Source organism: Neoarius graeffei, chromosome 6 (assembly GCF_027579695.1).
Source record: "Neoarius graeffei isolate fNeoGra1 chromosome 6, fNeoGra1.pri, whole genome shotgun sequence".
Taxonomy (NCBI): domain Eukaryota; kingdom Metazoa; phylum Chordata; class Actinopteri; order Siluriformes; family Ariidae; genus Neoarius; species Neoarius graeffei.
Window position 1 is genome coordinate 95,090,811 of NC_083574.1, and position 288,358 is coordinate 95,379,168.

At 42.9% G+C, this 288,358-nt stretch overlaps 1 protein-coding gene across 1 annotated transcript; it reads left to right on the top strand.

The window, feature by feature from the left end:
* The first annotated feature begins 7,556 nt into the window (after nt 1-7,556).
* Nucleotides 7,557-227,840, top strand: LOC132888164 (carbohydrate sulfotransferase 8-like). Its single transcript, XM_060924193.1, has 4 exons — nt 7,557-7,947; nt 76,487-76,666; nt 224,267-224,304; nt 224,387-227,840. Exons 2-4 carry the CDS (start codon nt 76,489-76,491, stop codon nt 225,509-225,511), a joined length of 1,341 nt encoding a protein of 446 aa, XP_060780176.1. The 5' UTR covers nt 7,557-7,947; nt 76,487-76,488; the 3' UTR covers nt 225,512-227,840.
* Nucleotides 227,841-288,358: the final 60,518 nt, after the last annotated feature.

Genomic DNA, 288,358 nt, shown 5'->3' on the forward strand with positions numbered 1-288,358 from the left:
AATCCTCTTCTGGATCATCCAAATGCTCTCTAGCAAACTTCAGACGGGCCTGGACATGTACTGGCTTAAGCAGGGGGACACGTCTGGCACTGCAGGATTTGAGTCCCTGGCGGCGTAGTGTGTTACTGATGGTAGCCTTTGTTACTTTGGTCCCAGCTCTCTGCAGGTCATTCACTAGGTCCCCCTGTGTGGTTCTGGGATTTTTACTCACCGTTCTTGTGATCATTTTGACCCCACGGGGTGAGATCTTGCGTGGAGCCCCAGATTGAGGGAGATTATCAGTGGTCTTGTATGTCTTCCATTTTCTAATAAGTGCTCCCACAGTTGATTTCTTCACACCAAGCTGCTTACCTATTGCAGATTCAGTCTTCCCAGCCTGGTGCAGGTCTACAATTTTGTTTCTGGTGTCCTTTGACAGCTCTTTAGTCTTGGCCATAGTGGAGTTTGGAGTGTGACTGTTTGAGGTTGTGGACAGGTGTCTTTTATACTGATAATGAGTTCAAACAGGTGCCATTAATACAGGTAATGAGTGGAGGACAGAGGAGCCTCTTAAAGAAGAAGTTACAGGTCTGTGAGAGCCAGAAATCTTGCTTGTTTGTAGGTGACCAAATACTTATTTTACCGAGGAATTTACCAATTAATTCATTAAAAATCCTACAGTGTGATTTCCTGGATTCTTTCCCCCCATTCTGTCTCTCATAGTTGAAGTGTACCTATGATGAAAATTACAGACCTCTCTCATCTTTTTAAGTGGGAGAACTTGCACAATTGGTGGCTGACTAAATACTTTTTTGCCCCACTGTATCTATTTCTTTTAAATACTTGATAATTTTGGGGGGATTGTTTTCAAGTAGAGTTTTTATTTTGTCCTCGGTTGGTTCAGCAACATGCTCCACCATTTTGTTTTGTTTTTTTACTCACGGTATATGAGCTGATAGCCTAGGAGTAGAGTAGCCAATCAGAGTGTGCGATTGCTCATATCCATATAATAATTTTATATATATAAACTTATTTTATACACACACATACACACACACACACACACACACACACACACACACTAGCCACTTTAATAGGAACTTGTTGATTCTAAGATCTCGTTCTTCCCAGGAGTGGAACCCAATGTGTTCTTCTGTTTTCTGTTGCATGCTGAGATGCTTTTCTGCTCACCACGGTTGTAAAGATTGATTATATGAGTTACTATATCCTTCCTGGCAAAAAAGGTCAGACCTCAAATCTGTCCATTTTCCTCTGACCCTCTCTTATCAACAAGGCATTTGTTTCCACCCACAGAACTGTCGCTCACTCACTCGATGGTTGTTTTTTGTTTTTCGCACCATTTTCGCAACTCTAGAGACTGTTGTTTGTGTGTGAAAACCCCAGGAGATCAACAGTTTCTGAAATACTCAAACCTGAAACACTCATCTGGCTCAAACCAACACCCATGCCACAGTGAAAGAAAGCCACACTTAATTTGAGATCACAATTTTTCCCGTTCTGATGTTTGAACATCGTGAACATCAACTGAAGCGCTTGATTTGTATCTGCGTGATTTGATGCATCGTGCTGCTGTCGAGAGATCGGCTGATTAGAGAACTGCAGAAAACAGCAGGTGGGTGTATGGGTGTTCCTAATAAAGTGGCCGGTGAGTGTAGTGTAACTAGGATAAATTGTGATGAAAAAAGTAATTTATTTGAAAACATGCTAACATGGTAATACGCGTGAATGTATTCGTAAGTTGTTCACAGAAATGTCACGTTCATGTTGTGACAATCCAGCATTTGGGGAAAAAAACATTGATCAGCTTCAAATCGTACAATTTGTCAACAAGGTGGTGCGATTTTTATATATCAAATTTAAATCACTGATTTATTTCAGTTACACACCAATTTAATTAACATTTTTTTTTATTAAGAGGTAAGTAATGGCACCCTCTTTGAGTTAGTGTATGAATGCTTGCCGACACGCTCAGTGAAAGATTTAGTGTAAGTCATGTTTAGGAGGCAGTCTTTCACCATTTGTCGTGTTCAGCTCTCGGTCAGCTTTGCCTTTTATGGAATTTTTATGGGAGGGGCTAAATGTAAATGTCCATCCATCCATTTTCCGTAACCGCTTATCCTGTGCAGGGTCGCAGGCAAGCTGGAGCCTATCCCAGCTGACTATGGGTGAAAGGCGGGGTACACCCTGGACAAGTCGCCAGATCATCGCATGGGTAACACATAGAGACAAACAACCATTCACACTCACCAGCGCACCCGGAGGAAACCCACGCAGACATGGGGAGAACATGCAAACTACACACAGAAAGACCTTTGTCAGCCACTGAGCTCAAACCCAGAACCTTCCTGAGGTTCTGTGAGGTGATAGTGCTAACCACTACACCACCATACCACCACGCCCGGATCACCGCACAGGCTTCATATGGCTTCAGCCTAGGGGCCCCCACGCTCCCCGCCTCACAGGGGGGCCCCCAATTGGTCAAAAGAAAAAAAAAACCCTTCATATTCATTGGCTCAAAATGAATATTTAAATAAACAGACCCTGATTGGGTGAGGCAAATCCGCCTTCCATATATAAACGTTAGACGTCACGCACGACGTCACTCCACAGTTGAACAGTGAACATGTGTGACAGAAAATACGAGAGCGGTGCTCAAAAGCGCAAGGCGCAACGACAAAAAGCCCAATGTGACAAAGCTCTATTGAGCAATATACCAAAACTAACAGGGTTTTTTAAACCTAATGAAACCCAACTGGCAAGTGCAAGTCATCATGACACTAGCGTAGCAAACGTTATGTTAGCTGCAGCTGCAGCCAGTAGTACTACTAGCTCTAGAAGGGTGAAGGACCATCCCTTTCAGACCCCGTCCCATTTGTGGATGAATGTGCCACTGCCACTAGTTTCACAAACGCACACACACACACTCACTCCGATGACACTGACATGCATGAAAGTTTCCTTCAAGCATCAACATCAAACATTTCACATCTAGATCCCCCCTCTGTTTCTGGGACCGCAAGCTCATGCAATGTTAGCTTCTCTGACCAGGCGGCTGCCTGTGACGTGTCTCTGGGATGTTCTAGCCATGTCAATACTAATAATGAAAAAAAAAAAACCTTTAAAATGTAGAAAATAGACAGTTCTTTACAGGTAGATGGGATAAGATGGTGGTGGCTGGGGGGGCCTACAGCAACTTGTAGCCTAGGGGCCCCTGGCCATGTTAATCCAGCCCTGCATACCACCCTAAATACAAATGTGCTTGGGAATTTTAGCTTGATTGGAAAGCATCAATATGTGCAAGTAATGACGAAGAAAATCATCTCATCTCATCTCATTATCTCTAGCCGCTTTATCCTGTTCTACAGGGTCGCAGGCAAGCTGGAGCCTATCCCAGCTGACTACGGGTGAAAGGCGGGGTACACCCTGGACAAGTCACCAGGTCATCACAGGGCTGACACATATGCCGCTTTTCCACTACCAACGCGGATGAGTTGGGCTGAGCCGTGCCATGCTGAGTTGGGCTGAGTCGAGCTGAGTGGGGTTGTTGGAGTTGCATTTCGACTACAACCGCGCTGAACCGTGCTGGCTGGAAGTGGGTGGACACATTGGGTGGAGTTAGCGAAAGTGGGTGGACGTCACGTGATGTCGCAAACAGTGACATCAGTGACCTTTTAAGCGGTAGTCTCACGACCCGGAGAGTAAATAATAAACATGGAGGACATGGAGTCGTTAGTGTTGCTGGTCTTGGTGCTGTGGCTTGTTGTCACCGACAACGCCAACAGATACTGGCAAGAGCGTATAGATGAGGCGAGGCGCATAAGGCTTCAGAAATTCTCGTAATTCTTCTTCTTCCGGGTTTACGGTGTTTACAGATCCCAGCGTGCTCGCGGGGCGTGTGTGGGCGTGTGAGGACACTCCTCCTCACCAATCAGTGCACAGGGGAGTGTCTGCTCACACCCCTAGCCCCACTCGGCTCGGTTTGGCTCGCTTCAGCCCTACTCCAAAACCGTGCGAGTTTTGGGTGCTGAGCAGGGCTGAAGTGAGCTGAGTCGTGCTGCTCTGGGGTAGTCGAAACGCGAGCCGTGTCGGGCTGAAGTGAGCTGAAGTGAACTGAAAAAGGGCCAGTAGACACAGACAACCATTCACACTCACGGTCAATTTAGAGTCACCAGTTAACCTAAACTGCATGTCTTTGGACTGTGGGGGAAACTGGAGCACCCGGAGGAAACCCACGCGGACAACATGCAAACTCCGCACAGAAAGGCCCTCGTCGGCCACGGGGCTCGAACCCGGACCTTCTTGCTGTGAGGCGACAGCGCTAACCACTACACCACCATGCCGCCCGAAGAAAATCAGACTTGTGGAAATGTTTTAGTTTGGTTTGGGCTTTTTTAGTGAATGTTGGATAAATGATAAAGGGTAAATTACAACAATCAAGTTGAATCTTATTCCTGTTGAAGTAAACAACAGCGACATTATGCATTTAAAAAAAAATAAAAATAGTGGTCATGATGAAAGCAATAACGTACAGCGAGCAGGTCGTTCATAATTGTGAAGTGAAGTGAAATGAAGGGGTCTTGAATCTCCCTGAAGGAGTTTATTTCACAATAATGACGCCACTTATTGCACAGCTACATAGTAAAGAAATCAATAATTCCACACACAAACAGCAGTTTCTAGAGTTTACACAGAATGGTGCGAAAAACAAACAAACAAAAAACATCGAATGAGTGAGTGGTAGTTCTGTGGGTGGAAACAAACACCTTGTTGATCAGAGAGGTCAGAGATCAGAAAATGGACAGATTTGAGGTGGTTCGAGCTTTTTTTTTTTCCCAGGAAGGATATAGTAACTCATATAATCACTCTTTACAACTGTGATGAGCAGAAAAGCATCTCAGCATGCAACAGAAAACAGAAGGATACATTGGGTTCCAGTCCTGCAGCCAAGAACAGGGATCTTTGGATCAAGAACAAGATCGTATTAATTAAAGTGGTGGTGAGTGTATGCAACAAACCAGTTGCATTCGGAACACTGGGCGTGAGGGTGAGGGTCAGGGTGAGGTGGGAAAATCTGACCGGAACAAGACGCTAGTCCATCCATCACAGTACATTGTTCATGCTGTGGCCTCCACTTAGAACAAGAGCTGTAGCTCTCATCACTTCCCCCCTTCCTCCCTCCCACCATTCCATCCATATTGGACTGGGGAGCAGCTTTAGAGCTGCAGCCTCCATTACACACAACCCCTGCCCCGAACCACTGCCCCTCCCACATACATGACAGTGTGGACTTGATATGGATTCACGTATAGGTGGTAGTGGTGTGTGTGTGTGTGTGTGTGTGTGTGTGTGTGTGTGTGTGTCAGTTTATGTGTGTGCATGGGTGAATGAGAGTGAGATAGACCATTACTGCTCCTCTACCCTCATACTAAACACTGGCGTACCACAAGGCTGTGTGATGAGCCCGTTCCTCTACTCGCTTTTTACTCATGACTGCAGACCTGTACATTTGCGGATGACACCACAGTGATAGGCCTCATCAAGGACAACAATGAGTCAGCCTACAGAGAGGAGGTGGACTGCCAAGCTGTGTGGTGCAGCGAGAACAACCTCCTGCTCAACACCAATAAAACCAAGGAGCTCATCATGGACTTCAGGAGGAATGCTGACACACACACACACCCATTCACATCAACGGTGCAGCAGTGGAGCGTGTGACCAGCTTTAAATTCCTAGGAATCCACATCTCGCAGGACCTCACCTGGACAACCAACTGCTCCAACTTGGTCAAGAAGGCTCACCAGTGTCTCTTTTTCTTGAGGACTTTGAAGAAAAAACACCTCTCTTCAGACATCCTGGTGAACTTCTACCACTGTACCATCGAGAGCATCCTAACTTACTGTATTACAGTGTGGTATGGGAACTGCTCTGTCTTGGACCGGTAGGCACTGCAGAGGGTGGTGAAGGTTGGCCAGCGTGTCGTGGGAGCCTTGCTTCCTCCTATTGATGATGTCTCCAGGAGAGCTATAAACATCATCAAAGACTCCTGCCATCCAGCACACAAACTGTTCACTCTCCTGCCCTCTGGAAGGCGCTACAGGAGCCTTCGGACCAAAACCACCAGGTTCAGGAACAGGTTTTTTTTCTTCAGCTGTCTCACTGCTGAACTCCACCCCCAACAAACTGAATTGACTTGAACTGACTTCATTGCACTATCACTATTTGCGCTACTGTTTATTCATATCATGTTTTGGACATACTGCAATATCTATGTATCATACCATTACACTACAGTTCATTCATATTGCACATTTTGAACCTACTGTAAATATCTATCATATCATTATACCATTCCATACCCTGTAATTCCTGTACATTTATCTCATCTCATCTCATCTGATCTCATTATCTCTAGCCGCTTTATCCTGTTCTACAGGGTCGCAGGCAAGCTGGATCCTATCCCAGCTGACTACGGGCGAAAGGCGGGGTACACCCTGGACAAGTCGCCAGGTCATCACAGGGCCGACACATAGACACAGACAACCATTCACACTCACATTCACACCTACGCTCAATTTAGAGTCACCAGTTAACCTAACCTGCATGTCTTTGGACTGTGGGGGAAACCGGAGCACCCGGAGGAAACCCACGCGGACACGGGGAGAACATGCAAACTCCGCACAGAAAGGCCCTCGCCGGCCACGGGGCTCGAACCTGGACCTTCTTGCTGTGAGGCGACAGCGCTAACCACTACACCACCGTGCTGCCTCCTGTACATTTATATTTATATTTATGTATATTACACTTATGTTATTCACTTCTGGTTAGATGCAATCTGCATTTCGTTGCCTTGTACCTGTGACATGTGCAATGACAATAAAGTTGAATCTAATCTAATCTAATCTAATCTAATCTAATCTAATCTAATCTAATCTAATCTAATCTAATCTAATCTAATCTAATGTGTCACTTTCATTACTGCACTTTATTAGCACCAATGCATTTTACAGCCTACTGCTGTGGCCTCGATTTAGAACTACATGCACTTTACATGATCCTGCCTACCGTATATCTATTTACCTTTTCTTATTATTTATAATTGTAACTATTATCATCACCGGTCCTTGTCTTATCACTTGTGTGTGTGTGTGTGTGTGTGTTTAATCCCTTTTAATTGCTGATAGGAGAGTGTCAAACTGAATTTCGTTGTGAATCACAATGACAGTAAAAATCCTTGATCCTTGGCATCAAAGTGCAACTTAGTCGTGTTTTATGGAGGCGGGAGGAAACCGGAGAACCTGGAGGAGGAAACCCACATGGACACGTATATCTCCATATATATTTATACATACACACACAACCACATGGATATATGATGCACTTTCCATATAGAGCGTGTGGGAAGAATTACAGAGCTGCAAATAGGCACACACCCACATCTCTCTCTCTCTCTCTCTCTCTCTGTCTCTCTCTCTCGCTCTCGCTCTCTCTCTCTGTGCTATAAACTCAGATGCTGAGTCGATTTCTCCTCCACACACCGGACACTGAGTTGCGCAACACACACTCTGGCACTCCTCCGCCACTTGCACGCACGCGGTGGATTCTCTCAAGCACAAACGCACAGGTTCTCGGGGCGGGTTCTTGGTTTCTTTGTTTTTTCTCAATCCGTCGGGCGGTGCTTGCGCTCTCTCTTTCTCTCTCTCTCTTTCTCTCTCTCTCACAGCAGCGCGCGCGTGGATCAGAGAGATTAGAGCTCAGCTGCAGAGATAACAGACGGGAAGAGAGAAGTGAGAAGTGAGCGTGAGAGCAGCAGAGCCGATCGGTGCGGAGTGTGAGTGCGGCGTGAGGCGTGGATGTTGGAGTGTGTGCAGGCAGGCGAGCAGCCGCGGCTCGCGCTCTGATGGTGCTGAGGAGAGGAGACAGACCGTGAGGCACCGGAGCCGTGAACAGGTCAGTGTGTGAGACTCATTTTACTGAAACTCTACACAAAACACTGAGCGCCTTCTCCATCAGGGCAGAAACTTACAGCTTCCTCAAAGCAGGAGAGCAAAGCAGCAGCACGGGGGGGCATTATTTCTTCTCAGAAAGGAGACTTTCATTCCTTTCATTACTCCAGTCATAAAAACACACTGGCATGTTTGAAATAATAATCTTCTTTAATATGTTCAGGTGCTTCATTACTTTAAAAAAAGGTATCTATCATTTATTTATGTATTTATTGATCTATCTGTCTATCTATTTATCTATTTATTTATTACTATTACTATTATTTATTTATTACTAATTTATTTTTTATTTATGTATCTATACATCTAGGTATTTACTAATTTATTTATTTATTTATTTATTATGACTATTATTAATTTATTTTTATCTATCTATATATCTATCAACTTATTTATCCATCTATCTATCTATCTATCTATCTATATATCTAGCTATTATTCATTTATTTATTTATTATTACTTTATTATTAATTTATTTTTATCCATCTATATATCTATCAACTTATTCTTTATCTATCTATTTTTAATTTTTCTCCATATCAATCAATCAATTATTGTTAATTTATTATTAAGTTCTTTTTTATCTATCTATCTATCTATCTATCTATCTATCTATCTATCTATCTATCTATCTATCTATCTATTCATTCATTCATTATTACTTTATCACTTTATCATCTATATATCTATCAAGTTATTTATTTATTAATCTATCTATCTATCTATCTATCTATCTATCTATCTATCTATCTATCTATCTATCTATCTATCTACTTCTTTGTTTGTTTAGTTGTTTGTTTGTTTGTTTAATATATATATTTTTATTTAATATCCCTTTTCTTCAGCTCACATTGCTCCCCTTTACATGTGTGTTCGCATGTTCAGCTGGTTTCAGGGAAATAAATAATGTCACCACCTTTTCTAATAAACACCACCTTTAAAAATGCAACACAAATAACCAACCAAACAAACAAATAAATCAGAATTTAATCTATATTCTACTCTCATATATGTGTTTACTATTTTAATAATATGATTCATTGTTTTGATTTAAAGTTAACCGATTTAAAAGGGTTTTTTTCCCCATTGGATTGTTGCCATGGAGATGGATTTCAATATTAGCAACTTTCATAAATTCTGTGGAACGGATTAACCATAATTTAAAAAAAAAAAACAAGTCTTAGTCACATGTATAGAAATGCTGATGACCAGCAGTGGCATAAAAATAATGAAATTAAATGTTTCAACATTTAAAAAAAATACTATAAACAGAAATCAGTACGCCATAATAAATGAATATAACAAAGTCAGTATTTGGTGTGAGACGAGTCAACGCTTTGCTTTAAAAAAAATAAATAAAAAATAGTAGTCTGAGGTCCAGTGAGTGCAGTTTTATGCGGAAATGAGCTGCAGGTTTTACTGAGCATCTTACAGAACCAGCCACAGTTCTTCTGGACACTTTGACTGTCACACTCACTTCTTCATTTTGCACCAAAACCCAGCAGCCTTCATTATGTTTCCTTTTTTTAATCTGAAAAGTGCTCTCTTATGGAATATTCTACTGAAACTTTTTTTTCTGTAACGTTTAATTTCGTGCTGGAAAAAAGAAACGAATGTTTGGAACTCTAAAATGTTTTTGGACTGACTCGATAATGTAGACGTCATAAAATAGAAATATATAACAAAGTTCGGATGAAAAAAATATGGGGGCTAAGACTTTTGAACAGTACTGTATATTATTTACTTTCAATATTGAATGTTTTGTGATGGAGTTCAGATTGTACATGAGAGATATTTTTGTGGTAACATTTTCAGGAAAGACAACATTTTTACTAAAAGGATAGAAATAGAGAATTGTTATGGCCTCATCATCATCATCATATGGAAAAATCAGTTCATCTCACTGTGCTCACTTATTAACTCACAGATTTAGCTTAAATGAAAAATCCATCCTGAAAACCTTGCGTATTAATATTTATAATTAACATGTGACCTTCAGTGACATTGGAAATGTTTTATAATGATAATCTGAGTCGCCTTTTTTTTTTAGTTTACTTTAAATGTCTTTTGTCATGTCATGTTGGCATTTTTTCACTTTAATGGTTTCCTACAAGGGGCGGCACGGTGATGTAGTGGTTAGCACTGTTGCCTCACAGCAAGAAGGTCCTGGGTTTGAGCCCCGTGGCCGGCGAGGGCCTTTCTGTGCAGAGTTTGCATGTTCTCCCCGTGTCCGGGTGGGTTTCCTCCGGGTGCTCCGGTTTCCCCCACAGTCCAAAGACATGCAGGTTAGGTTAACTGGTGACTCTAAATTGACCGTAGGTGTGAATGTGAGTGTGAATGGTTGTCTGTGTCTATGTGTCAACCCTGTGATGACCTGGCGACTTGTCCAGGGTGTACCCCGCCTTTCGCCCGTAGTCAGCTGGGATAGGCTCCAGCTTGCCTGCAACCCTGTAGGACAGGATAAAGCGGCTAGAGATAATGAGATGAGATGAGATGAGATGAGATGGTTTCCTACAAGGGGTGGCACGGTGATGTAGTGGTTAGCACTGTTGCCTCACAGCAAGAAGGTCCTGGGTTTGAGCCCAGCGGCCGGCGAGGGCCTTTCTCTGTGGAGTTTGCATGTTCTCCCTGTGTCTGTGTGGGTTTCCTCTGGGTGCTCCGGTTTCCCCCACAGTCCAAAGGCATGCAGGTTAAGCTAATTGGTGGCTCTAAATTGACCGGAGGTGTGAATGTGAATAGTTGTCTGTGTCTGTGCCCTGCGATGACTTGGTGACTTGTCCAGGATGTACCCCGCCTCTCGCCCATAGTCAGCTGGGCAAGGCTCCAGCTTGCCTGTGACCCTATAGGACAGGATAAGTGGCTACAGATAATGGATGGATAGTTTCCTAGACATGCAGGTTAGGTTAACTGGTGACTCTAAATTGACTGTAGGCGTGAATATGAGTGTGAATGGTTGTCTGTGTCTATGTGTCAGCCCTGTGATGACCTGGCGACTTGTCCAGGGTGTACCCCGCCTTTCGCCCGTAGTCAGCTGGGATAGGCTCCAGCTTGCCTGCGACCCTGTAGAAGGATAAAGCGGCTAGAGATAATGAGATGAGATGAGATGGTTTCCTACCATTTCCCACAATGTTATTCTAATACTTTTGGATGACTGACTAGTTTTGAGAGTGATGCAGTGGTGCTTTAGCTGATGGTCACACTACAGCTTGTGAATACTTGATGATGAAAAATCCATAGCATCGCCACCAATTGTGCGATGCACCGTGAATGTTCTCCGAGCTTTGCGAGTTGATTTTTGGTGCATCTCTGCCTCCTGAGTGGCTAAAAATGTAATGAAAAATTTTAATGCATGCACTGAAATTTGGTGGCGATGTTTTGGTCAGGAAATTAAACAGCACGTACTCGCACATGGGTTTGGGAACATTTCCCGAAATTTGGAGAACTTTTACCACCAAAACACCTCATTTTCATCGACAACCCATCGCAAATGATCACGATGTAGCTGTAGTCTGACCGTAGCCTTCATCTTTAGTTATCCCACGCTCATTGAGAGCTAGCTAAGGAGAACCCTGTCTTGTACTGCATTGCATTGCATTCTGGGACTTTTTTTCAGCATTTGATTCAACTTCTTGACTCTTTCTTCACTGGTTTTCTCATTAAAGCTAGACTGCCTTTCAGATTTTTCAAGTGTAGGTCATAAAAATAAATTTCCCGACACCCAGTTATTTTTGTTTAGTGACCAAAAGCTACTGAGTTCAAATCACAAACTTCCAATTTTATTTTTGTTTTAATAGAACAATTAATGAATTTATCTCCATGTGGCCCTAAATTCTCCACTATTTTTTCCTGCTTCACCATGACCCAATACAAGATACTCCATCACGCATCACATCACGTGGTGGGCTTTCCCCGTTCACGCAAGGCATTGTGGGATACAAATTTGAAACAGGAGAGAAAAATGGAAGACATGAGTGTGCGAATGAAACGTGAAAGAGTGACTACAGTAACGGAAAGAAAGCGAGAAGAAAAGACGTTATGTTCTATACGAAGGAAAGGAAACGCAGGACCAAACTAATAAATATCGGCGCTCAGCGAGCACCTCGGTGTGATCAGCTGTTCGTTTAGCGACAGAATGATGGAACTGTCAGTGCACGCTCAAAGGGAAACCTGTAGATGGCAGTAATGCAACACTGTGGATGCCAGCTGCCGTAAAACCCAAAAGAAGAAGAAGAAGGTAAACCTGCGCATGCGCACACGGACTTCCTCTGTCTGCTTGACTGCATTAAATAACTTCCCAGCCACAGAATGGCCTGATATTTTGTGAGATATTACAGAAATAAACATATATCACAATGAGAACATTTCAGACGGAACTAAACTTCACCAGTTTTATGAAATCGAAAGGCCGTCTCGCTTTAATATGATGCTGAATGTTGGAGGAAAATGTGACAAACTGACCACATTTAAGTTCACCATCATATAAAAACTAATGACTGAGAATCTTATGAAACAAACCTTAAAATAAATCAAGTGTTGCGAGGCAAAACAAACCTCGCCTGCCAGCACTTATTTTATACCTATATGTTGATAATAGTAATATTTCTCAATCATCAGCTGTCAGGTTGTCATCCTATGAAAAACCATGACAGTGAGTTTGACATTTCAAAGTCGTTCAAAGGTCATGGCGGCAGCTGAAAGCCCATATGGGACTTCTTATATGTTGATAATGGTAAACATCTGGCTATCATGAACCATTTTAAAGTTTGAAAACCCATAACCTTGTGTTTGACCTTTCAAGGTCAAAGGTCATGGTGCCAAATGAAAGCCCATATGGCACTTCCAATAAGTTGATTATTGTAAATATCTGTCTACCAGGTGGCACGGTGGTGTAGTGGTTAGCGCTGTCGCCTCACAGCAAGAAGGTCCGGGTTCGAGCCCCGTGGCCGGTGAGGGCCTTTCTGTGTGGAGTTTGCATGTTCTCCCCTTGTCCGCGTGGGTTTCCTCCGGGTGCTCCGGTTTCCCCCACAGTCCAAAGACATGCAGGTTAGGTTAACTGGTGACTCTAAATTGACCGTAGGTGTGAATGTGAGTGTGAATGGTTGTCTGTGTCTATGTGTCAGCCCTGTGATGACCTGGCAACTTGTCCAGGGTGTACCCCGCCTTTCGCCCGTAGTCAGCTGGGATAGGCTCCAGCTTGCCTGCGACCCTGTAGGACAGGATAAAGCGGCTACAGATAATGAGATGAGATCTGTCTACCATCAACCATTTTCAAGTTACAGCCCTCTGAAAATCTATGACCTTGAGTTTGTTCTTTCAGGGTCACTCAAGGTCCAAGATCATGGTGCCAAATGAAAGGCCATATGGGAGTTCCTACAGTACATACACACTCTTCATATCAGCATTCTCAAAGGCCAATGCTAGCTTACCCGCAACTTGGTGCTGTTAGCGCGGCAATCCAGTTAGCTTGCAGCTGGCATAGCATTGAGCAGTAACAGTAGCAAAGGCTAATACTAGCTTACCTGTGACTCAGTGCTCTTAGCGCGGCTGTATGGTTACCTTCCAGCTAGTGTAGCAGTAGTGTTAGCAAAGGCCAATGCTAGCTTACCTGTGATTCTGTGCTGTTAGCACAGCAGTCCATTTACCTTCCAGCTGGCGTAGTGTTAGCGAAAGCCTATGCTAGCACAGTCAATCTGAATATTATTCTTATTTTCCCTGTCTAATTTATTTAGTTACTTATAAAATCAACATCGACAGCTACACACAACGGAGCGAGCTGGCAGCCAAAATGATCTCAAAATCTTCCCTATTTAAATAAAGCAAACCTGGTGGCCATGTTTGTTCACAAACTGTCACAGTCACTCACTAGCATGGACATTTCACATCTCTGACGTGTCTCTTCTCCAGTTTTTCGATGTCCGTTGGTATGTTTTTCTCTTGTAAATCTCATCTCATCTCATTATCTGTAGCCGCTTTATCCTGTTCTATAGGGTCGCAGGCAAGCTGGAGCCTATCCCAGCTGACTACGGGCGAAAGGCGGGGTACACCATGGACAAGTCGCCAGGTCATCACAGGGCTGACACATAGACACAGACAACCATTCACACTCACATTCACACCTACGCTCAATTTAGAGTCACCAGTTAACCTAACCTGCATGTCTTTGGACTGTGGGGGAAACCGGAGCACCCGGAGGAAACCCACACGGACACGGGGAGAACATGCAAACTCCGCACAGAAAGGCCCTCGCCGGCCACGGGGCTCGAACCCGGACCTTCTTGCTGTGAGGCGACAGTGCTAACCACTACACCACCGTGCCGCCCTTCTCTTCTAAATATGCATGAAAAATATCTAATGAAGTTTTGTTAGCCTTTTGGGTGTTCAGCAGTCTTTAGTTTCAGTTTTCAGTTCATTTATTTAGTGCTTAATTACCGTACAGCATAGCTAATCTTAGCAGTAGCACTGGATTAGCCTCGTGTTTTCTCTTTCCTGGCAGACAAAGAAATTATTGAGTTTTATGTCTCCGACGTGTGACGTCATGTTGTCTTGACAACCATGCAATATCATAAACCATATTCAACGCTCATTCTCCATTATGTAGAGTGATGTCATACATGTAGGATAAGCGATATGCTAACAATATTGCATGCTATCAAACCAAATGAATGAAACATGCTAGAAGGGAATAGAACACGTGTTTTTATCCCATCGAAAAAGTGTCCTGTATGGATAATCATAAGTAATATAGCCTAAACACCTCAGTCATCATGCTTGAATATTGTAGCTCTTACCGTATAATTTTTCACACGCAGTTACACACTTTAAGTTAAAACAAGAAAGTGGCTGGTAAAAATATTGAGCGGCTGATAGATTTTCAAATCCACCAGTCACAGCGCCAGGAGGATAAAAAAAAAGATCATTTCCAACCCTGGCTACAACCGACCACTGATGACTAATAAAGCTAAAACTCTGAAATCAAAATGAGTCCCAAAGCTCTGAGTCTTAATTACGAGTTTAAATGGCCAACATGTGCAGTTTATTACGGTAATTACGGCACCACATACACTTTTGCATTTTTTATAAATCCGACTGGACACAAACGAGTGCTGAGTTCATTAAACCCTTTTAAAGGTTTAAAGTCTGATGCTGTAAAAGTTAATATTCCACTGGAATTCTTGCACGAAATTCGCACACACACTTGAGAGCGCTGGAGAAGTTTCTGCTTGTTGGTGTGTTGTTTTTAATTACAGACCTCCTTCCCTCGGGTATAAAGTCTGAAAAAGCTATAAATGACCAGAATTAATTACAGCTAACTTTCCCTTCGCTGTGTAATTACTGTGTACACCACATACGCCTGACTTACACAGACAGGAAGTGTGAAAGACGTGCGAGGTGACAGGATGAGAAAGATAAATAAAAAAAAGAATAGAAATAGTTCCTAAAGAATTTTATAATGTTATTTTATCTTATTACCTTGCCCACAATGGAGTCAGCGGAGCGAGGTATTGTAATCAGTGTGGTTTGTTTGAGTGTCTGCCTGTTAACAATCTAGCGTCTAGACGGTTGCACCGATTGACTTCAAATTTTCAGCGTCAGTGGGCAATGGTCTGTAGATTACCTGATTAAATTTTGGGGTTAATTGGGTGAAGGTAAAGGTCAAGGTCACTGGAAAGGTCAACTTTTGGTCAAAATAACATTTTCCATCATAACTCAAACGGCTGCCGATAGACAAATGTTAACTATTATGAGCATATACTGTATAATAATAATAATAATAATAATAATAATAATAATAATATTGGCTGGCTTTTTTCATGGTCTATCAGATATATTCCATTCAGCTACTCATCTTCAACTCGTTCAGTATCATGCTAGCTGAATGGAATATATCTGATATAGTTACCTTCCAGCTGGTGTAGCACTGAGCAGTAACGTTAGCAAAGGCTAATGCTAGCTTACTCGCGACTCGGTGCTGTTAGCGTGGCAGTCCAGTTATCTTTCAGCTGGCATAGCAGTAGTGTTAGCAAAGGCCAATGCTAGCTTACCTGCAATTCGGTGTTGTTAGCATGGCAGTCCAGTTACCTTCCAGCTGGTGTCATGTTAGCAAAGGCCAATGGATTGACTAGCACAGTCAAGCTGAATATCTAATCTCATCTCATTATCTCTAGCCGCTTTATCCTGTTCTACAGGGTCGCAGGCAAGCTGGAGCCTATCCCAGCTGACTACGGGCGAAAGGCGGAGTACACCCTGGACAAGTCGCCAGGTCATCACAGGGCTGACACATACACAGACAACCATTCACACTCACATTCACACCTACGCTCAATTTAGAGTCACCAGTTAACCTAACCTGCATGTCTTTGGACTGTGGGGGAAACCGGAGCACCCGGAGGAAACCCACGTGGACACGGGGAGAACATGCAAACTCCGCACAGAAAGGCCCTCGCCGGCCACGGGGCTCGAACCCGGACCTTCTTGCTGTGAGGCGACAGCGCTAACCACTACACCACCATGTATTATTATTATTATTATTATTATTATTTTGCCTGTGTAATTTATTTAGTTACTTATAAAATCAATATTGACAGCTACATACAACGGCGCGACCTGGCAGCCAAAATTATTTAAATATATAATATAATAATATCGGCTATTTTATTTCACAAGTTAAATATTTAAACTTGAGGAAAATACTGATATCTCTCTCTCTCTCTCATGTGCACACAACTGTGAACTGATGGAAGTTATATGTTTCATGAGTTGGGCAGATTAAAAAATAAAAATAAAAACACACGAACCATTCATGGGACTCTGTGTTGTTGGCTTTTCTCCACTTCTCATTCAGCAAATGTTTTTTGACCTTCGTTTCTTTGGCCTGTGTCCCCTGGGAGGTTTTCTCTGCAGATCTCCTAACCGCTATGATGTAATATGTTTGGTTTGTTTGCTGCAGTGCTAGCCCGGGTTGCTTGACCTGAGGTAATTCTCTTTAACCGTCAGTCGGTATTCAGTGTTCTCTGCTCAAGTTAGCACTAGTTAGACACTATGTCTTCATTAAAGTGTCTCAGTGGAACAAGCAGACTCACAATTCAGTCTGCATTGTGGAATGTCATAAATACCTCTGCTACAACTGCATTATTTCTTTGTATATGCTACTTTTATTTTCCCACAACTGTGGCTGGTAGGTTGAGCAAATTCGCCTGTCAGTACACAAAATCACTTGCATTTAGTGGGTTGCAGATGCTAATTTCCAACACTGGTCATCGCTAATACTTATTCTTTTAAACTCTACTTTTATTTTAGTCATCACTGTTTGAGGCCACTGGGACATTTTTATTTAAAGAGAAATACCCCAAATACCACAGCAATGAACACGAAAGGAAAACTTTAGTATAATCTCCTTTCACAGAAATGTTCTTGCACATCGTCGTACACACGGCCCGTTCTATAATCGCGGCTACATTTCAAGTGTTGACTCTGTTATCCATCGTCAACTCTGTTGGCGTTAAACTGGGAGATCCGTTAACAGAGTTGACATTTCCCGCCATGTTTGTGTCTTACCGTAACTCCACACGCTAACTTCAAACTAGCTACCACACAGCATGTATAACAAGAAGACAGAGTCATCTATACCCCCCCCCCCCCCCATATACCAACTGTATACCAAGCTTCAAGATATTATTTGCCACATGTTTCAAGTTCTGCTGCAGGAAACCAACCCGACCTCTTTACACTGACCTCAGCAGCCCATGGCATAAGTCCACCAGACCTTTGGTCCAGGTGAGCTAAAAATGTAAATTTCTCACATTTCTTAGTATTAAAAGGCACATATACATGACTTAATCAACACATATACCAACTTTCAAGACCATACCACTCATAGTTTTCAAGTTCTGCTCCAGAAACAAAACCTACCCCTAAAGACTAACCTGAGAGACTGAGTCTGAAATTGTTTCCATGGAAACATGAAAAATTTAATTTCTCAAATTTTTTAGTATGAAAAGGCACATCTAGATCACCTTGTTAACATGTCTACCAAGTTTCAAATCTGTATCATGAATAGTTTTGGATATATGCTCCGGAAACGAACATTGATCTTAGAAACTGAGTCAAAATCTATTTTCTATGTAAAAATTTGAAAAACAATTTTTTTTCAAAAATCCAAAATAGCAAAAGGCGCCAGTTCACATGTTGCTTGATATGTGCACAAAGTTTCATGAAGATATCTTCAGTAGTTTTAAAGATATGGCCCGGAAACGAAAACGTGACCAGACAGACAGCCAGAACCCATTTCTATATCTATATACTGTATGATAAAAACAGAATTTTATAGATAATCATATTATTGTACTTTTTTTAAAGAATGAGTGAGAGTGATATTCACTCCAATATCTCAATAACAGATTTGATGAATAATGAATCTCCTGTTGGTGTAAAATCCTCAACATTTTGTTCAAATTAACGAGAGAAGACACAGAACATAACATCCCTCACCGCCTTTATGAAGTTTCCCACCAGAGGAAGTGACATCACTTGGTGCAGGTGTCATGCGTATTATTAAAAGTCTTTGTGGATTTTGTGCAGTTTTATAACAGAGTTAACAAAGTTGACAAGAACATTTGGACGGATTAAAATATATTTTTTTCTTACTGAAATTTCACATACAGTGGTGCTTGAAAGTTTGTGAACCCTTTAGAATGTTCTATATTTCTGCATAAATATGACCTAAAACATCATCAGATTTTCACACAAGTCCTAAAAGTAGATAAAGAGAACCCAGTTAAACAAATGAGACAAAAATATTATACTTGGTCATTTATTTATTGAGGAAAATGATCCAATATTACATATCTGTGAGTGGCAAAAGTATGTGAACCTCTAGGATTAGCAGTTAATTTGAAGGTGAAATTAGAGTCAGGTGTTTTCAATCAATGGGATGACAATCAGGTGTGAGTGGGCACCCTGTTTTATTTAAAGAACAGGGATCTATCAAAGTCTGATATTCACAACACGTGTTTGTGGAAGTGTATCATGGCACGAACAAAGGAGATTTCTGAGGACCTCAGAAAAAGTGTTGTTGATGCTCATCAGGCTGGAAAAGGTTACAAAACCATCTCTAAAGAGTTTGGACTCCACCAATCCACAGTCAGACAGATTGTGTACAAATGGAGGAAATTCAAGACCATTGTTACCCTCCCCAGGAGTGGTCGACCAACAAAGATCACTCCAAGAGCAAGGCGTGTAATAGTCAGCGAGGTCACAAAGGACCCCAGGGTAACTTCTAAGCACCTGAAGGCCTCTCTCACATTGGCTAATGTTAATGTTCATGAGTCCACCATCAGGAGAACACTGAACAACAATGGTGTGCATGGCAGGGTTGAAGGAGAAAGCCACTGCTCTCCAAAAAGAACATTGCTGCTCATCTGCAGTTTGCTAAAGATCACGTGGACAAGCCAGAAGGCTATTGGAAAAATGTTTTGTGGATGGATGAGACCAAAATAGAACTTTTTGGTTTAAATGAGAAGTGTTATGTTTGGAGAAAGGGAAACACTGCATTCCAGCAGAAGAACCTTATCCCATCTGTGAAACATGGTGGTGGTAGTATCATGGTTTGGGCCTGTTTTGCTGCATCTGGGCCAGGACGGCTTGCCATCATTGATGGAACAATGAATTCTGAATTATACCAGCGAAGTCTAAAGGAAAATGTCAGGACATCTGTCCATGAACTGAATCTCAAGAGAAGGTGGGTCATGCAGCAAGACAATGACCCTAAGCGCACAAGTCATTCTACCAAAGAATGGTTAAAGAATAATAAAGTTAATGTTTTGGAATGGCCAAGTCAGAGTCCTGACCTTAATCCAATGGAAATGTTGTGGAAGGACCTGAAGTGAGCAGTTCATGTGAGGAAACCCACCAACATCCCAGAGTTGAAGCTGTTCTGTATGGAGGAACGGGCTAAAATTCCTCCAAGCCGGTATGCAGGACTGATCAACAGTTACCGCAAACATTTAGATGCAGGCTTCTGAACTGAGCACTGATAACAACTTGGGTCGTCCTTCTCCTCTTTAGTCCGAATGACACGGCGTCCCTGATTTCCATAAAGAACTTCAAATTTTGATTCGTCTGACCACAGAACAGTTTTCCACTTTGCCACAGTCCATTTTAAATGAGCCTTGGCCCAGAGAAGACGTCTGCGCTTCTGGATCGTGTTTAGATACGGCTTCTTCTTTGAACTATAGGGTTTTAGCTGGCAACGGCGGATGGCACGGTGAATCGTGTTCACAGATAATGTTCTCTGGAAATATTCCTGAGCCCATTTTGTGATTTCCAATACAGAAGCATGCCTGTATGTGATGCAGTGCCGTCTAAGGGCCCGATGATCACGAGCACCCAGTATGGTTTTCCGGCCTTGACCCTTACACACAGAGATTCTTCCAGATTCTCTGAATCTTTTGATGATATTATGCACTGTAGATGATGATGTCTTCAAACTCTTTGCAATTTTACACTGTCAAACTCCTTTCTGATATCGCTCCACTATTTGTCGGTGCAGAATTAGGGGGATTGGTGATCCTCTTCCCCATCTTTACTTCTGAGAGCCGCTGCCACTCCAAAATGCTCTTTTTATACCCAGTCATGTTAATGACCTATTGCCAATTGACCTAATGAGTTGCAATTTGGTCCTCCAGCTGTTCCTTTTTTGTACCTTTAACTTTTCCAGCCTCTTATTGCCCCTGTCCCAACTTTTTTGAGATGTGTTGCTGTCATGAAATTTCAAATGAGCCAATATTTGGCATGAAATTTCAAAATGTCTCACTTTCGACATTTGATATGTTGTCTATGTTCTATTGTGAATACAATATCAGTTTTTGAGATTTGTAAATTATTGTATTCCGTTTTTATTTACAATTTGTACTTTGTCCCAATTTTTTTGGAATCGGGGTTGTAATAGGTGAGAGGCCGAGGGCTACGGAAACAGAGATCGGCACCGCCCTATGCGCCACATGGTGTGGGAAGGACTTTGATGACAGGAATGAACACTGAACGATTTTTTTTTTTAGATTTTTCATAAAATTATTTTTTTTCTTTCATGTTGTTGTTATAAACTGAAAGAATGAAAAACTACGAGAAAGGGAGGCATGCGGACCAAAATTAATCCATGCTAGGGATGACAGCAGAGGCAGAATGTAAAGTTTTTCAATGACATCAGTCATGGATTAAATACAGAAAAGGGTTTTGTGTATCTCAGGCAGAGCACCGGAGGCTGCTGTAGTGTGATTTAGGACACGTCCAAAGTGACAGGGCTGTGAAGAATTGGAAAAACAAGCTGGTAGATGTAATAGATGGAAAAGATGCGAAAGACAGAAATGCATTTTAATCAGTATTTTCTGAAAAGGTCATCACCGTGATGATCTGTGAAGCCATGACACCGTGACACCCGTCATCATGAAGATACCCGGTGTTTTGCTGTGCAGCCGATGTTTCAGTGGACCCTGACTAAAGCCACCGTACGCATTTATTATGTACGGCTTTAGATGAGAGCTCATTAGAAAGCTTCCACTCTTGAATGCACATGAATCAACTTTTTGTAACGCAACCTCCTTCAGGCTGACTCTATCATCCACAGGTGCTCAATTAAGTCTTTATTTAATTTTAATTTCATTTCACTTCAATTAGCACGAGCGATGGCTGGCGGTGAGATTGGACAGGAGGGTAAGGTCTCATGTCTCTCACCAGCTCGAGTAACCATTAGTGTTGAGAATTATATCACGAGGTCTCATCGATGGCATCATAACAATGATGTGAGGCAAACTATCTTTTCACACACACTTATTAGTTTATCTGTCCATAAGGCTGATGAGCTGTTGCCATGGCATGACATCCATCATCCATCCATCATCCGTCCGTCATCCACAATTCAGTTAAATTGTATCTCCTCCGTCAGTCCTCCATGGATTTCTGTTCTGATTATCATCATTGTTTTCTTTGAAAGAACTCATCACTCCGCACAAAACTTGGTCGTTGTTTTGCCAATTTTTTTTTTTTGCGAACGAGTTAGTAATTAGGCTAAACTAACAAATTTTCCAGAATTGTATCTCCTCTCTCATTTATCATGTGAATTCAGTTCTGACTGATGTTTTGGGTCGATCTTCTGTCAGGGAACAAAATTTAGTCCTTTGTTGATATTCCTGTCATAAGCAATGTGTCGTGGAGGTTGGTCCTCTCTCACATCGTCACATTTCAGTTCTGTTTGATGTTCTGGTTATCATGGTTGTTTTGATGGCAGGCCAGATGAGCTACTACATCCTTGACGTTCTGGTCTAACATTTTCACAAGTGTTTCAAGTTCATAATGCTTTACCAAGCTTCATCCAGAACCAAACGTGATAAACAGAGACGCTCTAACGCTTTCATTTCAATGAGAAAAACAAAACAACAACTAAACTTACGGCTCTGTCATCCGTCCTTTTGTGGGATTTGAACTTTGGGACTGATTTGAACACTGTAAAAGTTCATATTGTGATTTGGGCCAGTGCGGTCATGCCTCATTTCATCCTCATCCTCAAACATCCAGCTGTGAAATAAACTCATTGGTCAGTTTCATTCTAATGTAAGCTGAGACTTGGTTCAGGAAGAAAGAACAGAGAACCCTGACTGAAGTCAATTCCACTGGAGACCTTTGGGATGAACTGGAACACCGGCTGCACCCCAGACCCTCTCACATGACCTCAGTACCTGACCTCACTCATGCTCTTATACCTGAATGATCACAAATCCCTCCAGCCATGCCCCAAAATCTCCTGGAAAGCCTTCGCAGAAGCCAAACTCTAGAATGGAATGTTCACCAAGCTCTTATGGGCGTAATGGGCAGGTGTCCACAATCTTTTGGCTGTTTAGTGTTAACACAATAAAACACCAACACAATAACTCATGCTATTTGGCAGGTTCGGCTAACTCTCATGCCCAGATACTCTTCAGCATTTCTCATTTCATTCTGATGACACTCGCTGTTACTCAACATTGTTAACAGAAGAATTTCCATTTGTACTGTCTCAAATGTACACAGTAGTGACACTAAATACATAGCTAAGCGATAAGATCTTGTATCAGTTACTCCTACAGCTAGCCTACACAGAACATACAAATGTGATATCAGTTTTACTTTATTTAGGAGTGCATACTGTATACAGAAGAAATAGAAATGTTCATTACTGAGCAATTCTGATGGTCTCCTTTGTCTTAGTGGAAACATGAATCCACTGCTGGAATCATTTCAAAACTGTACTCTCTGTCAGATTAACCCCTAAAACCACAAACACCCATATGAGGGACTTAATTTCCATTCCTCACTCTCATAACTACATTTTCACTGAAGTTACTGAATAATTTTTAATAGTTTCTGTATAATATGTCTTAAGATGAAGATAATAAGCTGGAATTACTTTCTAGGATAAGTAACTGTATAATAAGGAGTGTAATACGATTCCTTCACTTCACATATGGGATCATGATCACCCAGTTGGGATTAATTATCTCTTAAATATGCACCGAAGAGAGTTGATGTTACTTTAGCCTTATCCGAACAGGCTGCAGTAACTGCTACAAATAGACCATAGAGTCACTAAGTGAAAGGCCTTAATCTGTTACAACAAACACTGGAGGCTCAAAGAATACTCAATACCAATTGCATCCCAGTTATATCCCAGTTACATTGTAATTACTTCCCAATTACATCCCAGATACAGCCCAATTATATCCCAATTACATAACCAGTTACTTCCCAATTATATCCCAATTATGTCTTGGTTACATCCCAGTTACATCCCAGTTGCATAACAGTTACATTCCAGTTTCATCCCAAACACATCCCAGTTACATCCCAATTACATAAGAGTTACATTCCAGTTTCATCCCAATTACATCCCAGCTACATTCCAATTACATCCCAGTTACTTCCCAATTACATCAGAGTTATTTCCCAGTTACATCCCAATTACATCCCAGTTACTTCCCAATTAAATAACAGTTACATTCCAGTTTCATCCCAAACACATCTCAGCTACATCCCAGTTATATCCCAGCTATATTCCAATTACCTTCCAATTTCTTCCCAAGCACATTCCAGTTACATAACAGTTACATTCCAGTTTCTTCCCAAACACATCACAGTTACATCCCAGTTATGTCCCAATTACTTCCCAATTATATCCCAATTACATCCCAGTTACTTCCCAATTATATCCTAATTACATCCCAGTTACATCCGAATTACATAAGAGTTACATTCCAGTTTCATTCCAATTACATCCCAGCTACATCCCAGTTACTTCCCAATTACAGCCGAGTTATTTCCCAGTTACATCCCAGTTATTCCCCAATTATATCCTAGTTACATCCCAGTTACTTCCCAATTACATCCCAGTTACTTCCCAATTAAATAACAGTTACATTCCAGTTTCATCCCAAACACATCTCAGCTACATCCCAGTTACAGCCCAGCTACATTCCAATTACATTCCAATTTCTTCCCAAGCACATTGCAGTTATATTCCAGTTACATAACAGTTACATTCCAGTTTCTTCCCAAACACATCCCAGTTACATCCCAGTGACGTCCCAATTACATAACAGTTACATACCAGTTTCATCCGAAACACATTCCAGTCACGTCCCGATTACATCCCAGTTACTTCCCAGTTATTTCCCAATTACTCCCCAATTATATCCCAATCACGTCCCAGTTACTTCCCAATTACATAACAGTTATATTCCAGTTTCATCCCAAACACATACCAGCTACATCCCAATTACATCTGAGTTATTTCCCAATTACATCCCAGTTACTCCCCAGTTATATCCTAGTTACATCCCAGTTGCAGCCCAATTACATCCCACTTACTTCAAAATTGCATCCAGGTTAATTCCCAATTATATCCCAATTACATCCTAATTACATCGCCGTTACTTCCCAATTATATCCTAACTACATCCCAATTATATTCCAATTACATCCTAATTACATCCCAGTTACTTCAATTATACCCCAATTACATCCAGTTACATCCCAATTATATCCCAATTACATCCTAATTACATCCCAGTTACTTCCCAATTATATCCCAACTACATCCCAATTATATCCCAATTATATCCTAATTATATCCCAATTACATCCCAGTTACATTCCAATTACATAATAGTTGCATCCCAGTTACTTCCCAATTACATCCCAATTATTTCCCAATTACACCCTAATTACATCCCAGTTACTTCCCAATTATTTCCCAATTACTCCCCAATTATATCCCAATCACGTCCCAGTTACTTCCCAATTACATAACAGTTATATTCCAGTTTCATCCCAAACACATACCAGCTACATCCCAATTACATCTGAGTTATTTCCCAATTACATCCCAGTTACTCCCCAGTTATATCCTAATTACATCCCAGTTACTTCCCAATTATATCCCAACTACATCCCAGTTATTTCCCAATTACATCCCAGTTACTTCCCAATTACATCCCACTTACATTCCAATTACATAACAGTTAAATCCCAGTTACTTCCCAATTACATCCCAATTACATCCCAGTTACATTCCAATTACATAACAGTTGCATCCCAGTTACTTCCCAATTACATCCCAATTATTTCCCAATTACATCCTAATTACATCCCAGTTACTTCCCAATTATATCCCAACTACATCCCAGTTATATCCCAATTACATCCCAGTTACTTCACAATTACATCCCAGTTACATTCCAATTACATAACAGTTAAATCCCAGTTACTTCCCAATTACATCCCAGCTACATTCCATTTACATTCCAATTTCTTCCCAGTTACATCCGAGTTATTTCCCAGTTACGTGGATGGACAATTCACAAGCAGTTTACATGTCTACACACTTACAAAGAAAAAAAAATCCGTATTTGGTCAATTTACTTGACTATTCATGTAGTGGTAATTATCATTTTTTTTTTACTTTTCTTCTCCAACAGCTGAAGAATATAAACCCTATTGCAGATGATTTCAGAAAGCTTTCTTTGTTGCATATCGGGGATTTAAACTGAAAGGAGCGTTCTGGCATAGAACTAGAGCTGAATATATTCATTTCAATCATGGTCTGTAGCATTCTGTTGAATGGTATAGTTTTGCTTAGTATTAGCATTTTACCAGAATTCATTCTGTATCATTTTCACACACTGATGGAGTGAAGGTACTGTATGATACCCAGCATGTACGCCAGTGTGTATCAGGAATCCCTCCTGGGATTGACTGAGCCGAACCTCTGAGTGAGACACATTGCTCTGACACGTGACTCTAATGTTTATAAAACAGGAACATGTTCTCCTGTGTTGGGTATATATTCGTTTTAGAAACATACTAAGATGGTTGTAGTTATCTCGAGTTAACCTGGTAGCATCAGGTCGCTAGGTTAATCACGTTTTTGCGTGTATCTTTTTTTGTTTGCAAACACCAAAGGGGTCTCTGTGTGATATACTTCATGATGGTGTGATGGATCTTGATACTGTAACTACAGTTCAACTATAACACACGACTGAGTTACAATCCCACCACCTGCTGCACTACACACATCAGCCAGTATCATGAGACAGATTAATCAGGCAAATTAATGTGAGTGCAACATATCTCATCTCATCTCATCTCATCTCATCTCATCTCATCTCATTATCTCTAGCTGCTTTATCCTGTTCTACAGGGTCGCAGGCAAGCTGGAGCCTATCCCAGCTGACTACGGGCGAAAGGCGGGGTACACCCTGGACAAGTCGCCAGGTCATCACAGGGCTGACACATAGACACAGACAACCATTCACACTCACATTCACACCTACGGTCAATTTAGAGTCACCAGTTAACCTAACCTGCATGTCTTTGGACTGTGGGGGAAACCGGAGCACCCGGAGGAAACCCACGCGGACACGGGGAGAACATGCAAACTCCACACAGAAAGGCCCTCGCCGGCCCAGGGGCTCGAACCCGGACCTTCTTGCTGTGAGGCGACAGCGCTAACCACTACACCACCGTGCTGCCCTGTTGAACATATCGAGATGAAAATAAAGAATAAGAAGTGGATAAGGACTGTGCATGCACAGAGATGCTCCTTTCCCAGGAATTCACACCCCCATTGCATCCATTTCCCTTTAGTCTGTATTAAAGCACTCAAGTAGCTTGCCATGTGTTATTACACTACACTTTGGTTTGGTTACTTAGGTTTCCAGGCAACCAAAACACAGGACCAGATATGCACCGAAGCGTTGATATTCCCAGTAGGCGAGCTAATACGTTTTTGATTTATCTACCTCTGCAATTATATGTGGACTGAATATCAAAAGGGCAAAATAAATCTCATCTTTTTTTTTTCATATCTTGGGATTCAGTAGAATCGGGTCAGAAGGGTTTCGGGTTTCCAACTGTAAAATCTCTCCAGGCACAATTTTATCATCAGTCACTGTTTTATACTGGAGTGTTATTCTACACACACACACACACACACACACACACACACACACACACACACACACACACTTCATTTCTGCTCCGAATTCCCCCTTATACACAACACGGCCACCAGGGGGCAGCGCACAGCTGAAAGCTGTGTATACAATAAGAAGTAAATCTTCACACACACGTATTGATATGATATCCAACAGACACCGCAGTCGATAAGTGTTTTCCTCGTAGAGTTAAAGTGGGTGTAAGATGATATTGTGGTAGGAAGACTAGATCATACATTCACCAGCCACTTTATTAGGAACACCCATCCATCCATCCATCCATCCATCCATCCATCCATCCACCTGCTGTTTGATGCAGTTCTCTAATCAGCCGATCCCTCGACAGCAGCACAATATGTTATAAAATCACGCAGATACAAATCAAGAGCTTCAGTTAATGTTCACAATGTTCAAACATCAGAACAGGAAAAATCGTGATCTCAAACTAAGTGTGACTTTCTTTCACTGTGGTATGGGTGTCGGTTTGAGCCAGATGAGTATTTTTGGTTTGAGTATTTCAGAAACTGCTCCTGATCTCCTGGGGTTTACACACACAACAGTCTCTAGAGTTTACACAGAATGGTGAAAAAAACAAAAAACATTGAGTTGAGCGAGTGAGCGACAGTTCAGTGGGTGGAAACAAACGCCTTGTTGATGAGAGAGGTCAGAGGAAAATGGACAGATTTGAGGTGGTACGAGCTTCTTTTTTTTTTTTTGCCAGGAAGGATATAGTAACTTATATAATCACTCTTTACAACCGTGGTGAGCAGAAAAGCATCTCAGCATGCAACAGAAAACAGAAGAACACATTGGGTTCCACTCCTGGGAAGAACAGGAATTTTAGAATCAAGAATAAGTGCACTCTTGTGGTGTTTACACACTATTTGTCTAATGAAAAACTGTTGATTAATTTTCTTGAACAGCAGTTCTGACAGTCATGCAGCTGCAAATCACAGGTGTATATACACAACTCTAATACTCTCATACTCATATACGCTGTTGCTTCTATAGAAACAGCTGACATAGGGATGTGTGCTACGGATTTACTTTGACGTAACACAATGCGTAAACACTTGTGATATTCCTGCTAGACTCCTTGAAGCGGTAAGGATTATAAATTGCTCAGAATGAGCTTGTATTAGCGTGAGACTGACTTTGCGTAAGGCTGTATTAGAATGAGACTATATTAGCGTGAGACTGTATTAGCATGAGAATGTATTTGCGTGAGACTGCATTAGCATGAGACTGTATTAGCATGAGACTGCATTAGCATGAGACTGTATTAGCATGAGACTGTATTTGCGTGAGACTGCATTAGCATGAGACCATATTAGCATGAGACTGCATTAGCATGATACTGTATTAAAATGAGACTGTATTAGCATGAGACTGTATTAACATAAGAATGTATTTGCATGAGACCATATTAGCATGAGACTGCATTAGCATGAGACTGTATTAACATGAGCCTGTATTAGCATGAGACTGTATTAACATGAGACTGTATTAGCATGAGACTGCATTAGCATGAGACCGTATTAGCTTGAGACCGCATTAGCATGAGACCGTATTAGCGTGAGGCTGCATTAGCATGAGACTGTATTAGCTTGAGACTGCATTAGCATGAGACCGTATTAGCGTGAGGCTGCATTAGCATGAGACTGTATTAGCTTGAGACTGCATTAGCATGAGACCGTATTAGCGTGAGGCTGCATTAGCATGAGACTGTATTAGCATGAGACTGCATTAGCATGAGACTGTATTAATATGAGACTGCATTAGCAAGAGACTATATTAGCGTGAGACTGCATTAGCATGAGACTGTATTAACATGAGACTGCATTAGCATGATACTGCATTAGCATGAGACCGCATTAGCATGAGACCGTATTAGCGTGAGGTTGCATTAGCATGAGACTGCATTAGCTTGAGACCGCATTAGCATGAGACTGTATTAGCATGAGACTGCATTAGCATGAGACTGCATTAGCTTGAGACTGCATTAACTTGAGACTGTATTAGCATTAGACTGCATTAGCATGAGACTGCATTAGCTTGAGACCGCATTAGCTTGAGACCGCATTAGCTTGAGACCGCATTAGCTTGAGACCGCATTAGCATGAGACTGCAACATGAGACTGAATTAGCATGAGACTGCATTAGCATGAGACTGCATTAGCTTGAGACTGTATTAACTTGAGACTGTATTAGCATGAGACTGTATTAGCTTGAGACCATATTAGCATGAGACTGCATTAGCATGAGGCTGCATTAGCATGAGACTATTAGCTTGAGACTGTATTAGCATGAGACTGTATTAGCATGAGACTGTATTAGCATGTGTTCATGCGCTGAAGTTCTGGCATCAAAGCTGCTCTTCAGTCTCAGTAAATGTGTTAGTTCTTGTTAGCATGGTGCCTGATACACCACCAGGCTCTGACGCATGATCCTCAGAGATCCTGCGAGCTCATTTGTACTCTTACCAAATGCGTGTGTGTGTGTGTGTGTGTGTGTGTGTGTGTACTTAGTGTTTGAGGGTGATTGTTTTTATGTTTGTGTGAGAAATGTAAATTTGTGTGTGCTTTAAGGAAAAAAAATATGTATTTATAATTTGTGCACGTGATCATGTGTGCACAGAGGAAGTGTGTGTGTGTGCTGAGACTTTCAGTACTGGCAAAATCCCAGCAGGCTGAAACATGCTGCAGCTCTCCAGATGGCTGTGCCGGACGCCGCGCTCTCACAAACCTGAAAGAACCGACAGGGTGCGTGTGACGGGGATGTGTGAGAGAGAGAGAGAGAGAGAGAGAGAGAGAGAGAGAGGATGTACAGATATTTGCGTCGCTTCTGCTCCCAGATTGAACAGTTGTGACCTCCTCAGATTGCGCCGTTCAAGCCGAGTTTTAAAATAATCAGCTTATGATTAAATAATCAGACCCACATTCACCTGCTAATGATGTCGATTTTGAAAATAATGCCTGGAATGAAAATGTTCAATCACAAATAAAATTAGTGCCTCAGTTACCAACTCAAATTTACAATAAATTAACGAGCCAGAGCTAGATGTTTCCAGGCTCAGGATGTGGAGAACCTAGGGATTTGAGTGTAATGCCGCTTTTCCACTACCAACGCGGCTGAGTCGGGCTGAGCTGTGCCGTGCTGAGTTGGGCTGAGTCGAGCTGAGTGGGGCTGTTGGAGTTGCATTTCGACTACAACCGCGCTGAACCGTGCTGGCTGGAAGTGGGTGGACACATTGGGTGGAGTTAGCGAAAGTGGGTGGACGTCACGTGATGTCGTTAGGCAGCGCAAACAGTGACATCAGTGATCTTTTAAGCGGTAGTCTCACGACCCGGATTTAGTAAACAATAAACATGGAGGACATGGAGTCGTTAGTGTTGCTGGTCTTGGTGCTGTGGCTTGTTGTCACCGACAACGCCAACAGATACTGGCAAGAGCGTATAGATGAGGCGAGGCGCATAAGGCTTCAGAAATTCTCGTAATTCGTAATTCTTCTTCTTCCGGGTTTACGGTGTTTACAGATCTCAGCGTGCTCGCGGGGCGTGTGAGGACAATCCTAGAGGCGTTCTCTCCAGGCATTTTAGCACCATTAACGTTAGTTTGTTCCTGAACATGGCATATGAACAGGTGAATGTGCATTCTCTTGCACGAAATTTATGTAGATATAAATATCTTATGCCAAATTATTATGGCATGTTACAAAAAAATAAAGAAAAAAACAGAGTCCTCGTTGGCAATTTACGAGTCCGAATGCAGTTAATGCACAAGTCCGAGTCCAAGTCTGAGTCATCAGTGCTCGAGTCCAAGTCAAGTCACGAGTCCTTAAAATTAGGGCACGAGTCGGACTCAAGTACTACAAGCCTGCTACTAGGCTATCAGCTCATATACACTACCGTTCAAAAGTTTGGGGTCACCCAGACAATTTTGTGTTTTCCATGAAAAGTCACACTTTTATTTCCCACCATAAGTTGTAAAATGAATAGAAAATATAGTCGAGACATTTTTCTGGCCATTTTGAGCATTTAATCGACCCCACAAATGTGATGCTCCAGAAACTCAATCTGCTCAAAGGAAGGTCAGTTTTATAGCTTCTCTAAAGAGCTCAACTGTGTTCAGCTGTGCTAACATGACTGTACAAGGGTTTTCTAATCATCCATTAGCCTTCTGAGGCAATGAGCAAACACATTGTACCATTAGAACACTGGAGTGAGAGTTGCTGGAAATGGGCCTCTATACACCTATGGAGATATTGCACCAAAAACCAGACATTTGCAGCTAGAATAGTCATTTACCACATTAGCAATGTATAGAGTGGATTTCTGATTAGTTTAAAGTGATCTTCATTGAAAAGAACAGTGCTTTTCTTTCAAAAATAAGGACATTTCAAAGTGACCCCAAACTTTTGAACGGTAGTGTACCATGAGTAGAGAAAAACAAAATGGCGGAGCGCATCAAGTCAGAAATATCACTTTGTTATCAAGTATTTAAAAGAAACAGAAATAGCTAAAATAATATAGTTCCCCCCCCCCCCCCCAATATCTCCTGTTCCACACTCCAGCCCAGTTGGTGGCAGTAATGCACCTTTAAGTAGGTTTCCCAACCACCAACAAAATGGCGGCGCGTGTTGCTGAACCAACTGAGGAAGAAATAAAAACTGTACTCGAAAACAAAAACCCCAAAAATACAAAAAAAGCAACAAAATATGGAATGAAAGTATTTGATGGTAAGAACGTATCTTTTTTATTTTTCAAGAATTATTATTATCACATTTTCCACAAATTGCTCCTGTCATTTCGCCGGCTTGTTTACATTCTAAGCGGAAATGATTTTGTCGGACATTTTGTATAAAGTTTTTATTTATAGAATTTGCAAAAAATAAAAATAAAAATGTTCTGTTTCTCAAAATCCAGTGAATATGGATAGAATAAAACAGTTATTCCACTCAATCTCATCATACATGGATTATAGACAACTTGGTGCTACGCGCCTCATCAGCTATCAGCTCATGTACGACTCGATTTCGTGGAATAACCGTTAAATATTCTCAGAGTTTAAGTAGCTAAATAATGTCACGCTGAGGTTATGTGGCGTTTCATTTCAGAATATGACAGACTCAGGGGCGATTTCTCAGAGACAACAAGGGAAGCCGAGCTTCCCCTAAAATTCTCTCCCCAAACTGCGGCATCTATGACGTTGAATTCTCATTAAAACAATAGCTTGCATAACATAATATATGCCCAAGATTGTATTTATGTTCATAACTATCCTGGCTGTAACTTATTTGAGTGATGTCTGACGAACTTGCAGTTCGCTACGAGAATCACCTTTGCTGCCAGGCTGTAACCTTTCTTATTTCAATGGGCTCTATGGACTGGCAGCAGTGTTGCCAGATTGGGCGGTTTTAAGTGCATTTTGGCGGGTTTTGAACATATTTTGGGATGGAAAACGTCAGCAGTATCTGGCAACACTGACTGGCAGCCGGGTATCCGTTGCAGTCTATGAGACGGCTCTGAACAGCCAATTTCGGCAAGTTGTTATTGGTTAAAATCGACAAAATCGTCACTTCCAGGGAAGCCGGGCTTCTCTGGGACTAAACGAGACAGTGGGAGGGACAAGAAGCCAGGCTGATAAAGGATTATTGGAGGTAGTGTTTGAAAGACATGAGGAGGGCGGTACTTCAGCGAGGAACACGGAAGTATGATCAGTCAGTCCCTAGCGGATGTCGAGAAAGTGCAGTCGTGTGCCAAAGTGCTGTCTGAATTTCTTTTCATATAAACGTTTCTTCTCATTGATGTCTCTGTACATTACTCTGTTAATAAGTGTAAATATTACTCGTTGTGCTCCGTTAACTTTCATCCATTCTATCAGTTTGATCATTCGTGAATTCACTCGTTTATTTCATTTGTAGTTCAATCTGGTTGTAGGCTAGCTTGAGCCTTATTGGGATCTGCAGTGCTAGCTGCTAACAGAAATTGGTGAATTCTCTGGAAAGCACAACCAGCTGGTATGACAGGGTCACAGACCATTTTCTGGAAAAGGAGCGGAGGGCAGAATTTGTGTATAAATAGTGTTCATGTTCATGAATCTGAAGTGTGTATATTGTTCAGTAATGTTAAGAGAATGGTGGGCTCTGTGTTATAGGTTATACCTGGGTATAATATTCAAGGTTCTGTGTGTTGCATAGCCTACCTGGTTATGAATTTCCAGACTGTGTTGCAGAAGATGTTCAAGGATGTGTTGCACAGCTGGGTGTTGTGTTAAAGACTCTGTGTTGCATATCAGGGTATGATGTTCAAGGCTCTTCGTTGAATAGCCAGTGATTTTTGGATGTTTGATATTTTTGATTAAGGATATGAGGCACTAGCCTGGCAAGCCAGACTATAACATGAAATGTACAAGCAAAAATACTTTCTGCCACTAGGTAGGGTTGTCTAGTTCACTATGCTAATGGGGCACACCTTTCTATGCTTTGATATCCGGCCTACAGGTTTTACGATGAATGCGTAAAATGGGCTTCCCCTGTTTTAAAAACCAGCAGCCGCCACTGGACAGACTTGTTGGTAATGTTGTCGGCTCATCCTGAGTTCAGGTTATTGTATGTATGGGTTTCCTCAGGGTTCACAGGTTTCCTCCAATTGTCCAATCAACATGCAAGTAGGTGGAATGGCTATATGAAATTGCTCTGAAGAGTGAAAGTGTGTGTGCATGCGATGTGACATGATTCCCACCATCACCCACCTCACTATCAGTGTTCCTGGGATGGACTCCAGATCCACTGCCACTGAAAGTAATTGAGCATCACATGATACCCGATAGCAACGTTACAATGACATCCTCACCGTAACCATGGCACCATTCAGTCACCAAGGTATGCAAATGTCATGATTTCATGTCAGCGAACATGATTCGCCTCAAGACGGAGACTTAGTACTGGTACGCCTCGACACATCTGAACTTTTGGAAAGCTGCACGCTGAGACCGTGTGCTCAGAAATCAACCTGCTGACTGATGCTGGGGTGTCGCGGCTCACTGTGATGTCCTTTCTTCAGGAGCAAACACACTCTGTGTGTCAACATGTCAGATGTTTTCAGGAAACAATGCTTCCACACGCATACGCACACACACACTCACACATGTCACCTTTAGTGAGAATGAAATGTCAGTTCTTAATTATTCATCCGGAGTGTCAGACAATTCCCCAGAGAGTGACGAGAGTAAGAGGTGAGGAATAATGCATGAAGGAGCTCGTGACTTTCACCTTGTTTGCTTGCGCCTTTTTCCGGATGCTGTTTTCTGACCCATAACCCTACCTTTAAAGTCACTTCGTCCAGCATGGGTTGTTTCGAAACCTATCTTTTGGAATAACACACAGTTTTCCCTCCTGTATCTTCCACAGAGAGAGAATTAACACACACGCAGTCTGCAAGTCCATCACGATGAGGAACATTAAGCACAATGGGCCATATTTCCAGTTGAAGAAGAAGAAGAAGAGGAGGGAGAAGAAGAATTACTTTAATTTAAAGTGCTAGTCTTACGAAAATGACATCACCCCTGGAGATTATACCTTATAAAACTAGACATGTTAAATAGTTTACTGTCTAATTTGTATTTTATTTATTGCGAGACCAGGAACATGTTCTATTTAGCCGGTAAAGTTTGGCTCTTTGAGTCCGCTATTACAAGAACATGTTCCTGGTAAGTTATTGTTAATTCAAAGGAAGTGACGTCATAAAACAAAAATAATTAGGTGTCAGGGAAAGTTATTTTTATGACCTAAACTTGAAAAATCTGAAAGGCAGTCTACAGTGGTGCTTGAAAGTTTGTGAACCCTTTAGAATTTTCTATATTTCTGCATAAATATGACCTAAAACATCATCAGATTTTCACACAAGTCCTAAAAGTAGATAAAGAGAACCCAGTTAAACAAATGAGACAAAAATATTATACTCGGTCATTTATTTATTGAGGAAAATGATCCAATATTACATATCTGTGAGTTGCAAAAGTATATGAACCTTTGCTTTCAGTATCTGGTGTGACCCCCTTGTGCAGCAATAACTGCAACTAAACGTTTGCAGTAACTGTTGATCAGTCCTGCACACCGGCTTGGAGGAATTTTAGCCCGTTCCTCTGTACAGAACAGCTTCAACTCTGGGATGTTGGTTGGTTTCCTCACATGAACTGCTCGCTTCAGGTCCTTCCACAACATTTCCATTGGATTAAGGTCAGGACTTTGACTTGGCCATTCCAAAACATTAACTTTATTCTTCTTTAACCATTCTTTGGTAGAACGACTTGTGTGCTTAGGGTCATTGTCTTGCTGCATGACCCACCTTCTCTTGAGATTCACTTCATGGACAGATGTCCTGACATTTTCCTTTAGAATTTGCTGGTATAATTCAGAATTCATTGTTCCATCAATGATGGCAAGCTGTCCTGGCCCAGATGCAGCAAAACAGGCCCAAACCATGATACTACCTCCACCATGTTTCACAGATGGGATAAGGTTCTTATGCTGGAATGCAGTATTTTCCTTTCTCCAAACATAACGCTTCTCATTTAAACCAAAAAATTCTATTCTGGGGGCGGCACGGTGGTGTAGTAGTTAGCACTGTCACCTCACAGCAAGAAGGTCCGGGTTCGAGCCCCGTGGCCAGCGAGGGCCTTTCTGTGCGGAGTTTGCATGTTCTCCCCGTGTCTGCGTGGGTTTCCTCCGGGTGCTCCGGTTTCCCCCACAGTCCAAAGACATGCAGGTTAGGTTAACTGGTGACTCTAAATTGACCATAGGTGTGAATGTGAGTGTGAATGGTTGTCTGTGTCTATGTGTCAGCCCTGTGATGACCTGGCGACTTGTCCAGAGTGTACCCCACCTCTCACCCATAGTCAGCTGGGATAGGCTCCAGCTTGCCTGCGACCCTGTAGAACAGGATAAGTGGCTACAGATGATGGATGGATGGAAGTTCTATTTTGGTCTCATCCATCCACAAAACATTTTTCCAATAGCCTTCTGGCTTGTCCACATGATCTTTAGCAAACTGCAGATGAGCAGCAACATTCTTTTTGGAGAGCAGTGGCTTTGTCCTTGCAACCCTGCCATGCACACTGTAGGGACAGCGGCTATGCCCATAACCATGGTAACCCTTTCACCACCAGTTTGAAACACACCCATCTCTTTACTCGATGCCATGTTTTATCTCCTCCCCTTCCTCTGACTTCCTGTAACAGTATGGGACAGGGAAGATACCTGATACCAGGTACAGTGACGTCATGACTGCTTTAAATCAGTGAGGGAAACGAAATCTCCCTCTCTCTGGCCATGGATGTCCTCTCTGGTGGACTCCAAGTGTGAAAGAGATGCCAATGCATTTGGCGCTACAGAAGGACAGAGAACAAAGAACCAGCTATTGATACTGGACTTTAGCCAGAGTTCAATGTGCTTGACCTTCGCGGAGTTGTAATAATAATTGAACCGGTTATAGTTACTGCAGCCTACGCAGTACTTCAAAAAGGGAAAGAGGCGACCAGCTCCCTCTGCCCCCTTTTCTCCAATGTCGACGGAATTATAAGCAAGACTCTTTCTAGATCATCGGGCACCCAACGAGACGCTGAGAATCTCCAGCTGATGAACTGTGGAAGGAGCAAAACCGTCTTCACTCCAGATCTGCGTTCTGTGCTATCTCGGATCAGAAGGCACACTTCCAATACTGTCTTCTTCCGGATAACAGAAGGCACGCTTCCAATCGCTAATAAGAGCGATCACCCCGAGTAAGGGACAAAACCGTCTTCTTCCCAAATCGGAGAAGGCACACTTCCAATCGCTAATGAGTAAGGCTGGCATCTGGGCAAAGTTTGTTAGTTTTACTTGTAGCTAGTTAACGTGAACAATGTTGTTGAGTTGAATTCATTTATGATTTAAATGTACACATTTTGATTCACATGAAAGTCGGTCTTAGACCATGTGTCGTTGGTTTACTTTGTTTACTATCTGTTTAGTTAGATTGTGCATGCCCTCTCTCTCTCTCTCTTTCTCTCTCTTTCTCGCTTTTTAACCGAGGCTAGTTCAAACTCCAGATTCCTTTGTCTTAATTTTCGCGCACTTTCCTTGTAGGCGCGGACTGGCATGGCTTGTGCATTCCATTCGCATTACACACACACACACACACACACACACACACACACACACACACAACCACATGATTTTCCCAATCACATTTTAACATCCACTTGCCCTATTACTTCTGATCACCATTAGTGCCTCAATTATCATACACACTACTGATTATTTTGTATATATTTTGTATATATTGTAACATCATCATTTATATTGAATTATTCCTTGGCTGCTATTGTTGCTATATCTGATCAGTATTAGTTTACTAATTCCTGTTGGCTATTTCAATAAATGGTGTCTTTGGAATGAACTGTCCTGTTTGTCATTACAAGATTCACTGAAGTGCCAACCTCTATCAGGAAAAGAACTCTAATTGCCTTCACCCATTTTGTTAATGAATTTATGAGATGATTAATGAATTTATGAGACTGATACCTTTTTACATGAGACTGATTTGATTGAGTTTAATAGTTTAGCTAGAAACTATTAGATACATGAATTAATGATTAATTTATGAGACTGATTAATGAATTTATGAGACTGATTTGATGAGACTGATTTGATAAGCCCATTTCACCTACAACACCAATGATGTTCAGTGTTCTCCTGATGGTGGACTCATGAATGTTTACATTAGCCAATGTGAGAGAGGCCTTCAGTTGCTTAGAAGTTACCCTGGGGTCCTTTGTGACCTCGCTGACTATTACATTACATTAGATTAGATTAGATAAAACTTTATTGATCCCTTTGGGCGGGTTCCCTCAGGGAAATTAAGATTCCAGCAGCATCATTACAGATAAACAGAGAAAAGAAATAGAGTAAACTTCTAGATAAATTTAAATAAATTAAGTATTTACATATACAAATATAAAAAGAATAAGATATGGGGAAGAGAAAGGGGGGAAATAAGGGGGGAGAAGGGGGGGTGCTTTGCTCTGGGAGTGATTTTTGTTGGTCGACCACTCCTGTGGAGGGTAACAATGGTCTTGAATTTCCTCCATTTGTACACAATCTGTCTGACTGTGGATTGGTGGAGTCCAAACTCTTTAGAGATGGTTTTGTAACCTTTTCCAGCCTGATGAGCATCAACAACGCTTTTTCTGAGGTCCTCAGAAATCTCCTTTGTTCGTGCCATGATACACTTTCACAAACATGTGTTGTGAAGATCAGACTTTGATAGATCCCTGTTCTTTAAATAAAACAGGGTGCCCACTCACACCTGATTGTCATCCCATTGATTGAAAACACCTGACTCTAATTTCACCTTCAAATTACCTCCTAATCCTAGAGGTTCACATATTTTTGCCACTCACAGATATGTAATATTGGATCATTTTCCTCAATAAATAAATGACCAAGTATAATATTTTTGTCTCATTTGTTTAACTGGGTTCTCTTTATCTACTTTTAGGACTTGTGTGAAAATCTGATGATGTTTTAGGTCATATTTATGCAGAAATATAGAACATTCTAAAGGGTTCACAAACTTTCAAGCACCACTGTACCTTTAAATAATAACACTATTCAAAAAAATACAAGAAAGCAAGGAAGGACAACAAATCATGCAAGGAAATAAATGAGTCATTGATATATACATATGTAAAATACCACATGTCTGGATGAAATATGCAATAAAGATGGTGCACAGCACAAATGTTGAGGAAAAAAAGAAAAAAACATATACATACAAAGACACAACAATCACCATCTTCCATATGTCAGTACACCAGCCACACCTGAAGACCCCAAAGCTCGAAAAAAAAAAAAAAAAAACACATGAAACTACCCTACAGCCACACCCGAATGCTCCAGGCATGGCCAGGCGCGAACGCAATAAAATAGAAAATCTCGATAGGAACTGAGCATCAATTCATTCAATAAAAAAGAGATGATACCTAAAAAGATATGTCTGATTACATAAAAAGATAAATCCAGCTCAGGATGGCACGGTGGTGTAGTGGTTAGCGCTGTCGCCTCACAGCAAGAAGGTCCGGGTTCGAGCCCCGTGGCCGGCGAGGGCCTTTCTGTGCGGAGTTTGCATGTTCTCCCCGTGTCCGCGTGGGTTTCCTCCGGGTGCTCTGGTTTCCCCCACAGTCCAAAGACATGCAGGTTAGGTTAACTGGTGACTCTAAATTGAGCATAGGTGTGAGTGTGAATGGTTGTCTGTGTCTATGTGTCAGCCCTGTGATGACCTGGCGACTTGTCCAGGGTGTACCCTGGCTTTCGCCCATAGTCAGCTGGGATAGGCTCCAGCTCGCCTGCGACCCTGTAGAACAGGATAAAGCGGCTAGAGATAATGAGATGAGATAATGAGATGAGATAAATCCAGTTCAGTCCTGTTGATCAATCTCCAGACAATATATCCTAGCTTGCTTTTGAAAAATAGGAACTGATTCACTTTTCTTTGTTAATAAAGGAAGATTATTCCAGATCTGAGCACGCATGATGAGAAGTTAATCCTGAAATTGCTCACATGACAAACATTCAGACCTTGGATGTTAAGTACAGACTGCAGGAGGAGGAGATGCATCTTAATTGGAGATGTTGCTTCTCCCAAGGGGCAATTTTTTATCGGTAAAATAAAAAATTAATTGAAAGTGAGCTGTAAGTGTAGCGGATGAGTGCTCACTCAGCACTCTTAATCTGTCAGGAAGATTTTCTTTAAGGAGGAAAAAAGCAACGAGCAACAAAAATATCACCTTTATTTTATTAATTCAGGAATGATAAATATAGCCAACGTCCTGGATTATCGTTTCATGATCATGACCCCGTTACAGAAAATGACTATTTTGTGGCTTTATTATTATTTGTAATTGAACTCAATGCGGGCGGCACGGTGGTGTAGTAGTTAGCGCTGTCGCCTCACAGCAAGAAGGTTCTAGGTTTGAGCCCAGTGGCCGACAGGGACCTTTCTGTGTGGAGTTTGCATGTTCTCTCCGTGTCTGCGTGGGTTTCCTCTGGTTTCCCCCGCAGTCCAAAGACATGCAGGTTAGGTTAATTGGTGGCTCTAAATTGACCGTAGGTATGAACGTGAGTGTGAATGGTTGTGTGTCAGCCCTGTGATGCTCTGGCGACTTGTCCAGGGCACGGGCGATTGCTCTAAGACAACAAGGGAGGCTCAGCCTCCTCTAAAAATGACGAACATCGTGTAGGATGAATTGCGCTAGGCTTATGTTTTAGCCGACCTTATAACATTGCTATTTCAGATCCAGAATCATAGAAATATATGTGCTCAACCCAACTACAATGCGAAATCATTCCGTTATAACTTTCCCCAGTTCGCCTAATGTGTGCGTGAGTTTTTCCCCCTCGTGACAGCGCGATGCAGCCCAGCCTCAGTGGACTTCAATGGCATTTGGGAGCTATGCGCTTTTCAATCTCAAAATGCAAGACGATTATTGGACAAATACTGCGAAAACGCCCGCCCACGGAGTCCCACGGACTCCCAGCCTCAGTGGACTCCAATGGCATTTGGGAGCTATGCGCTTTTCAATCTCAAAATGCAAGACGGTTATTGGACAAATACTGCGAAAATGCCTGCCCACCGGACTCCCAGCCTCACAGTGGGAGGGACATGGCAAAGCTTTCCGCGAGGAGACTGGTGATTGGTGAAAGCGGCCGGATATTTTCTTTGATTGACAGCTCGTTTCAAATATAGACAGGCAGCGGTGAATTTCAGTTCAGTCCCATGCGGATTCGCAAGTGCTGTGGTGTATTGTAAGAGATCAGCTTACATTTCGATTTCATTCATTACATACGGTTTCTACCAGCTTTTTTAGTTTGTATATATTTTCATTGTAAATAAAGTGTAAATATAGTGTTGTCAAGTTTGCTATCTTAGTTCCAGAAATTTCGTTTATTTGAGTGACTGAACTTGAACTTGAGGGGGCTAGTCAGCTAGCAAGAAAGCTGCGCACGGATGCCAAGCATTGCTGATTTCATTTTGGCGAAGCCATTTGCCAGTCTTCCTTTCGAGGAAAAAATTAAAATTAAAGAGCAAGGTAGACCAACACCTCAAATTGACTTGGTGAAAAAGGTAGGGAATAATACTCGTTCCTTTCAGCTCTCCTGGTACGAGAAAGTGAATTGGCTAACAGCAAGTGACCCACATCAACAACAGTAAATAGGCTACTTTAGTAATATGTCATGGATGGACCAAAAATATAGGCTCTATTTAAAATGTTTATGCTGAGTATATTATATTGGAATATATATTTCTCTGGATATGAATTAAACACAGCTACAATTTGGAAAGCATTTTTAAACAAAAACACAGCCGAGAACATTTCACACTACAGACCTGGATTAAAAGTGAAGGGTTATCAAAATTGTCAATAAAACATTTCTCAGTCAAAATAAGTAAAATATAGGGAAAGTGTCATTGAATGAAATGTGTGGCACCCAGCTCTATGTTTGGCTCCCCAAGGTCAGTGCTTGTGCCTATTCCAGAACACTCTGCTGTTACTGCTGAGGTTCCTGACAAAGAGCTGCTTTCAATAATGATCAATTTTTAAACAACATGCCACAGTTTTAAAATATAAAATGTTAAAATATACCCCCCAACACCACCATCATGTATATTGGACAGTAGGCTAATGGGCCAAAAGAACCTGTTATTTCACAGTTTGTGACCCTGCCAACAATCAGCCAGATCAGAGGCAAGAGTATGGGCAAAATTGATGTGTTTTTTCTTTTTTCTTTTAAAATCTGGAAATATCGTAACCGACCAGCCTCCCCTGTTTGAAAGACTACCAGCCACCACTGGTCCAGGGTGTACCCTGCCTCTCACCCATAGTCAGCCAGGATAGGCTCCAGCTTGCCTGCAACCCTGTAGAACAAGATCAGTGGCTACAGATAATGGATGGCTGGATGGATGCACTCAATGCATAGGTCACGACACACAAAATAATACAAAATTAAAGGTAAAATTGTGCGCTCTGACTGGTTCTTTGGCGGGCAGAATTTTCCCGTAATGCCCATGGGCGATTACTGACTTTTTGTACAGGGTGCTGGCTTCCAATGTTGCAAAAAACAAACAAAATCAAAACAACAAAAAAAGGTGAATTGGAAGTCAAAACAGAATAAAAAATGGCCGAAACACAAAAGGCAAACAAGGGTCACTGAGTTATTCAAGAAATGAGCAACAAAGAGCATTCAGAAACCACTAACTGCTAACAGGAATTCAGTTCTGAAACTGCTATCTATTTACACTGCATGTGCGACTCAGCTACGTTAGAAATATGATGTGACTGAAAGCAGTGTCTCGCCTCATTATAATCCATCCATCCAGTTTCTTCCACTTATCTGAAGTCGGGTCGTGGTGGCAGCAGGCTAGGCAGGGTATTCCAGGTGTCCCTCTCCCCAGCAATGCTTTCCAGTTCCTCCTGGGGGATCCCAAGGTGCTCCCAGGTCAGATGAGATATATAACCTCTCCAGCGTGTTCTGGGTCTACCCCGAGGTCTCCTCCCAGTTGGATGTGCCTGGAAAACCTCCAAAGGAAGGCGCCCAGGAGGCATCCTAATCAGATGCCTGAACCACCTTTTGACATGAAGGAGCAGCGTCTCTACTCTGAGATCGCTCCGGATGTCTGAGCTCCTCACCCTATCTCTAAGGGTGAACCCAGCCACCCTACAGAGAAAGCTCATTTCAGCCGATTGTATCTGCAATCTCATCCTTTTGGTCACTACCCAAAACTCATGACCATCGTTGGTGGCGGCTGTCCATCACTAGTGATGATGACTGCTTCATTAGGATGTGCAGAAACACAGATGGGTCGTGAGGCCTGCACCAGAGCTCCTCTCCTAACAGAGCACCTTGCACAGTAAGGTAAGACAAATGATGTCATGCCCCCATCATGTTGTCTCTCTGGACCTCCAGACCTGATGCCAAGTGCTGCACAAAAGTGTCACAGACCTGACGGGTATGGAAGTTGCTCCACAGTGACAACTGACTTGCTGAGTGATGCCATCCATTGGCCATTTGAGTAGCTCTTCCACATGACATCTGGTGGTGTGCCATTGACCCTGTTGGGTTAATCTGCTGCATTGCACCAAAAAGCACCCTGCGGCCAGCACCTTATTGGTGATGTACTATTTAACCCATAGCTGGAACCCAGGCAGGTGCTACCACTCCTGGTCAGAGTGGACCTAGGAGCAATGGTGATTAAAGGGTAACTCCACTTTCCCCAATACTCAAGTCCTCCTGGACCTGAGACTCACCACTGGTTGCAGTTTAAGTCAGGACTAAATGACCATAGGTGAAGGTTGGAAAGTAAATTGATTGGTAAATCAAAAGCTTTGCCTTCCAGCTCAGCTCCCACTTCACCATGACAGTCTGGTACAACACCCGCATTACTGTTGATGCTGCCCCAATCCACCTGTCCATCTCATGCTCCAGTTTACCATCAGTTGTGAACAAGACCCCGAGATACTTGAACTCCTTCACTTGGGGCAGCAACTCACTCCCAACCTGGAGGGAGCACTCCACCATTTTCCAGCAGAGATAATTATAATGAGCGTATATTTTAATCTTCTCATCTCATCTCATTATCTCTAGCCGCTTTATCCTGTTCTACAGGGTTGCAGGCAAGCTGGAGCCTATCCCAGCTGACTACGGGCGAAAGGCGGGGTACACCCTGGACAAGTCGCCAGGTCATCAAAAGTGCTCAGTAAAAAGTGTGGAAGCCATTTTGTTAAATGAAACCAAATTTGCAGTATCTCAGTGCACATTGTCTTCTCAATCATGTTCATCTTTTATTATTTTTATTATTACTTTTGACCCTTTCTTGCAGAAATTATTTACACACACACACACACACACACATACACACACACACACACAGATTATTTTATATTTTCTCTCTTTGGATTGTTACGAATAAAAAAAATAAATAAAAAGGTTTCGAAAGTATGCCTACTGTGACCCTGCTATAACAAACTCTTTTACTATGAACTTTCACACATACCATAATAAACTAAGTTTGTGTCCCCTGCCTTTAATGACAATGAGTCTGAGTCTTAACAAAAAACAAACAAAAAAAAATCACTGAGCCATGCGCTCCTCTTTCCCCAGAGACAAACAATAAGTCATTAAGTCCTTAGTCAAGTTAACAATACATATTAATGCTGTTAAACAAAGACTTAACAAGCCTCACTGAGGTGTCGATCAGGAACAGTCATCAAATATGGTAATCACTGACTTCAAAAAATCCCTTAAAAGGACTTTCTCTTATGAGCTAAAAGCAGTTTTACTTGAGTCTCAACTCCGTAAGTAAAGTATTGTTGTCATGGCAACTCATTGTCATTAGGACTAATTACCATGCACCTGTTCTGGATTGGAGAGCAATCACAGCATGTGCTTATCAGAACTCCCAAAACACACAGACTTTGTGAAGTACCCAGTGTCTCACATTACCAAGCCTTTGTATCTGTGTATTGCTTTACTTGTTTTCTCGCTTTTGTATTTTGGACTTTTGCCCTTGTGATTACTTTTGATATTCTGTTTTCTTCTTTGGTCAGTATTTTCTATCCCAATTTTTTCAGGTTTAAAGACTCATATTTAAAGTGGTGGTTGAAAAACCTCATCTCAGATTCTTCTATTAAATATAGATGACCGAACTACGTATGGTTAAGTTTAATGGGGAGCCCAGAACCTGAGTTTAAGCCTGTGTGTACAGCGAGTGTGTGTGTAAAAGTCTCTCAGCAATGCAGCAGCAAAGGCAAAGCAATTTAAGAAGATTTAAAAGTGGCTTTAGTTGAGGAGACAGATCGTATTACTGTTAATGGGTTACGTTAAACTGTGAAATCATGACACGAAGCCAGACAGAGAGAGGATTCCAGCGAACAATTCAGTGCAGAGAATCTGCTGTATGGAGTCAAACCCTTAACCACCCTCCTTATTATCGAGCATAAAAGTTACATCTGAGGTGTGATGAAGACCATTTAGAGTTAATGACACAAAAAGGCATTGATTCCCCAAGAGCTTTCTTGAACAGTTTAAAGAAATAAATCTGAGCTTTCAACGGGAATAAAGCTGTGCTTTACCTCTGCTGGTTTATTTCCCTGATGTAAAAATATACTTCTATCCATTACGGCGAATGAAATGATGCTGGCACAAGTGAGAGCTGAAGATGAGAAAGCTTTTTGCATTGTCAGGTTTCTGCAGTACGGATTCCCCACGTGACAGTGTGAGGAATTTCAGCTGGACTGCCAAGTACGAGGTCAGCAAGTGTCGGAACGCTAGAGGTTCTAGAGAATGAATGGCACCGTGCCTGAAAAACAGGGAACAAACATGGAATGATCCAGTTTCCCTGTTCCACATCCTCGCACATCTTTTGCAGGACTTTTAACCTCCAGCTAAAGAGGAGATGCCGTGTAGCATCAGCGATGTCGTCGCTGAGGTTTCTGTCCCAGTGCTATCTAGAAATTGAGAGACAGGTGTCTGATGGCCGAGTGAAGAACTGCTGCGGGGTCCGGGGGCATGCTCCCATGGCAAAATTTGAAATATTGAAGCAAATTTGGGGTGGCAAGGTGGTGTAGTGGTTAGCACTGTCGCCTCACAGCAAGAAGGTTCTGAGTTCGAGCCCAGTGGCCGACGAGGGCCTTTCTGTGTGGAGTTTGCATGTTCTCCCCGTGTCTGTGTGGGTTTCTTCCGGGTGCTCCGGTTTCCCTTACAGTCCAAAGACATGCAGATTAGGTTAATTGGTGACTCTAAATTGACCGTGTGTGAATCTCAGCCCTGCGATGATCTGCAGACTTGTCCAGGGTGTACCCCGCCTCTTGCCCATAGTCAACTGGGATAGGCTCCAGCTTGCCCACAACCCTGGACAGGATAAGTGGCTATGGATAATGAATGGATGGATGGATGGATGGATGGATGGATGGATGGATGGATGGAGCAAATTTCGGACCCTTTGGTGCAACCTTGGCATGAAAAATCAGTTGGGAGAAGCTAAGGTGTTTTAGGTAGTGAATTTCTGAAAAAGGAATTAGTCAACTCAAATCATTTCAAGAAAATTCTTCTTTACTTGATGCCATTTTACAGCACATGTAGCCTTTGTGCCTAATTTTGAAATGCTCAGTCCTGATTAGCATGGTGTGGTAAATTGGTAATGGCTGCCCCAACTACACAAGCTAACCTTTACATGAACATATTGAGTGTGTGTATTTGACACATACCTCAGATGAGGTTGACACATGAAAAGTTCTGCGGCTTCTTCAAATGGAAAGTCCTCACCGGCTCTCTTGGCGTACAGTAGCTTAGACAAACAAGGCGGTCCAATGTACAGGTGCTAAGTTGGTTGCAGAGGCCAATCTTTATTCTGTTGCTACAGCTGAACCTACAGCTGAAGCTGGCAGTCCCACACAACAAACCAGATGTTATATGGCAATCTTCCTGGTGTTATCACCACTATTAGGAAAAGAAGACTGCAATTCTGTGGACATTATTATTGTAGCAAGGATGAGGTGGTTAGCCAAATGTTGCTCTGGGAACCAACGCATGAACATGACCAAGAGGGCATCCTGCAAGAACGTTTGTTGACCAACTGGTTGAAGACTCTGAAATAATGAAGAATGACTTGCCAAAAGTAATGGAGGAGAGGGGATTCTGGAAACAAGTAGTTCATGATGTTCGTCTGAGGATGCTTCGATGATGATGATGATGATGACAGCTAAATTTGGCTGTAGTATGAAACAAGGACTAGGGTTGGTTGCTGTGCTGTGTGCTGGCCAATGGGAGCGCGCTATCAGTTCTGAGCAGCAAATCACGTCCCGCTTCAGAAATAAGGGAGAGCAAACACTGTACCAGAGAAACAGATGGGATGCAGATTTATTGTGTGGTTTGGGGTCCCCACTCGTCCACTGGAGTTTATTGTGATCTGCCAGTACAACCAACATTCCTCATTTTTGTTTCATCATAATTGTCTCTAATAGGAATTTTGAAGTCCGTCATTGGGGAAAATTACTCGTTGACTTCTAGTATTGGCTGTCGAAAAAACAGGTCGATGGATCTCTAGATAACATGGAGTACAGTGCTGATGGATTCTCTGATCTGACTGCTGTTGATTCACTTTGCAGGACAGATCACAGCACTGTCGCTCTTCATTCACAGGGACCTGGACAGCACATGATCGTTTAATTTCAACCTTTACATTAAAGATTTTAAAAAGAAGTGTTGTAACTTCTTTGAGCAATAAAAACATGCCCACATCTTTGTGGTGAATTTACGTAAGGAGACGCTTATTAAATATTTATTAACGAAGACTTCAGTGTCGACTCTTTAACCTGATGCAGGAATGTAAAATGTTCACCATCTTCAGAAAGATTTTATAAGTTTCTCGTGAACATGACAAGCTGTGTCTTTTTTTTCTTATTCACTTCGAGAGAGAGAGAGAAAAGAGAGGCTGGTGAGGGAACAACTGTTTATAGCTGCGATAACATAAGCGATAATGTGGGGAATGTGGACATTCTGGGACATTAAATGTAACTCTAAAGAGATAAAAATTAATGGTTGGTGAGTTGATGTGGTGTAAGAAGAATAAAACACTTTGGGATGTGCTGTTACAGGAAAATGATCCACTTCAGTACGGGAAAAGTAACTGAGCTTCAGCATGACAACCTGTCCTTGATTATTTTCCTCTGAGCGCACAACACACACAGTGTTTATTCCTTCTTTATTAGAGCTGAGTGAGGAGCAATGGGGCTCGATGCAGTGTTTTGGGGCATGCATTAAAAGAAAAATAAGAGAGAGAGAACAGAGAGAAAGAGAGGAGAGAGAGAGAGAACACAGAGAGAGAACAGAGAGAGAGAGAGACAGGGAGAGAGAAAGGGAGAGAGCAGAGAGAGAGAAAGGGAGAGAACAGAGAGAGAGAACATAGATAGATAGATAGATAGATAGATAGATAGATAGATAGATAGATAGATAGATAGATAGATAGATAGATAGAGAACAGAGAGAAAGAGAGGAGAGAGAGAACACAGGGAGAGAGAAAGGGAGATAGCAGAGAGAGAGAGAAAGTGAAAGAACAGAGAGAGAGACAGGGAGAGAGAAAGGGAGATAGCAGAGAGAGAGAAAGTGAGAGAACAGAAAGAGAGAACACAGAGAGAAAGAGAGAGAGAACAGGGAGAGAGAGAAAACATAGATAGATAGATAGATAGATAGATAGATAGATAGATAGATAGATAGATAGATAGATAGAGAGGAGAGAGAGAGAGAGAACACCGAGAGAGACAGGGAGAGAGAAAGGGAGATAGCAGAGAGAGAGAAAGTGAGAGAACAGAGAGAGAGAGAGAACAGAGAGAGAGAAAACATAGATAGATAGATAGATAGATAGATAGATAGATAGATAGATAGATAGATAGATAGATAGATAGATAGATAGATAGATAACAGAGAGAAAGAGAGGTGAGAGAGAACACAGGGAGAGAGAAAGGGAGAGAGAAAGTGAGAGAACAGAGAGAGAGAGAACACAGAGAGAGAGAACACAGAGACAGAGAAAACATAGATAGATAGATAGATAGATAGATAGATAGATAGATAGATAGATAGATAGATAGATAGATAGATAGATAGATAGCACATAGAGACAGAACGAGAACAGAGATAAAGAACAGAGAGAGAAAGCAAGAGAACAGAGAGAGAGAACAGAGAGAGAGAGATTGAGAGAGGGTGTTTGTGTTTTCATTTTAACTAAAAGCAGATGGTTTTGTGGTCATTGTAACTGCATGAAGAACTAAATGTCCTCGCTGTTTTTTTTTCTGTGCTCGATCTAAAGTGTGCTGTTAAAGCACTTTTTCTTACACACCGATACACACGCAACCTTCCTTAAGTGAAAACTGTACACCTATAATCGCCCTCTTTCTCTGCCTATAAACACACCTCGCCACGTTTGTTCCCTGCTGTGGGACTGAGGAAAGTGGTCGGGTCTCCCTGGTGATGTGGGAAAGAAAGTTCCGGTGAAATTATACACTGCTGCTCTTCGCAAACTCATCATGAATCTATAGCATGTGACAGCTGCTGTCCATCACACACACACTTCCTGTCACCTGTCGCGATCACACACAGAGTGTTTTTGATTCGACAGCCTTCATTCTCAGAATGAAACAGCATGATGTGTTTCGAGTCCCGACCTCAGTGTTGAAGAGCTCCTGAAATCGTTCATGTGTAATTAAGCCCCCAAAAACTGACTAAACACAAATGCTAGCGATTGCATCTCCAGCTAATTCATAACATTTACACAGAAGGCAGTCAGTAACTGATTGGCTGCGTCCTGACTGTTACAGAGTGCTGACACTGGAGACTCCTTCCATCACAGGAAACTTCACCATCTATCAGCGATGATCCGTTTCCATCCTGGACATGAAAACCTCTTGTCCCAAGACTGATTTGTCCATCCCTGTGTGTAGGGATGAGTTGTGCTTTTGCGTGTGTGTGTTTTCTGTTCAAAGCCCCATGGTGGTTGGTGGCAGGGTGAAGGACGGGGACTTCTGTGTGATTTTTACATCAATATTTCATCAGAATATAATGGGTTCATGGCAGCTCAGAGGCAGCACATAGAAAGAAAAAGCATCTCTTTGCTTTTTCTCTCTGTGTCTGCTGTGACCTCTCTCTCTCTCTCTCTCATTCTTGTTCTCTCTCTCCCACTCTCTCTCTGTCTCACCCCCTCTCTCTTGCTCTCTGTGCTCTCTCTCCCTCCCTCTCTCTCCCTCCCTTTCCCTCTTTCTCCCTCTCTCTCTCCCCGCTCTCTCTCTCTCACTGTGCTATCCCTCCCTCTCTCTCTCTGTGCTTTCTCTTGCTCTCTCTCTCCCTCCCTCTCCCTCTCTCTCTCACTCTCTTGCTCTCTCACTTTCTCTCTCCTGCTCACTCTCTCGCTCTCCTGCACTCTCTCTGTGCTCTCTTTCTCTCTCTCTCTCTCTCCCTCCCTCTCCCTCTCCCTCTCTCACTTTCTCTCTCCTGCTCTCTCTCTGTGTGCTCTCTCTCTCTCTCTATCTCTCTCTTCCTCCCTCATGCTTGTCACAGTGAACCCTCTGCGAACTGATTCCATTCAGATGCAGTCTGGCCAGCAGCACTGCATTGGTGGAACTGGTGCATGATGGGATTGGCTTCAGTTCTGTGAGCCGTCGTTTAAAACCCTCCTTGTTGCTCACACTGGTCCCTCTCCATGTGCCACCTGCAGTTCTATAAAGCAGACAGGAAGTCACATTGTTTTGCCAAGTGTTCAAGAGAGCAGTTCACACCACAGGGTTCGAGCAACAAGTCCATCATTTTAATTCACAGCAATATTCGATATGTGGATGAGGAGGAGATGTGTTGCTTGTTGTGTTCTCTCTAGAAGGACTTTTTTCAAAATTTGCTTGTGTAGCGACTTGTGACTGCAACAGACAGAACACATACTCAGACCCTGGAGATTCATGGAAAAAAATGTGCTCTTTTAATTTGCTTTTAGTGTGGGAGAAGAGGAAAGTAAGAGAGGTGAGGGGCCCAAGAGTCTTGTAGAGGTGCAGAGTGAGGAGGGTGAGCTGCTCAACCAGCGAGAACTGTCCTGTGCTTGCGTTGTCATCATTGTCTCTGGTGTTCTCTAGAAAGGAGGACAGAAGCAGTTTCAAGCCCATGAGATGAGTGTCCCGGCCTGTAGTGCGAGAGAGGGTCCAGAGGAAAGTGCTCTCCAGCTGTCCACAACACTGGTGGTGCTGAAGGGGAGCTGTCCTTTCAGCACCGGCAGAGTGGTAGTGCAAGGAAAGATGTTCTTCCTGTGCAGGGAAATGCAGGAGGCTCTGCCAAACTTGCTTTAGCTATACATTCAAAATATACATTTTCAGCTCCACTCTGTCTGAAAATGAATCATCACTTTAAGGATAATGGATTTATTCGAGATCTGCTTGTGAATCAAAAGGAATTTGATCCAGAGGGTTTGCTCTAAATGTGATGTAAGGAGAAACAGGAAGCCAGTGGAGGGACCACAGTCATGTGGTGATGGAGAACATGAGGACAAGAACAAGAACCTTAGAGTTCAACACAGGACATTTCATATGGTTTCATTTCCTTCACCAGTAACTCAGTATCATCTGCATAGAAATCCAAAATCAGGGAAGTGCAGGTTTAATTCCCGAGTCCCATATTTAAGCAGGAACACCTCTGCTGTGTGCAATAGGCTCTCATCTGGATGAAATGATGTCTCAGATCCCAAAGGAAATCTGTTCAAGTGCAGATATCTGTACCTCCTCACCCTCCCAAACCTGACCTCCCAATCTGTCTCGGTTTCTCTCTCCATTAAGATCTCTGTCTGGCTTAAGCTTTTTTTTATGGCAAGCTATAACATACTATGAAAGAAAGACTCCCACTTCTATAATAGGCTCAAGGTCTTTTTAGAGTTTTTTTTCATACACAGGAGTGGAGTGTTGATTTGACGCTGCTTGCTAATATAATCTTGAACCAGTGTTGTAGTCGAGTCACTAAACCTCGAGTCCAAGTCCAGTCTCGAGTCCCCAGTGTTTAAGTCTGAGTCATTAAAGAAAATTTCGAGTCGAGTCCGAGTCGAGTCCACTATTGATCCAAGTCGAGTCTGAGAACAAGACTCCAGCTGCACCATTTGATAGTGGCTGTTGCTGCCTTTATGTGAAAGCATCTCTGCTACTGTGTTGGACTAACGTTACTGCTCGACTGCCCCATTTTAGTTTATAGGCTACAGATAAAAAGCTTGTTCATCGCTCAACAAGCCCCGCCCACTATCAACAGGGCAATGACCATACTGTAGCATGTCACTTCCTTCTCTGGGTGGAGTCTTGCCAAATGACGATTGAAGTTCGAGGTTGTCCCTGTTCTCTCCTCAATAGTTCTTCTACATATGGAACACACAGCAGTGCATTTTTTCCCACTGCACGAGAAGTCTGTAGAAGCAAAGCAGACAATCCTAGAGGCGTTCTCTCCAGGCATTTTAGCACCATTAATGTTAGTTTGTTCCTGAACATGTATGAACAGGTGAATGTGCATTCTCTTGCATGAAATTAGTATAAAAATTAATTTAGATATAAATATATTATGCCAAATTATTATGGCATGTTACAAAAAAATAAAGGAAAAAATCTCCTCATCTACAATTTACGAGTCCGAATGCACTTAATGCACGAGTCCGAATCCAAGTCCAAGTCATTAGTGCTCAAGTCCAAGTCAAGTCACGAGTCCTTAAAGTTAGGGCACAAGTCAGACCCGGGTCCAAGTCCTGGACTCAAGTACTACAAGCCTGTCTTGAACTCAAATCTTGTGAATGAGTGTTGATTTTTATCCCCGTATCCAGTAGAAAGTAATGCTGCTTATGCTTAGGGTTGATATACTGGGTTTATCTCGAAACCCTGCTTTATCAGTGCTGATAGTTGTCAGTGTAGTGTGTATGTGTGGATATGGATGAAAGTGAGAGGCTCGCCATTTCCTCTCCAGGCAAGTAACTTACTGATTATTGAAGAGAAACTTGATCAAGTTGCCTGGGGGATTAATTTTGGAGTGACTCCACTATTTATCATAATAAACTACAACCCCGATTCCAAAAAAGTTGGGACAAAGTACAAATTGTAAATAAAAACAGAATGCAATAATTTACAAATCTCAAAAACTGACATTGTGTTCACAATAGAACATAGACAACATATCAAATGTCGAAAGTGAGACATTTTGAAATGTCATGCCAAATATTGGCTCATTTGAAATTTCATGACAGCAACACATCTCAAAAACGTTGGGACAGGGGCAATAAGAGGCTGCAAAAGTTAAAGGTACAAAAAAGGAACAGCTGGAGGACCAAATTGCAACTCATTAGGTCAATTGGCAATAGGTCATTAACATGACTGGGTATAAAAAGAGCATCTTGGAGTGGCAGCGGCTCTCAGAAGTAAAGATGGGAAGAGGATCACCAATCCCCCTAATTCTGCACCGACAAATAGTGGAGCAATATCAGAAAGGAGTTCGACGGTGTAAAATTGCAAAGAGTTTGAACATATCATCATCTACAGTGCATAATATCATCAAAAGATTCAGAGAATCTGGAAGAATCTCTGTGCGTAAGGGTCAAGGCCGGAAAACCATACTGGGTGCCCGTGATCTTCGGGCCCTTAGACGGCACTGCATCACATACAGGCATGCTTCTGTATTGGAAATCACAAAATGGGCTCAGGAATATTTCCAGAGAACATTATCTGTGAACACAATTCACCGTGCCATCCGCCGTTGCCAGCTAAAACTCTATAGTTCAAAGAAGAAGCCGTATCTAAACATGATCCAGAAGCGCAGACATCTTCTCTTGGCCAAGGCTCATTTAAAATGGACTGTGGCAAAGTGGAAAACTGTTCTGTGGTCAGATGAATCAAAATTTGAAGTTCTTTATGGAAATCAGGGACGCCATGTCATTCGGACTAAAGAGGAGAAGGATGACCCAAGTTGTTATCAGTGCTCAGTTCAGAAGCCTGCACCTCTGATGGTATGGGGTTGCATTAGTGCGTGTGGCATGGGCAGCTTACACATCTGGAAAGACACCATCAATGCTGAAAGGTATATCCAGGTTCTAGAGCAACATATGCTCCCATCCAGACGACGTCTCTTTCAGGGAAGACCTTGCATTTTCCAACATGACAATGCCAAACCACATACTGCATCAATTACAGCATCATGGCTGTGTAGAAGAAGGGTCCGGGTACTGAACTGGCCAGGCTGCAGTCCAGATCTTTCACCCATAGAAAACATTTGGCGCATCATAAAACGGAAGATACGACAAAAAAGACCTAAGACAGTTGAGCAACTAGAATCCTACATTAGACAAGAATGGGTTAACATTCCTATCCCTAAACTTGAGCAACTTGTCTCCTCAGTCCCCAGACGTTTACAGACTGTTGTAAAGAGAAAAGGGGATGTCTCACAGTGGTAAACATGGCCTTGTCCCAACTTTTTTGAGATGTGTTGTTGTCATGAAATTTAAAATCACCTAATTTTTCTCTTTAAATGATACATTTTCTCAGTTTAAACATTTGATATGTCATCTATGTTCTATTCTGAATAAAATATGGAATTTTGAAACTTCCACATCATTGTATTCCGTTTTTATTTACAATTTTTACTTTGTCCCAACTTTTTGGGAATCGGGGCTGTATTTTAATAGTGTAACACTGTGGATAACTTTCCATCCATAAATCCTTCCTAGACTCCGGATCCACCGCAACCCTGACCAGGTTAACACACTTCATGAAAATAAATCAAGAATGTATTTCCACTGTAACCACTGATCGAGCTTTTTCTTTATAAAACTATTCCGATTGTAGCCTTGTTTTTGAACCAAATGCCTTGGTCTTCCAGATTTGGCTTTATATAGCCTTCTGTAAAGGTTACTGCTCCATCTCCTGCGTATAAACACTATTTAACAGTTTGTCACTGGGACACATTAGCATAAAACGCAATAAGAAAGTATCTTCACGGCATAAAAACAACAAACAACAGCAGACAGGAACACACAACAAGGGAGATACAAAGGCAGGGACCCACTGAGTTAATAATGAGCTCACGGAGATGCAGATAAAATGGTGAGTGATAACAAAAGGAACATAAAACTCAGCAAGGTAGAATAACTACAACACAAACACAACATGGCATTAGCATTCCGAAGAAGTGGAGCATTGCTGCAGGCTGTGCGTCTTACTGCCGTGAGATAAAAGTGTTGTTTTTCCAAATTCACCTCTAGCTCCAGTCCGATGTGACCTTTGTGTTTAACCAAGGACGCCAAATGGAGCTAAATGTCTTCAGTTCAGACAATGCCAGAATGGTGGAGGGAGTCACAGAGAACAAATATGAATATGCTGTCCTCTAGTTATGTCTTGTGCTTGATTCAAATGTCCAATTTGGTGTAGACTTACTCATGTATGTATGACACCTACCAGCTGAAGAGGCTGAAGGCTATTACGTGATTCCTCCAGGACACATGAAGACATCTTTTCAATCTGCTGCTCATGGAGCATCACAAGGCAGTACAACACACTTAGAGGAATGTGCTATCTACCCTCTTCCACATATATGAGCTTACAGATGCCCGACAATTGGCGAGTTTTGTTCTGCTTGACAGGAGAGACAGAGTATGTCCCTCCCCCCAGAGACTCCTGGCATTCTATCACTCCAAACTTCCAATCTCCTGATGATAGGACAATTACTGTTGCACCACTTGGGCAAGGCAAGGCAAGTTTATTTATATAGCACATTTCATACACAGTGGCAGTTCAATGTGCTTTACAGAAGTAAAAGCAAAACAGTAAACAATAGAAAATAAAATTACATAGGGCGGCACAGTGGTGTAGTGGTTAGCGCTGTCGCCTCACAGCAAGAAGGTCCGGGTTCGAGCCCCGTGGCCGGCGAGGGCCTTTCTGTGCGGAGTTTGCATGTTCTCCCTGTGTCCGCGTGGGTTTCCTCCGGGTGCTCCGGTTTCCCCCACAGTCCAAAGACATGCAGGTTAGGTTAACTGGTGACTCTAAATTGACCGTAGGTGTGAATGTGAGTGTGAATGGTTGTCTGTGTCTATGTGTCAGCCCTGTGATGACCTGGCGAGTTGTCCAGGGTGTACCCCACCTTTCGCCCGTAGTCAGCTGGGATAGGCTCCAGCTTGCCTGTGACCCTGTAGAAGGATAAAGTGGCTAGAGATAATGAGATGAGATGAGATAAAATTACATAAAATAAATGGGGAAGAAGAGAGAAAAAAAATAATAAGAACTAAACAATAGTAGAAATTAAATAATAAAATGAAGTAAAAGTTCAGTAAAAAAAACAGCAGAATAAAATAGAATAAAAGTTAAGTAAAGTTTAAAACATGCAGAGACTGTAAAAGTTAAGAAAGTTTAAAACATGTAAAGATGACAATATTAATCAGTTAGCAGAAAGCATCAGAGAACAGTTTGGTCTTTAGTCTAGATTTGAAGCTGCCAACAGCAGGAGCATTTTTGACGTCCTCTGGGAGTTGGTTCCATAGCTGTACTGTATAGTAGCTAAAAGCTGCTTCACCACACTTTGTTTTAACAACAGGTTTTACCAGTAAATTTTGCTGCTGCGATCTGGTAGATCTGATTGGGTTAGGCCGCTGCAACATATCAGAGAGGTAATTGGGCCCTGTACCATTTAGAGATTTGTACACCAGCAGCAATGCTTTAAAGTCAATTCTGTAGCTTATTGGAAGCCAGTGAAGAGACCTTAGAATTGGAGTAATGTGCTCTGTTCTTTTTGTTCATGTGAGAACCCTAGCCGCTGCATTTTGAATCACCTGAAGTCGTTTGATGGTCTTTTTTGGCAGGCCTGTGAAAAGGCCATTGCAGTAATCAACCCTACTAGAGATGAAGGCATGTATAAGTTTTTCCAGATCATTTTTTGACATAAGTCCTCTTAGTTTGGAAATGCTTTTTAGGTGATAAAATGCCAATTTAGTGATTGCTTTCATGTAACTGTCAAAGTTTAGCTCGCTGTCAATGATAACACCAAGATTTTTAACCATATCTTTTGTTTTAATCCCCTTTGTGTCAAGAATAGTGGTAATCTAGTCTGGCTAACGCGACAAAGCTCTACGAGCTATTGGTCTGGCCAAGATATTAAGCCCAACCGTTTCCCAGAGCCTGTGGTTGACCCGCCTCCCTGAAATGCCTCAGTTTGCTACTGGTTGAAGCCAGAAAAGGCTGTGACGAAGCTTAAACCAATCACATCACTCTTTCCTCTGACATATGCGACGCGACGGGGCTAACTGGTAGATTAAACTCTTACCGAAGCTGGTCGGGAGCAAGGAGAAAACATCCTTCCTTTCAATAAATACCTCCAGGGCTGCTCTTTGCTCCGTTTTCAATGAGAACTTCCTGTTGAATGCTTTCAATACAGCATCTATGCGGAAGCATGAATGAAGCGCTTCCAGCATAGATTCTGTAAACAATCTATGGCTTCCGGTCGCAGTTCTACTATGTCAGTGCCTTGAACACGCCTCTACCCAGGGCCATTGGAGATGCTCAAAGTTGATTGGTTCCCGATTTTTTGGGAGCTTCGAAGAGCTGTAGATAGCTTGCCTGGCCAGACTAAGCTCGCAACAGGCCCTCGTGTTGCGTCACACTTAGGATGGGTGGGCCCAGGCTAGTGGTAATCCTGAGTCTTTCATCTTTTTTCCCAAATAGAATTACTTGTTTTATCTGTGTTCAGCTGAAGAAAATTTTGTGACGTCCAGTTGTTGATTTGGTCGATACACTGGTAGAGATATTCAAGGGGGGCATAATCATTAGGTGATAGAGCAAAATAAATTTGGGTGTCATCTGCATAGCAGTGATACAAAATTGAGTTGTTTTTGATCATTTGTCCAAGTGGGAGCATATAAAGGTTGAATAGTAATGGTCCAAGAATCGACCCCTGGGGGACACCACAGGTCAAGGACATTGATGTTGAGGTACAATTTCCCATGGTAACAAAGAAGCTTCTATCTTTTAAGTATGATTTTAACCAATTGATAACTTTACCAGTCAACCCAACCCAGTGTTCAAGTCGATATAGCAGTATGTTGTGATCAACAGTATCAAAAGCTGCACTGAGGTCCAGTAACACCAGGACCGATGTTTTGCCTGCATCACTATTAAGACGTATGTCATTTATAACTTTAATCAGCATTGTTTCAGTGCTATGATTGGCACGAAATCCTGACTGAAAGTTCTCAAAACAGCTGTTTGATATCAAGAAGGCAGTTAATTGATTGAAGACAATTTTTTCAAGGATTTTCCCGATGAATGGTAGATTTGATATTGGCCTGTAGTTGTTTAATACTGAAGCATCCAGATTATTCTTTTTAAGTAGGGGCTTTACAACGGCTTTTTTCAGGGACACAGGAACAATGCCAGTCTCTAGGGATATATTTATGATCTGAAGCACATCTGCAATTATGAGGTGAAGAACAGACTTAAAAAAGTTGGTGGGCAGAATGTCCAATTCAGATGTTGAGGAACTGAGATTTTGTACAGTTTTTTCAAGAGTCTCGTAATCAATCAAACAAAATTCTGACATTGTGTTGAAATTGTCTGTCTGTGTCACTGGTGATTGCAGCTTTTCAATTATTTGCAACTGAGATATATTATGAGCAATATTCTGCCGTATTTTATCAATTTTACCTTTGAAGAAGGATGCAAACTCATTGCATTTATTAACTGAGAGAAGTTGGGATCCATAGTCATGCTTTGGCATAAAGCCAGCATCATCTTTATCTCTGTATCAGAGGGTATTACATTACATTCATGGCATTTAGCAGATGTTTTTATCCAGAGTGACATATTACATACCCAGAGCAGCCTGGGAAACAGTAGGGGGTTAGGTGCCTTTTTCAAGGGCACTTCAGCCATTCCTGCTGGTCCAGGGAATCAAACCAGTGACCTTTTGGTCCCAAATCTGCTTATCTAACCATTAGGCCATGGCTTCCCCCAGGGTACCATAGGTGCTAAAGAAGGCAACTGGACTTGCTTACTATGACCTGCCCCAGGGTCAACCCAGGAGTGTAGAAGTTTGGCAGCAGTCACCTGGTTTTCTGAGCAACTCCAATTGGATTGGATTGGTGGGATCACTGGAAGTCAACTGCTGTAAGAGCAAGGGGACCAGCTTAACAATAAGTTTCAAAACTTTAGTAAGTCAAGGAGGTTTTAAATCTTCAAGCCAAGGCAGTAAGCAGCAGCTAGCAGGACACTGTGATGATCTTCAGGGCTTGCTCTAGGTGCTGATCGATGAATCCACCAGCCACTCCAGAGTCAGCTAGACTGAATACAAGTGGAAAAATTCAGTTGTTTTTTTTTATGCATATTAGACAGTTCTGAGATACAGACCTTGGACAAATGAAACCCCTTGGTGTTTCCTCAGTCATTCCTCAGGTGTTAACTTGGTCCTGCCACTTCCAGGACTGGGGCAGCTGTGGAGCTGAGTATTTGTCTGATGGCTCCTCTCATCCAACTTGATTAAAGGTGATGAATTCATGCAAAGATCGGAAGTTGTCCCTGCAGTATGAATTAATTCCGATGGAAATGTATTCGTCTTATTTAGCCTTAGTATCTGCTCACTATAGTCCCTTTGGGTGATCAAAACCTACTTTAAAGCAGGCTGTAAAGTATACGACAGTACCTTCCTCTTCCTGCCTAACTCAGACCACTTCCTATCTAAAATAAGAGGATGAAGATTTATTGATCATCACTATGAAATCGAGCTGAATGAAAGAAAAACTAGCAGCCACAGGTTTTACTCAGGCTTTGAGGCAGACAGGAATGCTGGCTCTGCTTTTCCAGAAGATTCTGAGGAGTCTTGATAGATGCTGTTCATATGATAAGATTTATTTTCATAGCCTCTGTTCGATACGTGACCGAGTTTGTTCAGAGTCTGGTGCAGGCCTACCATTAATTCACAAATGATGATGACATCATCATCATCGTTGTCATCACCACCATTCAAGTCAAAGTCAAAGTCCTTCCCGTGCCATACTCTGGTCTTCCTAGGCAGTCTTCTGTCCCAGTTCTAACCAGGCCATTAAGGCACACTGGGTAGCACAGATCTCCGCTTCTATAGCCCTCAGCCTCTTGCCTATACAGCTAGGAGTTACAGTAGGGGGCGGGTCCTCTAATAACTGCAAGAGTTTAACTCCCCACTCGCATCTGTATTGCAGCATGCCTTGCCAGATACTGGTACAGTAGGTACCATTTTTATGATGGTCTTTGGTAGAATTTGTGAGCTCCCAATCAAGAGGCGGACACGCTAACCACTAGACCAGCTCGCGGTCATTATCACCATTAGATGAGAACTATTTAAGAAGTTTTGATGTTTCGAACAAATCAGCTTGTGAGCCTGTTCTATTATTTACATTTACATCATTTGAAATCATTTATAGCGATCATTGTTTTGGGATTATTGCTGTGATTCATTTCAGTTGCTGCCTTTGAAATTATTCATCGTTCCATATCGTCCAATTGTATACACTTTCCTAAGCTCAACAAAAGACGTGAAACAGACATGGCCAGTGATTAAAAAATTAATAAACGGAGGCATATGTGATGTTTTGTATTCCACCCGACACTCATTTCTCCTCAGTGATCATAGAGTTGTAAGGACACGCCTGCTCCTGGATCTATTTGTGTCAAAAAAAGACCTACTTTCAGTCTGTGTGTGAGACTTGCGTGACTTGTTAGCTGTGCTACACTGAGGAGGATTGATTTGTTCTGTCAGAGTACGCCTGGGTATGTGTTACACACAAAGAGGGGGATAAAGAGAGAGAGAGAGAGAGAGAGAGAGAGAGAGACTGGCTGCATTAGGATTCAGATAATCATGATCTGCAGCTTGCTTTACTGGCAAAGATCTCATCCCTAAAGATTTAAACCAGATGTGATCTTCACTCTGCTTCCCCACACCCAGTACGCCTGTGTAATTACTGCACATGAGCTCAGATTGGCCTCGTCCCAGGTTAATTACAGGAAGCTAGTACACATTTTGCACATCGGTGTACAATATACATTTTTACAACAAGAACAAACGCCATTTGAGTCGTATAACATCCCTCACACTGCGCTGTCTCGACGAGGCAGCCTCATGGCCTTTATACACCAGGTACCACACAAAATTGCAATGCAGAAATGCAAAAAATTCATGCATACCAAATCTGATATGAATTTTTAAATATTTTGCGTTCTATGTTCTGTTTGGTTAACACTGGTTTTGCACCGCACTGGTTTTGCTGGCTGTCTCCTGTTCCACACAATGTGATTGGATGCATTTAATCACATGCTGTTTGATGCAGTTCTCTAATCAGCCGATCCCTCGACAGCAGCACGATGCATCAAATCACGCAGATATAAATCACGAGCTTCAGTTAATGTTCACAATGTTCAAACATCAGATTGGGAAAAATTGTGATCTCAAAGTGTGACTTTCTTTCACTGTGGCATGGGTGTTGGTTTCAGCCAGATGAGTATTTTTGGTTTGAGTATTTCAGAAACTGCTGATTTCCTGGGGTTTTCACACACAACAGTCTCTAGAGTTTACACAGAATGATGCGAAAAGCAAAAAAACATCATTGAGTGAGTGAGCGACAGTTCTGTGGCTGGAAACAAACACCTTGTCAAGTCAAGTCAAGTTTATCTGTATAGCGCTTTTAACAATAAACATTGTCGCAAAGCAGCTTTACAGACTTTGAACAACTTAAAACATTGTAGTAATTTGTAGACCATTCATGGAAGACTCGGACACCATCATGTCTTTAGCCGGCAGGCATATTTACTGAATTGAACTTTACCGGACACCATACAGGTTCATAACCCGCCTCTGGTACGGAACGCCCAGAGGACCATAACACACCACATCTCCCCTTCCCCAAAGTAGTGATAAAATCATAACCAAAAAGACATGGACTATCTAACTAAAAGGCATATAGTCTGACACTTAAAACATGACGACTAAAAAAAACAATAACCTTTCAAGCCCTTTTCAATTATTCTATCTTACTGTACATAGTCTTTCAATTATTCTATCTTACTGTACATAGTCTTTAAGCCACGCTGGTGCCTTCACCTCCCTCCTTGGATGAGCCCTTTCCACCTTCTCTCCCTCCCTCTCTTCTGGCCCTGCTGCCTGTTCTGTGTCCCCCACAGTCTGTGTAGGGGTTTGTATATCCGGTAATGGTTTGAGGTGTGCCTTGTTTCTCCTCACCTCTTCTGAATCGGTCTTCACCACATAGGAACGAGGAGTGTCTGCCTCTCTCAGCACCGTAGCAGGCTCCTGGGTGTTGGTAATCCAGACCCGCTGACCTGCTTTTAGCTCTGGTCTGACCCCTGCTCTATGTCTTTTGTTATAGGCCAGTGTCTGTGCCTGTTTCAACTGTTTGTCCTTGTCTGCAAATTTCTTTTGGTTTGGCCATTGTGGTTTAAGTTGACCAGGTGAGACCAGCAAGGGTGAGCGCAGCCTTCTGCCCATTAGGAGTTCAGTGGGTGAAGGGCCTTGATGCAGCGGTGTGACCCGGTATGCCAACAGGGCTTTGTACGGGTCTGTGTTCTTCTTCAAGAGGCTTTTGACTGTTTTAACAGCCCTCTCTGCCTCCCCGTTGCTCTGGGCGAAGTATGGGCTGCTGGTGACATGTCTGAAGTCATAGTCTGTGGCAAAAGAGGAGAAAGAGCTAGAAGAAAACTGAGGTCCATTGTCTGTTATCAGTATTTCAGGCACCCCATGTCTAGCAAAAATAGATTTCAGGCCCTTAATTACCCCTGCTGACGTAGTTATAGGTGTCTTCATTATTTCAATATATCGTGAATAGTAGTCTACTACCAGTAAATACAAATCATTTTGCCAGTAAAACATATCTGTCCCAACTTTCTGCCAAGGCCGCTTAGGCAGATCTGACGGCATCATTGGCTCTGGGTGTAGGTGTTGATGTTTAGCACATATCTCACACTGGGCCACAACTTTTGTGATTTGAGCACTCAGGCCTAACCACCACACAGACTGCTGAGCCCTCAGTCTGCATTTGGATATCCCCATATGTCCCTCGTGTAGTCGGGCAAGCATTTCATTTTGCAATGTCTCTGGTATGACAATACGTTGTCCTTTCATCAAAAGATCACCATTTGTGTGTAACTCACCTTGGTGGACCCAATAGGGCTTCAGTTGCTGGGGCAGTTCCTCTTGTCGTGGCCAACCTCTTTTGCACTGTAGGATCAGCTGACTGCAGATGACGTACTGCTGCTGATGTTCAGCTATCTGTTGGAGTTTGGACTGAGATGCAGGTAAGTGATCACGTACTGTGTTAATGAAAACCTGTACTTCCCCTTCCATCTGTGTTTCTTCCGCTGTCAGTGGATGCCTTATCGGAGCCCTGGACAGTGCGTCTGCTGTGATGAGGGCCTTTCCAGGTACATGTACTATGTTGTATGTAAACCTAAGCAATCGAAGGCGGAATCGCTGAATCCTGGGAGGTAAGTCATCCAGTGCTTTTGTCCCTAACAGTGCGAGGAGGGGTTTATGGTCAGTTTCTATTGTGAACTGTAGTCCGATGAGATATGAACTCAGGCTCTCACAGGCCCAGGTGACGGCCAATGCCTCCTTTTCAACCTGGGCATAGCGTTGCTCTGTTCCAGAAAGGCTCCGGGAAATGTAGCCAACTGGACACCACTGCATGTTTTCCTGTCTCTGCATTAAGACTGCCTCAAGGCCAAAGGATGATGCATCTGCCGACACCTTTGTCTTGGCCTGTGGTCTGTATTGAGCCAAGACCATTGGTGATGCCAGCTCATTCTTGAGCTTGTCAAAAGCCGTCTGCTGCATATGACTCCAGGTCCAATCATTGTCCTTTACTAGCAGATCTCTGAGCGGTTTGGTAGAATCTGCAAATTGAGGAATGAATTTTGCAACATATGTCACCATCCCCAAAAAATGCCTAACGTCTGCTGTGTTCTGTGGGACAGGCATGTCTGTAATGGCTCTGATTTTCTCAGGGTCAGGTTCAATGCCTGCTGCACTGACTTTATGTCCCACAAAAAGAACCTCTGACTGTGCAAAGGTACATTTCTCATTAAGTGTTAGTCCTGCCTCTTGAAGTCGTGTCAGCACAGCTGTGAGCCGCTCATCATGCTCTGCTTTATTCTCTCCACATACGAGGACATCATCTGCATGGCATATAACACCTCTAAGACCGGCTAAGAGCTGGGACATGCGTCTTTGAAAATGTTCTGGCCCAGAGTTTATCCCAAAGGGTAGCACATTGAAACAGAAATGGCCAAAGGGAGTAATAAATGTTGTTAGTTCCCTACTTTCTTGTGCTAATGGTATCTGCCAAAAACCACTACGTGCATCCAGTCTTGTGAAAAATCGTGCACCATTCAACTGTGCTAATTACTGGTCCACTGAAGGCAAGATGTGCCTTTCTCTGCACACACTTTCATTGAGCTTGGTGAGGTCAACACAAAGTCTAATTTTTCCATTGGGTTTTGGGACTACTACTGTCCCCGCACACCACTCCGTGGGTTTCTCAATCCTGGAGATGACCCCCATTTCCTCCATTCTTTTCAGTTCTTCTTTGACCTTTTCAGTTAAGGGTATTGGCACACGGCGAGGAGTTGTAAGGGCATAGGGGACAGCATCTTCTCTCAGGCGGATATGGTAATCACCTTCCAGTCTCCCTAATCCAGTAAACACCTTTGGGAATTTATTTTTGAATGTCTTCTCTGGGTCGCCATTCTCATCCAGTGTGTCGATTTCCTCCATTCGCTCAACAAGCCGTAGTGCTGTAAGTGCTGGTAAGCCCAGCAGTGGCCTGGCCAAGTTATCAATGACAAATACTGGCTGAGTGGAATTTTTGTCCTTACTTTCAAGGCTGCATTGAATCTGCCCTACCACAGCCAGCCTGGTATTATTTGGACCATACAGTTTTTTGGGGTGTGCAGTAGAGGGCCGTCTCTTCTGTAGCTATACAGTCTGGTAGGAATAGTGGTCACTGCTGCCCCTGTATCTAGTTTAAACGAAACTACTGCCCCATTCAGTTTGACATCTGAGTACCAGCCAGTGCTGTCTGACTTCACCTCACCTAGGAACAGGCTGTCCTGACATAGTTCCTCTTCCTCTGCCATCTCGTGTACAGGCTGCTTAGACTTGCAGACAGCCGCAAAGTGTCCTCGTTTGTGACATTTCCTGCATTCAGCTTCTTTGGCAGGACAGTCTTTCCAATTGTGTGATGGAGACCTCCCACATTTATGACAGACAGACAATGTTGCATACCTGTTCTGTTTAGGTCTCTGTTGTGCACTACCCTCTTTCTTACGTGCAAGCGAAAGCGCATGCATCTCTTCACTAGGCTCACTACTGGGTGCTGGGCCACTCGCACCACGCAGCAACAACTGTTGTTGTTTCACAGTTTCACTCTGTCTGACATGGTTTACGGCTTTAGTCAGGGTCAGCTCTGCATCCATCTGCAATTTCTCGGAGAGTCTGACGTCTCTTATGCCGACAACTATGCGATCGCGTACCAGTTCATCTCTGAGAGCCCCAAACTTGCAATAATCCGCCTGTTTGTGAACCGCAGTGATAAAGCTCTCAGCTGTTTCTCCAGGCTCTTGTTTACACATGTTAAACTTCGCCCTTTCGAAAATTATATTGTGTTCTCCAATAAAATGTTTGTTAAAGCACTCTTTAACTTTTGTGTAGATTAACTTTCCCCCCTCTGTTAGCTCTGACGCATTCAAGATATCCTCTGATTCATCTCCTATAGAATATATCAATGTATTCACTTGAAAAGCCTCTTCCCTTTTATCCAACCCTGATGCAACCCTGTACCTTTCGAATTGTCGGATCCATTTGGGCCAGTTTTGAATATCTCTGCAGTCAAACTTTTCTGGCGGGCTTATGCGAAACACCTCTCTGACGTTGCTAGCTGCTGCGGAGCATCCCGCGCGTTCTCCCTCCGTGTTGGACATTGGAAATATGACTCGCTGATTAATCTTCTCTGTGGCGTTGTTTTTGTGATGTTAGTTCACTCACTGGGAATGCAGCATAACGTTGAAGAGTAACCGCTTCTGATACCATGTAGTAATTTGTAGACCATTCATGGAAGACTCAGACACCGTGTCTTTAGCCGGCAGGCATATTTACTGAATTGAACTTTACCAGACACCATACAGGTTCATAACCCGCCTCTGTTACGGAACGCCCAGAGGACCATAACACACCACAAACATGAGCTAATTTTATCCCTAATCTATCCCCAATGAGCAAGCCTGTGGCAACGGTGGCAAGGAAAAACTCCCCCAGACGTCATGAGGAAGAAACCTCGAGAGGAACCAGACTCAAAAGGGAACCCATCCTCATTTAGGCAACAACAGACAGCATGACTATAATATTAATAGTTTTAACATGACAGTTTCGTTGATGTTGTAACTCTTAATTGATGGAAACTTGAGTGCAAAACTGTTCATGACAACTGCAGTCCTAAAGTTAGCAAGTCAACTGTAGTCCTCAGCCATAAAAGCATTACTGTAAGTGTCCAGAGCGTCTTCCAAGTGTGACTTTCAACTATCCACATGGGGCCATCCTCCACAGAAGCAATGCGATGAGACTCCAACCAGACACAGGGCACCAGGATGGATCAAGCAGGTCCGAGGAGCAGAAGAGGTCAGCATCTCGATCCCAGGACCGATATGTAACTCAGAGGGACAGATTTTTTTTTGGGGGGGAGAGGGAGAGAAAACACAGGTTGTTAGGTATGCCCTAAAAATGACACAAGTATTAAGTCTGTGTGGGAGGCTCGCAGAGACAAGAGTCCTGACATCAGGCATAATACACAACAATGGCATGTTAATATGGTTAAAAAAAAAAAATCATGACCTGCTCTGGCTGGATGCTTGATTGGGTGATGGGAGCACACTCCTCAGCAATGATGGGATGCAGATGGGACCCTTAGGGCTGGCCAAGACAATTCAGTTAAATTAAAAAAAAAAAAAAGCAATGTGCACCTTTAAAGTAGTAGGCATGTTGTGTAAATCAAATAGTGCTAACCCTCCAAAAATCCATTTTAATTCCAGCTTGTAATATGACAAAATATTACAAACACCAAGGGGGGAGGGGGTACTTTTGCAAGGCACTGTACACACTGTACACCTTGTTGATAAGAGAGGTCAGAGGAAAATGGACAGATCTGAGGTGGTTCGAGCTTTTTTCTAGGAAGGATATAGTAACTCATATAATCACTCTTTACAACTGTGGTGAGCAGAAAAGCATCTCAGCATGCAAGAGCAGAAGAACACATTGGGTTCCGCTCCTGTACAGTAAAGAACAAAGATATTAGAATCAACAGCAAGTTCCTATTAAAGTGGCCGAGGAGTGTACAGTGCCTTGCAAAAGTACCCCCCCCCCCCCTTGGTGTTTGTACTATTTTGTCATATTACAAGCTGGAATTAAAATGGATTTTTGGAGGGTTAGCACCATTTGATTTACACAACATGCCTACTACTTTAAAGATGCACATTGTTGTTTTTTTTATTTTTTATTGTGACACAAACAATAATTAAGATTAAAAAAAAGAAATCCAGAGTGTGCATAGGTATTCACCCCCTTTCATATGAAACCCCTAAATAAAAGCTGGTCCAACCAATTCACTTCACACGTCACATAATTAGTTGATTAAGAGCCACCTGTGTCCAATCAAAGTGTCACATGATCTGTCACATGATGTCTGTATAACTCAACCTGTTCTGGAAGGACCCTGACTCTGCAACACTACTAAGCAAGCAACATGAAAACCAAGGAGCCTCCAAACAGGTCAGAGACAAAGTTGTGGAGAAGTATAGATCAGTGTTGGGTCATAAAAAAATATCCCAAATATCCCAGGGAGCTCCATTAAATCCATTATAACAAAATGGAAAGAATATGGCACCACTAAAAACCTGACAAGAAAAGGCCCCACCCACCAAAACTCACAGACTGGGCAAGGAGGGCATTAATCAGAGATGCAACAAAGACACCAAAGATAACACTGAAGGAGATGCAAAGATCCACAGCGGAGATGGGAGTATCTGTCCATAGGACCACTTTAAGCCGTGCACTCCACAGAGTGGGTGGGGCTTTATGGAAGAGTGGCCAGAAAAAAAAGCCATTGCTGAAGAAAACATGTTTGGAGTTTGCCCAACAGCATGTGGCAGACTCCCCAAACACATGGAAGAAGATTCTCTGGTCAAATGAGATAAAAACTGAGCTTTTTGGCTATCATGGCAAATGCCATGTGTGGTGCAAACCCAACACCCTGAGAACACCATCCCTACAATGAAGCACAGTGGTGGCAGCATCATGTTGTGGGGATATTTTTCATCTTCAGGGACAGGAAAGCTGGTCAGGACTGAAGGAAAGATGGATGGCACTAAATACAGGGCAATTCTGGAGGAAAGCTTGTTTGAGTCAGCCAGAGGTTTCAGACTGGGATGAAGGTTCATGGTCCAGCAGGACAATGATCCTAAACATACTGCTAAAGTGACACTGGAGTGGTTTAAAAGGAAACATTTAAATGTCTTGGAATGGTCTAATCAAAGCCCAGACCTCAATCCAATTGAGAAACTGTGGCATAACTTGAAGATCGCTAGAGTTCAGTGGACTCTGGTGCCTCTTGGGCAGCACAGTGGTGTAGTGGTTAGCACTGTCGCCTCAGAGCAAGAAGGTTCTGGGTTTGAACCTCACAGCCAACAGAGGCCTTTCTGTGTGGAGTTTGTATGTTCTTTCCATGTCTACGTGGTTTCCTCTGGGTGCTCCAGTTTCCCCCACAGGTCAGAGACATGCGGTTAGGTTAACATGGGGCAGCCATGGTCTGAGGTTGGACTGAAGTGCCCTTGAGCAAGGCACCTAACCCACAACTGTTCCCCGGGTGCTGTAGTATATCTGCCCCCTCTTCTGGGTATGTGTGTATGCTCATTGCTCACTTGTGTGTGGGTTAAATGCATAGAATGAATTTCACTGTGCTTGAGTATGCAAATAAAGGCTTCTTCTTCTTAAGACTGGCGTTTGGGATATTTACCCTTAATTTGTTCAGTAGGAGCACACAGAGACAGTCAGCCACAACAGAGAGTGTGTGTTTCAGGTGTGTGTGTGTGTGTGTGTTAATGAGAGTGTAGAGAAGCGCCACAGTGTGCTAATGAAAGGCAGAATGAGAGGACGCTTCACTGACACACCTTTTCATTATTCCTGCTGCAGGAAGGGAGCTGAAATCAATTAGGGGCTGAGTACTGGCTTTTAGATGTGTGTGAGTCCATTCATTTGGAATAACGAGTCATCTGATTCCACACAATGCGTCAAATTATGAAAGTTTATGGAATTAGTTCTAATGTGAGGAATGTAATTTGTTCATGGATGGAATAAGAAGAGAGAAACTCTCAATTTGTATCTGTCAGGACCTTGTTTGTTGGTAAAGTCATCGCTACATCCTGCTATGAACTCAAGATTTGTGTTTTGAGATGCAGGTTGAAGAGTAACACAGGAACCACACTCAGGAATCCTGAACTCTAACTCAAATATTACTGTAAAACTTTATGCATTCTTTATCTGAGTTAACTCAGAGCCTTGATGGTGGTGCTCCTGACCTTCTGGCCTCTTGACCTACTGACCTCCTGGCCTGCTTTTCCATATGAAGCTGAAACACCAAGCAGTGGAATCTCTTGAGGGAGTGAGACAAGGGTTCCTGCTCAGTTTCACTCTCATGGTAACACCAAAGAGGCACAGAACTGTACTACAGAGAAGCCATGATCTAATGGTAAGAGAAGCAGCTTTAGGATCAAAAGATTGCCGGTTCGATTCCCTGGACCAACAGGAATGGCTCTGGATAAGAGCATCTGCTAAATGCCATTAACATAATGTAATGTTTTGGTGGCATGGTGGTGTAGTGGTTAGCACTGTCACCTCACAACAAGAAGATTCTGGGTTCGAGCCCAGTGGCTGATGGGAGCCTTTCTGTGTGGAGTTTGCATGTTCTCTCCGTGTCTGCGTGGGTTTCCTCTGGGTGCTCCGGTTTCCCCCACGGTCCAAAGACATGTGGTTAGGTTAAGATGTGGTGGCCTTGGCCTGAGGTTGGGCTGAAGTGCCCTTGAGCAAGGCACCTAACCCACACCTGCTCCCTGGGCGCTGTAGCATAGCTGCCTACTGCTCTGGGTATGTGTGTGTGCTCATTGCTCACTTGTGTGTGCATGTGTGTGTTTGCTGCTTCAGATGGGTTAAATACAGAGGAGGAATTTCACTGTCTGTGCTTGAGTGTAGTTGTGACAAATAAAGGCTTCTTCTTACCCATCAGCACCAGCACTTCATGTGTCACTAATCATGCACACCTGTTCCCTGTTTGACCTTCATTAGCACCAAGTGTAAAGATACATTCCATTTGTACCAGGAAATCAGGATTTCCAAGTTCACAGTCTAAAATATCATCTGGAATGCACCGTGAAGTTGGATTTCCAACTCGGAAAGTCAGAGGAACAGGCAAAGTTGGAGGAATCTCACCAGTCTCGACTACAAAATGAAAGCTGGAGTAATATACTGTTTATTCGCATTTGTTTCCCATGAACATGCAGTACTGTCCGACTTCTATCTGTGTACATGTTACTACAGTCTTTGTATGTGCAAAATACAGTGTAATACATTGTTATCGACTGGTAATGCTAGTTGTAATGCTGGTATTGGTTTTCCAAATTCTTGTACTGGAATATGATCAACTCAGGTGTGACATCATTTTCAGCTCCAACTTCCAAGGTCTTTTTCTTCTCATATATCAGCTGTAGTTGACTGTTTACTGCAGATTTGCTAGCTAGTTCAGGAGAGCTCCCCAGGGTGGATGTCCAGCAGTTCCCACCCAATTTAGAGTGGCTAGTTAACCAAACCACATGTGGGGGAAACCAGAGCATCTGGAGGAAGCCCACACAGACACTGGGTGAACAGGCAAACTCCACACAGAAAGGCCCCCATCGGCCATGAGGTTTGAAGCCAGAACCTCCTCTCTATGAAGTGACAGTGCTAACCACTACACCACCATGGTGCTCCACTTCCAAGGTAACTGGAACACAGCATTCGTTCCAGTTTTCAGTATCTCTTTGTCAAGTGTTTGGTGCATTTGTTGTCGTGTGTGCCACAGTTTTGCTTATGACCTCTATGTTCATTGCTTCCTATCCATAGTTCATGTTTATGACTCTTGTTTTCATGTATTTGATTGCTTTGTTTATACTTCATATCATAAATGATCTCCGCTTTTGCCTACCATACAGTATGCGAGACATACACTTACTATCCTTCTGTCCTCTTCCTCGTCTTCTGCTATGAACTCTTTTTTTATTGCTCTTGTCATGAGCAAGTGACACTAATTTCTTTCCAGCTGTGAGTGTGTGTTTGTGGTTTTGCCCCAGGCCATGTGCACTTGTTGATGTTTTGATCACTGTCCCGTGTGCTTGGTGTGTCTCTGTCCATGGTGCTGAAATATTCAGTGTTCCAGAGTGGTGGAACGTCCAAAGTGGATCAGAACCAGTACAGGCATGAACATGATATAAAGAAAAACAGCCATTGTTATACAACCCCGATTCCAAAAAAGTTGGGACAAAGTACAAATTGTAAATAAAAATGGAATTCAATAATTTACAAATCTCAAAAACTGATATTGTATTCACAATAGAACATAGACAACATATGAAATGTCGAAAGTGAGACATTTTGAAATTTCATGCCAAATATTGGCTCATTTGAAATTTCATGACAGCAACACATCTCAAAAAAGTTGGGACAGGGGCAATAAGAGGCTGGAAAAGTTAAAGGTACAAAAAAGGAACAGCTGGAGGACCAAATTGCAACTCATTAGGTCAATTAGCAATAGGTCATTAACATGACTGGGTATAAAAACGGCATCTTGGAGTGGCAGCGGCTCTCAGAAGTAAAGATGGGAAGAGGCTCACCAATCCCCCTAATTCTGCGCCAACAAATAGTGGAGCAATATCAGAAAGGAGTTCGACAGTGTAAAATTGCAAAGAGTTTGAACATATCATCATCTACAGTGCATAATATCATCAAAAGATTCAGAGAATCTGGAAGAATCTCTGTACATAAGGGTCAAGGCCAGAAAACCATACTGGGTGCCCGTGATCTTCAGGCCCTTAGATGGCACTGCATCACATACAGGCATGCTTCTGTATTGGAAATCACAAAATGGGCTCAGGAATATTTCCAGAGAACATTATCTGTGAACACAATTCACCGTGCCATCCGCCGTTGCCAGCTAAAACTCTATAGTTCAAAGAAGAAGCCGTATCTAAACATGATCCAGAAGCGCAGACGTCTTCTCTGGGCCAAGGCTCATTTAAAATGGACTGTGGCAAAGTGGAAAACTGTTCTGTGGTCAGACGAATCAAAATTTGAAGTTCTTTATGGAAATCAGGGACGCCGTGTCATTCGGACTAAAGAGGAGAAGGACGACCCAAGTTGTTATCAGCGCTCAGTTCAGAAGCCTGCATCTCTGATGGTATGGGGTTGCATTAGTGCATGTGGCATGGGCAGCTTACACATCTGGAAAGACACCATCAATGCTGAAAGGTATATCCAGGTTCTAGAGCAACATGTGCTCTCATCCAGATGACGTCTCTTTCAGGGAAGACCTTGCATTTTCCAACATGACAATGCCAAACCACATAGTGCATCAATTACAGCATCATGGCTGCGTAGAAGAAGGGTCCGGGTACTGAACTGGCCAGCCTGCAGTCCAGATCTTTCACCCATAGAAAACATTTGGCGCATCATAAAATGGAAGATACGACAAAAAAGACCTAAGACAGTTGAGCAACTAGAATCCTACATTAGACAAGAATGGGTTAACATTCCTATCCCTAAACTTGAGCAACTTGTCTCCTCAGTCCCCAGACGTTTACAGACTGTTGTAAAGAGGCCTTGTCCCAACTTTTTTGAGATGTGTTGTTGTCATGAAATTTAAAATCACCTAATTTTTCTCTTTAAATGATATATTTTCTCAGTTTAAACATTTGATATGTCATCTATGTTCTATTCTGAATAAAATATGGAATTTTGAAACTTCCACATCATTGCATTCCGTTTTTATTTACAATTTGTGCTTTGTCCCAACTTTTTTGGAATCAGGGTTGTATATTTTATGATCTCAGATCAAAATATGTCTATCTTTCTGCCTCACGATTACATTTTCAGTTGATTAAAACATGCAAAATTATTTTTTATTTTATTTTTATTTATAAATTTCGCCGATTAAACGGCAGGGAATCCATCAACAGAGCAATAAGCTCCAATACCTGAGGTCCTGCAAAATTATAAAGGTACAATTATAAAGGTACAGTAATTGAAGCTCAATGTAGCATATGTAATGCGGAAAAAGATGTGCATTAAACAGTAACAAAATTAAACATGGCTAATTAAACATTAGGATTCCTTCCAAGACAGCAAATGTGTACTGTTGTGCAGAATTTCCATGTCTCAGCAAACGTTCCACCTCATCTGGATCTCAAAAGCAGCCCAAAAAGGAGCCCAGGGATGAGAAAAGGAAGCAGTTTTCTTCCTAATCTAATCTTTGCATTGGGGATAAGTTTTATTATTTCTGATATGTTGTTTGAAAACTAGACCAGCTGGTGTAAAAAAAAAAAAAAATGCAACCATGCTGGCGTGACTCATGGGGGCGTGTTTTGAAACACCAGGTGCTAAAATCACACAGAACTTTGGAGTGCAAACGTGATGTTTTTGGATCCTGTCTTATATGCTTTATGAAGATGAACTTTCCAGTCACTGTAGTGATTTCTTTAACCTGGAATGAATCATCTCATCTCATTATCTCTAGCCGCTTTATCCTTCTACAGGGTCGCAGGCAAGCTGGAGCCTATCCCAGCTGACTACGGGCGAAAGGCGGGGTACACCCTGGACAAGTCGCCAGGTCATCACAGGGCTGACACATAGACACAGACAACCATTCACACTCACATTCACACCTACGCTCAATTTAGAGTCACCAGTTAACCTAACCTGCATGTCTTTGGACTGTGGGGGAAACCGGAGCACCCGGAGGAAACCCACGCGGACACGGGGAGAACATGCAAACTCCACACAGAAAGACCCTCGCCAGCCCCGGGGCTCGAACCCAGGACCTTCTTGCTGTGAGGCGACAGCGCTAACCACTACACCACCGTGCCGCCCCCTGGAATGAATCCTCTGGGAAATTCTGTCTTAAAGGAGAGAGAGAGAGAGACTTTTGTTAATTTTTTAAAATGACATCTATTCACAGTTCCTCACATTATAATGGCAGTCAATGGATAACTGAGAGAGAGAGAGAGAGAGAGAGAGAGAGAGAGAGAGAGAGAGAGAGATGTGTTATTCATAAGAATAGTATGCTAGTGTAATGGAAAAAGCATCATGCTCAGGAGAAGAGTTTTTAACCCCCTGTAGTTCCTCCTGATTCAAGATAAATGGAAGGGTTTCTTGTTTGTTTGTTTTTTTGTCCTTTTCCTCAGAGAAGACACTGTAGTCCTCCATCCATCCATCCATCCATCCATCCATCCATCTATCTCCCTGCTCTCACAACTGTAAGCACTGGACACACAACATCAGTGTGACTGTAATCTGAATGCACAATTTAATACATCATGAATCTTGTTATCATTACTAATAAGTGTGTAATGAGTCACCATATTGGGGTCATGATTTGATTTTCCATGATGTTTTTTGAAAAAATATTAAATGAAGAAAAATTTAATTGCCAAAAACATGTAACATTTATTTTCCTATTCTTTATCAACTTAAACATTTTGTATCATTTTCTTAATAACCAACAATAATTATTTACCAACATTTGTAAAAGTTGGAGTAAAATATAATAGCCTATTAGCTAGAATATTCCTTTGATTAAAAAATGAAAAACGTTCATAACAAATATTCCTTTTCTGAATAAATGTGTCCTACAAACATTTTTGTTCTACCTCCGTTTGCTTCTCTTTTCTTTCTCTTTCAGAAGTCTGTAAAAAGAGAGTGATGATTTCTTATTAAATCTATTTGTACACAATCGCACAACAGCTCTTTTCACACGTTGGTTGTGTTTTTGCAGCATTAGTGCTGTGTTACATCCACCTACAGTGAAGTCATGCATTCCTGCTTTTGTATGTTATTGTGCCCTCTGCTGTCTAAACAGCACACTTACAGCTTGGAAAAACTAACAGACTAAGCAGTCTGGTAATAATTGCGATTCATTTTATATCTCTTTGATTCGAATCGTCTTCCGATTTATCGTCGCATGGTATATTGTTACACGCCTGATTTCTAATCTCTATCTGCTGGGTTTGTGTAGCTGCGTCTACACCGATCTCAGAACCTGTGAAATAAACAGTTTTTGAATAATGAGCTGTCTGTCTGTTAACCATCGCACACCTATTAGTGGATTTAAACAGGAGGCAGATGAGAAAAATCACAGTGCAGCAGGAGGCAATGAACCGACTCTGTTTCCTTTTGAAATGAAATGTTGAAGAAAGATAAAATGACTCAAAGGAGACTTGAGACGTCTGCATCAGGAGCAGCGCATACCGTAGATGTCACGTTTGTAAGGATAAGATGTGGGGTGTGTTTAATATGAATAAGAGCAGGCGGCTTTGCGTACACACACGGCTCAGGTGAGGTGCTGGATTACAGACGGAGCAGACTCGGGGTCTTTACCGCTGTTCATAAGGAAGAGAAGTGTATGAGATCGCAAAAGGAATGCAAGCAGAGCCGTGTCCAGAGCAGTGTAACTTCTGAAAAAATAATAATCATCACAGTATAAAGTGCTTTATTTATTCAGCGTGACAGGCCGATTCTGTCCATTTCACACTGGTGTGTGTACAACATCATGTGTCTGTTGCCTCGGAGATGCTTTTCTACAGGAAGTTCCACACTCAGCACTTCCAGGACAATGTATGAGTGAAACTCCACTGCTCACTGCTTTACCTCCTGCTTGGCTTCAACATCTTCAGCGCTCTTTATCGTTGCCTGATTTTAAATAGTCAAGTTTATTTGTATAGCACTTTTAACAATAAACATTGTCGCAAAGCAGCTTAACAGAATTTAAACGACTTAAAACATGAGCTAATTTTATCCCTAATCTATAGTGACCATGAAGCTACAAGGCTCATTATTTATAACATTGGTGAGTTTATTTTAATCCAAAATGAAGTGCATTAGTACGTTGGATCAAATCAGGTTGTAGTGGAGATGTTCCAATTTCCTTCTAAAGAATCGCTTCTATTGTCAATGGCCAACATATTCTCTCTCTCTCTCTCTCTCTCTCTCTCTCTCTCTCTCATGCATACAGAGATGCTGTGGGCGGACTGTAAAGTGCTGGAGGCTGTGAGAGGGAGGCGGGGGTCACGTCGGGGGTCTCGATCAAAGCTTTCCTGCTCCTTCTGGTTCGTTCTGCTGTTTGGAGCTGGAGGTTTGGTGCTCTTCATCCACCTACAGGATCTATCAGACATGGTGCAGCAGCAGGGACCAGGTCAGTTATTCTGTTATTGCACACAGTCAATGCCCCCCGGAACATTCTCATACCCCTCCATCATGTCACAGACTGATACCAAACTACACCCTTGGGTGTGTTTAGGTAAATCAGGATGCTACACCTTTTTATTTATTTATTTATTTATTTTTTTGGACATAATGACAAATTTTCCTCTGGCACAATAGATGTTTTTGAAATGGTCTCAGGGGTGCATCAAGGGTGTATGGCCTCTCCCTTCCTGTTCCTCTTGGTAGTCAAGTTTGTATTGAAGAGGGCTATGGACACCCAAAGGGGGGTCCAAAATGGAACAGCAGGCACTTGATTTGGATTTGGATTTGGATTTTGCAGACGACATTGATTTCTTTGCCAAGAGCTACAGATAATGACTAAAGGAAGAATAGGAAGCAGAGAAGGTTGGTCTTCACAACAGTGTAGAAAAAAGAAACGTCTGGAAGATCGGTAGAAATAAAGACACACCTATATTAACAGAAGGCGTATCAGATGCTCGCTCGCCGTGCTGTGAAAATTGTCCATGCAGACGCTCATCTACATTTCCAAATCTGTCATTGCTTAACTCTTGAATATTTTCTATCAATAAAAAAATTATAATCTCTGCTTTCCAAAGAAATGTATCTGGTGAAGATCTGTTCAGTAGTTTGGGAGTAACGGCAGGTTGAAGTCGATACAACAGAGTAAAAACTCTGCTCACATGATGTTGGGAAACTGCCAGTGCTTTTCTTTTTGAGTCACGGGAAAGCAGTCAGTCTCTCTCTCTCTCTCTCTCTCTCTCTCTCTTCTGATCAGTTTCCCACTAGACTACTCGTCAATATCAATCAGATCACTTTTATAGGGATGTTCTCTCGCTCTCACTGTTTCTGATGAAGGATTCAGCAAAATTTTCCCTTTGCTAGTTTTGATGTTATGATTCACGGGAGACTTTGAAGTGAGTTTTTATCGCTTTGCTGACTTATTTTTTCAAATCAAACTGATTCCTGTAAATAAATAACTATTTTAGAATATAACTGTAGTTGTTTTGATGAAAAATGTTGAGATATTAGTGGTCGGAATGAGATAAAAAAAAAACGGAAGTCAGAAACGCGAGTGTCAGTGTCAGTTCAGTTAATGTGAATTGCTTATTGGATGTGGATCAGACAGTTTTTTCAAGGTTCGCCTTGAAAGCTGTGAATATTATTCAAAATAATCATTTATATTCTTTCATAGAAACGACCCTACTTTTGAGAAATCCAAAGGCCTACAGAGCACAAAGAGGGGATTAGAAATAATATTTTATTACTTTTTTATTGAGTGTACCGATTTATAATGTTTTATCTAATTAGCATAATTAATACTAATTAAAATAAATTTGCATAATAGGTTTTTACTAATTTTTCAAACTTTGTATTCAGTATCCAACCATCTATGTTCCTGCCAATTTGCATGTAAATATCTTGAGAAATAGTAAGGTTATTAAGAAAAAACATTTGATCTCATTGGTTAATGAGGCCCATTTTGGACCATGTGACCCTCATACAGAATATTACAGCAGTTTTCTACAAATTAAGCTGTTTCTTTAATCTTTGATTTATAATATCTCAATAATGGATAAAGATATTTTAATTATGTAAAAAGTCTGTTCTGCATTCAGTTCTGAATTCAACGAGAGCAGTTTCAAGCAATTTGGACTGAATTTGAATTTTCACCTAATATGCCTATTAATAGATGGAACACCAGTTGAAGAAGTAGACCAGTTCACATATCTAGGGAGCAACTTTTCAAAAGATGGAGATGCAGAGACAGACCTAAAGTGCTGCCTTGGTAAAACAACTGCAATCAGTGAGGTGGTCATCCAAATCATTTGGTATCTCTACCAAAGTTAGACTGTATCTCGCAGTAGTCGTACCTACAGCAATCTATGTTGGGGAAATTTGGAAAATGACAGTGAAAATGGTTCAGAAGTTAAAGGAACAGTCCACCGTACTTCTATAATGAAATATGCTCTTATCTGAATTGAGACGAGCTGCTCCGTACCTCTCCGAGCTTTGCGCGACCTCCCAGTCAGTCAGACGCGCTGTCACTCCTGTTAGCAATGTAGCTAGGCTCAGCATGGCCAATGGTATTTTTTGGGGCTGTAGTTAGATGCGACCAAACTCTTCCACGTTTTTCCTGTTTACATAGGTTTATATGACCAGTGACATGAAACAAGTTCAGTTACACAAATTGAAACGTAGCGATTTTCTATGCTATGGAAAGTCCGCACTATAATGACAGGCGTACTAACACCTTCTGCGCGCTTCGGCAGCGCATTGATACGGAGCTCAGATATCATTGCGCTGCCGAAGCGCACAGAAGGTGTTAGTACGCCTGTCATTATAGTGCGGACTTTCCATAGCAAAGAAAATCGCTACGTTTCAATTTGTGTAACTGAACTTGTTTCATATCACTGGTCATATAAACCTATGTAAACAGGAAAAACGTGGAAGGGTTTGGTCACATCTAACTACAGCCCCAAAAAATACCATTGGCCATGCTGAGCCTAGCTACATTGCTAACAGGAGTGACAGCGCGTCTGACTGCGTCTGACTGACTGGGAGGTCGCGCAAAGCTCGGACAGGTACGGAGCAGCTCGTCTCAATTCAGATAAGAGCATATTTCATTATGGAAGTACGGTGGACTGTTCCTTTAAATGTGTTTCATAGAAGGTGCCTTTTTAGGTAAACATTCTCGGTACACGCTGGACAGACTACATCACCGATGAAGTAGTTCTTAGGCGTGCAAACATGAGGGACTTATATGACATTGTTACAGAATGGAGACTACGCTTTGCTGGCCATATCTTAAAGCGAGACGGCCTTTCAATTTCATAAAATCGGTGAAACTTGGTCATTGTGATATAGGTTTATTTCTGTAATATCTCACAAAATATCAGGGCATTCTGTGGCTGGGAAGTTATTTCATTTGAGGGGATTAAAGCAAATAATGTGCATGAAATCGCTCGCTTTGCGCAGTCAAGCAGACAGAGGAAGTCCATGTGCGCATGCGCAGGTTTACCTTCTTCTTCTTCTTTTGGGTTTTACGGCAGCTGGCATCCACAGTGTTGCATTACTGCCATCTACAGGTTTACCTTTGAGCGTGCACTGACAGTTCCATCATTCTGTCGCTAAACGAACAGCTGATCACACCGAGGTGCTCGCTGAGCGCCGATATTTATTAGTTTGGTCCTGCGTTTCCTTTCCTTCGTATATAACATAACGTCTTTTCTTCTCGCTTTCTTTCCGTTACTGTAGTCGGTCTTTCACGTTTCATTCGCACGCTCACGCCCTCCATTTTTCTCTCCTGTTTCAAATTTGTATCCCACAATGCCTTACGTGAATGGGGAAAGCCCACCACATGATGCATGATGTAGTATCTTGAATTGGGTCATGGTGAAGCAGGAAAAAATTGCTGGGAATTTAGGACCACGTGGCCTTAAATGCATTAATTGTTCTATAAAAAAACCCCTCATAAAATTGCAAGTCTGTAATTCCAATTCAGTAGCATTTGGTACACTAAACAAACATAATTAGGTGTCAGGGAAAATTCGTTTTATGACCTACACTTCCAGACAGCAGACTATCGAAAATTGCATTCGTCTGGACTCTAAGGGCCTCTGCATGCTCTTGCGACAAGACTTTCGCAGATAGCTTTTCACAGACAGTTGTAATTTATCGTTGAGCGGGGAGTAATAGGCGTGTGCGGTGTTATTCACCGCCACAACTCAAGGGGGCGCGAAATCGCTAGGAGTAGTTGGTGGGTGTGGTTAGTGGAGTGTTTATCCTCCAGTTACTTATAATGACTAGAACTGGAGTCGTATAGATGTACGTACTTCCTCACTTCCTCGATCAACCGCTCTTCGTGCTGCTCCATCTTCGCTCGTGTTTTTAAAAATGGCAGTCGTGAAAACAAACCAAACCGGGAAAGTAGGGAAGCAGAAGTGCGTGTACAGTGGATGTAGAGTGGACCAATCAGAGCCCTCTTGTCTGCGACGCTGTCTGCGAGGCTTCTGCGGTGGTCACAATTTTTGGGAGGTGCGCGCAGAGCGTCTGCGAAGGTGGGGGGGCTACGCAGACGCCATCTGCGACGCCATCTGCGAGGACTGCGTTGTCAGCATAAATTGGCCTTAAGAGGTAGAAAACACCTGAGAGGACGTCCAAAAAAGACATTCACATTTAAAGAAGATCTCAACAGACGTAACATTCAGTGGAGTTCAGTAGAGTCTCTTGCAGCCGACAGAGAAAGCTAGAAAGAACTTGTGGCCCTTTGGCCATCCCAAGGCTTGAGGAGAGAACTAAGTACTAATGACAATGGTGATCACATCTGATCTGCACCTGAGGCAGGTAACAAGATTCAGATGTGGAAACGAGAAAGGAAATGACATAAAGTTGTATGTAGGGCAGTGTTGGATCACAGCATGGAGAGAAAAACCTCTAGTGTAGAAAAAATGCATTCTGGGAAACAGGATCTCTCTCTCTCTCTCCCCTCATTCTCTCTTATCAAGTAAATCTAATCTTTCCTCATCCTGTTTCTGCTTTTCCTTTCTCTCTGTTGCTGCCACTCACTTCACTCATCCACCCCAGTCTAGTTATCTCTCATTTTCTCCGTGTTTCTCCGCAGGAACGGACCTGCTATTGACTCTCCTGCGTTACGAGATTGTAATCCATAAACACTGCTCTGCTGTTTATTCCTGAGCTTTGTGCTGTAAATTGGATCAAATGGAGAGTCTTCTGTGGAATGAAAGCTGTAATTACAGCGCAGACGGACAGGATAAAAACACAGAGACTCCTCCATTATACACACATTACATCTCATATCTATAACACTCAGTTCAGCCGACAGTCTTCCAACATGCAGTCTATTCGCGTGATCAGGTCAGTGTAGTTTTGTCTGTGGTTATACGCTCGCTGGCCTCTTTAATAGGAACTTGTTCTAGATTCTAAGGTTCCTGTTCTTGGCTGCAGGAGTGGAACCCAGTGTGTTCTTCTGCTGTTGCATGCTGAGATGTTTTTCTGCTCACCACGGTTGCAAAGAGTGATTATATGAGTTACTATACCCTTACTGGCAAAAACCCTCAAACCAATCTGGCCATTTTCCTCTGACCTCTATTATCTCTTATCAACAAGGTGTTTGTTTCCAAACCCCAGGAGATCAGCAGTTTCTGAAATACTCAGACCAGTTAATTCCATCTGGCTCAAACCAACACCCATGCTACAGTGAAAGAAAGTCACACTTTGAGATCACAATTTAGCTGATATTGATGTTTCACAGGATGAGGTGTTACCTATGGGATCCATCCATCCATTATCTGTAGCCAAGCTGGAACCTATCCCAGCTGACTATGGGTGAGAGGCGGGGTACACCCTGGACAAGTCACCAGGTCATCACAGGGCTGACACATATACCCCTTTTCCACCAAATCAGTTCCAGGGCTGGTTCGGGGCCAGTGCTGGTGCTGGTTCACAACTCGTTCAACTTACGAACCAGCTGAGAACCAGTTTGCTTTTCCATAGCTCGGGGTGCTAAGGGGAGCCACGTCATTACGTCACTGTATATGTCAGTTATGTTGCTGCATTTGCATAAACCTTGGCACGAACATCGAAGCAACAACAACACGGAGAAGAAGAAGAAGAAGCAGCAATAACAACAACAACAATAATGGATGACTGCTGCTTTACTGCATCCATGATATCTCGTTGCTTATTTAAAAATGGTGCCCTCTCGCGGTCTTGCTATTGTTGTTGGCTTTAACAACTCCGCCCTCCCGCTGACGTAAGCAGTCCTTTCCTCTAGCCCAGCAAAGAGCTGGTGCTACCCTGGAACCAGTTTTTCTGGCCCAGAGCCGGTTCTTTGTCAGTGGAAACAGAAAACACGGTTCCAAACTAAGCACTGGCCCCGAACCAGCCTTGGAACTGATTTGGTGGAAAAGGGGTATCAAAGACAAACAACCATTCACACCTACAGTCAATTTAGAGCCACCAATTAGCCTAACCTGCATGTCTTTGAGCTGTGGTGAAAACCGGAGCACCCAGAGGAAACCCACACAGACACAGGGAAAGCATGCAAACTCCATGCAGAATGGCTCTCATCAGCCACGGGGCTCAAACCTAGAACCTTCTTGCTGTGAGGCGACAGTGCTAACCACTACACCACCGTGCTGCCCAATAAATATATCTGGAAAATACTAATTTGATCCTTCTTCTGCCAGTTTAACACTTCAGGAGAAAGTACACAAGTTTACTTTATCAGCAATTTTGCCACGGTACTCTTTCTTCTCTTACAAAGTAATTAGTGAAATTCATTGTTGTGCAGTGAAGCAAGAAATTCGGCTCAAATGTGGCAACTGGAACAGAAAAATGACATGAATGAAGTGCAAGAATCTGTAACTTGCAGACGCAATGATGGAGAAAAAATCAGCAATTCAGGACCATTCATAAAGTCTTGATTGACACCTGCCGGATCCAGAAGAGCTGAGAGGGAACAGGACAGTCTAATTTTAATAGCATGAGAGAGAGAGAGAGAGAGAGAGAGAGAGAGAGTAAAGAATAAAAGCAGACACTGTGAGTGATGTGAGTGCTGCAGAGAGATAGAGAAAGAGAAAGTCAGTGAGATCCACTGCAGCCAACTCAGAGAAAGAGAGAATGTAGGAGAAGAACACACATAAATAAACTACAGAGGAAGGAGTCACTCTGGTATGACTGAAAGCATGTCTCCTCTGTGATGATGAGGAAGAAGATGAAGGAGACTTTGAGGTGTCTGGAGCACTCAGCCTCAAACAAGGTACTTATTCCTCCTCCATCACTCAGTGCATTCAATCAATACCTCCATTCCATTCTACTCCTCCACCCTGCTCCTCCACTCTACCCCCACTCAACCCTTCCACCCTGCTCCTCCACCCTACCCTTCCACTCAACCCCTCAGCCCTGCTCCTACAATCTGCACCTCCACTCAACCCTTCCACTCTACTCCTTCACCCTACCCCCCACTCAACCCTTCCACTCAACTTCTCCACCCTGCTTCTCCACACTACCCTTCCACCCTCAACTCTACTCATCCACCCTGCTCCTCCACTCAACCCTTCCACTCTACTGCTCCACCCTACCCTCCACTCAACTCTTCCACCTTGCTTCTTCACCCTACCCCCCACTTACCCCTTCCACTCTACTCCTCCACCCTGCTCCTGTGCCACAGTGGTGTAGTGGTGAGCACTGTTGCCTCACAGCAAGATGGTTCTAGGTTTGAGCCCAGCTGATGACGGGGGCCTTTCTGTGTAAAGTTTGCATGTTCTCCCCATGTCTGTGTGGGTTTCCTCTTGGTGCTCTGGTTTCCCCCACAGTTCAAAGACATGCAGTTAGGTTAACATGGGGCACCTTAGCCTGAAGTGCCCTTAAACAAGGCACCTAACCCCCAAATGCTCCCTGGATGCTGCCCACTGCTCTGGGTATGTGTGTGTGCTCATTGCTCATGTGTATGTTCACTGCTTCAGATGGTTTAAATGCAGAGAGAAATTTCACAAGTGTACATGTGATGAATAAAGTTGTTGTTATTCTTCTTCTTCTCCAATCTGCTCCTCCACTCAACCTTTTCACTCTACTCCTCCACCCTACCTTCCATTCAACTCCTCCACTCAACTCTTCCACACTATCCTGTCACTCTACCACAGCACCCAAATCATCCACGTTACCCCTCCACTCTACCCATCTACCCTGCCCCTGCACTCTACCCCTCTACCCCAACCCTCCAATTTACCCCTCCTCTCTGCCACTCCACCCTACCTCTCCATCTTGTCCCTCCATCCTGCCCCTCCTCCCTACCTGTCCACCATGGTTTTCCACCCTACCCCTTTAATTTTCCCTTTCACCTTTCCCCTCTGCCTCAGGACATCCAAATAAGCACTGTCCTTTCACATTGGCTAAATGTGCTAGGAGTTAGGTTCGGAGTTTACTAATATATCAACATGAACAATCCGACTCCAATCAAGCTGTAAGTCAGTAAAAGAGTTTTGAGTCTCACACATTTCATCCACTTCAGAATGAGAGATTTCATATTGACTAAGTATTAGTTTGGCACTACAACTCATTCTCTCTCTCTCTCTCTCTCTCTCTCTCTCTCTTACACACACACACACACACACACACACACAAGTGCTTCCTGGGCATCTTGATTTAGCTCTTTATTATATTTCCTTGTGTATAATTGAATTGTAATAATTAAATTCAGCTGCATGTGAGTAATACAGCTGTGTCTAGACGGAGCTGATGGGGGAAAAAGGGCTTCTCTGTCTCCACCGAGGCTTTAGGGGAAATTCTGTTGATGAACTACAATCAATAATGAGACACTTAAGAGAACAGAGTGGAAACCTGCCAGTTTTATGTACACAATTCTAGCAGTCAAATGAACAGACGTTAAAAATGTCTGAGAGTTTTGTTACTGGCTGCGTGTTCTCCTTCCACTTTTTTTTCACAAAGATGCCGTCGTTCTGTGAATACTAAAGTGCAGTGGTGATATGGAACTCGGTGGAAAACCTCCTCAGTGACCCTCCGCCAGAAAAACAGAATATCATTCATTTTCCTGTGAGGTTTCTGGTTCTTCTGTTGGGACGATTGCAGACTGAACACATCACTGCTTCTTCACGGTTAATGTCTCCCACCAGACGACAGACAGTCACAGAAAAATATAGAGAGAGAAAGGCTGTAATGATGTTCACATGTATACAGATGTTCCTGAGAATGTCATTTTGACCCTCCAGTCCCATCGAAAAGAAGCGCGTCCACATGAAAACGCAAAAACAATTTGAAAACGCTCAACACAGAGACGGCGCGTCAGAAACTGTTCTGTTAATCGCCTCAGGAATAACTTTAAGAGCTTCATATAGAGCTGTAGAGAAATGAAACGTGGACCAACCCTGGCATGGGCAAAACATGCCAAGAACACGTGGTGTGGCGTCAGTGTTTACAAAACAAACTTTTTTTTCCCTGTCCACACAAAATCAGCGAAATGGAGTTTTGAAATTTCTCCACATTTGAGCACGTTCTCAAACAGCTTTGTTTCCTGGGACCCAAAATAAATACCGTTCATGTGGACGGGAAACCAAAAAATAAATTCCGTTTTTAAACATAATCCCATATCTGTGTGGACTGGGCTTCAGACATGAAGAAGAAAGATGAAGCAAGACAGAAACAACAGCCACAAGAGCTCTTACTGTCGGTCAAATCCCATTTCTCAGCGGATTCCCTTCATCCAGAACACACCTTCACACAGAAAAGCCTCATTAAAGGCTCTAATGAGCTCAGTGTGTGTAATTTATGTGTAATTAGTCATTTTCTGTATCCAGAAAACAGAGGAGTGTGTGAGAGAAATAACTGCAGCCAGCAGGGACACTTGTTGGATCCTCGTCTCTCTTTCCATCGCTGAGATGTCTGCGGGTCCCGCCTCGTCTGGAAGGACAAAAGGTGGTGAGAGAACGAGCTGTCAGCTGCTGAAAGGTCCTTCTTCTGACAAGAGGAAGAGGAGGTGCGCTGTAGGAGTGGCTCACTGACACTCATCTCCTCCAGGGTCATGATGGAGAGAGAGAGATAATGACACAGCAAGAAAGAGGAGAGAAATAGAGAGAAACAGTGACTGGGAAAGAAATGGTGTGAGCGAGTTTTCTATCACAGAGAGACTGAGAGTGAGCTTTCATATAAAGCGAAGGTAAACAGGAGATGTGATGGAAACAGACTGGAATAAATGCTGATGGAGCGAGGGTGTGTTCCTGTGTCTCCGTGACGGTGTGCGTTTTTGGCCGGAGCTGTTTGGATGATGTCGTCTCGTTTCTCCTGTTCAGAAAATTGAACAGAACTGTAGCTGATGGAAACACAATGGCTTACAGCGTCTATAAATTTACTGAAAATGTGTAAAACTTCTCAGATGGAACTGATCCTCTTAATTGGATAAAATACAACCCCGATTCCAAAAAAGTTGGGACAAAGTACAAATTGTAAATAAAAACGGAATGCAATAATTTACAAATCTCAAAAACTGATATTGTATTCACAATAGAACATAGACAACATATCAAATGTCGAAAGTGAGACATTTTGAAAGTTCATGCCAAATATTGGCTCATTTGAAATTTCATGACAGCAACACATCTCAAAAAAGTTGGGACAGGAGCAATAAGAGGCTGGAAAAGTTAAAGGTACGAAAAAGGAACAGCTGGAGGACCAAATTGCAACTCATTAGGTCAATTAGCAATAGGTCATTAACATGACTGGGTATAAAAAGAGCATCTTGGAGTGGCAGCGGCTCTCAGAAGTAAAGATGGGAAGAGGATCACCAATCCCCCTAATTCTGCGCCGACAAATAGTGGAGCAATATCAGAAAGGAGTTCGACAGTGTAAAATTGCAAAGAGTTTGAACATATCATCATCTACAGTGCATAATATAATCAAAAGATTCAGAGACTCTGGAAGAATCTCTGTGCGTAAGGGTCAAGGCCGGAAAACCATACTGGGTGCCCGTGATCTTCGGGCCCTTAGACGGCACTGCATCACATACAGGCATGCTTCTGTATTGGAAATCACAAAATGGGCTCAGGAATATTTCCAGAGAACATTATCTGTGAACACAATTCACCGTGCCATCCGCCGTTGCCAGCTAAAACTCTATAGTTCAAAGAAGAAGCCGTATCTAAACATGATCCAGAAGCGCAGACGTCTTCTCTGGGCCAAGGCTCATTTAAAATGGACTGTGGCAAAGTGGAAAACTGTTCTGTGGTCAGACGAATCAAAATTTGAAGTTCTTTATGGAAATCAGGGACGCCGTGTCATTCGGACTAAAGAGGAGAAGGACGACCCAAGTTGTTATCAGCGCTCAGTTCAGAAGCCTGCATCTCTGATGGTATGGGGTTGCATTAGTGCGTGTGGCATAGGCAGCTTACACATCTGGAAAGACACCATTAATGCTGAAAGGTATATCCAGGTTCTAGAGCAACATATGCTCCCATCCAGACGACGTCTCTTTCAGGGAAGACCTTGCATTTTCCAACATGACAATGCCAAACCACATACTGCATCAATTACAGCATCATGGCTGCGTAGAAGAAGGGTCCGGGTACTGAACTGGCCAGCCTGCAGTCCAGATCTTTCACCCATAGAAAACATTTGGCGCATCATAAAATGGAAGAAACGACAAAAAAGACCTAAGACAGTTGAGCAACTAGAATCCTACATTAGACAAGAATGGGTTAACATTCCTATCCCTAAACTTGAGCAACTTGTCTCCTCAGTCCCCAGACGTTTACAGACTGTTGTAAAGAGAAAAGGGGATGTCTCACAGTGGGAAACATGGCCTTGTCCCAACTTTTTTGAGATGTGTTGTTGTCATGAAATTTAAAATCACCTAATTTTTCTCTTTAAATGATACATTTTCTCAATTTAAACATTTGATATGTCATCTATGTTCTATTCTGAATAAAATATGGAATTTTGAAACTTCCACATCATTGCATTCCGTTTTTATTTACAATTTGTACTTTGTCCCAACTTTTTTGGAATCGGGGTTGTATTTGGAGTCTCTCTGTCTCTCGCTTAGTCTCACACACACACACACACACACACACACACACACACACACACACACACTCTCTCTCTCTCTCTCAGGAGGTTATGAGATGCTCTCCTAACTGGCTCTGGTTCTCTCTAAACGTCTTCACATTGGCCTCAGCGTTTCTTTTTGAAAATGTGAGAAACTGAACACGTTTCAGACTTCACACTGACCTGAGAGCAGCTGGGCTCATGGTTTCAGCTAAACCACACTGCATTCTGTGTGTGTGTGTGTGTGTGTGTGTGTGTGTGTGTGTGTGTGTGTGTGTGTGTAAATGTAATTTTCTACTCTGCACACACACGAGAACCATCACTCAATGTGGAAGTCACTAAAAGGCGACGTTCAGACTGTTTACCGTTTTCTTTCTCTCCAGATCCGAAGCTTTTCCCCACGGACTCAGCGATATCGATCCTGAAACAGCAGCCATGTGCTATGAAATCAATACGTTCTCTGAGTTTAGCAGTTCTCGGGTTTTATGATGGACTGCATCAGCGTGTGGCGTTTTTATGACTCCGAGCCGAGCGAAAGAAAATAAATGACGTAGCCACTAAATGCTCTCTAAAACTTTCAGAGTCTGGCTGACAAATCCATCTTCACTAAACATGACATTTTCAGAGATGCAGGTCGCAGTGTTTGTCCTCTGAAGCTGTTCGGCTGCCTCTCTCCATTACCTGGGTGTTCACTCTGAATCTGTTCATCCCTCCTGCAAAATCCATCCAGAACCAGACCAGAACATGTCCAAGTGAAGATTCCAGGAACCAATCCAAGAATCACACTTTGGAGAAACTTCTCATCACATCTCATATCACAGTTCCCATGAGAAATCCAATGTCCATCTCTCGGTCCATTTTTATGTTTGTATTGTTTCATATTTTAATAATTAATCAGCTTGGGGTGGTTCAAAGAGCAGAAGGTTTGTGATGGCTGAAGCTCTGGAGGTGAAGAGACTCTGCACAGAGTGTTTAGAATAAGAGGATTTCTGAGCTTTGTGAAAAACTCCCTGCAGAACTGAGTCTCGCTTAAAACCCAACATAATAGAAGGATTTGTCGAGCCTGCTTACAGGTGGGAGGGACATTTCCGGCTTTTCTATTTTTCAAACACTGTGATGTGGCTGAAAAAAAAAAATCCTCCAGCTCTGAAAAAGGGAAATGCTTCTGGTCTTGACTCTCACTTCCTGCTTCCTGTTTGATTTCTCCCTCAGCACTTTTCATTTCAGACCCCAAATCTGATTATCGTGTCTATTTCTGGCAACATTTTGACATTTATTTTTGATTTCATTTTTTTTCTTCTTCTTGCATTTACTTCCTTTTTTTTTACTGCATTAACTTCACTTCAGTTTTTGCCTTTTACACGCAAATCCACCTGCAATAAGATCTAAAATATCATCCGTCATAAAATCGTCTCTAAATTCTCATCACTTTAGTCTGAGTAAGAAGTTCAAGTGACACTGAATTCCACAACACGCTCTCGTCTCCGTGTTGCTACCGCTAAACTGTGATTCACTCGACGGACCTGTCAGTGCTGGAGACAACGAGGAGTGAGCATGCATTCATTATGATACAGACAGTTAATCACACACACACACACACACACACCACACACACACACACACACACACACACACACACACACACACACACACACACACACACACAGAGCTGATTTGAATTCAGGACAGACTGCCTGATGGTCTGATGTCTGATATGTCCTCATGATTGACATAGCAGGAAGATTGTTCAATGTTAGTTGCCGTAGTAACAAGCACAACATTTGCACAGAATTTGCGTACGCTCGATCATTCACAACTTTGATGGATAAGGGTTGTTGTGGTTCCACATAGCATGAGCACTGCAGCTCCAGTTCCAGCAGCTCTTGAATCTCATCTCATCTCATCTCTAGCCGCTTTATCCTGTTCTCAGGGATGAGAATGGGTCCTGATGAAAAAAGCAGAAAATCCGTAATAAGGGGGGTCCGGGGGGACACCCCCCGGGAATTTTTTTTTTCAAAATTTCCTGGAATCTGAGCTGTAGTTAATTAAAACACCTGATGCCTATTTTAATACTTATTGAAATAAAAAACACTATTATATAGAACAATATGTATCAAAATCAATATGTGTATTGCATTAATTCAAAATAATATCTAGATTTTATGGGGACTGGTTATTACTCATTGTCAACATCACTTGTTTTTCTAAAAAATGTCCATTAAAATTCATAGTTATTTACGGTTCCATTAATAATTCAAATTTTCATATATTCAATATATTGAATTAAATAAAAACATTCATATCTTATGGAAACTGACCTTTTCCTAATGTCCACATTACTTGTATATGATTTCTTCACAATGTCTATTTAAACTTTAAAGTTATACAGTTATCAACACTGTCAGCTATAATTCAAATTATCATATATTCAGTGTATTGAATCAAATAAATGCATATTTTATGGGGACTGTCTTTATCTTATTGTTCACATCACTTGTATGTTTTCTTCAAAAGGAAAATGTCTATTTACACTTTTTACAGTTAAAAGTTATTTACAGTTCCCAGTTATTTTTGAAACAAATTTTCATTTGATCATTTAGACTTCAGCTTCTCGGCCAAAGCCAAAAACTTATCAGTCCTCTCTTTTTTCCTTTTTCTTTCATTAGCCAGCGCCTCCGGTGTTTTTACACGCTCTAACCTGGCTATCTTCTGCTCTCTTGCTTTGCTAAACTTGTTTTTTATACCAGCATCAATTTCACGTACCTTTGCTTCATCTCGCTTGTCAATAGTTTTCGGCATCTTTAAATTTAAACTCCATGGAAACACTTTGGTGCTACATTCATTTTGTTTGTGTGAGCTGAATTATTTTCAGTGGAATTGACTCCAAAGCGGCGGCACGGTGGTGTAGTGGTTAGCGCTGTCGCCTCACAGCAAGAAGGTCCGGGTTCGAGCCCCGTGGCCGGCGAGGGCCTTTCTGTGCGGAGTTTGCATGTTCTCCCCGTGTCCGCGTGGGTTTCCTCTGGGTGCTCCTGTTTCCCCCACAGTCCAAAGACATGCAGGTTAGGTTAACTGGTGACTCTAAATTGACCGTAGGTGTGAATGTGAGTGTGAATGGTTGTCTGTGTCTGTGTGTCAGCTCTGTGATGACCTGGTGACTTGTCCAGGGTGTACCCCGCCTTTCGCCTGTAGTCAGCTGGGATGGGCTCCAGCTTGCCTGCGACCCTGTAGAACAGGATAAAGCGGCTAGAGATAATGAGATGAGATGAGATTGACTCCAAAGCTTTGGAATTGACTCTCAGCCTACAAGGAATGGGTTCTTGAACCAGTTCTGTTCAGGATTGTTTGAACCTTGGTGCCAGCTCCTGAACCAGCCCACATTTTCACCAGTTTTGAACAGAACCATTGTAATCAAGGATGCATCATGAATGGAGGGCATGGCAAACTTCACAATGGGAGTAAACAGTAGTAGGAGGATGGTGCTGTGCAGTGATTATTAAATTTTTAAGACATGCAGCTTATGCAAAATACCCAGCCACTGGGGTTGCACAAGCCAGTACATACATACTGCCAATCCAAACCTGGAAAAATTGGGGAGGGTTGCATGAGAAAGGGCATCTGGTGTAAAAAAAAAATCTAAGTTGAAAATCAATTAGGGCTTTGCCCTGTATTTCTCCCCTGTCATGAACTATGTGAAGAATGTGACAAATCAAATAAACTAAATTGATTACCTGTGAGCTTTTGCTTTGTTATTACAGATATTTGTTTTCAGACCATTTTTTCTAAAGATGGATCCTTTTCCATTGCATTCTCCATTTCTGTGATCTGCTTCCTCTCCAAACTAATGACACACCCACTGCTGTCATCACTGTTTATGCTGGAAAACCAGCTATACTATGATTCCAGCTGGGAACCAACGTTTCAGGTTCTGAAGCAATTTATTCTTTTGGTTGAAATACTCAGAACGGTTTATAATTTGGTGCGAGAACCAGAACAGAACCCGTTCCTTATTGGTGGAAAAGGGATATCAGTTTTCACTGACTGGAATCAGGGAGTCAACTCTTAGGGATTGACTTCCAGAACTATTGATGTGAATCACAGAGGAAGATAATATTGAGTATCATCATCATATTATATTACGTTAATGGCATTTAGCAGACACTCTTATCCAGAGTGACATATAATGTACCCAGAGCAGCCTGGGGAGCAGTTGGGGGTTAAAGGCCTTGCTCAAGGACACTTCAGCCATTCCTGCTGGTCCTTGGAATCAAACCAGTGACCTTTTGGAACCAAAACTGCTGCTTTAACCATTAGGCCATGGCTTCATCATCACCGTCATTGTCGTCATCGTCTTTGATGATGCAACTCTACAGTGAACCCTGTATTTACTATATAAATAGATTACATCTTAAATATATCACAATCTATTTCTTCTGCATCAGTGTAATTTGATTAAACATGTAGATTTAATCCAGACGTCCCAAAACGACAGCTATTTACAGACAGAAGGTTGAAATAATTCAGGATGATGTGATTATCTGTGGAACAGATTCACTCTCCACCTTTTTAATCACAGCTTGGTGCTTTTCCTTTATTATACACATTACACACGACTGTAATCATTTTATCACTTCAGCAGCATCTGGCTGCAGTAGCAGGGTTTATCATCAGGAGGATTTAAATCCTCACTGTTTTTCTCATCATTGTATTTCTGAGAGTTAATTCTGTTCTATCACAGTGATGCCTGTGAGTCCTGCTAATTCTCTGTGCTCATTCTCAAACTTCTGTCACATACCACCAGAATTATACTGATCAGCTCAGTCCTCAAACCTAATCATGCTGTTTTCTCAGACTCCTCCTCTTCTTTGACTGTGTTTGTCTTTCCTGGAGAAAGCGCTTGGACGATGCTCTGTTCAGAGTTAGTAGACAAAGTCCTTTTGTTGTTCCTCTGCTTCTTTTGGCATTTATTTGTGAGGAGCGTGTAGCCCATGGCCCCCTACCCTTCCCCCTGAACACTTACAGAGTGATTAGCTGTGTGCTGAATAATGCATGCTGGGATGCCGGAGGAAGAGACGAGTCTCTGTTGACCAGTGATAAATCAGCGTTTTATTGGAGCAGCTTTTAAAAGGGCTGCCACTGAGCTGTGAATGCACACTGTATATCAGCAGGTGCGTGAGTATGTATGAGTGTGTGGATGGTCTCCAGCATTTCCAGTACTGACATTTAGATGATCGATTAACTTTTAAAGCCACTGGATGCTGAGTGTTTTTATGTTCTGTGGTTGTTTATTACTGAGGAACTTTTAAAAGGGTGTAAAAGCATTTTGTTTTCAGACCTGCTGAAAGCTCAGGGACAGTGGTTAGGGTAAATGAAGGTTCTCAGGGTGGGGTTCATTGGTGGTCTGTTGAATCCAGAAAATGTCTGAGATGATGAAGAGTGAGTTCATGAGTCAGACTTCAGTAAATTCAGTGATTTCAGATGGACCATGTGAAGATAGGCAGTGTGTGGAAAGTTTCGCATAAAGACAGACTGGACAGAGTGATCCGTATAAAGTGTGATGTGGAACGATGGACTGTGTAATTGGGTCTGGATGTGTAGGACCTTAGTGTCTGTTGTTAAACCTCAACAAGCAACCCTTTTGGAGGCTGGAATAATTCGCGAATCAGAGTCCCCATTCTCATCACCCATAGTGCTTGTTAAGAAAAAGAATGGTGATGTTTGATTGTGCATTGATTACAGGAACTTGAACATGCAAACAATCAAGGACACTTACAGCCATACCGCTCTGACAATGCCTGATCTCATCTGATCTCAGAAGGGAAGCAGAGTTGGACCTGGTTAGTACTGGTTACAATTCTAATTTTGCCATCAAAAAATTGCCCATTATGTCATCAATAATTAATCTGAGCTCTTTTTCAGGCTCGGTGTCTGTGTGTTGTGCATAAAACTGCACAATAATTAAACACTACCTTTTTTCTCCTTTAATTTCATCACCTGTCAATTCCCACCCACCAACCAGCTCTGCTCCATCATCCTACAGCTACCAATCAACATGTGAATCCAGCCCAGTGCATCTGTTCAAACTGCTCCTCCTGCTGTATCACAGGGCAATGGAACACTCTGGCAGGAAAGTGCTATCTACCCTCTTCTGCATACATGATGTCACAGATGCACATGATTAGCTTGTCTTGCTGTGATTGTGATATCTGTTGCATCGTCGGGATTCAATCCACCGCCCTCCAGGATCTCCTTTTCTTCATTTGAAAACAACTTCCCTGGTGGCATTGCATTTGTCTCCCAAGCATTAGAGGCTGAAAGATCTTCCAAACTTTAAAAGCAGATTGTAACGAGTGCTACTGGGATGTGAAGGGATGGTCAGTGCTTTGCATTTCAATCAGGAACTCATTGCCAAAGGTGCACATTGAATACCTCAGTGGTAAGAGGAAGACTTTGTGAATGATTTATTACTCAGAATGCATCAGGATGGTGTGCTTGTTAGAGCAGGCTGTGTGAGGCAGGACGTCTGGCTGAGATCAATATCGCTACCGACGTCAAACCTGTAACAATGCAGCAGCTGAGAGTAAATGAGGTCTCTGGAAGGTTCATTTCATTTCACTTTAAATATTCTGTAATTGCAAGTACATGACTGTTCTTTTCTACTTCTTCTGATAAACACCTAAACTCAACTCAGTTGTCTCTGCTTAAGTTTTCTGTTTCTTAGAAGGACCATTTGTGCAGTTCATCCTGAGAAAGAGAGAGAGAGAGAGAGAGAGAGAGAGACCCAGAGAGACTATTAAAGACAGACAGTAAGAGAGTGGGACATATATATATATATATATATATATATATATATATATATATATATATATATATATATATATATATATGAGAGAGAGAGAGAAATAAAGAAAGCAAGAGAGGCAGAAAGAGGGAGAGAGAGACAGAGAGATACCATGAGAGATAAAGAGACAGAAACAGATATAAAGTCAATGTTATAAAATGTTATGAGATAAAGTCACCAGCTGTAAATGACCTTTCGTTTGCAAATTAGCAACTCCGTGTGTTACTGAACAAAACACTGTGTGTGTGTGTGTGTGTGTGTGTGTGTGTGTGTGTGTGTGTGTGTGTGTAAACTAACCATAGAGCTTCTTTTTTCATTCTCTATTTCTCAGCGATGTTCAGTGTCTCAGAAATCCACCATAGGAAAAATGGAGACAGCAAACATCAGACTCAAAGTCCTAGAATGCAGCATGGCTGTAGGACACAGTTGCACTGAGTTATAGCAGAGAATTGGCTCAGCTCGTTAGTGATCTATGAGATGACGAGTGCGATGACACTGTCTGTGGTATTAGTGTGAAAGTTGAAGCTATTTGAGCAGCATGTACAGGTGAGGAGGTGAGAGAGCTGGACAGCCAGAAACACTAAAGCGCTGCTGCATCAATCTCTTTAGGTACATGTGAAGCAATGGCTAAATCCCACTGCACCACCATCAGCAAGGTTGTTGAATGGCATTGTGGGTAATGTAAAAGTGAAAGAAGACAATCGTATCATTGTTGATGTCAGTTAGTAAAGTCACTGTGTATATTTTACTGAGAAGAAAAGTCTGTGGGGTTTATGTGGATTCTTCAGCAATTCTTGGATTTGCTTATGTTGAGCTTCATGATCAACTGTAGGTTTTTTTGCTAAATATTTTAGAGAGGATATTTCTGTGAAGCTGAGAGCAAGGAAATGCTATGATTAATATTTTTTGATTAATTCAGATCTGCTGCAGATGATCAGAAATGAGAAGGTAATTAAATTAGGACAGGTTTATTACTAACAGTGTGAGGAGGAATGAATGAAGCTGATTATTCTCTCTCTCTCTCTCTCCCTCCCAGATGAGCAGCAAGGGCATGAGGATTGTACGTAAATTGAATACATAACAGTATTTTTGGCCCTAAGTGAGAACTAAGAGGCAGGACCAACCCCTGCTTTGTCTATCCAGGACACAAAAACAATCACAATCCACCAAACTAACAGTGAAACACCAAAAGTTTTATCACTTTAGGAAAAATGGCTTTTTATATCATCTGGCCTTCGGAGCAGCACAAAGGAAAGCATTTTAATTTTTCACCAAAGAGTCCCAGAGTTTAATGTCAGAGAGACCTGTGTGTAATGGAGAGAGAATGCGTTTTGTTAATTTTTTAAAATGACATTTATTTACAATTCCTCAACTCATAACAGCAGTAGATAGATAGATAGATAGATAGATAGATAGATAGATAGATAGATAGATAGATAGATAGATAGATAGATAGATAGATAGATAGTGTGTCAGGGATGAGGTAGGAGGCAGATGTAAGTGCAGAAGTGATGTTTATTTACAATGGTGAAAAACACACACAGGCAAACAATCCAAAATCAGCAGGCAATAATTGTGAATGAGGAAACTAGCAAAAGGTCGGGTGAGACACAAACGGAATATCACAGGCAGCGAGAAAACAGGAATGAAGAACAGGCACAGGAATCAGAAAACCAGGAAATTGGACACAGGAAATAAGGCTTGGTAATGCATACTGTCGTAGCATAATACTTTACACTGAGCATGCGTCTAAACAGTCTTTATATAGGTGCACATATTGCTCCTTAATCATGTGCAGGTGTGCGTCATTAACAGAGCGTGTACGAGAATCTGCTCGATGTCTGTGCAGTCCAGAGTGTGTGTGAGAGTCCTTCAAGTGCACATGCCAAGGCATGCAGGACTAACACCCACCCCGCCCCCCAAAAAGCTCCCTCCGGGAGCGAAACTCCATCTTCCTTGGCTCTGATGGGAGCTTGGGCTCTGGCTCAGAACAAGACTTGGACCCTTGGCTAGGAGTGGGTGTGTACTCAGGAGAAGACTTGATTGTCTGGAATGGAAGTGGGCTCGAGCTCTGGAGATGACTCAGACTCTGGGCTGGACTTGGGCTCAAGCTCTGGAGATGACTCGGGCTCAGGACTGGACTTGGGCTCAAGCTTTGGAGATGACTCAAGCTCTAGACTGGACTTGGACTCTGGGCTGGAAGTGTGCTTTAGCTCTGTTCTTGACTCGGGCTCTGGACTGGACTTGAACTCTGGAGATGACTTGGGCTCTGGACAGGAAGTGAGCTCATACCCTGGACTTGACTTGGACTCTGAACTGGACTCTAGTTTGAACTCTGTACTTGGCTCTAGTTCAAACTCTGGACTTGACTTGGACCCTGGGCTGTAAGAGGGCTCAAGCTCTGGACTTGACCTTGTACTTGAAGTGTGCTCAAGCTCTAGTTTTGACTTGGACCCTGGACTTGACTCAGGCATGGGCTCAAGCTCTCTCAGTGCATTGCTTCAGTACTGGTGAGGACCCGGCGGTGAGATGACAACAATGACGTCTTCATAGCCAGGTGGCGGTGGGGGGACAACAATGTCTTCATAGCTGGATGACAGCAGAGGAATGACGACATCTTCATAGCCGGGCAGCAGTGGGGGGACGGCAATGTCTTCATAGCCAGCTGAGGCAGAGGTCACTATGTTGTCCTCCAACACTGGTTCTGGAACAGGCTCAGGTTCAAGCACTGGCTTTGACTCTGGCATTGGCACTGGAGCTGGCACAGGTGCTAGCTCCGACCCTGGCGCTGGCTCTGATGCTGGTACTGACTCAGGCACTGGTTCCAGCTCAGGCACTGGCTCTGGCACTGGAGCTGACTCTGACTCACGGTACTGTAGTGGTTAGCACTGTCGCCTCACAGCAAGAAAGTTCTGGGTTCAAGCCCAGTGGCCGGCGGGGCCTTTCTGTGTGGAGTTTGCATGTTCTCCCCATGTCTGCGTGGGTTTCCTCCGGGTGCTCCGGTTTCCCCCACAGTCCAAAGACATGCAGTTAGGTTAATGTGGGGTGGCCTTGGGCTGAAGTGCCCTTGAGCAAGGTACCTAACCCCTGACTGCTCCCCGGGCGCTGTCGTGTGGCTGCCCACTGCTCTGGGTGTGTGTGCATGTGTTCACTGCTTCAGATGGGTTAAGTGCAGAGAATGAATTTCACAGTGCTTGAAGTGTGCATGTGACAAATAAAGGTTTCTTCTCTCTTCTTTTTCTTGACTCTGGCACTGACACTGCTGCTGGCTCTGACGCAGGCACAGGAGCTGATGCTGGCTCTGGCTCAGGTGCTGGCACTGGTTCAGATGCTGGCACTGGAGCTGACTCTGACTCTGGCGCTGGCTCTGACACTGGCTCTAGAGCTGACTCTGACTCTAGTGCTGGCACTGGTTCTGGAGTAGACACTGGTGCAAGTTCTGACGCTGGCTCTGGCACTAGGGCTGACTCCAACTCTGGCACTAGCACTGGTTCTGGAGTAGACATTGGCACAGGCTTTGATGCTGTCTCTGGCACTGGGGCTGACACTGGCACAGATGCTGGCACTAGCATTGGCTCAGGCTTGGGTTCGGACACTGGCTCTTGCTCTGGTTCTGGCTCTGGTGTTGGCCCTGATGTAGGCTGAGGAACTGGTTCTGGTTCAAATGCTGGCTTTGACTGTGGAATAAGCTGTGGAACTGGAACAACAGCTTCTAGAAGGGGCTCTGGAGCAGTGGCTTCCTCTGCTGTTGCTGTAAATGCCACTGGAGGGAGCTCTGGAGCAATGGCCTCCTCTGCTGCTGCTGCATTGGCCTCAGGCATGATAGTCCTCTCCAAAAAATTTTCATGGGATTCCTCTTCTTCTACTGTTTCATAGATGAACATGAGCATGTTTAGGAAAGTCTGTGAGCTCCGAAGGCACAAGTGCTCTACTCCACCCATCGGCAAGCTCATCCAGCTATCCAAGTGAGCATGAAGCTCACCCAGCTCAGCTGGGGTGGCTTGGGTTTTTTGAGGTCCATGAAGAACAGGTTACACTGCGGGCTGAATCACCTGAGGTGGTATATTTCATAATATGGTGCTGGAAGGTCCATTCCAACATGCTGCCAGAAATAAAAGACTAGGGGCTGAGACAAGGGAGCCCAGTAGATGTGTGGGATGGTGAACTGGATAACGTCTGCTACATCCATTGTGTTAGTGAAGTATTCTGTCAGGGATGAGGTAGGAGGCGGATGTAAGTGCAGAAGTGATGTTTATTTACAATGGTGAAAAACACACACAGGCAAACAATCCAAAATCAGCAGGAGATAATCATGAACAAGGAAACTAGCTAAAGGTCAGGCAAGGAACAAATGGAATATCACTGGCAGTGAGAAGACAGGAATGAAGAGCAGGCACAGAAATCAGAAAACCAGGAATTCGGACACAGGAAATAAGGCTCGGTAATGTGTACTGTCATAGCGTAATACTTCGCATTGAGCATGCATCTAAATGGTCTTTGTATATGTGCACATATTGCTCCTTAATCATGTGCAGGTGAGCGTTGCTAACAGCGCGCATGCGAGAGTCCGCTCGATGCGCACACGATCCAGAGTGCACGTGAGTGTCTTTCAGGTGCACACGCCAAGGCTTGCAGGACTGACAGAGAGAGACATAGAGAGAGATAGAGAGACAGAGAGAGATGTTGAGAAAACAAAGAGAGAGAGAGAGAGAGAATCTTGTTAATTTTAAAATGACATTTATTTACAATTCCTCAAATCATAACGGCAACAAAGAGGTACTTAAAATAGATAGATAGATAGATAGATAGATAGATAGATAGATAGATAGATAGATAGATAGATAGATAGATAGATAGATAGATAGAGTGAAAACAGACAAGAAGAAAAAGACACAGAAAGCAAGAGAGAATGAATAGAGAGAAAAGAGAGATAGAGAGGATGTGATAGAGAGAAAGACTGAGAGGGTGAGAAAGAGAGGGAGAGAATTTTGTTCATTTTTAAAATGTCATTGATTTACAGTTCATCAAATCATCATGGTAGTAAATAGGTCATTAAGATAAATAAATACATAAATGAATAGATAGATAGATAGATAGATAGATAGATAGATAGATAGATAGATAGATAGATAGATAGATGAGAGACAGAGAAAACAGGGGCAGCATGGTGGTGTAGTGGTTAGCACTGTCGCTTCATAGCAACAAGGTTGTAGGTTTGAGCCCAGTGGCTGATGGGGGCCTTTCTGTGTGGAGTTTGCATGTTCTCCCTGTGTCTCTGTGGGTTTCCTCCAGGTGCTCCGGTCTCCCCCAAAGATATGCAGGTTAGGTTAATTGGTGGCTCTAAATTGGCCATAGGTGTGAGTGTGAATGGTTGTTTATCTCTGTGTGTCAGCCCTGCGATGATCTGGAGACTTTCCAGGTTTACCCTGCCTCTCGCCTATAGTCAGCTGGGATAGACTCCAGCTTGCCCACAACCCTTCACAGGATAAGTGGTTACAGATAACGGATGGAGAGAAAACAGACTCACAGAGAGATCTGTTCTCTGGTTCAGCTCCATCTCAATATCAACCTTTAATTGGCTGTCAAACACTAAACTTATTTCATTCACCTGCTATATATTATAAACTAATCTGTCAGTCAAACAGCAGGGTTTCTCTCTCTCTCTCTCATTTCTCTGTGAATCTGCTTAACGCTCTGAAGTTCATTTAATGACGTGCCATATGCCAGACTCAATTAAATAAAGGAATAACAGAAAGAAGGCCACATCCGCTTATCCGCATCCTTTTTCTCACTCATGCAGATGAAATGATAACCAATGTGTTCAGGTTATTTTATGACTTTAGAAAATGATGAGACGCTCTCAGCCTTGTTTGATTCCTTGGCATGACAAACAGTGTATTTTATCCAATCCTGTCCTGTTCTTGCAGGGCAGCAAATCTTTTTCTTTATTATTATGACAGTATTATACTCATGGTGGTGTAGCATGTACCCCTGCTATCTTACAAAGCTCCAGCATCCCTAGCTTGATCCATCCTGGGCTCGGGTTACTGTCTGTCTCACCATGTCCTGGTTGGCTTCTTTTGGGTTCTCTGGGTTCCTCCTACATCACAAAACCACATACATGGTTGCACTGTCTGTGCAAAATTGGCACTTGGTGTGTATGCTGTGAAGTCCTGTGATGGACTGATATCCCATTTCAGTTTCCTTCCTGGTGGGAGTCACGGTTGAGAAGATCAGTCCAGACTTCTTGACTCTTTGGGATCCTAAGATGTTCCAAAGTCAACTGCAGGATTTAACCTCTCCGGCAGGTCCTGGGTTCACCCTGGGGTCTCCGTCCAGTAGGATGTTCCAATACAGCTCTCCCAGATGGCAAAGCATCAAACAGCCTCAGCTCCAAAACACTTGGGCCTCCAGACAAGGAGATGGCTGAACTTCATCACCTTGAGAGACATGCTTAAAATTTGCTGAAATAATAAATGAAATGATGGCCAAAGCTTTTTGGGGTTTTATTTATCATCAAATATGTTCTATCCTTCACATGTAGCTTTTAGATGAAAAAATAAAGGTACAGTCCTTGTTGGACATGGGCTATTTGTAGGGTTGCTGTTACTATGGTTACCACGTGAGGAAAAAGAAGTCTTTTTTTTTACCTGCTGTATCAAAAGCAAGAATTGTATGGTGTGGCAAGCGTCTAAAGCCCTTAAAGGTATAGAAAGATCTTCAGGCATTGGAATCTCATCTCATCTCATTATCTCTAGCCACTTTATTCCTGTCCTAAAGGGTCACAGGCAAGCTGGAGCCTATCCCAGCTGACTACGGGTGAAAGGCGGGGTACACCCTGGACAAGTCGCCAGGTCATCACAGGGCTGACACATAGACACAGACAACCATTCACACTCACATTCACACCTACGGTCAATTTAGAGTCACCAGTTAACCTAACCTGCATGTCTTTGGACTGTGGGGGAAACCGGAGCACCCGGAGGAAACCCACATGGACACGGGGAGAACATGCAAACTCCACACAGAAAGGCCCTCGCCGGCCACGGGGCTCGAACCCGGACCTTCTTGCTGCGAGGCGACAGCACTAACCACTACACCACCGTGCCGCCTTGGCATTGGAATAATTTCATTTAATAATAATTTATCAGGGCGGCACAGTGGTGTAGTGGTTAGCATTGTCGCCTCACAGCAAGAAGGTCTGGGTTTGAGCCCCGTGGCCAGCGAGGGCCTTTCTGTGTGGAGTTTGCATGTTCTCCCCATGTCTGCGTGGGTTTCCTCCAGGTGCTCTGGTTTCCCCCACAGTCCAAAGACATACAGGTTAGGTTAACTGGTGACTCTAAATTGACCATAGGTGTGAGTGTAAATGGTTGTCTGTGTCTATGTGTCAGCCCTGTGATGACCTGGCGACTTGTCCAGGGTGTACCCCGCCTTTCGCCCGCAGTCAACTGGGATAGGCTCCAGCTTGCCTGTGACCCTGTAGAACAGGATAAAGCGGCTAGAGATAATGAGATGAACAGTTTATCAGTGATTCCCAGACAGAACCAATCAGAACATATATTATTATTATTATTATTATTATTATTATTATTATTATTCAGTATGGTGTGAAATTTCAGCCCTTTTAGACTGGCACAGAAACATTGCTCCATCCTCAATACAGGATTTTCAATAAAGAAGGGTCAAAGGAGAATTGATGGGATACATGTAAAGAAATGAGAGAAGGAGGTTTACAGGTGGACAGGTGATAGAGAGACAGAGATTGCTCTTATAATGAAAAGACAAGAATCTCGTCTCAGTTTCTGCCTGAGTTTTATGGCAGCTCCTATCCCGGGTCTCTTAATGAGAATAAATTTATTGGTGTGTCTCCTTGGCAAATTGAATCTCAGAATCTCAGGCAGAGTCAGTGAGAAGATTGATTCTCTTCCAGTACCAGACACACTTTAATGCAAGTGCTCTATTTGCTGACTGTAGCCAAAACCCTGACACAGACTTGTGCAGCTGTCATAATATAACACAACATCCATCTCAAACAGCTACAAGAGGTTTAACTCAGCGCTCTTGTTGTAAACAAGAAACAATCTGAGCCTCACTGACTGAGCTAAAAAGTTTCTTCTGCTTCCTTTTTGTTGAGTTTTGTACAGAGAGTGTTGGAGCAGTGTGTATCGGAGGTGTGTGGGTTTCAGTCTGCAGCTGCTGTTCCTTAAGAAAAAGCTCTGAAAAGATCCCTGCTGTTTCAGAGTGAGCATAAGGCGTCAGTGTAGGTGGGCTGTGTAAGCTGTGTCGCAGACCCTCAGGTCATGGAGCTTCACTATAAGAGCATAATTTGTTCAACAAACTTCAGAGCAAGAATTCTCAACTAAGAACTGTTTACACTGTGACCATCCTGATCACAATATACAGTAGAACTCTAGTCAAGAACACCTTCATAGAGGCCAAGACCAGGATTAGCCAAGGCCGAGTCCAAAGAGGTTTGAGTCCAAGTCAAGACCAAATTCAAAGAGGTTTGAGTCAAAGTCAAGACTGAATCCAAAGAGGTTCAAGTCCAAGTTAAGACTGAGTCCAAAGAGGTTTGAGTCCAAGTCAAGACCAAATACACAAAGAACTAGAGACCAGAGGTTTAAGCTGTGACACATGGAAAGTGGGGTGAATATGTCATATGGTGAGTGGTAATGCCAGTCTGACAGAACATGGATTGATTACCTTGCTGATGAGGAAGGGTCCTAGGTATCTGGGTGCCAGCTTGCAGGACCTCCTCCTCTTGGTTGGGGAAGAGTGGTGGTTGGTAACCTAGGGAGCACTGGAAGGGCGAGAGACCTGTGGCAGATGAAGGGAGAGTGTTGTGAGCATACTTGGCCTAAGGTAAGTACTTACTCCAAGAACTGGCATCCCTGGACGCCATGCACCTGAGTTCCACCTCCAAATCTTGATTTGCCCATTCCACCTGGCCATTGGTTTGAGGATGGAACCCTGAGGAGAGACTGCAGGAGGCCCCAATGAGTTTGCAGAAGGCTCTCCAGAACTGTGCAGTGAACTGAGGACCCCGGTTGGACAGATGTCAGTGGGGAGTCTGTGTAGGCGGAAAATGTGAAAGATGATTAAGTTGTCGGTTTCTTTAGCTGTGGGAAGCTTGGGCAGAGGGATGAAATGGACTGTCTTGGAGAAACGGTCAATAACTGTGAGGATGCATGTGTTGCCACCTAAGTTGGGGAGTCCTGTGACGAAGTCTGGGGTGATGTGAGACCAGGGTCGATGAGGAATCGGGAGGGGTCTTAGCAGGCCGACAGGGGGTTGATTGGCTGTCTTGTTCTGGGCACATGTGTTGCAGGCTACCACGAACTCCTGGACATCTTCCTTGATGGATGGCCACCAGAAGCGCTTTTGGATGAGTGCCAGGGTTCGAGCAGCTCCCGGGTGACAAGCCAACTTGGAACCATGACCCCACTGCAGCACCTGGGTTCACACAGAACAGGGAACAAACAGATGGTTATGTGGTATGTTGCTTGAGTTACCTTCTCCGGGGTCCTGCTCCAGGGCCTTCTGCACCAATGTCTCTACCTCAAGTAGGGCGGCCCCCACCTGACAGAGTGGAGGGAGGATGGTTTCAGGCATACTCGACTCCTCCTGGCAGGCAGAGAATATCCTGGACAGGGTGTCAGGTTTGCCATTCTTGGAGCCTGGGCGGTAGGAGAGAGTGAATCTGAACCGGGAGAAGAAGAGAGACCATCGGGCTTACCGTGAGTTAAGGTGTTTGGCGGATTTGAGGTATTCTAGGTTTTTGTGGTCGGTGCAGACAAGGAAGGGGAGATACGACCGCTTGAGCCAGTGCCTCCACTCCTCCAAGGCTAGCTTGACGGCCAACAGCTCTCTGTCGCTGATGTCGTAATTTCGTTCAGCAGGGGACAGCTGGTGAGAAAAGAAGGAGCAGGGGTGGACCTTGTTATCATTGGCCCTCTGGGAGAGAATGTCTCTGACCCTGGACTCGGAAGCTTCGACCTCCATGCTTAAGTGTGGTGAAGGCTTTCTCTGCTTCCTCCCCCACTTAAATGGGGTCTTAATTGAGGTCAATGCAGTGAGAGGTCCGGCCACCGTGCTGAAGTTGTGGATGAAGCGCCTATAGAAATTGGCGAATCCCAGGAAACGCTGGAGCTCTCATTGCGAGGATGGGGTGGGCCAGTCAGCGACTGCCTCAAGCTTATGGGGGTCCATCTGGATCCTAGCTGGGGATATGATGAACCCCAGAAATGAGACAGAGCTCTGGTGGAATTCACTCTTTTCCACCTTGACATACAGTTTATTTTCTAGCAGGCGCTGGAGGACCTGCCAGACATGGCCCCGATGTTTCTCCAGGGAGCAAGAGAAGATCAGGATGTCATCCAGGTACATGAAAATGAAGATGTTAAGAAAGTCCCTTAGGATGTCGTTGACAAGTGCCTGGAAGACTGCGGGCACGTTGCTCAGGCCGAAAGGGACCACGAGGTACTTGTAGTGGCCAGTGGTGGCATTAAAGGCCATCTTCCACTCATCCCCCTCCCTGATCCTGATGAGATGGTAGGCTTTGTGTAAGTCCAACTTGGTGAATATCTTTGCTCCCTGGAGTAGTTCAAAGGCCGTAGTCATGAACAGTAGTGGGTAGCTGTTCTTGACCATGATGGCGTTGAGACCTTGATAGTCAATGCAGGGGTGGAGCGACTTGTCCTTCTTTTCCACGAAGAAGAATCCCACCCCTACTGGGGTGGAGGAAGGGCGGATGATCCCAGCTGCCAGAGACTTGGAGATGTACTTCTCCATGGCTTGCCTTTCAACGAGAGAAAGAGAGTAGAGTTGCCCTTTGGGTGGCACCATCCCAGACAGGAGGTCAATTCCACAATCATAGGGTCTGTGAGGAGGGAGGGACACTGCTTGGGTCTTGGTGAAAACAAGTCTTAAGTCTGGGTATTCCAGAGGCACGTGAGAGAGGTTGGGAAACTCGCTGGCTGAAGGCTGCTGTGGTTTGGCGGGAGGCAGAGCGGAGTTCAGGCAGGAAGCTAGGTAGGAATGGCTCCAGCCTAGGATGGTGTTATCGGCCCAGTTTAGGTGGGAGTTGTGCTGCGTTAACCAGGGTAATCCTAGGATGATGGGTACATGGGGGTTGTTCATGACGTGGAGTTGGATGGTTTCTGAGTGGTTACCAGAAATCCTCAGGGTGAGTGGGGCGGTAAGTTGGGTGATGGTGGTCAAGCAAGTGCCATTGAGTGTCAGGACAGTGAGAGGGATGTCGAGGGCGAGTAGCGGGATTCCCGGATGCTTGGCGGTGACGGAGCAGATCAGGTTCCTGTCTGCCCTTGAGTCAACAAGGGCCTGGAGATGGTGATCCTGGTTGTCGTGGATGATGATGACAGGGAGTAACGGTCGATCAGCAGGGGTCTGGTTCCAAGTGTTGCCCACCAGGGCCCCTCGATTCTCTGGTGGGCTCATCCTTTTAGTGGGCAGGCTCAGCAGATGTGTCCTTGCTGACCACAGTAAAAGCAGGCCCCTGTGCTCTGCCGGCATTGTCATTCCTCTGCTGACACCCATACCCAGTCTACCTGCATGGTTTCGATGGGCAAGGTGGGAGGTGGAGAGGAGGTGAAGCTGGGGCGGGTCTTCTCTCTCCTCCATTGCTGTATCCAGGCATCAATGCAGTTGGTGAGATCCGTGAGACTGGAGAGGTCCGACAGCAGTTCCTGCAATACCAGTTCATCCTTAATGACGTCGGACAAGCCATGCAGGAGCGCATTGACCTGGGCACTCTCTTTCCAACCGCACGATGCCGCCAATGTCCAGAACTCGATGGCATAGTCCGAGGTAGACTGGGACCCCTGCTGCAGATCCATGAGTTCCCTAGCTGCCTCCCAGCCAGACAGACAACAGTCGAAAGTTCGCCTCATCTCTTCAGAGAAATCTTTGAAACAGAAGCAAAAGGGAGCATTGGCATCCCAGACCACTGTTTCCCACTCCCTGGCCTTGCCAGTGAGGAGCATGATGATATATGCCACCCAGGAGTGTTCTGTGGGGAAGGTCAGAGGTTGCAGCTCCATGATCAATGAGTACTGAGATAAGAACAATCTGCAAGTACCTGGCTCTCCATCATAGGGCTGAGGTGCTGGGAGTCTTGGCTCATGGAGAAAAGCAGTGGCAGGAGCTGAAGTTGGAGACAGCTGGGCAGGGGTAGGCACAGCTTGATAGCGCTGCATCTCTGTGGTGAGGAGGTTGAGTGAGTTGGACAGGGTGGCAAGGTTCTGTGTAATCTGTTGGAGGTCTTGCTGGTGGGTCCCGAGGAGAGTCCCTTGTTGCTGGATGGCTGTTCTCAGATGGGTGAGTTCCGCTGGATCCATGTTGGCCAGAATGTACTATTAGGGGTGGTGGAGGTGTGGTGAGACTAGGATCCAGAAGCAGAACACACAGACAGTAATCCAATAAATAATGTGATTTAATCCAGGGAAAGGGCGTGGCAAAAAAGGTAAACAAATAGTATAGAAAAAAACAAATAACAAAAATAGTCCAGGAAAAAAGAGACAAAAAACTTGACAAAAAAATGAGGTGGGCAAGGACAAAAAACACTAGTGCAAAAAACCATGAACAAGAAAAAAACGTTTAGTGCAAAAAAAAAACATGAACCAGAAAAAAACGCTGAAGAGAAAAAAAACATGAAACACAATGGAGGCACAGAAATGGCTAGAGTAGCAAAACGAGGCGTTCTGGCAAAGATAGAGTCTGAGAATGGCCTTTAATATGCAGCAGTGAAAACCAGGAAGTGAGTTCAGGTGAGCGCTTGCCGAACGGGGAAGCAGGCAGGATGGAATTCCCATCCCGGATCTGGATCGGTGCTGATGTGGGAGAATCATAGTCTCCGGAGTGGATGTCCGGGGCGGAGCATTACAATTTGAATCCAAGTGAAGACAGAGTCCAAAGAGGTTCAAGTCCAAGTCAAGACCAAATCCCAAGAGGTTTGAGTCTAAGTGAAGACCAAGTCCAAAGAGGTTCATTACATTACATTGAGTCCAAATCAAGACCAAATCCAATGAAGTTTGATTCCAAGTCAAGACTAAATTCAAAGAGGTTTGAGTCCAAGTCAAGATTGAGTCAAAAGAAGTTAAAATCCAAGTCAAAACTGAATCCCAAGAGGTTCGAGTCCAAGTCAAGACTGAGACAGAAAACAAAATCCTCTTTGTGGCTACTTACTCCTGAACAAACTTGCTTAGTCAACAATTTTGTTTTGAAGGAGAAGTTACTTGAGGAAAAAAATCAACATACATTTTTAAAAGGCCACTGGACTTGGTCAAGACTAACCAGAATATTTGGCAAGACCAGTGGCCAATACCAAGTGAGACAAATCCAATTGCAAATACCAATGAGTCTGAGACAAGTCCGAGACAATAGAACAAAACCTCTTGAGACTGGACTCGAGTACTACACCCCTGCTATAGTCAATCTTTTTATTGTCAAGAATCTGCCAATACGATATGTATCATAATACAGGGGTTATGATTTGATACATTGCAATATAGTGCAATACTGTAATCTACAACATAATTACATCTAATTTTAGATAAACTGTTATAGTATAATTAACACACCCCCATATGCATAAAATCTGAGAAATAAAGCTTACTTTTTATGCCATCAGAACAGTGAAATCTGCATTTGCATTTTTCACAGTCCCTGTAACATCCAACATCATAGCACTACGTTTTGTGCAGTTGATCTCTTGAGTGCCTTCTTTATTGTGGAAACTCACATTTCAGCTGTGTCAGCCCCGGAACCTGGTACTGTAGAACGCTTTCAGATTCAGAATCAGTGGAAATGTTGCGAGTCAGCGAGATTTGTTAATAATGTTAGCTGTGCATGCTTATGCTACTTCCTGTGTCAGTTTATGTTGTTATATTGGAGCAGAAGAGTCAAAAGGCAGAAGATAGATTAGAACACTGTTCTATAGCACTCGGGGGTTTAAACACAGCACAAAATGAAATGTTTGCCTTGAATCTTTGCATATAAACTATTAAGTTTTTTTGAAAATATAAATGGAACTCAAGGCAGCACGATGGTGTAGTGGTTAGCACTATTGCCTCACAGCAAGAAGGTTCTGGGTTCGAGCCCTGTGGCCGGCGAGGGCCTTTCTGTGTGGAGTTTGCATGTTCTCCCCGTGTCCGCGTGGGTTTCCTCCGGGTGCTCCGGTTTCCCCCACAGTCCAAAGACATGCAGGTTAGGTTAACTGGTGACTCTAAATTGACCGTAGGTGTGAATGTGAGTGTGAATGGTTGTCTGTGTCTATGTATCAGCCCTGTGATGACCTGGCGACTTGTCCAGGGTGTACCCCGCCTTTCACCCATAGTCAGCTGGGATAGGCTTCAGCTTGCCTGCGACCCTGTAGAAGGATAAAGCGGCTAGAGATAATGAAATGAGATGAGATAAATGGAACTCGAGGCAGCACAATGGTGTAGTGGTTAGCACTATTGCCTCACAGCAAGAAGGTTCTGGGTTTGAGCCCAGTGGCCGATGGGGGCCTTTCTGTGTGGAGTTTGCATGTTCTCCCTGTGTCTGTGTGGGTTTCCTCCAGGTGCTCCGGTTTCCCCTACAGTCCAAAGGCATGCAGGTTAGGTTAACTGGTGGCTCTAAATTGACTGGAGGTATGAATGTGAGTGTGAATGGTTGTTTAATAATAACAATAATAACAATAATAATAAGTTAAATTTATATAGCGCCTTTCTAAAAACCCAAGGTCGCTTTACAATTATAGACAGAAAAAAAAAACAAAGTCCACCAAATAGGGGTCAGGATGTCATTCCAGTGGTGTAGCAGCCACAGTCCCACCAAAAGGCGCACAAAAACAAGTCCCACACCGCCAGCACAGCCGCCGCGATGCTGCCAGCAACATCGTTCGAACACCATGCCATGGATCCACAAAGCGAGCACAGAAGCACCGCCACGCAGAGTGCTGGTATGTCTCAAACCACCTGCACAGCCGCCGCGACACCACCGAGTAACATCGCTCGGAACATCACGCCAAGCATTAAAGCACAGAGCGCTGGACAACCACAATGTTAAAATGAGCAATGAGCTCACTGCAGTCCATAGCTGGGAGCACAGACATCACCCACAGCGAACCAAGGCCTGGAGGGAACCGACGCCCAAAACTGGGTCCGGAGCTACCCCACAACCGGCGGACAAAAACACTCAAATAAACACCAAACTACACAAACACACAGTAAAAATAAAAAAGTAAAAAGTAAAAATAAAAAAGGAGAGAAAATAAAATAAAATAAAAAAGCTCCGGTGAGAAGCGGCAGCCAGAATGCGCATGACGTACTCTCAACTGGAAACGGAAATGGAAAAAAAAAATCTCTATGTTTGTCTCTATGTGTCAGCCCTGCGATGACCTGGTGACTTGTCCAGGGTGTACCCCGGCTCTCACCCATAGTCAGCTGGGATAGGTTCCAGCTTGCCCGCGACCCTGCACATGGTTACAGATAATGGATGAAAAGTGAGCTTGTGATTGGGGAAGCCATAGTCTAATGGTTAGAGAAGCAGCTTTGGGACTGGAAAGTTGCCGGTTCGATTCCTTGGGCCAGAAGGAATGACTGAAGTGCCCTTGAGTCAGGTACTTAACCCCCAACTGCTCTGTCTATGTTGTACATTGCTCTGAATAAGAGCATCTGCTAAATGGTGTAATGTAATGTGATTACGATGTGGGAAGTCGCGTACATGAAATGCTTAGTGTTGAAGTGGTGCCTTCGCAGGAACAATGCTGCTAGACAACGGCGCCATGGACCTCATTCAGGCTAACATTAACAATTTAGCCAGCTAACAAGAATGTAACATAATGTAGGAATGTTCATATGGACGCTTCTTGTGAACACAACTCTATTTGAAGGCATCCAACAATACATAATATCACAATACTCAAGCGTAGCAATGTTTTCTTCCACTCCTCCTATATATAGTATGTCCTCTGTGGCATGTGAGATGAATGGGAACCAGACACAAAAAATACAAACTAAAATCTGTGAACTAATGTTAATGAAAGCGGTTAGATTCAGCTCAGAGGGTCAAAAGTGAAAATTTCACTCTTAATCAAGCATCACGTTATATGATGTTCAATAAGAAGAAGGCAAACAAATAAAGTCATCAGTGTGACAGATTTTCTTCCTCTTCTTCTGGCAGGTTGTTAAAAAAAATAAAAAAATAAAAATAAATAAATAAATAAATAAAACCCCTAAAAAGCTGGCTTTAGTTTGGAGTAATCGGTGAAACATCATACACGGCAGCACAGAGAAGCCGTTTAGTCACGCTCTGTGATTTTCTATTTACAAAAGCAGATTTTTGTCCATTAAGATGAGCTCATTATGAGGAAAATCCGTACAGCACCATTAGGAGACATGACACACAGGCTCTCTGTCTCTCTCTCTCTCTCTCTCTCTCACACACACACACACACACACACACACACACACAGTACTATTCCCAGAGCACATCAGTGCTGATGTTCCAAACGCAGACTGGATAATAAGCTGTGATTTGACACTGTCATGGAGCAGGAAGTGTCATGTCTGATATGGTTTAGTCAGAAACTAAAGCAGCATGATAGTGAAAAATGAGGACCACACACACACACACCTGTCCATCAATAACTGGATCAATAATTTGATTATATTACTCAACTCACCAATTTCCTCTTGATCTAAACTGATCTGAATCTGACTAATTTGAATATTGTTGTTTCCATGGCGACTCTCACACATCAACATGAAGCTAATATTTTATAACCTGACACTGAAAATAATTTTTTTTAATTAAGGGCAACAATGACACAGAAAATAAAATATTTAAGTCATCCATTGATCGTAAAAAAAAATTGATTGTCATTTTCAAAATATATAGAAATAAATAATTTTTTAAAAAAATGTCCATGAAGTAATGACCTGCTATGACAACAAAATACCCCCGGACTTTCCACTATGAATACTAATGATTAATACAGTCTCTCTCTCTCTCTCTCTCTCTCTCTCTCTCTCATTTTTCTTGATCATTCTAATTACTCGACTCGTCCGTCCCGTGCATGACCCTGATTGGCCACTGAGGTTTAATTAGCATTTGATGGCAGATCAAATGAGCAGAATGATGAAGCTTTATCATAGAAAGTGCTCAGTTCCTCTTTAACACACACACACACACACACACACACACACACACACACACACACACACACACATACTGAGTGATCACAAAGCGGTATGTTAATGAAATATGATTTTCTTGGTTGAATAAGAATGAAAAGGTTTAAATACAGGTCGTGTCTCTTCTGTAATAAAACAATATTAATTCTGACTCTTAAACTGGACTTTAAACGGACTTCATGTCGACATTTCTCATTGTGAATGATGATTAGAGGCACGTTTACACAAAGTCATGTGGGAGTGAGTGGACGCACTGTAACTCATCATTAGTGTCGCTGTGTGTAAAGGAAAGATTAATGCATCAGCTGGGAAAGTCTTTAATTCACACACTGCTGAGGGTCTGATATGCTTTGCTTAGGTATCACTAATGACAAGGCTTCAGCTGAGTTATATGGGAAAGGAGACAGACAGATCATAGATAGATAGATAGATAGATAGATAGATAGATAGATAGATAGATAGATAGATAGATAGATAGATAGATAGATAAACAGACAGACAGAGATAGACATACAAAAAGTTTGCTTCCAGCTATAATAGCAACAGTATAATCAATACACACTAAACCTAACCCCAACCATCCTGCCCCCACCCCAACCCCAAACCTTACCCCTCTAACCCTAATGCTAACCACAAACCATACCCTTAAAACTAACCTCAAACCTTATCCCCTAACCCTAACCCCAAGCCATACCCTTAACACTAACCCCAAACATTACCCCTCTAACCCTAACCCCAAGCCATACCCTTAACACTAACCCCAAACCTTACCCCTCTAACACTAACCACAAACATTACCCCTCTAACCCTAATGCTAACCCCAAACCTTATCCCCTAACCCTAACCCCAAGCCATACCCTTAACACTAACCCCAAACCTTACCCCTCTAACCCTAACCCCAAGCCATACCCTTAACACTAACCCCAAACCTTACCCCTCTAACCCTAACCCCAAACCTTACCCCTCTAACCCTAACCCCAAAACGTACCCCTCTAACCCTAACCCCAAAACGTACCCCTCTAACCCTAACTCCAAACCATACCCTTAACACTAACCCCAAACCTTACCCCTCTAACCCTAACTCCAAACCATACCCTTAACACTAACCCCAAACCTTACCCCTCTAACCCTAACCCCAAACCATACCCTTAACACTAACCCCAAACCATATCCCCTAACCCTAACCCCAAACCTTACCCCTCTAACACTAACCCCAAACCTTACCCCCAACACTAACCCTTGTATAGTTCACTATTGCTCAACAGTTGCACTTTAGACAATATTTATTCTCTGAATTAACTAGTCATGAGGGAGGAAATATGACAACAAGCTCAAAGTGTAAAACACTGCTTTGTCTGAGCGTTAATTCTCTCTCTCTCTTTCTCTCTCTCTCTTTGGCTGCTGTGGATGATCATCTCTCATTTGATCACATTGAAAAGGTAAGTGTGTGTTTTCTGGCTCTTGTCATTGTTATTGCTCCACTGACAGAATAAAGTGGTGTTTGGTAAAGGGGATCCTCTGCTTCCTGTCCGGTTCCAAATATTAACTTCCGTTTTCACTCTCCCAACATCGCCCCGTGAAAATACAACCCAGATGTTCCACATCCACAAGGCTGTGATTGTTCCAGCACTCTGCTCTCCTTGGAACAGAAAAAAAAAAGAGAGAGAGAGCGAGAGAGAGAAGGAAGTGAAATGTCACAGAGATTCAATAGTTCTTCCACAACAAAGGCCACTTTAGTGTCAGGTTAAGCTAAAGCTCAAAAAATAACCATATTTATTTCAACCTGTTTGTACAGTGTGCAGAGCAGTAGCTGCTTCAGAGGCTGCTTGTAGCTCACTTGGAGGTCACATGGGGTCAGGTTGCCAGAAGCATTGAAATATTGCCAACCTCATAAGAATTAGTATGTTTGATCTTTTAAACACCAAAAACACTGCTCAGCTCAAAGAGAACATGGGAATTGTTTTTGACACGCTTGAGAAAAGTTTCCTCTGCCACCCCTTTTGAAGGCATCAAATCAAAGCGCTTGCTGTTTCCCCTGAGAGAAAACGTCCAGCTTCAGCGAGCCCAGTGTTTCTGCTTGGCTTTGTTTGCTGTGTGAAATTTGGCGACTGCCTGCGTTCACAGATAAAAGCCGAACTGTTTGATGAACACAGATGAGTTCAGAGTGTGTTTTCACATCATGCAAGCTTTGCACAGCAGACTCTGGTGATCAAGTCGTAGTTTGTGTTGTGTTTCGTAAAAGTGTCATTCTGGTAAGTCCAACATCCGATGCTGACCTGAATGAGGGCCATTAAACCTAAGTAGATCCACTGCTACAGGCCATCTGTAAGTCAGTAAATAAAGTAATTAAGGAAAGTAAATAGATAAGTAAATAATTAAGTAACTAGGTATACACTCACTGGCCACTTTATTAGGAACACCCATCCACCTGCAGAAGTTTGATGCAGTTCTCTAATCAGCTGATCCCTCGACAGCAGCACAATGCATCAAATCATGCAGATACAGATCAGGAGCTTCAGTTAATGTTCAAAATGTTCAAACATCAGAATGGTAAAAATTGTGATCTCAAACTAAGTGTGACTTTCTTTCACTGTGGTATGGGTGCTGGTTTGAGCCAGATGGATTGGTTTGAGTATTTCAGAAACTGCTGATCTCCTGGGGTTTTCACACACAACAGTCTCTAGAGTTTACACAGAATGGTGCAAAAAACAAAAAAAACCCACTGAGTTCAGTGAGCGGCAGTTCTGTAATTGGAAACAAATGCCTTGTTGATAAGAGAGGTCAGAGGACAATGGACAGATTGGTTTGAGCTTTTTTTTTGCTAGGAAGGATATAGTAACTCATATAATCAATCACTCTTTACAACCGTGGTGAGCAGAAAAGCATCTCAGCATGCAACAGCAGAAGAACACATTGGGTTTCATTCCTGCAGCCAAGGACAGGAATCTTAGAATCAACAACAAGTTCCTATTAAAGTGGCCGGTGAGTGTATACATAAGTAAATATGAAAGAAAGTATGAAAAGTAAGCAAATATGTCAGAAATGTAAGCAAATGAAAGAAAACACATGAGCAAGAAAGAAAGAAAGTAAATAATTATGTTGGTGTAGAATCAGACCAGGTGGGTGGAGCACAGAAGCACGGCAGGCCAGAACTGAGTTTTCAAAAACTTCTTTTATTCTTCGCTTTTCAGCATTATACATTTACTCTCCCAGGCATGCACACACACACACACACACACACACACACACACACACACACACGTTCTGGTTGGGGGAGAGCTCCCTTCCTCTGCTCTCCCTCTCCTCTTACAGGGCGTGGTCACTAGGGGAGACACACAAACACATGTTAATAGACATCAGGTGCAGTGATTCTGCCACTTACCTTCCCTGACTCCACCCTCTGGTCACAGACCGATGCTTGACCATGCCCCCACTGCCACATACCCCCACCGCCCGACTCAGGCCGGGCGGCCATCCCCAGCAAACACAAAAACGTTTATATAACGTTGTATAAACGTTTGGCTAACGTTTCAGAAACGTTACAAAATAACGTTTATAAAACGAAAATATGTGGACAATTTTTTCGTTTTATAAACGTTTCATAAACGTTGTGAATGAAACGTTTTAAAGAGAACATTTATAAAACGTCAATAAAACTTTACTCATTTACTGATTATTTTGATAATTGTAATACAATCATTATGACATCTTAATATCTAAAAATACTAAGAGATGATAAAAAATGTGCCACGGGTCAGCAAATACAGTGGGGAAAACAAGTATTTGATCCCTTGCTGATTTTGTTGGTTTACCCACTAAGAAAGACTCAATCAGTCTGTAATATTAATGGTAGGTGTAGTCTAACATGCTGAGACAGAATATCACAAAGAAAATCAAGAAATCGACTTTAAAGAATTTGTATTAATTTATTTGCATTTTATTGAGAAAAATAAGTATTTGAACCCTCTTGCCAAAAGGACTTAGTACTTTGTGGCAAACCTCTTATTAGCAAGCACAGAGGTCAGACGTTTTTTGTAGTTGATGACCAGGTTTCTGCACATATTAGGAGGAATTTTGGTCCACTCTTCTTTGCAAATGACCTCTAAATCATCAAGATTCCGTGGCTGTCGCTTGGCAACTCTGAGCTTCAGCTCTCTCCATAGATTTTCTATAGGATTCAGGTCCGGAGACTGGCTGGGCCACTCCATGACCTTGATATGTTTCTTCTTCAGCCATTCCTTGGTTGCCTTGGCTGTATGCTTTGGGTTATTATCCTGCTGGAAGACCCATCCATGACCCATTTTAAGCTTCCTGGCAGAGGGAAGGAGGTTTTCACTTAGGATTTTACGGTACATGGCTCCGTCCATCCTCCCATTGATACGGTGAAGTAGCCCTGTGCCCTGTGCAGAAAAACACCCCCAAAGCATAATGTTACCACCTCCATGCTTGACAGTGGGGATGGTGTTCTTGGGGTCATAAGCAGCATGTCTCTCCCTCCAGACACGACGGGTTGAATTGATGCCAAAGAGCTCAATTTTGGTCTCATCTGACCATAACACCTTCTCCCAGTCACTCTCCAAGTCATTCAGATGTTCATTGGCAAAGTTCAGGCGGGCCTGCACATGTGCTTTCTTAAGCAGGGGTACTTTGTGAGCACTGCAAGATGTTAGACCATTGCGGTGTAAAGTGTTACCAACTGTTTGCTTGGTGACTGTGATCCCAGTTGCTTTAACTCCACTAACTCTGCCCGTGTTGTATTAGGTCTATTTCTCACCGTTGTCATGACCCTGGAAACCCCACGAGGTGAGATCTTGTTTGAAGCCCCAGACCTAGGTCGATTGATGATCATGTTGTGAGTCTTGTACTTGCGCACAATTGCACCAACAGTTGTCACCTTAACGCCCAGCTTCTTGCTAATGGTTTTGTAGCCCATACCGGTCTTGTGCAGGTCTACAATCTTCTCCCTTAAATCCACAGAAAGCTCTTTAGTCTTTCCCATGTTGGAGAGTTTGGAGTCTGACAAACTGATTGATTCTGTGGCCAGGTGGCTTTTATACAAGTCATTAGTGATATCAGGTGTCTTCAATTTAGGTGACAAGGTAATTTGGAGAGTCTAACTTGTCTGTATTAACAAGAACTCTTGATGGTTACTAGGGGATCAAATACTTCTTTTTCTCAATAAAATACAAATAAATTAATATAGATATTTAAAAGTTATTTTCTGGATGTTCTTTTTGATATTCTGTCTCCACATGTTAGAATACACCTACCATTAAAATTACAGACTGATCAAGTCTTTCTTAGTGGGTAAACCAACAAAATCAGCAAGGGATCAAATACTTGTTTTCCCCACTGTATGACTTTATTAAATTTTCACCAACGTTTCATAAACGTTTCATAAACGTTTAATAAAACCTAACCTTAATGCAACCCAAATGAAACGTTTTATAAACATTTTGTGTTTGCTGGGATCCGGCCTGCAGCCGACTCCCCCCCCCCCCGACGAGAGAGGAAGTCTGCCACGACCATCTGCGCCCCCGGCCTGTGGATCACCTTGAAGTTAAAGGGTTGGAGTGCCAGATACCAATGGGTGATCCGCGCGTTGGCATCCTTCATGCAGTGGAGCCACTGGAGGGGCGCGTGGTCCGAACAGAGGGTGAAAGGGCGCCCCAGCAGGTAGTAGCAGAGGGCAAGGACTGCTCACTTGATGGCCAGGCACTCTTTCTCGATGGTGCTATAGCGCCCCTCACGCACCGACAGCTTTCTACTGATATACAGCACTGGACAGTCCTCCCCCTCCACCGCCTGGGACAAAACAGCCCCCAGCCCTCTGTCTGACGCATCCGTCTGCAACATAAAGGGGAGATAAAAGTCAGGGGAGTGTAACAGTGGCCCCCCACACAGTGCAGCCTTCACTTCCGAGAAAGCCCGCTGGCATTGCTCCGTCCACTGGACCGGATCTGGTGCCCCCTTTTTAGTGAGATCAGTCAGTGGGCTGGTGACGTCCGAATAATTGGGTATAAACCTATGATAGTAGCCAGCCAGCCCCAGGAACTGTCTCACCCCCTTTTTGGTCTTGGGCCTCGGGCAGGCCGCAGTTGCTGCTGTCTTGTTAATTTGGGGACGCACCTGCCCGTTGCCCAAGTGGAAGCCCAGATACCATACTTCCACCCACCCAATTGCACACTTCTTTGGGTTGGCTGTGAGACCCGCTCGCCTCAGCGACTTAAGGACGGCCCTCAGATGTTGCAGGTGCCGTGGCCAGTCATTACTATAGATAATGATGTCATCGAGGTATGCGGCCGCATAGGTGGCGTGGGGGCGGAGGACCCTATCCATCAGCCGCTGGAACATAGCAGGTGCCCCAAACAGCCCAAAAGGAAGTGTGACAAACTGGTGTAAGCCAAACGGTCTGGAAAAGGCCGTTTTTTTTTTCTCGGGATAATGGAGTCAAGGGATGACATCTGCCAATAACCCCTTGTCAAATCCAGTGTCGAGTAAAAGCGAGCCATGCCTAGTTGATCGAGCATCTCATCAATACGAGGCATTGGGTACGCGTCGAATTTAGACACCGCGTTGACTTTTCTATAGTCTACACAGAACTGGACCGACCCGTCGGCCTTGGGTACCAAGACCACCGGGCTGCTCCAGTCACTGTGGGGCTCCTCGACGATGCCCATTTCGAGCATGGCCTCGAGTTCTTCCCGAACCACTTTTTTCTTGTGTTCAGGTAGCCTGTAAGGGTTTGATAACTAAGGGAGAAATGCTGCTCTAAAAAACATTAGGAGAATAATAATAAGAGGAAGAAGAAGAAGAAAAAGGATAATAAAGTAGAAGGAGCCTGAGTGAGAATAACAATTTACGTCAGCGCTGCTAGCGCAAATTAAGAAAGAAAGAAAGAAAGAAAGAAAGAAAGAAAGAAAGAAAGAAAGAAAGGGGCTAGTAAGTGCTCTACATACAATAGCAGCATGCATAAAAACGAAAGTCTTTTTATCGATGAATATCCCTGAAATTTACTCACCTGAACATTATTTCGGATGAGTAAAATGAGTCTTCAATCTTTTTTTTTACACCAAAAACATAACCAAACAAAACAAAAGTAAGATATTGATTCATGGTGACGAAGCTTTTTAATCTGTGAGTCTGGAGTTGGATGGAGCTCCTGGTGTGAGAGATCTGATACGGACACAAAAAAAGCATCATGAACTATGAATGCATTCTTCTCAGAAAACATCATTTGAGAGAACACGCTCTGCGATTACTTCCTTCTTATCAACCCCACTGCTTGTTCTTCTCCAATTAAACTCCATCATCATGACAGTGCAGTTCAGTGAGGAGTCCTCTGTGTTCACCATCTGGAGCTGTGTTGGATTTCATTTTCAGCCTTTCACACTTTCAAACTTTTTGCTCAAACCTTTCTTTTTTTCTGTTAGTTTAAGGTCTGACCATGACCTTGTATGTGCCATTGTGAAGGATAGGCGATCTTTTCATTCAGCATGTATTCACATCTTTCGAAGGCTTTAGCGAAGAAATGTTGTAATTCAAAAGCATTTATAGAGCTTCATGAGTCACGGGCTTCATAATAGCATGCCACTGAGGATTAGAGGAGCCTTAATCTCTCAAACGGGCATTGGGGCAAACGCTTTTATCAAGTCTCGACGATAAAGACGCGTTCCGTTGACTAATGCCAGGTGAAATGTAAAAGGATCTTCTCCATAACTGCCAGAGAAGTTTATTATTTCAGATCTTCTGAAAGCCATGAGGAGATAACAGAGACTTGCTACCAAAATGGAAGCTAGCAGAGCATTTTCAACGAAATGAGCCCTTTTGCCTGAATGCAGCAGGTGAAGATTTGAGTCTCTGTTGTAGGACAAACTGAGAACCGTATAAAACGTTTCTTCCTGATTATTTATTGTTGATTGCTTCTCCTTTCCATTGCTCTCAATCACTGAAGACTGACTCAAGCAGTAGTAATCACAGAGTAGCAGCAGCTCATTCAAAGAACTGTGAGAATTTCTGCTTCAGTTTCGATGACCGAACCCGAGCGAGATGTTTGGGAAGCAGACGTTGCGTATTTGTGTAGAACAGCATCTCCAGTAGGCAGCAGAAGGTCGGAGAATGTATAAAAACGACTACATTTCTAATGATCACAGGTTTCACTCTCTCCTCCTCCCATGTAAAAATAACAACAGCGCCTATAGCAGTAACGTTCATGAGTTCACCTGCAACTCATACTGCAAAATGATTCTTCTCTCCAGAGCACCATAAAGGACAGCGCAGGATCGCAAAACTACATCCTTTTTGCTTCTTTCTAGAATTAAATGCTTAAAATTAGCAAAATTATTCAGCCAATAGAATAAGAAAATTTAAAGCTTGAAATGAGTAAAAGCATTTAAAAGTAAGCTAAATAAATAACCTTAGAGTTCTAATCATCTTCTAATAAGAAATATTAGATAAATTTGCCCACATTAAAGGAACAGTCCACCGTACTTCCATAATGAAATATGCTCTTATCTGAATTGAGACGAGCTGCTCCGTACCTCTCCAAGCTTTGCGCGACCTCCCAGTCAGTCAGACGCAGTCAGACGCGCTGTCACTCCTGTTAGCAATGTAGCTAGGCTCAGCATGGCCAATGGTATTTTTTGGGGCTGTAGTTAGATGCGACCAAACTCTTCCACGTTTTTCCTGTTTACATAGGTTTATATGACCAGTGATATGAAACAAGTTCAGTTACACAAATTGAAACGTAGCGATTTTCTATGCTATGGAAAGTCCGCACTATAATGACAGGCGTACTAACACCTTCTGCGCGCTTCGGCAGCGCATTGATACGGAGCTCAGATATCAATGCGCTGTCGAAGCGCGCAGAAGGTGTTAGTACGCCTGTCATTATAGTGCGGACTTTCCATAGCATAGAAAATCGCTACGTTTCAATTTGTGTAACTGAACTTGTTTCATATCACTGGTCATATAAACCTATGTAAACAGGAAAAACACGGAAGAGTTTGGTCGCATCTAACTACAGCCCCAAAAAATACCATTGGCCATACTGAGCCTAGCTACATTGCTAACAGGAGTGACAGCGCGTCTGACTGACTGGGAGGTTGCGCAAAGATCGGAGAGGTACGGAGCAGCTCGTCTCAATTCAGATAAGAGCATATTTCATTATGGAAGTACGGTGGACTGTTCCTTTAAAGCTATTTTCTCTGAACAAGATATTTTTTGTAGTGTGCTGGTCCAGAGGAATCAAACCAGCAACCTTTTGGTCTCAAAGCTGCTTCTCTAACATTTAGGCCATGGCTTCCTCACATAGCCTGCTTCATCATCATAGTCACACAACCCACACGCCATGATGAGCAGAGAAAAGACACCTTCAAGTCTCCCTCCAAAGATTGTTTCTCTCTGTCTTTGTGTGGGTTTTAATTGTTTCTCCTTTTCATCCACTCATCCATCTCATGGATGGATAGATGGATGGATGTTTTGATTTCCACCTCAAGAACTTAATGAGACTAAGTGATGGCGTAGCTCACTCTGGCACCATTTAGTCCAGAAGGAACGATCTAAAGTGGGCCACCTTGTACAATAAATGTTGCAAGCTACAGTATATACACTATATACAAGCTCTATATAGATGCAATATCCACCCTAGGAATACTGACCTATTTGCCAGAAAGAATCCAAAATGGCGTGGAATTGACCTTTGGAGAAATGATTTTTGTTGAACTGCTTAAGGCATTAAGGCTTAATTAGTCCATAACTTTATTAATAATTGCAATTAAGCAAATCTGGGTAGAAGTTCTATGCACCCTAGGTACCCCTACCTTCATGCCAGAAAGAATCAACATTGGTGAAGAACTGAGGGAGAAGAAGAGATTTGTGTAGAAACTGCTCATTATGGATTGATTAATTAATCCATATCTTCATTATTAATTGTAATTATGCAAATTTAGGTAGAAGCTATCTATATGCACCCCAGGCAGACCTACCATCCTGCCAAAAAGAATAAAAATCGGTGAAGAATTGAGAGAGAAGAAGCAATTTTTGTGAAATGTGGATGACGCCGGATGGACAACAGACAACACATGATGGCATAAACTCATCAATTGTCGGCCACATGAGCTAAAAATGATATAAAATAATAGTACTTCCCTGCTCCATAATGGGATTAGTTCTCCTCTAAGGGTTACCAGGGTGACACATTCATTATTCAGCAGCGCAATGCATCAAAGGAACTCGAACTAATGATCAGCGTCTCTTAAACAGGTCACCTACAACAGCGCTGGTGTGTGTAGCTTCGCAAACACACAATGAATAGCAGCAGCTTGCAGGTTTCTGTCATTTATAAAAGGTTTGACATTTAGATACTGACTTTCATCGGGTCAGGAAAATACAGGACCATGCTGTGTTGCAACTTCTCATTAATTTTACAAGCTGTTAAAGAAACCAGACCTTGGCAGACTTCATTACAAGCCCAAATCAGAAAAAGTCATGATGGTATGTTGAAATTAAACTTAAAACTGAAAACAGTGATTTGTAAATAATATTTGACCTATATTGCGCTCAAAACAACACAACAGCATGTTATTTGATGTTTTAACTCGTGAATTTTATTCTTTTTTTTTCAAAATAAACACATTTCAATTTTGATTCTTGCAACCCATTTCAAAAGAAGTTGACACAGTAAAGCATTTCCCACTTGATAACGTTCCCGTTCCTTCTCACAACACTTAAAAGATGTTTATGGACTGAAGACACCAAGTGATGAAATGTTTCAGGTGTTATTTTGTCCCATTCTTCCTGCAAACAAGTCTTAAGGTGTGCAACAGTACGGGGTCATCACTGTCTTTTATTTTTCATTTCTAAATTCACCACACATTCTCTATCAGGGACAGAGGGGACACGCCCTCTTCTTCCACAGCCATGCCTTTGTAATGTGTGCAGAATGTGGTTTTGCATTGTCTTGTTGAAATCTCCCTGGAAAAGATGTCGCCTTGAAGGCAGCATATGTTGCTCCAAAATCTCGGTGTACTTTTCTGCATTAATGCTCCATCACAGAAGTGTAAGTTACCTTCACCAAGGGCACTGACCCAACCCCATACCATGACACACCCTGGCTTTTAGACTTGTTCCTGGTAACAGTCTGGATGGTCCTTTTCGTCTTCAGAGCACACGGCATCCATTTCTTCCAAAAAAGACCTGGCATATTGATTCATCTGACCACAATGCACATTTCCACTGTGTGATGGTCCATCCCAGATGCCTCCGAGCCCAGAGAAGTCAAAGGCACTTCTGGACACAGTTAACATAAGGCTTCCTTTTTGTATAGTAAAATTTTAACTGGTGGTTGTGGATGTAACTCTGTATTGCAGCTTGATAAAGCTTTTCCAAAGTAATCCCGAGCCCATGTGGTTCTATCAGCTATAGATGAATGACGGTTCTTGATGCAGCGAAGGATCGGAGATCACAGGGGTTCAGATTAGGCTTGAGCCCTTTGCCCTTTACACACCGAAATTCCTCCAGAGTCCTTGAATCGTTTAATGATGCTGTATTATGTACCATAGAGGGTGAAATATCTAAATCCCTTCATAGCTTTCTTTGATGAACATTGTTTGAAAATATTTCAATCATTTTCTCATGCATTTTTTGACAAGCTTCAAAGACTAGGCCTTTCCTGGATACTGATTTTGTACCAAATCATGATTACAGTCACCTGTTTCAAATCACATCGTTATTTAATTGTTTTACCTCATTTCTAGGCCTAAATTTCCTCAGTCCCAACTTTTTTTGGAATGTGTTACAGGCCTGAAACTCAAAAATGGATGTATATTAACAAATGAAATGAAGTTGACCAAGAAAACATGAAATATATTGGGTTCATTTTGTCTGCAATGAAATACAAGTCAAAGTCAATTTAGAAATCACTGCTTTTTTGTTTTGTATTTGCATTTTCCATACCATCCCAACTTTTTCTGATTTGGGGTTGTATCTCTCATAGCAATAACGGAAATGAAAAGCTATTACGGTACATCAATTTGCAAGAACAGCTCAGTGACTCATGCCAGTTGGATCCAACAGCATCACTGCCTCTCCATATTCTAGAGAAATGAATGACCAAAAGTTCAAAGATCCATGTTTTGCTGGTCAACAAATCCTGAAGATACATTTGCATTTGTGTAAATCTGTTGGGATAAAGACAAAGATGCTCCAGGATTCAGTTCTTATATATTCTGTTCCTGTCATTGTGTGATTTCTGCATGGAGGAGTGCGTTTTTCTTTCAGAAAGGTTCAAAGTCCAAAATCTTACATCCTCTAGCTTTACGCAATGACAATAGCTTCCAGTGATTCAGAAACAATGTGCAAGCTATGTATTTATTATCAGAATTATCTCAAAGTGGTTTAGTATGTGAAGTTCAGGGATGAAGTCAAAAATGGCCAGGTGTCTTGCGAAAGTATTCCATCCCCCTGGTGTTTTTCCTGTTTTGTTGTATTACAGTCTGATATTATGATCAAATTTTATTTGGATTTTATGTAATGGACCTAACAAATTGGTGAAGTGGAATAAAAACTACACTGTTTAAAAAACCATAAAAAGTGAAAACTTGTGAGTGCATATCTATTCACCCCCTTTGGTATGAAACCACTAAATAAGATCTGGTCCAACCAATTACCATCAGAAGTCTCATCTCATTATCTCTAGCCGCTTTATCCTTCTACAGGGTCGCAGGCAAGCTGGAGCCTATCCCAGCTGACTACGGGCGAAAGGCGGGGTACACCCTGGACAAGTCGCCAGGTCATCACAGGGCTGACACATAGACACAGACAACCATTCACACTCACATTCACACCTACGCTCAATTTAGAGTCACCAGTTAACCTAACCTGCATGTCTTTGGACTGTGGGGGAAACCGGAGCACCCGGAGGAAACCCACATAGACAACATGCAAACTCCGCACAGAAAGGCCCTCGCCGGCCACGGGGCTCGAACCCGGACCTTCTTGCTGTGAGCCGACAGCGCTAAACACTACACCACCGTGCCGCCCACCATCAGAAGTCACATAATTAATTGTTTAAGATCCACCTGTGTGCAATCAAAGTATCACATGATCTGTCACATGCTGTCAGTGTAACTGCATCTGTTCTGAAAGGCCCCTGGACTTGCAACACTACTAAATTAGCAACATGTAAACCAAGGAGCACTCCAAACAGGTCAGAGATCAAGTTGTGGAGAATTATAGATCAGGGTTGGGTTATTAAAGAATATCCAGATATGGAGCAGCGTTAAATCCATTAGAACAAAATGCAAAGAACCATGACAAACCTTACAAGAGAAAGCCACCCAAGAAAGTTCACAGACCATGGAGGCGAGGAGGATATTCATCAGAAATTCAACAAAGACACCAAAGATAACTCTGAAAGAGCTGCAAAGACCCATAGCGGAAATGGGAGTATCTGTCCCATTGGACAATTTTAAGCCAGACACTTCACAGGACAGGGGTTTTATAGAGTGGCCAGAAGAAAGCCACTGCTTAAAGACAAGACAAGACAAGACAAGCTAAGATAAAACAAGATAAGCTTTATTCATCCCTCAGTGGGGAAATTTATATGTTACAGCAGCTAACAAATAGAAAAAGAGTCAGCAATAAACAGTAACAAAAAACAGAGTGCAATAAAAGTATTAAAAAAACTATAGGAAAAAAATATATGTATCAAAATAAAAGTAAAAAAGTAAAAACACCAGCGAGGTACATAATATGCACAACTAAATAAGAATGGAACTTAAAGAAGAATAGTACTTCAACTGAAATAGAATAGTGCACTAATAAAATATTTGCAACTGGAAAAGAAATAAAACATATTGCAGTGAATGTTATTGCACAGCGGATGTTGCACCAAGGTCCATCCATTATCTGTAACTGCTTATCCTGTGCAGGGTTGTGGGCAAGCTGGAGCCTATCCCAGCTGACTACGGGCGAAAGGCGGGGTACACCCTGGACAAGTCGCCAGGTCATCACAGGGCTGACACATAGAGATAAACAACCATTCACACCTACGGTCAATTTAGAGCCACCAGTTAACCTAACCTGCATGTCTTTGGACTGTGGGGGAAACCGGAGCACCCGGAGGAAACCCATGCAGACACGGAGAGAACATGCAAACTCCGCACAGAAAGGCCCCCATCGGCCACTGGGTTCGAACCCAGAACCTTCTTGTTGTGAAGGCACCACTGTTCCACCCTGTTGCACCAAGGTAGTGATAGAATGTGTGTGTAAAGTAACAAAAAAAGACCAAAAATACACAGGCTATGAACATAATTGTACACAATTATGAGAGTGAGACTTAAATAAGAAAATACTTGCAAATGAAAAGGATATTGTCCCAAATAGTAATGTTATTGCACAGCATAAGTGTATGGCGACGAGATCTGTAGTAGTGTTCCTTCTTGCACCGTGGGTGCGGCAGTCTGCTGCTGAAGGAGCTGCTCAGAGCACCAACACTCATGTAGGGAGTGAGAGGTGTTGTCCATGATTGGCATTAGCTTAGCTAACATCCTCCTCTCACACACCTCCTCAATGGATTCCAGAAGCCAGTCCAGGACAGAGCTGGCCCTGTCCCTCTCAGAGCTTCCACATCGCCAACATACCATGGCGAAGAAGATAGCAGATGCTACCACAGTGTCATAGAATGTCCTCAACAGTGCCTGGCACACTCTGAAGGATCTCAGTCTCCTTAGCAGGTGGAGATGACTTTGGCCCTTCTTGTACAAGGCATCTGTGTTGGTACTCCAGTCCAGTTTATTGTTAAAGTGAATACACAGGTATTTGTTTTTGTATAAAGAAAGAAAAAGAAAACATATTTGGAGTTCGTGGAAGACTCCCTGAACACATGGAAGAAGGTTCTCTAGGCAGGTGAGACTAAAATTGGACTTTTTAGCCATCCTGGGAAGGTGTAAACCCAACACTTCCCATCATCCTGAGAACATAAAACAGGAGGGGGTGAATACTTTTGCAAGGCACTGGACCTTAGGATAAGACTACACGTTTAGGAAACAACTTTAAATGAAAAAGAGTATAGTGTCCTCTATGCAGAATTTTTACATGCACATGGCTACACACACACACACACACACACAGCACAGGATGATGCATTACTTCCCCCTGAGGAAAGCACATGCGTTTTCATAGATGCTGAACAGGAATCGCAGCAGCAGTGAATTCTGAGTGCTTTTCTCGGGCCGCAGCATTTCATTTGTCTTCTGTAGAGGCCGGAGTGCACATGATGCATCCTCGAGATGCGATGAGAGAAGAAGAGAATTAATAACAGGCTTCACAGGGGAGACAGGGAGACGGGGTTTAACCTTGAATAGTACCAAACATCTGGATCACAGAACAACGATATTGATAAACGTGTATTTAGTTGAGAGTTTATGAGCGGACTTCTGCCTTCAGCATACACACAAGGATTCAACTCATCTCATCTCATCTCATCTCATCATCTCTAGCCGCTTTATCCTTCTACAGGGTCGCAGGCAAGCTGGAGCCTATCCCAGCTGACTACGGGCGAAAGGCGGGGTACACCCTGGACAAGTCGCCAGGTCATCACAGGGCTGACACATAGACACAGACAACCATTCACACTCACATTCACACCTACGCTCAATTTAGAGTCACCAGTTAACCTAACCTGCATGTCTTTGGACTGTGGGGGAAACCGGAGCACCCGGAGGAAACCCACGCGGACACGGGGAGAACATGCAAACTCCACACAGAAAGGCCCTCGCCGGCCCCGGGGCTCGAACCCAGGACCTTCTTGCTGTGAGGCGACAGCGCTAACCACTACACCACCGTGCCGCCCAGGATTCAACTCAATCCAAATAATATATATTCATGTGCTAATGACGTTAACAGGGGACATCCTACTGTATACACTCTCTGGCCACTTGTCCTTGATGCTAAGCTTTCTGTTCTGGGCTGCAGGAGTGAAACCCAATGTGTTCTTCTGCTGTTGCATGCTGACATGCTTTTCTGCTCACCACGGTTGCTATGAGTTCCTTGCCAAAAAGGTCGAACTACGAATCTGGCCATTTTCCTCTGACCTCTCTTATCAACAAGGCGTTTGTTTTTTCCACACATAGAACTGTCACTCACTCACTCACTCACTGTTTTTTGTTTTTCACACCATTCTGTCTGGGTAAACTCTAGAGAGTGTTGTGTGTGAAAACCCCTTGAGATCAGCAGTTTCTGAAATGCTTAAAAAAAAAATAGTCTATCTGGCTCAAACCAAACACCCATGCCACAGTGAAAGAAAGTCACGCTTTGAGATCACAATTTTTCCCATTCTGATGTTTGAATATTGTGAACATTAAAGGAAAAGGCAACTTTTTTACAAAACCAGGTGTGTAATAGGAGAAAAACATATACGTAATCAATTCCGTTAATTATTTCCATTATATATCGAACATGAAAAAATATTTTTAACTTTGAAATCATGAATTGACACAGAGGAGTCGAAGTTGGAGGAGGCAGCCATTTTGAGATTGTGGGCAACTATAAACCAATCAGAATCTTTCGTTAATGCGCCTCCCTCTGATCTGTGACGTCACTGGGCCCATGAAAACAGTGTTTACAAGCAGATCACTGTGATTAGGAGTCCCGGCGGGTGGCTTGTATTCGATTCGTTTATATCCCGACCTTGTCAGCTGTCAGATTTATGTTCATGGACCCGGTAAGCTCATCTCATCTCATCTCATCTCATCATCTCTAGCCGCTTTATCCTGTTCGACAGGGTCGCAGGCAAGCTGGAGCCTATCCCAGCTGACTATGGGCGAAAGGCGGGGTACACCCTGGACAAGTCGCCAGGTCATCACAGGGCTGACACATAGACACAGACAACCATTCACACTCACATTCACACCTACGCTCAATTTAGAGTCACCAGTTAACCTAACCTGCATGTCTTTGGACTGTGGGGGAAACCGGAGCACCTGGAGGAAACCCACGCGGACACGGGGAGAACATGCAAACTCCGCACAGAAAGGTCCTCGCCGGCCCCGGGGCTCGAACCCGGACCTTCTTGCTGTGAGGCGACAGCGCTAACCACTACACCACCGTGTCGCCCCCAGTAAGCTGGTAAATAATATTTATTTATTTTTTTCTTTACCAAATTCTAACAGAAAACGAGAGCGCCCGAAAGGGAAAACCGAGCCGAGCCGCTTCACGCATGCGCAGTAGGCTTGGTAGGACAAATCCAAATAGGAGTCATTCAGGATTCAGCCATGTTTTTGCTCCATGTTTTTACTCAACCAAAGTTATACAGTATTATGAGCTTTAAGTTGCATAAATAAAACCATTTGGTGAAACTTTGAAGAAGCGATTGTACTGGTTTTTTACCTTATTACCATGAAGCACTGAAGAGTTCTTTTCAGTGGTGGGCCGCATGACGTCACGCAGTAGATCAATATGGCGGAACGCATCTTCGCTGAGCTCAGCGCAAGCCCATATTATTAAAAGTTAAAAGATACTGTTATGCGGTCTGTTCTTTCTCTATAAATTCCATGATCGATTACTTTATATATTTATCTATCTATTTCTGGTGATTTTGTACAAAAGTTGCCTTTTCCTTTAACTGAAACTCTTGATTTGTATCTGCGTGACTTGATGCATCATGCTGCTATCGAGCGATCGGCTGATTAGAGAACTGCGTCAAACAGAACAGCAGGTGGATGGATGGGTGTTCCTAATAAAATGGCCAGCAAGTACTGTATATGTTTGCCTTTTATCCCTGTGACCTTGTTTTGGCATGGTACACCACACAGCTTCATTCAGTTCTTTATGCAACGAGGGAAAACATCCTTACCGAAGCTCAGACCTGAATTTTATTATGACTCAAAAGCCTTTTCTTCCTTTACCTCTCTCTCTCTCTCTCTCTCTCCACAAATGGTTATTGTTATAGCCTCAGTGCTGCTTTATCGGTGGCCAGAGCGAGTGCTGCAACCCCCCCCCCCCCACCACCACCACCACCACCACCACCACACACACACATAATAAATGACTATTATTGAATTAGATGTCAGTGAGCCTGGCAGGGTTAAGGGGGCGTAACTAAGCGCAGACAGAGAGAGAGACAGTGAGAGAGACAGAGAGAGAGAGAGAAACAGTACACTCACGTTAAAACAGATTAATTTGCACTCTCTGATAAAGTGTGATATTTTTATGATGAAGGCCTATTAATAGAGGTATTGTTATAACAACTTTTGGTGTGAACCCTTTTAGCAATAGCTGATTGTATGAAAAGACATGAATTCAGGAGATTTAAATCAATTATGCGACTCGTGACAGTGAATACTGAACACATACAGCTAAACATGCCAGTGTAACTGGTAAAGCTAGACGGCCTTTCGATTTCATAAAATCAGTGAAATTTAGTTCGCTCTGAAATCTGGTCACTGTGATATATGTTTATTCCTGTAATATCTCACAAAACATCAGGCCATTCTGTGGCTGGGAAGTTATTTAATTTGAGGGGATTAAAGCAAATAATGTGTATGAAATCGCTCGCTTTGCGCAGTCAAGCAGACAGAGGAAGTCCGTGTGCGCATGTGCAGGTTTACCTTCTTCTTCTTTTGGGTTTTACGGCAGCTGGCATCCACAATGTTGCATTACTGCCATCTACAGGTTTACCTTTGAGCGTGCACTGACAGTTTCATCATTCTGTCGCTAAACGAACAGCTGATCACACCGAGGTGCTCGCTGAGTGCCGATATTTATTAGTTTGGTCCTGCGTTTCCTTTCCTTCATATGTAACACAATGTCTTTTCTTCTCATTTTCCATTACTGTAGTCAGTCTTTCATGTCTCATTCACACACTCACGTCCTCCATTTTTCTCTCCTACTTCAAATTTGTATCCCACAATGCCTTGTATGAATGGGGAAAGCCCACTACGTGATGCATGACATAGTATCTTGAATTGGGTCATGGTGAAGCAGGAAAAAATAGCAGAGAATTTAGGGCCACATGGCCCTAAAGTCATTAATTGTTCTATTTTAAAAAATAATAATAATTGGACGTCTGTGATTCAAATTCAGTAGCTTTTGGTACACTAAATGAAAATAATTGGGTGTTGGGAAAATTATTTTTATGACCTACACTTGAAAAATCTGAAAGGCAGTCTACCTTTAACATGTTAACATATTAGGTTTATTACATGATGCCCCTTTCGCCCAAGAAGTTATACAGTTAATGTATAATTCTATACTTATAACTGAGTCAGTGACTAGAGGCAGATGGATCCTGAAAGGTCAGAATGTCATTCGACTTGCGCACACTCATGGTCCATGGTTTGACGAAGGGCATAGTTCTGGTTCTGATTCTCCTCCAAAGATATACCGATTTCTGCCATCTCTTAAAAGTCTCTAAAATCTATCTATCTGACACTCAACATTATTTAAGAACATCTGTGAGATGATTAAAGAACATCAACAGGATGTTCCAGGTATATTATTCAGGGTATGGATTTACCAGCATGGTATTTTTTCAAATATCTTGTGGCCACTGCTCCTCAATGAGTTCAAGGTGCGGGAGTATTGATAGCCAACCAACTGTAACTTCTCCAAACCAAGGATACGCTCACAAGAAATGGAGAACAGAGGATACAGAGGAACGGGATGACCCATGGGTATGGCCATTGAGAGCTGGTGGATTCCATGACCAGAGATAAACCTTTCTGATGGATATCAGGAGACAAGTGGCAACAGTTGTTCGAACATAATATAAGAGCAGCGATGGAGAAGGGAAAGGTCCAACAGAGCAGTGATGAGGACACAACAAGGAGCCTGGATAAGGTTGGAGCATGGTGTTGGCAAGAACATCAAGTGGACTAGGCAGTCTGATGTCCAACTCAACTTCATTGTCATTCTTCCACATAAATGGTATACAGAAGAACGAAATGTTGTTCTCAATGGACCAGGGTGCTTGGACAATGTAAACAACAGGTGTCATGACAAAACAGTAAACATTGCAGGAACAGTTGGGAGTTAGGTGCTTTGCTCAAGAGCACTTCAGCCCATGGCTTCCCCATGTTAACCTAACCTGCATGTCTTTGGACTGTGGGGGGAGCAGATCACCCAGAGGAAACCCACATAAACACAGGGAAAACATGCAAACTCCACACAGAAAGGCCCCCGTCAGCCACTGGGCTCAAACCCAGAACCTTCTTGCTGTGAGGCAACAGTGTTAACCACTACACCACCATGCCGCCAAATGGGCTCCCCATCAGGGACTCGAACCCCAGGTCTTCTGCATAACAGGCAGAGATACTGTCCACTATACTAACAAGGACACATAATATGATGAGGTAGAGAGACAAGAATAAACTGCTTGTGTGCAGTTGTGCATTAAATGTCAATTGTCCATTTTTTGAGTGATGGAGTACAGATGCTTGGGAGGTCCACTGTCTATTATGTGTTGGATGGGGAAGACATGTTATGAGGTGTAGTGTCATGGTTATGGGAGTGAGGTGTTGGGTGGCAGCAGGGTCTTCAAGGCTCTGACAGCTTGGGGGAAGAAGCTGTTGCAGAACCTTGCAGTGCAGAGCCTCCTTAGTCCTTCCAACTTTATGTTGAGGTTTACCAGATACACCAGCATGTCCACTTTTCAAGGGAAAGGGCCCCTTCAAGCACATCCTGAGCTGTGGCATAACCAGGTACTCAGAACAATTGTGGAAACCACAAGTGGAGATCAATAATTGCAGGATGTTACAAACCAAGACCCTGTCAAGCCCCTTTTGAAGTCCTCAACACAGCACAATCTCAGGCATGATCTGCTTTTAATCTAAGAAACTTCAAGGAATATCAGTAGGAATTCAAACAAAAAGAGTGGCATAAGACAACCTGGAATTTGCATGTTCTCCTTGTGTCTAAATGGGTTTCCTCTGGGTGCTCTGGTTTCCTTCGCAGTCTAAAGACATGTGGTAAGGTTAATTGGCTACTCTAAATTGTTTGTGTGTGAATAGTTGAGAGGAGAAAACCCCTATAATAATCCAGTAGAAGGCAACAGGAAACCATTACTGTAATTCTTCCCGAGAAACTTTGATGGCTGTAGCCATCAGAGTGGACCTGCCATCAGACTGAACACTAAAGAAGAAGAAAAAGAACAGGATAACGAAGACAACCTAGTATAGGCATAGACAAGGTTAAAAGGCATGGTTCTTGATCATGGAGGCCTTTCAGGGTGACCCTTCTGCAGAACCTACTCTGCCCTCAGCATCACAGGAGAAAAAAGGTGTTCCATCACCACCAAAATGGAGGAAGTAAAATAACCTCCCGGTGGCTCCTGGATCTGTGGGAAGTCTTTGGAAAGACCTACTTAACCTTTAAGAACTGAAGCTGAACTCAAGATCTCCCACGATCACCCAAGTGTTTTGATGATTTGACGATGTGCCCTCATTGGATGCATCACTAGCACTGAATGGGAACATCAGCTGGGCTTTATATTCCCCGACATTTTCACTGCCTCTTGTTAAAGAACTCCTTCACTCTCAAGTCCAGACACTGGAGCCTACAGTCAATACCGAATCAATGACAGTGCTAATTTATCAATTAGCTTCATTAGGTCTTGAAATTAGCATGCGCCTCCATCTCTCCTTCCTCTGAAGGTCCATACTCCACTCTCAGATGAGCAGCAGAGAACCGCATGGTAAATGTTCAGTAATCAGCTGTGATCCACAGTGTACTATAACTGGATTAAAATGAGATTTAATTTCAGCAGAGTTCCTGGCTATGTGTTGAAGGTTTATATAATCTTAGTATTGCACGAATGTTTCATGAGACACCAGTTCCCTCAGGCCTGTAATGTACACACTGTAATGAAGTATATTAAAGTGTGTGTGATGCTTTAGGCTGCTGTAGGTTAAGCAAGATCTCCATCAGTGCTGGAGGATTCATCTCTTGGGAAAACATTTCATTCTGTCACCTGAAGCTGTCACGCTGATTTTCGCTCATGTGTCAGACATCTTCAGCAATCACACGTTCTCAGGGCGCTCGTTCACGCGGCAGAAATAGTTTCTAGAAATAGTTTATTCTGTAAAACTTTCTTCACTTTCGAGGAGCAAAAGGAAGGATGTGTGAAAAGGTAGCCTTCAGTCTTCAGATAACGGTGTATGTGGATCTTACGTTCATTGGATCTCCAATTCTGAAACACAAATTGGAAAATGAAAAAAAAAAAAAAAGACCAAAAAAACTGGTGCTTTCATTTTAATGTTATCACCAGAGTAGAATTTCGCATCGTTTTGCAAAAATGTTTGCATCCGTTAATCCAGAATGTAAAATTGAGACAACTTTTCAAAAGTTAAATTGGGGTGCACAAATACAGGGGCCAACTGAAATATGAAAACGAGACAGGGTGTTTTTCTCAAGAGCCTGGCTGTTTTACGTTTACTTCACTGACCTAGCCATGACTGACTAATCTACAGTGTCTTGCAAAAGTATTCCCCCCCTTGCTGTTTGTCCTGTTTTGTTGCATTACAAGGTGGTTAACACCATTTGATTTACAAAACATGCCTCCCACTTTAAAGGTGCAAACTGTTTATTTTTTTGTGACACAGACAATAATTAAGATAAAAAAAAAAAGCAACTAGAAATCTGGAATGTGCATAAGTATTCACCCCCTTTTGTATCTCATCTCATCTCATTATCTCTAGCCGCTTTATCCTTCTACAGGGTCGCAGGCAAGCTGGAGCCTATCCCAGCTGACTACGGGCGAAAGGCGGGGTACACCCTGGACAAGTCGCCAGGTCATCACAGGGCTGACACATAGACACAGACAACCATTCACACTCACATTCACACCTACGGTCAATTTAGAGTCACCAGTTAACCTAACCTGCATGTCTTTGGACTGTGGGGGAAACCGGAGCACCCGGAGGAAACCCACGCGGACACGGGGAGAACATGCAAACTCCGCACAGAAAGGCCCTCGCCGGCCCCCGGGGCTCGAACCCAGGACCTTCTTGCTGTGAGGCGACAGCGCTAACCACTACACCACCGTGCCGCCCCCTTTTTGTATGAAACCCCTAAATAAGAACTGGTCCAACCAATTCACTTCATAAGTCACATAATTACTTGATTAAGATCCACCTTTGTGCAATCAACATGTCACATGATCTGTCATATGATCTCTCACATGATGTCTGTATAAATCAACCTGTTCTGGAAGGACCCTGACTCTGCAACACTACTAAGCAAGCAACATGAAAAGAGGAGGTGAAACTGGAGGAGGAGCACAAAGAGAATGATGTGAAGGAGAAGGAGAAAGAGGAAAAGAAGAAAAATGAAAAAGTAGAGGAGGAATATGAAAAATAAAATGGATGAGGAAAAAGACAGAAGGAAAGAGGAAAGTGGAGAAGAAGGAATAAGTAGGGGATGAGGAGAAAGCGAAGGAGCAGGAAGCGGAGTGGAGGAGGATTGTGGGGGAGGAGGAGAAAGAGGAGTTGGAGGTAGTGGATGAGGAATATGAAAGTGGATAAGGAAAAAGAGAAAGAAGGACCAAGTGGAGGAGGAGGGCGAGTGAAAAGGAGGGTGAAATGAAGTAGACAAGCAGAAGAAAGAGGAAGAAGGAGTGGAGGAGGAATGTGAAAAAGAAGGAGGAAGAGAAGTGTGAGATAGTGGATAAGGAAAAGAAGGAAGTGGGTGAAAAGAAGGAGAAAGAAAAGGAGAGTCTCTCCATCTCAAAAATACACATTTTGTCTGTCCAGCTATGGAAAAATACAGTGGTGCTTGAAAGTTTGTGAATCCTTTAGAATTTTCTATATTTCTGCATAAATATGACCTAAAACATCACCAGATTTTCACACAAGTCCTAAAAGTAGATAAAGAGAACCCAGTTAAACAAATGAGACAAAATTATTATACTTGGTCATTTATTTATTGAGGAAAATGATCCAATATTACATATCTGTGAGTAGCAAAAGTATGTGAACCTCTAGGATTAGCAGTTAATTTGAAGGTGAAATTAGAGTCAGGTGTTTTCAATCAATGGGATGACAATCAGGTGTGAGTGGGCACCCTGTTTTATTTAAAGAATAGGGATCTATCAAAGTCTGATCTTCATAACACATGTTTGTGGAAGAGTATCATGGCACGAACAAAGGAGATTTCTGAGGACCTCAGAAAAAGCATTGTTGATGCTCATCAGGCTGGAAAAGGCTACAAAACCATCTCTAAAGAGTTTGGACTCCACCAATCCACAGTCAGACAGATTGTGTACAAATGGAGGAAATTCAAGACCATTGTGACCCTCCCCAGGAGTGGTCGACCAACAAAGATCACTCCAAGAGCAAGGTGTGTAATAGTCGGCGAGGTCACAAAGGACCCAAGGGTAACTTCTAAGCAACTGAAGGCCTCTCTCACATTGGCTAATGTTCATGAGTCCACCATCAGGAGAACACTGAACAACAATGGTGTGCATGGCAGGGTTGCAAGGAGAAAGCCACTGCTGTCCATAAAGAACATTGCTGCCCATCTGCAGTTTGCTAAAGATCAAGTGGACAAACCAGAAGTCTATTGGAAAAATGTTTTGTGGACGGATGAGACCAAAATAGAACTTTTTGGTTTAAATAGAGAAGTGTTATGTTTGGAGAAAGGAAAACACTGCATTCCAGCATAAGAATCTTATCCCATTTGTGAAACATGGTGGTGGGAGTATCATGGTTTGGGTCTGTTTTGCTGCATCTGGGCCAGGACGGCTTGCCATCATAGATGGAGCAATGAATTCTGAATTATACCAGCGAATTCTAAAGGAAAATGTCAGGACATCTGTCCATGAACTGAATCTCAAGAGAAGGTGGGTCATGCAGCAAGACAACGACCCTAAGCACACAAGTCGTTCTACCAAAGAATGATTAAAGAAGAATAAAGTTAATGTTTTGGAATGGCCAAGTCAAAGTCCTGACCTTAATCCAATGGAAATGTTGTGGAAGGACCTGAAGCGAGCAGTTCATGTGAGGAAACTCACCAACATCCCAGAGTTGAAGCTGTTCTGTATGGAGGAATTGGCAAAAATTCCTCCAAGCCGGTGTGCAGGACTGATCAACAGTTACTGCAAACGTTTAGTTACAGCTATTGCTGCACAAGGGGGTCACACCAGATACTGAAACAACGGTTCACATACTTTTGCCAATCACAGATATGTAATATTAGATCATTTTCCTCAATAAATAAATGACCAAGTATAATATTTTTGTCTCATTTGTTTAACTGGGTTCTCTTTATCTACTTTTAGGACTTGTGTGAAAATCTGATGATGTTTTCGGTCATATTTATGCAGAAATATAGAAAATTCTAAAGGGTTCACAAACTTTCAAGCACCATTGTATGTGTGTGTGTATATATATGTCAGAATCGGAAATCCAATGAACATATACACAGATTTCAGAAAAATTGACTCTCTTTTTATTTTGTTTACAATTTCATTTTTGACTTACCGTATAAAGAAGGAAAAGTAACACACTTTACTGGTAATTCTTTGTCTGCAATATATCTGAAAGTTAAATCATAAATGTCCTATTAATGTCTGTTAACAATACAAAAGCATAAATGATCAAATGTACACAGAACATTAAAGTCCTTTTCATAGTCAGTTAAACAGGTGAGGGAAAAATAAAGCACTATTATGAAGTTGAATGCGCTGACTCCATGGTCTCCATGTTGTCATGGTAACCTTGACAGTAGCACATAACATGAATACTGATCAAGCTTGTTTACAGTATGAAAGTTCTTCGCTCATTTGCTCAGCTATTTGGCCAATCATTCCAAAACAACACAGCTCCTATTAGCGAAAAATTGTGATCACAAAGTATGACTTTCTTTCACTGTGGTATGGGTGTTGGTTTGAGCCAGATGGAATGAACTGGTTTGAGTATTTCAGAAACTGCTGATCTCCTGGGGTTCTCACACACATCAGTCTCTAGAGTTTACACAGAATTTTTTTAGATTAGATTAGATTCAACTTTTTCATTGCACATGTCAGAGGTACAAGGCAACGAAATGCAGATTGCATCTAACCAGAAGTGCATAGCAGTAAATAACATAAGTGTCTCTCATCTCATCTCATTATCTCTAGCTGCTTTATCCTTCTACAGGGTCGCAGGCAAGCTGGAGCCTATCCCAGCTGACTACGGGCGAAAGGCGGGGTACACCCTGGACAAGTCGCCAGGTCATCACAGGGCTGACACATAAACACAGACAAGCATTCACACTCACATTCACACCTACGGTCAATTTAGAGCCACCAGTTAACCTAACCTGCATGTCTTTGGACTGTGGGGGAAACCAGAGCACCCGGAGGAAACCCACGCGGACACGGGGAGAACATGCAAACTCCACACAGAAAGGTCCTCGCCGGCCCCGGGGCTCGAACCCAGGACCTTCTTGCTGTGAGGCGACAGCGCTAACCACTACACCACCGTGCCGCCCCTAACATAAGTGTAATATACATAAATATAAATATAAATGTACAGGAATTACAGGGTATGGAATGGTATAATGATATCATAGATATTTACAGTATGTTCAACATGTGCAATATGAATGAACTGTAGTGCAATGGTATGATACATAGATATTGCAGTATGTACAAAACATGATATGAATAAACAGTAGTGCAAATAGTGATAGTGCAATGAAGTCAGTTCAAGTCAATTCAGTTTGTTGGGGGGGGGTGGAGTTCAGCAGTGAGACAGCTGAAGGAAAAAAAACTGTTCCTGAACCTGGTGGTTTTGGTCCGAAGGCTCCTGTAGTGCCTTCCAGAGGGCAGGAGAGTGAACAGTTTGTGTGCTGGGTGGCAGGAGTCTTTGATGATGTTTATGGCTCTCCTGAGACATCGCTTCCTGGAGACATCCTCAATAGGAGGAAGCAAGGCTCCCATGACACGCTGGCCGACCTTCACCACCCTCTGCAGTGCCTACCGGTCCAAGACAGAGCAGTTCCCATACCACACTGTAATACAGTTGATTAGGATGATCTCGATGATACAACAGTAGAAGTTCACCAGGATGTCTGAAGAGAGGTGTTTTTTCTTCAGAGTCCTCAAGAAAAAGAGACACTGGTGAGCCTTCTTGACCAAGTTGTCCAGGTGAGGTCCTGCGAGATGTGGATCCCCAGGAATTTGAAGCTGGTCACACGCTCCACTGCTGCACCGTTGATGTGAATGGGTGTGTGTGTGTGTCAGCATTCCTCCTGATGTCCATGATGAGCTCCTTGGTTTTACTGGTGTTGAGCAGCAGGTTGTTCTCGCTGCACCACACAGCTAGGCGGTCCACCCCCTCTCTGTAGGCTGACTCATCATTGTCCTTGATGAGGCCTATCACTGTGGTGTCATCTGCAAACTTGATGATGGTGTTAGTGTAATGTACAGGTCTGCAGTCATGAGTAAAAAGCGAGTAGAGGAACGGGCTCATCACACAGCCTTGTGGGACGCCAGTGTTTAGTATGAGGGTGGAGGAGAAGTGATGGTCTAAACAAACATGTTGGGGCCTGTTGATTAGAAAATCCAACAACCAGTTGCAGATGGGAGCACTGATGCCCAGATCTGTGAGTTTGGTGATGAGCTTAGAGGGGATGACAATGTTAAATGCTGAACCGAAGTCTATGAACAGCACTCTGTCATACGTGTTGCCATTATCCAGGTGCGAGAGGACAGAGTGCAGTGCTAGGGAGACTGCATCCTCTGTGCTCCTGTTCTTGCAGTAGGCAAATTGGTGGGAGTCCAGGGTGGGGGGAAGACAGGATTTAAGATTTGTCAGGACCAGCTGATCTAAACACTTTGTAATGATGGGGGTGAGTGCTACTGGACGGTAGTCGTTGAGACGTGTTGGAGTGGAGTGTTTTGGTACTGGCACGATGGAGGTGGTCTTGAAGCAGGTCGGAATGATAAGATGGGCCAAAGACATGTTGAATAAATCTGTCAGGACCCCCATCAGCTCCCCAGCACATGCTCTGAGCACATGTCCGGGGATGCCATCAGGGCCTGCAGCTTTATGTAGATTAATCCTGCTCAGCACTGCTTTATCAGTGGGGGAGAGTGTTAGGGGTCAGTGATCTGTAGTCAGCCTTGCCCTGGATGCAGACTCCTGGTTGTCCTTCTCAAACCAAGCATAGAAATTGTTAAGCTCATTGAGAAAGGAGATATCAGAGGATGGGGGGGAAGGGTTGTTGGACTTGTAGTCGCTGATGACCTGAATGCCTTGCCACATATGTCGGGGGTTGGAGTTGAAGAAATGCTCCTCAACCTTCTGTTTGTAGCAGTGCTTGGCCTTCTTGATGCCACGCTTCAGGTCAGCTCTGGCTGTACTGTAGGCTTGTACATCTGATCTGAAAACAGTGTTGCGGGTTTTCAGCCGTAGACGGACATCTCTCTTCATCCAGGGTTTCTGATTTGGGTACAAGGTGATCATTTTCTGGGTGGTGATGCTGTCTATGGTGGTGGTGATGTAGTCTAGTACAGAGGAAGCATAGCTCTCAATGTCTGTGTGGAAGTGACAGGTTGCTTGAATGGCAAACATATTCCAGTCTGTGTGTTTGAATTCCTGTAGCACAGAGTCTGTCCCCTCTGGCCACACTTTTATTGTCTTCATTATGGGTTTCACATGTTGGATGAGTGGTGAGTACTTAGGGGTGAGAAACAGAGAAAAGCCTAGGTCACAACCGGACATACGATTCTTTGGCCGTGCGATTTTTGGCATTTCCCAAATCACTGCGTTTTTTTTTTTGTGGAGAAAGACGCACATTGGCCGTAAGTTTGTCTTGCAACCTGAAAAAAACGTAAGCGCCCGTAGAGTTTGTTTGACATGACAAAGAACCTCTGCGGCCGGTCTGCGGCCAGTCTACGGCTCAAAAATCAGCACGTCACACGCGCGCCCTCCGTGTGTTTCACGCGTGCCCTCCATGCGTTTCTTGCGTTTTTTGCACGTGGACTGGCCATAGGAGCACGTACGGCCAGTTGTGACCGAGGCTAAAAGGTGATCTGACTGTCCTATATGGGGGAGGGGTGTAACTTTGTCAGCTCCAGCTATGTTGGAGTAAACATGATCCAGTGTCTTATTTCCTTTTGTGTGGCAGGTAACATGTTGATGTAGTCTGGGAAGTACTGTCTTCAAGTTGGAGTGATTAAAGTCACCCGCAAGAATAAAGGCAGCCTCTGGGTGCATTTCCTGCTGTTTGCCAATGGCTGTATGCAATTCCCCCATTGCAAGCTTAGCATTAGCTTCTGGTGATGTATATACAGCAGTAATGAAAACTGATGTGAGCTCTCTTGGGAGATAAAAAGGTCTACAATTAACCATGAGAAACTCCGCATTAGGTGAGCAGTGTCTCTCAGCAATAACAGAGTTTGTACACCAAGCTCTATTTATGTAAATGCACAAACCTCCGCCTCTGGTTTTGCCGGAGCCATCTACAGTCCTATCTGCACAGAGAGCGTGGTGTCCTGCTAACTCAATAGCATTGTCCAGAATACTGCTGTTTAGCCATGTCTCTGTAAAGATCATGACATTGGGGTCCATAATCCGTTTATTGTTGGTGATGCAGAGTCGTAGTTCATCCATTTTGTTCGCCAGAGACCGGACATTAGCAAGGAAAATGCTGGGTAAAGGGAGCTGATGCGGTGTTAGCCTTAGCTTAGCTCGTAGCCCCCCTCGCTTACCCCGCCTTTGTTTACGGTCCCGACGCTGTCTGCGAGCACTTCCGCCCAGCTGGAAGGAGTGAGCAGCCTCCGTTGTTCTGGAGATCTCCGGGATGAGTTGAAGATTGACAATAAAACTGTTGGAATTTCATGATCCTATGTCCAAGAGCTCCTGTCTGCTGTAAGATGTTAAAGCAGTGCCGTACTGAATGAACAGTCCAGTAAGGAGCAGATAAAACACCGCTAATTCGCAAAATCTGGAGAGACGCTGAACCTCACGTTGTTCACGTGCCGCCATCTTGGTCATGAATGGTGCAGAAAACAAAAAACATCAAGTGAGTGAGTGACAGTTCTGTGGGTGGAAACAAACACCTTGTTGATAAGAGAGGTCAGAGGAAAATGGACAGATTTGTGGTCTGAGCTTTTTTGCCAGGAAGGATATAGTAACTCATATAATCACTCTTTACAACCGTGGTGAGCAGAAAAGCATCTCAGCATGCAACAGCAGAAGAACACACTGGGTTCCGCTCCTGGGAAGAACAGGAATCTTAGAATCAAGAACAAGTTCCTATTAAAGTAGCCGGTGAGTATGTGTGTGGGAATACTGATTTTTTTTTTCTATTTATCTGTCAGTTTCATTTCCCCTTTACATGAGTCCATTTTTAATCCAGACCGAGGCTTCACCTGTATCAGGAGCACAACGTGAAAGCAGATTTACTGTCTGTTTCCCATTTTGTAGCTTTTCACTGTGGCTGTTTCACAGAATCATGTCTTTTTAACACAATGATCTGAAAAAATAAACCAAAACTAAACAAACAAGCAAAAAAAACCCCAAAGAACTATAAATGCAAAATATAATATACGTAGAACATATTCTGAGCAACTGGAGAGATCTGGTCTGTCTAACGAGGAAAAAAAAACAAAACTGTCTAATAATTTTACTTCAAGTTACTCATAACATAGCTTCTAATATTGATATCTCACTGTTTATTCTATCCACTTTCACTGGAAATGAGCAATCGCGTGCTCTGATTGGCTACTCTACTACTAGGATATCAGCTCATATGGACCCTTTTCACGTGACGTCACGACAAACGCGGCCACCATTTTGGACGTGTACTACCAGTAGTTTACCACAGCCGACATTGAGGAACGGCAGCAAAGAAAGTGTTTATTTTCAGCAAGACTTCCATCATGCCACTATATTGTTGTGCACCTGGATGTAGTAACCATCAACAAACAAGGCAAGGGTTATCATTTTATCGGATCCCGGTAGATGCTGACCGACGGAGAAGCTGGATAGCGGCCATAAACAGGAAAGATTGGCAGCCCTCGGCATACCAGCGCTTGTGTAGTGACCACTTTGTTGGAGGTAAGACGAATAAAATTAGCCAGAAAAGGCATTACATTGCTGTTAACATTCTGTGGCGGCGAGTGTGTAACCAAATAGGCTAAAATAACCCACTGTAACCTCTTTGTTCTGTAGTAGCTATTAGCTAACGACATTAGCTAGCGTTGTGTTCCTTTGCTGTTGGTAGACTGTAGGACAGATCAGAGGCAGTGTCCTACAAACAGCGCTTAATTTGAGGGGGAGCAAGCCGGAGCGCGCTCCGGAACCTCGGGCGTTGGCTCCGGCAGCTATTTACACTGGATCCGGTGATCCGACACCTCTTTTGACTATGTAACAAAAAAAAACAAAAAATTAAATAAAAAAATGCAAGTTTACTTAGTGTTAATGTCTGATTTTGATATCTGTCTTGTTGGTGATTTCTCTCATGAAACGACATCCACAAAATATCTGCAGATGAACTTAATTTTCAGTGTTATTACAAAACATGCCCAGAAGCGCAGCGCCGCGCCCCCCTTTTTTTCCGCTACGGAGCCGCTCATCCTCTGCGCTCCGGGACCTCCCACTTTACAAATTAAGCACTGCCTACAAATAAGTGTTCAAAACAAGAGGAACATGTATTTGTCTCTTAAATCCAGGCTGTTCCCTGTAATCTGTCACAATGGTTGGAGAAAGTAATGGCAAATAGTGAGTGCACAAACCATAGAAGGGAAACTGTACACAGCGCCAGGGCAGTGTGATGGTATGTCTACTTTTAGATTGTGTTAGCTTATCAATGAACACACTCATCACTCGACGAGTTTCACGTCTTTACGACGGATACTTAAATATGTGTTAGGTATTATTGTTGCAGTCTAAGCAGTCATTGTAGCAGCTAGATGAGCGAGAATCGAAAGGGTCTGTGCCATAAACCGTTATTTCTGTACGGCGTTGCTAATGTGTTGTTACTGTTGTTATTTCTCCCTCTGCTCGCCCTGTAAATGCCCTACGTCGCTGGATAGTGAAGGTGTTTTCTGCATCTCTCTCCTTTTTCTTGTATGTTCTCCGTTTGTCGCTTTCCTCGCATTCAAACCAATTCGAGCCGAAGTCCGCTACATGTCCAAAATGGTGGTCGCGTTTACGAAGGTCACGTGACTGAAAAGGGTCTATACCGTGAGTAATGAAAAACAAAATGGCGGCGTGCATCAAGTCAGATATATCACTTTGTTATCAAGTATTTAAAAGAAACAGATATAGCTAAAAGAATATAGCCCCCCCCCAAATATCTCCTGTTCCACACTCCAGCCCAGTCAGTGGCAGTAATGCATCTTGAAGTTGGTTTGCCAACCACCAACAAGCCCTAAAGAAGAAGAAAATGGTTGAGCATGTTGCTGAACCAACCAAGGACAAAATAAGATCTCATCTCATTATCTCTAGCCGCTTTATCCTTTCTACAGGGTCGCAGGCAAGCTGGAGCCTATCCCAGCTGACTACGGGTGAAAGGCGGGGTACACCCTGGACAAGTCGCCAGGTCATCACAGGGCTGACACATAGACACAGACAACCATTCACACTCACATTCACACCTACGGTCAATTTAGAGTCACCAGTTAACCTAACCTGCATGTCATTGGACTGTGGGGGAAACCGGAGCACCCGGAGGAAACCCACGCGGACACGGGGAGAACATGCAAACTCCACACTGAAAGGCCCTCGCCGGCCACGTGGCTCGAACCCGGACCTTCTTGCTGTGAGGCGACAGCGCTAACCACTACACCACCGTGCCGCCACAAAATAAGATCTCTACTCAAAATAAATAAATAAATAAATGTGTCAGATAACGGAATCCAGAGACATGTCCGCCCGGGGGCATTTTGAGTTATTTACAGATTCAGAAAGTACAGTTTCTAAGCTTTCCAATGATGCTTTCCATGTGGAGATCTGACAATATTTGAAGAATGTGTGGCCTTTTGAAAGTGTATACCTCTTAAAACAGAAAAGGGAGAAAATTGCCCTCAAAGTTTTCCATCTCAGCTACTCTGGGTGCAGGGCAGGCACATAATGGTGCTCATTTGCATGACATTAAGGAAAGCTCTACCCCCTACGAGCTAGCACGATACGACTTTCAAGTAAACAAAGATCACCACGTCAATTTTCCTTCCATGCAAAGTATGCCCAAAACAATTATGAAGTACAAAAATAAGTCCTAAAGTATACTTTAACGTTTTGTGGTTGAAAAATTACTCACACTGTTAGAAAGAAAGATAGCACGATGATGACACAACTAACACAACGCTAGTTTCATGTAACCAAACCACAACACTCTCCGTTACATGCAAAAATAACAAAATACTCACACCGTAAGAAAGATAGCACGATGATAACACAACTAACACAACGCTAGTTTCATGTAACCAAACCACAACACTCTCCGTTACATGCAAAAATAACCACACAGCCTTAGATTAATAAACTTACCCCATCAGAAAGAGAAACGGCGCCTTGCACACACCAATGCCTCCGATGGAATGTAGTCCTAGAACACTTCCTTTTGGTTGGGTTTTTTTTTTTGCTAGAAATGTTTATCTCCGATGTAAATACCGTGTGTCTGTTTGCTTTGCGGTGTTTCAGCTCCTCTGCGCTCTGTTTAGCTTGCTCATTCCATAGTGAAATTACATGCCTGTATGCAGCTTAAGTAGCCACGAGCTCAGCTCGTATCATACAGCTGATTCGCAAAAAAAAAAAAACTTAAATCATCATGTGAATGGCCCATATGGTAATTTACCCACACCCCCCCAGCATACTGAATACTGATTTTATTCTTCAAGATCTCAACTTGCACATGATGGAAAAAAACGAAAATCATAGATTTCGAAAAAAAAATGCTTCTTTTGCGATTATCTCGGATTCGTTTCAGCCGACATGTGTCCCTGGATTCGGTGAGGGGTCACAAATATGAAATAAAAGTATTTGATGGAAAGTGGAAATTATTTTGTCGGACGTTTTTATTTATCGAGTTTGCAAAAAAAAAAAATGCTCTGTTTCTCAAAATCCAGTGAATGTGGATAGAATAAAATAGTTATTCCACTCAATCTCGTTGCACATGGTTTATAGCCAACTCGGTGCTATGTGCCTCATCAGCTATCAGCTCATGTACGACTCGATTTTGTGGAATGACTGTTAAATAGATATTATTCTACGTATAGACTACTGTACATAAGGATGTAAAAAGAAGCATGTTCATGCATCTGGAACAGCAGTGTTTGCTTCAGGGCTCAGCTTCTGATGGAGATGTTCACAGTGAGAAATGGTGATAAATGGCTGGGCAGTTGTAGCTCAGTAGTTAAAATGTTGGACTACTGATTGGAAGACTGTGAGTTTAAGACCCCGTTTGCACGTAGCCGGGTATCTATAAAAACGGATATTTATTTATGCAGTTGCACCCATCATTTACATGTAAACTGAGGTTTCAGTCACTGAAAACGTCTGCTTTCGAAAACTCCGGGCAAAGTGGAGATTTGTGAAAACTCCGTTTTCATGCCTGCATGTAAATAGTGGGAAACGGAGTTTTCTCCATGTTATGGGGAAAACAGAGTGATCTGACGGTCCCTCCTCCTTGGCTTTCAGATCTCTGGTTGGCTTTCTATTAGTTTGACATGTTTTTGACAGCCTTCCCTGGCTGTTTTTGAGCATTGTGTAAATGGGATTATTTTCTAGTACGGGGGAGGAGAATATATCCGTTTTCATAAATATCCGGCTACGTGTAAACGAAGTATAAGGCCCTGTCCACACGGCAACGGATTCAGGTGAATCTGATAAAATTGTTTATCGTTTCGGCCTGGCGTCCACACGGCACCGGCGTTTTGGGTGCCCCAAAACGAAATCTTTTGAGAACAGGTTCCAGAGTGGAAAAATCTGGCAACGGCGCCGTTGCGAAGTTGTCTGGATGAGTAGAATGGATTTGTTTACGATGACGTCACAACCACATGACTAGAACAAGCAGCACTCACGCTGTTTTGTATGAACCACTGCATTGCGTTCACTTTTGTATACAGCTTTTCTTTTAAATAAACAAGGAACTGATCCATTTCTTGAATTTATTTTTTTTTTATTGGATAAGACTGCTTTTCAAAATGTTCACACACAATATAAAAAGTCATATAAATTATATAAAAATGCTTTTCAAAATGTTCACACACAATAAGAAAATTAAGTTATATAAAACTATGCACACTAATAAAACTAATTTGTACACACAGAAGGCACGATTTCCTCGCGTAGTCGCAGCCGTCTTCTTGTTGTGCGTTTGTTCCTGATAGTGCTTCACACCGGGTAGAAGAAGGGGTTTATGCGCATGCGTTTACTTCTTCTATTGTTCTGGTGTCTCCGATGGGACCGTCTTAGAGCGCCCCTAGAAGTGTGGCATGTGTATTGCATCGTTTTCAGCAAGCGTTGCATTGCCATATGTACCTGATATTTTACTGATCCGTTGCCCATGTGGACGCGATATTTTTTTTAATAACGTCTCGTTGTCGTGTGGATGTAGCCTAAATCTCAGTGCTGCCAAGCTATCCATGCTGGGCCCTTGAGCAAGGCCATAACCCTCAACTGCTCAGTTATCTAATGCCGCTTTTCCACTACAAATGCGGCTGAGTCGGGCTGAGCCGTGCCGTGCTGAGTTGGGCTGAGTCGAGCTGAGTGGGGCTGTTGGAGTTGCATTTCGACTACAACCGCGCTGAACCGTGCTGGCTGGAAGTGGGTGGACACATTGGGTGGAGTTAGTGAAAGTGGGTGGACGTCACATGATGTTGTTCAGTGGCGCAAACAGTGACATCAGTGATCTTTTAAGCGGTAGTCTCACGACCCGGATAGTAAACAATAAACATGGAGTCGTTAGTGTTGCTGGTCTTGGTTCTGTGGCTTGTTGTCACCGACAACGCCAACAGATACTGGCAAGAGTGTATAGATGAGGCGAGGCGCATAAGGCTTCAGAAATTCTCGTAATTCGTAATTCTTCTTCCGGGTTTACGGTGTTTACAGATCCCAGCGTGCTCGCGGGGCGTGTGTGGGCATGTGAGGACACTCCTCCTCACCAATCAGTGAACAGGGGAGTGTCTGCTCACGCCCCCAGCCTCACTCGGCTCGGTTTGGCTCGCTTCAGCCCCACTCCAAAACCGTGCGAGTTTTGGGGGCTAAGCAGGGCTGAAGCGAGCTGAGTCATGCTGCTCTAAGGTAGTCGAAACGCGAGCTGTGTCGGGCTGAAGTGAGCTGAAAAAGGGTAGTGGAAAAGGGCCATAAATGATCTAAGTGTGAGTTGCTGTGGATAAGGGTGTCTACCCAAGCTGTATGCTTCTACTTTTTTCTCAAATGGAACGAAAAGAAAGTCCACCTGGTGGGTCACGTGTACATTGATAAAAGAAGAAGAAATAATTTATGCAGTTTGACGTGAACAGATGGAAGCGTTGCCAAATGGGACAGAAACAATAACATGCCAGCTTTGCTGTTCATTAACACCACACAGTAAAAATGTCTCATTTGCAACAAAACAGTTAAAACATCACAAAGCTGCGCATTAGCTTTGGTTTCAAACACAAAGACTCGAATGCTGTTCATACTGAGACATAATAACGAACAAGGCCTGAAAGGAAATTCATTTTCCTTGTTGATTTATACACATCTGTAGATGGATTTTGTCTGGGTTTTGTTAAGCCCTTAATTCTCAGTCCATCAGAAATTGGTTTTAGCGACAACAGATGGTTTTAGCATCTGCTAGCACACCAGCACGACTTCAGTAATAAAGCACAGCGGGTAGTTTTTTTAGTCATTGTACGAATATTATATTTAATAACAGTCCTTTTAAGAGAGGGAGGCAACACTGGACCTCATCCATCTGAATGTAAATGAAGCTCGACTCCGACCGTGATTCAGCTGACATACTGTTTTTGTGACCACCTGGATTAACCACATGGGGCAAAAGCTAACACCAGCAGGAGTGCTAAGTGTTTCTGTTGCTGTGTGTGACAAATGAATGAGGTTCCTCTTTAAAGCTCTACCTCCACAGAGAAGGTCATGGCAGAGCGAGAAGGCAGAAGTGTGTCCTATGGAGATGGAGAGGAAGTGAAGCTCGGTGGATAAGCACATCAGATGGAAGGATTAGAGAAAAGACAGAGGATGCACGACTCCCGTCTTTCCATTCATCCTCTCCCGTATTCTGAACGGATTGGGCACGCCAGTAACCTGAGCCCGTCTTGCTTTGATAAATAAAGCGTTCATATGAAAGATGAAAGACTACAATTCAGCAAAAACAAGGAGGATTGAGGAGTCCAGCGGAGAGAACAAATCAATAATAAATTGGTGGGAATTTATCTTCTTGATGTACGCTGCTTAGTCTTCATGCAAGTTCTCCCTCTGTTTAATTATTAATGTTGGTGTAATTAGGAGACTGTGAAACTATAAAAACATATGGGTCATTCTAGAATTCGGGGTACATTTGGAGTCTCCGAGATGATCAACCTTTTGTTATTTTCCACAAAAGAAATCTTGACTGAATCAGTTTTGAACAATAATGCAAATCATGACAAACTTTCATCAATCGCAATGCTTGATGGACATTTTAGACCCAATTTATCCATAAAACATTAACTAAATGACTCCCACCCCTCCCCCCACGTTATTGGCTGTCTTCGACTCCTGATTCATCCATTCAACTCAAATAAATAGGAAGTGATTCAGTCTCACAGTCTGTCAAAGTGTCTATTTTCTGTATTCTGTGAAATATTTTTTTATCCGTCCCAATGTTCTTGTCAACTCTGTTGACTCTGTTATAAAACCGCATAAAATCCACAAAGACTTTTAATAATACGCAGGACACCCGCACTGAGCGATGTCATTTCCTCTGGTGGGAAACTTCAGAAAGGCAGTGAGGTATGTTATGTTGTGTTTTTTCTCTCATTAATTTGAACAAAATGTTGAGGATTTTATACCAGCAGGAGATTAATTATTCGTCAAATCTGTTATTGTGATACTGGAGTGAATATCACTGTCTTTTTTATTTAAAGTGCTGATGACACGTTTTTGACATCTTTGGCGATGTTTTATAACATAAAAAGTAATTCCCGATGATCCATATATTAATTCACGAAGGCGCCTATTTTACAAGTTATGATAAAAAACGCGGCTATTTGGGCAAATTTGACGGGGCTGCAGCACCCAGGAGACGGAGGAGGAGGAGGGGCTATATGACGTCAGCGAAAGAACCTTCCTCCTCACTTACCAGTTTGTTGTTGATGCGACAGGTGTTCAGTTTATCATTATTAGTATTTTTATTAGACATTATTATATATATATATATATATATATATATATATATATATATATATAGTTATTATGCCTTCGCGTTGTGTTGCCGGCTTTTGCTCCAAAACCCACAAGGATGGGGTAAGTTTATTCAAGTTTCCCAGAGATCCCGAGCTGCATGCGAAGTGGGTGAAGCAAGTCAGGCGCACTCGTGACAAGTGGGAGCCCTCACCAACATCCGTCCTGTGCTCTGAACACTTCGATTTGGATTGTTTTGACACCCTTCCCAGCTTAAAAGAATCTCTTGAGTGTTCAGTTCAGCACAAACATGTGTTACTACCATCAGCAGTGCCTACACAGTGTTGCCAGATTGGGAGGTTTCCCGTGCATTTTGGTGGGTTTTGAACATATTTTGGGCTGGAAAACGTCAGCAGTATCTGTTAGATACTGCTGACGTTTTCCAGCCCAAAATATGTTCAAAACCCACCAAAATGAACTTGAAACTGCCCACCTGGGCGGGAAACCTCCCAATCTGGCAACACTGCCAGTATTCCGGAAGGGGTCTACTAGTAGCTATGCCGGATCCAAAGACAGTCCTCCTGTCAGAACATGTGTTGTGAAACGACATAAGATAAAGGTACGTAGAGCTATAGATTCTACACGATAATCATAAATGTAATCATAAAGTCGGCGTGATATCAGTCATGTATTTGCTTGTGAAAGCTTGCGGCTTTCATGTAACTGCCGCCTAGCAATGAGAGGCAAAGGGTAAAGAGGGTAGGCTATCATAGATTCTATTCAGAAGAGATCAACACAATTCTAGACTCCCAGAAGAGGAAGAGCTAGCACTAGAGAGTTCACCGGCGTTTTCATGCACCATTTCCATTGAGTAGAACCAGAGTAGAACAGCCAGTGAACCGCAGCGTGTTCTTCCGCTGACGTCACAACATGGCCGCGAGCCACGGACCCAGTTTTCTTGCGCTGTGCAATTAAAAGTTGGATATTCGCGTAACAACAGCTTCTTTTCACGTAATTATAACAGAAATCTAACATGTTTGCCATGTTGTATAGTTTATTTAAGAAATTGCATAGAGTCATGTTTGTGTCATCAGCCCTTTAAAGACAATAATATTATTAAAATTCATGAAATTATGTTTTTATACATGATGTGTGGTAGCTAGTTTGAGGTTAGCATGTGGAGTTACAGTAAGACACAAAATGATGGAAAAATGTCAACTCTGTTATTGTCGGTTCTGTTAACGGATTGCCCGGTTTAATGATGACAGAGTTGATGATGGCTAACAGAGTCAACACTTGAAATCTCATCTCATCTCATTATCTCTAGCCGCTTTATCCTGTTCTACAGGGTTGCAGGCAAGCTGGAGCCTATCCCAGCTGACTACGGGTGAAAGGCAGGGTACACCCTGGACAAGTCGCCAGGTCATCACAGGGCTGACACATAGACACAGACAACCATTCACACTCACATTCACACCTACGGTCAATTTAGAGTCACCAGTTAACCTAACCTGCATGTCTTTGGACTGTGGGGGAAACCGGAGCACCCGGAGGAAACCCACGCGGACACGGGGAGAACATGCAAACTCCACACAGAAAGGCCCTCGCCGGCCACGGGGCTCGAACCCGGACCTTCTTGCTGTGAGGCGACAGCGCTAACCACTACACCACCGTGCTGCCCCAACACTTGAAATGTACCCACAATTATAGAATGGGCCATGTAATGTCTGAAAAACTCTCTCTTCTTTGTTGATGTTTGTTTGCTTGCGTTGACTAATTTTGATGTCATAGCGTTTGAGTTGCATGCTTGGACGTAGTTAGCAATCACACTGTGCACAAGGCCAACTGTGCCCAATTGTACCTTGTTTCAGAATCAGTGACTCCTCTTTTGTGGTGGTTCTGGTTGCAACAGTCTGGAAAGATCAATCCAATCCAATCTCTGTGCCAAGCCACAGAGTTCAACTCCTCCTTGGGGATCCCTAATGTTCCCAAGCCAACTACAAGACCTAATCTCTCCAGCTGGTTCTGGACCTGCTACGGAGTTCCTATATGATACAGCTCCACCGGGAGCTGACCAGACGGCATCCTTATAATTTGCCAAAACCATGTAAATTGTCTCCTCTTGATTTGGATGAACAGTGGCTCGACTCCTGGACTGTCAGCTCTGCCTTCGATCACAGGGACTAAACCTGCACAGGAAGCTCATTTCTCCTTGAACAGAGCACTGAAAAACCAGACAGACCTCTTGTTCTGTGTTAAGATGACTGACGTTGGCATTTAATTAAGCCAAATTATGTTATGTAAGATGTCATTCTGATTCTGGACCTCCTTTTCAGGCTTTTGAGTGTTCCAGTTTCTTCTACACACAGGAATGAGGAATAACTTCTTTCCACAGCAGCATAATATTTAATAGTTATTCCACAAAATTGAGTCGTACATGAGCCGATAGCCGACGAGGCGCATAGCACCAAAGTGGCTATAATCCATGTAGGACGAGATTGAGTGGAATAACTGTTTTATTCTATCCACAGTCACTGGAGTTTGAGAAACAGAGCATTTTTATTTTTAGCAAATTTGATAAATAAAAACATTATACAAAACGTCAGAGAAAATCATTTCTGTGTAGAATGTAAACGAACTGTTGAAATGACGGGAGCAATTTGTGAAAAATGTGATAATAATAATTCTTGAAAAATAAAAAAGATACGTTCTTACTATCAAATATTTTTATTTCATATTTTGTTGCTTTTTTTAATTTTTTGGGATTTTGTTTTTGATAGAGTTTTTAATTTCTTCCTTGGTTGATTCAGAAACACGCTCCACCATTATTTTCTTCTTTAGGGTTTTTTTTGTGGTTGGCAAACCAACTTAAAGGTGCATTGACTGGGCTGGAGTGTGGAACAGGCGCTATTGGGTGGGGGAAAAACGATATTCTTTTAGCTATTTCTGTTTCTTTTAAACACTTGATAAAGTGATGTATCTGGCTTGATGCACTTCACCATTTTGTTTTTTTTTTGTTTTTCTCTACTCACAGTATATGAGCTGATAGCCTAGTAGCAGAGTAGCCAATCAGAGTGTGCGATTGCTCACATCCAGTGAATGTGGATAGAATATTAGGGTGTAGTCACACCCAGTGTTTCTCAAACTATATATGAGTGATTCCACGCTTATGGGTACTGAAATGGGGACATGAACTTATTTTTAAAAATTCACCTAAAACCATTTCTTTTTTTACCATCAGGTCACAAAACATGTAATCTTTAATGAATGATATGTTAAAAGATAACTTTAATTTTCTGAGATGTAATAAAAACATATTTATATGCCAAAGTCAGAATGTAACAGAAGTGTTGTGGACATATATATTCTCAATTTTAACAATGTAGAATTACTTTTTGAAACATAAGAAGGTGATGTTTTAGCAAATATAATTAATAAACATGTGTAGTAGAATAAACATACACATTCTTTCAATAAGATTAACATGGTATATAGCTAGATTGTAATTAATTTGTAACAGACGCGAGATGGACAATCGTAACAGAAGTAATGTAACAGACATCATTTTGGAACTCATAGGCTTGACTTTGGCATATAAATATGTTTTTATTACATCTCAGAAAATTAAAGTTATCTTTTTACATATCATTCATTAAAGATTACATGTTTTGTGACCTGATGGTAAAAAAAGAAATGGTTTTAGGTGAATAAGTTCATGTCCCCATTTCAGTACCCATAAGCGTGGAATCACTCATATATATATATATATATATATATATATATATATATATATATATATATATATATATATATATATATATATTTTTTTTTTTTTTCATGGACCACGTAACCCCCTAAATATCCTGAACCAAAAACAATAAGCCTACTTCAACAGAATATTTAAAATTACATACTAATGAAATGACAGTTTTACAAATAGTATTGCCAACTCACTCATTGTTGTCCTTCTCTTAATGGGAAGAATGGTGATGCTTATTCTGATACATCACTGAAGCAATGTCTGGCTCCAAACTGGACAGTTTTATTCTCGTAGCGGGAGCCACATTGATCCGGTTGCGCCATTTAGTTTTCTCAAACAAAGAATCATCATGTCTTTACACTTTGTCCTTGCTCGTGTCAGATGTTTCTTGTGCTTTTCTTTTGACTGACCCAGTTTTCAGCCACTGATCCGTTATCTTTATGACAGTTTGATGCTAAGTTTAATTTGGTTACTCGTAGTTTCTCCTCATTCCACATTCAGAGGTGACATTGATATGAAAGTGTAACCTAAACTGACGTAGCTATAGATAGTTTTCACATGACGTCACAGAGTCGGGGATTCCCTGGTGGTGGCCATCTTGTGTGGCAAGCTTACCGTACGGGTCACTGAGCACACATTGTAACATGCGAGTTACATTTATTTATATATTATTTACATTTATAGTTACATTATTACTATTTAAAGCTAGCAATGGTGCACACCTGTTGTATTCACAGCTGTTGTAATAGGTCAGGTGAGAACGTCAAGCGGAGCTTTTATGGAATTCCCACTGTACGGGAGCACAAAGGCGAGCAAACAAAGAAACTCAGCATACAAATAAGAAATCTATTGGCTTGCGAGAATCAACCGCAAGGATTTTCAGCCTTCCAAACACAGCAAAGTCTGCTCCGATCATTTTATAAGTGGTAAGTTGTTTAAATAAACAATCGTGTAACAAGCCTACATACCAGTTAATTATATTACAAAGTTTATACTGACATGGTACTGTAATACCACTAATGGATGTAAAATTTGTCTTAAATCAACTCGATATTATACACACACACACATTTATATGCAGTGTTGAGAGCTCTAAAATTCCAATGTTTACATACCTTGGCTGTAATTAGGACACGACTGTCACTTGTTTTTATATGGTGGACTTCGCGGACCCAGCCAGAGACAAAATAATTGTATGACTCCAGCGACTTGTATGCTTTGAGGTCGTCAAGTGTGTAGGCGCTTTTAGTATTCACGAAATAGTTCACAATATCAGGGTACGATATGGATGGCAGCCCTGCATAGTCACTTGAAAATGCATCTTTGTCCACTTCATAGGGGTCAATTCCCCCAATCAAGGGCAGTTTGGCTGCATACCGTTGTCGTGAGATGTCATCCAATGTATCTACAGTGGGGCAAAAAAGTATTTAGTCAGTCACCAATTGTGCAAGTTCTCCCACTCAAAAAGATGAGAGAGGCCTGTAATTTTCATCATAGGTATACCTCAACGATGAGAGACAAAATGAGAAAAAAAAATCCACAAAATCACATTGTCTGATTTTCAAAGAATTTATTTGCAAATTATGGTGGAAAATAAGTATTTGGTCAATAACAAAAGTTCATCTCAATACTTTGTTATATACCCTTTGTTGGCAATGACAGAGGTCAAACGTTTTCTGTAAGTCTTCACAAGGTTTTCACACACTGTTGCTGGTATTTTGGCCCATTCCTCCATGCAGATCTCCTCTAGAGCAGTGATGTTTTGGGGCTGTCGCTGGGCAACACGGACTTTCATCTCCCTCCAAAGATTTTCTATGGGGTTGAGATCTGGAGACTGGCTAGGCCACTCCAGGACCTTGAAATGCTTCTTACGAAGCCACTCCTTCGTTGCCCGGGTGGTGTGTTTGAGATCATTGTCATGCTGAAAGACCCAGCCACATTTCATCTTCAATGCCCTTGAATTGGATGGAGGTTTTCACTCAAAATCTCAGGATACATGGCCTTATGCATTCTTTCTTTTACACGGATCAGTCGTCCTGGTCCCTTTGCAGAAAAACAGCCCCAAAGCATGATGTTTCCACCCCCATGCTTCACAGTAGGTATGGTGTTCTTTGGATGCAACTCAGCATTCTTTCTCCTCCAAACACACCAAGTTGAGTTTTTACCAAAAAGTTCTATTTTGGTTTCATCTGACCATATGACATTCTCCCAATCCTCTTCTGGATCATCCAAATGCTCTCTTGCAAACTTCAGACGGGCCTGGACATGTACTAGCTTAAGCAGGGGGACACGTCTGGCACTGCAGGATTTGAGTCCCTGGTGGCGTAGTGTGTTACTGATGGTAGCCTTTGTTACTTTGGTCCCAGCTCTCTGCAGTTCATTCACTAGGTACCCCTGTGTGGTTCTGGGATTTTTGCTCACTGTTCTTGTGATCATTTTGACCCCACGGGGTGAGATCTTGCGTGGAGCCCCAGATCGAGGGAGATTATCAGTGGTCTTGTATGTCTTCCATTTTCTAATAATTGCTCCCACAGTTGATTTCTTCACACCAAGCTGCTTACCTATTGAAGATTCAGTCTTCCCAGCCTGGTGCAGGTCTACAATTTTGTTTCTGGTGTCCTTTGACAGCTGTTTGGTCTTGGCCATAGTGAAGTTTGGAGTGTGAGTGTTTGAGGTTGTGGACAGGTGTCTTTTATACTGATGACGAGTTCAAACAGGTGCCATTAATACAGGTAACGAGTGGAGGACAGAGGAGCCTATTAAAGAAGTTGTGACAGGTCTGTGAGAGCCAGAAATCTTGCTTGTTTGTAGGTGACCAAATACTTATTTTACCGAGGAATTTACCAATTAATTCATTAAAAATCCTACAATGTGATTTCCTGGATTCTTTCCCCCCATTCTGTCTCTCATAGTTGAAGTGTACCTATGATGAAAATTACAGGCCTCTCTCATCTTATTAAGTGGGAGAACTTGCACAATTGGCGGCTGACTAAATACTTTTTTGCCCCACTGTATATACTTCCGTTTGCTTGATTTTGCCAACATTGATCTTTATTTTAGAAAGCTGACTATATAACAGTAAATTCGTCCGAGATAACGTAGCCAGTAATGGCAATGGTCCGTTTTGTTTGCCCTACAAGATGGCAGCTGGGGGGCGTTCCCCGGAATGCCGTAACATCAGTGAAAACTATCTATAGGCAGTGTCGCAAAACTGTTGGCTTGATTAATGTCAGACAAATTCAAATAATCGACTAGTATTTGAATTTACATAGGACTTTATTCAATATAGAAAACAACTCATCAGTGCTACTCAGAACTTTGCTTTTGGAGTCACATTGGCAATTTGAGAAACACTGATAAAATGTGATATTTTATGACATCAACTCACAGACCACCAGGGGTCACTCGCAGACCATTACTGGTCCGCGGACCACGCTTTGAGAAACAGTACACTAGGTGAACCGTACCATGCATGAGTGTGTTTGACCTCCCAAGATCTGGTGCAGTTCACTTGGACCGCTGCTCTCAGGCGCGGTTCAGTTGGGCTCACGCACAGTGTAATCGCTAACCATGCCCAAGCACAGAACTCAAATGCTATGATCTCAAAATTTGTTGATGCAAACAAATATCAACAAAGAAGAGTCATGAAAAAAAACATCCATTATACTATGCGAGAGCACTTTTCTCATCTCATTATCTCTAGCCGCTTTATCCTGTTCTACAGGGTCGCAGGCAAGCTGACGCCTATCCCAGCTGACTACGGGCGAAAGGCGGGGTACACCCTGGACAAGTCACCAGATCATCACAGGGCTGACACATAGACACAGACAACCATTCACACTCACATTCACACCTATGGTCAATTTAGAGTCACCAGTTAACCTAACCTGCATGTCTTTGGACTGTGGGGGAAACCGGAGCACCCGGAGGAAACCCACGTGGACAATGTGCAAACTCCGCACAGAAAGACCCTCGCCGGCCACGGGGCTCAAACCTGGACCTTCTTGCTGTGAGGCGACAGCGCTAACCATTACACCACCATGCCACCACGAGCACTTTTCTTCAGCACGAAAAGTCACATCGTGATGATGGAAGTGTACTCGAGCATGGAATAATAAGTGCAGCATGAGAACAGGCCAGTGAGGAGGGGGGAAGAAAGAAAATCACTCTCAGGCACAGTTCGAGATAGCTGTGCCTAGTGTGAGTACACTCTACAAGTTCAGGATTGGCGGCATGGTGGTGTAGTGGTTAGTGCAATCACCTCATGGCAAGAAGGTTCTGGGCTCGAGCCCAGTGGCTGACAGGGGCCTTTCTGTGTGGAATTTGCATGTTCTCCCCGTGTCTGTGTGGGTCTCCTCTGGGTGCTCCAGTTTCCCCCACAGTCCAAAGACATGCAGTTAGGCTACCCTAAATTGCTCATAGGTTTGAATGTGTGTGAGAATGGTTGCTTCCCAAGCCCAGAAATGGGCGGGTGATGACAGGAAGGACATCTGGCATAATGTGGATCAGTAGGGTTCACATGGACTCTGACCTGGCAATAGTACTGGACAAGGGGGAAGAAGAAGACTACAAGTTCAGGATATGGATTTCAGGTTTTTTTTTTTTTCCTGGGTAAGACTTCTTCTAAAGCTTCTAAGACTTGAGCAGCAAAAGAAAAGCTCTGTAGCAACCAAAGGACCTTTCAGAAAAACTGAATAAATGCATGAAAGCTTTTGCAGATGAGATAGAACAGGAGGAACGTATCGCCGCCCTGTGATGCCTACATCATGCTGGAAGGGTTACGTGTGTTTGCTTTTTGCAGTATTGTACTGCAGTATTCTTGAAAACTCTAAAACGAACATAAATATTTATTTGCAGGGGAAGCAGTTATCTAATATGAATGTGCTGATGCAAATCCGTGTCCCCTTAATGACTGCCCAGGAGGATCACTTTGAATTATTGCTCAATAAATAATCATCGCGAATGCCCACTTTGAGTAATAGGAGATGAACTAATGGCTGTGGAAGATTTGCGAAATCGAGGTCAGTGTAGATGATTTTCCCAGCATGCTTTGCTTCTTTAATGAACCACAGTCACTGGACAGAAAACATGAGAACACTGTCCCACCCTGAAGAGAGACCAAGGCTTCTGCCATCTGTTATATGCATAACTGAGAATAATTATTCATCCATTCATGTTTGGGAACTGTTTTATCCTAGTCAAGGTCAGGATGGATCCAGAGCCTATCCTGGAGGTGAGGCACCATGTGCACACACCCACATGTTCACACACACCTTCACACCGAGGAGCAGCTCATCTATCTACCACAGAGAACATGCGAAATGCTATACAGACAGTCTGAGCTCAGGATCGATCAGTTCTGCATTTGACGGTGTTGACATTTGAACGGTTGTTGGCCACTAATACAAAAAAAAAAACCTACAATGTGCTTACTATCAGTGTCTCATGATTAATTGTTACAGTAGAAAACAGCCAATATGTTTCATACAAGTCTATTTACAGGTTTGGTTTTTTTTGAAGAAAAAAATATTAGCTTGACATCCGGGTAGCACGCTGGTGTAGTGGTTAGCGCTGTCGCCTCACAGCAAGAGTGTCCGGGTTCGAGCCCCGTGGCCGGCGAGGGCCTTTCTGTGAGGAGTTTGCATGTTCTCCCCATGTCTGCGTGGGTTTCCTCCGGGTGCTCCGGTTTCCCCCAACAGTCCAAAGACATGCAGGTTAGGTTAACTGGTGACTCTAAATTGAGCGTAGGTGTGAATGTGAGTGTGAATGGTTGTCTGTGTCTATGTGTCAGCCCTGTGATGACCTGGCGACTTGTCCAGGGTGTACCCCGCCTTTCGCCCGTAGTCAGCTGGGATAGGCTCCAGCTTGCCTGCGACCCTGTAGAACAGGATAAAGTGGCTAGAGATAATGAGATGAGATGAGCTTGACATCCCCTTTAAAATCCATTCATGGCCTCCATATCCAGTGATATCCATTGCTGAATATTAACGAGGGAAATACAGCATGGTTCAGTGTGAGATTTTGGCCAGAACAGCTAAACTGCACCTCTAATTCACACGGGCTGAGTCATGAAAGCTCTGAATCACTGACTTCTAGAGACAGACTGCTTCAGCAAATACACCGACTCACAATATGTCCACCTCCATCTGGAGAGTTTGAGAAGACTTGGGAAACTTTCATAGGTGTTTTTTTTTTCCTTTTTCTTTAAAAAAAAAAAACTCAGCTTGGAGCATGGGACATATGTCACCGAGCAGCCCTGACGGTGATGATACATGGGGAAACTTTTTGGGCAATGTTGTCGGCAACAGGCATCCAGGTGAGACACAGGGCAACTAATTAGGGCAACAGACAATTGGCAACAACCAATCAGATAAGAGCAAATCTATTGCCAAGGAGACAGACACTGCAACGATGGACACAAACATTTGCAGTGGTCACTTTTGTCTTGGCTTCAGCCTGTCAGAGTGCAGGCACTTACAGATGCAGGGGAGAGCAGGTGTATTGTAAACTGCTAACCAAATCACCAAACGGAAGACGCAATCAGGTTCTGGCAATGGTCGGTTGAGCAGCAAACAGTATATCAAACATCAGGTGAGGAATCAAAGTCAAACAAACGTAAACAAAGTCAAAAAGCACTAGCCGTCAGGCAGAAAGTCAGAAGGCTCGGTATAGAGATCTTACATGTGACGTCACAGCCGATCCAGACTGTAACAGACGCCATCTTGTCGGTCAAACGCCATATTTCCGCCTTCTACTTCATTCTGGTTCTGCTTCTACTTCTACCTTTTCTTCTGGAAAACCCTACTATATACAATTCTACTACAACGGCTGCGGCTACAAGCTCTCCCTACCTGTGCACGTTTTTTGTGTGTATTTTTGCGTGTTGTTCGTCTGTACCGGACTTCAATATCCACTGCAACCGTATGGACTTACTGGACATTGGTTTCCAGCAGAAAATGACGGTTTGTAGCGATTTCCATCGCATGCACAACATTCCGGACGAGATAGCAAGACCAGCGGGGTCTCCGTGGATTGTTATTGGGTCTGGCAGGCGAAGGAGGCAGCGCCGGGAGAGGAAGCAAAAGTGAGGCTGCAGGCAGAGCCGGCCTGTTGACTAAGCTCAGAAAACAGCCACTCAAATCTCCACTGCCAAGCCTCTACCTCTCCAACGCCAGATCCATGGTAAACAAGACGGACGATTTGGAATTACAGCTGGAATTACCTTATTCTATTCTATTCTATTCTATTCTATTCTACGTATAATCGGCTGGTCAGTGCTATACTAGATACTACTGATATATCTAGTATCAGTACTAGTACTCAATACTTAAGTGACTTACCCGTCCAATGAGGATTGTTATTTTCTTGTTTACAAGATGCCACATCTGAGGGGGGCTGACAAATCCTGAATTTCTGTAAAGATAACTGTCCAGAGATTTATAAGCACGCAGTGCTTCACCACTGAACAGCGAGGGAAAGTTGATGAGGTAATTATACACCTCTGGGTATTCCACATCTGGCAGTTCCACATCCACTGACACGGTCGTGAAAACTCCGTCCGGTAAGCCATAAGGGTCACTAATCTGTAGGTCGTTTATTTTAGACATATATCTAGTTATCTGTTCATTAGAAAAATGAGCTGTGTAGTCCGTTGGTTGAAATTGATCCATTTTGTACACGAGTGCAGCAGTATTCAGCAGTGTTTTTTACCGACAAAATGGCGGCTGTGTACTTTCCAGTCACGTGACTGCAAGATCTCTATATTCAGGTATGGGACACAAAACGATACCGGTACTTCACAGTAAGTGTTTGTGAGTGCTGGGCTTATGTAGAGTGGTGATTAGTGGGATGATAGAAAACAGGTGTACTTCAGGAGATGAGGGGTGCTGTAGCGTTTGGGAAATGTAGTCCGGAGCGGCCATATTTGGAGGCCAAGCCAAACTCGGATTTTCAATGCTATTACTGACAAGCCTTTATTTCACTCAAGTAAGTATCACTTCTAGAACAAATCTGAATAGATCATCTGGTCAAAAGATAATTTGCGATTATTTTAACATTTATAAGTCAAAATAACCACATTATTCTGTTAATAATAAACACTTTGTAAATCTCTTTAAAAATCCTATTAGCCTCAATCACACATGCTATAACTAATAACTGACACATACATCACAAAAACATCATTGTTTAATTCTCATCTCAGCAAAAAAGAAAAAAAGACATGGAGCAGGAGATGCTGCTGAGGAAGAAAAGGGGTGTGACGGTGCTCCTTTCTTTCTTTTTTACATCCTGAAGTAGAGGTCTGCGCGGGACAGAATTTTCAGTCCCGCTCCCGCCTGCTCCCGCATTGTGCGGTCCCGCTCCCGCCCGCTCCCGCAAAGAATTATGATTTTCAGTCCCGCTCCCGCCCGCGCCTGCCATATTTTGTCCCGCTCCCGCCCGCAAATCCCGCATGATGCAGATATTCGCGTAATTTCTCACGAAAGTTCTTGACATTGGCTTGGGGAATTAAACATGCTGAGCTTAGCTAAGCTCTCCACTGACCGATCCTTCATTTATTGTAAGTTTATTGTTTAGACTCTGACATTCTGCTGACACATTCCATGATTGACAGCTCTCACTTTGATTGACAGCTCTCGCTTTGCACACTCGCACTCCCACTTCCGAGTCTGTGGCATTATGATTCCAACCGCGATTTCATTCTCCTCTCATATGAAGTGCTGCGCAACCACAACCAGCTCCTCAGATTATACACTGTCTATTTCTAGCTTTAAATTGAACAATCTGTGTGATACACAGTCCTTTTTAATACTAGTTAATACTTTTTAATACTTAGGACTAATACTCAACTTTTTAACGGTAAATGTACCTCTTTTTAAAGCAGCACTTACTTCTGAAGCACTGTGAGCTTCACTAGAGGAGCTCTGCTCTTCTGCCATGATCGGAGATCTCAAACACGGAAGAGCGGAAAGGAATCGGAAACGTACGCGAGATTAGACCACATCCGCAAATTTAGGCATCTTAAAATGTTTTTATTAATGCCAAATAAAATATCCAGCACAAATTATATACGATAGACATAAATTAATAATTTATAAATTTTATTTTAAACACATTTTTAGTTAGCGGGACTGCAGCTTATCACCTCTCCCGCCCGTGCCCGCATTGTGCACTCCCCCTCCCGCCCACGCCTGCAATGAGCTTTCAAAATTTGTCCCGCGCCGCACTGCTTTGCATCGGGTCCCGCGGGTCCCGCGGGACTCCTGCGGGAGTGCAGGGCTCTATCCTGAAGTATGTAAAAGGTTGTATGTTTACGTGATGCCTTTTAATGTTTGTAATGTTCTTTATTTGTTTTATGTCTTTTGTGTTTTTTTTTTAGGGTTTGATTGTTTTATGTTTTTATGTTTTTTATGAAACTATTTGTACTGCCATCTTGGCCAGGTCTCTCTTGGAAAAGAGATTTATATCTCAAGAGACTAACCTGGTAAAATAAAGGTTAAATAAATAAAATAAAAATGTACTGTTTCACCCTCGGGTTCCACAAATAGTCATTATCTGTATGTGAATTAGATCAGACGATAAGTTTAACAATCTCTATTCCAGCTTGCAAAAGAAAAAAAAAATCACGATATGCCCATCACTTTTAACTTGACACAAGAGAGCTAACATTATCCCTACATAGCTAGCGATAACTTTCAGCTAACTATGCTAGCAAAAACCACTGCTAGTTAGCTAAATCCCATTCAGTCTCTACGGAGCAGTGGTTACAGAGCTAACAGCAGTTTGCACTTAGCTGAAAAAAAATAAATCAATGTCTTAATTCCAACCTGAGCACATAAAATTAGATGTCAGTTGGTTCAGCATTTTATGAGGTAAATTCGCCACTTTGGGTTTACACATCACAACTTACTGGCATAAAAAAAGATACAAGTTATCTCTCTTTTTCTTCGCTACACTGCTGGAGAGAGATGCCGCCATCTTTGTTGAAAATTTCAGAAGTTCTTAAGTGGTCATGTGATTCACTGCTAGCACTCTGATTGGATTATCTTCATAATAAAAAGTTGCCCAAAATGATCAAAATCGTTCAGATCGAAATTATGTTGCCCAATCTCAGTGGGAAAGTGTCGAAGCACAATTGCCCAGCAACGTTGCCCAAGAAGTTGCCCTGTGTATCATTACCTTGAGTGCTGACCTGTGAAGGCAATTCTTTAAACTCTCTTAAAGTGTGAATTTAGTACACTAGTAAACTCTGGATGTTTTTCGAGTTCACAAACTTCTTTGATTGTCTTTATTTTGTCTCTCTGCCAACATCGAGCCAATTTGTTAAGCTCCATACCAGCTAAAACTGCTATATATGTACACGCCAATGTCAGGACTCGTATAGGACTCTTGTCACTTAATTCAATGATGATATCACACTCGTTCAAGCTTAGTTTCCCTCAGATGAGCTGTACAATTCTTCATGCTGTGAAGAGTGAATAATGGAATGAATGACCACAGACCGAGTGCTGACCTTCCACCTGTTGACGTTCCATGTAAGACCCTTTCAAATCCTTCAGCCATTTCAGGAAACATGTGAATGGTGCTGTGATTTTGTGTTCCTTCCTACAGAAAACAGGATGTGCACTTGGCACTTGTGGAGTCTCAGAGTTATGGATCATCAAGAGATGACATAATGAGCAGAGAGATCCTCTCAGCACTTGAGGTGTTGCAATGAGTGCTGAGTCATCTCCTTAATGATGAGTCATCTCCTTCTTGACTTGACTTGACTTGACTTACTGATCCGAGGCATATAAATTCTTTCTGAGGTTGTATCTCAGTCTGGAAGTAAAGAATTGTCAAGAACTATGACGTTCCCAGTGGTCCTGCTGTTGATGAGTGCCGACATAACAAGCATAGTGTGATGCAACATAACAAGAATAATACGTGGTCTGGTAGAGATATGTACACTGGAACTCACTCTCCTGAACTGAGATGTATGGGACACTGTGTGATAAAGGAGCATCACTTCTCTATATTAAAAAAAGGCTGTTTTATTGGCGCCTCTGACATTAAGGGCACATTTTCATCTCTGCAGGAACAACTTGTTTAGATGGATTGCTAAGTCTATGAGGCCCTCGAAGGTGGAATGAGTCTACAGCTTTATAAGCCAGCTCTATAACAATGTCCCTTCTGAGTCCTTGATGGAAAGCAGCAGTGAGAAAGGTTTCATTCCAACCATTGCCAGCAGCTAATGTGTACTTAGATGAATAACAGCACTGTGGAAAAAGAGACACAAAATGGTCATAAGACCATATAACCTTTTCTTGACTACTCCAAATGGTTGTGGCACAATTCAAAGCCTTGCCTATGAGGGCTGATATCTTGTCAGGAGAAGAAATACCACAAACATTGGAATGAACAATCCTGATGCTGAGAAGTGTTTCCATCATACTTAGTACACTGGGGTATGAAGAGAAGGGGCAGTCTCAGGGGATCGCTGTAGATGAAGCTGAATAAAGATGACACTTGCTGCTGGAGTTGTTTAGACAATTTGTCAAGTATGCTATGTATAGTGGAGAGGCATTGTTGTTGTAGTTGATCCAGGGACGAATACAGACCGATGCACGTGCATCAGTCAGAAATATATGTGCATCATTTGGCATTGGTCACAGGGTGTTTGTTTACTTTACCACTAGCCAGCTACATGGGCTCTAGCCACACTCATCCAACATACCAATGGTTCAGGATCTGACCACCTGTGGTAAGTGGTGATCCTTACCTGACCCAATTACCTGTATTCTCATGATGCTTTGTGTAGCATGACCTGAGACAAAGAATCTAGTTCAAACCAACAAAATGCTCCAGAAAGGTCGAAATTCAAAATTCACCACGAATAACGGGCTGAGTTGCAGTTGTAGTGAGCCACGCCTGGGCTGTTTCAAAAGGTCTCAGGGAGAGGGAGGTGCCTGTAAAGTTTGGCAGGGTAAGGACTTTCAATGGCCGAGTTACGAATTTTTAAATCCCAGCATGTGCATGTGGCTGGGGCCAGGGCTCATATTAAAGTTTTCAGCGAGCTGCACTCATGCAGGGCTTTGGGGGTAAATAGTGGGCTGAGCCATAGCCGTAGTGGGCTGTAGCTGACTTCTTCAGAAAGGGCTTGGAGTGCTCTATGTCCCTGTGAAAATCCATAGTGATCTGGTAAAATTAGTGAAAATATTTCTGCAAATGTGCATCTATCAGATTCTTGGGCTGGATCTGTCCCTGGTTGACTTCAGTTACCCCTGACTGTTTCATGCTATCTTGGTCTTCTGTCATGAATGTGCAGATGTGAGGCTATAGTTTGTTAAAGAAACAGGTATACTGATCAAAACCAAAGAATTTGGAAAGCCATAATGATTTCCATTTCCAGTTCAGACTACGCTATACGCATTTTGGCTGCCACTTGTCACTGGAGCTTTTTTCTTTTTTTTTTTTCTTTTTGTGCTTATATGGTTTGATGATGTTCTTTGGTTGAATGTTTTGTCCACCAGTTGTGGTGTAGCTCCAGACCCAGTTTTGGGCATTGGTTCCCTTCAGGCCTTGGTCTGCCATGGGTGATGCCTGTTCTGCACACTATGGACTGCAGTGAGCTTGTTGCTCTCTTTAACATTATGGTTGTCCAGTGCTCTGTGCTCACTTTTTGGTTCCATGACATGGTGTTCTGAGTGATGCTGCCTGGTGGCATCACGGTGGCTGTGCAGGCGGTGTGGGACATACCTTCATGCACCTTTTGGTGCAATTGTGGGCAGCTACACCACTGGAATTACATCCTGACCCTCTTTTGGTGGACTTTTTTTCCCCTGTTTTGTTTTGTAATTGTAAAGCAAGCTTGGGTGTGAGAAAGGCACTTGAAAAGTTAAACTTATTAAAGCATTGGGCGATGTGTGGAAAACAAAGCCAAACAGAAACAGGCGAAAGTGGGGGCAATGTCCAACTGGATAAATCAGGATAAATCCAAAAGAACAGAAAAGTATGAAATGTAAACCAGAATATACTGACACAAGAAATAAGGCTTCAGAACTACACTTCACTTTACAAATGATGAGTCCAAGATTGGTTTTGTCTTTGATTGGTTGCAGGTGAGTACATCCTGAAGTCAGGCAATCTTGGCTTTGGGTAGCTTACTGAGGGTCATCAATACTGATCCATGTGAAGACGTGCTGGACTTCACACCTATCTGTTTATGCTGAAAGTAGGAAAGATTTCCTTGAAAGGAATAAAACACTCTATGTCATGCAGGAAGCTATGGCCTAAAAGTTAAAGAAGCAGCTTTGGGACCAAAGGGTCACTGGTTTGATTCCTTAGACCAGCAGGAATAGCTGAAGTTCCCTTGAGCAAGGTGCAGTATCTGCTCCCCAGGCTTCTCTGGATAAGAGCATCTGCTAAATGCCTATAATGTAATGAACAGACCTTGGCCATAAATTGTGGGAAACAGTTTTTCAGCAATATTTATTTTTTTGTTTGGTTGCTCTGCTTGACCTGAGAGGTGAGCTTCAATCATACATTCCTCTTATCATTCTGCATATTTAGGCTGAAATCCAACCATTGTTTATTTTATTATTTTTTTTAATTCATGTAAGCAAGTGTTGGACTAGATATGGACAGCACAGTGTTGCAGTGGTTATCACTGTTGCCTCACAGCAAGAAGGGCAAGAAGTTTCTGGGTTCGAACCTTATGGCCGAAGGGTGCCTTTCTGTGTGGAGTTTGCCCCGGTTTCTCCCATGGTTCAAAGACATGTAGATTAGGTAAAAATACCCAGCCACTGGGGTTGCATAAGCCAGTGCATACTTAGTGCCAATTCCAAGCCTGGATATATTGAGGAGGGTTGCATCAGGAAGGGCATCCGTTGTAAAAATCTAATCAAATATGGGGACCATGATGATCAGCTGTGGTGACCCCTAACAGGAGAAGCTGGAAGAAGAAGAAGTAGTGTTGGACTAGATACAGCTGAGCTTCTACAACCCTCATCACTCTGCCTTATGCTCAATCCCTTACATAAGGACCATTTCCATTCTGTAAATATGTTGCAAAGTTGAAATGCAACATGATTAAAACATCATACAGGAGCAGGGTCTGGTGTAATACACAGATCTTTTCAATCAGGCCACAGGCTACTGGCTACATTTCATGAACGTATGAAAGGGTACATTTCATGAGAGCATCCTTTTACTAATGTTCTTTCCGTATGATAATAGGGTATGAGCATGCCTAGTTAGCAATTAACGGCAAAGACAGCACAAAGGCTACAAACACAGAGGGAGAGTCACTACTGCATAAAATATATGAATACAAGATGCATCGTGGCTGCTCTTAACTCAGTGCTTAGATGGAGAGATTTTGTAAGAATTGGGGGGAAAAGTAGCAGCAGGTTATGTGGTTCTTTTTATTAATATCCAAGCGTTCAGGCTCTCGGCTTTTGATCTTGCAATGCTTTTCCTCAGTCTCATCCCAACTCTTTTCTGTAGGTATAAATATACAATATGACTTTACTTTAAAAGAGACCAAAGAGAAAGGAGGGAAATAAAGAATTGGATTGGGCTGTTTATTTGGATTAAAAATTATTAAGATTTGCTGCTGGATCTGTGCTGCTTTTTTTGTGAGATGTTGGAGAATCAGTTCAGAGCTCATGACTGCAGGTCAGAGTGAAGCTTCCTTCCATCCAAAAGCCCTTTCTTATCCAAAAGAACAGAGTGTGAATGAGGTAATGACCTTCAGAGAGAGAAACGCCAAACAGCACTTCAATGAACCCAGTGCTAAAACCCAGCTGTAGGAGAATTGGAGATGAAGTAAAAGTGTGTGTCAGTCTGTTTTCTGGAGCTCGAGATACAGAACATAATGACTCCTTTTAACCCTATTTTCATTTATAATTTCAGTGCTGTAGTGATGATACATTTATGATTTGCTTTATTAGCTCGTCTATCCATAAGGCCAATGAGCTGTTGCCATGGCATGGTATCCGTCGTCCGTCTCTCATCCACAATTCAGTTAAATCGTGTCTTCCATCAGTTCTCCATGGATTTCTGTTCTGATTGTTTTGTTTGGAAGAACTCATCACTCTGCACAAAACTTGGTCATTGTATTGTCATTTTTTTTGCTGACGAGTTAGTAATTAGGTCACCTTAATATATTTTCTTCTGACTAGAATTGTATCTTCTTTCTCATTTATCATGAAAATTCAGTATTGATCGATGTTTTGGGTCAATCTTCCATCGGGGAACAAAATTTAGTCCTTTGTTGATTTTCCTGTTGTAAATGATTTGTCGTGGAGGTTGGTCCTCTCTCACATCATCACATTTCATTTCTGTTTGATGTTTTAGTCGTCATGGTTGTTTTGATGGCAGGCCAGATAAGTTACTATGTCCTTGATGTTCTGGTCTACTTTGGTCTAATTGATTCTTGAGTCGACTGCCTGGTTCCCAGTCCCTGGTACTTAGAGGGTGATTTCACATGTGCACTGAATCCTGGTGTGTCATTCACCCTTCAGGCAGGTGAAAGCACAGTAATCACACTGTGGTCTGAGAGTGTCTAATGGAGGTGGTCTTGGTCTATTTCCAAGTGAACTCTGGCCTAGCTCGATTGCTGTGAGAAAATTATTCGACTCTGAATCGACTCAGCTAGAGGAAGTGAAACAAACATGCCATGTGTTTTGGGTTGAAGGCATTTTTCAAAGATGAAAGCTGCTAAACTGAGCCAAGAGTCCTGCAGAAATATGATCTTGACCAGAGACTTGAGCCCTATTCTTATGGGAAGAGTTTTATATGTGGAGGTGGGGTAATGTAATTATACCACAAGATGTTTGTAATATTTATGGGACATTTGCATGGGATAAGAAATCTTGGTTTCTGTTATCTGGTGGGTTCAGGTAGGTCTCTTCAGCTGAACTCCTCATCAAGGACAGCAAGTCGTAGCAGGGTCACTACAGGCAAGTAGACAGCATGACCCCAATCTTTGTATAATGACAGAGATTGGGATGACTACTCGATTTATGCACTACCATCACATGCAAAAAAATGTGCAATATGTACAGTAGCTTCCGCTGCTCAGGCCAGGCTATATGCTCCTTACATGATATTACATTACAGACATTTACCAGATGCTCTTATCCAGAGTAATGTACAACAGGTTCAACCTAATCTGCAGGTCTTTGAAGTGGCAGGACACCCACACAGACACGAGGAGAACATGCAAACTATACACAGAAAGGCCCCATCAGCCGTGAAGTTCAAACCCGGAACCTTCTTGCTGTGAGGTGACAGTGCTAACCACTGCACCACTGTGACTCTATACAATAACTTACAATATCTACAGCTCCCAGAAACATCATGCCTCTGAGGAGTCCTGAGGAGGATTTGAGTGTTGACAGACTTGACTGACCCGAGGTATCTGCTGTGCATGACAAAAGTAAATGCCTCCTTGAACGCCTCTGTACTTGAAAAAAAAATGCAAAAAAACAAAAAAACTCCTTTTCCACAGGATATGATGGAATATTTACACATATCTATTTGCAAGGGATTAGTAAAACCTGAGGTTATTTCTACAACTTGTTTGATAGAAGGTAAAAAGTGCTGGAAGCTTTACTAACACAAAAGCATGCAGTTGGTAAAAATGGCTGTTTTGGCGCATTCAGATGCGACTAAAATCATTGAAACATTCTGGTAATAGTTACATTACATTATATTACATTACATGGCATTTAGCAGACGCTGTTATCCAGAGTGACATACAACGAGTGCAAAAGTCTGGTACATGAAGTGCTGAACTTCTAGACAAGAAAGTTCTAGTGCCAACTGAACAGCAATACCAAGTGTAATATTCTGTTAAAGTATCAATACTCAAACAGCCAAGGAATCATTACATTGCAGGCATTTAGCATACACTCTTATCCAGAGTGACACACAACATACCCAGAGCAGTTGAGGGTTAGGTGCCTTGCTCAAGGGCACTTCAGCTATTTCTGCTGGTCCAGACAATTGAACCAGTAACCTTTTGGTCCCAAAGCTGCTTCTCTAACCATTAGGCCATGGCTTCCCCCAACAAACCAACCATATAAAGTATAACTAAATAGAGAACTCAAACAGCTAACCCCAGGAGAGGCAGTACACAGCCTGGTTTGGTCTAGATCGAAACGCAGTTACACAGTGGGCAGGGAAGAAGGGGAGAGATGCAGCCTTAAGAGGTGAGTCTTCAGTCTGCGCTTGAAGGTGGTCCGGGAGTCGGTAGTTCTGACCTCAACAGGAAGGTCATTCTACCAACGGGGATCCAGGACAGACAGCAGTCTTGAGTGGGCTGGGCGGGAGTGGAGAGGAAAATGGGCCAGGCAACCAGTAGTAGTGGAGCGTAGGGATCTGGCTGAAGTGTAGGGGTGGATCAGACTCTGGAGGTATGCTGGACCTAACCCCTTGAGAACCTGGTAAGCTAGCACCAATGTCTTAAATTTGATGTGAGCTGTGATAGGTAGTCAGTGCAGGTCAGCAAGCAGGGAAGAACTTGGGAAGAACGAGGAGTTACATTACCCCATCTTGTTATGTAAAACTCGTCCAATCCGAATAAGCCTAAAGAAATGAAAAATAAATGCTGGGTAGCTACAGTATACAGATTGTATTGACATAATTTGTTTGATCATTTATTTAGCACTAGCTTCATGTTTTCTGTGATTTCTGTATGCATTCCTGTGAAAGCTTTGTTTACTTTTATCTATTCTGACCAATGAATAAAAACCTTTCTATCAATATTTTTTCAGCTCCACATAACCCTAAATCAAACTACAGTAATACATGTGAGAAAGCTCATAGAAACTCCAGATTATTGATTTACTGACTGTATTTATTTATGTATTTGTATCCACTTGTAAAGTGTTTGGTCATGTTTTATCCAAATGGAGACTCGATAGTAACAAAGTAATAATTTAACCCAATACTTAATAAGTGTAAGGAAAAGCAGCTCAAATGCTCCAAAGGTTCAGCCTTTATAACTTCTGGCAGCAACACATTAGAAGTTCTGATGTGACCCTGCTGGATTTGTGAGGCTCAAAGCCCACATTAAAGCTGAAGTTCACCATCGCCCATGGCTATTAATAAACCGCTTCATTTAGAGATGTGCACACACACACACACCTGTTTTTATGAAATAGATTAAATGAACTCTATAAAATGAGAGACATGCAGCTTGGAAAATGAACAATTTCTCTCACTGCTACCTCAGTGTGTCAGCTACTGAGAAAAAAACCCCCACCAAAATGCTGGACAACAAATCTATAGAAAAAGAAAATGAACATTTCTGGAACAGTTCCACCAGCGTGGTGTACCATCCAGGTGCATTTTCATAGTTTAATTCCATAAAAACATTTAATAGCAGGTTATATTTAACAGTTATTCCATGAAATCGAGTTGTAGGGCCGAGTTGGCTATAAGCCATGTATGATGAGATCGAGTGGAATAATTGTTTTATTCTATCCACATTCACTGGGTTTTGAGAAACAGAGCATTTTTATTTTTCACAAGTTTGATAAATAAAAACTTTATACAAAACGTCCAACGAAATCATTTCTGCTTAGAATGCAAACAAACCAGCGAAATAACAGCAGCAATTTGTGAAAAACATGATGATAATAAGTCTTGAAAAATAAAAAAATATGTTCTTACCATCAAATACTTTTATTCCATTTTTGTTTCTTTTTCTTTAGGGTTTTTGGCAGTTGGCAAACCAACTGAAAGGTGCATTACTGCCACCTACCGGGCTGGAGTGTGGAACAGGCGATATTGGGGGGGGAAAAAACCCTATATTCTTTTAGCTATTTTTGTTTCTTTTCAATACTTGATAATTTTGAGGGCTTTGTTTTCAAGTAGCGTACATATTTCATCCTTGGTTGCTTCAGCAAAACATTCTGCCATTTTTTTTTCTCTACTCACGGTTGGAAAATGGACACCGTGTGCATTCTGGCTGCCGCTTGTCACGGGAGCTTTTTATTAGGGCCCGAGCCCTATAGGGCGAAGGCCCTATTGTTCTTGTAAGAGTTCACTATTATTATTCTTCCGTCTTCTTCTTCTTCTTCTTCTTTATTTTTCTCCGCTGTTGGGCCATTTTCGGGGCGCTTGCCATGGGCGAAAACGCACGAAATTTGGCGCCAGTTCCGAGAATTGCCACCGCTACTCAGAACCACAAGCCCAAACTTGGCCGGGGCTCAGGGCCTCTATAGCGCCCCCTAAGTCGTTGTGATTTTGGCCTCCCGCATTAAGGTGCCTGGTTGCCATATAGTTTGTAGTAGTGGCATGCCATTTGGTATGCATATGTATCTCACTAAGCCAGACAAAAATGTAATGCCAATGCATTAGCCACGCCCAACAGGAAGTGAGGTAATTTCACTTTTGTGCGAAATGCATGGCCACGAAGATGGCGCAACTCCTCCTAGACCGTTCATGGGAATGTCACCAAAATTGATACACATCATCTACAGACATGGCTGACAAAAGTTACTAAATACGTTTCACGTAGCCTAAACCGTTCAGAAGTTATACGTCAATCAATTTTCACTTCAAAATTTTACATGCTTAAAAATTCATAACAAATCTTCTAATTGCTCAACACTGCTCATACTTCACACGCTAATCACTCATTGGGCTTCTGACATGTTACCCAATTTCTGTGATATTTCGCCACTGGGGGCGCTATTTTTGGGCAAAAAATCCAATTTTTCCTCAAATTTGGTCAAACTTCATGGCCACCCTCTTACTACCTCCCATGTCATGTATACCACATTTTGGGAATTTTCGTCCATGGGGGGCGCTGTTTTTTGCCGACGCAATTTCTCCAAAACGGGTTTTTGGTAAATAATTCCATAATGCTTTTCCTTCACACCACTACCTTGTGATAGTACGTTGCTGTTGTGAACACTTATTTTTCCATCTCATAATCGCTCATGTACAGCATAGTGCCACCTACTGACATGGGAAAAACCAAAAAATTTATTCTTCAAAAATCTATATCTCATCTTCTATTTGCTCAATTGTCATCAAACTTCATACGCAAACTCTTCATAGCTCACCTGACATATACGCCAAATTTTGTGCACTTTCGCCACTGGGGGTGCTGGTTATGGCAAAAATGATATTGCAGCTTCTGATTTGTCAAACTTGGCAGGCAAACTCTTTCCAAGACCCTTATTGGGGCGCTTGCCATGGTCGACAACGCTCAAAATTTTGCCCCTTTTTCTTAGACTGCCACCGCTACTGAGAACCAGAAGCCCAGATCCAGCCGGGCCTCGGGGCCTCTATAGCGCCCCCTAACGTGTTGTGATTTTTGCCTCTCGCTTTAAGGTGCCTGGTTGCCATGTAGTTTGTAGTAGTGGCATGCCCTTTGGTACGCATATGTATCTCACTACGCCGGACAAAAATGTAGTGCCAATGCATTAGCCACGCCCAACAGGAAGTGAGGTAATTTCACTTTTGTGCGAAATGCATGGCCACGAAGACGGCGCAACTCCTCCTAGACCGTTCATAGGAACATCACCAAAATTGATACACATCATCTACAGACATGGCTGACAAATGTTGCTAAATACGTTTCACGTAGGTTAAACCTTTCATAAGTTATACGTCAATCAATTTACACTTCAAAATTTTACATGCTTAAAAATTCATAACAAATCTTCTGATTGCTCAAAACTGCTCATTCTTCACAGGCAAATCACTCATTGGGCTTCTGACATGTTACCCAATTTCTGTGATTTTTCGCCACTGGGGGCGCTATTTTTGGGCAAAAAATCCAATCTTTCCTCAAATTTGGTCAAACTTCGCAGCCACCCTCTTACTGCCTCCCATGTCATGTATACCACATTTTGGGAATTTTCGTCCATGGGGGGCGCTGTTTTTGGCCGACAAAATTGCTCCAAAACGGGTTTTTGGTAAATTATTCCATAATGCTTTTCCTTCACACCACTTCCTTGTGAAAGTACGTTGCTGTTGTAGACACTTATTTTTCCAACTCTTAATCGCTCATGTACAGCATTGCGCCACCTACTGACATGGGAAAAACCAAAAAATTTATTCTTCAAAAATCTATATCTCATCTTCTATTTACTCAATTGTCATCAAACTTGATAGGCAAACTCTTCATAGCTCACCTGACATATACGCCAAATTTTGTGCACTTTCGCCACTGGGGGCGCTAATTTTGGGCAAAAAATCCAATCTTTCCTCAAATTTGGTCAAACTTCACGGCCACCCTCTCACTTCCTCCCATGTCATGTATACCACATTTTGGGAATTTTCGTCCATGGGGGGCGCTGTTTTTGGCCGACGCAATTGCTCCAAAACGGGTTTTTGGTAAATTATTCCATAATGCTTTTCCTTCACACCACTACCTTGTGATAGTGCATTGCTGTTGTAGACACTTATTTTTCCAACTCATAATCGCTCATGTACAGCATAGCGCCGCCTACTGACATGGGAAAACCCTAAAATTTATTCTTCAAAAATCTATATCTCATCTTCTATTTACTCAATTGTCATCAAACTTCATACGCAAACTCTTCATAGCTCACCTGACATATACGCCAAATTTTGTGCACTTTCGCCCCTGGGGGTGCTGGTTATGGCAAAACGATATTGCAGCTTCTGATTTGTCAAACTTGGCAAGCAAACTCTTTACAAGACCCTTATTGGGGCGCTTGCCATGGTCGACAACGCACGAAATTTGGCTCCTTCTTCTTAGACTGCCACCGCTACTGAGAACCAGAAGCCCAGATCCAGGCGGGCCTCAGGGCCTATATAGCGCCCCCCGAGCACCGTACAGTGCGAGACCCTATTGTTGCCATGTGTCCAATTCTGTGCTTTGTCGCCATTGTGGGAGTAATGTGTCTTGCCGAAGAAGCTGTGGAAGTTATTTCGCGGGGACGCATGCCCCCGCCCCCCTTGGCCGCTGGCGCGAGGGCCCGTCGAGGCCGCTTGCGGCTTTAATTTTTATTTTATTGTTATTTTTTCCTTTTGTTTTTCTTTTTTGTGTTTGTTTGTTTGTTTTTTGTTTGAATGTTTTGTCCACCCGTTGTGGCGCAGCTCCGGACCCAGTTTTGGGTGTCGGTTCCCTCCAGGCCTTGGTCCGCCGTGGGTGATACCTGTGCTCCTCGCTATGGACTGCAGTGAGCTCGTTGCTCTTTTAACATCAGGGTTGTCCAGTGCTCTGTGCGGTGGTGCTTCTGTACTTGGTGCAGTGTTCCGAGCAATGTTGTCCGGTGGTGTCGCGGTGGCTGTGCAGGTGGTTTGGGACATACCAGCGCACTGTGTAGCGGTGCTTCTGTGCTCACTTTATGGGTACATGGCACAGTGTCCCGAGCAATGTTGCCTGGTGACGTCATGGTGTGGGATTTATCTTTGTGCGCCTGGTGGGACTGTGCGTAGCTGTGCTATTAGAATTACATCCTGACCCTCTTTTGGTGGTCAGAACTTTTTTTTTCCCTAATTGTAAAGTGACCTTGTGTATGTGAGAGGCTCAATTCATCTCATCTCATCTCATCTCATTATCTCTAGCCGCTTTATCCTTCTACAGGGTCGCAGGCAAGCTGGAGCCTATCCCAGCTGACTACGGGCGAAAGGCGGGGTACACCCTGGACAAGTCGCCAGGTCATCACAGGGCTGACACATAGACACAGACAACCATTCACACTCACATTCACACCTACGGTCAATTTAGAGTCATCAGTTAACCTAACCTGCATGTCTTTGGACTGTGGGGGAAACCGGAGCACCCGGAGGAAACCCACGCAGACACGGGGAGAACATGCAAACTCCGCACAGAAGGGCCCTCGCCGGCCCCGGGGCTCGAACCCAGGACCTTCTTGCTGTGAGGCGACAGCGCTAACCACTACACCACCGTGCCGCCCCAGAGGCTCAATTGAACTGATTATTATTTTATTATTATTATTATTACTCATGGTACATATAGCTGATAGCCTAGTAGTAGAGTAACCAATCAGAGTACAAGATTGTTCATATTCAGTGAATGTGGATAGAATTAGCTTCAAATACACACCCTGAGTCTTAGGTGGTGTTTACATTAGACCGTATCCGTCTCGTTTTCGTCGCAGATGCACTGTCCGTGCACATTAAAACGCCGGGAAACGACTCCACAGGCGGAACAACTTGAATCCGCCAGGGCCCACGTATTCAACCCAGTTCGTATCTGATCCGGTGCTGTGTAAACATTGAGGAACGAGGATACGCTGTGCTGAGCTCTAGCTGACGTCGTCATTGGACAACGTCACTGTGACATCCACCTTCCTGATTCGCTGGCGTTGGGATCACACACACAGCGGCTCAGTCCCGAATCACTGCTCGTGCGCTTCACTCGCGCGCTCTGTGAGCTGCGCAGGGCCGGAGTGCGCACCCTCCAGAGGGCACTCGCTGTTCAGGGCGGAGTGATTTGGAGCGCAGGAGGAAGCGCTGAGCCGCACTGAGGTTTATTTACACATTTCAACTTATTTACCTCCTTCAGGCGCTTAAACTCAGTGAGAACATGAACATCACAGCCAGGTGTGTTTATCTGCTGGAGAAGGTGTTCGCTTGCCATCCTTCCACTTGCAAGTGGTGAGTGACTTGCGCATGTCCGATATGCACTGGGATCATGTGACGTGCCGTCTAATTAGTCATGTGATTAGTGTATCCGTGTATTGGCGTTGCTGTGTGCACGCGAATCGTGTATTGGCGTTGCTGTGTGCACGCGAATCATTTTAAAAACGTTAATCTGATGATCCGCTGATACGGTCTAATGTAAACACCACCTTAGCTTAACTCCTACAGACAAATAAGGAGTGAAATTATGTGGGAAAAAATAATGTTAGCTCGAAAAAAAAAAACTGTTCAGGTTGAAGGATGGTGTGCATGTGAAACAGCAGAATGAACCAACAGCAGTGTCTTTGCTAAAAGATCATGTGTATGGACTATATGATATTCAAGTTACCCCGTGTGCCATCCGAGATTGAACTTTTCTCCAAGAGTGATTTCTGATTGAGGATTCTCAAGCTGGAAATAATGACATGATAGCTACATTTCACTGACCCAGCGCTGACTAAAACCCACCATCTGCTCTGAGAAATCAAACCCACTCTCTGCTTTCGGAGCTCAGTGATACCTTTTTGAGCCCTTTATCACTGAAGCTCTTGGATATGGACGGTGGGGGTAGAGAAATGAAAGGAAAAAGGTCAAAGATGAGAAAAAAGAAATAAGAAAAGCACTTTTCTGTTGAACATAGGGAAAGGGAACACCAGAGTGAAGGTGATAAAAATAATTTCTCCTTTGCTTGCTCTAAGATTACCTAGACACATCCTGTACTGAAAATCCTGCTATGCACTCATACAAGGGCTACACACACACACACACACTCGCTGGCTTTCATCTTCTAGGAGTGGAGCAATCTATATTTGATTTAGCAGCCAGTCATGGGGTCAGAAAGAAGTTAATGACCTCTTAAGCTATGACTTTAACGAAAGGGTGACATGTTTCCTCTCTAGTTGTCACTGATAATTGTGTGGATTTAAAGGAGGTGAAAAATTTGTGGAGGTATTTTTTTTTCCTCCTGTATTTATTCAGCTTCACTAACTGCTTGTTATGCCAAGCTTAGTGGTGTTGTCAGGTTTTTGCTTTGTTTCTTCATTCATGGAGCAGCAGTTCTATTCCGAGGCTCTTTTGCCTTAAACAAGCCCAACTTCTCTGGAGGGGAATCTCATTTTATGTGCCTACCATTCTTTCAGTCATTACCCACAGCTCATGGCCATTGGTGAGCATGGAGATGTAGACCGAATAGTAAACAGAGAGGTTTCTCTGAAACCCGGGCTCCTTCTTCACAACTGCGGACAACTGAAGGTACTGCAAAAGTACTTCTACTATTTGTCAATCTCACACTGCTTTTCTTTCACCCATGAATAAGATCCTAAATTATTTATAAAGCTTCACTACCTTAAAGGAACAGTCCACCGTACTTCCATAATGAAATATGCTCTCAGGGCCGTCGACAGGGGGGGACAACCGGGTATTTTGTCCCGGGCCCAGGCATGAGGGGGGGCCCAGAACTGGTCCCTCATGAAGATGCCATTAATCATTCTGTTTCCTTTCAAAATGTGTTGATTTGGGGGAGAAAAATGTGCTATATTTGCATTCAATGAATGATTTCTGGTTCTTTTGCCTTTATTGTCTTCGAAAATAGATTCAAGAACCCACCTACCACCCCTAATGCAGAAATGGTTTGGTCTTTGATTACGGCGCCAAATAACATGGCACTATTCCATCATAACGCTTCGACAATAAGCGTGCGAGCCCGTTTGCCAACATGCATAAGTCAGGAGCAAAGAAAAGAAAAGAGAAAAAGAGATGAAGAAGCCAAGAGCCTCAGGGGCTCACTGCATAGATATTTTAGAAAAGATTCAGATGATGCAGCAGGTGAAGGCAGTGGGGCAGCTGAGCCAGGTAAGACACAGATAACTTTTTTCCAGCCCCGTAATGTAACCCCAGCACGCGCGACGCGCCATTCATAATTATAAAGTAGGGGATAGCAGGGTACACTGAGTGAACACTGAAATGCACAGGGCATTGAATTATTTCATAAACATATCGGTTTAATAACACTGTGTTGCATATATCTCAATGAAGCAAAGAATAGCACATTGGCCCGCAATCATATCCAAATGCTTTAGGCACGCTTGCTGAGCTGCGCTGAGCTGGACTCCGGTTAGCTGAAAGCCCGTGGAACGCTGCCTCTTGTTAATTAAACCTTATTTTGTTGGAAATCATCCCGTGTAGATACGACGGCATGTGAAATTGCCAGCTAGATAGAGTTTAATGTAACGAATGGGCTATAAATGGGGTGTTTTGAGATTAGTCTGTTGCAAAACATTAAACTTTCGCTTAGACTGGATACTCTTCAAACAATTCCCTTGCTCAAGTGAAAAATGATAGGCCTGTATGAAAAGCGCAATTAATGAAAGTAGCCTAATAAGCCCTAAATGAATAAAACAACCTCTGTTTTATTGTTGTTGCTTACATGTTAAGATTTTGAAATCTTCTCGGTCCAGTTCTATATCCAGGGAACATTGTAATCCTTTTGGTTTATCCGTAATAAACGTGTCAACCCCCAGGTCAGATAGGCTAATGTTACGTGGTTGGGAGGGTGTCAATTTTTTTTGTAACATTTCTAAAGTGGGATGCTACCTTAAAGGAACAGTCCACCGTACTTCCATAATGAAATATGCTCTTATCTGAATTGAGACGAGCTGCTCCGTACCTATCCGAGCTTTGTGCGACCTCCCAGTCAGTCAGACGCAGTCAGACGCGCTGTCACTCCTGTTAGCAATGTAGCTAGGCTCAGTATGGCCAATGGTATTTTTTGGGGCTGTAGTTAGATGTGACCAAACTCTTCCACGTTTTTCCTGTTTACATAGGTTTATATGACCAGTGATATGAAACAAGTTCAGTTACACAAATTGAAACGTAGCGATTTTCTATGCTATGGAAAGTCCGCACTATAATGACAGGCGTACTAACACCTTCTGCGCGCTTCGGCAGCGCATTGATATCTGAGCTCCGTATCAATGCGCTGCCGAAGCGCGCAGAAGGTGTTAGTATGTCTGTCATTATAGTGCGGACTTTCCATAGCATAGAAAATCGCCACGTTTTAATTTGTGTAACTGAACTTGTTTCATATCACTGGTCATATAAACCTATGTAAACAGGAAAAACGTAGAAGAGTTTGGTCGCATATAACTACAGCCCCCAAAAATACCATTGGCCATACTGAGCCTAGCTACATTGCTAACAGGAGTGACAGCGCGTCTGACTGCGTCTGACTGACTGGGAGGTCGCGCAAAGCTCGGAGAGGTACGGAGCAGCTCGTCTCAATTCAGATAAGAGCATATTTCATTATGGAAGTACGGTGGACTGTTCCTTTAAGGTAGCATCCCACTTTTTATCAGGTGAGAACCATGGCCTCAGATTTCTTTCCATCATTCATCTGCAGTAAATGCTTCATTCTGATCAAGGTTGTGGTGGGTCCTGAGCTTATCTCAGAAACGTCAAGGGGAAGGACTACATTCTGGATGGGGAAAACACAGTCCACTGCAGGATATTACACACAGACATTTGTATGCTTGTACACACTTCGGAAGAATTTAGAGCAGCCAAACCACCTACCTGCATGTGTTTGGAAAGTGGTACCTAATGCCTGAGGGCCTTATTTTTATTCCAACTGCTTCAGCAGATCATTCACAGATGTGGGTGGTGTAGTAGTTAGCCCTGTTGCCTCACAGTGAGAAGGTTCTGGGTTTGAACCTCATGGCTGATGAGGGCCTTTCTGTGTGGAGTTTGTATGCCCTCCCTGTGTCTGTGTGGGTTTCTTCTGGGTACTCTGGTTTCCTCCACAGTCCAAAGACATGTGGTAAGGTTATCTGGCTACTCTAAATTGCCCATAGATGTGAATGGTTGGATGCGAACTGCTCTACGTCCTCCCTGGATAGCTCTCCTAAGCTAGCTAATATATCTGCAGTAAACAGTCAACTATTTCATACTGAAAAGTCCAAATGCAGCAAAGTGGTGCCACAGGGACAAACACCATCATCTGCAAATAACAGGAATGTTATCCCTAATCCTCCTGGCTCACTTTCTCATGCAGCCTCGGTTGTGCCCTTGATATCTTGTCCATGAAAACTACTAACAGGAATTGACAAAAGATGCCCTGTAGTCAGGTCACTAACCTTGAGTCGGAGTCCAGTCTCGAGTCCCCAGTGTTCAAGTCCAAGTCCATCCATCCATCCATTATCTGTAGCCGCTTATCCTGTTCTACAGGGTCATGGGCAAGCTGGAGCCTATCCCAGCTGACTATGGGTGAGAGGCAGGGTACACCCTGGACAAGTCGCCAGCTTATCGCAGGGCTGACAGAGACAAACAACCATTCACACCTACGGTCAATTTAGAGCCACCAATTAACCTAACCTGCATGTCTTTGGACTGTGGGGGAAACTGGAGCACTCAGACGAAACCCACACAGACACAGGGAGAACATGCAAACTCCACAGAGAAAGGCCCTCTCCGGCCACTGGGCTCGAACCCAGAACCTTCTTGCTGTGAGGCAATAGTGCTAACCACTACACCACTGTGCCACCCTCAAGTCCAAGTCATTAAAGAAAATTTTGATTTGAGTCTAAGTCAAGTCCACTATTGATCTGAGTCAAGTCTGAGAACAAGACTCCACCCGCACCATTTGATGGTGGCTGTTGCTGCCTTTATGTGAAAGTCTCTGCTACTGTGTTGGACTACTGTTACTGCTTGACTGGCCCATTTTAGTTAATAGGCTACAGATCAAAAGCTTGTTCATCGCTCAGCAAGCCCTGCCCACTATCAACAGGGCAAATAACATGAGAGAGGGTTAACACTCACTAGTTCATCGCTCAGCAAGCAAGCCCCACCCGCTATCAACAGAGCAATGAACATAGCATGTCACTTCCTTCTCTGGGTGGAGTCTTGCCAAATGACGAAGTTCGAGGTTGTCCCCATCATCTCCTCGATAGTTCTTCTACATATGGAACACATAGCAGTGCATTTTTCCCACTTCACGAGAAGTCTGTATAAGCAAAGCAGACAATCCTAGCGGCGTTCTCTCCAGGCATTTTAGTGCCATTAATGTTAGTTTCTTCCTGAACATGACTTATGAACAGGTGAATGTGCATTCTCTTGCACAACATTAGTATAAAAAAATTAATATACTGTAGATATAAATATCTTATGGCAAGTTACAAAAAATAAAGAAAAAATCCAATCCCTCGTCTCTAATTTGCGAGTCTGAATGCAGTCAATGCACAAGTCCAAATCCAAGTCCGAGTCATCAGTGTTCAAGTCCAAGTCAAGTCATGAGTCCTTAAAATTAGGGCACAAGTCGGATTCAAGTCTGAGTTCTGGACTTGAGTACTACAAGCCTGATGATATCCATGCAACACTAAAGAGCGATGCTAAACACAGCTTCAGTGTTGTCCAGTTCAGCCAAATCTTATCTATCACTCGCTGCATACTTCTTCCCAAAAGTTTCGAAGCTTGATTAGTAATTTAAAAAAGTTTCTAAACTCAGTTTAGAAACTTTTATGCTGTAATAATTCAAGTTATGAAGATGGATCTCCTGCTTCTGAGCACCAAACATCCATCCATCCATTATCTATACTGCTTATCCGATTTCAGGCAAGAGGCGGGGTTCACCCTGGGCGGGTTGCTAATCTATCACAGAGATGAACAACCATTCACACTCTCAAGCAATTTAGGTGGGGTTTACATTAGACCGTATCAGTGGATCATCAGATTAACGTTTTTAAAACAATTAGCGTGCATACAGCAACACCAATACACGATTCGCATGCACACAACAACACCAATACACGGATACGCTCGGCTCCGCAGGCATCCTGCGCTCCAAATCACTCCGCCCTGAACAGCGAGTGCCCTCTGGAGGGTGCGCACTCCAGCCCTGCGCAGCTCACAGAGCTCGCAAGTATAGCGCACGAGCAGTGATTCGGGACTGAGCCACTGTGTGTGTGATCCCAGCGCATATCACTTACCACTTGCAAGTGGAAGGATGGCAAGCCTAAAGACAATCATAACTACACAATGGGCAGTATTTGCATCAGTATTTGCAGTATTTTCATACTTTTATACTCTTTAATGAAAGGTGATACAAGGCGGAAGTCCGCGCCATTTTTCAGCAGTCGCGTCACATGACCAACGCCAGCGAATCAGGAAGGTGGATGTCACAGTGACGTTGTCCAATGACGACGCCAGCTAGAGCTCAGCACAGCGTATCCGCGTATTCTCAATGTTTACACAGCACCGGACCAGACACGATCTGGATTGAATACGTGGACCCTGGCGGATTCCCGTTTCCCGGCGTTTCCAGGCGTTTTAATGTAAACGGACAGTGCATCCGCGAAGAAAACAAGACAGATACGGTCTAATGTAAACTTGGCCTTAGAGTCACCAGTTGACTGAATCCACATCTTTGGACTGCAGGAAACCCACACAGGCACAAGGAGAACATATGCAAACTCCACACAGAAAGGCCTGAGACGACCATGAGATCTGAACCTAGAACCTTCTTGCTGTGAAGCAAGAGTGCTAACCACTGCACAACTATGCCACCCAAAGGCACCAAAGAGTTTGACAAAATTTTGAAATACCGTGCTGGGTATTTCCTCCTGAGACAGCAAGAGTCTCTTGTGTTGCAGTTGAAAGTTCAACCAGATTGCCAGAGAAATCAATCGATGGACTTTGTAACACAGCGATATTCTGCTCTACTGCTCAAAACACATAAACAGGTTAAGGTCATGACTTTAAGTTCCGTGTAATTTAAAGAGATCGATATCCAGCAGGCAGCACCAGGTAGGCAGGAACTGTTATTTGAAACATGAAAGAAAATTTGTTTCCCTGCTCATTCTCTTGTTTTATTTGTCTCCGTCCATTTCTATCTCTCTTCCCTTGAGGAAGGAGAAATGGATGAGGTTAAGTCACGTGTTACAAATAAGATCAGACAGGAAACTCGACGAATTACTAACCACCGGCCCCTGAATACCTTCTACATTCCCAAATGACTCTCGGCTCCAATCTAATGCCCACCGAATGAGTTTCCGCATGACCGCTTGCAAATAGGAAATTGTAATATTAACCGCATGTGGAGTGGAAGAATGAATAATCAATTAGTTGCACGATAAATTGGATGGTGAGCTGGGAGTGTAGACGTAGCTGATGACGTTAATCGACTGAAGAATTCGAATGAAGACAAGTGGTGTGGTGTTTACCATGCTTTAGAGACTAAACTACTGTATGTACAAACTGTGTAAATGTTGTATAAGAGTTAACAAAAAAAAAACAACTTTTCAGGCTTTGATGTGGCTTTCCTGTGATCAGGGACTGGTTCAGAGCTGGCAGATGTACAGTGAAGAATAATTTCAAAAGACGAGCAACATTTCCATTATTGAAAAAATTAAAAAGCATGAAATGAAAAGGACGAGTGTGAGTTATCTGTGGAAGACTTTCAAACAGATGTCTATCACTGAGTTTCTTATTAATTAGTGAGCCTGAGCAGGGAAAAATTAACAAAAAAAAAAGGCACAGAGAAAGAGGTAGAACATATTTCAACCTTCAGTTAGATGCTAAATCGAGAAGATATTAGAATACTGAAGAACAGACAGAAACCACTCCTATGTCTATCACTATCTCTGAATCACGTTGAAGTTTATTTTGACAGTAATTCCCAAACAGTGTTATTCATCAGGCTTTTTTTTTCTCTCATCATCTCGCTCGTCAGTCAGTTCAGTAGAGTGAAGTGAAGCTTAACTGTCATGAATAAAACAACAGGCATGGCCAGTAAACCGCAGCCCTCTTTTCATCGCAGAACGAGAAACTGGAGATCAGGATGATCTCACAAAGCAGGCATGGAGATAGTTTAGAGTTTGTGTGCACTTCGTAAAACTGTACGTCTTGAAAGGAAACTTTGCATCTGATACCTATGACTGATGAAACACAACAGCAGCAGCACTGCGTCTCCAGATAACAGCACTTTACATGCTGTGCTACGTTTTCCCTGAAATACACTCAATCATTCACCTCCGTCATCATCCAAGAACACTAAATTTAAAAAAAAAAAAAAAAAAGGTTTTGGAAATGCCGATCTTGTAATCGTTATTTCTGAAGATAAAGACACATATCTTCAGTTACAATCATTAAACAAATAAACTTTAAAGTGACCCAGGTTGATGTGCTAGTTCAGGAATCATTTAATCCACTCCCCTTTCTGAATTGTTTGAGCTGATTCCCATCCCCATAGCTGGTGCGTATCATCTTGTTTCAATGCATTTTATTTCCTAATGCAGGGCGTCCTAATCACGTGTTATGGCCCTTTTCCACTACCCTTTTTCAGCTCACTTCAGCTCACTTCAGCCCGACACGGCTCGCGTTTCGACTACCTCGGAGCAGCACGACTCAGCTCGCTTCAGCCCTGCTCAGCACCCAAAACTCGCACCATTTTGGAGTGGGGCTGAAGCGAGCCAACCCGAGCTGAGTGGGGCTAGGGGCGTGAGCAGACACTCCCCTGTGCACTGATTGGTGAGGAGGAGTGTCCTCACATGCCCACACACGCCCCGCGAGCATGCTGGGATCTATAAACACCGTAAACCCGGAAGAAGAAGAATTACGAATTACGAGAATTTCTGAAGCCTTATGCGTCTCGCCTCATCTATACGCTCTTGCCAGTATCTGTTGGCGTTGTCGGTGACAACAAGCCACAGCACCAAGACCAGCAACACTAACGACTCCATGTCCTCCATGTTTATCGTTTACTATCCGGGTCGTGAGACTACCGCTTAAAAGGTCACTGATGTCACTGTTTGCGCCGCCTAACGACATCACGTGACGTCCACCCACTTTCGCTAACTCCACCCAATGTGTCCACCCACTTCCAGCCAGCACGGTTCAGCGCGGTTGTAGTCGAAATGCAACTCCAACAGCCCCGCTCAGCTCGACTCAGCCCAACTCAGCACAGCACGGCTCAGCCCGACTCAGCCGCGTTGGTAGTGGAAAAGTGGCATTAGTCTGTTAACAAACCCCTCACTCAGCAGGCAGTTTGGAAAAGTCACATGAGGTCATGCGCAGGTCAGAGGTCGTGACTGCGGAGCCACAGCAAACATGGCAGATCACCCAGATCAAACGAAGAATCCGAAATGGAGACAAAATGAAATATTTAGAAAAATATTTTTATAAAAATAAAAATTGAGTATTGCAGCATTCCAAATCTAAACACACCTGTGAGCTTGAAGGCTCTCGAGTGTTCGCTTCTGTGTTGGAGGCCACCGTTTTCGTCATGTTTGTTGTGACCTCGTTCATTATAATATTATAATGAGGATAAACTTTGGCCATTTCCGTACCCAAGTTTAAACATTAGCATGCGGTGTTTTTCCAGCTCGTTCTCCTCCACAAGCACGAGGCAGCGGGCAATACAGAGTGTGATTCAAGTACCGAGGGGTTATTCTAGCTCTACAGGGTACTATTCATCTTTTTAATACATCGACCTGTGTCACTTTAAAGGTAGACGGCCTTTCAGATTTTTCAAGTGTAGGTCTTAAAAAGAATTTTCCCCGACACCCAATTATTTTGTTTAGTGGACTGAAAGCTACTGAATTTGAATCATAGACTTCCAATTTTATTAGTTTTTAAAAAAAAAATAGAACAATTAATTAATTTATCTCTACATGACCCTAAATTCTCCGCTATTTTTTCCTGCTTCACCATGACCCAATTCAAGATACTATGTCATGTATCACATGGTGGGCTTTCCATGTTTGCGCAAGACATTGTGGGATACAAATTTGAAACAGGAGAGAAAAATGGAGGACGTGAGTGTGTGAATGAAACATGAAAGACTACAGTAACGGAAAGTGAGAAGAAAAGACGTTATGTTCTATACAGAGGAAAGGAAACGCAGGACCAAACTAATAAATATTGGCAGTCAGCAAGCACCTCGGAATTTATTTGAGGGTGATAGCTGCAGCTTTTTTTCAGGTTATTAGCTCATCTGGCTGACAGGTGATGAGTTTATGTCATCATGTGTTGTCCGTTGTCTATTTGGCATTGTCCACATTTCACAAAAATCGCTTCTTTTCCTTCAGTTCTTCACCGATTTTTTATTCTTTTTGGCAGGAAGATAGGTCTGCCTGGGGTGCATATGGCTTCTAACCAAATTTGCATAATTGCAAATAGTAATGAAGATATGGAGTAATTAAGCCTTAATGAGCAGTTTCTACACAAATCGATTCTTCTCCTTCAATTCTTCACTGATTTTGGATTCTTTCTGGCAAATAAGTCAGTATTCCTAGGGTGGATATAGCTTCTATATATAGCTTATATATAGTGTATATAGCTTGCAACATTAATTGTGCAAGGTGACCCACTTTAGATCGTTCCTTCTGGACTAGACAGGGCTGGAGTGAGCTACACCGCCATTGACGATTTTGTATGATGTTTCTTTCTTTTTCGGTAAAGTAGTGTATAACAGCTGCATGGGACAGGTCTAAATTACATTTATTAAAAATATTAATATCTGCTGTCTCTAAGAGATTATGAATATTTACTTTATTTGAGCTATATTTCCTTTTATAACATCTGTCTAAAAAATTCTGAATTTGTTTCAGATCTGAATTGGAAGCACCATAAATAGAGTCCATACAAAAAATTTGGTAAAATGAAAGTATTAAAAAGTCACTCTACCTCTACCTGAGAAAAAACTTCCTTTCTACTACTACTATTACTGCAACGAGGACTTTGCTCAGCATCCTTTAACACAAGTTTTCCAATCATCTCTGTCGGCCATGGCAGTTTGGAGTTCATCATATGTGAGCCTCCTGTGATGACCTGGCAACTTGCCCAGGGTGTATTCCGCCTCTCACCCATAGTCAGTTGGGATAGGCTCCAGCTTGCCTGCAACCCTGTAGAACAGGTTAAGTGGCTACAGATAATGGATGGATGGATGGATGGATGGATGGATGGATGGATACGTGAGCCTAATATCTTCAAGTAATTGGTCGATGTACATTTTTGTAGCATTCAGCACCATTCAGTGCTCCCCAAACGTTTCCAATTCTAGACTCCGTATCTTTCTTGGATTCAGCTATGAAACTTCCCAAGTATTTGAAATTGTCCCCTGATTTTATTTTTTCCCCATTCAAAGAGTGCAGAATTGTATCATGCACAATTGATTGAAAGACGTCTTCGTTTTTTGAGGCATTAATGTAAAATCCTATTTTGCTTGCAACTTTCTCTACACTATGTAAGAGAGTCATGGCATCATTCAGATGGTCGCTGATCACTGCAAAATCATCAGCATACTCAGTGCCTGGGATCTTCTTTGCTGGATGTCTTCTGCTTCTCCTTTGTTCAAGTGTAAATCCTTGGTGGTGGTTGGTGTCAAGAGCCTTCCTAAGGACATAGTCAAGGCAGATGATGAAGATGAATGGCGCCAGGGTATCACCGTGGTTATCTCAAAGAAATCTGTGTCACCATCAACTGATCAAACATGTGCCTTGGTGTTATGGTACAGCATTATGATGGTATTGACTGTTTCCTCTGGTAATCCATAAATAAGCAAAATGTCTTTTAGTTTTCCTCAATGAACAGAATCAAATGATTTGGTAAAATCAATAAAGAGCAGAGCTGATGGTAGGTTTTTGCTTTTCATTCCTTCAGACTCCTGATGCGTCTGATGGTGAGAATTTGTCCAGCAGTGGCTCTATTAGCACGGAAGCCATTTTGGTTTTTGCATATGATTTTCTCTAGCTCAGGTCATATTCCTTTCAGCAGCATTAGGTTGTAAATCCTTCCTTTCTGATTACATACAAACCTAATTCCATGCAACCGTTTATTATCCTTGGTTAACTTAGCCTGTACATGCTTGGTGTATTTACAATTCTCTTGAAATATTAGCCAATAATAGATAATTCTACACATTGTGGAATGTTATGAACAGTAGATAGATCTTGGCCATAGCCTTTCTTGCAGAAAAGAAGCTCTTTACATTTTGAAAGGATTGCAGTTCATATTATTATCCTTAGACCAAACAAGAAACTGGTCAACCAAGTCCAAGTGGCATTGTCCATTATCCCAGACTGGAACAATGATAGTTACTCATCAGCATATTTAAAAAAAAGTGTGGTTGTTATCTAAACTAAATTCTAGGTCATTTGATAAATACATTAAATAGATAAGGACCACTAACACTTCCTTGTATTGTTCTCTTATTAACAGGCTTTCATTGCCCCACAAAGTGATTATAAATAACACATTGTTGCCTGTTTTCAAGAACACAGCCATATATTCTCATGCATGTTCGATTTATCATCTGCATTTGATATGACAGACCATGCAATCCTACTTAACTGACTTTGGACTCACTTTGGCTTAAGGGACACTGTACTGACATGGCTGGCATCATATCTTGTTGACTGCCCACAGTGCATATTACTACAAAACCACTACTCTCAGCCACGACTTTTATCCTACAGTGTACCGCAAGGTTCCGTTTTGGGGTCTCTCCTTTTCTCCTTGTACCTATCACCACTTGAAGATGTCATCACCACACACTCCTTGAATGTGATGTTTTATGCTGATAACTCTCAATGATATATATCCCTCAAGTGCAGCTAACAAATAAACTTCAACTTTGTTTGCAAGATGTTATGGAATGGATGATGCAAAACATGTTGGTTTGTCATCAATTGTCCATTGCTAGCGATGATGACTGCTTCATTAGGATGCCATGAGCCCCACACCAGAGCAAAAGAGTCACCTGCATTGGTGGCATAAATGGCCCGGCTGAGCTCCCATGGAATATCTGGCCTCGTGAGCTCTTGCATACTATTCTCCTCTCCTAATGAAGCATCTTGCACAGGAAGGTAAGACAAATGATGTCATACTGCCATCGTGGTGTCTCTCTGGACCTCCAGACCTGATGCCAAGTGGTGCACAAAAATGCCACAGACCTGATGGGTATGGAAGTTGCCCTGCAGTGACAACTGACTTGCTGAGTGATGCCATCTGTTGGCCATTAGAGTGGGTCTTCTGCATGCCATCTGGTGGTGTGCCATTGACCCTGTTGGGTTCATCTGCCACATTGTACCGAAAAGCACCCTGCTGCCAGCGCCTTATTAGTGAGATACTATTTAACCCATAGCTGGAACCCAAGCAGGTGCTACCAGTCTGGGACAGAGTGGACCTGGGAGCGATGGTGATTAAGGGGTAACTCCACTTTCCCCAATGCTCAAGTCCTCCCGGACCTGAGACTTACCACTGGTTGCAGTTTAAAGTCACACCCAGGAATAATGTTGCTTTGTAATCCATCAAAGTCTGAGGTTATTCATTTTATCTCCCAGTTTTCTAATTCAACCACCAATGTACAACCCCGATTCCAAAAAAATTGGGACAAAGTACAAATTGTAAATAAAAATGGAATGCAATGATGTGGAAGTTTCAAAATTTCATATTTTATTCAGAATAGAACATAGATGACATATCAAATGTTTAAACTGAGAAAATGTATCATTTAAAGAGAAAAATTAGGTGATTCTAAATTTCATGACAACAACACATCTCAAAAAAGTTGGGACAAGGCCATGTTTCCCACTGTGAGACATCCCCTTTTCTCTTTACAACAGTCTGTAAACGTCTGGGGACTGAGGAGACAAGTTGCTCAAGTTTAGAGATAGGAATGTTAACCCATTCTTGCCTAATGGAGGATTCTGGTTCTGTCTTAGGTCTTTTTTGTCGTATCTTCCGTTTTATGATGCGCCAAATGTTTTCTATGGGTGAAAGATCTGGACTGCAGGCTGGCCAGTTCAGTACCCGGACCCTTCTTCTACGCAGCCATGATGCTGTAATTGATGCAGTATGTGGTTTGGCATTGTCATGTTGGAAAATGCAAGGTCTTCCCTGAAAGAGACATTGTCTGGATGGGAGCATATGTTGCTCTAGAACCTGGATATACCTTTCAGCATTGATGGTGTCTTTCCAGATGTGTAAGCTGCCCATGCCACACACACTAATGCAACCCCATACCATCAGAGATGCAGGCTTCTGAACTGAGCGCTGATAACAACTTGGGTCATCCTTCTCCTCTTTAGTCCGAATGACACGGCGTCCCTGATTTCCATAAAGAACTTCAAATTTTGATTCATCTGACCACAGAACAGTTTTCCACTTTGCCACGGTCCATTTTAAATGAGCCTTGGCCCAGAGAAGACGTCTGCGCTTCTGGATCATGTTTAGATATGGCTTCTTCTTTGAACTATAGAGTTTTAGCTGGCAACGGCGGATGGCACGGTGAATTGTGTTCACAGATAATGTTCTCTGGAAATATTCCTGAGCCCATTTTGTGATTTCCAATACAGAAGCATGCCTGTATGTGATGCAGTGCCGTCTAAGGGCCCGAAGATCATGGGCACCCAGTATGGTTTTCTGGCCTAGACCCTTACACACAGAGATTCTTCCAGAGTCTCTGAATATTTTGATGATATTATGCACTGTAGATGATGATATGTTCAAACTCTTTGCAATTTTACACTGTCGAACTCCTTTCTGATATTGCTCCACTATTTGTCGGCGCAGAATTAGGGGGATTGGTGATCCTCTTCCCATCTTTACTTCTGAGAGCCGCTGCCACTCCAAGATGCTCTTTTTATACCCAGTCATGTTAATGACCTATTGCCAATTGACCTGAGTTGCAATTTGGTCCTCCAGCTGTTCCTTTTTTGTACCTTTAACTTTTCCAGCCTCTTATTGCCCCGTCCCAACTTTTTTGAGATGTCTTGCTGTCATGAAATTTCAAATGAGCCAATATTTGGCATGAAATTTCAAAATGTCTCACTTTCAACATTTGATATGTTGTCTATGTTCTATTGTGAATACAATATCAGTTTTTGAGATTTGTAAATTATTGCATTCCATTTTTATTTACAATTTGTACTTTGTCCCAACTTTTTTGGAATCGGGGTTGTAGAATTTCTGACAATTGGGAATCTAAAGATCAAACCCACTGCAGAGGTGAGAGACCTTGGTTTCATACTTGACCGTCATCTAACATTGAAGACTCATGTCAATACAGTATGCCAGTCACTGTCCCAGTCCCTAACAACCATTGGGAGAATCAGAAAAAAAAAACTTTCTGATCATGAATATGAACATTTAGTTCCTGCATTAATTTCATCGATCATCTACGACTGCAATGCCATTCTCTACGGCCTCCGAGCAACAGAGATCAAGAAACTACAGCATTTACAGAATACAGCGGCCTGAATAATCTCAAGAACCAAGAAGTCCCAACATATTACATATTGTCTTAAGACAGCTTTGCTGGCTGCCAGTAGAAGAAAGGATTTTATATAAAATCTTAACAACATACAAAGCTATAAATAGCATTGCTCCTGATTACATGATGGATTTTCTACATGAATACAAGCCAGCGTGTACTCTATGGTCTGCATCTACTAACAATTGAATAATTCCCAAAACTTTCCACATATGGTTACAGAGCATTTAGTGCCGCTGCTCCAAAGCTATGGAACAGTCTTCCATCTTATCTTAAAGCTAGACGGCCTTTCGATTTCATAAAATCGGTGAAATGTAGTTCCCTCTGCAATTTGGTCATTGTGATATATTTTTATTTCTGTAATATCAAAAAACAAACAAGAACAACAACAACAAAAAAAAAAAAACGGCCATTCTGTGGCTGGGAAGTTCTTTAATTTGAGGGGATTAAAGCAAATAATGTGCATGAAATCGCTCACTTCGTGCAGTCAAGCAGACAGAGGAAGTCCGTGTGCGCATGCGCAGGTTTACCTTCTTCTTCTTCTTTTGGGTTTTACGGCAGCTGGCATCCACAGTGTTGCATTACTGCCATCTACAGGTTTCCCTTTGAGCGTGCACTGACAGTTCCATCATTCTGTCGCTAAACGAACAGCTGATCACACCGAGGTGCTCACTGAGCACCGATATTTATTAGTTTGTTCCTGCATTTCCTTTCCTTCATAAGTAACATAACGTCTTTTCTTCTTCTCGCTTTCTATTACTGTAGTCGGTCTTTCAGGTTTCATTTGCACACTCACGTCCTCCATTTTTCTCTCCTGTTCAAATTTGCCTTGTGCAAACAAGGAAAACCCACCACATGATGCATGATGTAGTATCTTGAATTGGGTCATGGTGAAGCAGGAAAAAATAGTGGAGAATTTAGGGCCACGTGGCCTTAAATTAATTAATTGTTCTATTTAAAAAAACCTAATAAAATGGGAAGTCTGTGATTTTAATTCAGTAGCTTTCAGTCCACTAAACAAAAATAATTGGGTGTCGGGAAAATTCTTTTTATGACCTACACTTGAAAAATCTGAAAGCCAGTCTACCTTTAATCAAGCCACTATGCCTGAAGCATTTAAATCTTGCCTAAAGACTTTCCTCTTTCGCAAAGCCTATAGATTATAAATCATACACCTTTTAGTTAATTCTACAATTATTTTATTTTGTTTTATTTTGTAAATGCATTGAAACTTGGTGTAATGCATCTCTAAGAACATATAATAATAAAAATAACAAAACACACACACACACACACACACACACACACTGTGTAGCCAAACACTGATGTGTTCCACAAAGATACAGAAACTGAGAGTATAAATGATGGTGATATGATGGAAAGGGAGCAATGTGATGGAAACAGGTGCAGAGGGCTGTGCCAGTCGACCCTGCTAATGGCTACCTCTCAGAGCTGACTGCAGACAGGAAATTAAATTCCTGACAAGACAAGATTGAGTGCTGAAAACTGGTAAAAAAGAAAAAAAAGGTTTTGGAGAGCTTGTGTTGGAGACGATGTTAAATTTTTTTAAACAGGAAGGAACACCTGTGGCCACACTGCTGTGCTCCATCTGCTTGGTTGGTCTTTATCATTTTTTTTTTTTTTAATGAACTCTGCTGGTTCCCACGCTGCCTTGCTGCAATTTGCATGTAATACGGGACTGTAGATGGCATGGGGTTCAACCCCAGCCAAGGACACACTTTGCGGCAAAAGAACTCTGCCTGCTGGATCTGAGTTGTGTCATTTCTCCATGTCCTGGTGCTCCATGTGTGTTTTTACTGTAGCCCGATGGTTCAGGATGAAGAAACAGAGTGGCGGTCATGTGGCATGGTACATGGTGTAGCTTCTCACAGCACTGATGCCAAAAAAACAAACCAATGCCAAAACGTTTTTGGAGAAATGTGCTAGAATAACAAGCTCCGAGTTTTAACACACTAATGCCAGACACATGAATCCTTCATGTCCATCATTAGCATCAGCGAAGATCTTCCACTTGTTCCACAGCTGTCCATCAATCTTTACTACCACATCCTCAGACAGAACCATCATCACATCAGATTTGTACTGCAGTTGGTATAGTTGAACGAAATACCATTTAATGAAAAACCCTACTGAGATGATGTCAGATATCGCCACACTTTCTTGAAATGTTGACACAAAATGATCCTGCCAAGAAAAATCTGGGTTATCAAAGCCTCCCAGCATGACTTCTTAAGTTTTCTCAGTGTAGCCTCGAGCTCCCTGTGCACTACAGAAACTTTTATCGTCAGTGAACATTGACTCTTCTGACCTTCGCTTCATAGGGATAGTTGACAAGTGATGGTGTGCTTATGTGATCACGCCAACAAACAGTCCATCATTTACCAGTGGAGGAGCAGGACAGCACTGTTTCACCACACTGACGTTAACAGATATAAATCTGAGGCCATGTACAATCTCATCTCAATGATGAAAACTCAGTCAATGTCAAGTTCATCTGACGAGCCAAAAAGTGTGAGGTTTTAAATTACAGGGCGATTTTTAGGTTATTAGTTCACTGACGTTAGGTGGAAATGGATGTTCTGAAAGCAACCAGAAGCTATTATATGGTTTAATATATCAAGAAGTAAGAACAACATTGCTTTTTAAATCACATTCCGATACTCAATGAGCTGGAAAGCAATCTGCAATAATCTGGTCACTAATGAACATACAACAGAACAACTCATTACATTACAGTACAGGCATTTAGCAGACGCTCTTATCTAGAGCAATGTACAACATACCCAGAGCAGCCTGGGGAGTAGTTGGGGGTTAGATGCCCTGCTCAAGGGCACTTCAGCCATTCCTACTAGTCTAGGGACTCAAACCAGTGACCATTTGGCCCCAAAGCTGCAAAAAGATTCATGGAGCTACAATAACATGCACAGGCATGGTTTTAAGGGGTGGCAAAAGGTGGCAGTTGCCACTGTAAAAATATGTCTTGCCACCCCAGTTGCCCCCCTATTTTAAAAAGAATTATTTATTAAAACACATTTTTGAAATTCAATTATCTATCTACAGAGATATTAAACTCTCATCTCATCTCTACCTACCATTATTTACGTTATTTCACACCCCACCCCGGGGCGGCACGGTGGTGTAGTGGTTAGCGCTGTCGCCTCGCAGCAAGAAGGTCCAGGTTCGAGCCCCGTGGCCGGCGAGGGCCTTTCTGTGTGGAGTTGGCATGTTCTCCCCGTGTCTGCGTGGGTTTCCTCCGGGTGCTCTGGTTTCCCCCACAGTCCAAAGACATGCAGGTTAGGTTAACTGGTGACTCTAAATTGACCGTAGGTGTGAATGTGAGTGTGGGTGGTTGTCTGTGTCTATGTGTCAGCCCTGTGATGACCTGGCGACTTGTCCAGGGTGTACCCTGCCTTTCGCCCGTAGTCAGCTGGGATAGGCTCCAGCTTGCCTGCGACCCTGTAGAACAGGATAAAGCAGCTACAGATAATGAGATGAGATGAGACACCCCACCCCCAGAATTTTGAAATGGTTTCACTCAGAGAGAGACGTTCTTCTGTTATGATTCTTCTGAATGCTCGACTTCTGATGAGGCAACGTGCTGGAGCAAAGATGTTGGTCAAATTGTTTTCACCTGATAGAACACAGTCTTGTCCTTTCTATGTTAAATGCATTTTGGTACTCAATTATTCTTTTAGCCCAGCTATCTTTATTATCAATATTTTTTTATATTGGTCGGTCAGCAACTAGACTAGCACGCTAGTCTTGCTCCGCTAGCATAGAAGCTTTAGTTAGCTATCTGTCCCATGATAGTAGCTATACCTGTAAGTTATGTTTTACTTTCTGTGTATGCTAGGCAATGAAATGACAGCTAATAGTTTTGTAAAGTGATACGCTTTAGAAAGTAAACAACTTGTGTGTTGTGTGTTAGCATTACTAACAGGTCAGCCTAGCTCGCGTTTTCACCTGTGTGCTATTCAGTTTAGTCTCATCTCATCTCATTATCTCTAGCCACTTTATCCTTCTACAGGGTCGCAGGCAAGCTGGAGCCTATCCCAGCTGACTATGGGCGAAAGGCGGGGTACACCCTGGACAAGTTGCCAGGTCATCACAGGGCTGACACATAGACACAGACAACCATTCACACTCACATCTATGCTCAATTTAGAGTCACCAGTTAACCTAACCTGCATGTCTTTGGACTGTGGGGGAAACCGGAGCACCCAGAGGAAACCCACACGGACAACATGCAAACTCCACACAGAAAGGCCCTCGCCGGCCCCGGGGCTCAAACCCAGGACCTTCTTGCTGTGAGGCGACAGCGCTAACCACTACACCACCATGCCGCCCCTATTCAGTTTAGTGATATACTTAATTTGTTTCTTTTAGTTTTACGGAAATCGAGGATGAACACATCTGTATAAGTTTGAAGTCTGCAGTAAAGATCCACAATCTAAACCATTCACTATCTGTCTATTTTTTGATACATCACTAGGGCAGAATAGTTCCATTCATTGCTTGGGAATATACTTTCAGAAAAGATGGTTTAGATGGTTGAATCCATTTTCCTTGATGGTACAATAGCTCAATACATATTTGACAAGATGACTTGATTGTGAGTCTTTCTTGAGCATAAGTAAAAATGATTTCTACGATTTGTATAAACTGCTGCATCGACAACCTATGCCCCCCTCCTGGAACCTATGCCCCTCCTTTGCCACCCTAAGGAAAAATCTCTGGAGCTGCCACTGAACATGCAGGGTTTCTCCTAAAGCATCATAGCGTAGCAGCCCTACCAAGCTTAATTTATTGACCGATACGCTTAGTGACATGCCGCTACCCATTAAACTGCCGCCGCGACGCTTACAATTTAGGCCTACAATATAAAGCTAGAATCAACATGCATGTGTTTTGTAGCCTTTGAGCAGGTAATCAATACAGTCCATGCAAGCCCATGGCCCTGAACTTGACCCAAGTTCACAGCTGATGTCAGAGAAGTGTAATCCGTGCTGATTGGCTGAGTGTGTGCAGTATCCCGTGTTGATTGTATGAGTGATGCACAATTAATATTCATAGGTAACTTGTGCAAAAATTGCGGAGCCTTCAAGCCGGGTATGAGTGAGCAAAACACTGACAGGTTGCAGCTTAATTATGGAGTTTTTCACAAAGAAAATTGCGGAAAACAACTCAGCAACAGTGGCAGTCCACAGCTGTGAGACCATGATGGCCAGTTTGCTGCATGTTGCTGACCAGCTCGAGTCTGACGGTGAGAGTATTTAATCATCCACACTATTGCCAAAATGTAATGAACAACTTGTGCCATGTTGCATCACCATTCACTTTGTTTGATGTGAAATAAACTGCAGTCTACTTTGGAACAGGACACTGCTTGTGAGATGCCAGTGGGTATTGTATTGACTGTTTTTTTTTCTGTTTTTAGGGTGGGAATTCAGTAAAATTATAAGTAAAATATAGCCTTTTCCCCCAACATGCTGAACTAGTAAAAATCAGCTCTAGATGTGACCAGAAGCCACAAAATGAACCCTTATATTTCAAAATTTTCAGGGGTCCATGCCCCTGGACTCCCCTAGCTTATGTGCTGCCTATGGTGGTGTGCTCTTTGCACCTCGCTGCGCTTGGAGGGCCACTACATTTTCCAGTTTTTCTAGGGGAAACCCTGGCATGAAAAAGCTGCTTAAGTACTATTCGAAGATAAGCCATGTGTAGACGCATAATAATTATAATCAATTAACACAGAATAAGCATCTCTGTATGAATCACAGAGATGGGCATAAGTTAATCACACTACAAAATCTACATATTCTACACACACGTCATTAACAAAAAGCAGACTGAGCTGACCTTGATTATAAGCACTTGTTGTGGGGGCGTGGCTTGGTCATTAGTATGGACATATGTCTGTTAGTGTTGTAGGACTCGAGTCCAGTCTCAAGACCACTTTTTGAAGGTCTCAGTCTCATCTCAGAACTGACCACATTTTTACTTGGTCTTATCTCGGTCCCAACCGCCAGTTGGCCTAGTGGTTAGCGTGTCCACTTCTCAACCAGGAGATAGCGAGCTCAACTTGCAGTCAGATCGTACCAAAGACCATCATAAAAATGGTACCTACAGTACTACCGTCTGGCAAGGCACACTGCAATGCAGATGCAAGTGGGGAAGTCAAACTCTCATGGTTACCAGAGGACCAACCCCCCACTGTAATCCTAGCTGTATAGGCGAGAGGCCGAGGGCTAGTGAAACAGAGATCAGCGCCACACCCATATGCTTTAAAGAGTTGGTTAGTACTGGGACAGGAGACTGCCTGGGAAGACCAGATTTGGGCGTGAGAGGGACTTTGAATTGACTTGTCCCGGTTTCAGACATAGAGGACTCAGGATTTTATTTCAAGACCAATCAAGACTACAATTGTGTGGATTTCACTAAATTGCGTGTGCATTGTCTGATTTATTTGTTAACATCGTTACTGTGATTGGATGTAAATTTTCCTGCTTCAAATGTGACCAATAACATGAATCATTGCTAATTTCAAACTTTTGTTACGGCGGCATGGTGGTGTAGTGGTTAGTATGGGTCACCTCACAGCAAGAAGGTTCCGGGTTCGAACCCAGTGGCTGGCGAGGGCCTTTCTGTGTGGAGTTTGCATGTTCTCCCTGTGTCTGCGTGGGTTTCCTCTGGGTGCTCTGGTTTCCCCCAAAATCCAAAGACATGCAGTTAGGTTGATGTGGGGTGGCCTTGGCCTGAGGTGCCCTTGAGCAAGGTACCTGACCCTGATTGCTCCCCGGGTGCTCTGGTATGGCTGCCCACTGCTCTGAGTGTGTGTGTTCACTGCTTCAGATGGGTTAAATGCAGAGGATGAATTTCACTGTGCTTGAAGTGTGCATGTGATGATTAAAGGTTTCTTCTTCTTATGTCTGTGAAGGTTCTCAGTCATCCAAGTCATCGTAAACCGTATGTGCTATTAAAGGCAACTGGACTTGCTTGAAATTCTTGAAGGTGTTTCACCTCTCATCCAAAAGGCTTCTTCAGTTCTGTTGGACTAGTGGGGAGTTCCAGGTATTTATCCTCTAGTGGACCAAAAGCAACCCTATGGAGAGTCGTTGAGGTCACATGGGTCATTGACCCTCTCAGCCATCCTGTAGGTGTTAGGGTCACTGGAGGCCAGGTGTGAATGGTGTTAGCAGCCGAGAGGGTCGTTAGGGTGATCTGTGGGTCGTTGGCTCTCTCTGCCATCATGTGAGTCATTGAAGTCAGCTGAGGCTACATCCACACGACAACGGCAACAAGATGTTATTAAAAAAAAATATCGCGTCCACATGGGCAACGGATCAGTAAAATATCAGGTACATATGGCAACGCAACGCTTGCTGAAAACGATGCAATACACATGCCACACCTCTAGGGGCGCTGTAAGACGGTCCCTTCGGAGACACCAGAACAATAGAAGAAGTAAGGACGCATGCGCATAAACTATTATGCGCGAGACTTCATATTAGCCACAAAGTCAGGAAAATCTGTTCGTAAAATTACATTATAATGACCAAATACAATGAAAAGTATTTTTCCAGTCTCACCTGTGAAAGGTAATCCCATGTGATCTCGTTTGGATGGTAAACCTGTTGGTACAGTTAAATGCAGCACATGAATGAGGCATCTTTATTCTCCGCTTTGACCCATCCAATATGGCGGCGAGGATGACGTATGATTCTACGCGGAAGGCGGCGTCTTTAATGGTCCAGAATAAATTGAATGCTACACATTGATGGATTAATTTGTTCTTCTACGCCCTTTTTGAGGAATGTATTGTAGGACTTAAACCAACATCTGAAGAGGTGAGATCGCTCCTTTTTTTTCCCTATTTTTGCTGGCGGGATTGACTCTGCCCTAACTCTCTCTCTCTCTCTCTCTCTCTCTCTCACTTTGCACCATTACACAATAAATATTCACAGTAAAAATATTTTGTAAGCGTGTTTCATGAACCAAGTTATAGGATTTGTTGACAACTCGCATCGAGTTCGTTACACTTCTACCCGGCGTGAAGCACATGTGGTTGTGACGTCATCGTAAACAAATCTGTTCTACTCATCCAGACGACTTCGCAACGGCGCCGTTGCCAGATCTTTCCACTCTGGAACCCGTTCTCAAAAGATTTTGTTTTGGGGCACCCAAAACGCCGGTGTCGTGTGGACGCCAGGCCGAAACGATAAACAATTTTATCGGATTCACCTGAATCCGTTGCCGTGTGGACAGGGCCTGAGTCTTGGTGTGGATGTGTATTCAGTTTTTCTCGTTATTGTTAACGGTTGTCACCCCTCCCCCACCCCACTTCACACACACTGGTCTGGTTCTGATCTTGACTCTGTCTCGCCCTGCATTGATCTTGGTCTTGATTTGATCTCAACCCCTCAATGTCTTGGTCTTGTCTAAGTCTTGATATACTTTGGTTTTGGTCATGTCTAAGTCTCAGTTTTGGTGGTCTTGACTACAACACGAATGTCTGCATGTTAGACCTACTAGACCTGAAAGTGTCCTAAAAACTGAAGGCATCACTTCTCACACATGTCCTTTTAAACTTTGAAACACATCTATTTTTAATTTGCGCTAGCAGGGCTGGTGCAAATTGTTACCCTCACTCAGTATCTTTCTACATTCTTCTTCTTCTTTTTCCTCTTCTTCTTATTATTATTATCCTAACATTTTTAGAATGCTATTTCTCCCTCAGTTTTCAACCAATCATCACCAAAGTCATTCTCATCTCATTATCTCTAGCCACTTTATCCTTCTACAGGGTCGCAGGCAAGCTGGAGCCTATCCCAGCTGACTACGGGCGAAAGGCAGGGTACACCCTGGACAAGTCGCCGGGTCATCACAGGGCTGACACATAGACACAGACAACCATTCACACTCATGGTCAATTTAGAGTCACCAGTTAACCTAACCTGCATGTCTTTGGACTGTGGGGGAAACCGGAGCACCCGGCGGAAACCCACGTGGACAACATGCAAACTCCACACAGAAAGGCCCTCGCCGGCCCCGGGGCTCGAACCCAGGACCTTCTTGCTGTGAGGTGACAGCGCTAACCACTACACCACCGTGCCGCCCTCATCACCAAATTTCACATGAAAAATCCTTCTGGGCTGAGTTAAGTTGCTATGACTTGTGGTACTGATCCAGATCACTGATCTGGAATGATCCATGAAAAAACAGTTTTTTTCCTCACTAAGCATCATTCTCTATCTCTTACCATTCTGGATCAATAGGGTACAGTGACCAGATATCCCAGTTTGTAAGAGCTAGCGCAAATCACTGTGACTTTAGTCAAAGTCTCTATCTAGTTATTATTCTCCTCACGTTTTTTAGGGTGCTATTTCTCCCTCATTTTTCAACCAATCATAACCAATCATAACCTATTCTTCACATGAAGAATAGCTCTGGGCTGAATTACATTGCTATGACTTTTGGTGCTGATCTGGATCACTGATCCAGAATGATCCATGAAAAATAGATTTTTTTTCAATCACTTATAACTCTGTCAATTTTCATGATTTTTTTTTTCCAGGGTGTCAGGGTGCAACTTTTCCTTGACATCCAATTGACAAAGGTCAGCTAGCGCAAATTACTGTGACTTTAGTCACAGTCTCTATCTGGTTTTTATTATCATTGTGCTGTTTTAAACTCTACTGAGCCCCTTCAGGGTCATGATGGGGATTTGAGCTACTTTTGTGTTCCCTTGCAATACTATTGGATTACATTACAAAAAAAAAAAGTCTTGCTAAAAAAATCTCCTCCATGATGCTTAGGGGGCAACATAAAACTTTACTAGTGGTATCCATCCATCCATCCATCCATTATCTGTAGCCGCTTATCCTGTTCTACAGGGTCGCAGGCAAGCTGGAGCCTATCCCAGCTGACTATGGGCGAGAGGCGGGGTACACCCTGGACAAGTCGCCAGGTTATCGCAGGGCTGACACAGAGATAAACAACCATTCACACCTACGGTCAATTTAGAGCCACCAATTAGCCTAACCTGCATGTCTTTGGACTGTGGGGGAAACCAGAGCACCCGGAGGAAACCCATGCAGACACGGGGAGAACATGCAAACTCCTCACATGCCCCTTTTCCACCAAAGCGGTTCCAGGGCTGGTTCGGGTCCAGAGCTTAGTTTGGAACCGGGTTTTCTGTTTCCACTGACAAAGAACTGGCTCTGGGGCCAGAAAAACTGGTTCCAGGCTAGCACCAACTCTCTGCTGGGCCAGAGGAAAGAACCGCTTACGTCAGTGGGGGGGGGGGGAGTTGTTAAGACCAACAACAATAACAAGACCGTGAAAGATCACCATTTTTAAGCGAAGAGAAGCAGCAGCTGTACAAACACGAAGTCATCCATTATTATTATTATTGTTGTTGTTGTTGTTGCCGCTGCTGCTTCTTCCATGTTGTTTTTGCTTCGATATTCACGCCAAGGTTTATGCAAACGTAGTGACATAATGACGTAATGACGTATACAGCGACGTAATGACATGGCTTCCCTTAGCACCGCGAGCTATGGAAAAGCAAACTGGTTCTCAGCTGGCTCGCAAGTTGAACGAGTTGTGAACCAGCACTGGCCCCAAACCAGCCCTGGAACTGATTTGGTGGAAAAGGGGTAACAGAAAGGCCCCTGTCAGCCACTGGGCTTGAACCCAGGACCTTCTTGCTGTGAGGCAACAGTGCTAACCACTACACCACCGTGCCGCCCCACGAATGGTATATGTGGTATAATTTTGAAGAGTGAGTGCTTCCTGAAGCGATTTTAGACTGAAGAAAAAACACAAATTCACTTTTTATACAGGAAAACCCAGTGTTTACAACATGTCGACTCAGACTGGATATCTATTACCTGGATCAGTATTATTTCTACTTATTTTATAGAAGGAAAAATATCAAGTAATCTTGTTGAAATGTGACAGATTTGGCCACAAAAAAAAAAAAAAAACAGAGATACTGCAGTAATGATTACATAACCTCATCTCTGCATGTAAAGGTTCCGCACTCTGACTAAAGTTTATAGTGTGAATTTTCCTCAGTTGGAACCCATTCAGTCGAAATGTAGCTCAGTAAACCTCAGCCTGCTGTGTCTGCTGGTTGTTGAGCTGATGGGGTGCTTTTTGTCCATCTGATGGACTATAATCCGACTTTACAGGTAATTAAGGTGAGAATAAAGCCCCGCTCATGTTCACTCGTTTGTTAGTGAGAATCAGGAGCAGCAGCCGTCGTCCAGTGAGACAGTGAAACATTTCTTCAGGCATGGAGAGAGATGTAAACTCAGCTTTGGTTATTAAATGATAAGGAGATTAAAATAGTGCCGCAGGTGGACAAGCTGTGAGAAATTAATAAAAATAACAATAAAATATCACCTTGGAAATTTATAATAAAGGCGGAGAGAGTTGTGTGTCTCTGTGTGTGTGTGTGCTGGCAGTTGCTCGACTCATATATTTGCTCAGGTTGACAGTGTGATGAGTGCTCTCTCTTTCTCTTCATTAGTAAGACACTGATTTGTCTCGGGTCTCTGCCGCGTTGAAATATTGCGAGCAATGAACCCCATGAGCGCCGCGCAATTCATTTCATTTCACCAGCGAGCTTCGGCTCTTCATAAATAAAATAGGTCAATAAATAAAGCTGTGAAAATGATAAGAATATCAGTTGACATGAACGTAACAGCACACGAATTGTTTGAGTAGGAATATGTAATAAAAACACCAGTGTTTCATTTACATACTGTAGATCTGAACTTTTTTTTCAGTTTTACAGTGGTTATTGTAAAACAGTGTCATAGAAGTGTCGCAGTAGAAGGGGCAACTGAGAACAATAGATATTATCAGAGCACATTTTTACTTTTAATAACAAATTTGGGTGGCACGGTGGTATAGTGGTTAGCGCTGTCGCCTCACAGCAAGAAGGTCCGGGTTCGAGCCCCGTGGCTGGCGAGGGCCTTTCTGTGTGGAGTTTGCATGTTCTCCCCGTGTCCGCGTGGGTTTCCTCCGGGTGCTCCGGTTTCCCCCACAGTCCAAAGACATGCAGGTTAGGTTAACTGGTGACTCTAAATTGACCGTAGGTGTGAATGTGAGTGTGAATGGTTGTCTGTGTCTATGTGTCAGCCCTGTGATGACCTGGCGACTTGTCCAGGGTGTACCCTGCCTTTCGCCCGTAGTCAGCTGGGATAGGCTCCAGCTTGCCTGCGACCCTGTAGAACAGGATAAAGTGGCTACAGATAATGAGATGAATGAGAGATGACAAATTTAATGGACCATTTGTCTTATTTATGTCTCACTTTTAAGTCTTTCATTTGACTCATGTGTGTATAATGTGCAGTAAGAGCACTGATATCATATCGTATCTTTTGGGCGCTGTCGGACCAAACAGTTCTACGGACTCGTTGAGAGTCGACGAGCTGTACACTCACTGGCCACTTTATTAGGAACACCCATCCATCCACCTGCAGCTTTTTTTCTGCAGTTCTCGAATCAGCTGATTCCTTGACATCAAATCATACAGATACAAATCAAGAGCTTCAGTTAATGTTCACAATGTTCAAACATCAGAATGGGAAAAATTGTGATCTCAAACTAAGTGTGACTTTCTTTCAAGTCAAGTCAAGTTTATTTGTACAGCGCTTTTAACAATAAACATTGTCGCAAAGCAGCTTTACAGAATTTGAACGACTTAAAGGTCCCATGGCATGAAATTTTCACTTTCTGAAGTTTTTTAACGTTAAAATGAGTTCCTCTGACCTTCTTAAGTCACCCCAGTGGCTAGAAATTTCATAATGTGTAAACCAAACTATGCCCAACATTTGAGAATGGCGCGTCAAAACGGCGCGTTGATAAACTCTTCCCTTTACTACGTCAGCAAGGGAGATGATCCCCATGCCCCCCCTCTGGATTCCCACCCACTGTATGAATTGCCCACCCAGTTGTAGTGAGGAGACCATAGAGGACACAACAACATGGCATCACCTAAGCGAGCGAAACATGGAAGTTGCGCTGTACATGGATGTGACAACACAGAAAGGAGTCTGTTTTTACTGCCGACGGGAGAGACCCTGAAGACGCAGTGGCTTAATTTTATTTACTTCAATAATACGCCGTCGAGTCTACCTAAGACGGTGTATGTTTGTCGGAAGCATTTTCCTGAGGAATGTTTCCACAAATTGGGACAGTACAGGGCAGGTTTTGCACATCAACTGTCACTGAAGCCTGGGTCCGTACCAAGCATCCCTGCCGCATCAGCCACAAACACCGAACAAGTAAGTGTATAACTGTTAAGTCGTTTTGCCGTGTTTTAAAATCGGTGCCACGTTAGCCTTGCAATGGCTACATTAGCTGTGCAGCTAACCGCTTCCTGCAGTTAGCCAGGTACTCTGCGCTACAAAACCAAAAAGCATGCAGCATGCTCTGTTATAATAGCCAATCAAAACAGTTTTTACAAAGACACCCACATTCTTTTTTTTAAGTCACTCGTTCATTTTATTTGTTTGTTTGTTCAGTAAAAACCCAAACATTTGTTGAATTTATTTTATTTCCTCGCGTCGCACCTTAATGATGTCAGCGCGCAGTATTTTTCCCTTCGCGGTTTGTTCCTTCTCTCTCGCCATAGTAAGACACCCACATCCGCTTGTTCTGACCCACTGGAGGTAGCGTCACAGTGCTGTTAGCCAATCAGAGGTAACACGTTTACATGTCATGAATATTAATGATAAGACCCGCCCCCACCCTCTACCCTTCCCCGCCTCCTGCTTCTCATTAGCAAAACGACGCACTGGGAAAAACGCTGAAATGGGGCTTTCTCCCAGGAGGCTATATCTACGTGCCGAGGGTTCATTTCGAGAAAGGCTGCGGATATAACATCCGGAAACCTCCACGAGCCCATTTAAAGCATCAACAAACCACCATGCCATGGGTCCTTTAAAACATGAGCTAATTTTGTCCCTAATCTATCCCCAATGAGCACGCCTGTGGCGACGGTGGCAAGGAAAAACTCCCTCAGACGACATGAGGAAGAAACCTCGAGAGGAACCAGACTCAAAAGGGAACCCATCCTCATTTGGGCAACAACAGACAGCATGACTGTAACATTAACAGTTTTAACATGAAGTCAGTTTCGTTGATGTTATAAACTCTTCATTGATGGAAACTTGGGTGCAAAACTGTTCATGACAACTGCAGTCCTAAAGTTAACAAGTCAACTGTAGTCCTCAGCCATAAAAGCATTACTGTAAGAGTCCAGAGCGTCTTCCAAGTGTGACTTTCAACTGTCCACATGGGGCCGTCCTCCACAGGAGCGATGCGATGAGGCTCCAGCCAGACGTAGGGCATCAGGATGGATCACGCAGGTCACTGTGGCATGGGTATTGGTTTGAATCAGATGAGTATTTCAGGGTTGACTATTTCAGAAACTGCTGATCTCCTGGGGTTTTCACACACAAACAAGAGTCTCTAGAGTTTACACAGAATGGTGCGGAAAACAAAAAACATCAAGTGAATGAGTGATAGTTCTGTAGGTGGAAACAAACACCTTGGTGATAAGAGAGGTCAGAGGAAAATGGACAGATTTGTTCAAGCTGACTTTCAGGAAGGATATAGCAAATCATAGCAACTCTTTACAACCGTGCTGAACAGAAAGGCATCTCAGAATGCAACAGAAAACAGAAGAACACATTGCATTCCACTCCTGCGAAGAACAGAAATCTTAGAATCAAGACCAATTTCCTATTAAAGTGGCCGCTGAGTGTATGTCAAGTCTAGTCTAGTCTTGGTATCGGTTTGTTAATCTACCCACTGGGGATCTCTGTTGAGAACGACATCCCTTCAAGGGTTTTTCAGTTTGCATTTTGCACCACCTGTAGGAACGCTGAAGTGATGTAAGCCAGCTTGCTAGTGTGACATTAACAGGAAATGCTAGTGAAGATTTTTATATTTCACTTAGATGCATCAAAAAAGCTCAGTAAAGCCTGGACTTCACTGTTCTTCTATTTCTCCAGGTTTTATTGATTTATAACAATAAACATCCATTTACATCACTCATGGTTCCTTTTGTGCTGGGAGAGAACCTACCCTGAAGTAGGAGTGAAAAAAAGTCCCTCAAAGCAGCGTTCTAAGAACTACAATCATCCTGAGTTCCTGCACTACGGACACAAAAATGGCAGAACTTCCTCCAACAGTTCTAAGAACTATGAAAGAGTTCCTCCGGTCCCAAAGCACGTTATAAGTGAAATCAATACGACGGAAAGTAGAAAGTTGGTGCCCGGAACAGAATAGCCTCATTGCTTTCCTTAAGCTAACACGCAGAAAACAGGAAAAAAGAGCAATGATACGCTTTACAGAGCAGAAGGTGCTTTGTTTTCAACCCACAGATGCTGAAACTTGTTGAAATTCACCAACTAATTTCAAACTGAATAAAAAGAACTCTCTCTAACATCCAAGTCACAGATTATTGACCTTGAAATCACCCAATCCTGCAACTCCAATTCTGTAATTATGTTTAGTTGTAGCTTTAAGATATTAAATATAGCCGCAAGCAGCGATGAAGAGCCTGAGCACCTCCGGGATACCAACTCTGGCATGAATCCAACAAACTGCCTCGGAGGAGAATGTCAAAATGTACCACGTGTCAAAATGCGCAAAACCAAAAATAACTCACTTCCTGTTGAGTATGGCTAACACAAAGTACATTACAATTTTGTTCATCTTGGGCCACCCCACACACCTTCTAAATTTGACACGGATAGGTGAAGCTACCTGTATATACTGGGCAAAAGTCTCAATGACATGTGGGGATGCTATGGAGTCCCATGGACACACCCGGGGCCAAGCCTCTATCCCTGAATAGCGGTGGTCTGGACTGATGTGTGCACCAACATTCATGAGGTTCTGCCCATGGGAACCACCTCAAAAATGGCCAAAAAGAAGAAGAACAACAATCATAAGAAGAAGAAGCCCTTCGGAAAACAACAGGGCCTTGCACCTCATTGCAGCACCATCCGGTGGACACTGGAGGCCATGCACCTCAGGTGTTCGGGCCCTAATGAGCATTATTTTTACAGCGCATAGCTCAGGATCTGCACAGGATGTGACTTTTAGGCTCTTTAAGTCCATCAGTGTGTCGTGCATAAAGGATGCTCAGATTCCCTTGAGTTGATTTGTAAAAAATCCATGATCCGGATGAATGGGTGACTCTAAATTGACCGTAGGTGTGAATGTGAGTGTGAATGGTTGTGCGACTTGTCCAGGGTGTACCCCACCTTTCGCCCGTAGTCAGCTGGGATAGGCTCCAGCTTGCCTGCGACCCTGTAGAAGGATAAAGCGGCTAGAGATAATGAGATGAGATGAGACGTTTACTTGTTTTTGACTTGTGGACTTGTTTATTTTGGATTTGACCCACTCAAATTAAGCGACACAGAAAGACGTTTTCAGAGACCAAAGAGTAAAACGAGCAGGGAAAATGCACAGAGTTACTTTTCTCATTAGAGTCCTGTTTGAATTTCTATTAATTCAGCTCGTATGGTCTGGCAGTGACAGTGAAAGTCTTTGACATCTGAGAATTAATAAAATAATTCTCTCCAGACAAAAAGGGTAAACACGACGCTTTTCAGTCAGGGGCAATTTCACGCAGTTTTGCTTTTTGTAATCTAATTCAACACAAACTCATGAAATGTTTGAAAGCTCCGATTGATAAAACGTGCTTATTGGATAAACAGCATGCAGGAGAATAAAGGAAATCACAAACAGCAGTTCAATACATTTCAGTCGTGAAGACGCTTCATTGTCACGGAGGCTTTTAAATTCGCAGCTTTTTAACAAACACTTTGTTTCTGTCAGTCTGTTTTCTGCACCGCTGTAGCATTTTAGTGCAATGTGTTCAGAAATGTTTAAAGCTGTAATTATCCAGCGCTCCATTACAAACATCAGTGTGTATCAGTTGCTGGTCTGGTAAACAAGAAAACCATCGAGAGAGAACAACAAACAGACAAAGAACAGGATTTATGAAGAAGGATGAAATATTTCCAAGAGTCTCCGTACTGATCTCCTCATCCTTGCCACAACTTTATCCAAGAGCTCAACCTATTAGAGTATTTGAAAAGGCTTTTGTGTTGATTTGCGTCCTGTCTGTAAAGCACCATCCTTCAGCAGCCAGTTCAGTGGAAGAGTCGAGGCTGTTCGGTGGTTCAAATGTCACACAAACCCAACGGTGTGAAAGTGCTAACATTAGCCCAGCCTTGAGGAGGAATCGTTCTACATCCTTCAACTAAAATCCTGTTCCTGAGCTTCACAGTGAACCAACAATCCAAAATGATATGGCAGCCATTTTCTCACACTCACTCTCAGATCTGCATTTTAAAACCGATGCTGTGACTCTTTTCACAATTACTTTTAGCTCATCCAGCCGACAGGTGATGAGTTTATGCAATCATGTGTTGTCTGTCATCCGTCTGGCGTCGTTCACATTTCATGAAAATCACTTCTTCTTTCTCAATTCTTCATCGATTTTGATTCTTTCTGGCATGAAGGTAGGGGGATCTATTCCAATTATTAATGAAGTTAAGGACTAATTAATCCTTAAAGGAGAACTGAAGTCATTTTTAAATTTGCTTTATTTCTTAATTAGCATGTTATTCGATTACGTTTTCGGTTTTAGTAACCTTATATCGTGACTCGTATTGGCAACTAATTGCAATTAAATATTATACTTATCGGCCTATTCGGTTTTTAGCCGTGTTGAATTTAGTTCGTTTGGTCCACGGCAGGCGTCGCTTATCCGTGCGATCTTCACGAGACTTGCGCGAGACTTTGAAACATGAAGTGTCAGCCAGGTGTCAGCGCCGCCATTTTGAAAACTGTTTTCCAAATGAAATATTGCACAAAAACAAGTTTAAATGACGATTACTGCCTACTTTTTTCAAACCTTCCTGATTTGCTATCAAAACAAAGAAAACTTCAGGCTTGATCACATCAGCATTCGAAAGAGGGCACGCACGTCTTTTGACAACGTTGGCAGATGTTGGTCGCTTTGATTTCCGCTGTACATTTTACTTCCGTCCTACGATGTCTCGCACAGGTCTCAGCGAATCTCGTTTACGCCCATTGCTTTGACATATGGACTGATTTATTACAGAGCATATTTCAAACACTCATAACTTCCTATAGCAGTGACAAAATAGTTATCAAAAATGCATTCCGATATTTAATAAAATGAGAAATAGAATTTTGATAATAAAAAAATTGCCTTCAGTTCTCCTTTAAAGGACATGGGACATGAAAGATAAATGCACGCTATATCAGTTTCTTTCCATTAAAAATATGAAATAATTGCATCAACAAATACAAAATTATCTATTAAATTCAGCAAAATCGTTATATTCATGATGATTATATGGCATTTCTGCTCGAGCTCCGATATGCATATTTTACAACCGGAAGAGCCGCTGTCACGTGATCATACGTCACAAAAACTTTCGGGTACAGCACAAGCGGGTAGATGAATATGGAGAAGTGTGAATCGTGATGATGACGAATGCGACAAAATAGTTTTTGTGTCTTGGATGACAAGAAAATTGTTTCGTTTTTAGAGTGTTTAACGTACATTGAACATCATGGTGTATTGCGACCTCCCAGTCAGTCAGACGCGCTGTTACTCCTGTTAGCAATGTAGCTAGGCTCAGCATGGCCAATGGTATTTTTTGGGGCTGTAGTTAGATGCGACCAAACTCTTACACGTTTTTCCTGTTTACATAGGTTTATATGACCAGTGACATGAAACAAAGTTCAGTTACACAAATTGAAACGTGGCGATTTTCTATGCTATGGAAAGTCCGCACTATAATGACAGGCGTACTAACACCTTCTGCGCGCTTCGGCAGCGCATTGATACCTTCACTCGGAGTTGTACCATTATTTTTTAGACAGGGCGGACGGACCAGGGCATTCGCCCGCCTGGCCGTGCCCGACGAGGAGCGCTCTCGGCCGTCTGGGAGGCAGACGGCAGCCCCTCCTGGAAGTGTGGTTTTACCATGGGCCTCATGTGGTAAGGATTAGTATTATAATTTTGGGTGTATCAATTATTGATTATCATAATTCTGACTCGTTTCGCCATTTTGAATGTTTTCATCTCGGACTCTGGAAGCATTGTATCTCAATCAATCTCGAAAAATATCAGCAAAAAAAAAACTAGCTTGCAACGGACTTTAGCTAGATCTATGATGAACTTTCAATGTATGATACAAAAATAATACTTCTTTCAACAGATCATTAGCCTTTGAGCGGAATTGTTTTTAACTTACCAGGAAGTGTTATCGAGCCGACCGCTTTCAGTTTCATGGGGATTGAATGAACTCTCACTCTCAGAATCATCTGACCCGTCAGAGTAAAGACAAGATCCATGTTCATGTGAATTTCCAGCTATCGGTTCGAATTGATAGGGTCTAACTTCACATCTCTGTGAAACATCGGGAATGTCACTGTCGATGGTGTCCATTTTGGTAACCTGTTTACATTAGATTCCCAAGCGCTGGCTCCTTGAAAAGTTTTTGTGACGTCACGGGTCACGTGACCGCTTAGCTAATTAACGAATCCTTGTTTTACGCTGATGTATAAAAAAGTTGAAAAATGTGATGATTTTCACATTTTTGACGCCCTGCAGTGATTTAGATGGCATTTCTTATGTCCTTTATACATAATTATACCCAGAAAAAAATCCATGTCCCATGTCCTTTAATGCTTTAAGCAGTTCAACAGAAATCGATTCTTCTCGGTCAATCCCTTGCCGTTTTGGATTCTTTCTGGTAAATAGGTCGGTATTCCTAGGGTGGCTATAGCTTCTACCGTATATATAGCTTGTAGATAGTGTACTAGTATATAGCTTGCAACATTTATTGCACAAGGTGGCCCACTTTAGATCGTTCCTTCTGGACTAGACGGGGCCCAAGTGAGCTACACCGTTAATGACAGTCTCGTCTTGAGCTTTTGAAACTGATTAGAGCGATATCTAATGAATAGCACGCAATTTGTCAAAAGTTACAATTTTTCATTTATTAATGAACAAAATGTTGTGCTTCTAACAGTGTCCACAAGACAAGTGAGATCCTGGTATCACTTATGTTACAGCAACTGTACACTCACCGGCCACTTTAATAGGAACTTGTTCTTGATTCTAAGATTCCTGTTCTTCAAAAGAGTGGAACCCAATGTGTTCTTCTTCTGTTTTCTGTTGCATGCTAAGATGTTTTTTCTGCTCACCACGGTTGTAAAGAGTGATTATATGACTTACTATATCCTTCCTGGCAAAAAAAAAAAGCTCGAACCACTTCAAATCTGTCCATGTTCCTCTGACCCTTTCTTATCAACAAGGCATTTGTTTCCACCCACAGAATCGTCGCTCACTCACTCAACTCAGTGTTTTTTGTCTTTCGCACCATTCTGTGTAAACTCTAGAGACTGTTATGTGTGAAAACACCAGGAGATCGGCAGTTTCTGAAATACTCAAACCAGTTCATTCTATCTGGCTCAAACCAACCCTCATGCCACAGTGAAAGAAAGTCACACTTAGTTTGAGATCACAATTTTTCCCGTTCTGATGTTTGAGCATTGTGAACATTAACTGAAGCTCTTGATTTGTATCTGCGTGATTTGATGCATCAAGGGATTAGCTGATTAAATAACTCCATAAAACAGCAGGTGGATGTAGGGGTGTTCCTAATAATGTGGCCGGTGAGTGTAAAAAGTCTTTCCTGGTATCACTAGTCTCTATTTCTCCTGACTTTTACAAAATGCTGGCATTCATCATATCAGTAATTATACAGCATTTCTTTTTTTAAACTGTATTTTACTTATTAGGCTTAGATGAAGGGCGGCACGGTGGTGTAGTGGTTAGTGCTGTCGCCTCACAGCAAGAAGGTCCTGGGTTCGAGCCCCGGGGCCGGCGAGGGCCTTTCTGTGTGGAGTTTGCATGTTCTCCCCGTGTCCACATGGGTTTCCTCCGGGTGCTCCGGTTTCCCCCACAGTCCAAAGACATGCAGGTTAGGTTAACTGGTGACTCTAAATTGACCGTAGGTGTGAATGGTTGTCTATGTGTCAGCCCTGTGATGACCTGGCGACTTGTCCAGGGTGTACCCCGCCTTTCGCCCGTAGTCAGCTGGGATAGGCTCCAGCTTGCCTGCGACCCTGTAGAAGGATAAAGTGGCTAGAGATGATGAGATGAGATGAGGCTTAGATGATGTAGCATCCCTGCAGATGTGTTGTTACTATAGAAACAGTTGCATATTAGAACAAGTGAATTATTAATCACATGTCCTTTACGTCACAGCCATAACTGGTGTCAGAGCTGTTATTATTTAACAATTATTCGCCGAAGGTGAAGTGCATATCGGCGAATAATGACCAAGACGAAGTTGAGATAATTGTTTTAGTATAAATACACAGGTGATTTATTGATTTTTAACAAAAAATCATCTCATCTCATCTCATCATCTCTAGCCGCTTTATCCTGTTCTACAGGGTCGCAGGCAAGCTGGAGCCTATCCCAGCTGACTACGGGCGAAAGGCGGGGTACACCCTGGACAAGTCGCCAGGTCATCACAGGGCTGACACATAGACACAGACAACCATTCACACTCACATTCACACCTACGGTCAATTTAGAGTCACCAGTTAACCTAACCTGCATGTCTTTGGACTGTGGGGGAAACCGGAGCACCTGGAGGAAACCCACGTGGACACGGGGAGAACAGCCAAACTCCACACAGAAAGGCCCTCGCCGGCCACGGGGCTCAAACCCGGACCTTCTTGCTGTGAGGCGACAGCGCTAACCACTACAACACTGTGCTGCCCCACAAAAAATCATATTAAAAATTAAACATTTATTTCAAACTGCAAAAGCAGCATGCAAATGTCATAACTTTGCAGCACAGACTTGTCCCACTTACAGGGTTCTCCACGGATTGAAAATATAGGGGGGTGGGGATGACCTTGAAACAAATTTGCATAAATATACATATGTCATTTGCATATAATTTGCATAAAATACTCTCAAATAGTAATCATTTAGAATTGAGGAATCAATTGGACTGGTACAAAACACATCATACATCAAACATTACACACTTAAACTTGAATTCATTGTATTAATTAATTTGCACACTTCAGTGCAAATTAATTAATACAATGAATTCCATAAAGCTAATGCAAGAATGAAAACTGAGGTCAACAGATTTCAAATGTAGGCCTGTTTATTAACATTGAGTGCCTGAGGAACAAGTTATAATAACTTAAAATAAAAATAAAAAGAGAGCCATCTTTCTTAAGTAAACTTTTGCTTCTTTTACTTTTCCCATCTACAACATATCAGACATAAAAAGAAGGTTGATCAATGGCTCAGCAGCATCAAAATATTGCACTTTTGTAAAAGAATGTACATAAGCATTATAAATTATAACTAGAGCCAACAATTCCCCTGTGGGAAATTGTGAGAGTGATGCAGTGCGTGTAGCAGTCGCTATTGCAGGAGCTGCACTGTACTGTGTGAATGTATGATTTGCCATGAGGCTACAAGCCTGTGTCTCTCTGAGAGGGAGCAGCCCCTCCCTCCTGTGTGTGTGAGAGCGAGCAGCCCCTCCCCCACCCGCACGCTGAGTGCAGAGACAGAGGCGCCGTTTACACATACCCGGGTATTTTTAAAAACGCAGACCTTTGCCTTTGTTTGTGCCTTTCGTTTATACACAAACGGAGTTTTTTCCTATGAAAACGATTCTTTCTAAAAACCCCGGCAAAAGTGGAGATTTTTTGAAAACTCCGTTTTGCGTTTGTGTGTAAAGAGACCAAAACGGAGTTTTAGGCAATCTTCGCGCCACAAAAGAGCGACCATTGTACATATGACAAGCATGGAAACACTCAGAGTAGCAGCATTTCTGTGATTAAGAGCTATATTCGCCTGTTTACTTTTGAGAATAAAGCTCATAAAGCTCATTGACCAGCAGAGACGCATTAGGGCTCGGAGGGCTGCAATTGCGGAGCTTCTGGTGACCAAAAGAGCCCGACCGTACCACCGCCAGCGTTGGCGATTTTGGGTTCGACCTGGACGGACTGCTGTCTGGTGGGAGAATTTCGAGAATGGCGTTGTCGTCCCGGAGGAATGGCAGGAAAACGTTTGTGTCGGCGGTTCTCGATGAGGCTTCTGATTGGCTTGTGTGGAATTGTCATTCTTCTCACACTGCCACCGACAGTCTTGGCGTAGTTTAACAGCTCTTGACAGCGTATTTATACGGATCAATATAAACGTAATTTTAAAAAAAAACGCAGCTGTGTGCACGAAGTTATTTTGGAAAACAGAGTTTAGAAAATATGTGTTTTTAAAAATACCCGGGTATGTGTAAACAGCGTAAGAGTATCACACAGAAAGCGCACTTTTTCCTCAGAGCGCTCCCTCCAAACAACGGGGATTTACACGAAAACGAAAGGAGATATTCACAAAATTCTTTCACATTGAGCGCCACAAGGCTCTCCTGAACACAGTGATGTAATTTTTTTGTCTGTAGTGTACTTTGTCGGTACTCCAACAGAGAAAGGCTATCTGTCACAAAGAAAACAAAGGGACGTCTCTTCCTTTTGTAAAGGGGTGGCAGAAATTAAACGGGGGCGGGAATCACAGAAAGGGGGGCGGCCCGCACCTCTAAAACCCCTCGTGGAGAACCCTGACTTATCTACACCGAGTCACATAAAATACTTTGTTTTGAAATCAATAAAAGAAATCACAACTCCACCTTACCTTAGAATAGTTTTAGACCAAACTTCAGAGCATCTTTAGTGCTTTTAGGAACAGCATTTTCTTTCATCATTAGTAATTCTTCCTCACTTACGATGACGAAGCGATCGGCCACTATTTTGCTGAGTCACTTGAGGTGATTATCGAGAAATAGTCCAAATTTCTTGACCAATCAGCACGTGAGATTTTCTATCATCACTGTGTATTTATACTGAAGAAAATTAATCAACACCTTCAGAGAAATCAGTTGTGCTCAGGTCATTATCATTCATCTTTACTCAATAAGCTCTTCTCAATGATTGTATATGGACTGCACAACGATTTCCTCTGACACAGGAGTACCGGAGGAGACATGGCACCAATGAGATTGAAGAATGTAGGTCTTAAAGATAATTAGATAGTTAGTTATGGCCAGGTTCTTGCCTGAACTGATAATCACATCAGTTTTTTTTTTCTCTGGCTAATCAGACACAAGGTACGCCACCACTCTTGCCAGAGCAGTTGGGGGGTTCAGTACCTTGCTCAAGGGCACTTGAATCAGTCCTGCTGGTTTAGGGAATTGAACCAGCAAGATTTTGGGCCCAAAGCTGTTTCTCTAACCATTTGGCCATGACTTCCCCCTAAAGATAAGCAGCAGCTTCAGTGAAATTATGTTCCTGATCGCATAACATCAACCTCTGCAAATGCAATGGCAGCCGTTATATCCGATGTACACACACGCACACACCTTGCTGTAAATGTAATAAAACCCTGACTGACAGCTTTGATGTGTTTACTTTATCAGTATTAAAGATGCATGGGGGGTTTAAACACCATTTTGGGCTTTGACACCCGAGTAATAAACACATCACATTCAATATCAACCAGGTGCCCAGAGTCACTACAGTGTCAGTCGTCTGAATGACAGTTTCTGACCCCCCCCCCAATTGAATCTGCGAGTGTGTGTATTCTCTCTCAGTTCATTATGTGTGATGGATGCTGAGCCTGTGAGTCACATAATTACTACTCACTCACTCACTCACTCACTCAATCACTCACTCACTCTTGCTGCTCATACCTCTCATTGTATGTGGTGTGTGTGGTACAACATGTCAGATCTGTCCCTGTAATCACGTTATCCCTTGAGGCGCTGCTCAGAGAAAGTGCTCATTAAGTGGGTGTGGTCTCATCGTAATAGCCTGCAGTTGCATTACACATAATTGTTTAAGTTTAAGTGACTGTAGTGATAGTAACCGACCAGGCTGCTTAACAAACACATCGAGAAACATTGAAGATCAGAAGACAAATTACTGAGAAGAACAAGCAACAGGTGACAACAGCCAGGGAGCGAGCCAATCAGCAATCAACTTATCAAGAAACTCTGTGTACGGAGTTGGAACAGTGAAAGAGGTCAGGATCAGGATGGATGGAACAGCATGATGCACTTCCTGTGTATAAATCCTATGCACTGATGCCCTCTAGGAACTGACTACAGCAATCATCGGGCAAACTAAAAAAAGACAAAAATAAAATGTACATATTTTAGGTGTAGCACTGGAAATCAAATGAGTTCTGGTTGAATAATATTGGTGGTCCTCAAAGTGCAAAATAATGTTTTGAAGGTATGGTGGCAGGAAAGCACAATACAATATGAATAGCAAGTGCGAGATGAAACAGAAAAAAGAGAGAGCAAGAGAAAGACAACAAATTGCAAGTTTCAGTACATTAATGATATTTAGCAGACACTCTTATCTAGAGCAATGTACAACATATACAGAGCAGCCTGGGGTTTGGAGCCTTGCTCAAGGACACTTCAGCCATTCCTACTAGTCCAGGGAATCAAACCTGTGATCTTTTGGTCCCAAAACTATAGCTCTAACCATTGGGCCATGGCTTCCCAAGTTGGTAACATTGGTTCTCTGACTAAACAGCAGAACACCAGGATGGTTTTCTTCAGAACTAATGGTTCTTTCCATTCAGCCATTATCCATAACCGCTTATCCTGTGCAGGGTCATGGGCAAGCTGGAGCCTATTCCAGTTTACTATGGGTGAGAAGCAGGGTACACCCTGGACAAGTTGCCAGATCATCACAGGGCTGACACATAGAGACAAACCATTCACACTCTCATTCACACCTACGGTCAATTTAGAGCCACCAATTAGCCTAACCGGGCGGCACGGTGGTGTAGTGGTTAGCGCTGTCGCCTCACAGCAAGAAGGTCTGGGTTCGAGCCCCATGGCCGACGAGGGCCTTTCTGTGCGGAGTTTGCATGTTCTCCCAATGTCCGCATGGGTTTCCTCTGGGTGCTCCGGTTTCCCCCAAAGACATGCAGGTTAGGTTAACTGGTGACTCTAAATTGACCGTAGGTGTGAATGTGAGTGTGAATGGTTGTCTGTGTCTATGTGTCAGCCCTGTGATGACCTGGCGACTTGTCCAGGGTGTACCCCGCCTTTCGCCCGTAGTCAGCTGGGATAGGCTCCAGCTTGCCTGCGACCCTGTTGAAGGATAAAGCGGCTAGAGATAATGAGATGAGATGAGATGAGGTATGGTGGCAGGAAAGCACAATACAATATGAATAGCAAGTGCGAGATGAAACAGAAAAAAGAGAGAGCAAGAGAAAGACAACAAATTGCAAGTTTCAGTACATTAATGATATTTAGCAGACACTCTTATCTAGAGCAATGTACAACATATCCAGAGCAGCCTGGGGTTTGGAGCCTTGCTCAAGGACACTTCAGCCATTCCTACTAGTCCAGGGAATCAAACCTGTGATCTTTTGGTCCCAAAACTATAGCTCTAACCATTGGGCCATGGCTTCCCAAGTTGGTAACATTGGTTCTCTGACTAAACAGCAGAACACCAGGATGGTTTTCTTCAGAACTAATGGTTCTTTCCATTCAGCCATTATCCATAACCACTTATCCTGTGCAGGGTCATGGGCAAGCTGGAGCCTATTCCAGTTTACTATGGGTGAGAAGCAGGGTACACCCTGGACAAGTTGCCAGATCATCACAGGGCTGACACATAGAGACAAACCATTCACACTCTCATTCACACCTACGGTCAATTTAGAGCCACCAATTAGCCTAACCGGGCGGCACGGTGGTGTAGTGGTTAGCGCTGTCGCCTCACAGCAAGAAGGTCTGGGTTCGAGCCCCATGGCCGACGAGGGCCTTTCTGTGCGGAGTTTGCATGTTCTCCCTATGTCCGCATGGGTTTCCTCTGGGTGCTCCGGTTTCCCCCAAAGACATGCAGGTTAGGTTAACTGGTGACTCTAAATTGACCGTAGGTGTGAATGTGAGTGTGAATGGTTGTCTGTGTCTATGTGTCAGCCCTGTGATGGCCTAGCGACTTGTCCAGGGTGTACCCCACCTTTCGCCTGTAGTCAGCTGGGATAGGCTCCAGCTTGCCTGCAATGCTGTAGAACAGGATAAAGCGGCTAGAGATAATGAGATGATATGAGATTAGTCTAACCTGCATGTCTTTGGACTGTGGGGGAAACCGGAGCACCCAGAGGAAACCCACACAGACACGGGGCGAACATGCAAATTCCACACAGAAAGGCCTCCGTCAGCCACTGGGCTCAAACTCAGAACCTTCTTGCTGTGAGGTGATAGTGCTAACCACTATACTACCGTGCTGCCCTGCTAATGGTTCTTTCCACATGCTAATTTCTTTGCTGAGTACAAAAATGGAAGTTTTTACTTGCGACCATAATGTCTTGCAAGTAAATGTTAAATCATGTTTGTTCTCTGGACATTTATATCAATCGTAACCACAGTGTCCTGACCATCCTGGAAAACCAGGGTGGTTTCTTTCACAACTAGTGGACATTGGATAGCAAAGTCATGGTTACTATATCCCAAGAGTGTATCCTCCAGGACAGCAAAAATGCACAGCACTCATAAACAGCACAGAGGGTGGCACAGTGGTGTAGTGGTTAGCACTGTCACCTCACAGCAAGAAGGTTCTGGGTTTGAACCTCCCGGCCGATGGGGGCCTTTCTGTGTGGAGTTTGCACATTGTCTGTGTGGGTTTCCTCTGGGTGCTCCAATTCCTCCACAGTCCAAAGGCATACAGGTTAGGCTAATTGGTGGCTCTAAATTGGCCGTAGGTGTGAGTGTGAATGGTTGTCTGTGCCTATGTGTTAGCCCTGCGATAACCTGGTGACTTGTCCAGGGTGTACCCCGCCGCTCGCCCATAGTCAGCTGGGATAGGCTCCAGCTTGCCTGCGGCCCTGTAGAACAGGATAAGTGGCTACAGATAATGGATGGATGGATGATAATCATTGGGAAATTGCAAAGACATGCAGAAGAGGTAAACTATCCAGCCACCGGGGTTGTACAAGCCAGTGTATACTTAGTGTTGGTCCCAAGCCCAGATAGCTTGTGGAGGGTTGCATCAGGAAGGGCATCCCTTGTTCCTATGTGGAAGAGATCTGCTGTGGCAACCCCCAATGTACAGGAGCAGCTGAAAGAAGAAGACTCATCAGCAGTGCTGATCACTATTCTTCCTTTGTGATATTCTTGAAAGACTGCTCAAATTCCTCTGTATTCAGAATCAGAATAGGTATCAGGTATAGAGGGATTGTGAGTAACATTAACAACAGGAGAAGCGATGGTATTTTCCACCACATTGGGGCAATCAGCAGCATTGTATTTGCATAGTCTGCTGGATGTGTTGCATTGTTATTCAGAGCAATGGCAATGATGGAAAAGCATATACCTGGAGATCTGACCAGTCATACACCAGTTCTGGCCCAAGGCATCTGTCTCTGCTCTATCTTTAAATAAACCATATTGGAAAGTGATCTGTCTGTCTGTTCATGAACACATCAAATTCAGCTCTACTGTAGGTTTTCAAAAATATTGGATCAACCTGTTGTGAGTTTGCCAATCCTGGGGCATCAAATTTCTGCAAGACAGAATGTCCTCTGTTTTGTTGTGTCAGGTTAGTACACTGCAGCACCGCTATAACAAACTCTTTTACGACAAATTTTTGCATATAACAAACTAAGTTTATGTCCCCTGCCTTTAGTGACAATGAGTTGGGGTCTTCATAAAAAAACATCACTGTCATGTCCACATACGCTGGTGCTCGGGGCATGCAATGCCTTTAGGACTAATTGCAGTACTGTACCATGCACCTGTTCTGAATTAGAGCGCAATCACAGCATACACTTATAAGGACTCTCTAAACACACAGACTTGGAGAAGTATAGGCGCTGTACCTCGTGTCTCACATTAACAAGCCTTGTATCTGTGTATTGCCTTTCTGGTTTTGACTTTGTTTTGTGTATTCAAACTGCCTTTTTGTCTTTGCCTCCACCATTCTGCTTGTGCCTCGTATGACCATTGCCCGTTTCATGACCCTGCCTTTGTCTTATGTTTTTGAACTGTTTGCCTGCCTGTTTGTAAATAAACACTCTTCCTGCAATTGCATCCATCATTCGCCTGTTTACATGGCCCACTGAGCCATGTGCTCCTCTTCTCACCAGAGACAACCACTAAGTAATCAAGCCCATAGTCAAGTTAATAATACGCCTTAACGCCACAAAACAAAGGCTTAATGAGCCTCGCTTAGGTGTCGATCACTAACAATTATTGAGAATAGTGATCAGAGGATCAATAAAAGGATGAAATGACTGCTGATACCACTAAACTTCACACTTAGTTAACGTGTACCAGTGGTGTTTTTATACCCCCCACCCTGCCCAGCCCCATGACATGACATAAATGACATCATCAGTGATTTTGCAACTCATGAATGAACTGAATGGTGAAGATTTAGAAAACATAGTGAGTCAGTGGGTGGACACTGACAACGATACACTGGTCACCTCTGTCATTTCCAGAACAGATGAAGAAATCATCGCCTCCATTCATGATCCTTTAACTCAGTCAGTGAACTGTGACTGATTCTGAAGGAGACATTCATGATGAGGAGAAATGTGAAATTTTATGCACAATCTCGTAAGTGTTTGGTGTGACAAGTGGGTCCATTTTGGTATAACAAGCTATTTGAATGTCCCCCAAGGAGTTTGATATAGCAGGGTTGCAGTGCATCTGGAAAGCTCTTAGAGACTACATCTACCAACTTCCAAGGCTTGCTTGTCCAATCTCAACATTGCATTGCAATTTTGTGCCCCTGTGGTAGATGATACAGCACATCCTAAAGTTTCTGGAAAATGTTTTAAACTATACTGATCAACCCACAACGTTGACATGCATTGATTTGCTGAACTCAAGTTTTTCCATATGCCTCCTATAGTTGCAATCTCTCTCTTTGTAGAGGATACACTTACAAATCGGAGGTGCAACATTCTCAGTTTCACTACTGGAGTTGCTGCTACTATCATGCCAGCTAGATGTAGTAAGTCTGCAAATAGGCAATGTGTGGACACTTGACATTTCATGACCATATCCATAATTGAGATTCCTTTTTTTTATGGCTCTGTTTTGATTTATTTAATTTTAAGCCTGTGGATTTTTTTTTTATGTTGTGTTTCTATTTATTATTTAACTGATGGTTGTGTGGATACTGCTGACTGTAAAGCAAAGGTTGCATGGTGGTATAGTAGTTAGCACTGTTGCCTCACAGCAAGAAAGTTCTGTGTTCAACCCCATGGCCAAGCAAGAAGGTTCCATGTTCAAACCCCACGACCAATTTCAGTCAATTTCTGTGTGGAGTTTGCATGTCTCCCCCATGTCTGCGTTGTGGGCTCTGGTTTCCCCCATGGTTCAAAGATGTGCATATTAGGTAAAAATACTCAGCCACTGGGATTGTACAAGCCAGTGCATACTTATTGCTGGTCACCAAGCCTGGATAGATTGGGGAGGGTTGCATCAGGAAGGGCATCAGGTGTAAAAATCCATGCCAATGGGGTTGAAAATCAATTGGGGCTTTGCCCTGTATTCTTCCCTTGTCACTATGTGATCTGTGTGACAAATCAAATAAATTAAATTGCTTTTGCGGATAATAAAGATATCCTGTCCTATCCTGGAATTGAAACCCTGACCTGAGAAGTGTTTGCGAGGCATGACCTTCATGATGGCCCTTTCATGCAAAATACCTGTATTCATTTGAAATGAAATGTATTCATTTCCTGGAGAATTCGAATTTCCTGCCTTTCTTGAAATTCATCCACCATCAAAAATTCACCATATCTCTCTCTCTCTCTCTCTCTGTCTCTCACAGGGGTTGAGTTCAGTGGCATGACACGGCAGACAAGGGAGGTAAGTGAATACATTTATTTGTAAGGGATCTGATCTGTTACATGCTGCTCTTGTTCATAAGAATTTTTCTCCTGTGGTGCAGGAACTGTGTCCCCAGCAGGATAGTCACATTAAAGATGGTGCTACAGCAGTTCAGTTGAACAGACAGCGCAGACCAGATGAACCTAGTGCTGATAACTCCATCTCACCCATGCAGTTTCCCGCCTTTGAGTGGAACAAACCAAATCAAGCTTCTCAGAGGATCACCAAACGCCACCGGAAACTCCTCAAGACCAGCACAGTGATCCGCCCTCTGTCTAATTCTTCCTCCTTCTTTTCCTCCTCCTCCTCCTCCTCCTCCTCCTCCTCATCACACTCCACATCTGAGAACTGGAGGCGTCTCTCCCGTATCCAGGAGTCTCGTCGTCGCCTAATCAAGGAAGTGTGCGCCAAATACCGGAGCAACATCTCACGAACAATAACACCACACCATGTGTCTCGCATCTATGTAGAGGACAGACACAAACTGCTCTATTGTGAGGTGCCCAAAGCAGGCTGCTCCAACTGGAAGAGGGTGTTGATGGTGCTTGCTGGTGTTGCATCCTCCACACAAGAGATAAACCATGATGCCGTCCACTACAGTAACCATTTAAAGAGGCTGGACAGTTTCGATCGGCACGCCATTGCCGAGCGCCTCCGCTCCTACACCAAGGTGCTGTTTGTCCGTGAACCGATGGAGCGTCTCGTCTCTGCTTTCAGGGACAAGTTTGAAAGCCCCAACTCGTACTACCACCCTGTGTTCGGAAAGCCCATTATCTCCAAGTACAGGGTGAATGCATCCAAATCGGCACTCAGGACAGGAAGCGGCGTCACCTTCCAGGAATTCATTCGCTACCTGCTGGACGTCCATCGTCCAGTGGGTATGGACATACACTGGGAGCCAGTGAGCCAGCTCTGCAGCCCGTGCTTGCTCGACTATGATTTTATCGGCAAGTTCGAGACTTTGGAAGAGGAAGCCAACTTCCTGTTGCACAGGACTGGAGCTCCAAAAAACCTCACATTCCCAACGTTCAAGGACAGGAACCCGAAAGCTGCCAGGACTTCCACACACATCACACGGCACTACTTCACACAGCTCCATGCCTCAGACAGGCAAAGAGCTTACGACTTTTACTACATGGACTATCTGATGTTCAACTACTCCAAACCCTTTGAAGATTTGTATTGACAAATCAGTGAGATGGTTGGTTGTTGTTGTTGTTGTTGTTGTTATTGTTATTGTTGGTGTTGTTGTCATGGCTGTAATTGTAAAATTATCAAAAACTGATGGTGTATAAAAGCTCAACACGTTTATATATATTATTAACTCATGCTAACTGCTAAAACTGCTGCTTCCTAGCATTAAATCTTCAAATAACACATAACTTGGATGGGACTGAAACAGATCAATCTGATCACGTATTAGACACGAACCTCTCTCTTCACTTCAACCGATTCAACATTTATAGATTGATTCCCTTTCAACTGTTTCATCTACGTAAAGTAACACCCCTCTCTTTAGAGTGTGCACACTTTCACGACTTAAAGTAACTGTAATATTCAGTTTTGTAAAAAGGGCATTCAGAGGATTATATATTTTTCTATGTATTTGTACAAGTTTGGCTTTATGCTTGTGTGTGTGTGTGTGTGTGTGTGTGTGTGTGAGAGAGAGAGAGAGAGAGAGAGAGAGAGAGAGATAATTGGCTACACTGACGAGAAATAAGGATGTAATGGACATTGTAATGGACATAACATGGGGGTGTCAAAACATTTTAGCGATCAGGTCACTTTACACTGAGTTCAATGTTAATGTCAAGTGGGTCGGACCTAAAAACACTTCAGTGACCAACATCATCAACATCTCCGCCTAAATGTGTTCAGCCAGCAGTTTGGTTTTACCGTAGACATGCAGCGACTTTCATAAGTATTTGAACTGAAAAGGGTTGAAATAATTAATCTACACAAAATATCTCATAACATAATCTTGAAGTGTGTGTGTGTGTGTGTGTGTGTGTGTGTGAAGTAGGAGGATCAGTATTGTTTGCAAATGTATTAACAAAATTTAAAAAGTTGTGATTGCATAAGTATTCCCCCCCATTGCTCTGACTCCCCAAGTTCTTGTGCATGGTCAGAAGTGTCAGTGTACAGTAGGAGTCCATTTGAGGTACAATTTACACTCAGGTCCCCTCTAGGGCTCATTATTGGACCTCCTGGGCCAAAAAGGTACATACGGTATACACTCACCGGCCACTTTTTTAGGAACACTCATCCATCCACCTGCAGCTGTTTGATGCAGTTCTATAATCAGCCGATCCCTCAAATGCATCAAATCATGCAGATACAAATCAAGAACTTCAGTTAATGTTCACTTCGGGAAAAATTGTGATCTCAAAGTGTGACTGTGGTATGGGTGTTGGTTTAAGCCAGATGGAATGAACTGGTTTGAGTATTTCAGAGACTGCTGATCTCCTGGGGTTCTCACACACAATAGTCTCTAGAGTTTACACAGAATGGTGCCCAAAACAAAAAACATCAAGTGAGTGAGTGAGGGACAGTTCTGTGGATGGAAACAAACACCTTGTGATAAGAGAGGTCAGAGGAAAATGGACAGATTGGTTCGAGCTTTTTTGCCAGGAACGATAAAGTAACTTATATAATCACTCTTTAAAACCGTGGTGAGCAGAAAAGCATCTCAGCATGTTAGAATCAAGAACAAGTTCCTACTAAAGTGGCCAGTGAGTGTATGTTCTTAATCAGTGTATAAAGGGTACAAATAAGTACCTTAGAGGGAACTGATCCAGTGCCAACCTGTTGTACCCCTAAAGGTACAATACTATACTTTACCCCCCAATAGAACAATTGAGGTCTTATTTTTTCTCCTAATATTTCAATTTAATAACAGTCCTCAAAAGGGGCAGCACGGTGGTGTAGTGGCTAGTGCTGTTGCCTCACAGCAAGAAGGTCCGGGTTCGAGCCCCGTGGCCGGCGAGGGCCTTTCTGTGTAGAGTTTGCATGTTCTCCCCGTGTCCGCGTGGGTTTCCTCCGGGTGCTCCGGTTTCGTCCAAAGACATGCAGGTTAGGTTAACTGGTGACTCTAAATTGACCGTAGGTGTGAATGTGGGTGTGAATGGTTGTCTGTGTCTATGTGTCAGCCCTGTGATGACCTGGTGACTTGTCCAGGGTGTACCCCGCCTTTCGCCCGTAGTCAGCTGGGATAGGCTCCAGCTCGCCTGCGACCCTGTAGAACAGGATAAAGCGGCTAGAGATAATGAGATGAGATGAGAACAGTCCTCAAAACAATTTTGATTTAAAACACAGTTTGTTTGCGGTCAGCCAGATTGGGATTAGGACTCAACCCACATGTTGAATGTTTGACACCCCTGATGTAAGAAACTCAGAAATTAGGACATATTTGGACTTTAAAAAAAAAAATCCCAAACCCTCACTTTTAGGTTCTACACAGTATCTTCTTGAAGTCCCTTGATGTTTCCACATCTTCTGGAATTGGTTTCCAAGCCCCCCCCCCCCCCCCCCCCCCCACCCAATAAATAAATTAATTAATTAAAATAAAATAATATAAATAAATAAATAAATAAATAAATAAATAAATAAAAATCTGTAGTGTTGACTAAAGTGACGTAATGATGTAATAATAAACCATGTAATAACTCTGTAATAAACCTGCAGGGTGTTTTGTTTGTTGAAGCTCTCAGCAGTAACTGTTGCTGTTTTGTGGTGCCAGATGATGATAATGATGATGTAACTCAATCTATCATGGACACTGGTGGTGTGTAGAGCAAGATTACAATATTTTCTTATTGATGTTATTTTTTAAAGATAAAGGAAGTGATGCATAGCTTTATGGTATACAGGCGTATATTAAAATGGTGATATGGAATAAAATGAGTATAATTACAGATGTATAGATGTATCAGAAACATATTTGTGTTTTATGTGCAATGCGTATCCTAAATTAAATCCTAAATATCCTGTTGAAGTGTTTCAGATGCCGTGTGTGAACTCGGGTAGAATGACGGATCGCTTCTTTCTCCCCATCCTCCACTGAACGTTGGTATAAAGACGATGGTCCGGTGGAAATGAGTGAATGTAGATGTGTTTTCCAGTGCACACATGTACAGATCTGATGCCCTTTGCCTTATTTTTACACTGCCAATGACGTGGCGTGAATCAGGATGATATTCTTCAGGTGGTGAAGCTCTCTCGCGTTCTCTCTCTCTCTCTCTCTCTCTCTCTCTCTCTCTCTCTTTCTCATGTCTAGGAATAAATATGTATACATTTAATTTTAAACTTGTAGTCTTTATTTGTTGATTTTGCTCTTATTGACTCAGCAGTCTAACTGTTTGAAAAATGCAGTGTCCAAAAATCATGGATGGTTTAAACACTGCAAAATAGCCTATAAAATTTGGCATGTGAAATAAGGATTGATGTGAGATGTCACACACAGACACATGTACGAGTTTGGAAGTACGGCTGATAACGTCAACAAAAATACTGAAAGAGTTTTTGAGCCAGCAGAGACAGCATTCCACCACAGAAACCTCTTTTGCTTAGAGATTATTTATTTTTCTTATTTTATTATTTTACTGTTTACAGAGCTCTGGGATCACAATGAGAGAGAGAGAGAGAGAGAGAGAGAACAGCTGAGAGAGAGGGAGAAAGAGAGAGAGACAAAGAGAGAGAGCAGCTGAGAGAGAGGGAGAAAGAGAGACAGAGAGAGAGAACAGCTGAGAGAGAGGGAGAAAGAGAGAGAGAGACAGAGAGAGAGCAGCTGAGAGAGAGGGAGAAAAAGAGACAGAGAGAGAGAGCAGCTGAGAGAGAGGGAGAAAGCGAGAGAGACAGAGAGAGAGAGAGAGAGAGAGAGAGAGAGAGCAGCTGAGAGAGAGTGACAGAGAGACAGAGAGAGAGAGCGACAGAGAGAGAGCTGAGAGAGAGAGGAGCTGAGAGAGTGACAGAGAAAGAGATAGAAACAGAGAGAGAACAGCTGAGAGAGGGAGAAAGAGCGAGAGACAGAGAGAGGGAGCAGCTGAGAGATAGAAACAGAGAGAGAGAGAGAGAGAGAGAGAGAGAGAACAGCTGAGAGAGAGGGAGAAAGAGAGAGACAGAGCGAGAGAGCAGCAGAGAGAGAGTGGCTTAGAGAGAGACAGAGAGAGAGACAGAGAGAGAACAGCTGAGAGAGAGGGAGAAAGAGAGAGACAGAGAGAGAGAGAGAGCAGCTGAGAGAGTGACAGAGAGAGAGAACAGCTGAGAGAGAGGGAGAAAGAGAGAGACAGCAGCTGAGAGATAGAAACAGAGAGAGAGAGAACAGCTGAGAGAGAGGGAGAAAGAGAGAGAGACAGAGCGAGAGAGCAGCTGAGAGAGAGTGACAGAGAGAGAGTGGCTTAGAGAGAGACAGAGAGAGAGACAGAGAGAGAGAGCAGCTGAGAGAGTGACAGAGAGAGAGAACAGCTGAGAGAGAGGGAGACAGAGAGAGACAGCAGCTGAGAGATAGAAACAGAGAGAGAGAACAGCTGAGAGAGAGGGAGAAAGAGAGAGAGACAGAGCGAGAGAGCAGCTGAGAGAGAGTGACAGAGAGAGAGAGTGGCTTAGAGAGAGACAGAGAGAGAGAGCAGCTGAGAGAGTGACAGAGAGAGAGAACAGCTGAGAGAGAGGGAGAAAGAGAGAGACGGAGAGAGACAGCAGTTGAGAGATAGAAACAGAGAGAGAGAGAACAGCTGAGAGAGAGGGAGAAAGAGAGAGAGACAGAGCGAGAGAGCAGCTGAGAGTGACAGAGAGAGAGAGTGGCTTAGAGAGAGACAGAGAGAGAGTGGCTTAGAGAGAGACAGAGAGAGAGAGAGTGGCTTAGAGAGAGACAGAGAGAGAGAGACAGAGAGAGCAGCTGAGAGAGAGTGACAGAGAGAGAGAGAGAACAGCTGAGAGAGAGAGGGTAAAAATGGGAGAGAGGGTAAAAATGGGAGAGAGAGAGAGGGTAAAAATGGGAAAGAGAGAGAGAGGGTAAAATGGGAAAGACAGAGAGAGAGAGAGCAACAGAGAGAGAGAGGGTAAAAACGGGAAAGAGAGAGAGAGAGAGAGAGAGAGAGAGAGAGAGAGAGTAAAAACAGGAAAGACAGAGATAGAGATAGAGAGAGGGTAAAAATGGGAAAGACAGAGAGAGAGACAGAGCAGCTGAGAGAGAGAGAGAGAGAGAGAGAGAGAGAGAGAGAGAGATTTTAGAGACATTTCCAGTTACCTTACACTGCTCTCAAGTAATATCAAGCCATGAAGGATGACTATTTTTTTCTGTAGTTGAATGTGAAACCTACAGAGCCCCCTCAAGGTCACTGTTTTTTTTGTGTTTTTTTTTTGTGTGTGTTTTTTTTTTTTTTGGGGAGCCACTTTGCGTTCCTGAGCAATACTTTTTGCCATGAAAACCAGGCACGGAGCGAGAGGATGCAAGTCCAGTTATGTAGAGATTTAATGAAAGTTCAGAGAAGCAAACAAATCCAAAACAGTCATCAGCAGTGTGATCATAAAACAGGTATAAACAGGATAATCCAAATACTGACATCACAAAACAAGTGCAGGTCAAACCCAATGAGAGCAGGCATAGACAAACAGCTTGGGAACGCACAGTGAAACCAGAACAATACTGCACAGTGTGTGTGTGTGTGTGTGTGTGTGTGTGTGTGTGTGTGTGTGTGTGTGTGCAGAGTCCTGAAGTCGAGTCGGAAATGAGGCTGAAATTGAGGACAGGTGTCCAGGTTTAATACTCAGGTGACAGGGAGCGAGAGGAGCATGACGGGGGTGTGCTGTGAAGTGGAAGAACGTGTAGGTGATGGAGAACGGGCAGCAGATGTGACACTGCGCATTCCGTCCCAATACTTTTGCATTCCTTTGCAGTAACGGATAGGGTTAGGGTTAATGCAAAGCTATCCTGATGGCACACAGCAGTAGCTTAAATCAATAAATAAATAAATTCCCACCTGTAGTGGTTGGCGCTGTCGCCTCACAGCAAGAAGGTCCGGGTTTGAGCCCCGTGGCCAGTGAGGGCCTTTCTGTGCGGAGTTTGCATGTTCTCCCCGTGTCCGCGTTGGTTTCCTCCGGGTGCTCCGGTTTCCCCCACAGTCCAAAGACATGCAGGTTAGGTTAACTGGTGACTCTAAATTGACCGTAGGTGTGAATGTGAGTGTGAATGGTTGTCTGTGTCTATGTGTCAGCCCTGTGATGACCTGGCGACTTGTCCAGGGTGTACCCCGCCTTTCGCCCGTAGTCAGCTGGGATAGGCTCCAGCTTGCCTGCGACCCTGTAGAACAGGATAAAGCGGCTAGAGATAATGAGATGAGATGAGATTCCCACCATGACCTTTAGGAGGCTCTGTAGAATCTCTTCGACCGTGGGAGGAGGTTTTTTTGTTTGTTTGTTTTTTGTTTGACCTGTTTTCGATTTATGAATCACACAAATGAGTGTATTTTGTTCACTAGATTTTGATAATTGTTTTAAAACAGTTCATGTGATTAAAAATAGCATCACAACCAACACACATATAGTTCAAATCGTCCTCGAGGGGTCGAGTCAGGATAACCTGGCAACTTGTCCAGGGTGTACCCCACCTCTCGCGCATAGTCAGCTGGGATAGGCTCCAGCTTGCCTGTGACCCTGTAGAATAGGATGAGCAGCTACAGATAATGGATGGATGGATGGATGGATGGGTCGAGTTAGGCACGAGCAGGAAACTAACCACTCCAGCACTCCCTCACTCTGTCATCATAAAGTTTCATCTATAAATAAACTTTTTTTTTCCATTTTTCTGTTTGATTCAGGAAGACACACAGCACTACAAACTCACGTCCTGCTGAAAGGAAGCTGAAATTGTGTTCCTTGTGAAACTGTACATTTTGACAGCTGCAGGTGAACTTTCTTTATTGTTCCAGAGCCAAACAATTCCAGAATGATAAGCAGAGTCACGGTCAACAACAAGCAGACGTCAGGTCTTCTTCTTCTTCTGGCTGCTCCCAATTAGGGGTCGCCACAGTGGATCTTTCGTCCCCATTGCTTCCTGTCTTCAGCATCCTTCTTTACCACACCTGCCACTTTCATGTCCTCTCTCACCACATCCATGTATCTCCTCTTTGGCCTTCCTCGTTTTCGTGCGCCTGGCAGCTCCATCCTCAACATTCTCCTTCCAACATGCTCTGCATCTCTTCTCAGGATGTGCCCATACCATCTCAGTCTCATCTCTCTTAGCTTCATTCCCAAGCTCTCCACATGTGCTGTCCCTCTGATGTGCTCGTTCCTTATCCTGTCCAACCTCCCATCGCAAACCTTAACATCCTCAACTCCGCCACCTCCAACTTTGCCTCCTGTCTCTTCGTTAAGGGTATGGTCTCCAATCCGTACATCACAGCTGCTCTCACTACTGTCTTATACATCTTACCTTTCACTTTTGCTGGGACTTTCCGATCACAAATGACTCCTGAAATCCTTCTCCAACTGCTCCACCCTGCCTGCACTCTCTTTCTCACCTCACTATCACAGCCCCCATTTTCCTGCACAGTTGACCCCAGGTACTTGAATTCACAACAAGCAGACGTCAGGTGATGTCGAAATAATCATACCTGAGCAAGAGACAAAGACATGAACCAAAAACCAGAAACGTTAGTCATAACTTTCAACACTGTAGTGCTGAATCAAAAAATTGGTGTATATACAGTATAGAGGATATTACGCAGTGGTGCGAAGATATGAAGCTTATCTTTGAGTGGTGAATGTGTATTTACCTTGAATTTACTTTGAATCCACCGATGATCATGTAAAGTCACGGGGCCAGGAAGTCTTCTCTGACTTATGGTTAGGCCCCCCTCTGCTTCAGGACTGGGTCAATGTGGCTTTTAAATTCATTTAAAGGGGAACTGAAGTCATTTTAAAACTTGCTTTATTTATTAATTAACGTGTTATTCAATTACGTTTTTGGTTTTAGTAACCTTATATCGTGACTCGTATTGGCAACTATCCATCCATCTCATTATCTGTAGCCACTTATCCTGTCCTACAGGGTCGCAGGCAAGCTGGAGCCTATCCCAGCTGACTATTGGCGAGGGGCGGGGTACACCTTGAACAAGTCGCCAGGTCATCACAGGGCTGACACATAGACACAGACAACCATTCACACTCACATTCACACCTACGCTCAATTTATGCTGCTTTTCCACTACCAACGCGGCTGAGTTGGGCTGAGCCATGCCGTGCTGAGTCGGGCTCAGTGGGGCTGTTGGAGTTGCATTTTGACTACAACCGCGCTGAACCGTGCTGGCTGGAAGTGGGTGGACACATTGGGTGGAGTTACCGAAAGTGGGTGGACGTCACGTGATGTCGTTAGGCGGCAAAAACAGTGACATCAGTGACCTTTTAAGCGGTAGTCTCATGACCCGGATAGTAAACAATAAACATGGAGGACATGGAGTCGTTAGTGTTGCTGGTCTTGGTGCTGTGGCTTGTTGTCACCGACAACGCCAACAGATACTGGCAAGAGCGTATAGATGAGGCGAGGCGCATAAGGCTTCAGAAATTCTCATAATTCGTAATTATTCTTCTTCCGGGTTTACGGTGTTTACAGATCCCAGCGTGCTCACGGGGCGTGTGTGGGCATGTGAGGACACTCCTCCCCACCAATCAGTGCACAGGGGAGTGTCTCCTCACACCCCTCGCCCCATTCGGCTCGGTTTGGCTCGCTTCAGCCCCACTCCAAAACCGTGCGAGTTTTGGGTGCTGAGTAGGGCTGAAGCGAGCTGAGTCGTGCTGCTCTGAAGTAGTCGAAACGTGAGCCGTGTCGGGCTGAAGTGAGCTGAAAAAGGGCCATTAGAGTCACCAGTTAACCTAACCTGCATGCCTTTGGGGGAAACTGGAGCACCCAGAGGAAGCCCACGCGGACAACATGCAAACTCCGCACAGAAAGGCCCTCGCTGGCCACGGGGCTCGAACCCGGAACGTCTTGCTGTGAGGCAACAGTGCTAACCACTATACCACCGTGCCGGTATTGGCAACTAATTGCAATTCAATATTATACTTATAGGCCTTTTCGGTTTTTAGCCGTGTTGAATTTAGTTAGTTTGGTCCACAGCAGGCGTCGCTTACCTGCGTGATCTTCACGAGACTTGTGCGAGACTGCGAAACGTGAAGTGTCTGCCAGGTGTCAGTGCTGCCATTTTGAAAACTGTTTTCCAAACGAAATATTGCACAAAAACAAGTTTAAATGACGATTACTGCCTACTTTTTTCAAACTTTCCTGATTGCTATCAAAACAAACAAAACTTCCGGCTTGATTACGTCAGCATTCGAAAGAAGGCGCGCACGTCTTTTGACAACCCCTGTGTCTGAAATCGCTCCCTACTCACTATATAGTGAAGACGCCATTTTGTAGTGGTGTCTGAAACCTTAGTAAGGATTATTTGCACCCTATATAATGCACTCAAAGTATCCCACAATGCATCATGAAAAGTAGTGTACAACGATTGTCACTAACCAAAGCAATATATCCCATCGTGCATTGCGGTCGTGCTGAAAGAAATCAAATTAAAAAGTCTCAAATTTGATTTAATAAAAGGCAGCGACAAAGAAGAAAGTATTCAGCCTTGATTAAAAAAAAAGAGAACTGAAATATGCAGGTACTTTGTATTGATTAATGTGGGAAATATGTTAGGTAAAATATGGATTTATCACCAAAATGCATGCATGTATTTATTATTTTGAAATCCCACCACCCTGACTGATCTGGCACGTTTTAATTGTGTGACAGTAATGATGTAAATACCAGTGCAACGGAGTAGTGTCCGAAAGTGTTTTTTTTTTTTTTCATTTTACCAATGAGCTCACTATATTGTCCTCTATAGAGTAATTCCCTATATAGGGAGTAGTGAATGAGTGAGCGATTTCGGACACAGAAAATGTTGGCAGATGTCGGTCACTTTGATTTCCACTGTATGTTTTATTTCCGTCCTACGATATCTCGCACAGGTCTCAACGAATCACGTTTACGGCCATTGCTTTGACATACGGACTGATATATTACAGAGCATATTTCAAACACTCATAACTTGCTATAGCAGCGACAAAATAGCGATCAAAAATGCATTCCGATATTTAATAAAATGAGATAAATAGAATTTTGATTATAAAAAATTTGCCATCAGTTCTCCTTTAATGTATTGGCATTTACTGCTTCTTCAGTCAGACTATTCCGGTGGGTAACAACTCGTTGAGAGAAACAATATCTCCTCAGCATCAAATTATGCCTCTGCTTAATTATGCTCTTACTATGGCCTCTTGTCCTCAATCGGTCCCCTTGCTTGAGTTCAAAGAAGTATTCCAGATCCAACCTATCAATGCCGTGCATAATCCTGTAAACCTCTAGTAAGTCAGCCCTGTACCTCCTGACTTCGAGTGGGATAAGACCTGTAGCTTTTAGTCCATCTTGATAATCCATATTATTCAATCCGTCTATCATCCTAGTAGCTCTCCTTTGGATGTTCTCTATATTATCTACATCCAGCTGTAGAAAGGGTCTCCATGCTTGCACACAGTAGTCTAAGTGAGGTCGCACTAGGGTTTTATACAGCCCCAGTGTGTTTTCCATACTCTTATCCTCATATGTCTTTCTTATTAGGGCCCGAGCACCAAACGGTGTGAAGACCCTATTGTTTTTCGAAGGATTATTATTCTGCTTATTATTATTATCCTTATTTTTCTGTCGCGCTTGGCTTTTTTTTGACGCATTTCCCATGCACGAAAACTCATGAAATTTGATACACACATCAGTCATTGTGACCGCTTCTCAACCACAGACGTTTGGCCCCGGGCATGGCCCAGGGACTTCATAGAGCCCCCTAATGTCATGGAGTCCTTGGATTGGCATATAGTTTCAGCTACACTACCGTTCAAAAGTTTGGGGTCACTTTGAAATGTCCTTATTTTTGAAAGAAAAGCACTTCTTTTCAATGAAGATCACTTTAAACTAATCAGAAATCCACTCTATACATTGCTAATGTGGTAAATGACTATTCTAGCTGCAAATGTCTGTTTTTTGGTGCAATATCTCCATAGGTGTATAGAGGCCCATTTCCAGCAACTGTCACTCCAGTGTTCTAATGGTACAATGTGTTTGCTCATTGCCTCAGAAGGCTAATGGATGATTAGAAAACCCTTGTACAATCATGTTAGCACAGCTGAAAACAGTTGAGCTCTTTAGAGAAGCTATAAAACTGACCTTCCTTTGAGCAGATTGAGTTTCTGGAGCATCACATTTGTGGGGTCGATTAAATGCTCAAAATGGCCAGAAAAATGTCTTGACTATATTTTCTATTCATTTTACAACTTATGGTGGTAAATAAAAGTGTGACTTTTCATGGAAAACACAAAATTGTCTGGGTGACCCCAAACTTTTGAACGGTAGTGTACACATACCAAATTTGGTACGCATGTAGTTCGTCCCAAGACGAGCAACTTTCGTATATACATTGCATTAGCCATGCCCAACAGGAAGTGAGGTAATTGGGCTTATATGCGTTTGGACACATGGTCATTTTTAACGTACTCCTCCTAGACGGTTCATCAGATTCATGTCAAACTTGGCAAACACGATGCCAAGATATTGCTGATGTTGAATTGCGAAGGGATTTTTGATATGTTGTAATATGTTGAAATGGCAATATTATGAATTTTAATACTCGCCACATAAACAGGAAATGTGTCATGAAGTCATAATACTATTGCTGTCAAAAATGTCGCGTTATTATCGCGTTAACTTGACTCAATTTTAACGGCGATAATTTTTTTATCGCGAGATTAATGCTCTGTGACATGATGTAGGTTTTTCATAAGCTTTTGAAACTGCCAGGAACTTGGAACAGAGACTTTGCTTAGAAAAACGATAGCAGGTAGACTGTAATGCCACGCCCCGCACAGCCAGAGTCCTCTGCCCTCCCCCCAATGAACCAGCATGGGCAGGGCGCGCTAGCCCCACGCCTTGGGACGAACAGCCACGGTGCTCGGCTTAAAAAGGTTTCGTTTTCCCATCGGCGGCTCCAGTCCGACTTTGCAGTGGCTGTGACAAGACGTGTTATGCTCTGCAATAAAAATAAAAAAAAAACATTGGTACAAAGCAAGCCCATTCACTTTTTTATGCTGATAAGAGAATTACAATGGTTTTTCATGTGACAAAAATGTGCGATTAAATTGTGATTAATCGCGAGTTAACTATGACAGTCGCGACATTAATTGCGATTAAATATTTTAATCGCTTGACAGCACTACATAATACATTTAATGATTTGGCTGAAACCTTTCAGGTTATGAGGGAATGTGATTATTCTGACATCTAGATGCCCAATATGCCTGTCTGGTATAGCGCCACCAACTGGCCAAGGAAAGAATAGGGTTTTGAATATGTGTGTTTTGACACATGATGAATTTTAACATGCTCCTCCTAGACGGTTCATAAGATTCATGTGAAATTTGTTATATGTGATGCCAAGATGTTGCTGATATTAAATTGCGAAGGGATTTTTGATATCTTGTAATATGTTGAAATGGCCTTATGATTTTAATATCTTGCCACATAAACAGGAAATGTGTCAAAAAGCCACAGTGCATTGAGTGTATGGTCGGACACTTCTTACTTCAATAGATATTATGATTATTATGATAACCTGATGCCCAATGGGCCTGCCTGCTATAGCGCCACCACCTGGCCAAGCAGGAAATGTGCCAGAAATTGCCAATGCCTTAACTGATTGATCTGACACTTTACAAAATATTGTGTATTATGATTGTGATGATATTCACATGTATAATTCAGATGCCTAGCACAGCACCACCATCTGGCCAAGCAGGAAATGGGGAAAAATGTTCATTTCATTGATGGATTGATCTGAAATGGGTGGCACGGTGGTGTAGTGGTTAGCGCTGTTGCCTCACAGCAAGAAGGTCCGGGTTCGAGCCCCATGGCCCGCGAGGGCCTTTCTGTGTGGAGTTTGCATGTTCTTCCCCGTGTCTGCGTGGGTTTCCTCCGGGTGCTCCGGTTTCCCCCACAGTCCAAAGACATGCAGGTTAGGTTAACTGGTGACTCTAAATTGACCGTAGGTGTGAATGTGAGTGTGAATGGTTGTCTGTGTCTATGTGTCAGCCCTGTGATGACCTGGTGACTTGTCCAGGGTGTACCCTGCCTTTCGCCCATAGTCAGCTGGGATAGGCTCCAGCTTGCCTGCGACCCTGTAGAACAGGATAAAGCGGCTAGAGATAATGAGATGAGATGAGATGAGACACACCACCTAGTGGCCAGTGTTAGTAATTACCAGTCATACACACCGCCTAGTGGCCAGTGCTAGCCAATAAAGAAATAAAACAAAAGAGACTGGCTAGGACATGAGAAAATTCTACAACCCAGAAACAGATGGGAGCTCCGCTTTTAGGCAGTGCCTAAATCTATATATTAGTGACCTGCCATCATTGTGCATTTTGTTGCAGTCATATGAAAACTCTGCATGTACACACACACACACACACACACACACACACACACTGCAGACACAGGAAAGCTAAGATGACTTAAGATTACAGCGTGAGATAGAGATAAGAAGGAGACACATGTATAGTTTTGTACATATGTAAATGTACATTTTCACACCACAGAAACACACACACACACACACACACACACTTACAGTCTTTGTCTGACTATCTCTCATCCATCAAGCAGTCATGGCATTTGCAACATGCACATCACCTTTGAACATTTGATGAATATATGACATGTAACTGTTTTGTTGGGTGGCGGGATGTCCTGGGTTGCGGAACCACACTTGTGAGGGCCCGTCAAGGCCGCTAGCGGCTTTAATTATTTCTAGTATTTGATTTGCCTTCTTTACTATACTAGCCCCATGTGCATCAATGAGAATGGGGATGAGAGTGTAGTGAAGATGCAAAGAGTAGACGTAAAGAAAGTTGGTGAATTCAAGTACCTGAGGTCAACTGTGCAGGAAAATGGGGGCTGTGATAGTGAGGTGAGAAAGAGAGTGGAGGCAGGGTGGAGCAGTTGGAAAAGGATTTCAGGAGTCATTTGTGATAGGAAAGTCCCAGCAAAAGTGAAAGGTAAGATGTATAAGACAGTAGTGAGAGCAGCTGTGATGTATGGATTGGAGACCGTACCCTTAACAAAGAGACAAGAGGCAAAGTTGGAGGTGGCGGAGTTGAGGATGTTAAGGTTTGCGATGGGAGTGACAAGGTTAGACAGGATAAGGAACGAGCACATCAGAGGGACAGCACCAGGGGCAATTTCTCAGAGACAACAAGGGAAGCCGAGCTTCCCCTAAAATTCTCTCCCCAAACTGCGGCATCTATGACGTTGAATTCTCATTAAAACAATAACTTGCATAACACAATATATGCCCAAGATTGTATTTACGTTCATAACTATCCTGTAACTTATTTGAGTGATGTCTGACGAACTTGCAGTTCGCTACGAGAATCACCTTTGCTGCCAGGCTGTAACCAGCGTTGCCAGATACTGCTGACGTTTTCCAGCCAAAATATGTTCAAAACCCACCAAAATGCACTTAAAACCGCCCAATCTGGCAACACTGGCTGTAACCTTTCTTATTTCAGTGGGCTCTATGGCTGGCAGCTGGGTATCCGTTGCAGTCTATGAGACGGCTCTGAACAAACAATTTCGGCTAGTTGTTATTGGTTAAAATTGACAAAATCGTCACTTCCAGGGAAGCCGGGCTTCTCTGGGACTAAACGAGACAGTGGGAGGGACAAGAAGCCGGGCTGATGAAAGATTATTGGAGGTAGTGTTTGAAAGACATGAGGGCGGGCTCTGTACTTCGGCGAGGAACACGGAAGTATGATCAGATAGCGGATGTCGAGAAAGTGTAGTCGTGTGCCAAAGTGCTGTCCGAATTTCTTTTCATATCAACGTTTCTTCTCATTGATGTCTCTGTACATTACTCTGTAAATAAATGTAAATATTACTCGTTGTGCTCCGTTAACTTTCATCCATTCTATCAGTTTGATCATTCATGAATTCACTCGTTTATTTCATTTGTAGTTCAATCTGGTTGTAGGCTAGCTTGAGCCTTATTGGGATCTGCAGTGCTAGCTGCTAACAGAAATTGGTGAAGTCTCTGGAAAGCACAACCAGCTAGTATGACAGGGTCACAGACCATTTTCTGGAAAAGGAGTGGAGGGCAGAATTTGTGTATAAATAGTTTGCATCATATAATGTTCATGAATCTGAAGTGTGTATATTGTTCAGTAATGTTAAGAGAATGGTGGGCTCTGTGTTATAGGTTATACCTGGGTATAATATTCAAGGTTCTGTGTGTTGCATAGCCTACCTGGTTATGAATTTCCAGACTGTGTTGCAGAAGATGTTCAAGGATGTGTTGCACAGCTGGGTGTTGTGTTAAAGACTCTGTGTTGCATATCAGGGTATGATGTTCAAGGCTCTTCGTTGAATAGCCAGTGATTTTTGGATGTTTGATATTTTTGATTAAGGATATGAGGCACTAGCCTGGCAAGCCAGACTATAACATGAAATGTACAAGCAAAAATACTTTCTGCCACTAGGTAGGGTTGTCTAGTTCACTATGCTAATGGGGCACACCTTTCTATGCTTTGATATCCGGCCTACAGGTTTTACGATGAATGCGTAAAATGGGCTTCCCCTGTTTTAAAAACCAGCAGCCGCCACTGGACAGCACATGTGGAGAGCTTGGGAATTAAGCTAAGAGAGATGAGACTGAGATAGTATGGGCACATCCTGAGAAGAGATGCAGAGCATGTTGGAAGGAGAATATTGAGGATGGAGCTGCCAGGCACACGAAAACGAGGAAGGCCAAAGAGGAGATACATGGATGTGGTGAGAGAGGACATGAAAGTGGCAGGTGTGGTAGAGAAGGATGCAGAAGACAGGGAGCAATGGAGATGAAAGATCTGCTGTGGTGACCCCAATCGGGAACAGCCAAAAGAAGAAGAAGACTATACTAGCCGCATGTCTGCTAGGTTTCAACGTCTCATTTATATAATCTCCTAAATCTTTCTCTTCAAATGTTACATCGATGAGTTTGTCTCCCATGAAGTAGTCATATCTTGAATTTTTGACACCAATGTGCACTACCTTATGCCCAGGTCACACAGCAGAAAGATGCATGCTGCGACCTGCGATCAGTCGGGAGGCGACTGATCGCAGGTGGATGCAGACGTTTTGTGTCAAATCCTTTATTGTGGTCAGACGTATTGCAAGATGCAGGTTGAAGCAGACGCAGCTAGATGGAGGTTGATGCAGCGCACAGAAAACCTTTTAAAAAAAAGGCCATAAGACTGCTCACAGTTTGTGGTGCAGTCTGCGTCTACCTGCGATGCATTGCAGGCATCTCTAAAGACTTGCCTTCCCCTGCGTCAGCCTGCGTCTGGCTGCCACTACCTGTTTCAACCTGCGATTGTTCACTCAAGCATTGCATGACCACCTGCCTCTACATGTATCAACCTGCTATTTGCACCGAATGGAAGCGAATCACAGCTGAAATGCGAACAGATCATGATCCACTTGCTTCAACCTGCCTCTACTAAAGACCCTCTACAACACTCTGCCATTATCTATGTCATCGTGTATCGACGCAGGATCAATCTTGCGTCTACCTGCGATTTTGTTATCGCAGGTAGATGCAAGTAGTTGAAAACTAGTTGCAGCCTGCCGTCTGACCTGGACATTACATTTCTGGGTGTTAAACATCATCTGCCACTCCAAACTTCACTCGCACAGCTTATGAAGGTCTTCCTGGAGGGTAAAGGCTTCCTCCACAGTAGCAACTTTTCTCAGTGCCTTGGTGTCATCAGAGAATGTCAGAACACTACTGGCTAATCCTTCATCTATGTCATTGACAAAAATGATGAACAGGATTGGGCCCAAAACTGAGCCCTGGGGCACTCCGCTAGTTTTGTTCGACCAATCTGACATCTTCCCATTAATCACCACCATCTGCTTTATGTGCCAGCCATGCACCAATCTAATTACAAATTGTCTGACCAGTGCTGTGCGCTTTTAACTTCATTAGAAGCCTCTGGTGGGGGACCCTATCAAACGCTTTTTTCCAGGACATCTACTGGAAATCCCTGGTCCACATACTTTGTAACCTCCTCCAAGAAGACTCATAGGTTTATCAGACATGAATGCCCTCGTCTAAATCCATGCTGTGAATCCTTCATGAGCTTGTAAGCCTCCAGGTGATACACAATAGCATCCCTGAGTATAGACTCAAAAACTTTGCTGCAAACTGAAGTTCAACTCACAGGGAGGTAATTTCCAGGAAGATTTCTCAAACCTTTGTTTTTTTTATAAATCAGTGTAACATTTGCGCATCGCCAGTCCTCTGGTACACTGGCCTCCTCCAAGCTTTTCCCGAAGATCCTGCTGAGTGGTGAGCTGATAACCCTAGCCATCTGCTTCAATACCACTGGATGCATCCTGTCAACTCCTGAGGCTTTATCAGGTTTTAATGCTAACAATTTCTTCAATAATATTTCAGGAAACATGTCCACCTCATTCAGCATCTCCTCTCTACTTCCATGAAACAACTGTACTGGTTCAGGGAGATTTTCTGATAACTCCTGAGTAAACACCAATGAAAAGATTCCTGGCTCTCTTGTAGGCAAGGTAGTCCTGGTACAGCTTTGTTTGCTTCTGCCTCTGCCAAGCCTTTAATCTGTTCTTCCTTGCTCTCTGAACTTTTATATTCCACCAATATATTCTTCAACACGAGAAGATAAACTTCATGTAATCACACCACCGTGTAATGTTCTTTATATTATATAGACAAAAAATACACAAAATCATTTTGAACCGGTTCACCATTTTGACAACATGTGTCCAGTCAGCAGGAAAACACTGAGAGTGACATCATCGGAATGAAATATTGGGAATTATTATACATCCAGGACACTTTTTCAATGGAATAAAAACATGTGTTCTATTCCCTTCTAGTGGGTTTCATTCATTTGGTTTGATAGCATGCAATATTGTTAGCATATCACTTATCCTATGTGTATTACGTCACTCTACCCAATGGAGAACGAGCGTTGAATACGTTTATGATATTGCATGGTTGTCAAGACAACGTGATGTCACACGTCAGAGACGTAAAACTTCCACACTAGCAAGCAACTGTGACAATTTGTAAACAAACATAACGCGTTTGACGCGTTGAACACCCGAAAAGAATGTGTATGTATAATAATAATAATAATAATAATAATAATAATAATAATAATGTCTGGATTTTTTTCCCCATGGTTTATCAGATATACAGTGGTGCTTGAAAGTTTGTGAACCCTTTCGAATTTTCTATATTTCTGCATAAATATGATCGAAAACATCATCAGATTTTCACACAAGTCCTAAAAGTAGATAAAGAGAACCCAGTTAAACAAATGAGACAAAAATATTATACTTGGTCATTTATTTATTGAGGAAAATGATCCAATATTACATATCTGTGAGTGGCAAAAGTATGTGAACCTCTAGGATAAGCAGTTGATTTGAAGGTGAAATTAGAGTCAGGTGTTTTCAATCAATGGGATAACAATCAGGCGTGAGTGGGCACCCTGTTTCATTTAAAGAACAGGGATCTATCAAAGTCTGATCTTCATAACGCATGTTTGTGGAAGTGTATCATGGCACGAACAAAGGAGATTTCTGAGGACCTCAGAAAAAGCGTTGTTGATGCTCATCAGGCTGGAAAAGGTTACAAAACCATCTCTAAAGAGTTTGGACTCCACGAATCCACAGTCAGACAGATTATGTACAAATGGAGGAAATCCAAGACCATTGTTACCCTCCCCAGGAATGGTCGACCAACAAAGATCACTCCAAGAGCAAGGCATGTAATAGTTGGTGAGGTCACAAAGGACCCCAGGGTAACTTCTAAGCAACTGAAGGCCTCTCTCACATTGGCTAATGTTAATGTTCATGAGTCCACCATCAGGAGAACACTGAACAACAATGGTGTGCATGGCAGGGTTGCAAGGAGAAAGCCACTGCTCTCCAAAAAGAACATTGCTGCTCATCTGCAGTTTGATAAAGATCATGTGGACAAGCCAGAAGGCTATTGGAAAAATTTTTTGTCGATGGATGAGACCAAAATAGAACTTTTTGGTTTAAATGAGAAGCATTATGTTTGGAGAAAGAAAAACACTGCATTCCAGCATAAGAACCTTATCCCATCTGTGAAACATGGTGGTGGTAGTATCATGGTTTGGGCCTGTTTTGCTGCATCTGGGCCAGGACGGCTTGCCATCATTGATGGAACAATGAATTCTGAACTATACCAGTGAATTCAAAAGGAAAATGTCAGGACATCTGTCCATGAACTGAATCTCAAGAGAAGGTGGGTCATGCAGCAAGACAACGACCCTAAGCACACAAGTCGTTCTACCAAAGAATGGTTAAAGAAGAGTAAAGTTAATGTTTTGGAATGGCCAAGTCAAAGTCCTGACCTTAATCCAATCGAAATATTGTGGAAGGACCTGAAGCGAGCAGTTCATGTGAGGAAACCCACCAACATCCCAGAGTTGAAGCTGTTCTGTACGGAGGAACGGGCTAAAATTCCTCCAAGCCGGTGTGCAGCACTGATCAACAGTTACCGGAAACGTTTAGTTGCAGTTATTGCTGCACAAGGGGGTCACACCAGATAGTGAAAGCAAAGGTTCACATACTTTTACCACTAACAGATATGTAATATTGGATCATTTTCCTCAATAAATAAATGACCAAGTATAATATTTTTGTCTCATTTGTTTAACTGGGTTCTCTTCAGCTACTTTTAGGACTTGTGTGAAAATCTGATGATGTTTTAGGTAATATTTATGCAGAAATATAGAAAATTCGAAAGGGTTCACAAACTTTCAAGCACCACTGTATTCCATTCAGCTACTCGTCTTCGACTCGTTCAGTATCATGCTTGCTGAATGGAATATATTGGATAGACCACGAAAAAAAAAGCCAGCCAGTATTATTTATTTAAATATCTCACTCAGATCCAGGATGTATTTCATATGAAAAATGTGAGCTTTTCAACACAAGAAGATAAACTTCGTATCTTCAAGCTAATGTGTGATTTTCTTTTTATTATATCGACACATTCACAAACAAAAAGTCCCCAAATTTATTAAAACAAATTCGTCATCGATTTCCTCACAAGTGACAGATGGAGATTTATGTCACGGTTTTGGTTCTCCGTGTCCCGGATGGAGCTCGGATGAAAAATGCGAGTGGCGTATTTCCCAGTAAAACACTCGTCTCCATGTAATATATCCAGGTATGGGACACTGAGCTGTTGTAAAATGAATCCTTAAATACTATGAATCTGAGTGTCTGTGTGTGTGTGTGTGATGAGAATGAATTTGAGCTCGAGTCCGTGTGTGATAGGCCCATGGTTGTAGGCCGCTCCATGTTGCGTGATGTGGATAAAAATGTCAAATGAGCCAAATGACTGACACCCTGGAAGCCCCGCCTCCTTCCCACATTTCACACTAGCAATATCTTGGTCCATAATAGTCATGCTTGAACGATGCTTTGTGCTCCGGAGCACTCTTTTTTTTTTTTTACTGCATATGGTTTTGAGGGGTGGGCGGCACGGTGGTGTAGTGGTTAGCACTGTCGCCTCACAGCAAGAAGGTCTGGGTTCGAGCCCCGTGGCCGGCGAGGGCCTTTCTGTGCGGAGTTTGCATGTTCTCCCTGTGTCCGCGTGGGTTTCCTCCGGGTGCTCCGGTTTCCCCCGGGTGCTCCGGTTTCCCCCACAGTCCAAAGACATGCAGGTTAGGTTAACTGGTGACTCTAAATTGACCATAGGTGTGAATGTGAGTGTGAATGGTTGTCTGTGTCTATGTGTCAGCCCTGTGATGACCTGGCGACTTGTCCAGGGTGTACCCCATCTTTTGCCCGTAGTCAGCTGGGATAGGCTCCAGCTTGCCTGCGACCCTGTAGAACAGGATAAAGCGGCTAGAGATAATGAGATGAGATGGTTTTGAGGATGTTCACTTTTTGGCCGAGGTCTAAATTTTTGATGGAGAACAAAAAATAAGTAGGTCTACATTGACGTGTTAGATCTAAAGTGCTAAAAGATTAAAAGTGTTGTTTGCTTTGCTTGTGCTGCTCAGCTCTGAGATGTATTTAAACAGTTTGAGCAGCAGATCAATAATGCAGGCCGACACGTTCTTCGAATACAAGGTTGTCAGGCTTGCTGTGTCTCTTGCGGGTCGTGGGAGCCAATCCGAGCTGACTTCAGGTGAGAGGCCGGGTTCACCCTGGGCAGGTCAGAATCTATTGCAGGGCTTTGCAGAGATGAACAGCCATCACACTTATGTTCACATTCACAGCTCTGGGCAGTTTAAAGTATCCAGTTAATCTAAAACATATGTGTTTGGACTGTGAGAAGAAACCAGAGCACCCTGAGGTAACCCATGCATGCAAACTGCACACAGAAAGACCCCAGCCGGCTGAGAAACTTGAAGCCAGAACCTTGTTGCTGTGAGGTGACAGTGATGCCCTTGTTAGCTCAGCTGGCTGACAGGTCATGAGTTTATACCATCATGCGTTGTCCGTCATCCCTCCACATTTCACGAAAATCGCTTCTTCTCTCTCAATTCTTCACTGATTTTTATTCTTTTTGGTAGGAAGGTAGGTCTGCCTAGGGTACATATAGCTTCTACCCAAATTTGCATAATTGCAAATGAAGATATGGAGTAATTAATCAATCCCTAACGAGCAGTTTCCACACAAACCGCTTCTTCTCCCAACAATTCTTCACTGATTTTGATTCTTTCTGGCATGAAGGTAGGGGTACCTAGGGTACATATAACTTCTATCCAGATTTGCTTAATTACATTTATTAATGAAGTTATGGACTAATTAAGCCTTAATGCCTTAAGCAGTTCAACAAAAATCGCTTCTTCTTGGTCAGTTCCTCGCCGTTTTGGATTCTTTCTGGCAAATATGTTGATATTCTTAGGGTGTATATTGCTTCTATATAGAGCTTGTATATAGTGTATATAGCTTGCAAAATTTATTGCACAAGGTGGCCCACTTTAGATTGTTCCTTCTGAACTGGATGGGGCCAGAGTCAGCTATGCCGTCATTGATGATCTCATTCTGTTTTTATTTTATGAGTTGGTTACTAATAGACGATAAAAGCCCTGGGCAGAAAGGATGACTTGGTACAACCCCGATTCCAAAAAAGTTGGGACAAAGTACAAATTGTAAATAAAAATGGAATGCAATGATGTGGAAGTTTCAAAATTCCATATTTTATTCAGAAGAGAACATAGAGGGCATATCAAATGTTTAAACTGAGAAAATGTATAATTTAAAGAGAAAAATTAGGTGATTTTAAATTTCATGACAACAACACATCTCAAAAAAGTTGGGACAAGGCCATGTTTCCCACTGTGAGACATCCCCTTTTCTCTTTACAACAGTCTGTAAATGTCTGGGGACTGAGGAGACAAGTTGCTCAAGTTTAGGGATAGGAATGTTAACCCATTCTTTTCTAATGTAGGATTCTAGTTACTCAACTGTCTTAGGTCTTTTTTGTCGTATCTTCCGTTTTATGATGCGCCAAATGTTTTCTATGGGTGAAAGATCTGGACTGCAGGCTGGCCAGTTCAGTACCCAGACCCTTCTTCTATGCAGCCATGATGCTGTAATTGATGCAGTATGTGGTTTGGCATTGTCATGTTGGAAAATGCAAGGTCTTCCCTGAAAGAGACGTCGTCTGGATGGGAGCATATGTTGCTCTAGAACCTGGATATACCTTTCAGCATTGATGGTGTCTTTCCAGATGTGTAAGCTGCCCATGCCACACGCACTAATGCAACCCCATACCATCAGAGATGCAGGCTTCTGAACTGAGCGCTGATAACAACTTGGGTCATCCTTCTCTTCTTTAGTCCAAATGACACGGCGTCCCTGATTTCCATAAAGAACTTCAAATTTTGATTCGTCTGACCACAGAACAGTTTTCCACTTTGCCACAGTCCATTTTAAATGAGCCTTGGCCCAGAGAAGACGTCTGCGCTTCTGGATCATGTTTAGATACGGCTTCTTCTTTGAACTATAGAGTTTTAGCTGGCAACGGAGGATGGCACGGTGAATTGTGTTCACAGATAATGTTCTCTGGAAATATTCCTGAGCCCATTTTGTGATTTCCAATACAGAAGCATGCCTGTATGTGATGCAGTGCCGTCTAAGGGCCCGAAGATCACGGGCACCCAGTATGGTTATCGGACCTTGACCCTTACGCACAGAGATTCTTCCAGAGTCTCTGAATCTTTTGATGATATTATGCACTGTAGATGATGATATGTTCAAACTCTTTGCAATTTTACACTGTCGAACTCCTTTCTGATATTGCTCCACTATTTGTCAGTGCAGAATTAAGGGGATTGGTGATCCTCTTCCCATCTTTACTTCTGAGAGCCGCTGCCACTCCAAGATGCTCTTTTTATACCCAGTCATGTTAATGACCTATTGCCAGTTGACCTAATGAGTTGCAATTTGGTCCTCCAGCTGTTCCTTTTTTGTACCTTTAACTTTTCCAGCCTCTTATTGCCCCGTCCCAACTTTTTTGAGATGTCAAATGAAATTTTAAGTTGCTGTCATGAAATTTCAAATGAGCCAATATTTGGCATGAAATTTCAAAATGTCTCACTTTCGACATTTGATATGTTGTCTATGTTCTATTGTGAATACAATATCAGTTTCTGAGATTTGTAAATTATTGCATTCCGTTTTTATTTACAATTTGTACTTTGTCCCAACTTTTTTGGAATCGGGGTTGTATATTTTTAAGTAGCCCACTGATAAATTTCTTTCCCCAAAGCTTGGGCATCATCTGTCAAAAGGTCGGCGTATACCTGTTCTGAAGGAATTAATACAAAAATTTCACTCATCCCTATTCAGACCACAGAAGTAACTCCAGATTTTAGCAGAGCGTCTGAGCACCAGGTTGTTTAGCTTTTGGAAATGTGAGGATGCTGCAGAACTGGAAGGTTCCTCTGGGACATCCTGTTGGAAGACGAGGCAGCGTTAAAAAACACACCATCCTCTCTGCACCTCTTTGAGTGCACCTCTCACTGCTGCAGTTTGCTAAAGTTTCATGACCAAATCGCTACACTTGCAGAATCTTAAGCAGCTCATCTGTATTCTGCTGTGAGGAGTAAAATATAGATGCAACCCAGAGAAACGGAGCCCTTTAGCAAATTCTAACTGACACTCAGATTTAGTTCCTTAGTGTCTGAGGAAATACAAATTCATAGATACTAAGAGAGTTTGAGTTTCTGGTTTAATCCTGTCTCCCCATCGTCTCATTATTGGATTGCTTCCCTAAATTCACTCACCTCACTCGTATGTTTATTCCCTCTGTGGTTCCATGTTGAGTTGAGAAGTGTGATTGTTAAGTCATTAAGTCTGACCCGTGTTCTTGCTTCCATATAATAGCGTTGAACTGTTTCTGGACTTCTGCCCATTCTTGTAAATGTAAGCTAATGAATTTGCCCTTTTTCACACTTTCCATCTGTGAACACAACCCCTGCTACGGAGCTCACACTGCACCATGTGAGAGAGAGAGCCAGAACGCAAGTGCTTATCTCACAGTGTGAGATTTATTGATGGCAAGCCAAAGTCCAGTAGTTCAGGGGGTGGGTTGGGAATCAGAGCATAGCCAGGTAACACAAGAGCAAGGTAATCCTCCATCATAAACTGAAGAACAAATGAGAACGGAAACCAGGAATTCAGAACACAGAAATAGATTTATCTAGAAGGGCTCTTGGTAGAGTAGAGTGCATACAGCCACCAAGCCACATACAGATGTGGACAAATGTGCTGGCACCATTATAGTTCATTTAAACAATGCTCTATTCCTCCTGAAAAGTAATTTTCTCATGAATACTACCGTATCATTCCTTTGGTACATCATAGAGTAAAGCAAAAAAAAAAGTGAAAAGAAATCATTTATTGTTTATTTTACAAAGCTATTCTAAAAAGCCTGGAGAGATTTGTTGGTACCACTAGAAAAGATTATAAACCAGAATGTCAAGGATGTTGGAGATCATCTGACCTGTCATCAAAACAACCCTGATGACTAAAACATCAACCAGAACTGAAATGTGACAATGTGAGAGAGAGAGGACCAACCTCCACAACAAATTGTTTACAACAGGAACATCAGCAAAGGACTAAATTTTGTTCCCCGATGGAAGATCGACCCAAAACATCGATCAGAACTGAATTTGCATGATAAATGCGAGAAAAGATACAATTCTAGTCAGAAGAAAACGTGTGAAGTTGACCTAATTACCAATTTGTTAGCAAAAAATTGAAAATACAATGGCCAAGTGTTGTGCAGAAGGTCGAGTTCTTTCAAATAAAACAATCAGAACTGAAATCCATTGAGAACTAAAGGAGGGAGGAGACACGATTTAACTGAAAATAAACACTGTTGTAAACACATTTGTAAAGAAATTGTCTGCAACAAGAAAATCAACAAGTTCCCTGAGGGAAGATCGACCCAGAACATCAATCAGAACTGAAATTGGATGAGAACTGCGAAAAGAGATGCAATTCTAATGAGAAGTCCCAAAATTCGTGAAGTTGACCTAATTAGCAGTTTGTTAGCAAAAAATTGACAATACAATGGCCAAGTTTTGTGTAGAAGGTCGAGTTCTTTCAAACAAAACAATCAGAACTGAAATCCATTGAGAACTGAGGGAGGAGACATGATTTAACTGAAAATAAACAAAGTTGTAAACAAATTGTTTACTACAGCAAAATTCACAAACAAATGACCACGTTTTGTTCCTCATGGGACAATCTACCCAAAACATCGATCAGAACTGAAATTGGATGAGAAATGAGAGAGGGGAGATAGAATTCTAGTGCGAGGCCTGGAAAATTCGTTAATTTGATGTTAATTAGTAACTCATTCGCAAAAAATTTGACAAAACAATGACTAAGTTTTGTGCGAAGTGATGAGTTCTTACAAACAAAACAATTGGAATGGAAATTCGTGGAGAACTGATGGAGGAGATACGATTTAACTGAATTGTGGACGATGGACAGATGACTGACACCGCACCATGGCAACAGCTCATCAGCCTTATGGGTAGACGAGCTAAAAATTGGATTATAGTGAGATTTCAAACTAACCTCAATTAGTATCACAGGTGTCTTCAATCTTGTCATCAGTCATCCAGTCTATTTAAAAAGAGAAAATTCATCACTCTGATGTTTGGTATTGTCGTGTGTACCACATTGAACATGGACCAGAGAAAGCAAAGGAGAGAGTTGTTTGAGGAGATCATAAAGAAAATTATAGACAATCATGTTAAAGGAAAAGACTATAAGACCATCTCCAAGCAACTTGCTGTTCCTGTGACTATAGTTGCACATGTTATTCAGAAGTTTAACTTCCATGGGACTGTAGATAACGTTCCTGGACGTGGCTGCAAGAGGAAAATCGAGTAGAGTGAAAATAGAGTAGAGTGCATATCTCCAACATGCCACATCTTATCAAGATCAAAATCATATCACTTGAACCTAGGATAATATTAAAGCTGTGCACCAAATTTCATTCAAATCTGTTCACTACTTTTTGAGTTACGTTGGGAAATGTCAAATAATCCTGGATCCACATACATATCTGGATTTGCATCAAGATCTATTCGATTGTTCCTTGGCCCATGGCCCACCTTTCCTCACAATTTCATCAAAGTCCATTCACTACTTTTTGAGTTACTTTGAGAACAAACAAGCAAACAAACAGAAGCAAAAACATAACCTCCTCCACCAAAATTTGTGGAGGTAAAAATACAAAAGCAGGATGATAATCAAATAATCTTAGACACATAAGAGGGATGTTCATCCTTCGGGGTCAAAGATGACCATGACTTCAAGTTGGTGGGTGGTGGTTGTGGGTCTGGCGGTGACTGATGAGGTCAATCTGGACTTTGAAGGTATGCCCGCATGTCAGGAACATGTGGGTAGGTGCTGTAGTGGGGACGGTGTTAGTTTGAGCCTTCCACACAGCTCACTTCTTCTGGGCCTCGACAATGCATTTCATCTCTGCTGCACATGCACCACTGCTCACCATACTGGATGATCCCAAGCAAGCGACTCCCAGGAGCTGAGATCAATTTCTAAGCTTTTGAGGGACACTTTGAGATTGTCCTTGAAGCATTTCTTCTTTCCCCCAGATGAGTGCTTGCCTTGGCACAGCTTTCCATACAATAACTACTTGAACAGTCGACTGTCTGGCATCCTGACAACATGGCCAATCCATCTGGCTTGGGCTTTCTGCAGGAGAGTTTTAACACTGGGAAGTCCAGCCCATTTTAGGACCTCAGTGTCCAGAATTTTGCCCTATTTGAATTTGAAGTCACGACTTGTGCGTGACTTAGATTAGAGTGAGGGGGAGTTGCATAGCTGTCAGCCTCATTCTCTCATCCCAACCTAACTGGGTCCAGGGGCAAGACAGAATCAGAATGGCTGGAGCTAGTGGATGGCCAACAGTGTTCTACGTGTTGCACTGTGCCCTGATCGTGCTCCACAAACACTTTGCTGGGTCTGCTTTCCTGCCCATTGAACCACCACGCAGTGGTCTCCTCTGCACAGTCTGCCAAATCTAGTCTTCAGTCATAACCCTGACCAGGGGGAGTGAGAGGTTTCTAGTGCTTGCTCACGGCACCACCCCAGGCTAGTGGAGGGAAGGAGACACCTTATTGCTCCAGTGCATGGCAGTCAAGGACGGCACATGCCCACTGCCATAATACAGAGTATTATAGATGAATATAAAAATATAAGAGTATAAATGGACACACTACTCAAGAATGAACACAAAACAGGTGCATGCAATCAGGTAACAAGGAAATGATGGAACAGGGGGTGGAGACAGGACCAAAACAGACACAAATTCCCCATGGCCATGGGGAAGCCATAGTCTAATGGTTAGAGAAGCAGCTTTGCAACCAAAAGGTCACTGGTTCAGTTCCCTGGATCAGCAGGCATGGCTGAAGTGCCCTTGAATAAGGCACCTACGTAACCTCCAACTGCTCCCCAGGCTCCACTGGGTATGTTGTACATCACTCTGGATAAGAGTGTCTTCTCAATGCCTGTAATGTAATCAGGGGTTAAATTGGGATTGGTTATGTGGGGGGGCTCTGCCTCGTACCCGCCCCTGCCCCCGCCGCCCTGCCCCAATATACTTTTTGGAAAATAACCCTCTAATTTGATAACCATATCATATTGCACAGAGATATACACCTTATCTGTGTGTTGTAGGCCTATGTGTGTCTTGTAGTGCCCCCCTACACATTATGGCAGTTTGAATGTAGATTGGTTGGCCAATGTAACAGATTGTACAGGTTGTTGTACATTGGTTTGAAGGAAATGATTAGTGGGGGGGGGTCTGGGGGTCCTCCCCCAGAAGTTTTTTATTATCATACATGTTATTTGCTGAATTCTGGTGCATTTTAATAAGTTGTTAGCTGACTTTACAGAGGTAGGTTGAGCAATATCATGTTAAATCTTGTCACATGCCTACAGGTGAAAAATGTGAAGGAGAAATGTTCAGTGAGAAAATTTGAAGGCTTGCACAATCTTAAACCAAAACAGTTGATTTATTTTGGAGGATAAATGTTAAATATGCCAAAACACTGTCAGTCAAATTGTCAATCAAATATATTCATGCAGTGAATGCAACCAAATACAAACAACACTATAACATTGGAAGCATTTATTATTATTGTTATTATTATGTATTCAATTATTTATTTGGCATGTGGTGCTTTTTGTATTGTCTAGAACATACATAAGATGAGCATATTATAGCAGCAAAATAGAAGCACAATCATTTGAATGCAGCAAAAGTTTTGCTGCAAAAGTTTTGCATTCCGCGTCTTGTGCTGATGGATTAGGATCGTATGCAGGTAAAAGGGGAGACGGTGTACGGAGAAAATTATAAACAAGTCACAACGCTGAAACACAAGCCCAAAAACCCGCAAACCACGACTTCTGATTTTTTTTTAAAGCGAGCTCACAAAAAAAGAAACCCCAAAGTCACTTATAAAAAGCGGAATTGGCAACCCACGCAGTGTTCCAGAAACCAGAATCTCTGATCGCAAGTTCTGTTCTAAATAGCTTTGACAGGTCGTCTTGTTATCAGGAAAACTATGATCTAGCTCATAAAAGTCATGGGTTTATTGATTAATAAAACGATATTTAATTATTCAGAACTGAAAATCGTGAAAAGGGTTTGTTGCTTTTGATGTGTGCGTGATCATATGCCATCCGCTCCGAGCTTATGTGCCGGGGCTCAGCCCCGGACAGCCCCGGCCCAATTTAACCCCTGGTTGTACATCACTCTGGATAAGAGTGTCTTCTCAATGCCTGTAATGTAATGTAAAAACAAACACAAATGTGTGCACATGCCACTTTCTGAGTTCAGTAATACAAGTTCACACAGGCATCGTCACCTTTAATAAGAATAAACTGTCAGCTCAGAATTATTCTGAAGTGTCAGCTGGTCCCCAAGGTGTGAAATTTAACAAGCACTGATTCTTTCAAAGGCAAACTTCTGTAAGAACTTAAAAAGTCTTTTTTTTGTGTGTGTGTAAAACTTGCTAACCAGGAATGCTGATGGAAAACTAAAGTATGGACATTTTCCACAGACAGAAAGTAAAGGGTAAACCTCAAAGCCTCTGGTTACCTGACTGAAATAATGAAACAGGAATAAAGCAGGAACGTGAGCTGGATTTAGAGTAAATACACACATCCTTGCCTGAGAATACTTTTCCGAGAAACCTGTTTAGGTTTTTGACAGAGAGAGGGAAAGAAAAAAAAGCAGCTTTGCTTCATTTTGCAGTCAGACAAAATTCCTCAGGAATATTCCCTACCAGCTTAAAGAGACAAATCTGTTCCCCAAACAGAAATAAAAATGAGTTTTGCCTGTATGAGCTCTTTGAGGTGATGAAAAGGTATATTTATACCCATTAAAGCTAATGAAATGACACTGGTAGAATTGGGAGATGGAAAGTGTCGCTGTTTGCTTTCTGCATTGTCAGGAGTTCTGCAGCACATAAAGCTCTTATTTTTCCCATGAGAATGTTTGTGAGTTTGTATGTGTTGAGTATATATTTTTTCTAACAGATGGCAGTGTGCCCGGAACGAGGAGGTGGTGGCACTCTGGATAAGTTCAGGTTTTAATTATACGCTGTATTTTTTATGTAAAACAACGCCATGATTTGAACTCGTGTCCAATCGAGATGTTCGTTAAAACCTGAAGAACGTTAATCTCTTATGAGTGAATTAAATATTCATCGGAAAGGACATTTCCTTCTACACAAACACACATTCACACACTATCTCTCACACATTCTCTGAACAGAAGACAATGTGTTAACTTTGACTTAACTGAACATGACACACTGCCTATGGTCAGGACTTCAGTTTGTCTTTTCCAGTTTGTCCTGATCACGACAGGCTAGAAATGTGCATCGGGTACTTTGATCTTGCGGACATGTTTACTGCATTTAATATAGATATTTAGTCGGTGCCAATGGTAAAAGCAGAACTCCTGATGAGTTTATGAGCAAAATATTTGCAAGGGCACAAAATCCACCTGAATAGAATAATAATATTACAGCACCATGAATGAACCATCGAATTGTGTTGTGTCGTGTCGTGTCGTGTTTTTCACTCCAATAAATCACTGTGAGACCAATAATGAGATACTGTACACACTGCAGTTATGATACATATTTATTTTTTTCTTTGATGCCACATGCCAAGTGCCAGAAACAGCACCACCACATTTATTATGGTATGACTGCTGGGTGCCTGGTGGACAGCAGTGAACCAGCAGTTTCACTTTACATCACTACTGTAGAGTTACCATCCAATATCACACTCGAGACATCAAACAGTTGTTTGGTTACATCCCTCATGTCCACACATTAGGACTAATGACCATGTACTTGTTCCTGATTAGAGCACAATCACAGCGCATACATTTATATAAGGACTCTGAGTAACACACAGACTTTGTGAAAGCCTTGTATTTTGTGTCACTTTTCTGGTTTTGACCCTGTTTGTGTTTTTGGACAGTGAGTATTGTATTCCCTCTGATATCCTGTCTGTGTCTCACTCCACCACTGCCTGGTTTTTGACTCTGCCTCCATTTGTCTCCGTTTTGGATCTGTTTGCGAGCATGTTTTCAATAAAACGCTTCTTGCACTTAAATCCATCTATCGCCCTTACATGACACAAACTGTCACCTGTCCAACAAGCGAGTGGACTAATAAAATGTTTTAACTCATTTTATATGAAACTGTCATGAATATTATATATTACGGGGCGGCACGGTGGTGTAGTGGTTAGCACTGTCGCCTCACAGCAAGAAGGTCCGGGTTCGAGCCCCGTGGCCAGCAAGGGCCTTTCTGTGTGGAGTTTGCATGTTCTCCCCGTGTCCGCGTGGGTTTCCTCCGGGTGCTCCGGTTTCCCCCACAGTCCAAAGACATGCAGGTTAGGTTAACTGGTGACTCTAAATTGATCGTAGGTGTGAATGTGAGTGTGAATGGTTGTCTGTGTCTATGTGTCAGCCCTGTGATGACCTGGTGACTTGTCCAGGGTGTACCCTGCCTTTCGCCCATAGTCAGCTGGGATAGGCTCCAGCTTGCCTGCGACCCTGTAGAACAGGATAAAGCGGCTAGAGATAATAATGTCATGAATATTTACCATAAAATGTGTTCATAAATAAACCCACATTATTTTTTTAAAAAAGCAAATTAAAAATAAGCACTGGATAAAAGCCCATCTATCTTATGGAAATAAAAAGACAAATTTCATTGTCCAATGGTCAAGTGTTTATGAGATATGTCACCTTGCACTTATGATCAGGTTCCCTGTGGTGGTGTTGAATGTCGTTCGTATGTGCAGTCATCATACGGTTGCACAAGGAATCAAAAATCAGGTTGATGCAGGGCTTTATGGAAGAGTGGCCAGAAAAAAAGCCATTGCTTTAGAAAACACATTCGGAGTTTGCCCAACAGCATGTGACAGACTCCCCAAACACATGGAAGAAGATTCTCTGGTCAGATGAGATTAAAGTTTATCTTTTTGACCATCATGGGAAATGCAGTGTGTGGTGCAAACCCATTACCCTGAAAACACCATACCGACAGTGAAGCATGGTGGTGGCAGCATCATGCTGTGGGGATATTTTTCATCTGCAGGGACAGGAAAGCTGGTCAAGACTGAAGGAAAGATTGATGGCACTAAATACAGGGCAATTCTGGAGGAAAACCTGTTTGAGACAGCCAGAGGTTTGAGATACTGTTAAAGCTACACTGGAGTGGTTTAAAGGGAAACATTTAAATGTCTTGGAATGGCCCCATCAAAGCCCAGACCTCAATCCAATTGAGATCTGTGGCATAATTTGAAGATTGCTGTACACCAACGCAACCCATCTAACTTGAAGGAGTTGGAGCAGTTTTGCCTTAAGGAATGGGCAAAAATCCCAATGGCTAGATGTGCTAAACTAATAGAGGCATACCCCAAGAGACTTACAGATGTAATTGCAGCAAAATTTCCCCAGCTTCCCCCCCTCCTTCCCCCCTCCCCTTCCTCTCTTCCCCATATCTTATTCTTTTTATATTTGTATATGTAAATACTTAATTTATTTTAATTTATCTAGAAGTGTTCTCTATTTCTTTTCTCTGTTTATCTGTAATGATGCTGCTGGAATCTTAATTTCCCTGAGGGAACCCTCCCAAAGGGATCAATAAAGTTTTATCTAATCTAATCTAAAAGGTGGCTCTACAAAGTACTGACTTTGAGGGGGGTAAATACCTATGCACACTCCAGATTTCTGTTTCTCATCTCATCTCATTATCTGTAGCCGCTTTATCCTGTTCTACAGGGTCGCAGGCAAGCTGGAGCCTATCCCAGCTGACTATGGGCGAAAGGCGGGGTACACCCTGGACAAGTCGCCAGGTCATCACAGGGCTGACACATAGACACAGACAACCATTCACACTCACATTCACACCTACGGTCAATTTAGAGTCACCAGTTAACCTAACCTGCATGTCTTTGGACTGTGGGGGAAACCGGAGCACCCGGAGGAAACCCACGCAGACACAGGGATAATATGCAAACTCCACACAGAAAGGCCCTCGCCGGCCACGGGGCTCGAACCCAGACCTTTTTGCTGTGAGGCGACAGCGCTAACCACTACACCACCGTGCCGCCCCTAGATTTCTGTTTTATCATCTTAATTATTGTTTGTCTCATCTCATCTCATTATCTCTAGCCGCTTTATCCTTCTACAGGGTTGCAGGCAAGCTGGAGCCTATCCCAGCTGACTACAGGCGAAAGGCAGGGTACACCCTGGACAAGTCGCCAGGTCATCACAGGGCTGACACATAGACACAGACAACCATTCACACTCACATTCACACCTACGGTCAATTTGGAGTCACCAGTTAACTTAACCTGCATGTCTTTGAACTGTGGGGGAAACCGAAGCACCCGGAGGAAACCCACACGGACACGGGGAGAACATGCAAACTCCACACAGAAAGGCCCTCGCCAGCCACAGGGCTCGAACCCGGACCTTCTTGCTGTGAGGTGACAGCGCTAACCACTACACCACCGTGCCGCCCCTAGATTTCTGTTTTATCATCTTAATTATTGTTTGTGTCACAAAAAAATAATAAATGCACCTTTAAAGTGGTAGGCATGTTGTGTAAATCAAATGGTGCTAACTCCCCCAAATCCATTTTAGTTCCAGTTCATAATGAGACAAAACAGGACAAACACCAAGGGGGATGAATACTTTTGCAAGACACTGTATTAGATGCTACAAAGTATTGCATATCAGCGCAAACAAAAATAAACTCTGAAGGTCAGAATTAGTCAGTCTAACCAACTAACAACTAACCTGAATAACTGTCTGAATATGACACTAATAACCAGGACAAAACTCATCAGACACTAAACATAAATGTATTTAAGCATCTCTTACGGGTTATGTGGTCAGACTGGACAAGAATAAAACAAGTAACTGTGTTCATTTGCTTGTAACTTTTCTTTTAATCAGAATCACGTCAGGTGTTAGAACCCCCCCCAAAAAAAAAAAAAAACCTGCAGGGCTACAACGCCACAGCAGGCAGCAGAATCTGTACACAAAAGATCATCTGATGTTCGGTATAAATTATTGATCAGGAACACACACTCCATGCAGGGATGTTTACGCTATCAGTATTTTCTTTTTTGATATGCTGTTTATTGAAAGATTCAACAGTCTGCTTAGAAATCGCTTCAAAGCTCGCATCACTCTCAGGCTTCACAGGTAACCTGGGAAGTGGAGGTTGGGTTCATAACACAGGCTCTGATGGACTTCAGGAGGAAACGTGAATTTATTTTTTGAGAGTGTTTGAGAGGGAATTTTCAGCGTTTTCATGAGTATATGATGCAAGCGGGTGTGTACGTAAGGCAGTGGCGTCTCAGGGGTCCATGAACTTTTATTATTATTGCTATTATTTATTTCATTACGCTGGTGGAAACCACAGGGTCACATTATCAACGTTATTATATTCTGGGGTCCAAGCATCAAAGTCAACTCAGATGTTTATACTCTGTGGAAATTTCAGGAACAGAAAGTTCTATGGCTCCAAAAAATGTAACATTTCACTCATCTCATTATCTCTAGCCGCTTTATCCTTCTACAGGGTCGCAGGCAAGCTGGAGCCTATCCCAGCTGACTACGGGCAAAAGGCGGGGTACACCCTGGACAAGTCGCCAGGTCATCACAGGGCTGACACATAGACACAGACAACCATTCACACTCACACCTACGGTCAATTTAGAGTCACCAGTTAACCTAACCTGCATGTCTTTGGACTGTGGGGGAAACCGGAGCACCCGGAGGAAACCCACGCAGACACGGGGAGAACATGCAAACTCCACACAGAAAGGCCCTCGCCGGCCCCGGGGCTCGAACCCGGACCTTCTTGCTGTGAGGCGACAGCGCTAACCACTACACCACCGTGCCGCCCTTAACATTTCACTTTTAAAAATAATTTTCATGAAATAAATCCCTACTGTAGAACTGATTTTGCAGTTTAAAGGGTCCGTGGGAACAAAAGGTTTCAGACCCATTGACACCTTTACAGGAAACTCATAAATGATGGGGTTGTGTGAAGAAGCGGAGTTACTGCTCCCACCCAGAGTCGATTATTTTCCAATAACAGCATGTTCTGCAATGCTTTATTCCTCTTCTACCTCAGCAATTTGCCAGCAATTGTTCAAAATATTATTTATTAAAATAACAACATGGGCGGCACGGTGGTGTAGTGGTTAGCGCTGTCGCCTCACAGCAAGAAGGTCCGGGTTCGAGCCCCGGGGCCGGCGAGGGCCTTTCTGTGCGGAGTTTGCATGTTCTCCCCGTGTCCGCGTGGGTTTCTTCCGGGTGCTCCGGTTTCCCCCACAATCCAAAGACATGCAGGTTAGGTTAACTGGTGACTCTAAATTGACCGTAGGTGTGAATGTGAGTGTGAATGGTTGTCTGTGTCTATGTGTCAGCCCTGTGATGACCTGGCGACTTGTCCAGGGTGTACCCCGCCTTTCGCCCGTAGTCAGCTGGGATAGGCTCCAGCTTGCCTGCGACCCTGTAGAAGGATAAAGCGGCTAGAGATAATGAGATGAGATGAAACTGCAATGTGAAAATTTACAGCGTGACCTCTGGCTGTTTTAAAGCACTGGCAGTGGAGACTCCTTCTGAAAATGTTAAATAAACATCTCTTTTCAGCAAACTTCACCACATCAACAATTCGACATTTTTCTTTGTTAAATGGGAGGCAAATGGGAGCAAAAACAGATGAGAGAGGAAAAGCGGGGACGCTGGGTCAATTCCTATTAATATTTAATTCACTCAGAGAATCACTGCCTAAAGATACACATACACACAAAAAAAATACTACTCTGTCTGTCTGTCTGTCTGTCTGTATCCCTCTCTCTTTCATACTATCTTTCTCTCTGTCTGTCTGTCTGTCTGTCCCACTCTATCTCTGTCTTGCTCTGTCTGTCTTTCTCTCTCTCGCTGTCTCTCTCTCTTTCAGACTATCTGTCTGTCTGCCTCACTCTCTCTCACTCTGTCTGTTCCTCTCTCTCTCTCTCTCTGTCTGTCTCTCACTGTTTCAGACTATCTGTCTATCTGTCTGTCTGTCACTCACTCTCAGTCACTCTTGGTCTGTCTGTCTGCAACTCTCTCTCTCTCTGCCTGTCTCTCTGTCTGCTTCTCTCTCTCTCTCAGACTATCTGTCTGTCTGTCACTCACTTTCTGTCTTGGTCTGTCTGACTGTCTGTCTGCATTTCTCTCTCTCTCTCTCTCTCTCTCTCTCCCCCCACACTCTCTCTCTCCACTCTTTCTCTGTCTGCACTGCATGCTGGGAGTTTGCTGGTGGAGGGTGTGGTGAGCGTTAGCTGAAAGCTTGCAATTTTTCCTATCTAAACTTTTCTCTTGTTTTTTCTTGTGTTATTTAATTTCTGAGTATTTTGTAATTGTTAGTAGTGGTGTTTTAGTGTGTGTTTGTTGGCTGTTTGGCGGGGATGGCGTCCTCCAGGATGCCGCCCCTGTCCTTGAAGCATGGAGTAAGGGTGGTACCACAACCTACGGTTCCGGTAGAGCAGGTGTTGCTTGTGATTGGAACACAGGTGGGTTATGGAAACATCGTGTGTTCCTCCCGCATGAATAAAGCGGTGGTGGTGTTTATGAAGCATCAGGAGCTTGTTAATCAGCTCATAGATTGTAATATATATATTAATAATGAGTTTATACAAGTTTCCCTGCTGGTGGTGCCCTCTGTCCAGGTAACCGTGTCTGGAGTCCCTTCATTTATTCCCAATGAAGCTCTGGAGAGAGAACTGAAGCGCTTCGGGAAATTCGCGAGCGGATTCTGGACGGTAAATTTTGGCTGTAAAAGTGACAAATTAAAACACGTTCAGTCTCTACTGAGACAAGTGTTTATGTTTCTGGACTCCCCGACTCAAACACTAGAAGTTTCCTTCCGTGTTAAACACGAGGAAGGGTTTTACATGGTTTATGCAAGTTCGGGGAGCATGAAATGTTTTGAGTGTGGGGATGTGGGACATAAGCAGGTCGCCTGTCCTCACAGACAGCAGGTAGCAGAGCTGGCTGCTGCCGCTGGGACTGTCCGTGAGGAAAGGGGAAGGAACGCTACTGATAGCGGGGTGACTGCGGAGACTGACCATGGGGAGGGGGTCAGCGGGGTGGTTGGTGTGACTGACCGTGGGGGGGGTTGAGCAGCGGGGTGGCTGGTGTGACTGACAGTGGGGAGGGGGCAGCGGGGTGGTTGATGTGATTGACAGTGGGGAGGGGGCAGCAGGGTGGCTGGTGTGACTGACAGTGGGGAGGGGGCAGCGGGGTGGTTGATGTGATTGACAGTGGGGAGGGGGCAGCAGGGTGGCTGGTGTGACTGACAGTGGGGAGGGGGCAGCGGGGTGGTTGGTGTGACTGACCGTGGGGGGGGGAGCAGCGGGGTGGCTGGTGTGACTGACTGTGGGGAGGGGGTCAGTGGGGTGGTTGATGTGATTGACAGTGGGGAGGGGGCAGTGGGGTGGTTGGTGTGACTGACATTGGGGAGGGGGTCAGTGGGGTGGTTGATGCAACTGACGGTGTGGAGGAGGGCAGCAAAGTGACTGACAGTATGGAGGTGAACAGCGGTGAAGCTGTTGTGACTGACAGTGGGGAGAGGGGCAGTACAGCGACTGATATGACTGACAGTGGGGAGGTGAGCAGCGGTTGGCCAAAGCCATCTGAATCTGCTCCACCCACTCAGGTTGAGTCCAGAAGCTCCACACCTGGAGCTACGGATACTGGAAGTAGTGTTTCGGCAGAGTTGATGGAGGCTGAACAGAGCAGGGTGGAGCCAGGAGAGGTCGGTGTGGGGGGGGGGTCTGAGCAGGACGCGGAGTCTCCGGTTTTACAGGAGGCTGTCAGACCCGACAGTGAGACAGAAAAGTTGACGAAGCCAGACCGCTGTTATGGTGACAACGTGACTGACATGGACTGTGACTCTGACTCCATTTCTATAACAGACAGCATTTCCCAAAGCGAGGACCTCTATTCACTCGAGGAAATTAATTGTTTTTTCGATGAAACTTTTGGAAAAAAAAGCAAATGTTAAAGATTATTTTCCCAACGTTGAAAAGTTTATCAGATCAGTTATCACACTTCAAAGAGTTGTTGGAATGGATTTACTAGATGGAAAGAAACGTTATCGGTTAAAAAAGCACGTTACTGGTCTGATGAAAGGGTTAAAAGAGTCCAAAAGTAGAATGATTAAGAAAATTAAACTTAAAAAATAAAAGTTTTTAATGACCGCACAGCACTGGGTGTTTTGTCTCTACTGGTTCTTTTTATCTGTCTCTTTACGTTTCTGTCTCTTATCTTTCAATATGCAGGGGTTAAGAGTCGCTTCTTTAAATATAAATGGGGGAAGAGATGAACAGAAAAGAGTTTTATTATCTGAAGTAATTAGACAGAAAAAAAATGGATATTATTTTATTACAGGAAACACATAGTGACGAATCGAATAAAATAGCCTGGGATCTATGGTGGAATGGACAATATGTTCTTAGTCATGGGACAAATTTTAGTGAAGGAGTTGCGATTTTATTCTCTCCTGTTTTAGATATAAACATCGTGTCCAGTACAGAGTTGGTGAAAGGTAGAGTTCTTATGGTAAAGGTTCAAATGCAGGATTTTACTCTTAGTTTTATCAGTGTTTATGAATCAAACCAAGGCTCTGAACGGGAAGAGTTGTTTAATTTATTAAAAGAGAAGTTAAGTTTTAATGATCCAGTGGAGTGTGGTTCAATGGGGGGAGACTGGAACTGTTGCACAGACTTTACACTAGACAGGACTGGAGAGGAAGCACACATTCACTCCTCGTCCATTTTATCTCACTTTTTAAAGAGAACTGATCTGGTTGATGTGTGGAGAATGAAGCACTCTTCAGTCCGACAATACACGAGTGAAAATATCTGACGGTAGAGTCTGTGCAGCAAGGTTGGACAGATTTTATATTTCTGAACCTTTTATTTCAAGAGTTATTGACTGCCAAATCTCCCCTGTTGTTTTTATAGACCATCACTTAGTTTTCATGGAGCTTTTTTTTTTTTTATCTCCCATGGAAAAACCAAAATCCTTTTGGCATTTTAATGTTAAGTTATTGCATGATCTTAATTTTTGTAAAAAAAAAATATTATTTTGGATCTATTGGAGATCCAGGAAGGAAACTTTTCCTTCACTCATGAAGTGGTGCGAGGTAGGAAAGGCCCAAATTAGAGTGTTTTCCACAGCTAAAATCCAGAGAACTGTCCAGAAACTGGAAGAGGAAATAAGAGACTTGGAAAAAAAATTTCTTTACCTCACAAGCTGATCAACAAAAAAATGATGGCTTACAGTGCCTTGAAAAAGTATTCATACCCCTTGAACTTTTTCACATTTTTTCCACCTTACAACCACGAACTTAAAAGTTTTTTATTGAGATTTTATGTGATAGACCAACACAGAGTAGCACATAATTGTGAAGTGAAACAAAAATGATAAATGGTCTTCAAAATTTTAAACAAATAAAAACCTGAAAAATGTGGTGTGCATTAGTATTCAGCCCCCTGTCCTCTGATACCTCTAAATACAATCCAGTGCAATCAATTGCCTTCAGAAGTCATCTAATTAGTTAATAGAGTCCTACTGTGTGTAATTTTCTCTCAGCATAAATACACTTGTTCTGTGAAGGCCTCAGTGGTTTGTTAGAGAACACTGAAGAACAAACAGCATCATGAAGACCAAAGACCTCACCAGACAGGTCAGGGATAAAGTTCTGGAGAACTTTAAAGCAGGGTTGGGTTATAAAAAAATATCCAAGCTCTGAACATCTCAAGAAGCACTGTTCAATCCATCATTCAAAAATGGAAAAAGTATGGCACAACTGCAAACCTCCCAAGACATGGCCGTCCACCTAAACTGACAGAGCGAGCAAGGAGAGCTCTGGTCAGAGAAGCAGCCAAGAGGCCCATGATCACTCTGGAGGAGCTGCAGAAATCCACAGCTCAGGTGGGAGAATCTGTGCACAGGACAACTATACACTCCACAGGACAACTGTACACTCCACAAATCTGGCCTTTTTGGAAGAGTGGCAAGAAGAAAGCCATTGCTGAAAGACAGGCATAAGAAGTCCCGTTTGCAGTTTGCCAGAAGCCATGTAGGGGACACAGCAAACATGTGGAAGATGGTGCTTTGGTCAGATGAGACCAAAGTTGAACTTTTTGGCCTAAATGCAAAGCGCTATGTGTGGCAGAAAACTAACACTGCTCATCACCCTGCACACACCATCCCCACTGTGAAACATGGTGGTGGCAGCATCATGCTATGGGGATGCTTTTCTTCAGCAGGGACAGGGAAGCTGGATGGAGCTAAATACAGGGCAATCCTGGAAGAAAACCTGTTGGAGGCTGCAAAAGACTTGAGACTGGGAAGGAGATTCACCTTCCAGCAAGACAATGACCCTAAACATACAGCCAGAGCTACAATGGAATGGTTTAGATCAAAGAATATTCATGTGTTAGAATGGCCCAGTCAAAGTCCAGACCTAAATCCCATTGAGCATCTGTGGCAAGACTTGAAAATTGCTGTTCACAGACGCTCTCCATCCAATCTGGCTGAGCTTGAGCTATTTTGCAAAGAAGAATGGGCAAAAATTTCAGTGTCAAGATGTGGAAAGCTGGTAGAGACATACCACAAAAAACTTGCAGCTGTAATTGCAGCAAAAGGTGGCTCTACAAAGTATTGACGCAGGGGGGCTGAATACTAATGCACATCACATTTTTCAGATTTTTGTTTGTTTAAAATTTTGAAGACCATTTATCATTTTCGTTTCACTTCACAATTATGTGCTACTCTGTGTTGGTCTATCACATAAAATCTCAATAAAAAAACTTTAAGTTCGTGGTTGTAAGGTGGAAAAATGTGAAAAAGTTCAAGGGGTATGAATACTATTTCAAGGCACTGTAATTTTAAAAAGGCAGGAACTCAACACCCTTCTGCAGGACAGAGCTAAAGGAGCACTAGTTCGAGCACGTTTTACTAGACTCCAAGACTTGGATTCACTGACTTTTCTTTTTTAATTTGGAGAAATCTGCTGCTCAGAGGAAACAAATGGTCTGTCTTCGTCGTTCTGATGGAAACATCACTACAGACCCAGCCGAAATGAGGAAGCTCGCAGTGGAGTTTTATACAGATTTATTCAGCGCGGGTAGCTGTGACATGGACTGTGCTGCAGAGCTTCTGCAGGGGCTTCCTCAACTGAGCTTAGAAGACCAGAACACTCTGAACGCAGAAATCATTTTAGATGAACTGACTGCTGTGGTGTCCCAGATGGCACCAGGCAAGGCTCCAGGACTAGATGGTCTTCCTTTGGACTTTTTTAAACACTTCTGGACAATACTGGGACGGGACCTTTTGGCCGTTTTTAAAGAGTGTTTTAAAAAAGAGAAACTTCTGGCTTCCTGCAGGTGAGCAGTTCTTTCACTGCTGCCCAAGAAGGGAGACCTAGCTCTTTTAAAGAACTGGAGACCTGTAGCTCTTTTATGTACAGACTATAAGATCCTCTCCAAGGTTTTATCAAATAGATTAAAACATTTTATTGATTTACTTATTGGTGGAGATCAGTCTTATTGTATTCCAGACAGGTCAATGTATGATAATTTATTTTTAATATGGGATATATTTGATGTTTGTAATTTGTATAATATTAATGTTGATATTTTATCCATTGATCAAGAAAAGGCGTTTGATCGTGTGGATCATGGTTTTCTCTTCTCCACCTTGCAGGCTTTTGGAATTGGGGTGAGCTTTTTATCCTGGGTCAAACTATTGTACAGTGAAGCCTGCTCTTTAGTAAAGGTGGGGGGGGAGGGTTGAGCTGCCCTGTGCCAGTTAAAAGAGGGATCAGACAGGGCTGCCCCATCTCAGGCCAGCTCTACAGTATTGTCACTGAACCTCTTCTGTGTAGGCTGAGGAGCAGGTTACAGGGCCTGGGTCTCCCTGAGCTGGCTCAGAACCACTCTGTGGCCGTCTCAGCTTATGCGGATGTTAGCTTATGTTAATGTTTTTATTCAAGATCAGAGAGACATACAAGAACTTAAAGAAAGCCTGACTGTGTATGAAAAGGCCTCCTCCGCTAAAGTTAACTGGGACAAATGTGAAGCTTGTCTAATAGGTCAGTGGAGCCTAAGAGACGTCCCTGAGCTACCTGGGAAACTTAAGTGGGGATAAAGAGGTATCAAAGTTCTGGGAGTGTATTTAGGGTGCGAGGACTTCCAAAAACAGAACTGAGAGGGAGTGCTGGAGAAGGTGAGTGCCAAGTTGTCTAAATAGAAATGGTTGCTTCCCCAGTTGTCCAACAGGGGTAGAGTTCTGATAGCCAATAACCTGGCTGCCTCTTTTCTTTGGCATTGACTGATCGCCTTAGTGCCACCACCAGGTCTCGTGAGGGACATACAGTGGCTCCTGGTGAATTTCTTCTGGTCAGGTCAGCATTGCCTGAGGGTGCTAGTTCTCCATCTCCCTGTGGTTGAGGGAGGACATGGCCTCATGGACATTTTATCAAGACTTGCTGCCTTCAGATTGCAGACGGTGCAGAGGCTATTCTATGGCTGCGGTTATTGCTGGCTGGCATCCGCTCAGCTGCTCCTGAGGAAGGCTGGCTGGCTGAGACTGGATAAACAGCTTTTTCTTGTAAGGACCTTTGAAGTTGACCTGGCTGGAATAATACCCTTCTACAACTCGGTGCTTGATGCATGGAAGACATTCAAGACTACACGGACCATGGACCTCAGACCTGGTTTGTGGATCTTTGAGGAGCCACTGTTCTACAATCATTTATTTACATCTAACATGCTTTCCTCCACATCACTTCATACCAAGTTTGTCAAGGCTGGCATTGTCTAACTGGGCCACCTCATAAGAACATCTCTGGAGAGGTTTGGTGGAGTCATCAGCATCAGGTCTTCCAGGGTGCTGAAGAAGATAGTGGACGAGGTCTGGCAGTCCCTGTCTGTACCCCTCAGGGTGTACACCCAGGACTGTACCCTGGTTGACCTATGGCACGAGGACCATGAGTACATCTTTCCTGCACTAAGCGTCAGACCTGCGACTGAAGAGTGGCGAGAAGAGAGAGGGATGCTTCTGCCCCTGAAAGCACCAGTGCTGGGCAACTTCAGCTCATGTGGGAAGAAGCAGCTCTACTCCAGCTGTGTAAAGGTACTGAACTTCTGCTCTTTGGTCGAAGTCAGGGAGTTGAGGTAGACCCAGGTTTTTGCTCCAGAATGCACCCCTAAAGGCTGCTGGAGGATTCTGTACAAGCCGCCCATTGAGAAACGGACGGCTGACCTCCAGTAGAGGATCATACATGGAGTGATAGCCACAAACAGACACAGGGCTCACCTGGATCCCAGCACTGGGGAGGACTGTCCCCATTGGGGAGGACTGGGCCTATTTAAGATACTGCAAGAGTGGGTGGAACATCTAAGGGAGAAATTCTCCGTCCCTTTGTTTGTCCTTGGGCCAAAATACACAGTCAGGAAAAGACAGACTCAGGTTTTAATTATTTTTTTAATTGGAACCGCAAAACTAGCAATCTGGAAGACCAGAAAGAATCAGATGTTGGGCCTGGGATGGACTGATGTGGTTCAGAGTCTGAAAGGTTTGGTTGCGTCTCGTCTTAAGGTAGAGTATGCTTTTTACAGACTAACCAATAACCTGGACACTTTTATAGATCTGTGGGGTTTTAGACAGGTTTTATGTTCACTTGAAGAGGATGGTGCACTAACTCTCAACTTTTAATGTACAATTGTGTGTGTGAGAATGTTTTAATAGAAAAGGTGTTTTTATGTACTGAATTGGTTATTTTATAGCAATGACTTTTTATGTACCTTTTATTTTCTCCATTATTTATTGTTTTATTTCTTGTGAAAGAAAACATACACATGGAACAATGGTGTAATTAAAGGTGGTTTAAAAAGTCAAAAAGTCTCTTTCTCTCTCTCTCTCTCTCTCTCTCTGGCCAGCAGCGCTGCATTGCTGGACCTGGTGTATGATAGGGTTGGCCTCAGTTCTGTGAGCTGTAATTTAAAATCCCCCTCTTGCCCAAACTGGCCACCTGTTAAAGCAGACAGGAAGTGACATTTTTTGCCAAGCATTCATCATGTGAAAAGAGCAGCTTAAGCTCCACAGGATTAGAGCAGCCTGTAATTTTAATTAAACGTGCAGTGTGGGTTTTGAGGAGCGGGTCATTACTTTCTCTGTGGATGATGGGATGTCCGTGTCTCTTAGAGAAGCATCATTTGGACTCATTCTGCACCTTAATATAGCTCCATGACAGTAAATAAAAGATAGTGAAAGTAAGTTTAGAATGTCGTGTACTCTCTGTACTCAGCCAATATCAGAATGGAGTTTGGTAATGTACTATTTATCAACAATTAATGTGTAGTTTACGAATGAAAGATTACTGATTCATTTATTGATCATATATCGCTGTTGAGTTCTGGATTCTAATTGGTCAGAAGGTGTTGATTAGTTTTCTATAGCAGAAGCTCTGACAGTAGTGCAGCTGCAAATCACAGTGCATCAAATCACGCTTCCGTTAATGTTCACAATGTTCAAACATCAGAACGGGAAAAATTGTGATCTCAAACTAAGTGTGACTTTCTTTCACTGTAGCAAGAGTGTTGGTTTGAGCCAGATGGAGCATGAAGGTTTGAGTATTTCAGAAACTGCTGATCTCCTCCTGGGGTTTTCACACACAACAGTCTCTAGAGTTTACACGGAGTGAGGGACAGATCTGTGGGTGGAAACAAACGCCTTGTCGATAAAAGAGGTCAGAGGAAAATGGGTAGATTCGAGGTGGTTCGAGCTTTTTTGCCAGGAAGGATATAGTAGCTCATATAATCACTCTTTACAACCATGGTGAGCAAAAAAGCATCTCAGAATCTCATCTCATTATCTCTAGCCGCTTTATCCTTCTACAGGGTCGCAGGCAAGCTGGAGCCTATCCCAGCTGACTATGGGCGAAAGGCGGGGTACACCCTGGACAAGTCGCCAGGTCATCACAGGGCTGACACATAGACACAGACAACCATTCACACTCACATTCACACCTACGGTCAATTTAGAGTCACCGGTTAACCTAACCTGCATGTCTTTGGACTGTGGGGGAAACCGGAGCACCCGGAGGAAACCCACGCGGACACGGGGAGAACATGCAAACTCCGCACAGAAAGGCCCTCGCCGGCCCCGGGGCTCGAACCCAGGACCTTCTTACTGTGAGGCGACAGCGCTAACCACTACACCACCGTGCCGCCCCGCATCTCAGAATGCAACAGAAAACAGAAGAACACATTGGAACACATTGGAACAGGGATCTTAGAATCAAGAACAAGTTCCTATTAAAGTGGCCGGTTCTGCATTATTTTTTATCCTGAGTCTCAAAACACAATGTGTGAGTTCACAGCGAGAGTCCGTGCTCTCTATACCTCCAGAGGAGGTCCTGACTGATAGAAAAGTAATGATTCCCTCCTCTTATTCCAACCAGGAACAAATTATATTAGTCAGATTAGAAGCCATAATTGCAGTGACGAATGTAATTATTTAAATTAGAATTTAATTAACGAAATGAAAGCAGGTTTTCTTTCAGTGTTGTGTGCAATCAGACTGCATGCTAGTGGAAATCAATTACAGTGTAACATGAGACTACATCAAAGACTACACACACACACATAAACACACTCAAACACACATCACTTCCTGTGCAATCAGAGCACGTAAAAGTGTAGCATCTTTTTCCTCGACCTCTCATTAGCACGCAGTGGAGCTCCCCTTCAGGCTCATTCACACAGTACACAGGCGTCACTCCTGAGAGATGACGACACTACAGGTGATGTGATCTATGCACTTCTGTTGCACAATTCAGTGATTTTGTGTATTGATGTAGTGACAGACAGTCCTGGGTATGACTTTAAACTGCAGTGAGTCTCAGATCCGGGAGGACTTGAGTATTGGGGAAAGTGGAGTTACCGCTTCATCACCATTGCTCCCAGGTCTGCTCTGACCCGGAGTGGTAGCACCTGCCTGGGTTCCAGCTATGGGTTAAATAGTACATCACTAATAAAGCGCTGGCAGCAGGGTGCTTTTCGGTGCAATGTGGCAGATGAATCCAATAGGGTCAATGGCTTACCACCAGATGGCATGTGGAAGAGCCACTCAAATGGCCAATGGATGGCATCACTCACTCAGCAAGCCAGTTGTCACTGTGGAGCAACTTCCATACCCGTCAGGTCTGTGGCACTTTTGTGCACCACTTGGCATCACGTTTGGAGGTCCAGAGAGACAACATGATGGGGGCATGACATCATTTGTCTTACCTTACTGTGCAAGGCGCTTCATTAGGAGAGGAGCTCTGGTGCAGGCCTCGCAACCCATCTCCATTTCTGTGCATCCTAATGAAGCAGTCATCATCACTAGCGATGGACAACTGACGACTATGTATTGATTTTGCAGAATTTATAATTACTGCCTTGGTCATGTGTTGCATAAAGACTGGGAGAAGTAAGAAGTAATAAAAGCCTTTGCAAAGAAAAAGCATTTAATGCACGAGTTAGGGATGCAGCTCAATCCGAAAACATGATTTGGATTGAACAGAAATACAGATATGAGTAGATGGTGGACTGTTCAGCTCACATGAAACCAAAACCTGTTCCTAATGAGCCAACCAGTCTGGCATCTGATCAGAAATACTGTATCCCATGAGCTGCTCTGCCTCTCCATGATTCTTCGTGTGTAACCACGTGACAAAATACTGTAGTGTGACGTGTGCACCCACCGCCATGTTGGATGATAGACAAATCCAGAATGCCGTTCCATGCGAACAATAACTGTGATGCATCTCGGACTTTCTCAAAATATTATGATTCTCTGGAGTCCTCTGTCAAGTCAAGATTCAGAGAAAAAGTTGAAATTTATGGCTTTGACCCGTATATGTTAACCCTCTGGGGTCTGAGGGTATTTTCTGGCACTCTAATGATTTTGGCATGCTCTGATTTTGTTGTCAATTTCAACAAATCTAAGCAGTATTTTCAAAGTCATATGACTTTTTTTCTATTCAGCACAAATTCAGTGAAAGGTTTCTTCACCTCTGGCCCTCACCATCTCGAGATCAGTCCCCCCGTGTCACCCAGACATTTGGGGGTGAGTCGCAGAAAAAAGAAAGGAACCCCACAATCTTTAGTTTGCAATCTTTATTTGCAAGTCCCCCCTGAGACGAGAGTATACAGGGGTTTTATACGTGTGTACCTGTATGTGAGTGAAACCTGGGGTCAATCATGACAATTTTAAACAAAGACTATGTTTAGTCTAACAAAGAAGTGTCTTCTCCACTGGACGAAGGTCAGGTTACACAGGAATAGTTTAAAATCACTGTTATAGTATATGTAAGCTCTAAAATATTAAAATCATAAAGTCTTAACACCTTGTGCAGCAATAAGGCTAATATAAATCTATAAAACTATAAAACTAACATGAATCACTTAATGCAGCTTTAAATCTAACATTAAATCTAACATTCAATCATTTCAATTTCAAATTCAACACTGAAGAGACTGGTTAAATCCTAAATCACGTGTAGCTATAAAACTAACTTAAATCATGGCTTTAAATCTAACTTTTAATCCCAAATACACGTTGGATATGCAGCTGTGGGTGTGTGTGGGTGTGTCTGACATCATTGCAGACCTTGGCGCTGTTCAGACACAATAATCTGATCAATAATACACATTTCATATCAAAATAAGCAGAATGTTCTGATGATATGATAGCAATGTTCGGTTTGGAAAATAAGCTTGATGTCACGTAGACACGAAGAATTAGCATTAGCTAACTAGCCTGGCAAGATAACGCTCAGCTAGCTATGCTAACAGGATTTACTTTTCAGAAATGTTCAACAATTAAGACAGCTTGTTCAGAATGATCCGATCATATCCAAGCTCATATTCAGATGTAATTATCATACAGTGTCAATCCTGCGCGCTGTGGCGCGTGCATCTGAAGGCATGCCTTGGAGTGGGCTCCAGCACGCGTGCCGTTAACAAGATGCACCTGAGCTCAATTAAGGAACTATTGGCCCTTTTCCACTACCCTTTTTCAGCTCACTTCAGCTCACTTCAGCTCATTTCAGCCCGACATGGCTCGCGTTTCGACTACCTCAGAGCAGCACGACTCAGCTCGCTTCAGCCCTACTCAGCACCCAAAACTCGCACGGTTTTGGAGTAGGGCTGAAGCGAGCCAAACCGAGCCAAGTGGGGCTAGGGGCGTGAGGAGACACTCCCCTGTGCACTGATTGGTGAGGAGGAGTGTCCTCACATGCCCACACACGCCCCGCGAGCACGCTGGGATCTGTAAACACCGTAAACCCGGAAGAAGAAGAATTACGAATTACGAGAATTTCTGAAGCCTTATGCATCTCGCCTCATCTATACGCTCTTGCCAGTATCTGTTGGCGTTGTCGGTGACAACAAGCCACAGCACCAAGACCAGCAACACTAACGACTCCATGTCCTCCATGTTTATTGTTTACTATCCAGGTCGTGAGACTACCGCTTAAAAGGTCACTGATGTCACTGTTTTCGCCGCCTAACGACATCACGTGACGTCCACCCACTTTCGCTAACTCCACCCAATGTGTCCACCCACTTCCAGCCAGCACGGTTCAGCGCGGTTGTAGTCGAAATGCAACTCCAACAGCCCCACTCAATTCGACTCAGCCCAACTCAGCCACGTTGGTAGTGGAAAAGCGGCATATGTGTTTGCCTATTTAAGGACTGTGCTGATGCATCACGATACAGAGGATCGTGTGATTTGATTTTGATGTTGATAATACAGTATGTGGCTTGGTGGAGGTATACACTCTACCGAGGGCCCTTCTAGTTTTGTAAGCTTTTATTTGTTTTTTTTATTTGGTATCTATAGCACATTAAAGGTATAAAAATAAGCTCTACCATGTATCTTGGTGTATTTTTTTTTTTTACATCACAGAAACCTGCAGTTTTAACAGGGATGGTAGAAGTTTTAGTGGATTTTGAAGCAGTTTGATTCTTTGAAAGGTGGACTACAGGCACATGTGCTGCTTCATGAAAGCTTAAAATGCTAACTATCATCTCGATGTGTCGCACAAAGTAAATTGTGAGCTGCATTCACTGTTGTTCTTGACGAACTCTCCAGATGTTTTGAAATGTCTCGACGGATGCGTCCACGTTCTTAACCCGTTTGTCCTGTCGGAACATTTGCGGCTGGTTACACGATGGACGCGTGGGAGCGGTGGCGAGTCGTGTGCCTGGCGATTCTTTCTGTGGAGGACATTGAAGATATCTACCTATTCAGAACCATGATTACAGGACTTTTGCTTATTGGATTAGGCATTGCCCTGGTATATCGAGGAAATCAGACAATGGTGACAGCTGTTCAAAGCCCCATAAAGCTGCCCGATATGATTGGAGTGGTGGGCAAAGCTGTTGGCACTCAGACTGTGGACATTCAGAACTTTAACCACAAAATGGTTGTTATCTCGGAGCAGCTTTCAGCTTTGCAAGGAATACGTTTTTCGGAGATCAATTTGAATAGAATGGACGGAATGGACAGATATGGACGAGCGGTGTGGACGTGCAAAGACTGCATCTGGAAAGACCAAACAATTAATATCTTATTGACATTCGGCACCCTGAGACAGCACTGGCCTTGGTTCAGGCCGTTGCTGAGAAAACATTTCCCCCTGAAGGTCACTGCCGGGAGACACTCTCATTCTTCGCATTCCTCTCTAACTCTCCGCGGTCGCCATTTTTACCTCCAGTGTGACAAGCAGGTGCATGACCAGCTCCTTCATGGCTGCAGGAGCGGACGGCTGCTTGCTTGCACTGGATTACCTCCTCCCCCCTTACCCCTGATTCCCCCCCTCAAGTCCTGTGTTTAAAGTGTACTTGTGTTGTGTGCTTATGCAAAGGTTTTTTAAATGTTCCCACACTGTACTCCTGAGAGGAGCATAGTGGGGGGGGGGGGGGTGTTCTTTTTTTCCTTATCTCTCCTCATGTTGTGTTTCCTTTTAATCTTTATCCCTGTATTCCTGTCCTGTCTACCCTATGTCAATTGTATGTTGTATATGTACGGACAGGTTGACGGCTAATTTTGCTGGTACATGTGACTAGTGACAATAAAGGGCATCATCATCATCATCATTAACAGGTCATTGTGAGGAAGGTTTAGATAATCTAATGTTTTTATACACATGTTCTGCACAGGTTTTACTTTTCCCTGCAGGGGAGAAACATCAGACGTGTGCGGTTTAGATGAAACAGTAATTGAGACGAGAAGTGATGAAAATAGATGGGACGATTTTTTGTCAGGGAGGCCGCCATAACTCCATCGTGCATGATGTTATTTTCTGCGAGCACAGCAGAGGTGTACAAGTGCATGCTGTACTGGACTACAGTCTAATATTATCGTCTAGCGTATGATGGTCTTGGTCAATTTGTTTGCATTTCTCCACAAAAATCATGGCGATGCAGGATTAGAAAAGGAACCAAAATAAAACCTGCTTATCTTCCATCCATTTGATGCATGACAAGGTGTGTCGTCGTGCTGCCGGTGTTTTGTGGTGAAACAAAGTCTGGATCGCGTCCGGCTTCAGTTGTCGTTTCTGCCTCGTGTCTCGCTTCTTCCCAGTGATTTTTTTTTCAGACAAGTCCTCCACAAAACCACAATCTTCTGTAAAATGCTCACTGCACAATTTGCTGCTTTTCCCAGGAGTAAAGTTTTCTCGTTTTACTTGATGAAGCCACTCGGACAAACGTCTCAGATCCAGGATGGAATGAGGAAGACGTGAGGAATTTTACGTCACACACCGCATACACCCTCGTTTTTGTCTCCACATACATCCATACAATGTATCTGGCTAATCCAGTATCTACACCCAGGGAAATGACCTAACAGACTGATGTTACAACTTTAACATGTTAAGCCAAAATCTGCTTAATTTTTTTTCTGTCTAGAACATCTTGTATTAATGTATAAAGATGACATTTCATAACCCTGCAATTTCAACATTTCCCGGCTAATCACTTTAACAAACATGTCAGTTGATGAATTCCTGACTCAAATTTGCTCTGAATGTGTGAATGTGTGTGTGGTGTTCTGTAGTGGATGCGTCATGACGTGTATTCAACTTGTGTCCGATATTCCTGGTATGGTCTCCAGCCAGTGTTGTAGTCAAGTCACTAAACCTCGAGTCCGAGTCCAGTCTCGAGTCCCCAGTGTTCAAGTCTGAGTCAAGTTCAAGTCATTAAAAAAATTTCAAGTCAAGTCCGAGTCGAGTCCACTATTGAAGTCCAAGACTCCAACTGCACCATTTGACGGTGTCTGTTTCAGCGCCATTAACACCTAGTTTGTTCCTGAACATGCCGTATGAACAGCTGAATGTGCTTCTCTTTATCAGGGAGTGTGAAGTATTCTGTCAGAGATAGTTGAGAGACGAATGTAAGTGCAGAAGGTGTGTTTATTAATACAAGTGAAGAAGGGTGAACGATCCAGAATGACAAGCAAAATCGTAAAACAGTGAAACATGCGATAGGTCAAGCGAGGCACAAACAGGCTATTGTAGATTCGGCAGAATCAAAGACGAGAAACAGGAAATCAGGGATCAGGAAACCAAACAAGGAAATAAGGCTCGGTAATGTGTCAGCAATGCAGCTCAATACTTCGCAAAGTAAGTGTGTTTTCACAGTTTTTATATAGGCACGCTGATTGTGCCTTAATCCTGTGCAGGTGCGAGTCATTTACCGCAAGAGAGTCCGCTTGGCTTGTGCGCTGTCGGGAGCGCGCCCGAGAGTCTATCTGATGCACGCACCAAGGTGCGCAGGTGTGACACTCTTGCACGAAATTATTACAAAAAGTAATGTAGATATAAATATCTTATGGCAAATTATTATGGCATGTTACAAAAAATAAAGAAAAAATCCGAGCCCTCGTCTCCAATTTACGAGTCCGAATGCAGTTAATGCACGAGTCCGAGTGCAAGTCCAAGTCGCCAGTGCTCAAGTCCAAGTCAAGTCACGAGTCCTTAAAATTAGGGCACGAGTCGGACTCGAGTACTACAAGCCTCTCTCCAGCTCCACCGCAGCTCTAACCAGGACGAAACATCTTCTTCCTGAAGACGAATGAATGAATGAAAAATGATAGATAGTAAATTTGTTTCAAAATCAATTCCACAAGCAACTCAATCGAGTCTCCTTCAAGTAAACGATCGATTCCTGGCTTGCCTGGAGAGGAAGGGACACGTATCACTTTCATCCATATACACAAACACGGAGAGCTCACTGTGATGATCATTAGCATCGATCATGCCAGGTTTTGTGTTCTATACTATCGTCACATTCTGAAACAGACTGTCGGCTGAAATCATTGAAGGAGAAGAAATTCCTTCTCCTTTATTCAGTGTTTACTTCTCAGCCAATCAGGACTTTCTGAAGTGAACAAGAAACCTAAACAACCAGAGAAATGCAGAACGAGACAGAACATCAGACACAAATCAATAACAGTCACAATCAGTCGCCTCGTGAGCACTCAGACGTGACGTGACTCTTATTCGGAGGATTAACAGCCTTGACAACATGAGTGCGTCTTAATTTTTTTGTTTTTCTCAGGATTTCCAGAACTTTCTGTGATATCGCCTGCATAAACACACACATACTAAACTAACAGCATACTGTTTAATAGTTTCTGCATGATTTGCTCATATGGGGGGAAACACACACACACACGCACGCACACACACACACACACACACACACACACACACACTGATTCGTTCATTTCGTTTCTTTCTAAGATGAGTTTGATTGAGTAAAAATTCTTCTTGTTTAGAAATCGCTAAACAGCGCTGCACACAGGATCGCAGTTCGTTTACTCGTCTCTTAAGTCAGGAAGCATCTTTTCCATGAAATTTTGGTGCCAGCACTGGTTTCAGTTACATGCTGATATGAGACACTGACACACACACACACACACACACACACACACACTGATGTAACATGCTGGCTAAACTCCACTATAAAACCTGATCTGCTCAATTCACACACATGGAAACTGATTTACTTGTTCATAAGTCACAATTAAAGATAACATTGCGTCATCACACCACTCTGTTACTGATTATTTTCCTTTTTAACACCATTTGTTCCAGTCCACTAATTGATGAGTTGAGTTTCACTGTGTGTATCACTCCACTCATCTATGTTCACCATGCCAAAAAAATTCCACTTCCTCGTCCGAACCCGTGACTACATTTGGGTCAGCAGACATGACATCATTACTATACTTTTCAGGAATATAAATGTTAACTTATGCTAATTTTACTTTAAACCTTTAATGGCAATGTGAGTTAGCTAGCCTGCTAACCGACGGGCTAGACCAGGGGTTCTCAACCTTTTCTACTTTAAGGCCCACCTATTCAGACTTGTAACGAGTCAAGGCCCATTTATTAAAGGGGAACAGAGGGCAATATATAGAGTAAATATAACAATAAAACACACATTAATGAACCTTATTCAAGACTTACAAAAGTTTTTTGTTCTAAGGTTGGAAAGTTATAGTGTTTTGAAAGTAGCTCGAGCAAACTATTTCCGCAGTTTGAACAGCCCGCCATGATATTAATTTTATCCAATCAGAATGCACGTTCATTTTCTCTGCGTAACACTCATGACGTATGTATGTGACCAGTTGTGTTGGCTCATTGAGGTTGGGAATAGCACGTGTGAAATACCTGTTTCTGCCTCTTGCGACGATTTCGCAAGTCCACTTGTGGCGCCTACCTCATTGCAGCAAATAAATTCTGCTGGACTCGTGAGCAACTCCACGTTACATTTTCCGCACGAGCACCACGCCGTGTCACCTGCACGCAGACGATCTGCCCCACACTCGCCACACCCATGGTCAGCATCAGTCTCATCCCCTCCGTCATCCGAGCTTTCTTCTCTTATTTCATCACCGGAGTGAAGAGTGCCTCTCCTAGCTATTTTAAGTTCGTTTCTTAAGACAAGGATTTTTTAAGATGTTACCTTGTTGACAGTTTCGGCGAGAATCTTCCGCCTTCTTCAAAACAGTCACCAGATGTGTCCTGGGGGAGCGACCTGACAGCAGGAGGCGTGAACTACCTGTCAAATTGGGCGGGACGTTCACGCCTCCGTAGCGTAACATCAGCTGATAAGGCACGTCACCACTCGACATCTGGTGACTGTTTTGAAGAAGGCGGAAGATTCTCGCCGAAACTGTCAACAAGGTAACATCTTAAAAAATCCTTGTCTTAAGAAACAAACTTAAAATAGCTTTAATAGTTAGACATAATGAACTTCCACTACATAGTACCTCTCCTAGGTTCAAACTGGTACCCTTCTAAGCCATAGCCTGCTTGCAGTGTGTCTTGCGGGATCTCTTCGTATGATTCGACAGAGCTGTCGCGTTCACTTGATGCGCCCGACGCCATGATTACATGCTTATCTCCTCTATTTCGGAGAGTTCCGCTAGTGCAGTGGGTAGCGCTGACGTCACGGTCTTTTAAAAATGGCGACCCTTGTGCGGTTTAGCATATAAAGTATTATATTTACAATTACCAAGATATTTCGTTGTTTTCTAGTATATAAATTTGATAGAATACTTAAGAATGCGTTACTTTGTCACATCAGCAACTGTATATATTATATTTGGTACCCCTTTAAAAAAGATCCCCAATTATTTTGGCTCATCTATTCTATTAGAATCTAATAATCTACTGTAAATCTACTGTATTAATGGGATGTGACATCACTCCCTGTTAGAGATGGGAGCCCAGGAATTAAATAATTGCAATAAAAACAAACTGTTTGTAATTGTAGGTTTTGTATTTAAAACTGTATGGATGTGCCAGAAGCCAAACTATGCATGCAGGTCATTCTCAGCCAAAAGGGACTAATGATCCAAAAGTGGAGCCTGGTCCATTAATACAAGAACTTATTGCCAGATTTGTGTTCAGCAAACAAGCAAGTTATTAAAACCAAGAAGTGGATATAGAAACCACTCAATGGGATTAGATCCTTACATGCTAACAAAGAAGGATTTTTCATACGAGTTGGAAAATTATCCATCCGTTGAGTTCCCCGACATCTCAAACTACCTGGTGCTGCAGACATCATTCTACACAGATGAAAACCTGGAACAGCATGGAGGAGAACAACTTTTTATATGTGGCTGGGTTAAAGATCTGGAGATCAGGACATTACAAAATAAATCCTGTATTGTTTTTGCCTGGGTAAGGAGGAATTTCTGGGTTTTTTGTACGTCTTTGAGATGGTTGCTAGGATGCAATAAATTTTAGTATCAGGTGCAAACAACCCACAGCTGCTCGATTCTCAATCCTTCCTATTCTTCTCTTCCAGCAGGCATCACAGATCCATATCATTTACCCACAAATTACCCACAAATGTTTTTTTATTTATTCTTCCCACTGTGCATGCTCTCTCTCTCTCTCTCTCTCTCTCTCTCTCTCTGTGAGTATGGGTTAAATGTAGAGGAGGAATGTGGCAAAAATAAAGGATTGTTCTTCTTAACTTACCCAGAAATGTATCTATTCCACTTGAAAAGTGTTCAGCAAACCAGCTACTGGATTTGCGACAATACAACATCCTGAAAGATTAAGTATTTAGCTTCAAACTTGAAAAAAATTCACTGCCACCTAGATGGCACTTTGAAGCCCACTAATGGACCGCCACCCAGTGGTTGATAAACACTGGGCTAGAGAATGATTGTGTTTTCTTTAAGAGATTAGGACTCTTTACACTAATGGAGCAAAAATAAACAATAGTTAGCCACATTATATCTGAAATGTCATTTGTTGCTGATAGAACAGTTGTATAAAGGCAATATCAAACTCACATTCATGCGGTTCGAATAAATATTGGCATGGGTGTGATTACTTACGGCTAAATACTCAGTATAGCCGCACTCAACCTTGCTCATCTGATATTGCTTAATTATTATCCATACTGTACAGGACACTTTTTCAATGGAATAAAAACATGTGTTCTATTCCCTTCTAGCAGGTTTCATTCATTTGGTTTGATAACATACAATATTGTTAGCATATCACTTATCCTACGTCTATTACATCACTCTACCCAATGGAGAATGATAGATGAATATGTTTTACAATATTGCATGGTTGTCCAGACAACACGATATGAAACTTCCATGCTAGTCAGTGACTGGGACAATTTGCAAAAACATGGCCACCAGGTTTGCATCATTAAATATGAAAGGTTTTGAGAGAATTTTGAAAGAGAAAGATGCGTTGAACACCCGAAAGGAATGTGTAAGTATAATAATAATAATATTGGCTGTTTTTTTTTTGTGGTTTATCAGATATATTCCATTCAGCTATTTGTCTTTGACTCATTCAGTATCATGCTATCTGAATGGAATATATCTGATAGACCACAAAAAAACCAGCAAATATTGAACTGTGGGTGATAAAAGAGAGCAACTGGACTTGCTTGAAGATTTTTGAAGACATTTCACCTCTCATCCGAAAGGCTTCTTCAGTTCTGTCTAACGCGGGAGGACATCAGTGGGAATAATCTAGCCTTCTTGGATTGTGATGTACATATTAGACAAGACAGAAACCTTAGCATCAAGGTCTACTGGAAACCCCCCCACACAGACCAGTACCTACTCTTCAACTCACACCACCCACTGGAACACAAATTGGGGGTCATTAGGACCTTGCAACACAGGGCTCAGAACATTCCTACAACGGTAGAGGGAAAAGAGAAGGAGCAAAATCATATCAAGAAAGCACTTCAGAACTGCGGGTATCCCAACTGGGCTTTCTTCAAGGGCAGAAAAAGGAACATAATGGACAAGGATGATAACAGAAACAAATGCAAGAACATTGTCATTCCCTACATTTCTGGCCTATCTGAGAAACTCAGGGGGATCTTCTACAAACACGACATTCCGGTATATTTCAGACCCAGTAACACCCTGAAGCAGAAACTGGTCCACCCTAAGGACAGAATAGCCAGACACAAACAGAACAACGTAGTGTATGCAATTCAGTGCAGTGAGGAATGCACAGACTCATATATTGGGGAAACAAAACAACCGCTTCACAGGTGCATGGCTCAACACAGAATAGCCAGTTCCTCAGGGCAGGAATCTGCTGTCTATCTTCATCTTAACAACTAAGGACACTCATTTCAGGATTCCAACGTACATATTTTAGCCAGAGAGGATCGTTGGTATGAGCGAGAAGTTAAAGAAGCCATTTTTGTCAACCTAGAACGACCATCACTGAACAGAGGTGGTGGTCTAAGACACCATTTATCAGCCACCTACAATGCAGTCCTTGGCGCACTTCCCAGACAACTGAATGCACACCAAAACCCAGCTGTTTTCAGTGACTCACAGGAGGACAGAGAGAACCAACAACCCATTGATCACCCCAATGACTCTCTAGGCCATTCACACCCAGCCCCCAGTCACCCACACCAACAGGATGACTCAATAACACCTTAGGATTGCTTTTCATCCATGAGAGGATAAATACCTGATACTTTCTATTAGTCAGACGGAACTGAAGAAGCCTTTCGGATGAGAGGTGAAACGTCTTCAAGAATCTTCAAGCAAGTCCAGTTGCTCTCTTTTACCACCCATAGTTTACTATGACCTGGATGACTGAGAATCTTCACAGACAAGCCAATATTGAGTTAGTTTATTTAAGAGAGGGTCCTGACCCTGACAGGGTTTTGATTACTCTGTTGGGCTTTAGACCAGCTCACTGTACATTACCCCTTATGGAACAGCATGACCCACCAAGTTTTATTCCTTTTATAATTTGTGGCAGAACACAGAATCCAGGGACACATGTCGGCCCGGGGGCATTTTGAGTTATTGACAGATTCAGAAAGTACAGTTTCTAAGCTTTCCAATGATGCCTTCCATGTGGAGATCTGACAATATTTGAAGAATGTGTGGCCTTTTGAAAGTGTATACTTCTTAAAACAGAAAAGGGAGAAAATCGCCTTCAAAGTTTTCCATCTCAGCTACTCTGGGTGTAGGGCGGGCACATAATGGTGCTCATTTGCATGACATTAAGGAAAGCCCTACTAGCTAGCACGATACTACTTTCATGTAAACAAAGATCACCACGTCAATTTTCCTTCCATGCAAAGTATGCCCAACACAATTATGAAGTACAAAAATAAGTCCTAAAGTATACTTTAATGTTTTGTGGTTGAAAAATTACTCACACCGTAAGAAAGAAAGATAGCACGATGATGACACAACTAACACAACACTAGTTTCATGTAAAGCCTCGGTCACAACCGGCCGTACAGTACGCGCTCCTACGGCCGGTCTACACGCAAAAAACGCAAGAAACACACGGAGAGCGCGCGTGTGAAAAGCACGAGAGCGCACGTGTGATGTGCTGATTTTCGAGCCATAGACCGGCCGCAGAGGTTCTTTGTCATGTCAAACAAACTCTACGGGCGCTTACGTTTTTTTCAGGTTGCAAGACAAACTTACGGCCAACGCGCGTCTTTCTCCATGAACAAAAAAAAAAAACGCAGCGATTTGGGAAACGCCAAAAATCACACGGCCAAAAAATCGTACGTCCGGTTGTGACCTAGGCTTAACCAAACCACAACACTCTCCGTTACATGCAAAAATAACCACAGATCCTTAGATTAATAAACTCACCCCATCAGAAAGAGAAACGGCGCCTTGCACACACCAATGCCTCCGATGGAACGTAATCCTAGAACGGTCCGTGTATCATCCAATCATTCAAGTATTCCATTCAATCTGGAAAACAAGGTTGCGTTTTTTTTTGCTAGAAATGGTTATCTCCGATGTGTCAGGTCCTCTGCGCTCTGTTTAGTAATTCATTCCATAGTGAAATCACACGCCTGTATGCAGTTAAGTAGCCATGCGCTCAGCTCGGATCATACAGCTGATTCGCGGAAAAAAAAAAAACAAAAGACTTAAATCATCATGTGAATGGCCCATATGGTAATTTACCCACACCCCCCAGCAGGCTACAGTCCTGACAAAAACGAGACAATTTGCAACAAAAAATGTATGCTTTTCCAACAAAACAATCTATTATCTGAAATACTGATTGCATTCTTCAAGATCTCAACTTGCACATGATGGAAAAAAACAAAAATCACAAATTTCGAAAAAAAATGCTTCTTTTGCGATTATCTCGGATTCGTTTCGGCCGACATGTGTCCCTGGATTCGGTGAGGGGTCACATTTTTAAATCTCTCCAGCGGATCACCACCTTGTCGTAGTTGGAAAGCTTGCATGCCACTATGACCCCTAGGGCTATGCTGGCTGGAGCTTCATCTCCTGGTAGGGTCACCAAAGCCAAACAGATCAAAGGGTAGAGCCTGGATGAAGCGTGGTCCACTGGTCCTCCAGGTTAGGGGGTTGGGCACAGGGCTAACAACCCTGTCTTGTAAAAAAAAATGGAGTTACAGAAACAGCAACAAAGGAAAAGACTACAAACATGTGCCAGACTCCCAGAAATTGGCCCAGGACAGACAGAACAGGTCATTATTTGTCATTGCCCTACATGCCAGCAGGCAAAATAGGCAATAAAGAAAAAAAGATAATTCTTAAATAAACTAATTCAATTCACACACTATATATAACTTGATTTTAAATAATCTATTTTTGGAGCATTAAAATGTGACCAAATTTGTCCATGTGCTTTTCCCATATTATACAAGTAAATATGTAAGAAAAGAAGAAGAAAAGACACAGTATGAAGTCCGACGCAGGTTTCATTTCCTTCACCAGTAACTCACTATCATCTGCATAGAGAGCCTCATCTGACTTTTATTAGACCTCTGCTTTTATTATGATCTGAAAATAAACATCAGGGCAGCACAGGTTTCATTATCAAGTCCCATATTGAAGCAGGACCACCTCCGCTGTGTCCAATAAGCTCATGTCTAGATGGAATGATGTCTCAGATCCCAAAGGAAATCTGTTCGAGTGCAGATATCTGTACTTCCTCACCTTCCCAAACCTGACCTCCCAATCTGTTCTTTTTAATCTTACTTTCAATGCATGATTATTGATTGATTGATTGATTGATTGATTGATTGATTGATTGATTGATTCTGAACAGTAAAGAAGATATAAAAAAAAACAAAAAATAAAAAATGCAATCATCAAAACATCGTCATAAACAGAATAGCGTAGCCACAAGGCAATAACATAATAATGTTCGGAAAGGATTAGGAAGAAGTAAATAACTTATCAAATCCTAAGCCTCTATACCACCGTTAATCAAACGTCACTTTCCACCATAATAAACTATATATACAAAAGAAAGCAAAATCAACAAAAAAAAACATACCAACATACCAACATGGTGTAATATCACCCAAATCAAATCATATATATACAAATACTTATGCTATCCATATATATACACATACAGTACATATATACAGTACATACATATACACATATACACATACCTATAACTATACACATACATACTTACACAGATACCCATATCATAATTATGCATATTATGCTTATATATTATATACAATTATGCACGACACACACACACACACATATATATATATATATATATATATATATATATATATATATATATATATATATATATATATTGCATAATTGTATATAATATATAAGTGCATATATCACTGTTGTCATGCCATCTATTAACTTATAATTCAAATTACAATCCACATACACCGCCACTCCTCCACCACCTTTATTTTTCCTGTTTATATAATTAAATTCATATCCAGCCAGTTCGAAATCCACTCCTTTCTCCAGGTCAATCCAGGTTATCAATATGACCTTGTAAAAAATATACCATATATGAGCAAGTGAAAATATACTGATATATACCTGAATTCATCGAATATTTGTAATGTTTCTCGTTTTGATATATAAATAGCTAATTATTAGACAATGTCAAGTGGAAATTGTTTTAATCTATTATCGAATTAATGTAAAGAAAGAAAGGAAGGAAGATGATTTTCCAAATAACAGCATGTCCTGAAGTGTTTAACTCATTCTATTATCTGTTTATGTGGAGCATCCACCCAGGGCCGCTGACAGCTTTGGCTGGGCCCGGGACAAAATGCTCTGAATGGGCCCCCCCGGGCCAACCCACACACCCACTCACCTCTCTTATCCCAGTCTCTACTCACTCCAACCCTTAAATGACAGGTATTCAAAAACCATTCAACCGGTCAACAACCATTTCATTTTAGCATTTCAACATTTTTACAGTTTTAACATTTTAACAAAAAAAAAGCCCAAAACCAGCAACCTCACATACATTGTGATCCTGTGAAGTAATCCCCAATGTCACTGAATCTTTCCCCCCTGTACTGTAATGGAATAAGTGGTTACTGTTGTTTTGTATCCTTTAACCGAAAGCCATTACATGTATTCCGTTACGCCCCAAGCCTGCATGCGACAGCCCCCGCAATGCCTTCCTAAACTCGTGGATAGTCTACTATAATCACGCGATTGGGGTGCTCTTGAAGGAGCAGCGATGGACGGGGGATTTCGGGCAGGGCTGGGGGCGAACATAGTATACTGTGCGTGCGTACTGTCCAGTGTGAAAAGCAGAGAAGAACACACCGCTCAAGAAACGGTGGGATATGATTGCGGGCTAATGTGAATATTCTTAGCTTCAATCAGATATATGAAACACAATGTTATTAAGCCGTTGTGGTTATGAAATGATTCAATGCCCTGTGCATTTGATATGGTGTTCAGTGTGACTTGCTCTCCCCTCGTTTGTAACATGAATTGCGTGCCGCGCGTGCCTTGGTTGGGGTTACTTTACGGGGCTGGAAAAAGTTGGCTGTCTTACCTGGCTCAGCTGCCCCACTGCCTTTGCTAGTACCTGCTGCATCATCCGAATCTCTTTTAAAATATTTATGCAGTGAGCCCTTGAGTCTCTTGGTTTCTTCCTCTCTTTTTCTCTTTTCTTTTCTGTGCTCCTGACTTGTGCATGTTGGCAAATGGCACGCACGCTGATTGTCGAAGCGCTATGATCGAACAATGTCATTTTTTCCCCTTAACCTTCATCCTACCAAGTGGGGTCCATCTGGACCCCGCACCTATATATTTGTTTGCCATTTTAAAAATATGTGACATACTGCCTTACCGTTTTATGAATTTGTCGGAATTTATGTCTTAATTAAAACACTAAAGCACCAGAAGATCAGCTTTTTGCATTGTGAAGGTATAATTAATTTGTTACTGGGGTCCAACCGGACCCCAGAGTAAAATTTATCTGTCTTTCATTTTATAATTGAATAGCACACTGAAAGTTAGCTTCTTTTTGGTTGTTTCAGATTCATAATGGCTAACAGACAAAGACAAGCTAGATACACAGCAGCAGAGGCCTTAAGGCAGATTCTGAACACAAACAATGACTCTGAGGACAGTGAATTTAGTGACTTATCGGGATCCGAGGCAGATCACATCTCTGAAGCCTCAGATCTAAGTGACACTGAAGTTGTAGTTCAGCAGCAAGTACATGCAGATGAAAACAGACCCACTGATCAAAATCCAGAAGAAATAGGGAACCATGGTGCTGCAGCTGCTCCAAACAGAGGCCCTGGAAAAGGCCGAAGGCGTGGTAGAGGCAACGGTAGAGGCTGTGGCCGTGGCCATGGTAGAGGGCAAGGACAAGGTAGGGGACAAGC

Coding starts and splice junctions, on each gene's coding strand:
- LOC132888164 (XM_060924193.1), top strand. CDS start 76,489: ATGCTGTGGGCGGACTGTAAAGTGCTGGAGGCTGTGAGAGGGAGGCGG. Junction 76,667..224,266: donor GGTGCAGCAGCAGGGACCAG/GTCAGTTATTCT, acceptor TGTCTCTCACAG/GGGTTGAGTTCAGTGGCATG. Junction 224,305..224,386: donor TGACACGGCAGACAAGGGAG/GTAAGTGAATAC, acceptor CCTGTGGTGCAG/GAACTGTGTCCCCAGCAGGA.